Source organism: Lynx canadensis, chromosome D3, assembly GCF_007474595.2.
Source record: "Lynx canadensis isolate LIC74 chromosome D3, mLynCan4.pri.v2, whole genome shotgun sequence".
Taxonomy (NCBI): domain Eukaryota; kingdom Metazoa; phylum Chordata; class Mammalia; order Carnivora; family Felidae; genus Lynx; species Lynx canadensis.
The window spans coordinates 85,457,449-85,716,989 of NC_044314.2; the positions used below are offsets into that span (position 1 = coordinate 85,457,449).

General features: G+C 40.5%; 3 protein-coding genes, 2 long non-coding RNA genes and 2 other non-coding genes across 10 annotated transcripts; 3 read left to right on the forward strand and 4 right to left on the reverse strand.

Annotated features, from left to right (window-relative positions):
• The first annotated feature begins 13,101 nt into the window (after positions 1 to 13,101).
• Positions 13,102 to 32,922, forward strand: ANAPC7 (anaphase promoting complex subunit 7). The gene is made up of 11 exons (XM_030336708.1): positions 13,102 to 13,301; positions 16,866 to 17,052; positions 19,395 to 19,514; positions 22,680 to 22,791; positions 23,129 to 23,282; positions 24,030 to 24,172; positions 26,105 to 26,222; positions 26,932 to 27,128; positions 29,374 to 29,598; positions 30,255 to 30,405; positions 32,050 to 32,922. Exons 1-11 carry the CDS (start codon positions 13,102 to 13,104, stop codon positions 32,237 to 32,239), a joined length of 1,797 nt encoding a protein of 598 aa, XP_030192568.1. The 3' UTR covers positions 32,240 to 32,922.
• Positions 32,923 to 41,212: 8,290 nt separating this feature from the next.
• On the reverse strand, positions 41,213 to 46,281 carry LOC115528523. The gene is made up of 2 exons (XR_003973281.1): positions 43,981 to 46,281; positions 41,213 to 42,543 (listed from the first exon to the last, which is right to left on the reverse strand). It is a non-coding gene; the product is annotated as an uncharacterized LOC115528523 (long non-coding RNA).
• Positions 46,282 to 47,830: 1,549 nt separating this feature from the next.
• ATP2A2 (ATPase sarcoplasmic/endoplasmic reticulum Ca2+ transporting 2) lies at positions 47,831 to 106,691 on the reverse strand. 2 transcript variants are annotated; one of them, XR_003973280.1, is made up of 21 exons: positions 106,036 to 106,691; positions 105,307 to 105,324; positions 105,136 to 105,218; positions 97,079 to 97,183; positions 93,254 to 93,392; positions 72,308 to 72,388; positions 70,307 to 70,392; positions 68,856 to 69,320; positions 64,172 to 64,260; positions 63,685 to 63,787; positions 62,746 to 62,877; positions 59,001 to 59,123; positions 58,682 to 58,900; positions 57,566 to 57,901; positions 56,314 to 56,534; positions 55,701 to 55,903; positions 53,948 to 54,033; positions 53,547 to 53,680; positions 52,814 to 52,931; positions 51,140 to 52,725; positions 47,831 to 48,647 (listed from the first exon to the last, which is right to left on the reverse strand). XR_003973280.1 is itself a non-coding variant. In XM_030336707.1 (21 exons), the coding sequence occupies exons 1-21, from the start codon at positions 106,151 to 106,153 to the stop codon at positions 48,634 to 48,636; spliced, it is 2,994 nt and encodes a 997-aa protein (XP_030192567.1). In that variant the 5' UTR covers positions 106,154 to 106,689; the 3' UTR covers positions 47,831 to 48,633. The 2 variants fall into 2 exon arrangements, 1 of the variants encoding a protein (XP_030192567.1); XM_030336707.1 differs by having other exon boundaries at positions 52,605 to 52,725; positions 106,036 to 106,689.
• A 9,149-nt stretch (positions 106,692 to 115,840) lies between these two features.
• On the reverse strand, positions 115,841 to 145,160 carry LOC115498800. The gene is made up of 4 exons (XR_003963960.1): positions 145,055 to 145,160; positions 136,280 to 136,443; positions 117,124 to 117,224; positions 115,841 to 116,307 (listed from the first exon to the last, which is right to left on the reverse strand). It is a non-coding gene; the product is annotated as an uncharacterized LOC115498800 (long non-coding RNA).
• Positions 135,430 to 135,536, forward strand: LOC115498914. The gene has a single exon (XR_003964021.1). It is a non-coding gene; the product is annotated as a U6 spliceosomal RNA (small nuclear RNA).
• A 4,732-nt stretch (positions 145,161 to 149,892) lies between the features above and the next one.
• IFT81 (intraflagellar transport 81) lies at positions 149,893 to 239,261 on the reverse strand. Of its 3 annotated transcripts, XM_030292459.2 has the most exons (20): positions 239,008 to 239,259; positions 236,237 to 236,395; positions 235,614 to 235,717; positions 235,029 to 235,209; positions 232,820 to 232,909; positions 230,656 to 230,721; positions 230,233 to 230,343; positions 228,315 to 228,399; positions 222,102 to 222,265; positions 220,147 to 220,242; positions 212,813 to 212,959; positions 192,778 to 192,927; positions 183,236 to 183,364; positions 181,147 to 181,236; positions 169,443 to 169,529; positions 168,365 to 168,436; positions 168,195 to 168,280; positions 160,580 to 160,625; positions 154,529 to 154,672; positions 149,893 to 151,402 (listed from the first exon to the last, which is right to left on the reverse strand). In XM_030292459.2, exons 2-20 carry the CDS (start codon positions 236,378 to 236,380, stop codon positions 151,301 to 151,303), a joined length of 2,094 nt encoding a protein of 697 aa, XP_030148319.1. In that variant the 5' UTR covers positions 236,381 to 236,395; positions 239,008 to 239,259; the 3' UTR covers positions 149,893 to 151,300. The 3 variants fall into 3 exon arrangements, with proteins under 3 accessions (XP_030148319.1, XP_030148317.1, XP_032451305.1); XM_030292457.2 differs by lacking the exon at positions 149,893 to 151,402 and having other exon boundaries at positions 153,951 to 154,672; positions 239,008 to 239,257; XM_032595414.1 differs by lacking the exons at positions 149,893 to 151,402; positions 154,529 to 154,672; positions 160,580 to 160,625; ... (1 more) ...; positions 168,365 to 168,436; positions 169,443 to 169,529 and adding an exon at positions 177,988 to 178,295 and having other exon boundaries at positions 239,008 to 239,261.
• LOC115498844 lies at positions 170,846 to 170,955 on the forward strand. Its single transcript, XR_003963972.1, has one exon. It is a non-coding gene; the product is annotated as a U6 spliceosomal RNA (small nuclear RNA).
• Positions 239,262 to 259,541: the final 20,280 nt, after the last annotated feature.

Here is a 259,541-nt window from a genome sequence, read left to right on the forward strand (position 1 = left end):
TTAAGGGAGAAAATGCCTTTTTAAAAAAAGATATGTAGGGGCACCTGGCTGGTTCAGTCAGTAAAGCATGCGACTTTGACCTCGGGGTTATAGGTTCAAGCCCCAAGTTGGGCATAGAAATTGCTTAAAAATAAAATCTTTTTTTAAGTAATAAAAAAATATTGGTAGAGGACCAAATACTAGAAAAAATTAACATTAGCCAAAAACGAGGAAAGGACAACAATCACCTTGTTTTTTCTTAAGCATCCTGTTTACACTTATCATTTTTAATATGCCACTAACTACCATCATATGTGTAGGAAGATTACAGTACATGAAAATACTCAAACAAGATTTATGAGAATTATTTTATTTTGCATTTTCCTTTTCTCCAAAATTATGAGTACTGAAAACCTTAACGAGTTCAGAACCTTGTCCAAAAGGGACGTGATACGACTATACCAAAAGCCATTTGGTTTGTTTCTCCCTTCATTTTGTTTATAGAAATTTGGAAGAACATTCCATTAGGAAAGTATAATGTTAGGGCTACATCTGTTCTGTGTTGATGTTGAGATAAATCATCAGTCATAGTTTTCTTCTTTGCTTTTACACCACAGCTCCAATTTACAGGTGATTTGGCAATATGCTAAACACTTCACATTTTAAAATTCTCTTTAACCCTTGCAAGAACTGTTGTGGCAGATACAAGTATTCTCCCCTTTTCCAGGTGAAGAAGCTGAAATGTACAGAAATTAAGTAACTTGACCAAACACACACCTGGAAGTTGGCAGAAATGGTGATTAAACCTGAGTCTTGGGGCACTTTGGGTGGCTCAGTAGGTTGGGTGTCCGACTTCAGCTCAGGTCATGATCTCGCGGTTCGTGAGTTTGAGCCCTGCATTGGGCTCTCTGCTGTCAGCACAGAGCCTGCCTTGGATCATCTGTTCCCCTCTCTTTCTCTGCCCCTCCCTTACTTGTACGCTCTCTCGCACTCTCTCTCAAAAAAAAAAAAAAAAAAAAAAAAAAACTGAGTCTTTTTGAATCCAAGGCTGTCCCTCCTGGCCATTGTAAGAAGTTTGCTACATTCGGGCAACAAGATTGGGAGATTGCTGTATTCATTCTGCTGTGCCAGCTACTGAAAGGATGTACAGGAAATATAAATATGAACTCTCCTCTCCAAGATTTAACTATGTCATGAGAAACGTGTGCAACAAGATAGAACCAAGAAACCCTGAGAGATTGGCATTACTGCCCAGTGCTATAGGAGCTCAGAGACTGTTATAGCTAAGATCAGTTTAGTGTAGAAGGCATTTAACTGACTTTAGAACAAGTGAGCCAGAGTGAGCAGGCTTGATGAGAAAAGGGTATTGAGCCAGCTATGTGGTATGACCGAGCCTGCCGTGAAGGAAATCTTAGGGCAAAGAACATGATAGGGAAGAAGGTGCCATAGCAGGAGGTGTGTCGCACATTTTTTGAGAACCAGGGTCAAGCTTAGAACTTTCAACTTTATTCTATTAGCAAGACGGCAGGACAGATTTTCCACACCAGGGCACCATTTTGCTTTTATCTATCACCGTGAGAACTATTTGCCTGAGCAACTATCATTTTTCCTGCTCTTTTTTTCTTTCCAAGCCATTCCATAGTTTCTGCACTTAACTCTCAAGTGCTGTTTTAAAAAGTTTTATTGAGGGGCGCCTGGGTGGCGCAGTCGGTTAAGCGTCCGACTTCAGCCAGGTCACGATCTCGCGGTCCGGGAGTTCGAGCCCCGCGTCAGGCTCTGGGCTGATGGCTTGGAGCCTGGAGCCTGTTTCCGATTCTGTGTCTCCCTCTCTCTCTGCCCCTCCCCCGTTCATGCTCTGTCTCTCTCTGTCCCAAAAATAAATAAACATAGAAAAAAAAATTAAAAAAAAAAGTTTTATTGAAACACAATTTAAATTTTATATAATTCACCCATTTAGAGTATACAATTCAATGTTTTTTAGCATATTATTGATTTTTATATGTAACATAATATCTTCCTTTTTAGCCATTTTAAGTGTGTAATTTGGTGGCATTAATTATACTAATAATGTGCAACCATCACCACTATCTATTTCCAAAACTTTCTTATCACCCCAAACAGAAACTCTGTACCCATTAAATAACTCCCCATGCCCCTTCATCTTAACCCCTGGTAACCTCCAATCTGCTTTTCTGTCTCTGGATTTGCTTATCCTAGATATTTCATATAAGGCGAATCATACAATACTTGTCCCTTTGTGACTAGCTTCTTAGCTTGATGTTTTAGGGGTTCATTTATATTGTAATACTTATCAGAACTCAGTCCTTTTTTATGGCTGAATAATAATCCATTGAATAGATTGACCACATTTTTTTTTTTAATCCATTCATCTGTCGGTGGGTTGTCTCTACCTTTTCACCATTATGAGTAATGCTGTAATGAACATTGGTGTATATGTTCAAGTTCTTGTTTCTCAGGGTGTTTTAAAAAACAAATTACTCATTTGCCATTTCATCACAGGTCCTCTTAAGATTTCTCTCTAGGGGCGCCTGGGTGGCTCAGTCCGTTAAGCATCCAACTGTTTCAGCTCAGTTCATGATCTTACGGTTCATGGGATTGAGGCCCATATAGGGTTCTGTGCTGACAACATGGAGACTGCTTGGGATTCTCTCTCTCCCTCTCTCTCTGCCCCTCCCCTTCTCGTGCTCGTCTCTCTCAAAATAAATAAACTTAAAAAAAAAAAGACTTTTACACATAGACTAATGGCCAACTAATCTTTGACAAAGCAGGAAAGAGTATCCAATGGAAAAAAAAAGTCTCTTTAGCAAATGGGGCTAGGAGAACTGGACAGCAACATGCAGAAGAATGAAACTGGACTGGACCACTTTCTTACCCCAAACACAAAAATAAACTCAAAATGGATGAACCTAAATGTGAGATAGGAAACTATCAAAACCCTGCAGGAGAAAACAGGCAACAACCTCTTTGACCTCAGCCACAGCAACGTCTTCTTGACACGTCTCCAAAGACAAGGGAAATAAAAGCAAAAATGAACTATTAGGACCTCATCAAGATGAAAAGCTTCTACACTGCAAAGGAAACAATCAACAAAACTAAAAGGCAACCAACAGAATGGGAAAAGACATTTGAAAATGACATATCGGATAAAAGGTTAGCATCCAAAATCTATAAAGAACTTGCCAAACTCAACACCCAAAAAACAAAAAATCCAGTGAAGAAACGGGCAGAAGACATGAATAGACAATTTTTCCAAAGAAGACATCCAGATGGCTAACAGACACTTGAAAAGATGCTCAACATCACTCATCATCAGGGAAATACCAATCAAAACCACAATGAGATACCACCTCACACCGGTCAGAGTGGCTAAAATTAACAACTCAAGAAACAACAGATGCTGGCGAGGATGTGAGAAATGGGAACTCTCTTGCACTGTTGGTGGGAATGCAAACTGGTGCAGCTTCTCTGGAAAACAGTGTGGAGATTCTTCAAAAAATTAAAAATAGAACTACCCTACAACCCAGCAATTGCACTACTAGGAATTTATCCAAGGGATACAGGAGTGCTGATTCATAGGGGCACATGAACCCCAATGTTTATAGCAGCACTTTCAACAATAGCCAAATTATGGTAAGAGCCTAAATGTACATCAACTGATGAATGGATAAAGAAGATGTGGTTTATATATACAATGGAATACCACTTGGCAGTGAGAAAGAATGAAATCCTGCCATTTGCAGCAATGTGGATGGAACTGGAGGGTATTATGCTAAGTGAAATAAGTCAGTCAGAGAAAGACAGATATCATATGTTTTCACTCATATGTGGATCTTGAGAAACTTAACAGAAGGCCAAGGGGGAAGGGAAGGGGAAAAAAACAGTTACAAACAGAGAGGGAGAGAGACAAACCATAAGAGACTCTTAAATACAGAGAACAAACTGAGGGTTGATGAGGGGGTGGGGAAGAGGGGAAAATGGGTGATGGGCATTGAGGAGGGCACTTGTTGGGATGAGCACTGGGTGTTGTACGTAAACGACGAACCACGGGAATCTACCCCAAAAACCAAGAGCACGCTTTACACACTGTATGTTAGCCAACTTGACAATAAATTATATTTAAAAAAACCTGCAACTTTAAGTTGTAATTATCATGTTATGAAATAAAATATAAAGAAAACATTTTTAAGAAAAGACCTCCCCCTAAATCATTATCTGGCTGTCTTATATTGCTATTGAAGTTTTTTTACACCGCCATGGGCCATGCCTACCAGCACTGTGCCCCAATGCCTACCGAATTAAGGTGCATGCAGTAAGCACTCAAATATACACTGAATGAATGAAGCTTTTTGAGGGCCAAGACAGACGGCTTCTCACCCAGTAAATACATAGTAAATATTCATTGAATTATTACATTTAAATTTTCAAGCAGAGTAGTGAGAGGAAAAAAATCAGGATTCTTATAGGATTGGGCAAGAGGGTAAAATGAGGATTTTTATAAGATTGAATTATTTACATCATTGTACTAGGTGGATTGGAATGTAGAGAGATGGGAGAAAGATATATCAGGGAGTAAGAAGCCTTATTAAATAAGCGGTCCCGATGTAAGGGCTTAGTGGGTGTTACTGAGAATGTCAGAGTAAGGGGAGATTTGAGGGACATTCTAAAAGAAGGTTCTGTTTTTTAAGGTTCTATTGTTGGTTTGTTTTTGTTTTTGTTTTATTTTTTTGAGAAAGCACACGAGCAAGGGAGGGGACGGAAAACCTGAAGAAAGCTCTGCATTGACAGCGGGGAAATCGATGCAAGGCTCAAACTCACAAATCACGAGATCCTGACTGACCTGAGCCGAACTTGACCCACTGAGCCATCCAAACACCCCAAAAGAGGATTCTCCTACATTGTATTTAGCAGCTGAAGGATGGGTTGAGGTTTTGAGTCTAGTTGACTTGAAACATTAGCAGTGCCTTTGATAGAAATATGTTGGGTGACAATATAATTTGTCATCCAAATTCTTGAGTGTAAAAGAGCATGCAATAGTTAATTCTGTTGGGTCAGTAGGCATAAACTGGTATTGTCCCGAGGAGACTTCTGGAAGTAAGGAGTTGGGCCTGGAGTCCTTTGGGAGGGAAGTGGGAGAGGAGTTTAATTTTGAGCACACTGAACTTTTGAGGCGGCTGCTGATGGCCTCAGTGAAATCCAGCAGCAAACGCAAATATGTGTGAAAGATCAGGAATAGAAATAAAGACTTCTAGTGGAATTAGGAAATAGAATTCGATCTCTGAGACAAATCAGCAGTTACAAATCAGGAAGAAGGAAGGAATTAGCAAAGAATCAGTCTAAGGTTAGTCAGAATAAGAGGTTTGATCAGTAAAACATGGTAGTCATAGGAATTTTTTGGAGGGGTTGTTAATATGATTAAAATCATCAGAAAACTTTATTTTATGGCAGTTGAACACTGGCTTGGGAAAGCCCTCTTGAGTTTGCATTTGTATTTGAATGAGTTAGCTGTTCTAGCTTACTTTCTGCCCATTTTATAAATAAATAAAATGGATGCCTTAGCACCCAAAAATATTCCCTTGCCAGCCACTTTTACTGAAAAGGAAGAAAATCAGTTAGAAAGATGGCCATATGTATTCCCTCCAAATTCTCTAACCTGAAGTTACTTTTCCACTTGAAAGGAGGCTGTCACTGCCAGGAGACACTTAAGAGATGTTAAGTAATGTTTCCCTTACAGCAATTTACAAGCGTTGTGTTTTTCCCCTTGTACAAAAGGCAGATCTAAGAAAAATGTCTAATGCAGCTGGGAAACATTTCAATTCTTAGGAGGCTGCTGAACACTTAGAAATGAACTTAAGTGGAACAGAACATTTACATTTATAAATTGTCCCTCCAATGTATCTGATTCAGCACTCCATGTTATGCATGGTATTCACATCATTCAAAAGTGGCTAAGTGGCTTACCTGAAAGTTCAGGGCCATCTGTGTATCTGCTTCCATCAATTACCATCCCAGAGCCTCAGTTTCCTTACTGATAAAATGGAGATTAAAGGTGAGATGACCTCTAAAGTCCCCTCTAGTTCCAAAATTACCATTTTAGAAGATGATTCCATGAGAAGGAGGAGGACTTGTTTTGTGTATCTCTCTCGAGTGTCCCAAGTTAGTTTTAATGGGATACATTCCTTTAAACAATATTACAGTCAGTATGATCTGATTTACATTAGGTTAATGGAAATTGACCATGAATTTATTTTACTTTGGGTTATTTAATTTTAAAAAGGATAAGGGAGCGCCTGGGTGGCTAAGTTGGTTAAATGTCCCACTTCAGCTGAGGTCAGAATCAGATGTCAGCACAGAGCCCACTTCTGCTCCTCTGTGCCCCCCTCCCTCTACCCCTTCCCAGCTCTCTCTTTCTCTCAAAAATAAATAAACATTAAAAAAAAAAGATTGTAGGGGCGCCTGGGTGGCTCAGTCAGTTAAGCATCCAACTCTTAATTTCAGAAGCTCAGGTTGTGATCTTACAGTTTGTGAGATTGAGCCCTGCATTGGGCTCTGTGCTGACAGCATGGAGCCTGCTTGGAATTTTCTCTCCCTCTCTGCCCCTCCCCAGCTCACACACTCTTTCTCAAAATAAATAAACATTAATAAATACATAAATAAAAAGGATTGTACAAAATTTCCAAAAGAGTACTTTCCTTTATCTCTCCTTTTCTCATAAAGTTTTCACTTTATGATTCTTTCTGTGGGTTTTTCAACTGCACAGGTGTGTTTTGGCACGATTTCTTTATAGCAATTATCAACTTTTCTCCTGCCATTTAGCCGGTGATATGTTCTCCTTCATTCCTATCAATGTATAAACATGTTCTCTTTCTTGAAATCCTCTCTTTCTTTTACTTTCCCCATCTGCTACCACCTATTTCCTCCTTCCCTTTCTGTTTAGAATTGATATTTAAATGTATACATTTAGGGGCACCTGGGTGGCTCGGTCAGTTAAGCATCCGACTTCGGCTCAGGTCATGATCTCACGGTCCATGAGTTCGAGCCCCGCGTCGGGCTCTGTGCTGACAGCTCAGAGCCTGGAGCCTGTTTCCGATTCTGTGTCTCCCTCTCTCTCTGCCCCTCCCCTGTTCATGCTCTGTCTCTCTCTGCCTCAAAAATAAATAAACGTTAAAAAAAATTTTTTTTAAAAAGAAAAAAAAAAGAAATGTATACATTTAAATTTCTGCTCCATTTTATTGTGGGAGTCTGTCCTGTGCATTTCAGGATGGTTAGCAACATTCGTGATTTCTACCCCCAGATGCCAGTTATACCCTGCTCCCCCCCCAACAGGTCTGTAGATATTACCAAATGTTCCCTAGGGACAAAATCACCCCCATATAAGAACCACTGCTCTGCAGCAAAACCCCTCGAAAGAAAGATCTGCACTGTCTCACATTTATGTCCTCCCATCCTCTCTTTAAAAAATTTTTTTAATGTTTATTTATTTTTGAGAGAGACAGAGAGACAGGAGAAAAATAGAGCATGAGTGGGGGAGGGGCAGAAAGAGACAGAGACACAGAATCTGAAGCAGGCTCCAGGCTCTGAGGTGTCAGCACAGAGCTGATGTGGAGCTCAAACTCAAGAGCTGTGAGATCATGACCTGAGCTGAAGTCGGACACTTAACTGACTTGAGCCACCCAGGGCCCCCTTTTCCCATCCTCTCTTGACCACTACCCTACCGAAACGTTCTTGTCAAGGTCCTCAGTGACCCCCATGCTGTTAATCTGATGGCCATTTCTCATCCCTTTTGACCTCTTACCGGCACTCTATGTTCCAGAGCACCACTCTCTTACTTTTCTTTCCACCTCACTTCCTATTCCTTCTCAGTCTCTTTTACTGGTTTTTCCTCTTCTCTCTGACCACTTGATGGTAGGATGCCCAGGGGTAACTGTGTGCTGAAGCCAGTTACCTTTTAAGAAATTGTTATGTTTGGAGCACCTGGGTGGCTCAGTTGGTTGGGTGTTGAACTCTTGATTTAATGGCTCGGGTCATGATCTCGTGGTTCGTGGGATCGAGCCCCACACCAGGCTCTGCACTGACAGCTTGGAATTCTCTCTCTCTCTCTCTCTCTCCCTCTCTCTCTCTCTGCCTCTCTGTTTCTCTCTCTCTCAAAATAAATAATAAAAAAAAGAAATTGTTATGTTTAAGAAATTGTGTCAGATTATTAGACCACTGGCACCTTACAATTGTCCATGGTAAAATATTTACACCATGAAAACTGGCAAAAGATACAAGTCATGGCTTCCACCTCACCAGTTAAACATTTACCTGTTTATCAGCTGCCCAGTCCTCAAACCTCTTTTCTAAGTACACACATCCACTTGGTGATCTTATCCAGTCTCGTGGCTTTAAAGACAATCTTCATTCTTCATGAAATAAAATGTAAAGGGGTAAAAAAACAAAACAAAACAAAACAAAGAGAGGAAGAACTTATACAATTTAAGAGACATTTCAACCAATTGCAAGAATCGATCTTTCTTAGATCCAGGTTGGAACAAGCCAACAGTAAAACAAACATAAATGGAGACAGAGATTACGTAATCTTTTCTGTCTGACTTCCTTCATCTAGTATGATTTTATTTTTAGCCTAATATTCTTGAGATTCACTTATGTTATTACTAGTAGTTTGTTCTTTTCATTTTTTATTTCTTGCTGAATAGGATCACGCTGTAGGGATACACCACCTTTAGTTTATATAGTCATCACTTGGTGGACATTTTAATTTTCTCCATTTTTTGAAATTATTAGATGTAGTGTTAATTATGAAATATTTTAAAAGTAGAAAAAAGTATAACATCAAGCATTTATATAGTGTTACTCTGTGCTAGCCATTGGTCTAAGTGTGTTAGATACAGTGGCGTGTCTAGCATGTTTCACATCCAGAACAGGTCAGTTTTTACACCCCCTCCTCATCTTTCTTCTTTGTTTGGTAAACTGTTATTTAGAGCAGTTTTAGCTTCAGAATAAAATTGAGGGTATACAGACAGCTCCCATATACCCCCTGCTCCCCCACATGAACAGCTCTCCACACTTTCAACATCTGACACCAATAGAGTACATTTGTTACAAACTGATGTACCTACGACACATCATTATCACCCAAAGTCCACAGATTACTGTTAGGTTTCTTTGACTGTTGTACATTCTATGAATTTTGAGAAATGTATCTGCCATTACAGTATCATATAGAAGTTTCACTACCTTAAAAATCCCCTGTGCTCCACCTATTCCTCCCACCCCCATCCCCACCCCTGGCAGCCAATGATCTTTTTACTGTCTCCAGTCTCATCTTTTTCAGAATGTCATGCATAGTATGTAGCCTTTTCAGATTGGCTTCTTCCTTCTTTTTTTTTAATGTTTATTTATTTTTGAGAGAGAGAGAGAGTGCAAGCAGGGGAGGGGCAAAGAGAGAGGGGACAGAGGATCCAAAGTGGGCTCTGTGTCTGTGCTGACAGCAGACAGCCTGATAACGGGGCTTGAACTCACAAACTGTGAGATCATGACCTGAGCCGAAGTCAACACGTAATCCACTGAGCCACCCAGGTGTTTCCTTCAGATTGGCTTCTTTCACTTGATAGTATGACTTTCTATTTCCTTCATGTCTTTTCATGGCTGTGCTCCAGCAATTGACAAATAGGTTTATACTGCTCATGGAACACGAATATCCAAAGATGGCCAGTTTGAATGTGTGTTTTTTGTTTGGTTTTGAGAGAAAGGGAGAGAGAGAATCTTAAGCAGGCTCCACACCCAGCTCAGAGTCCCACGTGGGGCTTAATCTCAACGACCGTGAGATCATGACCTGAGCTGAAATCAAGACTTAACTGAGCCACCCAAGTGCCCCCAAAGATGTTGTTTTGACAGTCATTGACAAATGCAGAAACTGTATCATTCATTTCTTTGTTAATCCAATACGTAGGATAAAAGTTCTCCTAGGATAAATGTTCCCGTAGGATAAAATGTTCTCATAGGATAAAATGCATTTTAACATTTCTATAGAGGCACCTGGGTGGCTCACTTGGTTAAGCATCCAACTTTGGTTCAGGTCATGATCTTGAGGTTTATGAGTTTGAGCCCCACATCAGGCTCTGTGCTGACAGCTCAGAGCCTGGAGCCTGCTTCAGATTGTGTGTCTCCCTCTCTCTCTGCCCTTCCCGCACTTGTGCTCTTTCTTTCTCAAAAATAAACATTAAAAATTTTTAAAAATACATTTATGTAATTAAAAAGTATTAATCTCTCACCCTTTGTACTATAATACTGGTTTTATTTCTCATTAAACATTTTACTGGCATCTTTATTATCTTTTTCTTTTCTTTAAAAAATTTTAAAAAAATGTAAATCCAAGTTAGTTAATATATAGTATAATAATGGTTTCAGGGATAGAATTTAGTGATCCATCACTTACATATAACACTCAGTGCTCATCCCAACAAGTGCCCTCCTTAATGCCTATTGCCCATTTAGCCCATGCTCCCACCCAACACCCCACCAGCAACCCTCAGTTTGTTCTCTGTATTTAAGAGTCTCTTTATATTTGTCTCCCTCTCTGTTTTTATATTATTTTTGCTTCCCTTCCCCTATGTTCATCTGTTTTGTTTCTTAAATTCCACATATGAGTGAAATCATACATTTGTCTCTCTCAGACTGACTTGTTTTGCTTGGCATGGTACACTCTAGTTCCATCCACATTGTTGCAAATTGTAAGATTTCATTCTTTTTGACTGCCAAGTAATACTCCATATATGTATGTGTACATATATATATATATATATATATATATATATATACACACACACACACACACACACACCACATCTTCTTTATCCATTATCAGTCGATGGACATTTGGGGCTCTTTCCATACTTTGCTTATTGTGGGTAGCACTGCTATAAACATTGGGGTGCATGTGCCCCTTTGAAACAGCATACTTGTATCCCTTGGGTAAATACCTAGTAGTGCAATTGCTGATCGTAGGGTAGTTCTATTTTTAATTTTTTGAGGAACCTCCATACTGTTTTCCGGAGTGGCTGCACCAGTTTGCGTTCCCACCAGAAGTGAAAAAGGGTTTCTCTTTCTCTGCACCTTCACCAACATCTGTCATTGCCTGAGTTGTCCATTTTAGCCATTCTGACAGGTGTGAGGTGGTATCTCATTGTGGTTTTGATTGGTATTTCCTTGATGATGAATGATATTGAGCATCTTTTCATGTGTCTGTTAGCCATCTGGATGTCTTAATGTCTTTTGCCCATTTGTTCACTGGGTTGTTTTTTGGATGTTGAGTTTGGTAAGTTCTTAATTGATTTTGGATACTAACCCTTTATCTGATATGTCATTTGCAAATATCTTCTCCCATTCTGTCAATTGCCTTTTAGTTTTGTTGATTGTTTCCTTCTCTGTGTAGAAGCTTTTTATCTTGATGAGGTCCTAATAGTTCATTTTTGCTTTTGTTTCCTTTTGCCTGTGGAGACATTTCAAGTAAGAGACTGCTGCAGCTGAGGTCAAAGAGGTTTTTGCCTGCTTTCTCCTCTAGGATTTTGATGGCTTCCTGTCTTAGGTTTAGGTCTTTCATCCATTTTGAATTTATTTTAAGAAAGTGATCCATTTTTTTCAACACCATTTGCCGAAGAGAGTGTCTTTATTCCATTGGATAGTCTTTCCTGCTTTATCAAAGCTTAGTTGGCCATAAATTTTTGGGTCCATTTTTGGTTTCTCTATTCTGTTCCATTGATCTATGTGTCTGTTTTTGTGCCAGTACCATACTATCTTGATGATTACACCTTTGTGATACAACTTGAAGTCTGGAATTGTGATGCCTCCAGCTTTGGTTTTCTTTTTCAACATTACTTTAGCTATTTGACGGCTGGTTCCATACAAATTTTAAAATTATTTGTTCTAGCTCTGTGATTTATTATTTTTTTCAATGGACCACAAGTTAGCATAATTATTTAGATGAGATGTAAAGTTTTAAGATAATATTTTCACTATTTTCTGGCCATTATTAGTCATTTCATTTCAGGATTTTGCTGAAAGTGATTTTTTCCTAACAGAGAGCAGGTGGTCAAGAGAATGAGAAGGCAAATCACAGACTGGGAGAAAATATTTGTAAAATATTTTACAGTCCTGATAAAGAACTGTTATCTAAGATATACAAAGAATCCTTAAAACTCAACAATAAGAAAATGAACAACCTGGAAGGGGGTGGGTTGGGCTGGCTCAGTTCCCAGAGAACGTGACTCTTGATCTTGGGGGTCATGAGTTTGAGCTCCACACAGGGTGTAGGGATTACTTACATAAAACTTAAAAAAAAAAGTTAAAAAGAGCATGAACAACCCAAATAAAAAAATGGGCTAAAGATTTTAACAGATATCTCTCTCACCAAAGAGGACCTACAATTGGCAAATGCGATGCTCAACATCGTATGTCAGCAGGGAACTGCAAATTAGAACAGTAAGTTACCACTACACAGATATTAAGATGGCTAAAACTCAACCTAGTCCTTATTCACTCCGAGCTAGTGAGTCACTTCAAAGGGTAAAAATATACCCTTTTGCACCCTCGGAAGTTATCCAAAGGGTGAAGCCTGACTTCTGCAGGTACACACAATATCTGAAAGAAGGGGGCGTGGTGTCTTCAGCCTAGTGCGCAAGTCCGATTGTAAAAGCAGTTAAGCCTGCCCCTAGCGCCTGATTAAAATATTTAACTCCAGCTGTAGGAGATTCTCCCCCAACTCTCCTGTATTGATTTATGATAAATCCATACGTTTTTATTAATTTTTGAGACACAAACTTCTCCCCGAGCCATCTTATTTCAATTGAACATGCATTCATACCGAAGTGCCTTTTGTCCCCAGCCCATTGTGAGCCCTCAATAAAGTTTGCCGCTTAGAACGATGACATAACTTTTGCTAAAACAAAACAAAATGAAACAAAAACAACCCCTAAACCAAATCATTCCACTTCATAGGATGCTTGGGGAAAGGAATGGAGTTTATTATATTTGTGGGTTTTTTTTTTTCCTCAGGCACTTCAATAGTTGCCTATTTTCCTGGGGGCGGTGCCGCTTGTGGACCCGATGGACCCCGGCGAGGCCGCCATTTTGGAGTCTTCCCTAAGGAGCTTCTACCGGCTTTTCGCGCCGCTGCCGCCGCTGCCAGCGGCCTTGCCGGGCAGGATGAATGTGATAGACCACGTGCGAGACATGGCGGCCGCGGGGCTGCACTCTAACGTGCGGCTCCTCAGCAGCTTGTTACTTACAATGAGTAATAACAACCCGTGAGTTGAGGCGGGGAGCGGCCTGGGGCTGAGGAGAAAGTGGCTCCGGTTTGGGAGCGGGGGCAGAGGGGGCCTGGGGACTGGCGGGAAGAGCGACCGCGGGCCTCTCCGCTGAGGCTTCGGGGTCAGCGAAGGCGTCGTCAGGCGGAGCCGTTCTGGGAACGCAAGTTGAGTTCACTTGGTCTCTGCGCTGTGCCAGACGCTGGGATGAGCTCCCTGAGGGAGATGTGGCGAGCGGCCGCTTCGAGAAATGGAAGGCGGAGGCTCTGAGGGCGAGCCTGGCTAGGGTTTCCCGAAAGTTGGGAGCGGCGGGTTTCCTGAGGCACCTGTCGCCCGGCAGAACGACTGTCACTTCGCTGGGCTGACTCCTCTCTTCCCGGCTCTTCCCCGAAGAACGTTTTCTCGCTCGCCGCCGCTCAGAAAGGCCCGGTCTTATACCTTCGTCCCCCATCTGAGATTGATCTTTTCCCCTTGAATGTGTCAGAAGGGTCCACTTTCTGGCCTCCAGAACCCCTGAAAACGGGAGACTCTGCTGGGTGGGAGTGGCGCCTTTTTAAGGACATGCAGTGCCCCTTTCTTGTTTTCAGAGCTGCGGTTTCTGGAGTCTTATGACGGATGCAGCGCAGGGCTCTTTCCAGCCTTGAGTGCGCGTTGCCCCCCCCTGCTTTAATTCCCCCATTGTACTTAAAACTCTCTCCCGTGACCTCCAAGGCCAAACATTTTTCTCCCCGACCTCCTCTCCTGTCCTCTGCTCACTGTGCTTCAGCCTTGCAGGCTCTTCTTTCTGTCACTTGAACACACCAAGCTCAGTTCTCAACTCAGGGCTTTGCATTTGCTGCTCCGCTTGCAGCCCTCACCTCAGAGAGCTGTGTCCTCCGTCAGGTTCCAGCTCAAGACATCCCTCCTAGAGAACAGCTTCTGTAACCATCAGAATTGTCCCTTACCCTCACTACTCCATCCCTTTATCCTGTTTTATATTCTGCGCCCCTTTTTTTTTTAATTGATGAAGGTCAGAAGGTGTTTTCCTAGCTTCAGGGAGGTCAGTTTAAATTCCGACCTTTATCGTTTATTATTAAGTTTCATATTGAATTGGCAGTATACACAGTAAAAAATTCAAACAGTACAGAAGAGGTATGCAGATAACCTAATTTACACAAACATGGGCTAAGCTTAGTGGATTAAACTGCTTCTAATTATCCTGTAACATCTGCAGGAGCCAAGAGTAATGACTAACTGGTGCATAAATTCCCATGAAGGAAAGTGTGCCTTGACCAGTCACTCAAAACCAACTGCAAGGCTGCAGAATAAACACAGAAGGCTGAAAGAGACCAGGGCTTCCTCGCTGTCAACACTAAGTGGATGGTGGTGAAATGATGGGTCTCACGGAGCAAGGTCCAGAAGCACACTCATGGAAATAAAATAGAGTAGCTGCATTACAGGCGCTTAACAGGCTTTTCCTTTCTGACCTAGACAGCTTCTAGAGCAGGCCAAATGCAAATGGGTCCACCCTGAGTAGAAAATTCAGTTACGCCACTCAGAAGTAGACTGTGGTGGGTCAGACTGAAGACTTTAGAATCAGAAGGACCAAAGTCCAGACATCATGGCTTCTCACGGAGTGTGTGAATTTGGGCAGTTTTACCTCCCTGAGGTTGTACACACTTCCTTAGCACATTCAATAAACATGTGAGTGCTCACTGCACAAAAGCACTGTACTGACCTCCTTAGGTGTTAAGAGTGATTAGAATACAGATCTTAAAAGTTCTCACCACAAGACCTCACTCCATCGTTTCCATTCACCACAGGCAACAACGATTAACAGTCTCGTGTGTCATTCCAAAGATAATTTATAGGTGTATAAGTAGGCATATGTGTTACAATATATAAATATCTGAATGCTTTGAGTGTAGCGATATTTTCTATTAAATCTTATTTCTCAGTAAATATATAGATTCTCAGAGTTGGAAGAGATCTTAACTAGCTGGACTATACCTTTTAGTCCTTGAATTTCCTTTGTAATTTTATATCCAGTGTTCAGCATACCTGTCCTTTTTTTCTTTAAGATTAAAAAAATTAGTGCTCGCTTAGGCAGCGACATATACTAAGATTAAAAAAATTAAGATAAACTTGACATACTATTAGATGCATCATTTTAAAGCATACATTTCTGTGTTCTTTTTTTTTTTAAGTTTATTTTTGAGAGAGGGAAAGCACAAGTGGAGGAGGGGCAGAGAGAGAGAGAGAGAGAGAGGGGGTCCCAAGCAGGCTCCACACTGTCAGTGCAGGGCCCCAATGTGGGGCTCTATCTCACCACCTTGGGATCATGACTTGAGCCAAAAAAAAAAAAAAAAAAAAAGAGTTGGACACTTAACTGACTGAACCACCCAAGGGCCCCCTTGGTTTTAAATCTATTCACAGAGTTGTACAACCATCACCACTGTCTATCCCAAACTTTCATTATCCCCAAAAGAAACCCCATATTCTATTAGTAATCACCCCTGGTCCCACTTTCTCCAGTCCCTGGCAGCTACTAATCTCTGGTATCTATTCTTGAGTATCCTTCATTTGTTGACAAATTAACTGTTCACACAGTTGACTGTGACTGTTCTTTCATTTTAAACAGCTATAGCTTTACTCGTCAAAGAAAAATGTGTAAATTCTTCTTGTCAGGAATGGTGGGGAGGTGGAATTGGCGATTAAAAATGTTTCCCATTAAGAATGGTGGCCAGCTTCTAGGCAGTTATTATGCTTGTGAGGAATGTTCAACATTAGTGAAAAAGTTTTGAAACATCTTCGTTCTTTTACACTGGTCCTTAAATCCCTGTGACTTGAGATAAAAATTCTAGTGTTAGTAGAAGTTTATTTTTGTATTAAAAAAAAACAAAAAACTTCATCAAATAAGGCTAATCCTCTTTCTATCCTATTCTGTCCCATTGGCTTATTCTATTCTATTTTATTCTATTCTGTTCTCATACTTCAGTATTTTAGTATTCCTATCTTCTTCAGTATTTGAAGAGTTTTCAGTTCCTTTGAAACCTCTTTTTGTTCAGCACTTTCCTGAAAAGGTTTCAAAGTGGTGAGGTTTCTCTTTTCCAAGTTGTTCAACCCTTCCTGGTAGAATTTGTTAAGTCATTGTGATTTTTCTCCTTTTGTCTATATTATGCTAAAAACCGATGTTAATATAAGAAAGTATGGATATATATATCAGATTGTTAAGTTAAGAGGACTTGGGCTAAGGAAGGGGAGGAAAAAATGTATAACATTTCTCTTTGTATATGTGTGTATTACTGTATTTGATTTAGAGGTATCATTGCTTTTTTAGTAAATAAAGGAGAAAAACATTAAAATAGAGCAATTTAAAGCAGTTTCCTGGATGTGCTGACCATATTAGCGTAGAGTGCGACTCTCATGCCTCTCATTTTAAGGACTAGCATTTAGGATATGTTGACTTTTTTGTAAACTGTCCTTATACAAGGCTTTATGCTAGGCTTATGTGGACACTAAGGAGGGTGTTCTGTCTAACAGTTCAAAATAACCCATGTAGGGGGTGTTTTCTTTGTTTTCCAGTGAGTTATTCTCCCCATCCCAGAAGTACCAGCTCTTGGTGTATCACGCAGATTCTCTCTTTCATGATAAAGAATATCGGAATGCTGTGAGTAAGTATACCATGGCTTTGCAGCAGAAGAAAGCCCTAAGTAAAACTTCAAAAGTGAGACCTTCAACTGGCAATTCCGCATCTACTCCGCAAAGTCAGGTAAATGGAGATGGAAGTGTGAATTTTTTTTTTTTTTTTTTTTTTTTTTTTTTTTGAGGGTGAGAGACTGAAAGAATTTACAAGACTGTGGACTAGATGTAGAGGAGGGGAAAATAAAAAATAGTTTTAAAGGAGAGCTGACTAGAGAAACAAAGATGAGAAACCACATAGATGCAAGAATGCGAAATTCACTCTGGATGAATCTAAAAATGGAATTAAACATGAATTATATGGGTTCACCGAGGTTCTGCATTGTTCCTCCCTTTTGTACAAACAGAACTCAAAATCCAGTGTTTTTATAAGTTTAATTAAAGTACAACTTTTAAAATGTAACTCAGGTATTAGGGTTGCCAGAACCTAGGGAAATTTATAGGAAATACTAAGAATTCCTGCCAGTTTTGGTTGCCTGATAATTAAATAAATGAAGGGGAGAATTGTAATTTCACACAGTCTTCTGATTTGATGGAGATATCCAATTACCAGAAATTAACTCTAATAGTAGACTCCAGAAGATTTACAGGGTGTATAACTAAGGCTGCTTATTGCAGCATTATTTTTAATGGTAAGAAACTGAAAGCAAGTGTTCATCAGTGGTGTCTAGTTAAATTAGCGCATAGCCATAAGATGGGATATGATGAACTATTACTGAAATGAAAAATGAGATAGAGGTACATGTGCTGATTTGAAAAGAACTACACATAATAGTAAGGAAAATAAGATTTGTAGAAGTCTGTTCTGTTTGTTTAAAGGGGATGGATTATAGATACATAAATATATCTTCGTATATGCCATATATATATATATATATATATAAATGCTGAAAATCGATATTAATAGAAAGTATGGATATGTATCAGATATATATCTGATATATATTATATATAAACGTATGTTGTATATGCATTATGTATGAAGGATTTTATGTGTAGAAGGAAAGAAATTTAACAGTGGAAAGCTTTAGGGAGAGGGGAATTTTTACTTTGCAATTTGACCCTCTTTTAAGTTTAAATTATACATGCAACTTACACTGAAAAGTAATGTCAGTAGGATGAACTGGGTGTGAAATTATAAGTCATGTTTTCTCTGCTTTGTATTTTTCCACATTTTGAAAAAAGACAAATTAATGTAGTTTCCCTTTTTTTTTTTTAAAGCCTCTATATCTTCATCTTGTTTTTTTTTTTTCTTTATGTAAAACCTTTGATTTTTGTTATTAAAGAGCTGATTGCCAGGATTTTCTCTATTTTCTTTTTATTTTACTTATTTATTTTTTAAATAATCTCTACACCCAGTGTGAGACTTAAACTCACAGTCCTGAGATGAAGAGTTGCACACTCCACTGACTGAGCCAACCAGGCACCCCAGGATTTTCTCTGTTTTCTGACACTGAATGGAAATCATGTATATTATCCACACAGGGTCACTCATAGAAGTAGCTAACTTTTTGAGCATTCAGTATGCCAAGCACCATGCTAAACCTTTCATATTAATTAAATGCACTTAATCTTTAAGGAATTTTTTTTACCTCACATTTTAATTTTTTTAAGTTTTTGTTTTAATTCCAGTTAGTTAACATACAGTGTTGTATTAGTTTCAGATATACAATATAGTAATTCACCACTTCCATACATCACCCTGTGCTCATCACAACTAGTGTACTCCTTAATCCCCATCACCTATTTAACCTATCCCCTTAGCCCCTCCCCTCTGGTAACCATCAGTTTGTTTTCTATAATTAATCTTTAAGGAATTTTTCAAAAATTAAGATCTATTTCACCTCCCAGAATTAACAGTTCACTGGGTTGTAGTATATTCACAAAATTGTGCAACTGTCATCACTTTAATTCCAGAACATTTTCATCACCCTAGGAAATTTGCAAGCCTTTTATCTCTTTTATCTCTTTAGCCTCTGGGAATCACTAACCTTTTTCTGTCTCTATGGATTTACCTATTCTGGACATTGCATATGAATAGAATCATACAGTATGTGACCTTTTGTGTCTGGTTTCTTTTACTTGAGCATAATGTTTTTAGATTTGACCCATGTTATGGCATGAATCGGTTCTTTGTTCTTTTTTATTGCTGAATAATATTCCATTGTGTGGATATGCCATAACTATTCATTAGTTGATGGACATTTATGTTATTTCCACTTCTTGTCTATCAGTAATGTTTATATAAACATTTATGTGCAGGTTTTTGTGTGAACATAGGTTTTCAGTTCTCTTGGCTGGATGTGTAGGGGCAGAATTGCTGGGTCATATAGTAACTCTATGTTTAACGTTTTGAGGAACTGCCTTACTGTTGAAGTAATATTTTGAAGAAATGTTTTCATTGCCTCTTAGTGTCTTCCATCTGAAATTGAAGTGAAATACAAAATGGCTGAATGTTATACAATGCTAAAACAAGATAAGGATGCCATTGCTATTCTTGATGGGATCCCTTCAAGACAAAGAACTCCCAAAGTAAGTTGAATTGACAATTTGGTATATATTCTTCTCCTACCCAGTCCTTCCAACCCATTTCCTCCATGTTTTCTCCATGCATTAGGGAGTCCATCTGAATATTTTACTCTTGACTCACTTTGTTCCCCTGAAAATGGAGTAGATGAGGTTCAGAGAGATAGAAGAATTACTTACTTATGAAACTCTGAAAATTCGTCTGATGAAAATGGTAGCTGGAGAATATTACAAGTGCTCATATTTTGGTATTTCTTACCAATGGAAATAATTTGTAAACGCTTCCAGGTGGCAACAGTACTGTTTTAAGAATCTCATGTTTTGCATTCTATAGGTGTCCCCATTTGATTATATGAGTGAGTTTATTAATCCCTTTGGTTTCAAGATCCAGGACTACAAGATCTTTATTTGTGTGTGAGATACATATTTGTGTTTGAATTGGTAACATATCAGTAGAACACCTTCAACTGAAATCAAAAGATCTTGTCTGAGTTTAGGGCATACAAGCTGTGAAGTGTGTAGTATGAACTTGGGCAAGTTACCGATTTGAACTTTACTTTTTTTTTCTTATTTATAAAATGAGGTTAATAATACTTTGCTAACTTTAAGTTCCTTTATGAAAGAATACTTTTTAAAGTACTATACTGTAAGGAGTATTATATTGGGCATCTTTGATTACCGGTTTTTTTTGAAGTCCAGTTTAGAGGAACAGTGAGAATCTTTGCTTTTAGTATTGAATTCACATCAGTGGTTAATATTCTACCGTGTATTCTCATGTCACCTGCCTTCCTCACTTCACTGAAGAACTGTTCTGTGCACCTTGTGCTTAATGATAAGGAATTTTATATGTAAGATGCCTGTGTACTTCCTCCTGCCCTTAGAAAAGGAATCTAAGCGGTGGTGTAGTGTTTTTTCTCCTAAGTGTCGGCTGAGTTTTAAAAGTAACCAATCAAACTTGATTAGAACATGTGTAAGCATCTCATTGAAGATTTATGTATTATTTTCTGAGTTTTTTAAAACTAAGCGATTTTCCCAGTTTATTTTACGGTACTGGCTGCTATTAAAAATATTTGGAAACATGTTTTAGAATAACCTGTCTCATAATAAGCTTGGATACTATATGCTGAATTTTTTTCTGATATCCTATGAAAGTCTTAACCCCAAGGATAATTTTTTTTGCCTATGTGAGGAGTGTCTTTCTTTTGGAAGATGCCATTTTGATTATAAACTTTGAATGATACCTGTTCCTTATCTTATTGGAAATGTACCATAATTTCCTCCTTAATGACTTGAGGGTGGGGACATTTTTTGAAAATGAGTAATGGCAAATAAGCTCAGCTTTGTGGTATCTAACACTTTGGTATTTAAAGCCACCATTTTAAGAGGGACTAAAGGAATCCACATTTGTTAGGAGTACATATCCTTCATTCTGTAGAGCTGTTGTAGCCAGGAACAAGCAAAGATGTATGCCTCAAACATAAACCTATAATATTTACAGTTTTTCTTTCTTGTCCGTTAGGGAGTTAACTGGCTTCTCAGTCTGTGTAAAGGACAAGGAAGTGAGTCAAAATACGTCTAAATGAACGTCTGTTAATGTATGGTAAACACCACCACACATTTCTTCACTTTTTAAAGGAAAATTCCAGTGTGAGATTATTATATCTTGGTAAATCTTCAACTTTTAAAAGTAAACATATCAACATACAATTTCTCACTCAGTTTTTAGAAAATGATGACTGCTTGTGTTTATGGCGTGTGGCTTTGTGATGTTCCCAAGTAAGGATCTGCTTTAAAAAGGATTGACTTTCTCATAGGTAGTACTCAAAACTCATTCTTTTGAAGTGACAGGTAGTTTAAAGGGAATTTTAATATTTGTTGAGACAGATGATGTGTGGGTCATAGTTTGTTAATAACAAGCAGTCAAGAAAGGATCTTAAATTTAACCTTTTATTCTTTTCAAGTATTGACACCAATACTGGAGTTTTCCTTTAAGTATTTTCTTTTGCATTTTCAACATAGCCTAAAATGGAAAAGCTGAGGCCAAATAAAGTTTTATTTCTGGTATTGCATTATTTCATTGTTTGAATCATCAGTATGGATTAATGCCATACTAGATTGTTTTATATACTGTAAGTCATAATTGGAACAGATGTTCTTCATCTTCAGAGCCACTCTTTTGAGTAAATATCTGGCATACCAGGCTACAAATAACTGAAGAGATTGGGGATTGGCTTTTTTTCTTTTGTGTGTTCATGTTGACTGCTTCCTTAGGTTAATGACCTGGCAAAAATTGCTGTGTTTAAGATCTATCAATTTCAAATTGGAATGTTCTCTTTTTCTCCCTGTAGTATTAAGATCATTTACTTTTCCCTGTAACTTCTACATTCTTTGGAACTTTTAGGTTTTCTCAAATTTTCCTTGTTGCATTTTTAGGGTTATTTTAATAGAGCTTTACTGAGTTACATATTTGAATTGTGCTAAAAATGCATTTATTGGATTTAAGTGATGTAGCTAACCTTTGGATCATTGTCACTTCTAGAAGTCAGTCAGAGTTTGACTTCTGTAGCATTACTTGGAAGAGTCAGATAGTCAGATAGGTCCAAGCTTTAAGCGTTAGAAAGGCAACAGTCTAGCTTCTAGAATAATTATCAGAAGCCAAGTATGTAACTCTGTATCTGTCATTTCCTTTTTGGGGAAAATTCATCTGGTCTTTCTTAACAAGCTGTGTTAAGAATTCCTCTCTTTCTTATGCCTCAATATAATTGCATTTAAAGTATGTAAACTTGAGCACTTCTAGGTAGTTCATCTTCTAAAGATCAAGAAAGAATCAAGGTAATTAGATTTCTGTAACATTTCTCAAATATATATTACTCCTATTTCCAGGGGCAGTATCTTTGGTCTAGATATTACTGGACCTTTTGTTTGGGTAAGTGAGAGGAATTTGACTTTCCTCTTAGAAATGGGAGGACCTAGGAAAAGCAAAGGTAGTAATTTCCTCTTTGGTTTAAAGAATGGGATTGGTCTTTGTTTATTTCCACTGAGCTATGGGTAGATTTTCCAGTAAAAAGTAGAATAGTAGCTGGTAATAAAAAATCAGGACTTAATTGGTGGTGAGATACTTTCTTTGCAATGTACGCTTATCTTACTGTCTTGTGTTTTTGTTTGTTACAGATAAACATGATGCTGGCAAATCTATACAAGAAGGCTGGTCAGGAGCGCCCTTCAGTCACCAGCTATAAGGAAGTGCTGAGGCAGTGCCCATTAGCCCTCGATGCCATTCTAGGTACAGGTTATTCTCAGTTTATTTCTATGTAGTGTTTACTCTCTGAGATGTTAGTTCTCAGTCTTGGCTATACATTAGAATTTTCCCGTGCCTAACTTCCAGAGAGTGATCCAGTAGATTATTATTGTCATGTATTTTTCACACATCAAGAAATTTAAATTTAAATTGATTTCACACAGTCAAGAATATTAAATTATGGTTGTTTTGCCATCTGCATCTTGCTCAGAATAGGGAAAGGGCACCTTGTAGTCCATGGAAAGGGTAACTTATTGCTTCTTGCATTGCAGAAGAGGAGAGCTGTGCCTCACTTTATTTCTCCTGTTTTCTGTTGGATTAGGTTTGCTGTCCCTTTCTGTAAAAGGCGCAGAGGTGGCATCGATGACAATGAATGTGATCCAGACTGTGCCTAACTTGGATTGGCTCTCTGTGTGGATCAAAGCATATGCTTTTGTGCACACTGGTGACAACTCGAGAGCAATCAATACCATCTGGTGAGAGACACAAAGTTAATTCAGTTTTCTTGAGGCCCTTTGCTTGTATGGAGATCTGATGTATCTAAATTAGCAAAATAGAAATAGGAGATGCTTATCTCTTGGTGTCGTAGCCTATTGTCTTTAGGCTTTCTTAGTCTCTTAACGTACTTAATGGTCCTAAGAGTAAGAATCCCTGCTGTGAGGACCTGTTAAATGTAAACTTTGACCAAGTTCAGCTCTGTATTTGCAAAAGTGGTAACCCTTGTAAAGCAGATTGTCTTAGTGTGTCATGCTTGAACCTGGATGAACATTGTCTTTGGACATCCCAGGAGCATAAATTGCAGCATCTGACCTGGGTTGTTTCTGTAGAACTGGGATTTTCTTTCTACTCAAGTAAAGTCCTGGGACAAGAGACTGGGTCTTGTGTTATATGAAGTAATTTGGTTGAGTAGTAAGTAGCAGTCACTTGTGAATGACATTACATTTAACACCATGTTGTCCTCTGAAAACCTACAACCAAAAAGTTCTTTCTAGGTAATGAGAGATTTCTGTTCATTCTGAATATTGGCTTTCTTACCCTATGTAATATTCTTTAAATCATAAACTCAGGATGAGAAAATATAGTGAATATGGTTTGTTTTAAAAGTTTTTATTATGAAATATATATACACAAAAGAGAATAGTACCTATATTGCCTGTCATCCAGATTCAGCAACTAAGAGGATTCATAATAGATGTTAAGGGTCAATGTTTAATATTTTGAAGTTCACTAGAGAAAAAGTCCTTATTGCGAGATAACGTGGACCTGCTGGGAAGCTTAGCAGATCTGTACTTCAGAGCTGGAGACAATAAAAACTCTGTCCTCAAGTTTGAACAGGCACAGATGTTGGATCCTTATCTGATAAAAGGTAAGTAATTCTTGAGGCAGGGTGAAAGTACCTGTAGAGGGGAGGATCAAGAAAGAAAGGGAGAAAATATAGCATGATCTTCTGATACTAGTTTTCATATAAATATTTTGTGGAACTTATTACAGTAGCCTTTTACCTTTTTAGAGGTCCTGACACATGTCTGTAACACTTGAGTAATTCCATTTTGAGCAGTTGTTTTTGCTTGAATTCAAGTGTCTCCAGACAGATCATTATTTGGCTCTTTTTCTTTTGGGAGAGGTGATATCCCTTCCTTATGATTTGTAAATTTATGTATGGTGTGCCTGACTGGGAATTTGGATGGCATCCCCAAAACCGTAGTATCCTTTTAGGGAATGTAGCTTCACTGTGTCCTTATTATAGTTAAAAGGCAGTAAGTGAATAGACATTAAGAAAGGGATGAGATGATTGAAGGAAGTGATTAGGAATGAACAACAAAAAAATCATTGATCTGAAAGATTATAGCTGAAGGAGTGAGCCATAGGGACTTCCAAAGGGTGAGTGTCCAGTGACTGGCAGCAAGTGATGGGTAGTGGGAAATAATGTCTCATAGATAGGCTGAAATCTGCTTGTAAAGTCCCAAAAGAGGCCATCAGAAGAATAATGACCTGGTGACAGTAGTTAGTTCTGTAGACTCTTAAGCCATGAAAACAACAGAGCAGGGAGATGAGGAAACAGATCCAGAAAGATGAATTCATTTGCCTAAGGTCTCCCTCCTGTCCAGTGCTTATTTCTCTCCTCAGAGCTGCCTGTGCCCATGATGAAAATGGTGTGTTAGAAATACTAGTCTGGCATTAGTTGACAGCTTGGAGTTGAAACCTCAGGCCCGAGTTTGGGGGTCAGCAGGAGTGTTGCAGTGATCTTGTCATGAGAGGCATTTTCCTTGGAGCCTGAAGGGATAACAAGGGATGAGGGGGGTGGTGGGAGGAGCTAGGTGACAGCAAGCATGCTACCCTTTTTATAGAACATGAGTGAGAAAAAGCAGGGAGTGGGGTGATCTTAAATCAACTGGACTCCAGAAAGAACTAGATGCTTTTTCTGGAATAGGCTAACTTTTTCTGAGACCCACTGTCATATTCAGTGTATACTCTTGACTATGCTTAGGCCTCTTGGAGAAGAGAACTTACTTAATGCTTTTTTTGGGCCTTTTCTGGATATGAGTTTGGATAGCTATATATCATGCCACAGGTTGTAGGGATGAACAGTTCCCGAAAATAATTGGCTTTCAGGTTGTGAGGTGTAGTTCCTTTACTCCTTTGCTTTTTTGCTAGCTATTTATTTATTTATTTAGAGTGAGTGGGGAGTGGGGGGAGGGAGGGAAGGGCAGAGAGGGAGAGAGAATTCCAAGCAGGCTCTGCACCATCAGCACAGAGCCTGATGTGGAGCTCAAACTCATGAACCATGAGATCATGACCTGAGCTGGAATCAAAAGTTGGACACTTACCGATTGAGCCACCCAGGTGCCCCTCTACTCCTTTGCTTTTTAAATTTTTTGGATGTGTTTTGTCTTTTTAATAGTCACGTTGTAGGAAACTGGGAATGCTGGTGGGAGGAGCTCATGATTGTGGAAAGGGCTCAGACCAAGCCGGAGCTGGGGCCTCAGTGGGGACTCTGATGAAGGCTACTGCTCATTTATAAAGGACTCCTGCCTGCTTTTTAAAAAAGCCTCTTCCGGGGCGCCTGGGTGGCGCAGTCGGTTAAGCGTCCGACTTCAGCCAGGTCACGATCTCGCGGTCCGTGAGTTCGAGCCCCGCGTCGGGCTCTGGGCTGATGGCTCAGAGCCTGGAGCCTGTTTCCGGTTCTGTGTCTCCCTCTCTCTCTGCCCCTCCCCCATTCGTGCTCTGTCTCTCTCTGTCCCAAAAATAAATAAACGTTGAAAAAAAAAAAAAATTAAAAAAGCCTCTTCCTTTCTAGGAATGGATGTATATGGCTACCTCCTGGCAAGAGAAGGGCGGCTAGAGGATGTGGAGAACCTTGGCTGCCGCCTTTTTAATATTTCTGATCAGCATGCAGAACCCTGGGTAGTCTCTGGGTATGTTTATGCATTCTTTTTTCTTTCCAGGTTTCAGTACATCCTTTAGGAAATTGTGGTGCCTCCCAAATAGAATATAGGTTGAAAACACAGATTAAGAGATAATCAGACTTAGATTCAGATCAAGGCCTTTGACGTTGGATATATTAGTTACCTCTCTGAATCTCTTTTCTCATTTGGAAAATGAGGATTTTCATGGGGCAGGTATCAACTGAGACAGTGCATCATGCTTAGCACTGGAAGCCATCAGTGAACAGGCTAGGAGCTGCTGCTTTGTTATTTACCGTGGCTTTATAAGTTCTCTAAATATCTCTCACCTGATAACATATCCAGACATCAGGTTCTTTTCCATAATTTTTCCTTCCATATCAAGATTTGTTCTTAAATATTTAGGATTGCCTGGGTGGCTCAGTTGGTTGAGCGTCTGACTCTTGATTTAGGCCCGTGACATGATCTCAGAGTGGCGAGATGAAGTCCTGTGTCAGCCTCCACACTCAGTGTGGATCCTGCTTACGTTATTCTCTCTCTCTTCATAAATAAATGAAATACAGAAAATGGGTTTTTTGGTACCCCCTCTCCCCTCAGTATCTTAGGTTAAACCTTTAATGGTTTGCAATAAGGATCAGGTAGCATGCCTTCTGTTTGGTTTTTAGATGAAGTTTCTTTACCATTTTCTTTTAGGTAATTTTTTTTTTTTCTTTCCCTCCAGGTGTCATAGCTTCTATAGCAAACGTTACTCTCGGGCCCTCTATTTAGGAGCCAAGGCCATTCAGCTGAATAGTAATAGCGTTCAAGCTTTGCTACTTAAGGGAGCAGCACTTAGAAACATGGGCAGAGTCCAAGAAGCAATAATCCACTTTCGGGAGGCTATACGGCTTGCACCTTGTCGCTTAGATTGTTATGAAGGTAAGATGAAAGATACAGATAAATAGTGTGTGGCATCAACTTGGATGGAAGGTTTTGCTAGGCCAGCAGTTACCAAACCCTGTTGTATGTTAGAGTTCTCTGGGGGTACATTTTAAAATCTTGATGCCAGGTCACTCCACTATAGTCTAAATCAGAATATTGTGGTTGTGTGATAGGCACAGTATTTTTTTGATGATCCCAGGTAATGCCAACATGCACGTAAGTTTGGGAATCACTGCATTAGGCATTTATTAGGCATTTTAGAAATCATTTAGGATTTTCACTTGAACTTTAGAATTTTTTTCTCATTCTTTTTTTCTGGTTTTTGGTGAGGGTGTAGTTGGGGTAGGTTTTTTTGTCCTATTTCTGATTGTTTTTCAAACATGGCCCACTCCTTAATGTGAATCTCTGTGCTGGCAGTATGCTAGAGTGCTTGGTTGTGTCTTATTTTTTTAACAGTTGTCTTACCTCAAGCCAGAAATATTACTCATGGGGTAACTCCATATCCATATAACAGTGTCGGTTGTGGGAACTAGTCTGTTCATTGTGACCTCCTGAGTGGGCACGATCAGGGTCAAACTTTGTTTTGTTATGTGCTATTTTAAGTACATGTGAACTGACCCTAGGAGTTAAAAGGAGCTGTGCCAGCTTCAGCAACGTTTGGTGACTCAGTCACAGATGTTAAAATAGATCTTACAAGATGCAGTTCCTCCAAAAGCATATTTTTATAAGAATTCAAAAATAAACCCAGGAGTCTAGGAGTGACTTGTTCTTAACAGGAAGATGAGTTTCAGATTTGAGAAAGAAAATTTGGAAGTTGGGGTAAAGAACAAATCTGCTTAGATATTCAGAGAGCTTTGCCTATTGTGGATTTGTTCTTAAAGTGTCCCCAGTAAATCAGGCTTTTGGTTCCAGTTTAAATTTTTGATCCTGAAACTGTAACTTCCCAAGCCTCTCAGCTGCTTTTGTCACGCTAGTTCCTTTCTGCTGCATGCCTGTTTCACAAGAGCCTAGGAATGCAGTTGAATAACGAACTCCACAACATTTGGACAGAGGATAGTTAGAGTCACTGGGGGTGGAGGACCTTCTGCAGGCCAGCTTCGTGGTCTCCCTGCACTCAAGCTACCATTTGGAGTTTTGAATCAGGATGACATTATGCTGTCCAGTGCTTCTTGCAACCTCCAGCTGAGCTTCCTTTATTGGCAGAGGCACTGGATTAGTGAAGTGCATTCTTTCCATTTCCTTCTGAAGTTCCAGTGGGGGCTTTAGCAGGGAAATGAAACTACTCAATACGTAGTTGAAAGAGCCGTATTCGGAATCCAACACATTGACCCGAAGAGTTAGGTAATTTCTGTTAAGTAACCATAGTGTGTGGTAGAATGTGCATGCACAAATATTATAAATGCTGCTGGGGTGGAGGAGTATGCAGAGAAAATCTGCCAGGGATGTGTGGGTTTGGAGTTTAAGCTGTTTTTCTGTTTTGATGAGTGCTTTGTGTCAAAAAGTACTTCCTCTGTTCTCAAGTTCTTGGCAAGAAGAGTTGAGAGTTGACTCTGCTTGAAGTGTCCCCATAGGGCATCTTGTTGTGGGTATGATAAGAGGCAGGAGCTGCCAGTCTTGATTTGATGTATTTGGCCCATCTGATTAAGTATTTTCCATCTAGGTTAGGGAAACGTTCAGCAAATGTCTTTTGAGATAGCTTTTATGTTTTAAATGAAAAGTTGTCCTTCTCTTTAGGTTGCTCCCTAAGTCTGTTAGTAGAAAACTACGCCAAACTAGTAGTTTTGTAGAACTGGATTTCACTTGGAACTTAGGAGCTCTTCCATGTAAGCCTAGGACTAAAGGTGACTGAAGACAGCTGGAAATCAATGGTTCATTAAGGGGCAGTAGAACCTTGGGTTTTGTTGTCAGCACCATCTCTGTTTCAAGTAATGATTAGGGTCTCGTTTGTTCCTCTATCATTCAGCTGGGCTGCCTACATGCTTCAGTTTACTTATGTGTGTTTCCTTCGCTAACTAAAGGTGCCTTTGCAGTGCATGCAGCCTTTTTCCGCATCCCTCAAGTGCTCTGGGGAAGAGCACTTATTCCATCTAGACTACTCTCCAGTCTGATCTCATCATCAGAGTTTTCCCCTGGCCTGCCCTTTGTCTGAAACTTTGAAGGTTTACATTCTGGAAGGCTGTCAGAGTGGAAGCATTGCTTGGAATGGTAATGTGGTTGAGCTTTCTGTGTTTTATTTTTTCAGGTCTCATTGAATGTTACTTAGCTTCCAACAGTATTCGTGAAGCAATGGTAATGGCTAACAACGTTTACAAAACTCTAGGAGCAAATGCACAGACCCTTACCCTTTTAGCCACTGTTTGTCTTGAAGACCCAGTGACACAGGAGAAAGCCAAAACTTTATTAGATAAAGCCCTGACCCAAAGGCCGGATTACATTAAGGCTGTGGTGAAAAAAGCAGAACTACTTAGTAAGTGTATCTTATTTACTTCCCTTTTGTCGTTAATTATATAAAACCTGATCTCATTGGATTTCCTGGTCCCAGCTGGTTACAGATGACCAGTCAGGTGTGTGCCTTTTTACAGTAGGTTTGAGTCCATACAACCAAATGTAGCTGGCTTAAACTGGCCTGGATTGGCAGTGACTGACTTTTTGAGTGGCTCAAACCAGCTATACTTGGTTGGTACCTGTTCAGCTTACTTTGATCTGGTCTTGGTTGTCCTGAACTAGTTTGGGCTAAATATAACTGGTTTTAGCCAGCTTGAACTGTTTTGACCCATCTGGATTTGCTTATGACTTCCTTTTAGCTTTGGTTGTTTTAGTCCTAATTTATGATAAAGTCCTGGGTTTGGGCTAGTTTGGCAAATAAAATGCATTTTGGCTTTTTATTTGAACTTAGGTTAAGAGTATATTTTTCAAAATCAGAACTCAGGCTGTACATTTCCTAATAGAAGAGGAATTCATATGAGCTTGTTATTTCCTGCCACACCACTGTTCTCTTAAGGACATCTACAGATAGATTGTTGGATTATAATCATTGTTGTGGTTTTGTGTATATGATTTGAGATGGGAGTATATTTTCAAAATGTTGTGTAAGTAGGAAAATGAGGGTCTTTTTCTTTTCAGGCAGAGAACAGAAATATGAAGATGGAATTGCTTTGCTGAGGAATGCACTAGCTAATCAGAGTGACTGTGTCCTGCATCGGATCCTAGGAGATTTCCTTGTAGCTGTCAATGAGTATCAGGAAGCAATGGACCAATATAGTATAGCACTAAGGTAGGCACTTAGCCTCCCATGGGGGGGAAGGTCAATGAGGGGTAGAAGAGGCAGGGAACTATGTAACAGGAGTTCTGGAAACATACACACTTTTGTGCCCATGGTTGAAAACAGAGTAATGATAGTAATGGTAGAAGAGTTATTTGTGAGTTCATAACTTCTAAAAAAAAAAAAATAATAATTTCATAAAGTATATTAGCAACATTAAAGAACTGTTTCACTCCTAACCAGCCCACACCACTATATCATCAGTTTTCATTTGTGTAGATCATCTTCCTGGCCTCACCCATGCATAAACGTATTTTTATAGGGTATATGTAGTTATATATTTTATATTCTGCTTTTTCAAATCAAAGTATTGTAAGTACTTTCCCATGTTTCTATCTACTGTAGTAGTTAAGAACTTAAGCTCTGAAGTTTGAATACTACCTTCACAACACCTGTTATATTGGGCAAGTTACTAACAGATTTCCTTGTCTATATCTACCTTATTAGGTATTAAATGATTAAATGAGGATTAAATTATTATTCCATGTAAAGCTCTTAGTGCTGTGCCTGGTACATAGTAAATACTAAATAAATAGTGGTATTCTTACTGTTTAACATAGAAGTGATTTCTTTGAGGGTTGTCTCCGTGTCTATAAAGTTATGGTGAAGGCCTGTCTTTAATTGAGTCTGATCACATCCATTTACTTGTTCAGCAGTTGAGCACCATGCATGTGCCTGGCATCTCAGTAACCACTGGGTATGCTGTGATTCCGGGAGCTCTCGGTCTCAGGCGTGCAGACTGATCGATGCCACGTGCTAAGTGCTTTCATAGCAGTCTCTAGAAGGCAAGGTGGGAGCCCATAGGGCTGGGAGCCCTGGGTGTGGGTGAGAGCTGTATGGAAGTTTTCAGGGAAGAGGTAACAAATCAATCTACAGTTATGTAAGTAGGAACAGGACTCATTAGAGGTGGGATTTGCTAGAGATTGGACACCCGCTGGCCTTGATGGTAACCACAAAGGCAAGAGGAAGAATTGCTTAGAAGTCAAATAAATGTTCTGGAGCCTCTGAACTTTGGGGGTTTGGGCATGTGTAATGACTCAGCTGCTAAACTCGAATGCTTGGGTAGGGGGGTAGCTTTGGGTCCTGGGGTCTAACTTAGGAGTTGACAAATCTGTTCCATGGTAAGCATGATTTGATTGACTACTGAAATGCTGATATGGTTAATTATGTCAGAAGAATGTGAAACACCTTAACTCACAGAAAAATAAGTATTATTTTGTAACTTTGTAGCCTAAAAATCTGATACTGTTAAGAAATTACATTTGAATTTTTCTGTTAATGGTGGTTTGCTGCTTTTTCATTTGTGTTATCTAGTATCTTCCTCTAGCAGAATGCTGGGCTAATAATGTTTAAGAAATACGTGGAGAAAAACTCAAATTAAGAATTCTAAAAATTAGGACAAGACGCCTTTTTTCACTTCTAGTGGTGGACTCCCTCGATCCTGCCTGTGGAACCACAGTTGTTTGGAGAGGCCAGGCATTAGCAGTTTCTCTGTGACTGGGTGGTCATTTCACTGCCGTGCCAGGGAGATGACGCATCAGCCAGCAAGAAGCAAGGCAGAGATTCAGGCCTCTCCTTTGTTTTGTTGTCCCCTAGTTTGGACCCCAATGACCAGAAGTCTCTAGAGGGGATGCAGAAGATGGAGAAGGAGGAGAGTCCCACGGATGCCACTCAGGAGGAGGATGTGGACGACATGGAAGGGAGTGGGGAAGAAGGGGACCTGGAGGGCAGCGACAGTGAGGCGGCCCAGTGGGCTGACCAGGAGCAGTGGTTCGGCATGCAGTGAGGCAGGCGGCAGCTCTGTGGCCACACTGGCCTGCCCTGCTCTGAGCACTTCCGTGGACTGAAGGAGCCCGGAGGAGCCCGCTCTCTGGGAGGACATTGATTCCGCATGTAATTGCAGCAGGGGGTCTCTGCCCCTCGCTCCGTATTTCTAGTAGTGAATTCATTTTTAAAAACTGAGCCTGACCAACCTTCCATCTATCTCTGTCCTCCCCTGCTCCAGCCAGGGAGGATCGAGTGAGCTCTCTGGGAGGCCTGCAGATGTGCCAGGGCTTCTGGGACAGAGTGCTTTTTATATAACTAATTTCTAAATCTGAAAGCTTGAGGAATAGACAGTGTTTTGTCTGTGACATTGTGGGTGAGTTTAAAGGAGTGACTTGTCACCCAGAGCAAAAGCGTCCTCTCCCATGTCAGACAGCAGCATGGGCTGGCCCTTTCAGAGCGGGTTTCCTGTCCCGGAAATCATCATCCTGAGCTGTCCAAACTTCCCTAGTAACCTTGCTTCCTTCTGCAATGTTAGTAATGCCTTAAGCTGACAGTTGCTATTTTGCAGAACAATTTTCCTATTTGCTAATCTGGTAACTTGCCTATGAGCCTGGGCCGGATCTGAGAAACAGGTGTGACCTAGAGCATGACCAGAGGCACACCTGGGGTAATTAACTAATAAAACTGTTTTTTGTACAGTAATGGTGTTGGGTTGATCAGAATGGAAGCCCTTTATAGATTCTTACTTTTTTTGGTCTCTCACAATGCATTGATTCAGCCCCAGAATTATTTGCCATAAATACACTCCCTTTCTTCCCAGAGTTTTGGGAGCCAGGAGGATTGGTAACTTCGGGTAACATTGAGCTAATTCATCTATTTGCATTTTTGATTGGTTAAATTCCCCCGGGGGGTGAGTCTTTGGCCTGTTTTAGACTGGTTCCTCCCAGTTCTGTCAGAGGCACTAAAGTCTGTGTATGGTTTCAGCATTCTGTCACCGGGTCAGCAGGGGGCGCGTTCCCTGGGCTTGGTGCTGGGAGAGTTCGCCTACCGTCTTCCCCTTGTTTCTTCAGATGCAGTGCTTTTCACTCTATCCTTAACTTGGAGGCGAAGGTGGGGAGAATGGCACAGCTAACCCCAAATTCTCACTAAAACAAAATTATTCAAAGGTGGTACAATAGGTGATTTTGATGTAAATGGAAAGTTCTGTCTTAAAGTGTAAAAACCATGGACGTGTACGGTAGTTTAGGAGCTCAGAACATCTGATAACTATAAGGGCAAAAAAAGTTACTGTTCAAGTATATTTCAGTATGAGACTTAAAGCCTGGGCAGCACCATTTGATCAAGCAGTCTCTAAAGAGCCCAGCCAGCAGTTGGGGTCATTCCAGGTGAGCATACTGCCCCGAGAAGGCACTGCGTACTGGCCTCAGTGCTTGCTCTGGATGTAGCTTCTTGGCCTTCGCCTTGCCTCCTAGCAGCTGTTAACCAGTCTGTGCGTTGGAAGAAAAGGTGAAACATCTTTGCCATTCCCCTGGCTAGGGGAAGAAGCCTGGCCACATCCAGCCTACATGTTTCTGCATGTCAGGCTTGTCACTGTTCCCTCTGAGGTTCCCATGGGGTCAGGATGTGCCTCAGAGCCCAGGCCCTGCACATTACCTTCTGTCAGCCCCAGCATGTTCCTCTCCCCTTTCCTGGGCTGGCCCTCAGCTCTTCTAGGAGCCCCTGGATCATCCCCAGCACCTCCATCCCACCAACACCCTGGGCTGGATCCCTCCAATCCTTCCCAACTACAGCTCCAGCAGTTCTACCCGGACCGTGTCAGTGTCACAACCAGGTTAGAAGAGGCGACTGAAGCTACATTTTGAGAGCACCTGATGTGGGATTGGTTCACATCAAAGAATGGGAGGAGTGTGACTTGAAGATCTCACCTGGCATTGCTGCTATCACTTGGTTTCACAAAAAAATCTTATGAGGGCAGGGAGCTCCATGAAGCAGGGACAGAATCAGGCTGCCCAGCGCTCTGGTTGTCCCATTGAGCCACCTTCCAGGAGATGAAGCATCTTGACAAGTGATGGCCTCCCAAGTGCTTACAGTCACCAGAGATATTCTGGTGTCTGGAGTTTCACACACCATTATGAGGAGAGGGATGTTTTAACTGATCCTGTCTTTTACCCCAACCACTTGCAGCTGGATCATAGCACTGGTTTGGAGTAAGGCTACATTCTAAAAGTCCTTGCTGTCCCGCTGTCAGAGCTGCAGGTCAGGAGCCAAGTAGTTAGGTTCCTTGGTGTGGGCTCCCATATCTTCTGGGCTGAGGACTCAATAAGCCCACAAGGAGTTGAGTACGGTGCCCATTGTGTATCACGTTATCATTACTAGGGTAAATGCCAGACTGCCTGTCTTCCCCTCAGGAATTGGGGGCTGGTGGGATCACTCCAAAGCCTTCTTGCCTTTTTCTCCTGGAGGTCCCTCAGCTAAGTGGAGAGGCAGGGTCCTAAGGAAGGGTGCTCCCTGCCCTCTGGCTTGGGTTCTCACACTGTGAACTCTTGCTTTGTGCCAGGGACCTGGCAGATCTGGTTAATGTCAGGAGCTTCTCAGGAGCTCTCCTTGCCAGCCTTAGTTTGGGAGCCACACTCCTGCCAATGAGTTCTTCCTCGGAATGAGAACGGCTTTTACCCAAATCTGTTAATTCTCAAATTTGAACATACTTCTCAGTGATGCAGATTACCAGGCACAGCATCAAACCTGAATCCAATGCCAGGGCCTGGGCCCAGGAGTCTGCATCTTCAATCATTCCCACCTTGATTTGGTATTCTGATGCAGGTGTTCCATGGTCCAAATGTTGAGAAACTGGGAGTGGGGGTTTGAGGGTCCCAGAAGCTGTAGGCTTAACCTCAGAAGGCCTGTGGGGACCTCACCATACAACTGCCTGGCCAGGTCTTTGGAGGCCATGCCTAGACCAGGGCTGCTTGGCCATCCCTGAGGTCACAGGCACTGCCTGCTGCGTGGTGACTGCATTCTCTGTTGGCTACAGACAGCCCTGACTCAACAAGCACCTCACCGTGTCCTCTGGGGATCATGGCCATAGCCAGGCCAGCCAGGGATCCCTGGCACTTGGAGGGCCCATTGAGGTAAGTGCCTCACTAAGGTTTTCCACTTCTCTCTGGAGCCTCCCTGCCCAGGGGCAGTGGATGGTGGGGCGGGGTGCGTGCGTGCGTGCGTGTGCATGTGTGTGTGCGTGTGCACGCGCACACCAGCTCCCACATTCCCTCTTGGGGCACAAAACGGCAGGCTTCTGTTGTCTGGATGTTTCTGAGCTGCTCGGGCTGCACCACTAGATGTGTGGGGTTTTTCCAGATTTGCTGTGGAAGAAGTCAGTTGTTGGCAGCACAGAACATGTCACTTATTTCACAAACCACACAGTATCAGCAACACCAGGAATAAGCCAGAAGCCTACAAGTTGGTCTGCTTAGCAGCCATTAAAAGAAAACAGTTTAAAAATAAGAGTACCCTCATGCATTGCTAGTGAGAAAGTAAAATGATACAGCCACTGTGGAACACAGTCTGGCAGTTCTTCAAAAGTTTAAACAATTACCATATGATCCAGCAATTCCACTTCTGGGTATGTAGCCAAAAGAAGCAGGATCTTCAACAGATACTTGCACACCCATGTTCATAGCAACGTTATTCACAATGGCCGAAAGGTGGAAATAACCCAAGTGTGTTTTGTTAGATGAGTGGATAAACAAAATGCAGTATATATATGCAGTGGAATGTGATTCAGCCTTAGGAAGGAAATCCTATCACATGGTACAACATGGATGAACCTTGAGGACATGCTAAGCAAAACAAGCCACTTACAAAAGGACAAATGCTATTAATTCCACTTAAGATCCCTGGAGGAGCAAAATTCATAGAGACGAAGTAGAATGTTGGTTACCAGGGACTGGAAGGAGGAGGGGGAATAGGGAATTCGTGTTTACCAGGGAGAGGTTTCCATTTAGAATGCTGAAAAAGGTTCTGGAGATGGGTGGTGGTGATGGTTGCACAATATGAATGAATGTACTTGATGCCACCAAACTGAAAAATGGTTAAGATGGTAAGTTTTATTTATATATATTTAGAGTTATATACATATATAACTATATATATATATTTATATATATATAGTTATATATGTACTTTTATGTGTATACGTATACAACTAACAGCCAGTAAAGAAACGGCCTGTAGCCTGTCATCTAGATGGCCCATTAACACATGTTTGTAGTTATATGTGTCATGTAAATGTACACATGATTTAAAAAGTTCAAAGGTATAAAATTAAAAATCTACTCACTTTCCTATCTCTACTGAATCCCAGTCTCTCTATAAATGTTCTGTACTACCTTAGGAAAATAGTTTTGAGCTTTTACTTAATGGTCTGTGTATATGAAAGTTACACTGAAGCGGTCATGCTGTCCCTCCTGAGAAATTCCTGCCATTTGTGTCTGTGTGCTCTTCCTTGTTTGACAGTTCCACAGAATTTCATTCTGCGGATGGAACAGTTTCTGTAATCCTTCTGCTCTTGGTGGACACTTGTTTCCAGTTCTGTATATAATTATAGTCTGCACTGTTGTGAACGTGCTTTGGCGTAATATTCCAAAGACACACAGGTCAAATTCTTTGTAATTTCTGGGTCTCTGGGTCTCATGTGCATTTAAGGCTTTGATGGATGTTGTCAGATTGCTCTCCAGTAGGTGGGGGTGTTTGTTTCCTGCATACTCACCAGTACCAGTGTCAAGTGGCTTTTTTTCTTTTACCAGTCTTAGATGTGATACATACTCCCATCATTTTTACTTGTTTGAACTGTATTTGAGTGATCATCTGGGCCAGGCCACAAGGCAAGCCCTTTGCTTATGTTAGGACATCTTAACATTATGCCCCTGAGGTATAAAGAGAAAATGGACTAAGGTCCTCAGCCTTGCCGCATTTAAAGATTGCCAGACAGTCAAGGGCAACATCATCATGTTGGTCACTTAAATCTTCCAGTGTCTGTCTCTTTATAAACAATCCTCTGGTGACCTCCTTTGTGCTCACAGCTTTTTCCTTCTTTGGGTAAATTTCCAGGAGGGGGATGTCGGAGTGATAGTGTATAATCTTTTGGAATTTTTAAGGGGTCTGGTTGGCTGGTCCTGTCTCTGTTCAGTGAATCTGTAAGCCAAGGCTGGCCCTATGGTGTCCTCTGGCCATCCCAGTCCTTCCAGGGGGTCAGTCCATTTATTGGCTTTAGGTTAGCTCCCTGGTCTCTGAAACTGCCACCTTGCTTCCCCTCGCTGGAGTTGAGATCTTGTGGTGGACTCTGGTGATGTCTGTCAAGGTGTCTGCCTTTGCTTTCTTGGGCCTTTGGGATTTGGGGCCTCTTTCCCCACAGGATAGCCCTTCCTGGCTCTAGGCTGGGGAGTGTTTTCCTGGATTGAAGTCAGATCTAGCTTGTTTTAGGGCTGAAGAAGACTCTGATGAGGTTTATTGTGTGTGTGGGAGGGGGTATTTGCTGGCTACTTGTGTCCTGAGTCCCCATCCTTCCTTCAGTGCCCCATTGAAGGATTCCCACTCTCCCCAGTGGAGGGCTGAGCCTCTTGGAGGGAGGGCCTCTACATCACTAGGTGGGAGCCTCAGGTCCATGATCTGTCACTAGCAATGTGGCTATGGCTAGCCCTCTTAGCCTCTCTGTGCCTCCATGTTCCTTTGGAAGAGAACTCAGGGTGTCTGATTCTGTCTCCCTGTTGTTGGGTGTGAGGGGCTTTGTGGCAGGGATGTCAGCACTGAAGGCCTGGGTGGAGCATCTGGGAGGGCAACAGCCTCCAAGAGCTAAACTGGGGATCAGTGTCCTTGTGGACACGGGCCTTGCCCTCTGGCCTGCAAGTTGGACCTCTTTTGGTGCTAAATTAACAGATTTGCCCTGAGCCCCTCTCAGTGACAGATTTAGTTCTGCGGGATCATCTTCCATCCATGACCTCAGCCTGCTTGTCCCACCACCGGCTGTTTCCCATGTCAGTCCCCTGAGGCACTGGGGACTTTGTCCAGGAATTGAATGGAGTGGCATCAAGCAGAGATATCTGTCCTGAGAGAGGCCTGTGCCCTCTAGACTGGGTGGCGCCCAGACTGAAGCCTCATCCTTATGAAGCTGAAACAAGCTGATACCCAACATCCTCGCAGGCCCAGGCCACTTCCCACTCCTGTGCTGCTGCTTTGCTGAGCCTGGTGCTATGTGATGGAAAGGGACAGAGATGACCTCCCCTGCTTCCAATCTGGAGCTTTTTCCAGAACAGTGGGCATATACTCAAGCCAGTAATGCATTCACCTTTAGGGGAATCCAAGGGGAGCCACCTTGAATCAGGGCCATTTGGAGACAGACCCCCCTAAGGAGGTCCAGGAGAGCAGCCTGGTGTGTGTGTCAGGGCCCAGAGCCTGCCCAGGGGACCAGAAAGGTAATTATTTTATTTTATTTTTTAATAAAAATGTGTATTTGTGGGGCGCCTGGGTGGCTTAGTCGGTTAAGCATCTGACTTCGGCTCAGGTCATGATCTCGCGGTCCGTGGGTTCGAGCCCCGTGTCGGGCTCTGTGCTGACAGCTCAGAGCCTGGAGCCTGTTTCAGATTCTGTATCTTCCTCTTTCTCTGACCCTCCCCTGTTCATGTTCTTTCTCTCTCTGTCTCAAAAATAAATAAATGTTAAAAAATGAATAAATAAATAAAAATGTGTATTTGTGAAGTATAGCATACATACAGAAGTATATGAAAACATATAGTGTTTAAAAAACGACAGATAAAATACACATGTACACTCTACCCAGGACAAGAAATTGAGCGCTTTACAATCCCAGAAGCCCCCTGCATGCTCAGACCTGATCACAGCCCTTTCCCTCCCTCCTTCTGTCCTCCACCTGCTCCCCTTGCCAGAGGTAACCACCATTCTCAATTTTGTTTTTACACTTCCTTTATTTTCTGACCCTGCAAGTGGTGAACTAATTGTTCTCACCTGTACAATAATACTCTTAGGTGTTTTACCATGTTTTTATCCTAAACAAATTTGTTTATTCTTGAACTTCATGTAAAGGGTCCTGTCTGTTTTTCCATGGTATCTTTTGCTTAACATTTTTTTTTCATGTTTGTTTATTTTGAGAGAGCATGAATGTGCATTCATGAGCAGGGGAGGGGCAGAGAGAGAGAGAGAGAGAGAGAGAGAGAGAGATCCCAAGCGGGCACTGAGCTGTCAGCTCAGAGCCTGACCTGGAGCCTGATGTGAACTCATGACCTGAGCTGAAACCAAGAGTAGGACGCTCAACCAACTGAGCCACCCAGCGCCCTGCTTAACATTATTTTAAAAATTGATTCATGTTAATGCTGCTATAACTCATTAATGTATAATTAATAGACACTGTTTTTAGAAAAGTTTTAGATTTACAGAAAAATTGAGTGGTTAGTACACAGAGTTTCCGTATACCTTGCGCATTGTCTCCTTATGTTGGTATGGTACATTGGTTATAATTAATGAACCAGGATTGGTACATTATTGTTAACAAAAGTCCATAATTTATTCAAATTTTCTTAATTTTTACCTGATGTCCTTTTTCTGTTCCAGGATCCCATCCAGGATAGCATGTTTCATTTAGTTGCCATGTGTCCATAGGCTCTCGGGCTGTGAAAGTTTCTGAGACTTTCCTTGTTTTTGATGACCTTGACGATTTTGAGGACTGTCAGGCATTTTGTAGGATATCTCATTCAGTTTTTGTTGCTGTGTGATATATAATTTCATTGCTACATAAGACAATATAAATAATATGTTCTAATATGTAATGTATGGTTGTAACACTCCCATCTTATTCTTCCATTGATGGACATTTCAATTCCTAATTTTTTGTTTCAAACAGTGCTGCTATTTTACTCTTGGATGTGTCTTTTAGTGCACAGAAGCGCACATTTCTGTAGGCCTAAAGCCAGAGGTGGAATTGGTGGATACAGAGTATGTGCATGTTCAGTTTTACCAGTTACTGTCGCACTGTTATCCCAAGAAATAAATTTACAGGTATAACCACAGTCCTTTGTCCCACTTTCTCACCAGAAGTTGGTATTATCAATCCTCAATTTTTTTCCAATAGAGTAGGTGTGAGATGATACAGTGATTTTAATTTACAGTTTTCTGTTTTATGACAAATTTGACCATTTCATATATTTACAAACTACTTGTGTTTCCTCTTCCATGAAATTCCACCCACCCACCCCCACTTTTCTATTGAGTTTTCTTTTTACTCAACGGAAGTTCTTTATATAGTCTAGTTAAAACTCAGAATAGGAGTGGCAAATACCTTCTTCCAGTTTATGGCTTTCCTTTTCCTTCTTTTTATAGTATCTTTGGATTAACAGAGGATCTTTTTTTTTTTTTTTTTTTAATAAATTTCTTCATTTTGAGAGAGAGAGAATGAGGTGGGGGGGGGGCAGAGAGACTCTCAAGCAGGCCCCGTGCTGTCAGTGCAAAGCCTGACTCAGGGCTTGAACCCACAAACCATGAGATCATGACCTGAGCCAAAACCAAGAGCCAGACGCTCAACCAACTGAGCCACCCAGGTGCCCCAGATTAACAGAGGGCCTTAATTTTTTAAAATTTTTTTTTTTCAACGTTTTTATTTATTTTTGGGACAGAGAGAGACAGAGCATGAACTGGGGAGGGGCAGAGAGAGAGGGAGACACAGAATCGGAAACAGGCTCCAGGCTCTGAGCCATCAGCCCAGAGCCTGACGCGGGGCTCGAACTCACGGACCGCGAGATCGTGACCTGGCTGAAGTCGGACGCTTAACCGACTGCGCCACCCAGGCGCCCCCAGAGGGCCTTAATTTTAATGTAGTTAAATATTATCAATCTTTTTCTTTATAGTTGTGTTTTCTAATTCTTAAGAAATCCTTATCTCAGGGTCAAAAATCTATTCTCCCATCTGTATGGTGTAAGGTAGGGATCCATTTTTATTGATTTTTTTCATTCATGTTTAAACATGCATAACCATCCGTTACTGCAAAATTACTTTTCTCACCAACCTATGATGCCAGCTGTTTTACAAATCAGGTGTTCCTGGAGGAGCACACCTGTCTCTGCGCCCTCCCTTCTGTACCATTAGTCATTTTTGTATCCCCGCACCTACACTGCACTATCTTAATTACTATAACTTTATAGAGATTGGTATTTGGAAGAAGAAGAACCGCTGATGTTATTTTTAGTTGTGTTTTGGCTATTTTTAGCTTTGTCTTTCCATAAAATTGTCAGTATCAGATGTTCTAATATATTTTTTAAGTTAGATTCACAATTCTCAAGAAAGCATATGGTAAAATTAACCCAGCCTGCCTTTCTTCTCCCTGTTTCCTCTTGTAGAAGTGACCACAGTCAATAGTTTTTTTGTGTATTTTTCTAGAAATAATCTTAAGTTGCCAAAGCTTGTGTGTATATCACCCCCCTTTTTGTAGTTGGCTAGTTCATCAGCAGAGTTTATTTAAAAAGTAAACAATTTTTAATGGAAAAAAACTTTCTTAACAGGTCATGATTTATAAATACCAAAGAGGTAATAAATGTTAAATTTTGTATATTTTTAGTCCTAAATGAAGTAATTTTGAGTAGTTTCTGAAATTACAAAATGTGTTTTATAATTTCTGCTAATTTTGGTGGAAAAGCGACCCAATTTAGCTTCCCCAACGTTCCTAGCAGAGTTCTGGATGGGTTTGTGTCTCTTCAGTGCTTCAGGGAATCACGTTAGAGGCACAGATTGTTTTTCAAAACAGAAACATCTGGGTCAGGCTGAAATCCCTCTTTCAGCAATAGCTGTGACAGAAATAACACATCTAGGATATTCGTAGAGAGTTATGAATTATATTTGGGATTTCCTGTCAGCTCCTATTGTCCTATTTGTTCTTTCATTTTCTCCTTCTGTTGATTTGTTAGTGTTGCCTCTCTCTGTCTTCTGCTCACCCGAGGAATAGCAACATACTTACCGGTGTATCTGCATCTGAAGCTGGCCAGTATATTCTTCGTGGGTCCTGCGTCACAGAGGCCGCAGGTCACTTAGGGCAATTACCTCTGCCCCCATCTAGAAATTCCCTTAGTGTGAGAGTCTGTGGGTGAAGCACAGTTCTTGTTTGTCTGAAAAGCTCTTTATTTTACCTTGATTCTTTAAATAGTGTATGTTTTTTTTTCCAGGTTTAGAATCTAGGGGTTGCCAGTAATTTCTTTCATCCTGTGAAGCTGTCCTTCCACAGTTTCCTGGCCTCTACTGATACTGTGAAGTCAGCGGTGTCACTCCCTCCTGTGAAGGTAAAGGTAATGTCTCTTTTTTTACTCTGCTGCTTTTAAGATTTTCTCTTTGTCTTAGATTTTGTGCAGTTCAATATACCATGTCTGGGGCAGGATTTCTTTTTATTTATCCTGTTTGGGATTTGTTGGCATTCTTGCATCTGTAGACTGCTGTCTTTTATTGGCTCTAGAAAATTCTCAGTCATTATCTCTTCAAATAATACCCTTCTCATACTTTTGTCATTTGAAACTATGATGAAATGTATGTTTGACTTTGTCAGCTTTTCAGTCTATCTTCCAGGTATTTTAATCTTTCTTCTATATTTTCTTTTTTTCTTTTTCTCAGCTGCATTCTGGTTAATCATTTTTTAATTAAAATTTCTTTTTTAAGTTTATTCATTTATTTTGAGGAGAGAGAGAGAGAGAGAAAGAGAGAGAGAGAGAGAGAGAGAGAGAGAGAGAGAGAGAGAGAGAGAAAGAGGGCTTGCATGTGTGCGTGAGTTAGGGAGGGGCAGAGAGAGAGGGAGGGAGAAAGAGAATCCCAAGTGGACTGCATGCAGTCACGCAGAGCCTGATTTGAGGCTCAAACTCACAAACCATGAGATGATGACCTGGCCTGAAATCGAGAGTTGGATGTTTAGCAGACTGAGACACCCAGGTGCCCCTGGTTCAACTTCTTATCTGTCTTCCTCTTCATTTGTTATTTTGCTGTGTCTACTCTGATGCCACACCCATCCATGCAGTTTTTAATTTCTGTGATTGTACTTCTCATTTCTAGGATTCCATTTGATTTTCATATCTGCTATATGTTCATTTCTTTAGAATTTCCTGTCTCCTGCAGATTTTCGAGTAGGTTTATTCTTTTGAAACAAAATAAACCAGGGGGTGTTTTTTGATCTCTAATATTTCTAATATGTGAAGTCTGGGTCGGTCTCTAGTGTGTGTTTCTCCCTGCTGCTTCTCCCTCATGGTACCTTGTTGTGTATTTGGTGAGCTTTTACTATAGGCCACTTGGTAAAATAGTTGCGTAGGTCTTCCAAGACATAAAACCAAGGTGCATATTCCTCTAGGGAGGATTTACACTTATTTCTGCCTGGGGCTCAGGGATACTGCCTGTGACTTTAAATTCATGCCTCGAGGCTGCAGATCCTCCATAGCCAGTGTTTACACCCCCTTCCAGGGGTGGGTATTTTTCTGGTTCTGCTTGGTACCACGGCAGGGCCTGCAGCCCTTTGTTTCGGGGAAGGAAGGCAGGTTTATTATCTGGTTTGCCTTTATCCTAAGGTGTTAGCCCTTTGGGGCCACAGCTTAATGTCCTATGAGACTTCTCACTTTTGCTGGGCCCTGGATTTTGACTTTGCCTTTTCTACTCTGCGAGCTCTCAAAACCCCTGCTCGTTTTCACAGCTTAGCTTATTTGGAGAGGTAGATGCCACAAGGGGAAAAGAGACCTTGGATATTCTGATTCTCCTTGCTGCTGCTTAGATTTTGGCCCGGAAGTTCTGTACTCTCTTGTAGTTCTTTGATGTTCCTATAAAGAGTAAAAAAATATTTATCTCAGCTTTTTAAAATAAACTATTTATTTTAGAATATTTATAGACATATGGAAAAATTGAGCACATGGTACGGAGGGTTCTTATATGACCCAGACCCAGTTTCCCCTGTTACTAACATTTTACATGATATTTGTCACAGTACTTACATATTATGAACCAGTATTTATACGTTACTATTAACTGAGATCCATAGTTCATTCAGATTTTAGTTTTTGCCTCTTTCTGTTCCAGGATCTCATCCAGGATCTTGTATTATTCAGTTGTCCTGTGTCCTTAGGCTCCTCTTGGCTATGATAGTTTCTCAGATTTTCCTTGTTTTTGATGATCTCAGCAATTTTAAGGAGTACAGGTCAGGTATTTTGCAGTCTGTCTTTGGGATTTGTCAGGTGTTTTCTCTTTGATTAGACTGAGGTTATGTGTTTTTTTGGGGGTGGGGGGTGGGGGGAAGACCACAGGTAAAATGCCATTCTCCTCACTTCACATCCAGGGCACATGCTCTCGAATGACATCACTTGGCTGAGGTAGTGTCTGTTAGGTTTCTCCACTGTGGGTTAACTTCTCCCTCGTCCACACTTGTATGTACTCCAGGGAACGCGGTCACTGTGCATAGCTCACACTTAAGGAACTGGAGTTATGGTTCGCCTCCCTAAGGGCAGAGTTCTCTGCAGAAGCTACTTGGATTTCTTCTGCATGGGAGATTTCTAGTCTCTCCTGCTTATGTCACTAGAGACTGATGGATATTTATTTTATACTTTGGATGATAATCTAGTCCTACTTTATTTTGTTGCTGAAATTGTTTTAGCTTTGGCCATGCAGAACGTTTTCAGTTAGTTCCTCTGTCCCTTTGACACAACCTCGTCTTTGATCATTGACGTGTTGTTGTTTTTTAAGCCCATCTGCACTTCCTGACACTACAGTGTTCTCCAGGTGTGTGTTGTACATTTTCTGCCCTGGCCCTAGACTCCCATCTTTTTTCTAAGCAGATTTGATTCCTGATTCCTTTCATTGGAGAAATGATATCAGAAACCTGAAGCTAAGTATGCTCATTGCTGCTGCAGTGTCTTGCTTCCCGGCCCTCTCAGTTGATGGTGTGAGGTACATGTGCTTATATACACATAACTAGAAGTATTTCTATACAGGATCATCTATATCAATATCAAGTGAAACAGGATCTTATACTGGTGTCTCCAAGTGTAATTCATTACCACATGAATCATTCTAGCCCTCTCCCCTGGCTTATCTGTAACCAACATGAGAAAACTGGTTCCCACCATCCGCCATCTGTATCACTATCAGTTATTCTCAGTAACCATTATGACTGGAACCTGTTAACTTCCTCCTGTTTTTTAAAAAAATGAATGACAGAGTATTATACAAACTGTTCTGTACTTTCACGTTTCACTGGCAGACATCTGTTGGACATCTTCCCTTGCTCATTCACACAGATCTACCTCGTGTTTTTTGAAGGCTGCATAATATTCCATGGTACTAATGTTCTTATTGAACATTTTGCCTATTGATGGCCATCCAGGCTATTTCCAATTTCTTGCTACACAATCCTGCAGCACGATTACATTGTTTCTGTGAACACGTGGCAGGATTTCACTGAAGCGAGTACTTGATCCAAGGGTATGGATGTTTAAAAATCTCATTCGTCAAGTTGCCCTCCTCCAAAGACTGAGCCAGTTTACATGCTCATTATATGCACAAATACGGTTTCCTGATACCAGCTGCAAGGGAGAGACCAGTAGCTGTCAACCTTTGAATTTTGCCAGTCATGTGAAGGGAATTTGCTCTTTGTCGTAGGCACAGCAAATCTGTTTTCCTAACTCTAGAGAGGTGTATCTTGGTCCACATGTTTACCTTTATACATGGTCCGTTTCTCTTTTCTCCTGGGATTGTCACGCATGGAAAGCCTTCTCATCTTCCATGTTCTCTCCGAGTACTTCGTGTGGTTTTCTTCAAAAACCCCAGACATGCAAACAGGCATACCGTACACCCACATACGTAGCACCTAAGTGCGTATTTTGAACTTTGTATACACTACACTTGGTTTCCACTGTGCAGGGAGATTTATGTCGCTATCTGCTGTTCCAGTTTACTCATTTTCATTGCTGCTGAGTGATGTGAACATGTCTCAGAGGCACTTCTTGGTTTTCCTGCTGTTGGTCACTGAGGTTGTCTCCAGTGTTTTTACAAACATGCTGGTGTGGCTCTTGCAGCACACGGGAGGGATTCTCTGAGGTAGGCATGGGAGTGGGCCTGCTGGGCTGGATGGTGAGGACATCCCTAAGTTCACTGTGGGGTATTTGTTCTGCAGGGTAAAGACGGCCGCCTTGTCAGCTGCCAGGCATGAAATGCTAGCTCCTTGTGATTTCGCCATTGGGGCTGAACATCTTCTCATATTTATAAGCCATTCAGGTTTTCTTATGTCATTTAGCTATTTTTCTTTTGGGGGCATAGTTTCATTTTTCAGATCTTTTGATCCATTTGCAACTGAGTACAAGGGATACAGCTGTGTGTTTCTCAAGATGACCAGTGACATAGTGAATAACCCAACCTTAACCTACTAAGCTGAAATGCCACCTTTCCAAATTGAGCATTCAAAGGCTGGAGCTTTAATGTTTGAGGGGTTTGGTGCACATCCTTGCTATTCTTTTTCTTCCTTCATGTTTGTTAGAATCAGTCTGTTTGACTAAAATGTGTGCTAGTATTTATCACTAACCCATGAATTATGTATCATCTATCTCAAGATGTTCATTCCCCCTGAGTTATTAAACTTTCCTATGAACAAGACACTACCATTGATCTAGTAAGACTCTCGGGGCTTTCTGTTCACTCCTAGGCATTGTCCCTTCTCTTGCCGGATTACAGTGACCGTCCAGACAGTGCTTAGTTAGCAATAGCGGATGGTGAGTATAATTCTGGTCGTGTCAGTACTTGTGGTTTATTTTCCAGCAATTATGGATACTGTTTTTTTAAGTAAAAAAATAAAAAATTTTATCAAATGTTTCCTTCATATCTGTAGTTGCTAGGACTTGTATTATTAGGTTTATAGTATCATCTATCCTTGCCTGTTTTTGTTTTGTTTTTCACAACAAATAAGAATCCTCTGCGGGGGTGGAGGGGGGGCACCTGGGTGGTTAAGCATCTGACTCTTGGTTTTGGCTCGTCATGATCTCGTGGTTTGTGGTTCGGGCACTGTATCAGGCTCGGCGGCATTGGTGCGGAGGCTGCTTGGCATTCTCTCTCCCTTTCTCTGCCCTTCCCCGGCTTGCTCTCTATCAAAAAAACACTTTAAAAAACAACTCATCTTAGGGAAATTAGGAAATTCGAGAAACACCCCACCCCAACCCTGTGCCTGGTAGAGGAGCACTAAGTAACCATCAAATGGGTGAACGCTAGCGTTTGTTGATCTGTTCACAGAAGTGTAGGATTTTACATTTGCCATCTGAACAGTATTAGAAGCATCTCTCCATTGGTACATCCTCCAAGCTGCTGGCAACTATCTTTGAAAACCCCAACAATAAGACATTCACATTCGGCTTTCCCCATACTTGAAGGGAGACCATTTTGCAGATCTCGTGTCATACAAGCAGACCTCCTACCACTTGGCTCTCCTACCCAGAAAGTCAAGTCTAAGACCTTCCCCCAGTGGAAGCCAAAACTCTTCAGGGTGCAAGGCTGGAGGCCCTCAGTGCGTATCACCCACCCCTCCTGCATGAGAACACTCAGCACCACACTGTGAACTTATCGTAGAATAGATTTATTTACCTGAAACCATGTCTGTGCAATGCTTGTTGCTATACCAGCACAGAAATAAACAACTGATCTCTATTTACAGTCTAAAGTCAAACATGCGTTGTGATAAATTGACGTTTAGCATTTTATTAAGATAAATGCATCACAATATCCGTATTGCACCAACATCTGTCTACTGCTTCTGATTTCATTAAATAAGTTACATTTAATACAGTGCAAAATAGCCGTTTGCACACTCAAAAAAAATAACTGAAGTTATGAACTGGAGGCCTACGTTTTAACCTTTCAACACCTGCAGTGTTTTCAATAAATTTATAAATAAGCAAACTGTACAGAGCCAATTAAAAAGTAGCATGTTTAAATGACACCATAGAGAAATCTAGCTACTTACAACTGAAGGCATGCATTACAATTGAATATTGTACATTTATATAAGCTATGACATTTTGCACAGAGAAATATGGAGACTTGGCTGATGGCTTCTAAGTTCTTAGATAAGGTTTCAAAACCTCAGTCTTCTTGCAGCAAAGAAACCAAAGTTCGCTGGAGAGGCTTTCTGATTCATTAAGCTAAATTGTACATTTGTAATTATTATTTTGATTTAAAAGCTAAACCCGTTGGTAATACACGTTTCCTCCACATAACACACAATGAGTTGGGGACTTTTTTCTACTTTTCTTTTTCCCCCAACATCAATCATGCAGAGGGCTGGTAGATGTGTTGCTAAAAACGCACATGCACGCAACCGAACACCCTTATATTTCTGCAAAATGGTTTAGGAAGCGGTTACTCCAGTATTGCTGAAAAGGAAAGAGAGAGGAAATCAGCTTTATGAAATATGGGGAGGAAATGTTAGAATAACCATTTAAGATTAATAGTGACAAGGAATGGTGAAAAGGAATGTTCAGTTTGATTTTTTTAAGATTTCAAGACCAGCATTTCTGATTAACTGTCCCTGAGGTGCTGCCTACATCAGGCAGCAGCCAGAAGCACTGGCTTGGTACAAACCCTTCATGTCGCCTGGCTACAGAGCAAAGGCCACCCTGGCTCATGGAAGAACCCCACCAGGCAGACACATTCTTGCTTCAGACACGGAAGGGCAATGGGCAAGAGGGGAAAGAGTTCTCGGTTAGCAGTGTGGACGGTAAGGAGGGTGACACACAGGCGAGCAGTGCGGCTGAGTGCGAAGCCTCTACCTCCCCTTCCTCCCCACCCCATTCCTGTGGCTGGCCGAGCGGTGGTGGCTTTGACAAAATTGGTGGTTATGTTAAAAAGGCAACAGCTGATTTGGCCGACTTAGCCCATGGGCGCTGCAGACCCCTCTGGCTCTAGGCAGTGGGGAGCCGCTTTACAGACCCCGAGCTAATGCCTGTGGTCTCATATTCCAGAAGGTCTGCCGCCTAAAGGACATTCAGGGAGCTGAGGCCCCTGAGGGTGATGTGATAGCAGCTGCTTGCGGGGAGGCTGGCACTCGCCCTGCTTGTCTGTGAGCTCACGCAGCTCTCTATAGAAAGTATCACCTGCACTGTGCAGATGAGCGCCTGGAGGATGTGTGACGTCGCCATCTTTTAGGCAAAGGCCTAACCAAGAAGCCGTGCAAGGCCTACCTGCCCATCGGTGAGAACACGAACAAGTTCTGGTAGGTCTGAAAAGGACACCGGTACTGATGGCGGCAAAAGCAGAGGCCACCTGGGAATTTCCTGCAGGTGCTGGGTGAGGATGGGTCTGGTCTGGGCACCTGCCCCTCACTGTGGGAGGCCCGAGGCCCTGGATGCGTCCACAACAGTACAACTGCTGAGGAGGCGCTGATGTGGCAAAGCCTGAAGCAGAGGGCACAAGGGGATGCTCCTAGCTGCCTGGGCTGAGGGAAGCGGGTGCTGAAACTGCCTCCAGGCTGGATGGGCCTGAAGCTGAGAAACCACAAGGCAACAGCCTGCCCAGGCTGATGTGGAGCTGTGCATTTCTCCGACAGCAGCAAACAACATTTAACTTCTTTTGTAAAGGCTACTACTTCGAGGAACCAAGTCAGGAAAAGCTGACTATTGGGTAAGTTTGGTTTCCATTGAATAGCACACCACCCAACAAGCTCAGACATCCTGTTCTGGTTTGCAGCCAAGGCACACTCCTTGCATTTGGTCTTTAGGCCTCATGATGCCGAAACTGGCAAAACCCATCCTCTTCCCTGTTACACGCTCTGCCAAACCGACCAACCTCCCTTTCTCAGAGACCTCATGCAGTTAGGATGGGACTTCTGTCCCCTTACACTCGGACCTTGCAAGTTGGCAGTACCCTGCCCCGCTTGATGATTCCCACCAACTCTCCCCCAAACTGGAAGCCTTTACATCACATCTTTTGGCTGGTCCCAAATCTGGGCCTCCAGAGCCTTCACAGGAACACTCAGGGCCTCATGGGGAGGGAGCTCCTGCTTAGGCCTCCTTCGCCCTGGCTCACGGACAAGGCTGGTTGCTAGTAGAGCCATGCCCTAAATAACTCTGCTTTAACGTACCCTGGAGAGAGAGAAGACAAGTCCCAGCTGCAAAGCATAGGACCCAGAAGGTGAAAAGAGGTGGCCTACTTGAGACCAACCTATTGGATACACGAACTGACTGGTTCAACTATTTGCTTTCACTAGATTTTTGCTTTTTTTTTTTTTTTAAATTTTTTTTTTTTTTCAACATTTATTTATTTTTGGGACAGAGAGAGACAGAGCATGAACGGGGGAGGGGCAGAGAGAGAGGGAGACACAGAATCCGAAACAGGCTCCAGGCTCTGAGCCATCAGCCCAGAGCCCGACGCGGGGCTCGAACCCACGGACCGCGAGATCGTGACCTGGCTGAAGTCGGACTCTTAACCGACTGCGCCACCCAGGCGCCCCAGATTTTTGCTTTTTAATGAACCAGGTAGCAAGGTTCTTGGATGAATCCTTGCAGCTAGTAAAGACCAAAGAACCACAAGTTTTTGAGAGTCCTCATCTTGGCATTAGCAAAGGCAGCATTCTCTCAGCCTGTAAGTTGGACCAAAGCAAAATGAGCTTCTCTCTCCCCAGGCTCTCCCTGACATCCGGCTGTGCCACTGACCAAGGCAGCGCATGGAGCCTACAGATGTCACACCTCGCGTCAGCTAACCCAGCCCCCGTGTGCACAGGTACCACGCATCGTACACTTGCTGCACTCAGAGACTGTCACAGAGCACAGCAGTGCATGACACAAGGGGCTTTTTCATGTCACACAGCTAGCTCACTCGGTGGCAGTCACCTTTAGGCTAAAGCATCTGGATTCCAGGGAATACTCACGTTAGTTGATGATGTTGGAAGGCATTGGAGGAAAACACCATAGTTAGGACAGTTAATGGCTTACACACTGTTGGTAAGACTGATCTCGAACATGCGCAAACATTTATCATAGTAACATGGTGTTGGTTAGTGCCACATTCAAATAAAAATAGTTCTATACAATATGTTCATTTGGTCATGTGCTATTTACAGATTTTACAAAAACACACACACACACACACACGCACGCGCCCTTATGTTCTCTACACCAGGCTACAACAGGCCAGCAGAAACTTGCATAAAAAGTATCACAGATGACAACTGGTACATATACATGAACTCCTACAACTACCTATGCAGCAGAACAGGATCTTTCTTCCCCTAGAGCACAGTAAAGCTAAAGTTCTGAGCTAAGAACTTAAGAGAAAATTGGACACGGCTGTTAGATAGTTCAAGCTAAGCCACTTAAAAGTTAAAAACAAGACAGTTATTTTTCTGTCCATTTAAAATGTTTTATTTTCCTTTTAAACTAGATTGTGAAGTGCCACTGAAATAGGCAATGTTGGCAAAACAATGTCTGTTACAATAAAATACATTAGACATTTAAATAAATAACCTTAAAAACTACGTGGGGGGACATGAACCCAGTCGATTGTATCTGGAACAATGTTTTCTGCACAAGCGAGAACAGGCATACCTCTTGTTAAGACTGATGTAAACAGAACCATCAAAACCCTACAGGAGAAGCAGCCGAGCGGGGCTGGGAGTGTGGGGGGTGGGGGTGGAAGTGAATGGGGGCCACAGGGGGTGAGGGGAGTGGCAAACCAAAAAATACTGACTGAGGTAGCAGTACTCTGCTCAGTGCAGAAAAATTGGCTTATGAATAAAAATTAGACTGTGATCTCAGATTAAATCCAGATGATCATGCAGAAGACACAATACATGCTATTTAGTTTTAGAAAAAAAAACCACACACATTCATTTCCTAAAATCTGCTGCCAATTAATTTGCTGACAATGTCTGCTGGCTCAACTATTTTTTTTATACAAGGATGAGTATTAAACAGAACACTGTACATGCTTTTTCATCTACAAAAAAATATTTGCATAAAATAGTGTTAGTTCTCTGTACATGTCAATGGACACTTTAATTATGTGTATAAAAAAGGAAAATCTTGCCCCACTGGAGTCAGAAAAAGCAAAACAAAATCTAGAGTATGAAATCTCCTTCACCAGCCAGTATGTTCATGTGAAAATTCAGCAGAAATAGACAGTTGCTTTAAACAATAAAAAAATTAATTGATTAAGTTAAACATCTTCTTTATGTAAAACTGTCAGTCAAGACCAGAACATATCACTAAAGTTAGTGTCTGTGCTATAGACCCAGATCACCAGGGGCATTATGAGCAGCACAAACGGCCAGGAAATCCCATCGGTGCATGCCGAGAACGAGCAGGATTTGGTGGCAGGCTGCACACACTCTTTACCAGGTTCCAGGTAGTTGCGGGCCACAAACTTGAGTGTCTCATCCATTAGAATCACAGGCAAGGAGATTTTCAGCACCATCAGCCACTGGGTCAAGTTCAGCGGTGTGATCTGGAAAATAAGCTGAAATACAAAGAAGCTTTGTCAAGTTCCCAAACTTGCAGGACAGGCAGTTAGGCCCCAGCTCGGTCCTGGTCCCGCCACCGCTTACTGGCAAAGGTTCCACGTAGAGGATGAGGAAATGGAGCGACATGGACAGGCAGATGGAGCCCACGAGCCAGATGTTCTCCCAAGGGGGCATCCTCAGCAGAGACTGGTTTTCAGACAAGCTGCAGAACAAGGAGAGGGACATGACACATGCCTGTCCAAAAGGCAAACACCTTTGTTACAAGTGACAAAGACCATTTGGAGCTATGCTTTAATAGGATAGTGGCTAACTTGGCATTGCCCACTGACCCAATTCTTTTGAGTGAAGTTTCTACTGTGGCAAAATTAACGAAGAATGCTCAAATGTAGGACAAACTTCCAATTTTAAATCTAGGCTTCATTCGGCACAGATGATTTCCGTGGACTCCAAGATGCTCTCAATTGCCCTTGATGCTTAATGCTATTTTGGGATTTCCATTTTTGTCATGGGCTTAATTGGATGATACCATTTATCTCACTGCTAAAGAGCAAGAGCACCTTCCCTGTAGGCACTGGCGTATAGGGGCTCTGAAGTCCCTATTTTTGGCCTCTGCTGTCTCATAAAGAACGTGTGGTTAAACACTCCCACTACTTCCTGGAGGTGATGACGACTTAAGCTTTTAAAACCGGTGCTGCTTGTTCTCTTTTCTTTCTGGGAGGGAGGAGCTTTCCTGAGATCCTCCATCAAGCAGGACACACAGTTCCCCTAGGCCCTGGCTGGGGGAGCTCTCGCCCCAGCCTGTGGAGGACTCACTGACCTGTTGAGGGCGTTACACATCTCTATGGTTACTAGAACAGACAGCGCCATTGTCATCGGGTACGGGGACTCAAAGATTGCACAATCCACTCCTTCAAAGTCCGGGTTGTCATCTTTACACTGTAGGAAGTGGCTCTGCAACAAACACCCATTCAAGTTCCTGATCAGCCAAGTCCATTTCCAAGGTCCATGCCCCAGTGACACAGTAAATCTCAGAACACAGACCCCCTCAGGAGATCTCAGTCCATCCACCAGAGAAGCCCTGGTCCTTCAGAATAATCTTAGATGCAACTGTTTATTATTTACGCATTAAGATGATTTGGTAGGCACCAAAACCACAAAAACTCAAGGGCAATCTTATGCTTTGCCTCTAAGGTACAGGAAAGAAAGGTGGATACGTACCAGTTGGTAGAAGGACACCCTTGGACCCCCGTCGGCAGCAATAAACCACCACGCGGCAGCACCCACAGTAGCAGCGCCAACGTAACCTGGTAACAGACACAGGCAGGGTTTGCAGCCCACAGCTTATACTGCGGGCTCTGCCTCACAGGCCAATCCCCCGCTGAGATGAGACCTGGTTTGTCAATGGCACTGGAGAGCTTTGCTGCCACTAGCAACTGCTCACTCACATCAGCCCAAGCAGCTGACGGTGGGTCTCTGCAAGGAGAGGGGTGTCTGGTACAGAAAAACCAGGCAACTTTTCCTCCAGAGTTTATGAGAAAAAGGAAATACTGCAACTGGCAGGGACCTCGACGACAGCCATGCCTTCTCTAACTGGCAGCAGGTACACACATACTCTATGTAAGCCCTTGCTGTGTTGGCTCAGATCACAGCACCCAGGACTTTTAGGGAAACTGATGCTCCCAGGTGTACGCTTATTTGCTCTATCAAAGGCCTTGCAGAACCTTTACGTGGAAATGCTGTCAGAGCAGTTAGTGCAGAACACAGGCAACATGCCAAAAACCCAGAGCTGATTCTGGGACCACCCTCCCTCCCAACCTATCAGTTCTGAACTCAACAAGTTTACTACAAAGCAACGGGGTAGTGGAGAACAAGGGACTGGACACTGTGAAGATGGTGCCGATGCAGCAGCACCCACCACCACGACACAGGTGCATCCCCTAACCTGGCAGCTATGGGCAGGAATGAGAGAGCTGGTGCATGGGGACAAGGCAGCTCTACACACACTGATGTGGCAACTCCCAGCAAACAGGAAAAGGTACACGGAGACAGGGTTCAGCACACAAGTGTTTACAGCACGCCAACACTTATGAAAATCAATACATGAAATAGATCTGTTTGCTAGACTTCTTTCTGGGAGGGCACATGAAAAACCCAATGCTGGAGGGCAACTGACTCGCTGAGAACCTTCTCACGCTATGCCAGTGTCCTTTTTGAATTTTAAATCACGTGAACTTATTAAAACAAAACCAAAACACCTTCCTATGGAACCCCAGGGAAGTTATTTAAACTCTGTAGGCCTCACTTTTCTAAAGTTGGGGGACAAGAATCAGCAGCTGGGCCAAGAGCATGAAGTCTACAGAAACGATGTATGTAGAGGAACATGACCTGTGGTCGAGGCTCCTGTGTGTTTACCAACCTCTGCAGATCAATGCACATCACCCTTCTCTACTCAGGGGAAGCAGGGCTTAGTTTCATAGCTTGGGGATGTAAGGCCTGACCCTGACTCACCCCTATATCCCTTTGCCCTTAGATTAAATCTGAAAATCTCATTCACAAAGTCTCAAGGGATAAGGATGCTAAAACAAGGGACTAACTTTCCTGTAAACTGGACGTACAGTTTACTGAACTCCATTTTTTGCTACCCTAATATGGGGATAGAAGAAAAAAATGTGTGTTAAGGGATGAATTTACAAAACTTTGGGTTATGAAGATTACGTTTAAACATCAACAACATAGGGGCGCCTGTGTGGCTCTCAGTTAAGCATCCGACTTCAGCTCAGGTCATGATCTCATAGCTTGTGAGTTCAAGCCCCACGTCGGGCCTCTGTGCTGGCAGCTGAGAGCCTGGAGCCTGCTTGGGATTCTGTGTCTCGCTCTCTCTTGGCCCCTCCCCTGCTCATGCTCTTTCAAAAATAAGTAACATTAAAAAAAAATTTTTTTTTAAATCAAGAATATAAAAAACTGTACTCACAGCCAATAGCTAGGTAACGGAAAAAGAGCCATCCGCTGATCAGTGGTTCCTTCGGGTTCCGGGGTGGTTTGTTCATGATGTCCAGATCAGGTGGGTTAAACCCCAGTGCGGTGGCAGGCAGGCCGTCTGTCACCAGATTGACCCAGAGCAGCTGGACAGGAATTAAAGCCTCAGGAAATCCAAGGGCTGCGGTCAGGAAAATACTGTTTCCACCCAAAGAAAGAGAAAGACCCCAAATTATTTTTGGCCACTATTTAAATAGCATTAGTACCCTCTCCTCCTCCCAAAATCAATGGACAGTAACAATGACTGCTTGAACTAACTTTTTTTGGCCATCATCAAACACTCAGTATACCTAATTTTGAGTTAAAGTAAAATGTTAGAAGGCCATAGTTAAACTCATTTCTATGTTCTAGGGCATCCTTCACCGCCCAAGACAGCCAAAGACAGCTCTCCCGTGAGCCAAATGACCCCTACCTTCCTTCCTCTCACTCCTCCCTCCCGACTCCTGCACAAAGACCAAAGCTGCTGCCACATGAACAAATCTGGAAAACTGGTCATCCCAAGCCAATTTTAGAAAAAAGACTACAAGTGCTCTTTCGCAGGGACCCACCAGACAACTTCCCCCACATTCGAAGAGATGAGGTAGCGGATAAACTGCTTCATATTGTTGTAAATCGCCCGCCCCTCCTCGACAGCAGCCACAATGGTGGAGAAGTTGTCGTCGGCCAGGACCATCTCAGAAGCGGTTTTAGCCACTGCCGTGCCAGAGCCCATGGCAATGCCAATCTCCGATTTCTTCAGGGCGGGAGCATCATTCACGCCATCCCCGGTCTGAAAGGGAAAGCGAGAACTGGTTTCTGCACACCTGCCATCACCTCACACACGCACCCCAACAAAGGCTTCACTGTCCTGAAGCAAGGGCAATGAATGGAGCCTTGGGCTTCCGGGCACAGTTAGAGAATTTTCAGTTTTACAAATTGGTGTCACAAAATGCACTTCACCTGGGAAACGTACAACCGGTGAATGAGCTTACCGAAGAGACTTCGGAGGGAAGTGGCACAAAGGGGACTTCAAATTCTTCTGTATTATTTTACCAAACAAAACACAAAATCACCCACGTGGCAGTAAAGACGAAGCACATGTATTACACAGACAAATCTCAAGTACAATAGGTGCACTATTCTAGGAAACTAGAACATGCCATTTACAAAGATCAGAAAAATACTAAATATCGTCAACAGATACAAAGCTATCACTCCCATTTTTTTTTAAACTTTTACTGAACACCCAACATTCAATTCAGAAAAGTGGTTCCCTTTGAGAGAAGGAAGAACACCTGTTAATATATTCTTTCAAATAACACCTTTTAAAAAAGTTTCACAGACGAGCAACAGAAAGCAAACACTCCACAGCATGAACTTGTCTGGGTGAAGAATCACACAAAGGGAAGAATCCCGGAAATGCCTCACCAATAAGCAGTTCTTAATGCTTCAACAGTACATCTAATTTCAGGTAGGGTTATCCAAAGATTGGGAATAGAAAACAGAGGAGTTCAGTCCTGAATCAATTTTTAGAAAACTTGAGATAACGTGTATACTTTAACCAAGACAAAGACTAGATATCACCACATATTTCCCTGTGACTGATTCAGAAGGCATACTTCAACATCGTAAACTAGTCTAGAATCTTCCCTGAAGGTAACAGTACATAGCATGCCAACTACTGGTTAACAGAACCCTAGAGAAACAGCTCTGATCATGACAAAAATCAAGATATTCCGAATTTGGGAGCTGTTACTAAAAATTTAACAGTCAAAATTACAACTTGCTGTATCTGTGTAGCATGAGTCCAAAGGTACTCACCATAGCTGTAATCTCATCAAAAGACTGAAGAAACTCTACAATTTTTGACTTGTGGGAAGGCTCAACTCGAGCAAAACAGCGGGCATTCAAGCAGGCATCTCTCTGGGCTGAAGGACTGAGCTCATCAAACTCCCGACCCGTAAAAGCCTTTGACGTCACATCCTCGTCCTGCCCAAAGATGCCAATGCGGCGACAGATGGCCACAGCAGTGCCTTTGTTGTCCCCTGTGATCATGATCACCCGGATGCCTGCTTGCCGGCAAAGCTTCACAGAAGAGGCCACTTCAATTCTTGGAGGGTCCAGCATGCCCACACAGCCAACGAAAGTCAGATTAGTCTACAGCAAAAGAATCATCTTACGTTAAAACAGGAAGTTCTAGTTTCTCCCCTAATGTAAAACAAGGACCAGTTATACATAAAGAGCAAAGGCCTCTCCCATTTTCCTATGGTAAATTCTGTAGCTGTGACTCTTATCTAAGATTAACATTCATACAGATATAAATCCAATGAGGAATAGTATTTCTTCCAATGAACCAAAAAGGAATAAAAAACATCACTACCTTCTTGAACCAAATCATCCTTTAACTTTCAGGATAATATCCTGAAAGGAAGAAAAAAACATACTAAGGAGTAAGAGCATTTTGATACTGGCCACTCTTCTGGCCCAGAGGACCAGTTCTTCCTAATTCCTCTCGATCAGTGCTTCAGGAAGTCACACACCCAGAATTAAAGAGCTCTACTATGAGCAGAGGAGTAGAAGAAATCTCTCAACTTGGATATTTTGACCTTCAGTAACTAACGAATGTTTAAAAAAATATTCCCTATTTTTAAAACATCTTAATTTACTTAAGAGTTGCAAAATCATTTTTACAAGTTTCTTTGGCTCAAGTCTGGACTTTCCTACCTCGAAAGCAACAGACCTGTATTAAACTGTTAACTAGGCATGCTGGAAGCAGCACGCCGAATTAGAATGGTGGGGCATTTGGCCTGCAGAAAAACAAATAACCACACCTCTTTCTTGGCAAAAGCAAGACTCATTTGACCTTTTACTGAAGGAGCACTGTTTGAACACAATGAGTGTGCAGGGTGTGGGGGAAGGAGCATTTTGTTAGCTAACCTCATATTTGATAAAGTTGGCAGAGTCCTCAAGGTTCATTTCTTCTCTTCTCAGTGGGTTGTCATGAGTGGCCAGAGCCAGGCACCGCAGTGTGTCGCTGCCACTACCCCATTCCCTGATGACAGACATGACCTTCTGTTTGACTCCAGGGGTCATAGGGACTTTGGTACTTCCAACCCGAATGTGGGTGCACCTGTCAATGACACCTTCGGGAGCGCCCTGGAAATGTTACAGATTTAGATCAGGAACTGTACTTACTGGGCTCACCCAGGATCCTAATCCTGGAAAGAACATCTCAACTGCAATCTGCTGTACTTGCCTTCACAAACATTTTGCTCATCGATGTCCGGCTTGGTTTGTTTGGTGTACAGTAAACTGACATTGATTTTCTATCGCGCGAAAACTCGAGAGTAAATTCTTTTTTCATTAACTGCTTTATGACCTGAAAAGAGAACACGCATGGAATACTACTGGGTAACAATTTCTGAATATTTTTCACTTGGTCAACAAATGTTCACTAAGCGCCTATTCTGTGACAGGTGTTGGGGTTTAGCCATGGACAGCGAACAAGTTCTCACCCTCATGAAGTTTAAACTTGCCCTCTCATTTGGGAAAGACACACTAGAAGGTAAATGCACATATAGTAAATGCTATGGAGGAAAAAATGTTTAGATAAGGCAAGGAAGGGAGATAGAAAATTTGTGTATGTATAGGTTGCAATTTTACATAAAGTAGTCAGAAGAAGGCAGAGTTTGAGTAAAAATGTGAAGGATGTGTGAGCTGAGAGTGCCGAAGTGCAGGCTGGCATGACCTGGCATGTTCAAGGAGCCTCCGGGCCATATAGCTGGAAGAGTCGCAAGAAAGAGAGAGAAGTGTAATGGCCGGTGGGCAGGGGGTGGGGGGGGAGTAGGTGTGGGAGGACAGAAGCAGGTTGTAGGACTTTGAAAGTCACTTTAAGGCAATTGGCTTTTATAGCAAGTGAAAATGGGAAGATGATGGAGGGTTTCAGGCTCTCGCAGTTGAAGGGGGACAAGGAGCACCATTTAGTACAAATAATCTAAGAGAGATGATGGCAACCATGGGCAGGAATGGTTGGTCCACAGCACTGCTGCCCCACAGAAGTGTCTACTGTGATGGAAATGTTCTATGGGAGCTGTTCATGTAGCTGTCCTATGTGGCTACTAAGCACCTGAAAAGCCATTGTTCTCTTTATTCTAAATAGCTTTAGGGAGCCTGCACATTAGACGCCAGCACACTGACCAGAAGAGCTCATGGAAGTAACTGAAGACAGAAAAGGTTGAGGACTGGGCTCTGGGGCCTCCCCACCCCCGGTCATATGTGTAAGATCCAGCCAAGGAGTTGGCAGAGGGATGGGAGGGAGGAGAACAAGTGAAGGAATGTTTCACGGAGGGAGAGACCAACAGCTCAGGTAAATGAGGACTGAAAATGACTCTTTGGATTCAGACACTGTTGCGTTGTGTACACAACCATGTTATCTACAACATACACTGTACCTTTTTAACAGTAAAAAAATTTTTTTAATGTTTATTTTTGAGAGAGAGCATGAGTAGGGGAGGGGCAGAGAAAGAGGGAGACACAGAATTTGAAGCAGGTTCCGGGCTTAGCTGTCAGCACAGAGCCTGACGCAGGGCTCGAACCCACGAACTGTGAGATCATGACCTGAGCCAAAGTCGGATGCTTAACCCATTGACCCACCCAGGTGACCTACACTAGCCTTTCTAATTTTTATACCTTTGATTTCTTTTTCTTGTCTTATTGCGTTGACTGGGGCTGCTGGGACAATACTGAATAGAAACATTGAGAGCAGAAAATTTTTTGTCGCTACTAAGTATGACATTAGTACAGACTCTGTGTAAATATACCTTCAACTTGAAGACAGGTTTGCTGAATTGTTTTTGTTTTGTTTTTGTAGTTTATTTTGAGAGAGTGAGCAAGTCAGCAAGGGATGGGGAGAGAACCACCACAAGCAGGCTCCACGCTCTATCTCACAAACTAAGATCATGACCTGAGCTGAAATCAAGAGTTGGAAGCTTAACCGACTGAGCCACCTAGGTGCCCAGGTTTGTGGAGTTTTTATCATGAACACAAATTTTACCAGATGCCCTTTCTGTATCTACTTAAATGATCTTATGGTTTTCTGTCTTTATTCAATTATGTGAATTACACTGATCCTCCCCCATCCCCCACTCAGATACAAAGCTAGTAATTGCAGAAATCCTCAAGAACCTCAGCATCCAATGTGGGCAGTGATGAGTGGACAGACATCTGTGGGTTCTCTGCCAGGCTGGGTGGACTATGGTCATCCTCTCAGCCAGAGCTGCCTCAAGCAGAAAAAGACCATCACTGAATTCTGCATTATTTGACTCGTATGTATTTACGTGTTTAGTTTCCATTAAGCATTTTCACCAAATGCTCTAGAAAGACTGAAGGAATGAGTAGTGATTCTTAGGTGTAGATCTAGGCACCAGATACATCCTGGGTGGAGAGAAGAATACAGCCATTTCTAACAGCATCAGGATAGTCCATTAGGCCTTAAAAAGCTGGGTTCTGCCCACTTCCTCTCTGAACTACAACAGGTTCCTGCTTTCTAGGGGCCGGAGACTGGCATGAGTTCAGATCTGGAAATTTTCGGTGAAGGAGCCCCCATGACAGTCATTACTGATCTCCTCGCTCAGCTGCTGACAAAAAAAACGAGGCAGCCATGGATCAAGAAATGGCTTAGTCTGCAGACAAGAGAACAGACAGCCTTGCCCTTACGTCCCGTCAAAATGACAGTTAATACACTGCTTGTAAGCTCCATACTACTTGTTTCCCTTTATCGAGTGGTTACAGGTCTAGAATCAAACAGTTCTAACCCTCAGTCTCTGTGAAGGTTGCCTCTGAGGGACTTAGTCGAACCAACTAATAGAGCTGTCAGACAATGTGGTTTTGCAAGGATGCCCCTCTGCCCCCTTTATCCCACCCCAGCTCACTGCCAGTGTGAGAGTGAGGGCTCTAAAATGGAGACCAGGACATCTCCCATTTTATGGATGCCACAGGAGCTGCCCAGGACCCTTGTGACTATGAGATTGCTAATGGTGGAGTGTGGATCATGTCACAGTGGGGAGGGCCTTAATTCTGGTGTGAGCTTTGTTTTCTTGATAATATAAAGGAGATAAAATGATGCAAAGAGAGGGTGCTAGAGAAGGAGTCCAGTTCTGCCTCACCCTGTGAAACTATGCTCATCACTGCAGGCCTCAGTTTCCCTGTCTGTGAATGCCAGACTGGACTGGATGGACCCTTTCACAGCCTGACATTGGTGTGCTCACCAAAATGCTTAAAAAACTTGACCGGAGGGGCATCTGGGTGGCTCAGTCAAGTGTCTGACTTCGGCTCAGGTCACAATCTCACGGTTCGTGAGTTTAAGCCCTGCATCGGGCTCTGCTTTGGCATTGTATAGCCTGCTTGGGATACTCTCTCCCTCTCTCCCCTCCTCAGATTGCACATGCACTCTCTCTCTCACAAAATAAACTTAAAAAAAAAAAAAAAAAAGAACTTGACTGGAGTGCACTGGAGAAAATCAGAAAAGTGAAACAAGAGAATACATTAAAACAGCTACTTTGAGAAATTTTACTAGAAAAGAAAAGAAGCAGAGTGCTAAAGGGGGAAACAAAAAAAAAAGAAAGTTTTAAGATAAAAAACATACTACTCTGTCCTGTGCCGATGAGGATCTACCAGAGATGGAAAATGGATAGTGCAGGAGAGAGAAGTCGGGACTCATGGCACAAAGGGCAGGGGGTTCTGACAGGAGCAAGGATGACAGATTGCTCGCAGTGCCACGGGAGAGGAGGTAGAGCTTACAGGTGCAGACAGCTGCATATGGAAATTATCTAGTGATTGTTTCTATTTTCTTGGTCAGACAGGTAGCCAGATCATTGTACCAGAGAGCAAATGAGAGAAGGAGATGCCGCCAGTTTGAGGAGAAAGGTATGAATCTACCTAGTTGTCCAAGAGGGCGGGGAACGAAAGACAGTGCACACAACACCCCACGCTTCAATACTGACCGAGTTGCAGGCATTTGCTCTTTCTATTTTAGAAAGACCCTTCAATTCGGTATCAAATACATTCATCTTCTCTACTAGGCAAGTGAGAGCAGTCTCTGTAGCTTCCCCAACTTTTTCATACACGCCCTTTGCCTGTATTGGTTAAAAGCATAAAGTGAAAAAGCAGTGAATAAGTTTTTCATCAATAAAGACTTCCCATCAGAGGAGAGCTTGTCTTTCGTTGCACCATTATTGTCGGGGCTGTTTTTATCCTACTCTGGAGCAAATGAGGCAGACAAAAATACACTCAAAGCACATTTTATCTTATTCTAATAACTATATTTTTTATTTCCTTTAACTATGAGAAGCCAATAGTCATAGTATTAATTCAAACAACTTTCATAGTATGTGAAATTGCATGTCATTATTTATCATTCTACAGAGTTCACATTCAGGTTCTGATGGAGACTGGCTTGTCTTTTAGAAACCAGTGGGTTAATCTGTAAGTAAAAAGGGAGGAAAAAAAGGTCTACTGTTTAAATTTTATATTATTTTATCATCATCATCATCATCATCATCATCATCATCATCATCAAAACAGCCCTCTAAGCCTCAGCTCATCCTCAAGGATATAATACTACCCATCTTAAAAAACAAGATTAATACCCTCTACTTTCAGGAAAACATTTCCTCTCCTAAGTTTTCTTCACTTTTGGTAGCCACACTATAAGCCAAAGGAAACATCGCATACATCCTCTTAGTTTAAAAGTGACTGCAACACTCAGAGGATATATGAAAGGCTCTCAGCTTTCTTTGACTAGGTCATGCTGACTCGGATAAAATGGAAAGAGGAAATAAAATCAGAAAACTGTTACTTTCCAGAGGAAGGAAGGCTGGATTTTTATTCCACCCACCCCACCTTTGAGCCAGGTCTACTTTTTCATTTATGAGGAGCCTTACCTCATTGTAATCCAATGCAGAATCATTACAAAGAGCACAAATTGTTGCCAATTCCACAAGACCATCATATTGATGACATTTCACTGGTTTATCATCTTTATGCCTATCAAAAGAAGAAAAACACTTTTAGAGCATAATGTGGTCATCTCTATTGATTTTTATTTAATTTGTAATATAATTTTGTGGGCAACAGCCTGGCAAGTATTGAAAAGAATTTGAGTGATGGTTCTTAGAAATCTGATGCTGGAGACAACAGAATGTGTCTTTGATATTAGGAATCAACCAGTAAAGACCAGAAGTTCTTAATTAATGAAATTCTTCCACCACAGGTATCAATACAGAACAAACCAGCTGAAAAATCAGGCTCTAAAGCAGAGCTAAATAAAAATGAAAAAAGTCACTGACTTATAACCTGTTTTCTCTTAAATCTATACAAGTACCAAACTGCTACAACGGATCCTTTAAATGATAAGGTGGGTTTACTCACACTTCTCCAATAGGTGCATATGTTGACCCAGTTATGGTAAACTCATTAAGGGAACAAGTATCCCCCTCAACCTTGTCCAGAATGAACATCTACAGAAAAAAAAGTGTCAAGTGTTTAAAATGTGCCAGAAAAAAATAATCTCTGCTAAGACAAAAAGCATTTCTCATGGAAGAAAACAATTTTAATGAAACTTATGAACTGAACCTCAGCATCAGATTTTTCCTTATTCCAACTAGATGCTATTTAGGATTGCCTCCCCCATCCATCCAAGAGTCTGAAAAACAGTATCACAGAGGTGCTGAATAAATAAACAACAGGGGCACCAAAGACACAGAAGACAACCCACATGAAATGTAAGTTATGAGGACTCCAGGTCATTCAATTCCAAAGACACAGCAGTAGTCTTCAGAGGACTCCGAATTCCCAATTTCAAATGGCTGGCTGAGAAAGTAATATTAGGTAGTCATCCCTGGGAGCTAATAGTAAAAGCCTGGGAAGAATAAACTCACATTTCAGAGCTGCATAAACATTCCCTGAGTAAAATAAGACAAATCACTTCTCTCCTCCTTCCCACTTATTTTTATTGTGGCAATAGCTCATTTTCTATGAAGCTGCATAACTCCATGTGCACAGTAAGGAGCCTGCAGAACTGACTGAACTGACATCACCAAGGGAACACAGACAGAAGCATGCTTAGGAAAGGATTCTTAATTTTACAGTGACATGAGCTAGTGTCTTAAAGATCAGGTTCCCCCAGCCCCCCTCGGTTTGCTTTTCAATCATGATTTAGAAGCCCGGTTTGGAAGACTCAGATGTAGACTTGTGTTTTCATGCAAATTGAAACTATAACACCTTCTCATAAAGCACAGAACAAAAACACAAAGTGCTACTTCAACTATACTTTATGGTGCCAAAATGCCTCTGAAATATGAACAATTAAGAACATGACCAGGGGCGGCCGGGTAGCTCAGTTGGTTGTCTGACTTGATTTCAGCTCAGGTCATGATCTTGCCATTTGTGGGATCAAGCCCTATAGTCAGGCTCTGCACTAACAACTTGGAGCCTGCTTGTGATTTTCTCCCGTGCCCCCCACCCCCACCCCTCCCCTTATGCGCGCTCTCTCAAAACAAATAAAACATTAAAAAAGGAAGAGGAAGGAAGGAAGGAAGGAAGGAAGGAAGGAAGGAAGGAAGGAAGGAAAGAAGGAAAGAGTGAGAGAGGAGAGACAGGAAGAAGAAAACGGGGTGCCTAGGTGGCTCAGCCAGTTAAGTGTCTGACTTCAGCTCAGGGCATGATCTCTCGGTTCGTGAGTTCAAGCCCTGCACTAGGCTCTGTGTTAACAACTCAGAGCCTAGAGCCTGCTCCAGATTCTCTGTGTCTCCCCCTCTCTCTGCCCCTCCCCTGCTTTCACTCTGTCTCTCTCTCAAAAATAAACATTAAAAAAATTTTAAATATATAATCAAACCATTTACAATAATTTAAAACTACTAAACTCAAGTTTAAAAAGAGCCACATAGTGCTTTAAGGTATCTTTTCAGAGAATCTCAACTCAGATTCAGTAACAAAAATGGTTCATGCTTATTTTAAAGTAACTTTTTTTTAGGGGCGCCTGGGTGGCTCAGTTGGTTAAGCATCCAACTTCGGTTCTGGTCATGATCTCACGGTTCATGGGTTCAAGCCCTGAATCGGGCTCTGTGCTGACAGCTCGGAGCCTGGAGCCTGCTTCGGATTCTGTGTCTCCTCTCTCTGCCTCTCCCTCACTAGCACTGTCTCTCAAAAATAAACATTAAAAAAAAAAATTAAAATAACTTATTTTTGCCTCACAAGATTTTTGCTTGTTATATAGGACAAACTTTTAAGTTCTGAAAGTTTTATCTTTTTTTTTTTTTAATATTTTTTTAAAAATTTATTTTGAGAGAGAGAGCATGCAAGCAGGGTAGGGGCACAGACAGGAGAAAGAATCCCAAGCAGGTTCTGCACTGTTAGCGCAGTGCCCAATGCGGGGCTTGAACTCATGAACTGTGAGATCATAACCTGAGCTGAAGTTGGATGCTTAACCGACTGAGCCACCCAGGCGCCCCACATTTCTCTTTTTTTTTTTTTAAACTCTACACCCTACACGGGGTTCGAACTCACAACCTCAAGATCAAGAGTCACATGCTCTACTGACTGAGCCAGCCAGGCGCCCAAAAAGCTTCATTTCAAAAGCTATTTAGATATAAATTAACCCTGGAACGGAACTAGAGCCACGAACAAGACATATGTCTTTTTTTTTTAAATGAAATTATATAAGAGGATTTAAAACTGTGATGACTCCTGATAAAAAAGGTTCTAATTCAAACATACGCAACCAGTGTTAAATGAGGAAAAGATTCATGTCCAAGATCACATGCAGCAGTATCAGTGACGCCTACATTTTTTTCTAACAGATACAACAACTAAAAAAAGGAAGCTTGTCAAATGGCTCCTTCCAAATATGTTTGACATTTTACAGAAGAGGAACAAAGGACCAGAGAGGTTAAACAAGTGCTCAAGGTTATATAATTATTAAGTGGAAGACAGAGGACTAGGTTTAACTACCCATCTCTCCTATAAAAAACCCAACTTTACCCTTTTTTTACCCTTTTATTAGAAGCTGTGTGACCCCCAGACATATCACTTAACTTCTTAGGGCCTGAGTTTTTAAACCTCTTGAGCAGGACTACCAGGATTCATAAAGTCACAATGTGAAAAACTAAGTGCACTTAGCAACATCATAAGTTGACATTATTACCACACACCATGTCATTTCTTTAATGATACAGTTTAAAAAAGTGAGACTTTCAGTTTATACCACAGTCCAAAATATTCTAAGATATTCAGAATTTTAGTTCACATTAAGTAAATCTGAATGCAAGTGGGCATGGTAGATTACAAGCAAGTAAACCATATAGGAACTGCATGATGGAAGTATTTCTAAGTCAAGGGCAGTTATGCAACCTGCTGCAAGAAACCTCCCATAGAATACAGATTAGCATCAGCTTTCTGTCACAGAGGTACAACAGAACAAAGAGGCAGGCTACGCTGTTTAATGGAAGAAAACATCTTACACCAGCTAAGAGAAAATATAAAAACAAAAATCTTTTATTACAGACTCTGTTTTATTCTTAGTTTGAAATCTGATTTGCTCCCACAGTTTGAAATTAGTTGACAACTAGCTATTAGCCAGTTTACACCTTTTCTGGTTCCAAGGCATGAAAACCTAGGTAAACCTAGGTAGCTGAGTCAAACCCCTGCTTATTACCACATAAGAGACAAAACACCTGTCCATTCATTCTAAATTGGGGTCTGGACTACACGAAGAGTTGGTGGGAGTGTGGGGGGAGTTGTGTATCTAAAAATCATCATGAGTTTCAATTTGGCAAGATAAAAATTCCAAGGGTTTAATTGTATTAGAAGAAAAATGATTTCTAATACGAAAAAACATTATCCAAAACCTGGAAATAAGGCCAACAGGATATCCACAGTCCCTTCAATGTCATTCAGAAGCATTACTTCACAGGCTCAAAGATTAGTATTCTAGAAATATAAAACACTGTTCCACTGTGCTATTTATTTATTTAGAGCTCGTTACTTACAGGAGGCTGTGGATACTCCTACAGGAAAGACAAACTGTAGTTTCACTGCCCTAGTGACTACTTTTTTAAAAAGTTTATTTATTTGTTTATTTTGAGAGAGTGCAAGCATGGGAGAGGAGCAGAGAGGGAGAGGGAGAATCCCAAGCAGGCTCCGCAACTATCAGTGCAGAGCTGGACTCGGGGCTCAAACCCACAAACCGTGAGATCATGACTTGAGCCGAAATCAAGAGTGGCGGGTCACTTACCCAACTGAGCCATCCAGGTGCCAGTGCCCTATAGGATATTAACCAGTTTTTGTAATCTAACATACAGCAATTCTATTCTAATATTGAGTACTTCCTCAAATGCTCTTTGTAATCAGTTTTACCATTTTACTGATTGTCTCAATATTTAACAAGCCAAACAGCATCTTTGGTGTCCACTCAGTATTTTACAAGTTGTGTACCTTTGGGAAAGTTATACTTTCACTTGTATAAAGTTGTTCAAATAAAACCTAGGGAAAGAACTTAATTCAGCTGTATCAGTATTTCTGTAGTTATTACTTTTCTAAGGGCAAGTTTAAACAGTTTCTTATTTTATCCCCCAAGTGATGGTCAAGACAACCTAAGAAAGAAGGATGAACATAGAACAAAGCAATTATTTGCCTTTCAAGAAAGCATGTCTCATCCACTGTGTTATGAAAACACAAGTTAGAAGTTTAGCTAGGCTGGTAGGTAGGGAACTAGCTGCTTTACAGAATTCTCTTAAGGCTGTTTCAGTAACATACATGCACTCAGTGATGGAGCAGTCACCTAACACATTTACAGCCCGTCTATAGTTACCTTCCCCAGTGTAAGTACGTTAACCATGCAGATACCCTTATTTCATGAATTAGTTTTAGGAATTAGAGGACTAAATTCCTTTGAGGCATCAGAGTACCTTGGGTTAAGGCTGTACACACAACCCTATTTGTTTAAAGTACTTTAAAAGGTATCAAATTACAAATCCAAGGTTTTGATGACATGAGGGCATATTCTTAGGATGAATCAACCACCAGCAGCAAAGAGTCTTAAATCACTCCCACTTACCCTGCACACTGACATCTGGTTCGTCGTAAGCGTACCAGTCTTGTCTGAGCAGATAACAGAAGTACAACCAAGGGTTTCCACAGAAGGGAGACTTCGAACAATGGCATTTTTCTTTGCCATTCTGCGAGTTCCAAGAGCCAGGCAGGTGGTGATGACAGCAGGCAGACCTTCAGGAATGGCCGCCACAGCCAGGGCCACCGCAATTTTAAAGTAGTAAATAGCACCCCTGATCCAGGAGCCTCCGTGAACTGGGTCATTGAAGTGCCCAATGTTTATGATCCAGACTGCAATGCAAATAAGGGATATGACTTTGGAAAGCTGCTCCCCAAACTCGTCTAGTTTCTGCTGGAGGGGTGTTCTCTCCTGTTCTGTTGCCACCATCTCATCCCGGATCTTGCCGATTTCTGTGTTAACTCCAGTTGCCACCACCACTCCCATGGCTTTGCCAGCAGCAATGTTTGTTCCCTACAACAGAAGTAGAGGAAACTGATTAGAAGAGTAACACTGCACCCAACTTAAACACCGACTAGTGAACTCAGAACAGTTTACTAGTCTGTGGGTATTTATTAGAGCACCCAGACACTCTCATATTCTGCTGGGCCTTCCAGTGGCTGCTGCTACTCAGAGAACTAGCCATCCAACCTGGACAATGCAGGCAGCATGGTCTGGCTCTTCTTGTTTCTCATTTCATGCAGTTCCTACTTGCCCAGGGAAGCTCCACCCTGACCACTCGCCCCTGGAAACTCTATTCATAATATTGAGCCTGGCCTGCAGACTGGCTTTGGGCTGGAACAGGGCTCTAACCCCTCTGCGTTCCTGACTCTTCAGACTCCATCCGGCCCTCAACCCTAAGCATTCTCCACAGCTGGCTCCAATAGCTCAACCTCCCTGCCCCCACTGTGATCACCTATAACAAGCAGGGCCACCAGCACCGTGAGCTACCTTGAGGACCTCCACTCAAGCACTGGCATTCAGAAATCATGAAATCAAGTAGGAGCACTCTCTCCCCACCCCACTTTACTTCCCAGTGCTGGTGTGATACAACTTCATGATTTTCACTGTAATCCTATAGCACTTTACTTACTAGGAGTGGCTAGGCTCCCATACTAACCCGTATACAAATACCTACCATTTGAAGTATTTTAAATGCCAAACAAGCAAAGCCTATCAATTTCTCAACTTTTCATTTCAAAAAAATTTAACAGAAAAACTGGTGTACAATGAACATCCATTTTACTTTTCACTCAGACTCACCTCTTATTATTGTTGCTACATTTCCTTACTTTCTAAACACACACCTTTTTCCTGTGATCTACATACTGATATCATCCACATCATTTAAAAACATCTTTATAGGCTAAGCCTCTCTCACACAGATCTACTTTTCTAGGTATACAGATAAAGAATTTAAAGGTGTTTGACCTGATCTTTACATTTGACAAAGTACTTACAGAAAACAGCATGTTCTTCTTATCTTGGTTGACGGCCCGTGGGTCTGGGACAGGGTCAGTGTGCTTGATGACAGACACAGACTCACCTAAGCAGGTTGAGAGAAGGAACCATTAGATCTGTGCCATCCACATGTAGAACCTGGACCCTCACTCATTAAACTGCTAGCACTCTCAGGAAATAGGATAAAAGACCCCATCTGCTCGAAGGAGGTGAGCTAGTAAAACTTAGAAACTAACTTCAGAGCAAAGAATGTCAGGATTAAAATTAGTACAATTTCAAAATAAACTTAATTTTGAAATAAAATCCCAGTCAACTGCCTTTATTTCCCACAGTAACTATTCAAATCTAGTCTGTTTTCAGGTATCAATTTTATACTCTAATACTGTGAATATGTATTTATATGTATTTGTTGTAGTTGCACATACACACTAATACTTCCAAAAAAAAGGTGAACATATATTCTTAACACACTAAAAAACTAGATACATTATATTACGTAATGAGGAGCATCAATGGGAAACCTGTTCAGTAATGTCAGACATGAGAAATGAAAACATAGTTTTAGAAATATCTGCATTAGTGATGAGTGATCAGACCATTCTATTTCAATAAAACAAAACTGAAAAACAATCAGCAGTTGCACTAAAAACACCACATGGTATATAAAGGACAACTTCTTACAACTTTTACAATGTCTTATTGAATTTGGTTTCAACTTTACTTAACATCACTTATGAAAATAACTGGGGTCACTCTGAGTAATGCAAAATACGGCTCCAGTTATTAAAACTGGAACATGATTAACAAAAAACATTTAAGAGATTCTATGAAAAGTTTTAAAAGTTAATTATTTCTATGGGCACACGATGAAAATTTTATATGCACAACCTAATCAGTTTCCCAACATTTTATGGCTTAATCAGCTTTCAGCTATTGCTGCTAATGGGAGTTTTAGTAAATAAGCTATTCATAATGAAACAATAAAAAACAGAGCTCAGGCTACTCACAATACTACCTCCCATTACTTCAGCTGCTTTACAAAACTGATAATCAGATAAATCTTGATTACCTTTGGATTTTATACTCTATTTAATTCAGGTTAGCATTGTGTCTGAGTTAATCTTCTGACCACCTTACTTCCAGTTAATATGAACCCTCCCCCCTAGACTGTACCTTTATCAAACAAAAATGGAACAATGTTCCAATCTCAGATCTAAACATGCAAACTTCAGGCAGTAAAACATTCACCATTTTGGAAGGTGCTAGCTTTTGTTAATTCTACATTTGATCATTGCCAAGTATGATAGATGCAAGAGTAGCATTCCTCCAATGAAAAAAATTACAGCTCTGGAGCCTTTTTTTCCTGACTGGAAAAAGAACACTAAATAATTCATTTTCCACAAAAGAGAGAGACAACACTTCAACCTGAAGATTACTGCCCTTGCTGGGCGCTTGGGTGGCTCAGTCGGTTAAGTGTCCGACTTCGGCTCAGGTCATGATCTCGGGGTGAGTTCGAGCCCTGTGTCGGGCTCTGTGCTGACAGCTCAGAGCCTAGAGCCTGCTTTGGATTCTGTGTCCCCCTCTCTCTCTGCCCTTTCCCTGCTTGCACACTGTCTCTTTCTCAAAAATAAGCATAAAAAGGAAGGAAGGAAGGAAGGAAGGAAGGAAGGAAGGAAGGAAGGAAGGAAGGAAGGAAGGAAGGAAGGAAGGAGGAAATTACTGCCTCTGCTAATGTAGGAATTTGTAACTTTTTTTTTTTTTTGAAAGCTAATTTTTGGTAAAATTTAAAGGGGTCTTAGGAGATGAAAGCCAAGTTTGTTTTTAAATACCTTTAAGCCTCATACATTGGCAAAAAGCCTAATTTATTAAGTTTTAAGAAGTAAATATCTTGGAGAGGATTAAGTGAATACGATAAAGGGACAGTGAGGCAAGAGTCAACTCTTAGCATGGGATCTGAGAGAGTCTGCACATTCAAAGACTTTCCAATGTATAATGTTTACCTGTGAGAATGGACTGGTCAACTCTCAGAGTAGTAGATTTGATGGAAGTTAATCTTATATCAGCAGGAACTTTGTCACCAACTAATTGGGGAGAATAAAGGCAGTTAAAATAAGCAACTCTGTAATTCATGTTCGTGTTTCATAGAGATAAATCTGTCTCCAAATAAAACAAATTTTAAGGGAAATACATAGCCTGTATACAGCACAAATATATCAAAATCTGTTAAATTAAGATAATCACCTTATCCTTAGGGTTAGAAAAACTCTTGCTAGACAGATAACAGATTATCCCATCAGAAAAGCTAAAATATCACGAATAGGTAACAAACGTCTCAAAGACACTAAAAAAAAAATCTCACTTGTAAGAGTAACAAGAAATAGAAGCAGGAGACACCACTTTTAAACTACCAAATTGACAGACAATAAGAGTTCAGAAAATGTACCAAGTATGCAAGGATGTATAAAAAACAGGGATTCTTACAGGGTGGTGACTCTAATGTCTGAAAATTTTCATTTAAATAAGGAAAAAAATTATTAGTGTCATAAATCACTTGGAGGCAAGTGCCTGAGCAGAGATCAATGAAATGCTGTGTTAGTACACAGTTAACAAGGACAAATTAAATGCATGTAATGTCAGTAAACATTCTACGTAATATTAGCAGTCCATTTAGTGTGTAATTCCACTCTGGTTCCAGACTTTGTGCCCACCTTCATACGCTGCTGAGTACGAAGAAAAAACTGTTACAAAATTTCTGGAGGGCAATTCGGCACTATATATCAAAACTGCAAAGCACAATCTTTTTACACCACGTATTCCACTACAAGGAATTTACTCTTCAGATAGGCTCAACAGAATGTAGTTAGTCACAGCATAGTCTTTTATTAACAGTAGAAAGATAACACAACTCCATTCATGCTAAAGTGAAAATTTCCTCCTTAGGTATACTGTATATTGGGGGGGGGGGAACATGAGTGTGAAACATCACTTATAGACAGCTACCATTCATAAGGGAAATACCTCCGGGAAGGGGTCACAAAATGTTAACGAGGGGGTTACCAGCGTGGTGGATAGAGGGAGACTTTTCACCTTGTACCCTTGGGTATCTTTTGAAATTTGATTTATCAAATAAGTGAATAAGCCTTTTGAAATTCACCCCAAGGGGCGCCTGGGTGGCTCAGTCGGTTGGGTGTCCAACTTCGGCTCAGATCATGATCTCCCAGTTGGTGAGTTCGAGCCCTGCTTCGGGCTCTGCGCTGACAGCTCAGAGCCTGGTGCTTGCTTTGGATTCTGTGTCTCCCCCTCTCACTGCCCCTCCCCCACTCACACTCTCTCTCAAAAAATAAACATTAAAAAAAATTAAAAAAAAAAAATTCACCTCAAGAGGATCTTTAAGTCAACACAGTCTTCTTCACTAGGCCAAAGAGCTCCTTTAACAGCTCTTTTAAAGGGCTCGCATCTCTAGTTTGTATAAAGTAAATGCCACATTGCAGATATAGGAACAGATAAAGCCACTGTTTCACATGGGCCTGGAGAATAGTGTCCAGCACACTGTGGGTGTTCAAATACTGTTAAATGAGGACATATCAGTACCAAAGCAACTGGGCATTAAGTGTACAACAGCTTTTCCTGACCTTCTAAAAGGTAACTAAGGGGGGGGGGGGTGCCTGGGTGGCTCAGTCGGTTAAGTGTCCGACTTTGGCTCAGGTTATGATCTCAGGGTTTGTAGGTTCGAGCCCCACATCGGGTTCTGTGCTGACAGCTCAGAGCCTGGAGCCTACTTCAGATTCTGTGTCTCCCTCTCTCTCTGACCCTCCTCGGCTCACACTCTGTCTCTCAAAAATAAACAAACATTAAAAAAATTAAAAAAAAAAAAAGGTAACTATGGTAGTTTTGGAAGTCTGATATAAGGAGAGCTAAAAATTAGAAGAAATATAGTCTCCCCTAGCATTACATATAGTATTTTTAAGTCAAATGTTCATTTTCCATACTTACTCTACAAACTGAATTTTAACTGACACTGGTTATATACAAACTGGCAAAATAGCTTTTCTGTCCAAGGAGACTCATTTTATTTGTCAAACACCTACCACTTAGCTTTGGTTTTTCTGCCTTTCAGAGCTTTGAAGTTCAGGAAGAGTTGGTTTGCTTTTTGACCTCTAGTTCATTAAACCACCCTGTAGCCTAACTAGGGAATGTGGTCACAAAGGGGCACAGAAACAGACTGTCAGTGTATAATCTCAAGGGACAAGAATCACCCTTGCATTTGACTGCAGGGACACATTAAGTTAAAGTGAATGAAACTCCTGCTGGAAATGCTTATGCAACGAACAGCAATATTCCCCAACTGAATAAACGAGAACGTTTCCTCTTAATTCTGTTCCTGCTACAGTAAGTAACCATATATAACTAAACTTCAATGGCCTAACAACAGCTCAAGTGCTCCATCAAGATAAAAATTTGAAACCAATTAAAATTTTTTACTGTAGGGGAGCCAGGGTGGCTCAGTTGCTTAAGTATCAGACTTCAGCTCAGGTCATGATCTCATGGTTTATGAATTCGAACCCCATGTCGGGCTCTGTGCTGACCGCTCAGAGCCTGGACACTGCTTCAGATTCTGTGTCTCCCTCTCTCCCTGCCCCTCCCCTGCTCACCACTCTCTCTCTCTCTCTCTCAAAAATAAAGATTAAAAAAACATTTTAATAAAAATTTTACTGTATTATTTCTGGATGTCACAATTAATTCGATCACATGTGATCCTGAACATGAAAGAATAGGGGCACCTGGGTGGCTCAGTTGGTTAAGCGTCTGACTTTGGCCCAGATCATGATCTTGCGGTTTGTGAGTTTGGGCCCTGCATCTGGCTCGGTACTGACAGCTCAGAGCCCAGAGCCTGCTTTGGATTCTGTGACTCCCTTTCTCTGCCCCTTCCCGGCTCACTCTCTCTCAAAAAATAAATAAATGTTAAAAAAAATTTTTTTTTTAAAGAAAAGAATTATAAGGTTCAATCATGAGCATAGGACTCTAAATGGAAAATTTACTTGAAAATGGTTCTTGGGGCACCTGGGTGGCTCAGTTAGTTAAGTGTCTGACATTCTTGATTTTGGCTCAGGTCATGCATGGTCTCACAGTTTGTGAGTTCAAGCCTATCCCCTTTCCCCGCTCTCTTTCTCTCTCAAAATAAATAAAAACAGGAAGAAAGAAAGAAAAATGTTTCCTGCTGTCAGAGGCAATTTATGTCATGGTCCTACAGGAGCAAAAAAATGTCTAACATGGCATAGAGGTCCCCACAATCTGTAAGTACTCTGACACTTCAGTACTCTAACAGCTGAACATATACCAGCAATTTAAAAGAACACTTCGTTTTATGTTAAAAGCTGAATCCTGTTTTTCTAGTTCAACAATTTCATATATAAGCCCTAGTTCACACTTTTTTGAGAGAGACAGAGACAGAATGCGGGTGGGGGAGGGGCAGAGAGAGAGGGAGACACAAAATCTGGAGCAGGCTCCAAGCTCTGAGCTGTCAGCACGGAGCCCAATGCAGGGCTCAAACTCATGAGCTGTGAGATCATGACCTGAGCCAAAGTCGGCCGCTCAAGCGACTGAGCCACCCAGGCACCCCGGAATCAATACTAAATATATGCAGCATTAAAAATTATACTCATTCTGATGGAACTAGAGTGTACTATGTTAAAAGTGAAATAAATCAGTCAGAGAAAGACAAATATCCTACGATTTCACTCATACATGGAATTTAAGAAACAAAACAGGTGAACATAGGGGCATAAACAGGGTTGCTAGAGGGTGGGGGGATGGGCTAAATGGGTGATGGGCATTAAGGAGGGTACTTGCTGTGATGAATACTTGTTACATGTAAGTTATAAATCATTAAATTCTACTCCTGAAAGAAACAACAAAAAAAAACAAACACAGGTGTGCATGTATACATACACACACACACACACACACACACACACACACACACACACACACACACAAACATTCTTGAACTCACCCAACCATGAGATTATGACCTGATCCAAAGCTGGATGCTAACTGAGCCACCTGGGTGCCCCCAAAGGTCTATATTAAATACATGAAGGTCGGGGTGCCTGGGTGGCTTGGTCGGTTAAGCGTCCGACTTTGGCTCAGGTCATGATTTCACGGTCCGTGAGTTCGAGCCCTGCATCGGGCTCTGTGCTGACAGCTCAGAGCCTGGAGCCTGTTTCAGATTCTGTGTCTCCCTCTCTCTCTGCCCCTCCCCTGTTCATGCTCTGTCTCTGTCTCAAAAATAAATAAACGTTAAAAAAAATTAAAAAAAAATACATGAAGGTCATTTCTTTGCTGTACAGAAATTATATGGATATACATTTAATTGTTGGCTAAATATTTAGGAATGACTCAAATGTCAAATGCTAGTGGAACAGATGACCTGGGAAGCCCTTAAAAACTGACCTCAAGCTTTTCTCAACTTTTCTTGGTTCTGATAACAGGCATTCTAACTGGGGGGCAATTAAATATTTAGGAGCTAAAAACAAAAGATCACCTGGGAGCCTTTTATAAACTATACACTCTCAGAAACTACTCTTCAAGAGTCTGGTTTAATGCATTTGGCTTGGGGTCCAGTAATCCACCTTTTAAAAAGTTCTCCAAGGGTGCCTGGGAAGCGTGACTTCAGCTCAGGTCATGATCTCACAGTTCGTGGGTTCAAGCCCCGTGTCAGCCTCCTGGAGCCTGCTTCGAGTTCTGTGCCCTCCTCTCCCTCTGCCCTTCCTCCACTCACCCTCTCTCTCTCAAAATTAAACGTTATAAATAAATTTTTAAAAAAAGTTCTCCAAACACTAAAACAAAAAACAAAAGGAAACAAAACCCAAAAAACCTAAGAAGAAACAATTACCACCATGCACAATAACTGGAGTCACAGATCCCATGAAGAGCTTGTTCAGAACAGCCTACTGTGATGGGGCGCCTGGGTGGCGCAGTCGGTTAAGCGTCCGACTTCAGCCAGGTCACGATCTCGCAGTCCGGGAGTTCGAGCCCCGCGTCAGGCTCTGGGCTGATGGCTCAGAGCCTGGAGCCTGTTTCCGATTCTGTGTCTCCCTCTCTCTCTGCCCCTCCCCCGTTCATGCTCTGTCTCTCTCTGTCCCAAAAATAAATAAACGTTGAAAAAAAAATTTTTTTTAAAAAAAGAACAGCCTACTGTGTGCTGCATCTCATGTACCAAGTATGCCAGCTCTAGGCCAAGAGGACCTTAAGTCCTCCAACACCTGAGAAATTTATCATCTTAAAGTTCTACATTTCATTGTTTTCATCAAAAACTATCTCTAAGGAAAGGAAGCATAAATCCATAACAAAGCATCAGTCCAAACTGGTGTTCCTCAACACCTGCTTTGTTCTAGTATCCTCTTAGCTAGAAAACCCCCCACATCATCTCGATCAACCCTCGGTTTAGTCAGGAAACTACAGCTAGAAGTAAAAGGAGTCTTGCCTAAGGAACCTCAATTAACGAAAGACTTCTTTTAACCTGCTATGTGACTCTGTTTTATGCTTTTGTTTGTAATAATCAATACAGGATTCAATCTATTAGGACACACACTCTCTAAGGAAGCAAAAGAAGATTCAATTGATACTTTTCAAATTAAGACATGATTATTTTCCTTGTCCGCTGGCTTCTATGAATTTCAGACAGAGGGTTTTGTGTGTGAGGAGCAGGCAGTGCTGTTCCTGATGATCGCACCCAGTAATATTTCCCTGATGGAGCATGTCAATGCCCTTAACGGCAAGTGGTAGTGGAAAATTCTTACTCTTGCCAAGGGGATGCTCTGCAATTTTCTCCTCTGAAAATTTTTTCCCTGTCTCTTAGGTTCTGGTGGTGTAATAAAAGAATAAACTGTTAGAAATACCTTCCATTTGTTTAACCTCTGACACTTTTCAGATTCAGCTCTTGGCTTCATAAGTCCATCGGTCTTTAACCTGCTACCACAATAGGGATTTCTACTCTGAAAAAAATCCTCCATGTATAATTAATACTAGCTCACCAAGAATGCAAGTCAAAGTCAAAGGAAATTACTCTGCCACATTTTAGAAATGAACGCAAACTTCCTTTATCTTAAAACCTAGATGGGGCGCCTGGGTGGCGCAGTCGGTTAAGCGTCCGACTTCAGCCAGGTCACGATCTCGCGGTCCGGGAGTTCGAGCCCCGCGTCAGGCTCTGGGCTGATGGCTCGGAGCCTGGAGCCTGTTTCCGATTCTGTGTCTCCCTCTCTCTCTGCCCCTCCCCCGTTCATGCTCTGTCTCTCTCTGTCCCAAAAATAAATAAACGTTGAAAAAAAAAAATTAAAAAAAAAAAACCTAGAAAGGAATGTAATCCATGGTACTTAAACAATGTTTACATCACTATGTCAAAAATAAATACAGATGGGGGCACCTGGCTGGCTCAGTGGGTGGAGCATATGACTCTTGATCTTGGGGTCATGAGTTCAAGCCCCACGTTGAATGTAGAGATTACTTAAAAAAAAAATTAAATATTTAAAAATAAACAAATACTGATGGTTAAATCAGCATTACTCAGAAAAGGCCTTTTTATGAACTAGTTCTATGAAGGGGAAAAAAAAATCTAATTTACTGAGGCAAATTCTACCAGCTATTCAAGTCTTTTCTAAAAAAACTATATATAAGATCAGAAATTATCTCCTAAATACCACTATTGTTTTTTAGTTTATTTTTTTAATATACGTGTTTATCTATTTATTTGTTTATTTATTTTTGAGAGAGAGCGAGAGAGAGCGAGTGAACACGCATGCATGAACAGGGGAGGGGCAGAGAGAGAGGGGGAAACAGAATCTGAAGCAGGCTCCAGGCTCTGAGCTGTCAGCACAGAGCCTGACGTGGGGCTCAAACCCATGGACTGTGAGATCATGACCCGAGACCAACTGACTAAGCCGTCCACACGCCTGTCGTTTTTTTTACTTTAAGTGGCTCCTAGGAAAAGCAAGCTGTAACAGAATTAACCTAGATTAAACATTTAACTATGACTTAAGTATTTTCATTGTTCTGATTTGAGTCATCAATTTTATAGTTGGGCAAAGTGAATGAAATTCCTCACTTGAGAAGTCCACTTGCCTGCTTTCTCCAGACCTCAGGGTAAGTAGGGAAGGGACATTACAAATCACCATAGTACACTAAGTTTGCTTCCAGTCCATTTGTTCAAAGTATTATCTATGATGGTTTAAAATGCAAACGTAGGGACACCTGGATGGCTCAGCTGGCTAAGCTGGGGACTCTTGATTTCAGCTCAGGTCATGATCCCAGGGTAGAGGGATCGAGCCCTGCGTAGGGCTCCGTGCTGAGAGTGGAGCCTGGTTAAGAAGATTCTCTCTCCCTCTGCCCTCTCCCATACTTGCACCCTCTCACGCTCTCTCTTAAAAAAAGGGGGGGTGGAGGGGTGAGTGCCTGGGTGGCTCAGTCGGTTAGGCGTCTGACTTCAGCTCAAGTCATGATCTCACGGTTTTAAGATTGACCCGTGTTGGGCTCCATGCTGGGCATGGAGCCTGCTTAAGATGATCTCTTTCTCCTCCTGCCCCTTCTCTCTCAAAAAATAAAATAAAAAATAAAAAAGTAATGCAAATATTACAGTCTCTTATTTAAAATGTTTAAATACCTTCTTCCTCCCAGAACTGAGATCAAGTCAGTATCTTAAAGGTGGTTTATAGCACCTCCCAGGGCCCAGCTGCTGCTTGCTTCTTACCACTTTCCTCTCCCTCTAACCTCCGACACAACAGTCTCCAATTCCTCAAAGCTCTTTCTGAGTCTTCATACACCCTCTTCTCTGCCACCTTGCCCCACCCCGAACAGCGAGGCATTCCTCAAATTCCCATTTTAGGTTGGCATCCCTTTCGATGTGCTCACAGAGAGCTGTTCTTTCCTTTCCGGACACGCTCACATACGTGCTCAGTAAGTCTTCCCATTATTACACCAAAAGCTCCATGAGGCATGCACTCAGTCACTGTGCATTTCCTAGCCCCGAGCACTGTGCTGGCACACAGTGGGTGCCAGATAAATATCTGTTAACAAATAAAATACTTGCACACATTATTTCCTTTAATAAACAACCATCAGAGACTTATGATAACTATCAAGTTGAAGAATGTCACAAAGGGAGGAACAATGAAGAGAGTCAAGACCAAAGAGATCTCAGACTTGGTTAAGCTGAATGAAGAAACAAGTGATTGTTACTTAAATTTTACATTTAGACTAAAAACAAAACAGAACATGTATGCTAGCACAGATTAGCTAGAGGTGGAGGGGAAAGAGCACATGTGAGAGCAGGGTTTTAGCTGGTAGAGCAATGAAGGTTGCCAAAGAAGTGTCCCTAGTCTGTAACAGCAAAGAGCGTCTCGAATATCAACCAGACTCCATTTACATAACAGCATTTACGTCTGAGCACCAGAGAAAACCATCAAGATGGTAAAGGGTTTGAAAATAATTACATGAACAGCTGAAAGAGCAAAAACTAACTTGGAAATAAACTTTTAGCATCCTCACACCGTTTGCACTCCAGACTCCCTGCTCCACCCCAACTGCCACCTGCTACTGGACAAGCTGCAGTGGGTCCGAGTTCTGGCGAAGTTCCCTTCTAGTTCTCTAAAGGCAATGAATTTACCTTCCCCTACCTAACAGGCCATCATGGGAGGAACCATCAAACTTCTGTGTGACTACAAAGTGAAAACTAACGTGGAGAACAGACAACTATAGTTTAGCTATTAGTAAGGATTGTTTTATAATAAAACTGATTAAAAATGGCATAGCTGGTCCTAAGGAGCCAGGTTTCCAGTTACTAGAGGTGGGAGATGATGCTCACTCAGTACATGCTGACGCAGTCCATCACTAAGCTCACAGTACACAGCATCCAGCACATCCCCTGACTTTTCTCATTATTCCAGAAGTAAAGCCTGCTTTTAAAAGGTGAAAACCCATTCCTTACTCCTCTCATCAAAATAGACACCAGCTGTTAGACATCTTTATCTGCTAGGTATTTCTCTATGGATAACACTTATTAAAACTTTATTAAAATAGAAATCATAGGGGCGCCTGGGTGGCTCAGTTGGTTGAGCGTCCAACTTCAGGTCAGGTCATGATCTCGCAGCTCATGAGTTCAAGCCCCGCATCGGGCTCTGTGCTGACAGCTCAGAGCCTGGAGCCTGCTTCGGATTCTATGTCTCCCTCTCTCTCTGCCCCAACCCACTCACATTCTTGTCACTGCCTCTCTCAAAAATAAACATTAAAAAAATATATCTAAAAAAACAGAAATCATAAACCTCTTCCCTTTATATATGCTTATCGGTCTTATGCTTTTTTAATGGCTGCATAGTTAATAACATACACTAAAATTTGGAGAATGCTTGGTTATTCTATACCAAACACTACTATAAGGGCTTTATGGGTTAAGAACAATCTTCATGATTCTAAAAGGTGTGATTCTCTTCTTTCCCAGTTTATAGATGAAGAAAAGGAGGCACAGAAAGCTAAGGTCACAGTGTTTATATCCACACCACACACTAAATCAGTCACTATTTTCATGGCCATCTAGGCATTTATAATTTTTCCCATTACAATGTTCTATGCCGAACATCTTTGTGTACGGAGATTACTTCTGGAAGATAGACTCTTAGAAGCAGAATTTTCTCACAAACATATACTCCACCAAATTTAATTCCTGCCATTTCCTAATACTCTCAATCTTGTATTTTTCTGAGCATTAGTAACAATCAGCACCTTATTTTCCAAAATTCTTTTATCTTCAAGATCAAAGTTTTTAACAAAAAAAAAAATCAACATCATTCTACATTTTTACATAGTCAAATCTGGTGATCTTGGCAGTTCTGTTTCACACTTAGGAAACATGTTCCCTATACTATGTGGTTTCTTCTAAGTTTTCCAAAATCTTAATCACAGTGACACGGATGGAGCTGCCACTTACTGGTACTGTGACTACCACTGAGTCATGGGGAATGGAGAGGAAGTAATTACAGGAAATCAGGAAATGCCAGCCCCAGGAGATTCAGGTAAAGCTTCAAAATCAACTAGTCCATTGTGATCTGATGGTCAGAGAGACCTGAGTTCCTTATTTCTCATGGTTCCTAGTCTTAGCTACCCTGACTAATGAATGAAGGGCCCTAGGTCTCAAAACTCTGCTTCTAATATATCTGAACTGATTTCTGTTAGATTATTTGCTCTTCTGCTTATGTACAATTATTTAAGGTTAAGACCATTTCTGATTGTAAAACTGAACTATGACTTACAGGAACAACTAAGATCATGATTTCTACATTATCTGGTTGCAGAGGCTGAGACCAATACCTCTAGCTAGCCTGGTTTTCCTACCCTCACTGCAAAACAATTCCATATGGGGGAAAAGGCTACACAGCAAACCTGCTCACCACCTTATTTGGTCATACATTTTTGCTTCTCCTTCTCTGATCCATGTTTATCATTTTAGAGCATTTGGTTTTTTTTTTTTTTTTTTTTGGTAAGTAATCTCTTCTCCCAACATGGACTGACACTCATGACCTCAAGATCAAGAGTCGCATATTCTATCAACTGAGCCAGTCAGGCACCTCATGTTATCATTTTAGAAACAGGTGAAAACTTTTTAACAATGTTCAGCAATACTATGTAAACTGCTTAACAAGACAATATTTTACTTAGTTACACCACTTAACTGTACTTCACTGCCCCCCCATTTTTATTAAGATCAACATATCACCCTATATAAGCTTAAGGTGTACAACATAATGATTTATGTATAAATTGCAAAATGATTACTACAATTAGGTAGCATCCATCAGCTCACATAGTTACAATTTCTTCCCTTGTGGTAAAAGCTACTTTTAGCAACTTTCAAACATACAATATAGTATCGTTAACTATAGTCATCATGCTGGATAGTACATCCCCTGAACACTTGTCTTATAACTCGAGTTTTGTACCTTCCGGCCACCTTCACCCAATTCCTTCACTCCTGCCCCTGGCAAACACCGATCTGATCTGTTTCTAGGAATTTCAGATTATTATAATTTTTTTAATTCTACATATAAATGAGATCACACATATGTCTTTCTCTGACTTATTTCACTTAGCACAACACCTCAAGGTCCATACATGTTGCAAATGGCAGGATTTCCCTCCTTTTTTTTTTTTTTTATGACGGACTAATATTCCACTGCATATTAACACATTTTCCTTACCCGTTCATTCATCAACATTTAGGCTGTTTCCATGTCTTGCCTATTGTAAACAGTGCTGCAAATAACATGGGGGTACAGTTATTTCCTTGGGATAGTGATTCCCTTTCCTTCAGATATACCCAGAAGTGGAATTGCTGGATCATATGGAGTACGTACTTTAAAAAACCACATAACTAGATCCTGAAGTGGATTTCTGCAGAGAAGGGCAAATGAACCCCCCTGAATTGCATGCAAAATTTTGAATGGGCCTCTGGGGAGATTTCATCAATTCTCAAAGGGACTGTGATCTAGAAATGATTAAGAACTACTGTGCTATGCTTCTCAAAATGTGGTCCACCTAAGAGCTTGGTAGAAATGCTGAATAACCAGGCCCCACTCCAGACCTACAGAATCAAAATCTGCACTTTAACAAAATCCCCATGCACATAAAGTTAGTGAAACACTGCTCTAAGCAGCTGGCCAAATCTGAAGGCCTGTTTTTGTTTTTAAAAGAGCCCTGAAGACGAGAATGATTTTTACATTTTTAAAGCCTTAAACGAAAAAAAAAAGATTTTTCTACAAAGACTGTTTGGGGCTCAGAGTCTCAAATATTAAAAGGCACCTGGGTGGCTCAGTTGGTTAAGCATCCAACTTAGGCTGAGGTCATGCTCTCATGGTTCGTGGGTTCAGGCCCTGCATCGGGCTCTGTGCTGACAGCACCTGGAGCCTACTTCGGATTCTGGGTCTCCCTCTCTCTCTCTCTGTTCTTCCCCTGCTTGCACTCTGTCACTGTCTCTCCAAAATGAATCAACGTTAAAAAAATATAAGAATTAAAAAAATTAAATTAAAATAAAATGGCTCTGTACACACACACACACACACACACACACACACACACACACACAGAGTTTGCCAACTCCTCTGTTCTACAGCACAGAATTGGTCACTTGGGTATTTGTGTTAGGGAGCTTGGCAGTTATGGATTAAGTGTTTGCTGAATGTTCAGTCAGACTACTCCAATCCTTTTTTTTCTAAAAGCCAAAGTACACCTGGATTCACAGCCCAAGTTAACAAATGATAAGGCCACATTATCAGAATCAGACATCTTTTAGAGCCAGAAAGCTCCTTTAAAAAGTCTACTCCAATTACCCAATTCTGTAGAGGTTAATCTGTCCGGCTTCATGCAGAATTAGAATAATAATTTGGGTCCTTCAGTGAATCAGTCATCTTTGAATTTTACAATTTTGTCTTTTCTTTCCCTCAACTGCTTAGAAACAACACTACTTCACAGGGGTTACTAATTTCCATGGCTGTGCAAGATGACTATCAAAAGTGAAACTTTTCTTCCTACAAATATTTAGTTACCAAGTTAAAGAATTAGTTTTTTTACTGACTAAATCCTGAAATTGCTGGCACTACTGAACGTTGACTTTTCATTTTAAGAAATAGAAAATCGATTTCCTTAGAAGCTAAAGCAAATGTAATTTCACGTTAAGAGTGTGTCATTTCTATCATTTACATAATCTTAAAGTAGGATTTGCTCCAGAGTATACTAGAGGACAGGAATCATCTAAGGGTATTTATGTCTTTGCACTGTTTGCCAACTCCGGGTTACCAAGATACATAAGGTTTGTTTTTAAACAATCCCGAAAACAATAGCCTGGAGAGTCAATAAATAACCTATTCCCCAGGCATACACTGGGACCCCCAAAATTCTAAAGTTAAAAATTTTATGACTATCATAGCTTGAATCACTTTGATAAGCAGATAATATAGAGAGCTTAAAAAACACCATGGCTTCAGAAGATGAAAATGTGGGTAACTATCTCCATTTTTTTTACTTGCTGAAGCAATTTTATTTGGCTCCTGTATTCTAGATACCTCTTAAGCATCGCATATGCTATGCATGCTTACACAATGTCTGCTGGGAAAGATTATTAGTTGGTATAGCAACATATATTTAATTTCCTCAATTCCTACATCTCTCCCTCAAAATGCCTCTTGGTCCAGCCTAACCTTCAGAAAGTTCAGTAAAACCACTCCATAGTCTCCCAAAAGCCAGCAGAAAGAACTTTATCATCTAAGTTTAGATGATCCTTATATCCAAAAACTGACTACAAAAAGGTCTCTTTCTACAAGTATTCAAATAGCAACTCCACATTTGCTGTCATCTACAAGATATTTCACAGTATTTTCCAGTGTTTTTCAATTCATCAAAGAATTCCTCAAACTTAATTTCCTAATTTAAAGCATAAAAGTTACCAAGTATAAAACCACAATTCATGCCATTTATCCCTTCAGGCTATGTAGAGAGTACACTGGCACTGCCAAGGCCGCCTGGCAAGAGATAATCTCGATGTACACTTAGAATTCAAATTGTTCATCTCTGTAGTTTCACAGAACCAAATTATTGGGCTAAATGACAAATGACACAGTCAATTAGACTACTAACCTAATAAAAGTAGAAGTTAAAAAGCCTCAACATGTATATTTTTAAAAAATAAACACTTATTTATCTGGCTCAGGTAAAGCAGTCACAGGAAGTTTTTCCTAAACGTTCCACACAACTCACCGTAAATGTCTAAGAATTACAGCCTACCCAATTCAATGACCCACTGCTTCTAGTAATTCAGCAAAACTGCAATTTCTTTCTTTCTTTTTTTTTTTTTTAATGTTTATTCATTTTTGACAGAGAGGGAGAGAGAAACACAGAGCATGAGCAGGGGAAGAGCAGAGAGAGAGGGAGACACAGAATCCGAAGCAGGCCCCAGGCTCGGAGCTGTCAGCACAGAGCCCCATGTGGGGCTTGAACTCACAGACTCTGAGATCATGACCTGAGCTGAAGTTGGACGCTTAACCGACTGAGCCACCCAGGCACCCCAAAACTGCAATTTCTAATTTGGACACGGATATACAACCACCATGAAAAGTTACCAAACAAAAATATACTGACAACCTAAAAATTAAATTGTGATTGGGCTTCAACATGATTAAAATAATCTACAAAAGCCACAACTAACACCAGACTTCATGACAGAAGACGGTTTCCCCCCTAGGATCAGGAACAAGACAAAGATGTCTGCTCTTGTCACTTCTATTCAATATTCTATTGGAAATTCTAGCTAGGGCAATTACACAAGAAAGAGAAATAAAAGGCACCCATACTGGAAAGATGCAAATGTATTTGTTTGCAGATGACACGATCTTTTATATACAGAAAATCTTAAGGAGCTCCTGAAAAACTACTAGGATTTCCACAACATCGCAAAGTATTAGAGCAATACGCAAAAATCAATTTTACATTATTAAAGAAAAATCTGAAAATGAAATTGTGACAATTCCAATTATACATACCTTCCAAACACAAAAAAAGCATAAAATACTTAGAAGACTTGTACACAGTGAACAACAGAATGCTTAAATAAACGGAAAGACACCCTATGATCACCAAGTAGCACTTTCCTGCATTGGAAGATTTAATGTTGATGCCATATTCCCCAAACCAATCTATACAGTCAGCATAATTCTTATCAAAACCCAAAGTTTTATTTTGAAGCTGATCTTGAGAGAGGCAGACACAGAATCCCAAGCAGGCTCCACGCTCTCAGTGCAGAGCTCAATGCAGGGTTCAAACTCACAAACCGTGAGATCATGACCTGAGCCAAAACCAAGAGTTGGACACTCCAATGTCTGAGCTACCTAGGTGCCCCTGGATGAATTCTGAAAAGAAAAAACACACTAAGTGAAGAAGGCAGTTTCAAAAGGCCATATATTGTATGGTCCCATTTGTATGCAACATCCAGAACAGAACTGTGGTTGCCAGGGCCTGGGGGCAAGGGGCAGGTGAAGCGACTGCTAATGGGTATGAAGTTTCTTTTTTAGGGGATGAAAATGTTCTGAAATTAGATAGTGATGATGACTGCACAACCTGAATATACTAAAAACCACTTAACTGTACACTTCAAAAAAGTGAATGTTACTGCATGCGAATTACATCTCAATAAAGCCGTTTAAAAAACATTGTGGGTACCTGGGTGGCTCAGTCAATTGAGCACCTTGATTTTGGCTCCTCCCTTCACTCTCTTAAAAAAATTAATTAATTAAAAAAAAAAAAAGGTGACCCGGACCTCCAACCCATCAAGATAGGACTGATATACCTGCTGTGTGTACACTAAATACACTGTATATTCTCTAGCACATGAACTACAGAAGACAGAGCAATAAACCAGAGACTCCGTTTCCTCAACTGTAAAGTGTTAAACTGTTCTTAAGTGTACAGTTCAGTGGCATTAAGCACATTCACACTGTTGTGCACCCATCGCCAGATCTTTTCCAGATCTCTTTTCATCTTCCCAAACTGAGACTTTGTTCCCAGTGAACAATTACTGCCCTTTACCCCCTTCATCTGTACACATCTACCGAGTGGCTGATGGTTAAGAACCAAACACTTGGAACCATTCACAGTATTGGCACACAAGCTAAGTTTAGCCATTACTCAATGTATGCATATAGACTTCCAATTATCTGTTCTGTACAGAAGATGCACAATAATCATGTTTATATTAGGTGAACCAACCACATACTTCTGATTTCAAGTTTCATTTTATTATTCACACGTTCAGCAAGTAGAGTACAATGTGTGACCGTTCTGCCCTTAAGGTGCTCACTGCCTAGTGGGATGATAATAGTATTTAATAAAATGTTTGCATCTTTCTAAAACTAGGAATCACCTCTGTTCTGCATCCGCCAGAATGGTCAAAATTCAACATGAGTAGTATACAAGAGGCCAATGTTCAAGCACTGCACATGCTTTTTTAACAATTCGTGTATAGTGGGGGGGAAGAGCTGGAAGGAAAAAGTGTTAAACTGTTAGAACTGTCAGCACTCCCTGCTAAGGATTCAGAAAACAGGTGAAGGCAGAATATGTTTAAGGGTATGTACTGCTCAGAATAGTTACTAGTAAATATATTCATCTAAGATGAAGGAATTAAATCCATCTTTTTTTTTTTTAATTTTTTTTTTTTCAACGTTTATTTATTTTTGGGACAGAGACAGACAGAGCATGAACGGGGGAGGGGCAGAGAGAGAGGGAGACACAGAATCGGAAACAGGATCCAGGCTCTGAGCCACCAGCCCAGAGCCTGACGCGGGGCTCGAACTCACGGACCGCGAGATTGTGACCTGGCTGAAGTCGGACGCTTAACCGACTGCGCCACCCAGGCGCCCCTAAATCCATCTTTTAATATTAAACAAATTGTATTCTGAATAGAAAGAAAGGGGAGCAGTTGCCAAAAGGTAGAAGGGGGTAAAGGGCAGTAAGTGTTCAATGGGAACAAAGTCTCAGTTTGGGAAGATGAAAAGAGATCTGGAAAAGATCTGGTGATGGGTGCACAACAATGTGAATGTGCTTAATACCACTGAACTGCACACTTAAGAACAGTTAGAATGGTAAACCTTATATTATGTATTTTACCACAACATTAGCAAATAAAGGACACTTCAGTAGACTGGAGAGCTTAGGTCACACACACTGAATCAATCATATTTATCGTTCCTAAACCATCAAACACAACATACAAAACACTACTTAATAGGAAATGAAAGTTCACATTGGGCAACAAGAGTCAGACAGATCAGAGCTATAACCAAAACTTTGCTGTGGTGAGATCTGTGCACTGGACAAATTAATAAATTACATAAAATCTGCTTAACCTCCTAAAAAAGGCCAGGAAAGTTTGGTGGTACTGAAAACTGAAAACAGAGGCCTGAATGGCTAGAGCACAGCGAGTGGCATGAGATGAAATCACAGAAGCAAGCGGAAGCCATATGATGCCACGTCTCTTAGGTGAAAAAGCACTTTATATTTCAAGTGCAATCAGGAAGCCACTGAAGAATTTTAGCAGATGAGTCAACAATAGGACCTTTAGGAAACTGCTCTGGCTGCTACATGGAGAAAGGACTGGAAGAAGGTGAGTGAAAAAAGAACCCAGAGCCCATTTAGGACACAAGGACAGTCCCAGGGAGAGCTGGTGACTGAAGAAACAGAATTTCACAAATTTGGGTGTTTTGGAAACAGAATCAACTGGTCTTCAAGAATGAGAGGGAAGGAACAAGATGACTCCCAAGCTTCTCTCAGCTAAGTAGATGGTTAGAGTGACACACTGCAATGGGAAAGCCTGGACTGGACTGGACTGAGAGGAAAAGACAAATCAAAAGAGAAGCTAGCTTTTATTTCTTCCAAGGGGAAGATGCCTTGAGGGTCAAAGTTACAGCTTCCTCTGATGCTGTTTACCACCGCCATCTACTGATGCAAACTCAGGATAAACACTTTGGTCATAATTTCTAACTTTTCATATAGATTCAATATACTAAAATAGCCTAACCAGCACAAAAATTCTTAAAATATTTTTTGTTTGACTGGCTGAACAGTTTATTACCAGATTAAACTGGAGAAATGGAAAACACACAAAGTCAAATGAAATCTCATAAACAAATTTAGGCGATGTTATCTGCAACTGCACCCACTACATTCCTATTTCTGGGAAGACAAGCTATCTTCCTCTGATGTTTCCTTCCCCAGTTACTAGCACCACACCATCCAGTCACCTTAAGCTAGAAATCTGGCCAGTGGCTCCGATTCTACATGCGAAGCCCAGTCAGTGCCATACACACATATGGTTATTAAAACCTGTCACTTTCCATCAAAATCTGAGACTCATTTGTCAAACTACAATGACTATAATTCCATGCTCAAGGGAGATTGTTATTTTGGGTTGGGACCTCGTAAAAACTTTAAAGACAGCGCCCCCAGACAACTCTGATGTGCATCTCTGCTTAAGAACCACTATTCATGGGGCGCCTGGGTGGCGCAGTCGGTAAAACGTCCGACTTCAGCCAGATCACGATCTTGCGGTCCGTGAGTTCGAGCCCCGCGTCAGGCTCTGGGCTGATGGCTCAGAGCCTGGAGCCTGTTTCCGATTCTGTGTCTCCCTCTCTCTCTGCCCCTCCCTCGTTCATGCTCTGTCTCTCTCTGTCCCAAAAATAAATAAACGTTGAAAAAAAAAAAAAAAAAGAACCACTATTCATAAACAAAATCCCCCATTATTCTTAATGCTACAGCTCTCGTTATGTCTTGGGTCTCATTACCTCTGGCCTACGCTATCAAAATAGCCTATTTCCAGCCTTTTCCATTCTGACCTATTTTCTGTATCACAGGCAGAATTCCCTAATTCATATTTCTGCCATAAAATCCACTGTGACAAATGGTAAAATGGGTATGAAGTTTGTAGATTAAAGTTTTGTATCAATGTCCTGATTCTGATAATTGTACTGGACTTATACTGAGGACATGTTCCTGATTTTATAAACACTCAAGTACTGAGGATTAAAAAGGCATCATGCCTACAATGTACTCTCAAATAATTCAGACAAAAAGGTGTAAATGTATAGATACAGACTGAAAGAGAATAATGCTCATGTGATAAAACATTAACACATTTACTGGGTAAAGGCTATGTGGGAACTTTGTACTATTGCTGCAATATTCTTATTCTTTTTAAATAAGTTTAAAAAATCCAATGGGCAAACTGAGGGTTGATGGGGGGTGGGAGGGAGGGGAGGGTGGGTGATGGGTATTGAGGACACCTTTTGGGATGAACACTGGGTGTTGTATGGAAACCAATATGACAATAAATTTCATATACTGAAGAAAAAAAACAAAACAAAACAAAACAACTCTGTACCCCAGCTGTTCGAGAGGCCGCACTCTTATCAAGAGTGTTGGTCCCGATAGGTCGGCCTTGCCTCTCATTGTAATAAACTTTGTTGTGACTGTCAAAAAAAAAAAAAAAAATCTAATGGGGCAGCACCTGGCTGGTTCAGTCAGTGAAGCATGGAACTCTTGATCTCAGGATCCTAAGTTTGAGCCCCACAATGGGTGTAGAGATTACTCGAAATAAATAAATCAATAAATCAATAAATAAATAATCAATAAATCCAGGGGCACCTGGGTGGCTCATTTGGTTAAGTGTTCAACTCTTGGTTTTGGCTCAGGTCATGATCTCAAGTTCTTGAGTTCCAGTCCAACATCGGGCTCTGCACTGACAGCACAGATCCTGCTTTGAGATTCTCTCTCCCTCTGTCTCTCTGCTCCTCCCTTGCTTGCACTCTCAAAAAAAAAAAAAAAAAAAAAAAAAAATGCAATGGCCCACTTCATTCTGAGCTGTACTTTTGTTAACACAATTAAATCAACGTGTTGGCATATAGGCAACACTGCTCCTTCCCTGGAAGAAAGAAAAATTATGGATGAGAGAATACCTATGACAAGGCAATTTCCCTTCAGAGGCCAAAAATACAGAACACAGGCCAAGAGATGTAGCACTTTGAATCCTGTTCATTAAAAGGAAAAACACAATGATGACAAAGAACAACTTCATCACAAGCCAGTGTGAAGCATTACCAAGACAATTCACAAAAAGAAACTGAGTACCACTGACCCTTGAATATCATGGGTTTGAATTGCATAGGTCCACCTCCATGTGGATTTTATTTACAACACAGTCCTATAAATGTATTTCCTCTTCCTTATGATTTTAACATTTTTTTCTCTAGCTTACTTTAAGAATACAGTATGTAAAACATACACAAAACACGTGTTGACTATGTTCTGCATAAGGCCAACAGCAGGCTACTAGTAGTTAAATTTGGGGAAGTCAAAAGTTACACATGGATTCTTGAGTGCCCCAACTCCTGCATTGTTCAAGGGACAACTGGTAAAAAATATTCTGAGCTAAGAAAGGTGTGAAAAACCAGGATAATGTGAATTATCCAATATAATATCTCCAGCAAAAAGCCTAGACTATTCTTATTAGCTCTAAGCATCCTGGGCCACCTAAAAACATGGCACCAATCTTGAGCAATGAGGATACGAACCCCTTTAAGATCTGTGGAGAGCTCTGGCCCTGCATTTTGGATTCACAAACTCTTTGAAACCCACCCACAGAACCCAGGCCAAGACCTCAGGCTCTGTGTTTTGTAAAAGTATTCTAAAGCAGAATTTTTTAGAGCCATGAAATTACTCTTAATTTTTTAATTTATTTTTGAGAGAGAGAGAGAGAGAGAAAGAGAGAGAAAGACTGGGGGAGGAGTAGAGAGAGAGGGAGACACAGAATTGGAAGCAGGCCCCAGGCTCTGAGCTGTCAGCACAGAGCCCAATGTGGGGCTGGAACCCACAAACCGTAAGGTCATGACCTGAGCCAAAGTCGGAAGTATAGCCAACTGAGCCACCCAGGCGCCCCTAGAGCCATGAACTTACTCTTAACCATCTACTTAGCCTGATAGTTACAAGTATGACTAAACATTGTGTCAAGAATCAAAACAGGAATAACTATGTAGCCCTTAACTAGTATTCTAAATTGCTCACTACAACTAAGTGTCAAATTGAGATTAAGTTCACTATTTCACTAGTGCTAGTGTTCTACAATGGACCAAAAGTAAGTACAATAGTTCAAAACGCTGTTTACAACAAACCTTGTGAATACAACACAAAGGAGGTGCCAAACACCTCAAAATATAGAGAACACTTGATTTGGTTGGAAATCACCAAAACCTGTTGATAGAATTGATACATGAGCATATTTTTAAAACACTTAATTATGAGCTTTGAGAAATGGAACTGCATTCAGATATACAATCTAAGATAAGACAATGAAAAACTCAACTCACCAGCAATTTCTACAATATCACCAGGAACTATGTCCTTAGCTTTAATCCGCTGTACACTCTTTCTGTCCTGTCGATATACTTTGCCCATTTCAGGCTCATATTCCTTAAGGGCTTCGATAGCATTCTCAGCATTTCTTTCCTATAAAAAAGATAAAAGCAATGAACATATACCCACCACTGCAAATTAGTATTTTATTCCAAGGAATCAAATTTCAGACTTCTCAAAAAAAAAAAAAAAAAAAAAAAAAAAAAGACACCAGAGATGCACATTCATGACATTTATTAACAATACACATCATAAGATGATAAACACTAGGCTCTTAGGATTCTGTGCTAGAAAACGAAGAAGCCAAGCACCTTAAGAAGGATAAGGGAATAAAACAACAGGGAAAGCCGTTATAGAATCTGTCATCCCCAAGCCCACTATGTAACATGGCCCTCACCTCCAAACACAGCCACACCACTGAAACCGATCCTGTCTCAGTAAAAGGTGCTGGTCTAGAATAGACTGCTTAGGGTCAGTGCAGGCTTTTTTCGCTTAACAGCTATGTGACTGTGCATGAGTTACACAACGCACAAGGTTTGGTGCCTACAAAGCTTAGACACTGACGCTACTACCTCAAGCACTGTGAGGATTAACAAACCATTTAGACTGTGTTTTGGCACACAGTACATGCTACAGGTCATCACCTGTAAAAAAAAAATCAAGTTACATCTCACAATTTCTAGGAGATCTTTCTACAGTACTGAAAACCAATAAATGGCTGGAGTCTCATAAGAGAACTGCCAGTCCCATACCGTATTTATTATAATACTGCATATGAACATATCAAAAATTAGCCACACAGTTTTTCTTTCCAAATTTCGAGATGAAAGATACAGAAATCAAAATGAGTAATGCTTAAAAAAAAAAAAAGCTACGGGAAGGTTCCTGTAAGGGGGTGAGAAAAAAAAAGAAGAAAGAAAAGCACATGTGCCATTTGTCTCCTCTCATTTTGGAGACTAAGCAATCAGAAGTGAAGGAGCAAATCGACACAGTGCATGCCCAAGAGGGCTACTCAGTGCACGAAGGACAAGGTTCATTTCTCACTTTTTGCTTTCTGATATAAAGCTCAATTTAACCTTTATTTGGACTGAATTTATCCACAATACCAGGTGATCTCATTTTTTACCCTACTCTAAGAATTATGGTCTGTTGTGAAAAATCCTGAAACCTGCTTAAAGTGAAATTGAGAGGACTCAAAACTGAAAGCTAGGGGCGCCTGGGTGGCTCAGTCGGTTAAGCGTCCGACTTCAGCTCAGGTCACCATCTCGCGGTCTGTGAGTTCGAGCCCCGTGTCAGGCTCTGGGCTGATGGCTCAGAGCCTGGAGCCTGCTTCTGATTCTGTGTCTCCCTCTCTCTCTGCCCCTCCCCCGTTCGTGCTCTGTCTCTGTCTCAAAAATAAATAAACATTTAAAAAAAAATTAAAAAAAAAAAAAAAAACCTGAAAGCTAATAGCATAGGTCTCACTTTTTTTTTTTAACGTTTATTTATTTTTGAGACAGAGAGAGACACAGCATGAACGGGGGAGGGGCAGAGAGAGAGGGAGACACAGAATCGGAAGCAAGCTCCAGGCTCTGAGCCATCAGCCCAGAGCCCGACGCGGGGCTCGAACTCGCGAACCGCGAGATGGTGACCTGAGCCGAAGTCGGACGCTTAACCGACTGAGCCACCCAGGCGCCCCAGGTCTCACTTTTTTTAATGTATGCATCCCTAAAAAAGTATAAAAGATGTTAAATTTGGGGACCTCATGATAAAAATAACTTCAACCCCATATAAGATCTGCTTAAAGAATATCACCTGCATCACCTTAAAACAGAACTACTAGAACATTTAACCCTAATTAAGTTCAAATGCTACTGATAGTGTAGAAAGAGTAAATTCTCAGCACTGTTGCTACTCAATTAGTCAAATGCGAAACTATTTTGCAGGACTACCCCTTCCCATTTATTCACTGTGGCAGTTTTAATTCCTTCTCTCTCTCCTTCAAGGTCATGTCAGGTAGAGTTTAACTAGACTGCTCAAGGTTAAGAAATGTCCCAAGAGCACTGTATTTTACTTCTACTAAAAATTAGCAAAGGTACATTTAAATTAGAAGCATTAAAGATAAATTATCTCAGACCCCAAGGACAAAGATGCCAGTTAAAATTACTTTAAAAGCCTTTCCTTCAACTCAAACAATCAAAAGGAGTATTTAGAGCATAGGAGTGGAAAAGGGAAACAAATGATCTCAGATTCAAATAGGTTGTATCAGGCATTCACTTTGGCAACATACATACTAAAACTGGAACAAAGCTTGGTTTCTCTATAGCTCCCAATCACTTGTCACCTTCTGTAAGAAGCCTTCTTTGATGACACTGGCCAGCAGTATGTGCCCCCCCACCTCCCAATACTACCTTGCACTGGATTTCTACTTTCCCTACTTCGAGAAGGCAAGCACCCTTCAGTAATACTCATACCATTCTGTATACTACGTAAATGAGATTAAGACCTAAAAATGTTATTTTTAAAACTAAGATGAACATAAAAGTCCTGTGAAAACTGGTGTAAAATTTTACTTTGGAATTTGGATCAGACTGAGGCTGGATTCAAATCTCAGATACTCTACATCCTACCTGTATGGCCCTTAAAAAGTCACTTAATCACTGTGGACCTTAACATCACATCTGTCAAATGGGAATATCATTTGCCTTACAAGATCACTGTAACAATGACATGGGAATGTATGTAGTATCTACCTCGTAACCGGCAGTGATTATTTAATAGGAAAATATGTATTATTAGCTTAAGAAGGACAATCTAATGCCATGTATTGTTTCTCTAGCCCATATTCACAAAGGGATCATTTCTACTTAAATATAAACAATTTTAGACAAAATGAAAAGGAATAGCACCATTAAAATTTTCTTCCAAATAGGTCATCTTTTCTATCTGATCCCACTATACAAAGACCTTCATGTTCATTTATAAGATCAGAAGTTTAAACTCTAACAGGGCTAACTAAGTATGATTATAAAATGTTTCCACTTAAATTAAGACTGTAGACGCACTCTCTTTTAGTCCTGAAATGGGTGATTATATCCATGCTTAAATATCAATACTTAAAATGAATTTGAAGTATTAGTCTCAGTCTGTTAAAATATATTCAAACAACAAAAAAAAATCAAACACATCAACAGTCTTAGTAAGCTGAAGTCCTCAAAGTAGGTATCTACAGAACAGTTAATTACAAAAAGTGGGGTGGGTAGGAATCCCATTATATTATGGTTCTATACACTGGCTTCCATTCTGTGAGTCAGAAAGGCCTAGGCAACTGAGGGAAAATAGCCAGGAGCATGCTCTGAAGAGAAAACAATTTATATTGCTAAATACACACACACACACCACCACCACCACCACCACCACCACCACCACCACCACCACCACCACCACCACCACCAAAAATCCAAGGAGATAAAACTGACATTGAGTTTATGAAATTTTTCAAAGGAAGCAGCTAGGAAATACAAAGATAGTGGATCTCAAATTTTCTGGTTTTTTCTTAAGTAGCTTCTCTCATCCATTATTTTTAACTCCATGTTACCATGAAGGATGAGCAATTTTAACAGCAAATTATACACACGCAGGAGAGGTCTAAAATGTTGCCATTAAACAAACAGACAAAAGAAAAAACACCTGTAGACTCTCCAGATTTTTTTAGTTAACACATAAGGAAAAAACAGATTAACACAGTTTAACTCACTTACATAAATTACTAAAATCTAGCACTGCATAATTTTGCTTACCTGCCATACACCCACAATAGCATTGGCTACTAATATAAGTAAAATTACAAAGGGTTCTACAAAGGCTGTAATTGTTTCTTCACCTTCTTCAAACCAAGCCAAAACCTAGAAGAGAAATGGCACGGGTTAGAACTGTAATGTGTTTTTAGGCTTAGTGCCACTTTACACCAGAAGTGGCGAGCACTAAAGGAATTGCAATATACCAAGTCTCTTTTCTTACAGTCCCTAGAAACAAATGGTGGCAAAATGTAAGGACATAAGCAACGGGCTTACGTCTCTTGCTCACAGTACTTCTTGAGAATCGAAACTATACAACTTCTTAATACCCTTCAAAAGCTAACTTTTCACATAATAACTGTTTTAAAATCCAAATAAAATGATTTCTGGGAATTAAATCCCATTCATTTTATATGTATATATTCAGAAGTAAAACTTAAGTTCTTGGTTTTGTTAAAATAAAAGGCAATCATCCACAACTCTGCTGACTTGTTTCATATCAAATTAATATCAACTAATATCAAATAATACCCACAGACATAAACTTATAGTAAAAATATTGTGAGGGGCGCCTGGGTGGCTCAGTCAGTTAAGCGTCTGACTCTTGATTTCAGCTCAGGCCATGATCTTATGGTTTTGAGACTGGGCCCCCACTGGGCTCTGTTTAGCGTGGAGCCTACTTAAGATTCTGCCTCTGCCTCTCTGTCCCTCCCCGCATCTCTACAAAAACAAAATAAAACAAAAACCTTGATCATGGACTCAAAATTCTGGAGTGCAAAACCTGATAATGTCCCAGTTATTTTCAGTGATTCTATTATAGGTCGCCTCTTAATACTCAAGGTTGTTCTGATCAGGAATATATTTTGAAGGTTATCCTACATATGACAGTATAGCAATACAGCACTTCAGAGATGACAGAAGTCCAAAAATGTTATTTACAACTGGACACAGAACACTGCCCCAAGAAAAATGAGCAGAAAATTAATTTCTAGCTCACACAACCATAACCTTGTCAGGACATAAAAGCTACGAGTTAAGAGAGCCACAATAAACTTCATAACTGAGCAAACTTAAGGTGGTAGGAGAACCCAACACAACAAATCTTTAATGATAAAGAACACAGTAAAAGAGCCATCTAAATGGTTAAAAACTCATTTCTGTAAAAAACTGCCAATCCAGAAAGGATGTCAAATGTATCTAATATTCAATCTAGGAGATAAGATTTGCCTTTAACATTGCTTAACATGCTTGCATGTTTCACAATAAAACCTTTTCTTTAAATCTATTTAGTAAACAATCAAGGTACTGGTTTTGATACTTTTTAATACCATGGGATAGGATTCATGGCAATAATGAAACCATCTATGTTTATACTTAGTGGAATACTATAAAGTGAGCTTTTACACATATAGGAAACATAGTAAACAATCAGAGAGATGAATAAGGCCAGGCCTAACATGGATTTTGCAAGATAGGGGAATGATGAACAAGAAATATCAACCTGAGCAGGAAAAAAAACCAGGAGACACGAGGACCAGGTTCTGATAGGTACCAATGACCACTGACAGCTAGTGAGAGAACCAGGGCAGGCAGAAAACCAGAATGAATATAAATGTTGCCACAAGCTTTCAACAGGGCATTCCTGGTGTTAAGGTCAGGCCTAGTGCCAAAATGAAAACTTCTCTAGGAAGTTATAAATTTTGATAGATGCAAGATCACAGCTGCTTTGATACTAGCCTTTCAAACATTTGCCAAGGAGAACATATCAGAAATAAGAAACTTAATTAGCTCTTGGGGGAGAAAAATCGCTCAACTTGAAGAGTAACTAGGACCTTTCCAAAGGTCAGTGAGGCATTAGCAACTGTAAGATAAGCTTCACACCTTGTTAAAAAGGGTATGAACTTCCCTCTTGGCAGCTAGTCCTGAGGAACAAACTTAAAGCAATAACCCCTAAGAGTTGGAGCAAAGGACAGGACTATCAGACCAAATCTCTACTTTTCAAGAAACGTGTGGTTCTTCTGCACAAACAGTATTTATCACTTACGTAAAAATCCTAATCTATACAATGTAGTAGCCTTTTCTTAACACTATATGACTTTAAATGTTTCTGTGTAAGATACCCAGGCATTCGTAATTATTTGAAAGTTCTACAAGTATATTAACTACTGTTTGATGAGAAACTAGTAGGCAAATTCTCAGGGTGGAAGGCTGGTGCTGAACCTACTTAAAATAGACAACCATCAACTTCCTGAATACTTTTTAAAATGTCTGTTTTGAAACCACAAATAAGCCAAATAATTAAATGCTACAGTCCAAAGTGAAGATCAACCCATATTTCGTTAACTGGTAGGAACCAATCCAGTTGTTCAGGTTCATATCATATTATGCGGTCCTTCATGGTTTGTTCTATTGTAAAGAAAACTTCCAGTGTATGTGGGATGATGCTGCTGACAAATGAAAGATCCCATGAGACGTGGAAGGGAGTGAGGAGGAGTGTGCGGCACAGGCATCTTTCATTTTGGTGAAAGATGCCTTATTGACATCATAGCACAGTTAGTTCATAATTACGGTTTATCCCAAGTTATACAAATGTTTGTATGAGGGAGAATGTTCCTAAAAATCTTTACTGAGAATAGGTGAACACAAATAATTATCTATTTATATTGCCTTGTGTTCGCCTCTGTATCCCCAGAGGCCTAGAAGAGTCTCTGGTACACAGATGATGCTATTTACTGTAGAGAGGCATGAATGAATGAAACAAAATTTCACACAACTTTTGCGGTACAAGACCCTAAGGGGAGTATATGAACTTCAACACTCAGGGTAAGAAGTAACCAACTTAATCAACACTATTCTACTGCATAATGTTAGGCAGGGTGTTTCTTCTTTCCTTTGCTTTGCACTATTAATACAGTACCAATACCAATCTTCTGGGGCTTATATAATCCAGCAAGTTCAAAGTTTCAAATTTGCCAATCCTATTCAAGGTAACCACTTATTAATGAATGTTCAACTACAGTTTAAACTGCTTCAGTACAGTAGGACAGGCTGTCTAGTTATCTGTTAAGACTGATCTCTGCACATCACAGTAATTTCTGATGTGACAACCAAAAGACGCTGGAGAGCAGAGTTTAATGAATAAAAGCAAATTTATGGGGCGCGTGGTGGCTTGGTCGATTAAGCGTCCGACTTCGACTCAGGTCATGATCTCACGGTTTGTGAGTTCGAGCCCCACATCGGGCTCTGTGCTGACCGCTCAGAGACTGGAGCCTGTTTCAGATTCTGTGTCTCCCTCTCTCTCTGCCCCTCCCCTGTTCATGCTCTGTCTCTCTCTGTCTCAAAAATAAATAAACGTTAAAAGAAAAAAAATTAAAAAAAAAAAAAAGCAAATTTTAATCCAAAGTAAAAAGGTATATTCCAGTGGGAGACAGTCATGGTTTTGTGACTCCATTATCTTAGCTCCATGTTGGGATAATGTACTGAGCTCTTAACAAGATCCAAAAAAAAAAAAAAAAAAAAGACAATGAGAGCATAAGCACATTTTTAAGACCAAGGGCACTGGCCTGCATTCCTCCTTTATCCTTAAGAAACTTGCGATGCCACTGGATACTCAAACACTTATTCAATAAATGAAAAAATTCACATAAAAAAAAAGTTTTAAAGAGAAAATGGAAGTTAAACGCTACACAAGAATGAAAAAAGTATCACCAACAAATGTTATGACAATTTTCTGAGGGTAGAAAACGAAAATTCTTTCAGCCATTAAAAAAAAAAAGTATGAATTAGACCATATTCTCTTCTGATCCACACACAAAACTTATCCCAGGGTCATGGGATTGAGCCCCATGTCAGGCTCTGTGCTGAGCATGGAGCCTGCTTGAGATTCTCTCTCTCTCTCCCCCCCTCTGCTCTTACCCTGTTCGTATTTTCTCTCTCAAAATAAATGTTTAAAAAAAATAAAAATACTGTTTTTAGATTTGAGAACATAATGTTTAAAAAGAAAAACACATGGGTGCCTGGGCAGCTCAGTCGGTTAAGTGTCCGACTTCAGCTCAGGTTATGACCTCAGGGTTTGTAGGTTCGAGCCCCGCATTGGGTTCTGTGCTGATAGCTCAGAGCCTGGAGCCTGCTTGGGATTCTGTGTCTCCCTCTCTCTCTCCCTCCCCTGCTCATGTAAAACAAATATTTAAAAAGAAAAAAAAAAGAAAAACACACATTCACCTTTCAAAACATTTTAAAGAAAGGCTCTAAATAAACCCATCAGTAAACTACCCATTTTATCTTTTTTTTTTTAAGTAAGAAATTAAAATACAGGGAAAAAAATAAAATCACATTATATAAAACACTTGACTATATTATTCTAAGAAAACAGATCTACATTTTTCTGTATTTTGAAAATGCTACCAACACAAACTCACTCAAATATCTATCTGTTCTATCAAAAGCACTAACCTAGGCTCTAAAAAATATTAAGAATCCCTTTTAAAGGGCCCAGGAGGAAGGAAAAACAAACTATTCAATTACAAGTGAGAAGCTGAAAAGTGCCTTGCTCTAAGAAAGTTTTAGTAGCATTTCAGAATCCATCGAAGTAGCTGTGGTGGGGACAGGGGGATGGAGGGTAGAGAAACTTTGACAAACCATGTTATCAGAGGACTTCATGGATACAGAGGAGGCAAATATGGCCCTCCTGCTCATCTCCTTCAGGTCTTTTCTCTAATGTCACCTTCTTGGAAGACTTCTGACCGCCCTACTTAAAAACTGCACTCCTCCCTCCTCATATTCTTATCCCTCTGCTTTAGTTCTCTATCACTGTCCAACAGACTACATGTTTTACTTGTTTATAATCTGCCTCCATTAGAATGTCAGCTCCAGGTCAAAGACTTTGCCTATTTTGTTCAATGCTATATCCCCAGCGTCTGTGCCGTGTCCCAGGTGTTCAATAAATACCTAATGAAGCAGTAAAAGAGAGAAAAGAACGGGTATTCCAGTAAGCAACCATATGATGTGTTAAATGAAGGGCAAAGTTGTGACTAAGAAGGACGTAAAGACAAACTGAAAGGACAGCAGGTCCTAAACGTCAAATTAAGGAATTTCTAATGTTACTTTATACGCAATGGGACAGAGATAGCTCACTTCTTCCAATCCAAGTGAACTTAAAAAAAAAAAATAAAATAAAGAAAACAAAAACTACTTATATTTGGTGAACATTACAAGTTAATCAAACTTTATCCCTAGGCACCTGGATGGTGCAGTCAGTTAAGCATCTGACTTCAGCTCAGGTCACGATCTCGTGGTTCACGAGTTCAAGCCCCACGTTGGACTCTGCTAACAGCTCAGAGCCTGGAGCCTGCTTCAGATTCTGTCTTTCTCTCTGCCCCTCTCCCACTCGTGCTCTCTCTCTCTCAAAAAATAAACATTAAAAAAAAAAACAAACCCTGTATCCATACAGGTCATGAGTGTAAAACATGAATGTAGCTTGCTACAGTTAACACTTAGTCTGACATCTGAAATAAATCACTAACGCCTAATACTTCTTTTTAACTTCAGCAGAACCTGAGGATATATCATACATCGTGTACATGTTGTAGAACTGCCTATTCACTCTTCCAAAAGAGCATGAATATTCTACCATGATTCTCCTGTTACATAGGAATAAACAGATTACCACAAAAAAGACTCAGTGATCTTTTGAAAGATAAAGAAATGAGGAATGAAAAGGTCAAGCACAATGTAGCAATAGTGCCAATTCCACATAAAGAAAATCAACGAAGCAAGTTTTAAATCCAAAATGTCTCGATCAACCAAGTCAAAGCAAACTAACAGTATTTCCTAAAATTTATTATGTTTCTTTATCAACCCATAAAATAAAAATGTCACCCAGTTCATTTCCTGAGCATTAACTCCGAGTAGTTACCAAAAAGGTAATTCAAATTTCAATTCCAAAATATAGCTCTATAAAGCTATAAAAATCCAACACACTGCCCTATGATAAAATTAAAGCAAATATTTTAAAACCCATTTGAAAATGCTTAGAAACTAGAAGATCCTTTCTTCAAAGTAAAAATCACATACATTACTAAATCAAAGTGCTAATATAAAGTCATTCAAAACTGGCAACTCAAGAGATCCTATACAACCTAAATATCCAAGAGCTTGTTTATTAGAAATAATGCCAGTGATGTTACAACACTGCCTTAAGTTACACACACAGAATAACTCAAAAAAATTTATTTCCTCTCTGCCCTGTATATACCAGCTGACTTACTCTAAGGGGTCCCTGATAACGTTATTGAACCCCCGTATTTTAATTACCAACGCTGAGGCTACTTCAGAATTATGCAGCTAGCTTAAACATAAACATTACACTACCCCAAATGTATTATTTGTTTTGTGCCATGACAAACTACTGAAACTGGTTAATCAAACAGCTCTACTCCTTTATCTTAATTGGTAAAGCAGCAGCCGTTTAGAGAGGGTGGGGGAGGGTGGAGGGGTGGGTGGTGTTGAATTAATCAAGAACAGACAGACATGTTAAGAGGTATAGAGTAATTCAGAATGCTGAATGATTTGCTATGACACACTCTTAATTTTATTCAATGAAAACCATAGAAAACATTCTTGAGGACTGAATTATTAATAGCTACATATCACTTTGCCAAATGGCATGATAGAATTTGTAAATAGTATTACTCCAAAAAACTCACCTCTTACCAAATTTCCCCCCTCACCTAAAGAAGTGCCCACTGCTTCCTTTTTACTTAGTTCTCAAAATAGTCTTCTACGATAAGGCTGTCATAAAGAACAAAGGAGATTTCTGGGGCTTGCATATGTACAAACATACAAAAATGAAACCTTGAAGCTCTGTCAATTTTGTGAAGCCTGAAAAAACATTACACTGGGTGAATTTCACTTCCCATCCTATTTTATAAGACTAATATACTGTAATTTAAAACAAAAGCGTAATGATAAGAGAACTACGGTGGATGGAGGGAGGGAGGTGGGTGGGGGATGGGCTAAATGGGTGATGGGTATTAAGAAGAGCACTTGTTATGATGAGCACTGGGTGTTATATTTAAGTGATGAATCACTAAATTCTACTCCTGCAACCAGTATTACATTATGTGTTAACTAACTAGAATTTAAATAAAAATTTGGAAGAGAAAAAAAAAAAAAGAGCAAAAGTCATTCCTTGCTGTTAGGATTAGGAACTTCTATGTCCTACTCATGACCATTTTTAGGAAAACTACCAAGAAGTCCACTGCCCAAGAAAAAATGCAATAAAAAATTAAAATTGAACAGAAAAAAAATGTTAATATAACCTAGAAATATCCTCACTAACCCATCACCCTGTTTCTGCTGTAGTCCTTTGCATTTCACTAGTTTCTTAGCAACCATACAGGACTCAATTCGGTAAGCACATACAGAACAAGAAAAAACACTATATGTTTTGTTTTTATTTTTAAGATCTAGAACCAATTGTACTGAACCTTGTTCTTTCTACCTAGGAGTCACTCAAGACAGGGGTCCAATTTAGATAAATATACCACCCTAAAGGTCAGTGACCAAATTTGGTCAACAGTAGTGCCATCACTGCCGTCATCATTCTTGTCACTGTCAGAAACAACTGTCACCTTGCCATTACCAGGAAGGGAGAGCAACTGGAATATTCCTTTTGTAAGTTCTATTTACAGACTACAAAGGGCCCAACATCATATTAGTGTGATCTTACACAGTAGAAGAACCCAAACAGAAAAAAGCCTTCCCGATAAAGAACTTTTTGATGTTAAAATCTCATAAACCACAAAAATTTATAAGACCCTGCGCCATTTGGCAACAATTTCTAACTGCACTGTCAATGTCAGGCATTCATTGATTTTCTACAACACAAATGGCTTCAAGTGTTTTGTTTATAATTTTAAAATACTGAAGTTGAAAAAAAATGGAGACACAGCTTAAATCTCTAAATATAACACTGCCACCCAATAGACATTTGTTTCTTGTTTTTTCATCTATGAAATAGAGTCAACTTTCTGAGAGAAAATAAGTTTCTTTATACTTACAAAAGATATACAAGCTGCCAGCAATAAAATTCTAACTAATAAGTCTTCAAACTGCTCAATCACAAGTTCCAACAAGGTTTTTCCTGTGAGAAACAAACATTTGTTGTAAATGTCATCTTAACATCAGAACACAAAGGGGAGGAAAAAAAAGAACATGTTAAGATTACTCACCTTCTTCAGCCGGTAACTCTATAATGCAGAAATTCGCCAGGCAACGTGTCAACAAGGAGGAAAAAAAAAAAAAATTAGCATGGTCTTTCAAAAGAGAATTCCTAAAATTACCACTGTCTTTGAAAGACATACCTAGGTATATGAACATTCAACCACTTTTAATAGAAACCATACTAAAATAGTAGCCCCAAGAAAACATGCAGTATTTGCCGTAACCAATACCTTAGGTCTACCCCGAAGCATAAAATCTCATCGCTACCTAAACAGGGCTCCCGAAACAAGGAGTCATTTCAGCTATGTCATGACTTCTGCCAGATGTGTAACTTTGGGTAGTACAAGAACGGTTAGAGGCATTCTCAACTGCAACGACGCCTCATAAACTGGCTGGGGACGAGAAAATGTCTCGCAGGGAACAACCCAGCTGCAGGAGACTCGTCCGTCTCTCCAGCGGGGCCCGCAGCTGCGTGCGGGAAGCCGGAGAGCTAGCTGTGTGCGGGGAAGGTCAAGGGTTCGAGGCGCGAGATCTAGGAGGCGCAGACCAGACCCCGGCGCCCCCGCCTGCAACCCCTCTCCCGCGGGCCCCGCGCGCGGGCTCGACCCGCCGCCTGCAGCCCTCGGCGGGCGCGGAGCCCAGACCCACGAGGTGGAGCCCGGTCAGCCATCTTCCCTGGCTCTCGGGCCCGCGCCGGGCCGCGCGGGGCCCCTGCAGCCCCGGCGCCGGGCACCTACCGTTGGAGCCCCATCTCTCCTTGAGCTTCTTGACCTGCTCCAGGCTCAGCCCTGTGCTCTCGTTGACGCCGAAGTAGCCCAGCACCTCCTCCACCGTCTTTGTGTGCGCGTTCTCCATGGCTGCGGGGGCCCGGCCGGCCTCGCCTCCAGTCCCCGCGGCCTCCTCGCCTCCGCCTCGCACTCGGGCCGCGGGCTCGTGCCACCCTGGGCGCCCAGGCGCTGACTGGCCTCTCCCCCCTCCTCCTCCTCCTGCGGCCGCTTCCGCCTCGCCGGGCGCTGAATCACCCCGCGCCCCCTCCCCCAGACAACCGCCCCTCTCGCAGCCCGGCCCTCGCCGGCGCACGCCCCTGGCTCAGCTGGGCGGTGGGGGGCTCCTGACCCTCCCTCCCCTCGTCAGAAGGGAGGGCCTCTTTCGCCCTCAACCGCCCACCGGGAGCGCAGGCCGCGGCCCCAGAGCCCCCTCCCCGCTCTCCCGAGGTGATTCGCGGCCCCACCCGGGCCGGAGGAGGGGGCGCGCGGCCGACCCCTGAGGGCGGAACGGAGCGAGGGCAGCGAGCCGGCAGGGTGGTGCGCGGCGCGCTCGTCCTATTCCCTCAGCTCCGCACCCCCGACAGCGGCGGAGGAAACTGCGGCGGAGGAGAAGGAGGTGGCGTCGGGGACGGCTCCGCGGCGGCTGCTCTAATAGCATTTATCCGCCGCTGCCTCCCCTCTCGCCGCCGCCGCAGCATGTGGACGCCGCTCATTGGCCGAGAGGGCCCAGCGCGGCGCGGGCGGCACGGCCCCGCCCCCTCCCCTCGGCTCCCTCCCTCCCGCGCGACTCGCGCCCACGCCGCCGCGCAGGCCCCGCCCCCTCCTGCGCACCGCCCCCAGGAACCCGGATAGAGGCCGGCGCGCGCCGGGCCGCGCTCGCGCAGTACGCGCCGTAGCCAGCGGCTGGCGGAGGGCGGAATTTCGGCGGGTCTTGGGCTCCATCGGTCTTCAACCCCGCTCACTCACGGACAGACCCCAGGGAGGTCGAGGGCTCACGGTGGGCCCCCTGCACTAGCTGCCCTGAGGATTACTGCCTGCCCTTCGGGGTCAGCCTGAGCCTTGGGCGGGGTGGGTGGTGGGGAAGGCGAGGCCGAGGAACCTGGGAACTCGCTCCGCACTGGGCTTTCCGAAGCGCGTTCGGGTTGGTGTCCTTGGCTCGCCCCCTCGCCCTCCGCCTCCCGGGCCGCACTCTGCATCCTAATCTGTCTCCTTCAGAGCCCCCTTCAGGAATCAAGGGGAGGAATTCCGCAGTTCATTTCCCACACGGCTCGAATGTATCGCTTCAGGAACACCGCATCCCACACCCCCAGCCGAGCGCTCTACCGCACGCAAATGTCAGCCCTTCCCCAGCGGGGTCTGCGTGCTCTGACCGAAGAAATCCCACTCGGGGGAGGAGGTTTTAATTTTTATAGCTCACACAGCCTGTGATACGTGTCACAGGCTATGCCACCATAACTGCTAAATAATGAGAATTGTGCTAGAAGGTGCTTCGCTTGGGCATTAAGATCAAGGCTGTTTTCTAGATTTCCAATTTCCCCACTAGGAGCAAGAAGGACTTTAATCCAAAACCTATTCTTAAACCTCAGAGGACTTGCTGCAGAGGTCTGTACAAAACCTAGGTGACAGCAAAATAAAGGGCATTTTTCTTCTGTAAAGTTAGATTACTAAACGGGAAGGGACCTCTGCCTTGAATTCATGAACAAAAGGTGAACATATTCGCATCACAAAGAGCAGCTTTCTTAAGCGAATATGTCGCAGAATGAAGCGTTTAGTCTACTTTTGTGTTTGGCGATAGTGTGCCATCCGCAAGAGCCAAAGCAGAGAAAAAACACCTCAGTTGTCCCCGATGGCTCAGCCTCAGGACTTAAGATGAATTCCTTCAGCAGACGCAAATCACAGTGCATTACCCAGCTGAAAAAATCAGGCACGTCATTTCATTTAATTATTTCCAAGGAGTGGAGGCTGGCGTGCAGTTTTCATTGATACTTGGAAAAGGACCAACAAAACCCTACACAAAACACACAAACAAAATTCTAGTGTATGGCAATGCGCTGAGAGAAGCAAGGTGGAAACTGGTTAGGTCACAGGATTGGAGCCTCCTCCAGGAGGGACACGTGATTGATTGCATGGTGGGGGTGTAGTAATGGAGGGCTGGTGGTTCTTTTCCCTCTGAGACCAGGTCTGCACCATTTCTTTGGCCTCACCTCATCTCTTGGCAACGATAGAAGCACTACAGGCAGGAGGATTGCTACCTATCTTCGCCTGGAAATTATCTTGGACATTTGACTTTGGGTCTCTGTTCCATGGCTCCACGGGTACTTGGGATTGTAAGCACCTGTAGTGTGATCATGAGTTTCTTGAGGGGTTCTCGACCATGACTTTTGTATTCAGTGGTCTTCTCGAGATTGTCAGGTGCCTAGTTCCATCTTATCATTCAGATCTCAGCTTACATGTCATCTCCTTGTAGATGTCTTGGCGGGCATAAAGTGGTTACCTTCCCCAGTCACCCTTGATATCCCATTGTTTTATTTTCTTCACAGCATTTATCTGTGATACTGTGTTTTTCTTTAGCTGTTTACTGTCTGTCTCCCCTTACTAGGAAACCAGCTCCATGAGAATATGGGTTTGTCTTTCTTGTCCATCCTCAGGATGTGGAAAGGTCTCTGGTATATACTCATCATTTACTGAACACCTACTGTTGGAATGAATGAGTCCTGGTATCCCTGATCTATCAGTGCCTTGCAAAGGGCCTCACCATGGGAGGAACCTCAACAAATTTTTGCTGAACCCAGGTTCATTGATTTCCAATTTGTGAAATAAACAGGAGGGCCTCTGAACTACTTGCCTCATGGGAATGATTGTGAAGGTTAGTCAGGTTTAATGAATACAAAACTAGGCAGCATTAAAGGCTTCTCGGAGAGGAGCAATGTGTAAGTTCTTATTGGTGCTGTTACCACATTGTCATCACCTCCGAGACTGTTCTTTGCAAGTCTGCTATTTGCGGGAGGTGGGAATATTCCTTTACACAAACTGATTTTTAGCCCAGAGTTGGCCCCTTCTGTGTCACATACCATTTATGCTCTTGGTTCCTCAACCTGTGGGTGTCTCTGAAATTTGTTTATAGGTTGCCAAAATTTAGCATAAAGCCAGCCTCCCAAGGGCAGAAAGATCAAGGTTCTCTTATGTAGAAATAAACTTATATTCAACTTATTTTGTGCATTGACCTAAACGTGCTTCTTGTTAACAAGGTTTAAAAAAAAAAATAAGAATGGGTTTTGAAAATACTCTATTGTTGGGGCGCCTGGGTGGCTCAGTCGGTTAAGCGTCTGACTTCAGCTCAGGTCACGATCTCGCGGTCCGTGAGTTCAAGTCCCGCGTCGGGCTCTGGGCTGATGGCTCAGAGCCTGGAGCCTGCTTCCGATTCTGTGTCTCCCTCTCTCTCTGCCCCTCCCCCGTTCATGCTCTGTCTCTCTCTGTCTCAAAAATAAATAAACGTTAAAAAAATTAAAAAAAAATAATTTATAAAAAAAGAAAATACTCTATTGTCTTCCAAGGATTGCAGCTATTTTCAATCAATTGAGGACAGGGAGAGGAAAAAGAAGAGAAACAGTAATTCAGAATGATGGATGATTTGATCAAAGAACCTCAAAGGAATTAATAAAGGAGGACATTAGCTGGTAATAGGCAAGCTAGTTAAAAAAGCTAGGCAGACAGAAAAGACCCAGTAAAAAACAGTGACCTGGAAAGCAGGCCCCGGCCAACTTTCCAACCCTCAACAGCCCTCCTGTAAAGCGATGGTTATTGCAAAAGGCAGCCTGTTCCATATTTGGACAGCTCTCATGATTAAAGCCATCTCATTCTGGGCTGAATCCTCCTCCCCTAACTAGCTTCTCCTTTATATTGGTTCTCCTTTAGCTCTCTGGAACAACTCTGAATACATTTAATCCCTCCTCTGTGTGAGATCCCTCTGAGTATTTCATGATATCTATTGTGCTTTATAAAGTCTCTTTTCTCAGCTAAAAGGAACAGCTCGGTCCCTGAGCTATTCCTCCTACAGCAGGAGTCTGCAAACCCTCAGCATCCTCATTGTCCGGGCTTGGAGACACCCAACACTGAACACAAAAGTCTGGGCATAGTCTTGGAGCAAGGACCTAGTGGAGTTCGCACTGTCCTCCTTTGGTTCTGATGCTTTCCCCTGCACGTTGTTGATTTGTCTTAACAATCAACTGAGAACTGAGTCCTGTATACATAAACTGCAGTCATGTTAAATCTTCCCATGGGGTACTTGCACTGTTGATTCTTTTTAACCCAGGCATTGAACTCTGATTATGATGGAATGTTCTCATGTTCATTTTGGTCGTTGCAGTCTGTTGTGGTTTTTTTGGAGTCTTCATCGTCAAGTCATGTTTTATCTCTATGTCCCAGCTTGGGTTACGTATAAATTTGGTAAGCATGACTTATGACTTCTATGTCTTCATCCAATAGAATGTCTAGACATTCATTCCAGATTAGAAAATAACTAATAAGCTGGATTTAGTTGTTCACTTGGCTATAAAATCAACTTGGCTATAAAATCAACTTGGCTACAGGTTCCAAAGTCAGGAAAATGAAAATCTTATAATGCACTCTCCTGCCTCTTTGTCTCCCATAATACTTTGTTATATAGCATTGGAATACTTTGCTATACATTCTTTTGGTTGAGCACCTGATGTGGTCAGCTTGATTTAAGGATCATGTTATATGAAAAGTACATATTTATATGCTAGGCTCAAAACAGTAAGGTGTTCACACTGAGAGGCAAGTAGGAACCAAGGCCACCCAACTCAGTCACATCTGGCATCTCCTACTGACTCTGGAACACATGCCTGGTGAATGGAATAATAAGCAGAATTGTTACACTATTACAAGGCTTTGTTATGTAAATTAAAGTCTCTTCAGGTAACTATGGGATGTTAATTCACTGCATTATTATGTAGCCCATATTTCTTGACTTGCCCATAAGAACTTAATGAGAGAACTATGCCAATGTGTTGCTAAGCTCTACATGCCTTGTCTACAACAGACTCAAAGTCCACGTTCTAGTGAACAGTCTCCAAGTCACATTCTAGTGAATTTTCAAATTTCTGTGAAATGTGTTCAGTTTGCATGGCTTGTGTTTTTGAACACATGCCAGTGCCTAGTGACTACCATGTTTTCTACGTGTTCACAAACTACAACTTTAACGTCCGAGAATTTGCCAGATACATAATGCCTTTTCCAGAATTTGCCTCCCACCTCCATTGATAAGTATTCTTTTTTTTTTTTTTAATTTATTTAAAGAGAGAGAGAGAGAGTGCGTGCGTGCTTGCATACTGGCACAAGTGCAGGGGTTGGGGGCAGAGAAAGAGGGAGAAAGAGAATCTCAAGCAGGGTCCACACTGTCAGCACAGAGCTAACATGGGGCTCAATCTCACAAACCCTGAGATCAAGGCTGGAGCCGAAATCAAGAATTGGATGCTTAACTGACTGAGCCAACCAGGCACCCCAATAAGTCTTCTTTTGATGACTCAGTGTCCAAAAGCCAACTGACTAGTTGATGCTTGTAATAAAGGGACTTACTGGGAGTAGACACCAAATTCAGAACAGCTTGATCCAGGTGCTCTAATAAAATCACTGAGAATCTCTCTATTCCTTGACTCTGCTGCTTCCCTTTGCTTTTGGCTTTGACATAGGGTCTCTCTAGGTGACAGCAGACCTGGCCCCCAGCATCTCCAGTTTATAGTCCCCCAAGTTTAGCAGGTTCATGGAGGGAAAAGTCTAATATCTCCTGAGAGACCTGTGCTCCACCTGAAACAGGGACTGTGGTCAGCCCTACCTGAATTACATGGATGGAGAGTTGGGAAGAAGTGTTTCCCTGAAGCAGTGGTCTTCAAACTTTGGCATGCGGCAACATCACGCAGTGGGCCTGCTGGGCCCTATCTCCAGAATTCCCATTCAGTACATCTGGGACAGAGTCCAAGAATGTGCATCTTTAACAAGTTCCCAGGTGATGTTGGTGCTGCTGGTTTAGGACTCGCACCCTGGAAAACAGTGCCCCTAAGGAAAATCAAATCAAGGAAAGGAATGAATGTTGCGTTGACAAAGCAGAAGAGGTCCACCTCATTGAGGAAAGTCAAAGAGCTTAACTCCTCTTGGAGGAAGTAACTAGCATGGAACACTGGGAAGCCTGGTTAGGAATGGCCCTAGATTATTCCATTGCAGTTTTGTTTTATCTGCCATCTATCTGCCACAGCCTCTCCTCTAGTTCTAAAGCTCCTGCCACAATGGATTATTTATCTGTTCTCTGCACTTTTGCTCAGGCTGTGCCTGCTGCTCAGATCCCGGCAAACCCCTAATCATCCTCCCAAGATGAAGGCTAAATCCCATCCCATCTTGGTGGCCTTCTCTGACAATGGCCATCGCTTCTCCATCACTTCCGATCTCACCACCCCAGAAATGAGTTGTGCCTTGTCCTGTGTCCCACACGGCACTCTGTATCTCACTCAACTATAGTATAGTAACTCAGGTTTGCCTCCTACTTCTCTGACTTCTCCTTCTCAGCCTTTTTTTCTTGCCTTTCCCATCTTGTACTCAACCTGAAATGCAGAGTGTTCCAGAACCGAGGGACGTGCGACATTGTTTCTCAATCCACAGTCTTTCCTTAGGCCCACTGCTTTATTTGCTTATTTTTTTCTGTTGAGCATCTGACTCCTTTCTTTTTTAATGTTTATTTTTGAAAGACAGAGAGTGAGTGCCAGGGAGAGGCAGACAGAATCTCAAGCAGGCTCCACACTGTCAGCACGCACTGTCAGCGCAGAGCCCAGCATGAGGCTCCATCTCACGAACCGTGAGGTCATGACTGGAGCCAAAATCAAGAGTCAGACACTTAACCGACTGAGCCATCCAGGCACCCCTAGGCCCACTGCTTTAAATTCCACCTAAATATTGATGACAGACACATTTGTATATCCAGACTCCTGTACCCCCGTCTACCTGATCTTGCCATTTGACCTTGACATGGAATCACATGTGAGAGTGACAGTTGGGGGATAGGGGGGTGGGATGGATGGTCACCTCCCTCTGAGAAGTGAGCACACGAATAATATATAGCCATTTGCATAGTCAGAGCTGAGAAGAACAGCATTTGGAACAGAAGGAACAGCAAACTGGCAAATGCACATGTGAATGGTACTCTTTCACTCTGCTTATCAACCAAGTCACTTGTTTGCTGTCTGTGTTCTTCCACCAAATTATACAGTCCAGGAGAGGGGGGCTTGGGAGTCTCAGTCGGTTAAGCGTCCACTCTTGATTTCGGCTCAGGTCACATGATCTCACGATTTGTGAGTTCAAGCCCTGCCCCCCACCCGGCGGGATTCCACCCTGACAGTGCGAAGCCTGCATTGGATTTGCTCTCTCTGCCCCTCCCACCTGGCTCGCCCGCGCGCGCTCTCTCTCTCTCTCTCTCTCACACACACAATAAACTTATTTTTAAAAAATTCCAGGAGAACAGAGATCATGTGTACTTAAAATATGCACAATAATGAATGAATGTATGATAATTATTTGTTTTGAGGACCTGAGGGCTCCCTCATTTACTCTGTCCTCCCAGTGCCTAGCGTGATGCGGGGCCTGTAGCAGGTGTTCGGTACATATCTCCCAAACTAATTCACGAAGCCCTTCGCTTCCTTTGCAATTACTGCTCTGGGAAAAAAAAATGTTGCCATTTTTAAAAAAAATTAAAGACAAGAAACCATGCATCAGTGCCAAACAAAGTACTGCGGAATGGTTTTCAAAACCATAACTCCCTGATGGGATAATGTAGTTTAAATATAGCAGCTATTTTTCCCTCCAGTCGGTTTGTTCTTTGATTTTTGTGGAAAGATTTCAAAAGTTCTCTTCCACTGCCCTCCTGTCTCACCCCCCAAGGTGCTCAGATCTTGAACAGCAAAATGTTTAAAATGAAGAGACGACAGGGCCTTCGGAGCCTGGTAGAAAAATGAACAGTGATTAAATGTGATTTTTAATTTTAAATGATGAGCCACTCAGAGTCTCCCTTCCCTGCCAGGTGCCAGGGTGTTGCTCTGGCGGTGGTAGGGGCACAGTGAGCAGGTAGAGTTTCCGTCGGGCAGAAATCCAAGGCTTGCGAATGTGCCGGGTAGGGTTGCAGTGGACAAATTCCTAGAATAGGATCTTTGTTCCCAAGCTCATGAGCTTGCTCCCTTGATGTCCCACAATAGAAAAAAAAAGGGGGTGGTGGTGGTGGAGGCATGTTTAGGTCTCCTATTGTGATCCCGCTGTCGTTACCTGATAGTTCACACAAGATCCCTGGAGGCTGGCTGCCCTCCCAAGTCACCTTGTGATTCTCTCCTGATTTCAGAGAGGGGGAGGGAGGGGGACACTGTGTATCCTGAGGGAAGCATGTCTGACGAGCCTGATCCGTTCCATCTGGGAGGATGCATCATGAGCCCCATCTGGCTCCAGCAGTCTGCCGAGGCTGAGGCGATGGTCCTCGCCCGCACACCCCCGCCTGCTCCGGTCTCTCACCAGCCCGCTCGGCCTTCATCCTCCCCCGAAAGCAGCAGCTCCTGGCTTCTCCCACTTGCAAGGCTTCCCCTCTTCCTAGCCCTTGCTTTCTTCTCTGCAATCCCCTTTGCTCCTTTCTCCCACCAGAGGCTTCTCTCAGTCTCCCAGTCCTTTTGCAGATGCCTCTTGGGACAGCCTTGTTCATTCACTCAGTGCTCCTGCACCACCCAGATCATGTCCTGATTTGGAGACAGATACACCCAATGTAAGGTCTTGTCCCGTGTCTCACATGCTGGAGTCCAGATACAAGGGTACTGCTTCCCCTTCCTTCCCTTAGTGGTTTTCCGTTTCAAATGGTGGTAGAATCCACAGCCTCTGCTTTAGCCTTCAAGCTTCGCTTTTGAATCTTCTCAGGTGGGTCCAATCTGCACAGATGTGGGGGGGATGGGTGGAGTCCAAGAAAGCAAAGGCTTGGCTGGAGATGTTTGCAAACATTAGACGTTTCTCTTCCATGACTCATCGGAGGAGAGCAGAGTCCTCCCTCTTCCTGGAATGCAGCAAACCCATGGCCAACTCCTACCCCCACCCTACCCCCGAAATAAAACAACCCACACATAGAGCCTTGTCCTTAAAAAATCAGATTTCCCTTAAACATCTGACATGGCAACTTGGGGAGGGGAGCATTTTAAGGCCTCAGGAGAGCAGCCTCTAAGAGGGATCCTCTGACGTGGGGACAGAGGAGTCTGCAGAAACAGCCTGTCATTTGCAAGCAAAGAAAGTGCAAGTGTTGTTAGGTGGGGTCCCTTGAAGAAAAGTGTCTTCACTGCCCTCTACCTCCTCCACTTCCCCCAACCTTTCTACTTAGTAGCTTCCTAATATATAACCTGGGATAGACAACATTTGGATCATTCTAGAGACGCTTGATTTCAGTGGTACATAAAAGGGCTCTAGGAGAAAATAGGCGGATGCAGACAAAAAGGAAGGAAAGGAGACTAAAAGGAAGACATCATTTATTAAACACATATCTGCCATGCATGCAACGTGCTAGGACCTTTTCACGTGCTGGCTTACTCCATCCTTGGGATAAGCTTGTCAGGTAGGTGTCATTCCTATCTCCCCAGATCCTGAAAGCTGATGGTCAGACAGGTTTAAGTCATGTGCGCAAGACACACAATTGGAAACTGCCATTCAGTAAACATTGTTAAGAACAGAAGATTATTTGTATGGGGGAACAACTAGTTAGAACCATTCCTCGCACCATAAAATGCAATACATTTCATAGGGGAAAGAGTTACACACTAGAAAAAAAAATCTGTGAAAACAAAAGCAGCAACAATAAGCGTATATGGGTGGAAGGGAGATAAATTTCTAAGTACTTCAGATAAGGAGACATTTTTAGTTTGCATAACAAAACGTTACAAAACAAATGGAGGGAGTATATGCATTAGAGACTTGTAAGAAACTGTGTGATTCCTTGAAAAATCTTTTAAGGAGAGTAATCTGATTCTGTGGCTGTTTAAAGGCACTCAGAGAAAGACACATTCATATAGATCTTGACTGTAGCAAATATCTCAGTGGCTGGTCCTTGGAGCAGGTTAATTTCCTGCCCGGGGAAGAGGCAGGGGTCATTCTGAGTTCTGCAGAACTGTAGCTCCTGCAGGTGGGGAAGGGCCAGCTGTTGAATGCGCTGCACACGGAGCCCTGAGAAGGATGCAAAGAAGAAAGTGACATCCACTGAAAACCGCATGAGGCGGCTTCCGCCAGCAGAATGCAGTGACCTGAGCTGGAATTCTGCCAGGACAGTGGGATTAACTTCCCAAGCGCGCGCCAAAATGGGCCCCGGGATTTTTATTTTTATTCGTTTTCCATTACAAGTGCACAGCAACGCAAACAAGCCCCAAAACAATGAGAGCCACCGAGAGTCATTTTCCCTTGCGGGTGCGGGGTGCCATCTCAGGACCACACGTCTTGCTGACCTTATCTTACCGAAGTTTACAATTGAGAGTTTGATTACTCAGTTCCCCACCGACGTTAATGGTAGAATGGCATAATGATTGCCCAATTAAAGCAGTATGCACACACCAAAAAAAGGGAAATAAAGCAAGAGTGGGCCTAAGAAAAGATAGGTCTAGCTGTCCCAGTCGCCCAAGATCAGGAGCCTGTAGACACGGGGACTGAAAGAGATCTGACCGCAGGCAACTAAATGTCAATTAAAGAGATTGGGGTTAAGAGGGAAGGGAAGGGCTTAGTGCATTAGATCCAGACTTCAGGCTAATGATGCTCTCAGCGGGTACTTTCTGGCAGACGTTAGGTATGTTTTAACTTGTGATTTGTTCTCTTCCTCCAGTTTCATGATTCAGAGTTATCACAGGTCTTCCAAAATACCACCTTTTGGAAATTGTAGGAAAACAGATTCAGGGAATTGCAGCCACCTGGTGAGGAATGTATGCTCTTAGGCAAACTACTTAATCGGTGTCCCTAGTCCCTCTTTGGTGAGATGTGGAAAATAGAACCTACCTCAGGCAGCTTTCCTCAAGTGAAGTGTGTAGCATAGCACTTGGTAGAGCTGGTGGACAGACACACACCTTTATCTTAGGCTCCTCTTAAGATCCAGCCTCCTTGAAACAAATCATTGGGGTCAATCGTACAACAATAAACACATCTGCTAACATTATTGAGTATATAGAGGCTTCATATTTTTCATATGTTCCTTTTTTTAGTAAGAAATATGCCAGACATATAAAAAAGTACAGTAATTATATAATAAGCACTCATATACCCATCATCCATTTGAAGAAAGGTAACACGCTTGGCACAATCGGAGTCCTTGTGAGCTCTGTGAATTCCTCCTCCTTTCTTTCTCAGTGGAGACTTCTGTCCTGAACTCAGAGTTTGTCTTCCTCATGCACAGTTTTATATTTTTACCAAAGATAAATATCTGTATGTATCTCCATAAGCAATATTGCAAACTGTACTGTTTTGCATTTTCTAATCGTACATACAGACCTCACCAATTCTGTGTGTTTCCTGCATATTGCTTTTTTTTACTCACAATTATGTTGTTTTTTTTAAAAAAAAAAAACTTCAGGTTTAGTTATATCTTTATCTACATCTACAGCTACTTCATTTTTCTTGCTCTCTAATTATATATATATTGAAATAAATAAGTAGAACAACACAGGAAAAGCTGAAATCCTCATTGTTCCCCTTCCTCTGTAATCCATATTATTAAGTTTACAATGTCGGATTTCCCAGACCAAATCAAAGATGAGGATTTCACTTTCTCTCTCTTCCCTAAAACACTTAGCTGTTTTTTCCCCCTTGCTTCCAAAATTGATGTGACTTCATTTAGGGCTGCCAAATTTTGCACTGCCGGTGCCTGGAAATAGACTGGTTTGCACCGTAGAGAACTCATCTTTGTGTGATAGGTCCCACCTCCTCTTTCAGACTGTGAAGGCTGCTCGTACCTTGAAGAAAGCATTGCCATGGGATTTGGCACTGTGGGAATATTGGCTGATGACAATTTCTCAATTGTCAGGTTTTTATAGAGCCTTAATATTAAAAGAGAAACAAGAGGCACCTCGGTGGCTCAGTCAGTTAAGTGTCCAACTCTTGATTTCAGCTCAGGTCATCATCTCAGGGTTTGTGGGTTCAAGTCCCACATCAGGCTCTACGCCGACAGCATGGAGCCTGCTTGGGATTCTTTCTCCCTCTCTCTCTCAAAATAAATAAAGGTTTAAACTTTAAAAAATAAAAAAAGAGAGAACCGAGTAAAACCCGCAGATCAGCATAAACTTTTCACTAGCCAGCACCCCCCCACCACCAATAGTTATGAAATGATGTGACTCCAGACATTTGCGTATATACTTTCCTTTTGGTTCCTCTGAGCTACCACAATAATTCAAACAGTTTAGTTTGTATAAGAACTACTATATAGGAGGGTTGTTTACACTAATATATATATATATATATAGTATATATATATGTATGTATATATATAATGTATATATATGTATATATATATATATATATGTATTTTGTTGGCAATTTAAAGGGCTTTTGGGGATTGGCTTGACTACAGTTAATTTTCATCTTACTCATCATATATAATGTAATTTCTTTGTTGTAAGTTTTGAGCAAATGCTGGTTATTACCATTATTATTAGAGAGAAGTACTTCACTGATTTGTAAAAATACTAGAACAAAATCAGCTTGGAGGAATCATGGGAAATGGCCAATGTATATGAAGATGATGCTTTTGTTCTTCCAGATAATGTGTTCTGGGTGGACCAGGTGGCTTGGTGAGGTTGGGCAGGGGGCCTGCCATGCCGTGTATGGGGTACCCCGCACAGCAGACAGGATTCCACTTCAAGACTCATTACTGAGCTAATCTTAGCACATGCATAATTGGGTTTTATAGTGCCACACCCCCCTTTCTTTTAATTGCAGTCAAAAACATCACATAAAATTTACCATCTTAACTATTTTTAAGTGTATGGTAGTAACTACGTACACTTTGTTGTGCAACAGATCTCTAGAACTTTTTCATCTTGCAAAACTGAAACTCTATGCCAGTGTAACAGCAACTCCCCTCTTGTCCCCAGCCTCCCAGACCCCGGCAACTACCATTCTACTCTCTGAGAGTTTGACTGTTTTAGATACCTCATAGAAGTGGAATCATGCAGTATTTGTCTTTTTACAATTGGCTTATCTCACTTAGCATAATGCCCTCAAAGTTCATCCACACTGTAGCATATGACAAGATTTCCCTTTTTTTTCTAAGTTTATTTATTTTTGAGAGAGAGAGTAAGAGAGAGTGTGCGTGTGTGATCAGGGGAGGGGCAGAGGAAGAGAGAGAAAGAGAGAATCCCAAGCAAGCTCTGCGCTGACAGTGCAATGTGGGATTCGAACTCATGAACCGTGAGATCATGACCTGAGCTGAAACCAAGAGTTGGACTTTCAACCGACAGAACCACCCAGGTGCCCCTCCTTATTTATTTATTTATTTATTTATTTATTTATTTATTTATTTATTTATTTATTTTTAAGGCTGAATGAAATTCCATTGCATGTATACACCACATCTTTTTTCTCCACGCATCTGTTGGTGAACATTTAGGTTGCTTCCTTCTCTTGGCCATTGTGAACATGTTGCGAGGAACGTGGTGTGCAAATAGCTCTCCAAGATCTGTTTTCAATTCTTTTGGATATATACCCAAAGTGGAATTGCTGGATCATATGGTAGTTCTATTTTTAATTTTTTTTAAGGAATCTCCATACTGTTTTTCTTAGAGGCTGCTCCATATCATTTTGATCCTGGCTGTACTGTCCTGCTCTTGAGGACAATACCAGTTTGGTGAGCCCACCTTTAACCTATGCTCTCTATTCTGCTAATTCAACTGTAGCTACACTAGGTGCTCTGGGCTCTGGCAGCTCCACCCCACTCCACCCCCTAGGTTAGGCCACCCCATTCTACCCCCTAGGTCAGGCCTTTGAGAGTGATTCCAGATGGAGCAGGGCTCAGGCACAGGACCCAAGATCCCAGTGACCAAAGCATCTCAGATGCCATGTTGGCTATTTTTTTACTTTCTAAATCTGGGAAGCATTGCCACTTGTTTCTTATTTTCCTCCTCTTTCTTCCAGAAAGGCAGATGTAACTGTCAGAAGGAGTTCATCAGCCTCATTCTGTCATTTTTCTGCTCTTGAAGCTACTGACGTGGATGGAACCAGGTCTCAGAAGCCCAGGTGCACAGATGTAAACTTTCAGTGGAAGCTTCCTCGTGGCTGTTCCCCAGGGTCACCTGTGGCTCTAAGGCATTAAGAGCACCAAACTCTTACAGGGCAAGGCCCAGAGTCATGCATGATTCAATTCCCAAGTCACAGAATGGATAGAGTCCTCCCTCAGATCTCCCACATAAGCTCCATATCAGACCAGAGAGTTTTAGTCTTTCTTTTTCTGTATGACCATTCCAGGAATGAGCAAACCGGCTCATTACTAGTCCTGAGCTGGTGAATCCTGAATCATCTAACCAGGGTCATTGTGGCACCAGCAGCTTCCCACCTATGCCTAATTCATTGGGCTTCAGCTGTAGATTTGACCTGTTGGGTGTTCAGAGGTCCATCTTAGACTTTTGGGGAAGGGTGGCAGGTATGGAAGGAGACACAAATACCTTCAAACATTATTCTTGCCCTCTGGAACCTTAGTTTCAGTGATGGACAGAGTGGAAGAGAGAGAGAAAACTTTGAAATAGTCTTCCTTCTTAACCCACGAATTCTCAGGCCTAGTGCTTATTGGTGCTATGTGTGCTAGAAACATGGGTAGGCTGGAACCTGTACATATTAACTAACCTATCTGGTTTAGCCTTGGAAAAATGATGTTTCAGGTCTAAAAAGGGATCATGATGAACCTAATTTTCCTCTCTAGACCCTAAGATTCCACTGAAGAGATACCCAGTTGGAGAATTTGGGAATAGAGAAAGATAACTGAAATCTAACTCGATTGGGAGGAAATTTTAAGTTTACTCATGTATATGAGCCTCAGGCTTTGAAAAACCATGCTGACCTCATTCTCTCTATTTTCCTTTCTGATTGCTACCTGTGATCGTCAGTGTTATGTGTTAGTGCGGCTAGACTACAGTTCCCAGTTATTCAATCAAACACTAATCTAGTTGTTGCTGTGAAGGTATTTTGTAGATGTGATTGACATTCATGATCAGTTGACTTTATGTACGCATCATACTTCCTGATTTCAAACTATATTACAATGCTAAAGTAATCAACACATTATACTGGCATAAAAACAGACACATAGATCAATGGAATAGAATAGATAGCCCAGAAATAAATCTATGCAAATTTGGTCAATTAATTTACAACAAAATGGCCAAGAATATACACCAGGGAAAGGACAGTATCTTCAATAAATGATGTTGGGAAAACTGGACACTCACATGCAAAAGAATGCAACTGGGACCCCTGTGTCATACCATACACAAAAATCAGTTCAGAATGAATTAAAGACTTAAATTCAAGACCCGAAGCCATAAAACTCCTAGAAGAAATCATAAGGGGTAAGCTCCTTGACACCAGTCTTGACAAAGGCAACAAAAGTAAAAATAAAAAAATTGGAACTACAGCAAACTAAAAAGCTTCTACACAGCAAAGGAAACCATCAATAAAATGAAAAGGCTACCTATGGAGTGAGAGAAACTATTTGTAAACCATGTGTCTCATGAAGGGTTAATATCTATACATAAAAATAACTCACACAACTCAATAGCAAAAGCCCAAACAATCCTATTAAAAAAAGGGCAGAGGAGTTGGGTAGACAGATTTTCAAAGAAGACATACAATGGCCAACAGGTACATGAAAATATGCTAAAAATCACTAATTATCAGAGAAATGCAAATCAAAACCACAATGAAATATCACCTCACATCTGTTAGAATAGCTGTCATAAAAAAGTCAAGAGATAAGTGTTGGTGAGGATGTGGAGAAAAGGGAACCCTTGTGCACTGTTGGGAGTGTAAATTGGTGCAGCCACTGTGGAAAACAGTGTGGACGTTTCTCAAAAAATTAAAAATAGAACTAACTATCATATGATCCAGCAATCCTGTTTTTGAGTATATATCCAAAGGAAATGAAAACAGGATATTGAGATATCTGCACTCCCAAGTTCACTGCAGTATTATTCATAATAGCCAAGACATGGAAACAAACTAAGTGTCCATCAACAGGTGAATATGAGACCATATAGATATGATATATCTATATCTATATCTATATCTATACCTATATCTATATAATTCCTATATATATCCAACAGCTTCTGTTCCTGCTAGAGAGTTTCCTTCTAGTCTCCCCTTTCTGGTGGCACTCTCTATGGGTTTCAGGTTTTCCTGACCAGCCCCCACAATCTCATAAGCCAATTCTTACTATATATCTCCTACTGGTTCTGCTTCTCTGGGAGCCCTGACTGATGCAGAACCCTTCATGCGTGTTCTGGAGCAGCTAGAATGGTCTTGCAATTTCCAAAGGTGCCAGCTGCATTTCCACCTCTGAGTTTTAGCTTGTTCCCTACAGCCTTGCTGGGATGTCCTCTTCCAGGGAGCCACTTGTCAAGTCTTGACTCTCGCCTTCAGTTCAAAGTCCAGCTTGAAGAGCTGCCTCTGTGAAGACTTCCTGGCCACCTCGCCTGTATGAGTTCTCCTTCCTGGGAGTTCGTACAGCGCTGTGGATGACCACTCATTCGGCCTGCAGACCGACTTTATCTTGTTATGATCTGGTGAGGGTCAGAAGCGTGACTTCTATATCTTTGCTTCCCTAACTCTAACTGTTGCCCCACCTGAAGGATGTACACAGACATTTGTTGAGGATGCCACTGAAGCCCTACCAGCATAAGCGGAGTGCCATCTTTAGCTTTCTGATGCACTTCATAATTCCCGTCGCTTCACAAGTGCCAGCATTTTCATGGTGTGCAGCACCCCCACCCATATTCTGACGCTCGGATAGGCTAGAGTGACAGAAGGTAGTGGTGGGGGGGCTTTTGGAACATGACTCAAAATAGAGAATAGAGCCAAAGACAAGATTTTGATGTAAACACATATAGGAACTGTGTATGTCAAGAGTCTGAGGCAGGGTACCTGGGTGGTTCAGTTGGGTGGTTAAGTGTCCGACTCTGGATTTTGGCTCAGGTCATGATCTCACGGTCATGGGATCAAGTCCTGTGTCAGGCTCTGGGCTGGGCATGGAGCCTGCTTCTGATTTCTCTCTCTCCCTCTCCACCCCTCCCCTACACACTCTCTCTTTCTCATAAATAAGTAAGTAAATAAATAAATAAATGGGAGTCCTTGATTTCTAGAGATGCACACTAAAATATTAAAAAAAAAAAAGAGTCTGACGAAAGGTCTTACTGCCAGATTCCCACTTTCTTCACTTCCCCTGCTTGCAAGCATTCAAAATCTCTGGCTCCATGCAGGGAAAACCTGAAGGAACTGACCATCCAACAACCTGAGCCAAAGATCCTAAGTGGAGGTGAGGAGCAGAAAAATGGGAACACAACACTGGCGCCTGGCAGAGGAAGGAGTCCCCGGAAGGAATCTCCCTTTGGAGGACAGCCTGGAGGAAGCCTTGGGTGGTTCTGGAGCAGCAGGCAGGACAGGGTACCAGGCGTCCGGGCATCCGGGAGCCTCACCCGATGGGAACAGATATTTGGGACTGGAGTCTGAGGTGAGGGATTCATGCAAATCCCTCTGGACTCCATGGGTGCATGTGACTAACCTGCTGGCACCTGCCTCTCCCCTCTCCCACAGGGTGCTGGGCTGCACCTTCTGTCCTTCTGACCCTCCAGGGGGAGGAAGGGGATTACACGACCTGTCAACCTGTCACCTCTCTGAGGTGATGGTGCATTCCTGTCTGACTCAGAGAACCGCAGGCTCTTCAGGGACCCAGGAGCCCAGGAGGTTCCCATCAGGAAGCTCAGTGAGGGGGCACCTGAGAAGGCCCCTTTTCTTCTTCTGGCCTCCCTCCCTTTCTCGTCTCCCCTGAGAACAAAAAGAATTGAAACTTCTTGGGAAGAGAAGGTGGGGTGCATGGGCCCTTTGGCTTTAGCTCAGTTACTTCCTGAAAAATCCTATACTGTTTCTAGAATGGTCTGAGCTTGCAGATTGAGTTTCAGTTAAGGGAAATCTTAACTCTGACCTTTCTTCTGAGGTGGGGCACCTCTGAGGGAGCTGACAGGGTGGCAGGGGCTGAGGTGATGGGTCGAAATGGAGACACAAGTCCTCACTGAGAACAAAGTTCTTCTGGATATGTCAAATAGGAAACAATTTTCCTCGCGGAGGCACCCCTAAGTTATCTGGGTCCGGACTGAAAGGCAAAATCAACAGCGTGAGAGCAAGAACGAAGTATGGACAGGAATGACGAGTTGCTCTGTGTGACGATTACTCACGGGTCTACACCGACTAGTTAAAAGATGTGTGAAAGGTAAGTCCAGCCTCACTAGTAACCAAGGAAATGTAAATCCAATCAAAGACATACAATTTGCAGCGACCATACTGCACTGCTCTTAAAGAGGACCTTGTCTTAGACACCCTCAGACACGCTGGGAATGCCTTCTGGCTTTCCGGAAAGGCACTTGGTAATAAGTAACAAGACTTCAAGAAGGATGACTCAGTAATGTCACTTCTAGGAAATGATTCTAAAGAAATAACAAGAGATGTGAGCAAAGATGATTTTATGCAAAGATTATCATTGCTTCATTATGAAAGGAAAAAAAAAAACAACCACCAACCCAACCCTTAAATGTCCAACAAAAGGGAATGGTTAATCACCATAAATGCATATTGGCGATTATGTCATCACTAATTTAAATAAGGGCACGGGTGTAGCCAGTTTGATGAAACCCTGTGTGTGAAATCCCTTTGCTGGCCAGGAGGAGCTCCTTTACCTCTCTGGGAAAGGAGGGAGGCCTCACTCCCTTCTCTGTAAAAGGCGTTTCTCGGCATCTACCAAGGAGAGCTGCTTGGAGAATGAACCGTGATAATGGGTGTAAAGTGATTAGCGGGGTTCCCAGTCTCATAAGACTCGATCAGTGTGAACGGTGATCATTTCAAAATGGACATGTATTCTTTTTTAATAAGGAAAAAAAATTCTAATTCATGCTGTTTTAAAGTAATATGTCAGAAGAATTTCTGACGAAGCAGAACACAAAAACACATTAATTATAAACGCTGATACAAACAATGGGTGTGCATAAAGTCCGTCTTGCGCAAACACACACGCATATACACAGAGACGTGGGTGCAATTCAGAAACACGTAAAGGAGCTGCCTCAAGGTATTACCAGGAGTTAAGTTGTGGACTATGGGTGACTTTAGTTTCCCTCTTTATACGTTAGTAAATTTTCTTTTCTTTTTTAAGTTTATTCATTTATTTTGAGACACAGAGAGAGCGAGAGAGCAGAGGAGGAGCAGAGAGAGAAGGAGAGAGAGAGTCTCAAGCAGGCTCCAGACTCTGAGCTGTCAGCACAGGGCTGGATGTGGGGCTCGAACTCACCAACCAGTGAGATTCTGACCTGAGCTGAAACCAAGAGCTGAACGCTTAACTGACTTGAGCCACCCAGGTGTCCCTTCTTTTTTTCAAAAAAAAAAAAAAAAATTTAATGTTTATTTATTTTTGAGAGGGAGAAAGAGATGGAGAGAGATGGAGAGAGACAGAGCACGAGCGGGGGAGGGGCACAGACAGAGGGAGATACGGAATCTGAAGCAGGTTCCAGGCTCTGAGCTATCAGCACAGAGCCTGACTCGAGGCTCAAACTCACAGACTGTGAGATCATGACCTGAGCCGAAGTCGGACGCTCAACTGACTGAGCCACCCAGCCACCCCTTAAACTTAAAAAAAAAAAAATGTTTTATTTATTTTTTGAGAGAGAGAGAGAGAGAGAAAGAGAGAGAGAGAGGGAGAGGGGCAGAGAGAGAGAGAGAGAGAGGGACAGAGGATCTGAAGCCGGCTCCATGCTTAAAGGCTGACAGTAGAGAGCCTGATGTGGGGCCTGAACTCACAAACCATGAGATCATGACCTGAGCCAAAGTTGGACACTCAACAGGCTGAGCCACCAGGCGCCCCTACGTTAGTATATTTTTAAAATTTTCTACAATCAGCACTTTATAATTTTTAAAAAGTAAAAATGTCCAGAAGATTCCAGATTTGGTGGTGGTGGGGGACCCAAAAGGGAAAACTGTGACCTCCAGCTGTGAGCGGCCCCTCCGTTGGTGTCATCCTCCACAGAAAGCCGAGTCACCCCTGTGGGGCCAGGGTGTCCTGTGAAATATATAGAGCAGGGTCAGGCCAGCTTGTGAGGCACGATGGCCTCGGCAGACCTTTCCAGGGAGTGGGCACTCTGCCACCGGGCCTGTATCGTAATGAGATAATGTTTGTGAAAGCACTTGGCCAGAGAGAAAACTCTATCCAGATAGGTGATTCCGGGCTTATTCTAGAGAAAGGAGGCTCTCAGAGCACATTCCATTAAGGAATTTCACACTCTTGCCTCCTCCTGCAAACTCTTCCCTTTTCCTCCCTCCCCTGAACAGAAATATATTTAGCAACCCTATCTAAACTCTCTTCTTTCCCTTAATTTGATTAAGGGGCTGGGGGGACAAGGGATGAAGTGGGGGCTGAGGAGAGGGGCAGATGGAGCTGCAGGGAGAGATTAGAGCAGGTGGACGGCTATCTGGGGCCAGAGTGGTGCTTGAGTGTGGACAGGACGAGGGCCTCCAGGTACTTAGTACAGAAGTGTAGAGGACAGAGGGAGGGAGCGCTTGATCACGGAGCACAGCTCTCCGGCGGGATGAGAACCGAGTCGGGGAGGGTCAAGCCTTGAGAACCAACTGGGAGAATGGGGGGCATGTCCTAAGGGAGGCGCTGGCATTTTTTCCGAGTCCCTGCTGGCTTCCTGGAGCTTTAGGGTCTTCAGATCCTTAAGACGTTCCAAGAGACTAACACATGGTGAACCCCTGCTACATATTAGGTATTTTGACATACCTCAGCCAATTTACTCAAATTAAGTAAATTATTATCACCTGTGAATATCATGCTCTGAAAGAAGAGGCATTTTTGCCTGCAAGCTGGGGACCAGACCCAGCTTGCCTTGCTTCCTCTGCTCCCCCCGGCTCATGCTACCTTCAGGAGGAAAATAGTTAACAGTCAGTATGTATTCAGTGCCTTAGAAAGAAGTGGTTCTATTCAGTCCTCACAATGTCTCTATGAGATAGATGCCATTAATGACCCCATTTTACAGAAGAGCAACCTGAGGCTTAGGGTAAGCAATGAAGCTGAAGTCGCAAGGCTGGTAAATGGCAGAGAGCGGGGCCCTCCAGAGCCTGGAAAGGTAAAGGAGTCTGAGGCATTCCACATAAGAGGGGCCCATAGCGTGTGCTTCTTTGATAGTCTGGTTGCTCTTTAAGGACAGGGACCTTACCTTGTTTATGCTGTATTCCAAGCCCTGAACACAATGTCGGGGACAAAGGGAACACTTGCTGCAAGAACTAGAGATACTTGATAAGTTTGGCCAAAAGAGTCTCCACTGGGGGCCAGCTCGATGAGGATTAAGTGAGACGTATTTGCCTAGGGATTTCCAAGTATAAAATGTCACAGTGCTGAGCTTCAGAAAAAGGCTCTGTTGGCACTGGGGATCCCTGCAGGAGGCTTTAAAGGTGACCAGGACCTTGACAATGGGCAGTCCCAGGGAGAGGGCTCCAGCTGCCCTCATGGGTTGGATTCAGACCATAGTGACAATAAGGGGGGGGGGGCTGTCTGGCACACACTCCCCACTAGTTCCTTCCACAGGGACATCTCAAGGACATCTGCAAACTCTGGGGGATAAAACATAGTACAGGAGATGGGGGGTGGTTGGTGGGAAGAATGCCATCTGGGCAGCTCAGAAAGATGAGAGAGAGGGAAGTGGATGATTAGTGCTTTAATTAACAAGGACCTAACACCCTTCTAGAAATAGGTTTGAAAGAATAAAGGGCAGAAATCTATTCTCTTCTAGAGAGGACTGGTATCGTCCAGGAAAGGACCTCAGGCTTCAGCAAGTCTCATTGATTAATAAATACCTCATCGCCTTGTGGTCCCGTACAGCTTCAGATGAAGCATTTCGGGCTTCTCTTTTTTCTATAACCCGTGCGGAAGGCTACCAAAGGGCAGAGAACAGAAAGAGCCACCAAGTTCCTGGGCCAAGTCCAGGGTTTCCTGGCCTGTTTTCAGAGAACCTCAGCTTTTCTCCCCCTCTCACAGCAGTCCTTGGTGTCTTTATGTGAGCTGCTTATTAACCAGGGGATATCAGGACACTGGGAGGGGATTGCTCGCACAGTTGCCAGTGAGGGCAATTCAGAAACGCAGAGTGGAGCAAAGCTGATGTGTGCAGCCTGTGTGACAGACGGAGCCTGGCAGGATGGAGCCAGAGTCTGGTCATCAAGCTGGAGCATCGGATTGGAGGGTCCTGGGACCTGCGGGTGGCCAAGAGAGCCAGGGGCTCACTACCAACGGTGCCCATCCATAGAAGAGTTCCATCAGCCAGGACAAAGGATGGTGAATGGCTCTGGGGCCCAGAGCAGGAATCCCAGTTGTGGGGGGCAGGGCAGGGCAGGGATCATCACTCCCCTCAGAGAAACAAATGGAGGCAGCTCTTTCAATGCTGTAGGAGCTCCTCTACCATCTTCCTTTTCCAAAGAGACTACTTTCCAAGAAGAAGCCCCAAATTCAACATGCAAATCCTAGGCATCCCTCCTCCCCTTCTTTTCCAGTAAACTGCTGCTGACAGTCCCAGTGTACAGGATTACTACTGACAGGGCTTCACCAGCCAGCTAACACCCTGAGGTCAAACCGTGGAAGCAGAGCCCCCTGGGCCCAGAGATGAGTCTTGATACTTAGAGCATGGAATGGTTTCCTGCTGGGTCTAAAGACAAGCGGCTTAGCCAGGCTTCAGTTGGGCCACAGTGTTACAGGTCTTAGGTTTCAAGTTGGGATCAGCTGCGCAGAGGGAAATGGTTGGGGAAACTCTCTCTTGGCTTCTTTCCTCATGGTGGATGGCTAAAGGAAGAGAAAGCTTAAGCTGCTGAGCTGGTGTTGGTGCCTTAAAAATAATGATATAAACACAGCCCAGAAGTCAGCCTGTGGAGTCCCTGACGGGGACCAGAGAAGAAACACTGTCCTGACTTACCCTTCAACCCACGCTCTGCCCTCATCTATCACCTCAGAAGCTAAACAACTTCCTCAGATGGCCCCATGGAATATAAATCACAAGGGCCCTAGCTTCTAAGAAACCTGTCCACACAGCAGCCGTCAGAAATACTTGTCTATTGGGGCGCCTGGGTGGCTCAGTCAGTTAAGCGTCTGACTTCAGCTCAGGTCACGGTCTCACGGTCCGTGGGTTCGAGCCCTGCGTCGGGCTCTGTGCTGACAGCTCGGAGCCTGGAGCCTGCTTTGGGTTCTGTGTCTCCCTCTCTCTTTGCCCCCCTGCCCCCTGCCCCCTGCACGTGCACTCTCTCTCTCTCGAAAATAAATAAATATTAAAAAAAAAAAAAAAGAAATACTTGTCAATTTCTTCTTCCTCTGAACAGGGAGCTAAGCAAGTCAGACTCGCAGATGAATGTGCCAGGTCACTGCCAGCGTGCTGCTCAACATCTCGGAGACTTGGTCCTCACCTACAGGTTGGGGATCAGTCATGTCTACCTCACAGGTTTGAGGTGGAAAGTGAGATGAGATATTTCAGGTGGGTGCTGTGCTTAGCACAGCAGTACCTCAATGAATGTTAGCTGCTATGTCATCATCATTCCATTGGCTGAAGAGGAGAACAAACACCACTTTAAAAAAAATATTTTTTAATGTTTATTTTTGAGAGAGAAAGAGACAGAGCAAGAGCAGGGGAGGGGCAGAGAGAGAGAGAGGGAGACACAGAATCCGAGGCAGGCTCCAGGCTCTGAGCTGTCAGCACGGAGCCTGACTCGGGGCTCGAGCTCATGAGCTATGAGATCATGACCTGAGCCAAAGTCGGACGCTTAACTGACTGAGTCACCCAGGTGCCCCAAACAAACACCACTTTTTTTTTTTTAACGTTTATTCATTTTTTGATAGAGAGAGACAGAGCGTGAGTGGGGTAGAGGCAGAGATAGAGGGAGACACAGAATTCGAAGCAGGATCCAGGCTCTGAACTGACAGCACAGAGCCCAATGCAGAGCTTGAACTCACGGACCTGAGCCGAAGCTGGACGCCCAACTGACTGAGCCACCCAGGCGCCCCAAACAAACACCACTTCTAATTCTAATCCCAAACAAGAAGGGCAGTGGGCCAGAGCCTCAGTGATTTTACAAAACACCAAGCTTCTTTCTCCTGTTTGCTCTCACGCCAAATCTGTGCCAGACGGGTGTATGCTTGGCAACCTCAGTGGCCCCCAAGTTGTTTAAATTCTCACTGAGTAGCCCAACAGATACCTAGACCCGCTGGGGCACAGACAAAGTCAAACGCTCTGGGGGTAGCAGTGGAAGATGGTATAAGAAATCATCACAAAGAAAGTTTGTGCAAATTCTGAGTGTCTGAAGAGCTGTGGTTCACTCAGAGGGCCCCCTTTTCCAGACAGGCAGGAGAGCTAGCTTACAAATTCTTCCTTTCGTACATATTTCCATGATGGCATCATAACGTGGAACACGTCTGGCTCCCAACCGAACAGGTAAAGACACGACAGCATTTCTGTTTGAAAGCTCTTGAGTTGCCAAAGCCTTTGCCTTCTGCTCAGGTGTCCTAACCTCCCCTGCCTGGGAATTGGATCTGGGGTAATGGGTGACCCAGCAGGCTCCGAGATGACAGATTCCTGCAATCGTGTAGCAAGGCTGGGACAACCTGGGGCATCTGGCCTGGCAGGGAGGCAGGCAGGCTGGGAGAGGCAGCCGTAAGTACACCGACCTTTGTCCCTGTTTGCTCTTGGAGAGGACAGGCCCCTGCCAGTACTGGCCTCCTCTTCTCTGTGTGTGCCTGGGACTCCTGGCTCATCAAAATGTTCCCGGGAACCTGAGAAGGCCTGACCCTGGTGGGTGGCAAGCAGAGACCTCTTCAGGCGGTCAAAGGGCAGTCTGAAACTTGCTCAAGACATGGCAGGTATGGGGCTCATAGGCGTGTACGTGCTTCTGTTCCTGGGAGAAAGCTCTTCCCTCTTCTGGCTTTTTTCCCAGCTAGCAGGCTTATAATTAATTAACCACCTGCCCCTCCAGAAAGCTCTGTCTACTATGGGACACTGCTTTCTTCAGACCACTAAGAGGCCCAAGGGAGCATATTGGAGGACAGGAGCCCAAGATCTGAGCTCAGGGGCCTGCCTTCCGCTTTAAGGGCCTGTCCTCTGAGGGGGAAACACTCCTGTTTCTGCCCTGCTCACTGCCAGTAAAGTGGTCCACCCGAGGAGCCTGTATGTCCTTTCTTCTGGCAGGGTTCTCCAGACCCCTGGCTCCGCAGGTTGGGCACAAGGAGGGTGGCGCGCACATGTCTGTCTGGTGGGGGGTGGGGTGGGGCCAACTCCATGACCCTTTGGTGGTAAACCCTCCTTTTTTTTTCCCCCTTTCTTTCTTAATTTCCCCCTGAATGACGCTGCTGGGGCTTGAGGCAGGTCGAGCCAGAAAAGCAACTTCTCTTGAGAAAAGTCTGAGGGTTTTCTCTTTTAAGTGGGAAGTTGTCAGTGCAGGTCCCCTATCCCCTTCACCTTATGGAGGGCACTGTGCCTGGCATTCCCTTCCAGCTGGCAGGGGAGCCTGCGGTCAGAGAGAAGCATCCTTCTCTTTCACAAATAAACAAATCCAATCCATGTGCTAGAGGACTTAGGGTGTATTAATAGCCAGATATTTGTTTTCCTATTCTGGTGCTTGTCCCCTTCCACCAGTAGGAAAGATAAGAGAACACAAAATGTTCTCCACCAGCCACCCTTTCCCCCTCCCCCAGGGAGAGGCAAGCCAGGGGGCGCGAGTTCTTCTGTTTAAAGCCATTGCTGATGTACGAACTCTGAGAAAATAGACTTAAAAGTTTATATTCGGTCTCTCTTGGCTACTGTTGCTGCTCAGCAAAGAAACTCTATATTGTTTAAACCCTCCAGGCAAACGGGTTGCAAGGCAACCTTCAAACAATAGAAGATACCCCAAACCGAAAATAAAGGCCTTAAGGGCTGGAAACCTGAGGTCGTGCTCTGGTGAAGTGATTCCAAAATCCGGGTGAATGAGGATGTTGTTGACCAGGCCGCGCTTAAGTGGCGTCAACCCCTTTGACTGCTTTCAGCCTTCTTCATCCAGTTTCTTCCAGACACATGGGGTCCCTCTTCTTTTTACTCCCCGACTCTTAGTTCTTTCCATGGTCGTCAATGGAGACCATGGCAGGGAGGGGGCTCAATAGGCTTGTAATGTCCAACTGCCTCCTGTCTTGAGGAAAGTTCCAAAGGCTCTAATCAGTGTACTCCCCCACTGGCTCCTACCCAGCCCTGAGGTCCCAAGAAACCCAGGAAAGGAGAGGGTGGGGCCCAACTTAATCACAAGGGCCCTTGGCGCAAGTAGGCAGGAGGGTCAGCTAGAGGGAAGTGTGACAGAGGCTGGAATGGCTTGCCTGGAAGACAGAGAAGGGGCCGCGAGCCAAGGAGCGTGGTGGCCTCAGAAGCCAGGCACCAAGTTGGATTCTCCCCTGGAGCCTCCAGAAGGAACAGAGCCTTGATGACACCTTGATTTTTAGGCTCATAAGACTTCTGACCTCCAGAAATATAAGAGAACACATTTCTGTTGTTTGAGGTTTGTGGTTATTTGTTACAGCAACAATAGGAGGCTGAGACAGCAACCAAGAACCCAAGGATCTTTCACCAGGACGAGAAGCTATGGTTGGTTCTTGGGCACAGGGCTGTAGGACTGCAGGCTGGTAACTGGCAGACCATAGTGTCTCCCTCCAGATGCACTTTACCACGGGTGACCAGACCATCAGAGGGCACTCAATCAGCTGGGCTGATTGAACGAACAATCAAATCAACACAAATCAATAAAAAGTCTGTTTCTTCCCCCCCCACCCCCCACAAGGTAGGCTGATCAAGTATTACCCCATAGAAAGACCTGAGCAGCTGGGACATTGTTTTCTACCACAACCTGTGGCCCTACCCCAACGAGTGTCATTCGAAGAGATATCAGACCAGAAAGGGAAACTGGAAGAAAGAAAAATAAAGCATCTCTATCCCCTATTCCAGGTCACTGGCTAGAAACTTGTCAAAGAATCTCCTGGTCTTTTGTCTGGAAGGAAACACTTAAGATACTTCAAGGCTCTTTTTCTTCTCCTTCTCCTTTTCTCCTTCTCCTTATTCTCCTCCTCCTCCTCGTCCTCCTCCTTCTTTTCTTCTTCTTCTTCCTCCTCCTCCTCCTCCTCCTCCTCCTGCCGCTGCCGCCTCTCCTCCTCCTCCTCCTCCTCCTCCTCCTGCCGCTGCCGCCTCTCCTCCTCCTCCTCCTCCTCCTCCTCCTCCTTCTTCTAAGTTCATTTATTTCTTTTGAGAGAAAGGGAGAGAGAGAATCCCAACCAGGCTCTGCAATGTCAGTGTGAGCCCAATGCGGGCCTTGAATCCATGAACTGTGAGATCATGACCTGAGCTGAAACCAAGATCTAGAAGCTCAACTGACTGAGCCACCTAGGTGCCCCAAGGCTCTTCTTTTGTGAGGTTTGCTTTTTAAAAAATTTCAGCCTTACTCTCTGATTAAATGTCTTCTGAGGGCTTGCATAAGAGAGCCCAGGAAACCTCCCCTCAATATCCAAAAAAGAGAAAACACAGGACTTCCCTGACTCCTTGACTACTTAGAGGCATAAACTCTCAAAGACCATAGTTTACTTTCTCATGATATTTCTATGAGACAAGAACCATCAGTCCCATTTTATACCCGCGGACCCTGAATTACAGAGAAGGCAAGCAACATAGATATAGTCACACAGCAACCCAGAGCGATTCACCCAAACCAGAGCACAGGCCCCTGGACCCTCGATCCATACTGCTCTCATGTTCCGTGTGGAGTCCCCGGCCCTGCCTAACCAGGTCAGGAGGGTGTGGCCTCTGGGTAGGTGGTCCTTGTGGAATGCAGAGATATGGAACCATTAAACCTGTCATCACTAGGGGACTAACTGACACCCCAGGGGCAAGATTTTCCAGACCAGAGCTTTGAATTGCTAAGTGTGTCTGGTGAGTGTGTGTGTGTGTGTGTGTGAACTTGGAAGGTGGTCAGGGGTGCGGAACAACTGCCGGGTCAAGGTGTTTGCACTTTACCTTGCATCTTGCATAAGTAAACCCATGAAGAGCTTTCATTTTTTTCTAGCATCAGTACAAATCTTTTCCTAGCTTCTCTCTTGACCACCCCTCGTCTTCTGTCTCCCTCTACCATTCTTCTGAGACAGTGTGGAGTCTAACTTTAGGGACAAAGCTAATAGATTCCCCAAACTCACTGCAAGGGCACTGAGCTGGCTTACACCAAACAGCTGCTGAGGCTTTAGGGCCAGAAGTGTGGAAGCCCACAGCTCGGTGTAAAGGCCAAGGTATAAAGGTATAAAGAAAAGGTATAAAGAAAAGGTATGAAGAAAAGGTATCAAGAAAAGAGACTGGAGTGATTTGGTTTAAGCATTTTAAAAGTGTAATGGGGGCACCTGGGTGGCTTAATTGGTTGAGCATCTGACTTCGGCTCAGGTCATGATCTCATGGTTCATGAGTTTGAGCCCCATATCGAGTTCACTGCTGTCAGTTGGTCAGTACAGAGCCGGTTCGAATCCTCTTTCCCCCCCTCTCAGCCCCTCCTCTGTTTCCGCTTTCCCCAAAATAAATATTACACAAAAAGTGTAATGGACACTGAATGAGGTTGTCCTGTAAAAGTGGACGTAGAGGGGCGCCTGGGTGGCGCAGTCGGTTAAGCGTCCGACTTCAGCCAGGTCACGATCTCGCGGTCCGGAAGTTCGAGCCCCGCGTCAGGCTCTGGGCTGATGGCTCAGAGCCTGGAGCCTGTTTCCGATTCTGTGTCTCCCTCTCTCTCTGCCCCTCCCCCGTTCATGCTCTGTCTCTCTCTGTCCGAAAAATAAATAAACGTTGAAAAAAAAATTAAAAAAAAAAAAAAAAAGTGGACGTAGAAATTAAGCTGATCTTGCTAGACGCCCTCCCTAAGGGCCCAGACTGGGCAGAGCCACCATGTGTAAGGGTTCACATGACACAGGGTGCCATGTCAGGTAGGAGGCAGAAAATGGCAGCTGCCAGAGACAAAGTCAAATGACCCTCAGAATCTGAAAGGAAGGTGCTTGATGTGGCAGTGCACAGACTAAAATTGGAACAATACAGAGAAGATTAGCATGGTTCCTGTACAAGAATGACATGTAAATTTGTGAAGCATTCCACATCTGGGAAAAAGAAAATCTGAATGGAGGCAGGCGATAAAACCACACCGTGGGGGGGTCTAACAATGTCAAGACAAGTGAAAGAAAGGGTTGGTGGAACATGGCACTTGGAAAGACTGGTTGGTGCTTCTTAAAATCTGAGACATCAGTGGGCTCAGGTCTGGGATTGGTTGACCATGTCTCAACCTTATACTAGTCCTAAACTAAAAATAACCAATGTCCCCCAAGTCCCCTTCCCTCGTGCTAGAGATGTACATGCACAGGCAGGGCAGGATGAAGGAATGGGTTTTACTGGTGAAGGAGAAATGGGAAGGGAAGATGGGGGCCCAGGGTGAAGGGTCAGGTAGGAGATAACCCCAGAGGCTCTTTATAAGGTCAACTTCTGAGAAGAAAACTACTGAGAATCCAAAATTACTAAGGTCAGCCACTTAAAGGCAGACACGTCATAAGAAGTGTTGCTGGGGGCAACCGTGAACTTGCAGTTATGGGCTAGCCTCTACTCATCCTTCAGTCTCCCTGTACCTGGGGCCTCCCCACCATGGACAATCCAAGGAAACTTCACCTTCTCATTTACTGTCTACTTAGACTTCATCCTGTGTAACAACAAACAGAGGGATCGCCCACAGGGTATTGACCAAAGGAGACCCCCTCCATGACACAAATGTGACAGTATTTGTATAGCATTACACAGGCAAGGACAGGGACACAGTCTCCTGGTCAGTTTCCCAGCCACCACAGAGCTGTACTTACATACTTGGAAGTAAAAATGCCGTAAGAGTCTGCAGCTACTTTCCAGGCTCCCTGTAAGAGCTTCTGATTACCAACTGGGTGTCTCAGACCTTTTGGTAACAGGAAAAGATGCATCTTAGGGACTAGACAGAAACATTCCAGGCCCTGGGATCTGGTTTCTAGACCTGCAAAACATTTTTTTTTAATAGTGGTAAAATATGCAGAGCATAAAATTCACCATTTTAACCATTTTTAAGTGTAAGTTCAGTGGCATTAAGTACATTCGCAGTGTTGTGCACCCATCACCACCATCTGCAAAATGTTTAATCAGACTCTAAAGTGATGATCACAGCAAGGAGTTGATTTCCCTGGGAAGGCCTCTTCTGGCCTTCCTTTGTGACATCTTTCTCTCTTAAACTATAGTAGCTCCCTAAAAGGTACCAAAAGTCCTTTTGAGCTGAGCTAGAAATGCCATGGTGGAGTAGTAGTAGTAAACGCTCCTGTGTACCATAGTGACTCCCCGCTTCACTCTCTTTTCAGGCTCTACCATCCCTACCACTTAGCAATGATTTCAGGGCCAATCCAAATCTGAACCAGCTTTATAAATGCCTGTTTCCAAAGATCCCCTCTCCTAAACCTACTCATCCCTACTGGTTTCCCTGGATGACTGCATACTTAATATCTAAACAAAAAGGAAGAATTGAAAGGTTGAGGGGTAATGGTTTTTCAACCTTGGTGAAGTCAGTTCCATAATGGAAAGACTTCTAGAGAATGACAGCATGGGGAAATCTCTCTGGTCTGGAGCACCTAGGAAACTGTGAAGAAATAACTTGAGAAAGACTGTTGGGGGGGAACCCAAGAGAGCACAGAGGGACGGAGCAATAGATGGGAAGGGTGATGGGACCTATGTGCTCTTGATTCTCACATCTTGAGTATCTCTTTCCCCAGCTCTGTTCTCTCCTTGGAACACCAGACTCCTAAATATAGTTCCTACTGGACAGTTCCCCTTGTGCGTCCAGTAGGCACCTCCAACTTCATACAGACAAAGCAGAACCTAAATCTCCCTCTCTCAACTCAGTGCACGATAAAAATCTGAAAATCATCTTTTGATTATTTTGATTATGGCTGAAACAATCTTAAAAAGGAAAAACAAAGTTAGAAGATAGATCAATGGAATAGAATTGAAAATCCAGAAATAAACTGTCATGGTTTATGGTCAATTGATTTGCAACAAGGGTACCTAGACAATTGAATGGAGGGGAAGGGGGAACAAATAATCTTTCAACAAATGGTGCTGGGACAAATGGATACACGCATGTAGAATACTGAAGATGGATCTCATTCTTACAGCATATACAAAACTTAACCAAAAATGAATCATAGATTTAAATAGAAGAGCAAAAACTACTACAAATTCTTAGAAGAAAACAGGAGTAAATCTTTGTGCTTTTTTTTTTTTTAAGTTTGTTTCCTTACTAATCTCTATACCCAATGTGGAACTTAAACTCACAACCCTGAGATCAAGAGTCATATACTCTTCCAAGTGAGTCAGTCAGGTATCCCAATCTTTGTGCCTAAGAAGGCAAAACCTTCTTAGATACAACACGAAAAACACAAGTGTCAAAAGAAGAAACAGATAATTGGACTTCATTGAAATTAAAAACCTTCAGAGGACACCATCAAGAAAGTGAAAAAGGCAACCTACAAAATAGGAGAAGATATTTGTAAGTCATTTGTCTGACAAGGGACTCGTAGTCAGGATTCATGAATAATCAACAATAACAAGATGATTAAAAAATGGACAAAGGATCTGAAGAGTCATTTATCTAAAGAAGATGTGCAAATGGCCAATAAACTCATATAAAACTAGCCACCAGGCAAAAGCAAACAAAACCACCATGAGATACTACATCACACTTACTAGTTTGGCTATGATGAAAAGGGTGGGCAATAACAACATTCTTTTCTCCAACATCCTTGGTGAGGATGTGGAGAAACTGGAACCTCTCTAGTTTGCTGCTGTAAAATGATGCAGTTGATGTGAAAAAGTTGCTCAGCTCCACAAAAAGTTAAACATAGGGCTGCCATATGACTCAGCAATTCTACTCCAAGGTAGGTGTCCCAGAGAGCTGAAAACATGTCTATACAAAAACTTGCATATGCATGTTCATAGTAGCATTATTCATAGTAACCAAAAAGTGGAAATAACCCAAATGCTCATCAACTAATGAATGGATAAACAAAATGTATTAAGTATATCCACACAATGAAATATTACTCAGTCATAAAAAGGAACGAAGCAGGAAGGAAATTCTGACACATGCTACAACATGAATGACAAAGTTCTTGAGGATATTGTGGTAAATGAAACAAACCAGTCACAAAAGGACAAATACTGTATAATTCCACTTATATAAGGTACCTGAATCAAATTCATAGAGACCAAGTAGAATAATGGTTACCAGAGGTTGAGAAAAAGGGAGAACAGGAAACTGTTGATGGAAATAGAGTTTAGTTTTGCAAGATGAAGAGTTCTGGAGATTGGTTGCACAACAATGTGAATGTACTTAAAATACTTAAATGTATACTTAAAAATGGTTAAGATGGTCAATTTTATTTTCCCACAATTTAAAAAAAAGGGATAAGTGATACATCCTATAACATGGATGACCTTGAAAACATGCTAAGAAGCCAGGCCACATATCGTATGGTTCCATTTATATGAAATTGCAGAATAGACAAATCTATAGAGTGCAGATTAGTGATTGCCTAGGGCTAGGGGATCTGGGGGAAATGGGGAGTGACAGCTAATGGGCACAGGGTTTCCTATGGGGGTGGCAAAATGTTCTCAAAGGGAATGTAGTGATGGTTGTGAACTCTGGGAATATACTAAAAACCACTGAATTTTTAAATGAGTGAAGCATATGATATGTGAATCATAGTTCAACAAAGCTGTTACAAATTAAGGTAGGGGGTCACCTGGGTGTCTCAGTCGGTTAGGCATCCGACTCTTGATTTTGGCTCAGGTCATGATCTCACGGTTCGTGAGTTCGAGCCCCAAGTAGGGCTCTTGTGCTGACAGTGCAGAGCCTGCTTGGGATTCTCTCTCTCCCTCTTTCTCTGCCCCTCCTCTGCTTATACCTGCTCTCTCTCTCTCTCTCTCTCAAAAATAAACAAACATCTTCTAAAAAAAAAATAAGGTAGGAAGACTGAAATTGAATGAGCTCTGCTTCTTTTTAACACTCAATCTTGTTTGGTTCTGTGACCTAACAATATCTCCAGTTCCCGACTGCATTCTCTTAACACACTGTTGCTATGACAGAATAGGGGAGGAGGGTTATTCTCAAACATGAACACAGCTAACTCAATCTGAAGAAGTTGGAAAGAATGTCTGCAGGCTTGAAGGAAAAAAAAAAAATAACCCAGCAGCAGAGATATATTTGCAGATACTTCAAAAAAAAAAAAAAAAGTTGTACTAGGTCAAATGCATTTCTAGAACAACAAAACAAATAAAAACCTTCAATACAAGTGGCTTGCAAAAGGTCTTCAGAGTCTTGATTGCTAACTTAGCATCAAATAGTTTTTCTCACACTGGGGAAGTCCTACAGTGTTTAATCACTTTATAACCTCTTTTGATTTCTTGACAGGAGAATTCGGAAGGTCAAATGTGCATTCCGACCTGCTTCTCATCATTCTGTATTTGGTTATGGTCTGGAGCATTAAAAGATGTTTAAGGGTAGAATAGACTGTACCACAAAAATGATATTAAAAAGGACGGAGTTCAGTCTTGAAGGAAATCCTGTCACATGATACAGTATGGGTGAACCTCGAGGACTTCAGGATCAGTGAAATAAGCCAGTCACAAGAAGATAAATACTGTAGAATTCCACTTATATGAGGTACTGGAGCAGTCAAACTCAGAGACAGAAGGTGGAATCGTAGTTGCCAGGGGGAAGGGGAATGGAGAGTTGCTTAATGGGTAGAGTTGCTTATAATGTTTTCAGTTTTGCAACATGAAAACATTCTGCCGGTCTACTGTACCAATGTGAATATAGGTAACACTATTGAACACTTAAAGATGGTTAAGATGGTAAATTTTAGAATATGTGTGTTTTTTTTACCACAGTTAAAAAAGATTTTTTAAAAGATAGTGTTGAGTTAAAAGCCTTAGTAAAAATTTCATTTTTATTCTATTAAGGAATGACTGACAAGGAAAGAATTTTCAAATTTGATAAAGGAACTTGTTGGCTGTATTTATCTTCACTTTTTACTCCTGCTGGAGTAACGAAAACAGATCACTTTGTTTAATTTTGTGATTATTTTTACTTCCTGGTTCCTGCCTGATTATGCAATGCTGTTGGTTACAAATAGAAAAAAATTTTATGTGCTAGTCTGTTATTTTTATGGCATTTCATTAGGGTGTACTGGCCTGAGAAATGTTTCTACTTATATCAAGTTTTTATGAAAAATTCTAAAAAATTGTAATTTTAGGGCCTGGGCCATTAGTTATCTTCCCTAAGGGCTAGGAGTTGATGCTATTTAATATTTCCAAGCTTATTCTTATTTTAACTGGTTTTACATCATACCAGCTTTCTCTTTCAACCAACTTAAAAGGTCATAGACTATTTCTTGAGTAAATCACAAAATCTTTCATAGAGGTTTTTTTTTTTTTTCTTTACACTACTCCAAAATGTAATCGTTACTTGGAATGGGTCTCTGACAATTTGATACAAGATAAACTAAAAAGGACAGGCGTTCATTTGCAATCATGTACAATAGGTCAACTCTGAGAATAGCTACTATTCTAAACATATACCATGTGCCTTCCTGAGTTATCATCTCTGCTTTTAAACATAATCACCAGATGCATTTCTAAGCATGTTAAAGGCACAGTAACATCCATTTTCTATAACTTTACCCTAAGCCTGATGGGACTTCAGTGTTAGATTTATATGATGCCTTTAAAAAAAATTTTTTTTTAACGTTTATTTATTTTTGAGACACAGAGCATGAGCAGGGGAGAGCAGAGAGAGAGAGAGGGAGACACAGAATTCGAAGCAGGCTCCAGGCTCTGAGCTGTCAGCACACAGCTCAATGCAGAGCTGGAACCCACAAACTGTGAGACGATGACCTGAGCTGAAGTTGGTTGCTTAACCTATTGAGCCACCCGGGTGCACCATAAGATACCATTGAATACTGAGAATGAGGCAGTGGTTAAGATGGCAAAGCCTCCAGGTCACTGGCAATTATTTCTAATTATAAAGCTGCATTGTATTTACTTTATTCTCTGGTTAACCAGGAAGATGATGCGCAGACAGTTGCTGTATACAGTAGGGCCTCCTTACTAGGGCCTGAATGGCAACTATATCTAGCTCCATAAAAATAAGGAGGAGACACAGTCAGCTTGGAGCCGACTTTCAGTCTTACCCACCACCTTCATACATTACCTTATTTCATCCTTTTAGTTATTCTTTGAAGTTGTCAGAGAAAGAAACTGAAGTCCAAAGAAATTAAGTGATTTATTCAAGGTCACATTCATTCACTTTTCATTCATTCATTATTCACCGATCAAAGTTGCCTGTGTGCGTAACCAGGCACGGGAAATACAACTGTGAACAGAAACTAATCCTGCATTCCATGCTCTTCCAGTCCAAAGGAAGAATCAGATAAGGAAACATGATTACCATATGGGACTTGTCTTTGGATGGCTTACCCTGTGTGCTAATCATTTTACTGTTCCCCAGGTGTCCAGCACTCTTTCAGCATGTTCCTATCCTGGCTCACTAATCTCATCTTCTGTTTTGTGCATGTGCGAGTGAGAATAATGGTTATATATATGGGCACACACATAAACATATAATATGAAATGTGTGTTTGTCTTTTAAGGTACAGGATTCCTCTATCTTCCATGCCATTAAAGGATCGTAGAGCTGTCTCCTTTACTAAGAGACCCATTGGCTCCCAGGAAATCTCATCCAGTTTCAGCCCTGGTAGTGACAGTACAGTGTCAAGGAAAGAATGCTAATGATTTTTCCACTAGCTGATCCCAAAAGCTTGGCACAGGAGAGTTCAGTCCACTGAATATTTATATAGCACCTTGATTAAAAGAGCTCAAAGCAATATTCTAAGTAGCTGAATTATAACCTCATTTTGTAAACTGCATATTTTCTTTTAAGTAGTAGTAACGTGGGGCTTAAACTCACAACCCTGAGATCAAGAGTCACAAGCCTAACAAACTGAGCCACTCAGACGCCCCATTAGCTGTGTATTTCAAATACAAAAATTAGCTCCTTTACCAACCTCATTATCTGCTAAAAATAATCAAAAGATAAATTCCATACAAAGGAGGCCAGAAGAAAAATTGTAAATGGTGATAAACTCTGGGTAGGGGATTATACATGTTTTTAATTATCTGCCGTATTACTCAAAATTTCTACAATTAACACTATGGATTTTTCAATTAGAAAAAATACCACATAATCAATTAAAAACAGGTCATCAAAACTCAACCTCACTCATAAATCTAAAAATACAAATTAATTCTTTCAACTTATCATACTGACAAAGGTGTTATAAAGCCAGTATACCTAGTTTAGGCAACAGAATAGCAAACTGGGCTCTGTCATACACAACTGATGGGATTACAAATTATCACCAGTTCTTTGGAGAGTAATCTGGCAATGTCTATCTATCAAAAGTTTAAACGCACATACCTCTGAATACAATAATGCTACTTCTAAGGTTTTTTGTTTTTTGGTTTTTTTTTTTTGCCTGACACATATACTTGCATCAGAGTGCAAGACACATATAGAAGGATCTTCAATCAGGAGCGTGTTAATCAAATCGTGCTACATGCATGTAGTGGAACATTGTTTAAGAATTAGATACTTGCAACTGTTAAGAACAACTCTATATAGGGGCGCCTGGGTGGCGCAGTCGGTTAAGCGTCCGACTTCAGCCAGGTCACGATCTCGCGGTCCGTGAGTTCGAGCCCCGCGTCAGGCTCTGGGCTGATGGCTCAGAGCCTGGAGCCTGTTTCCGATTCTGTGTCTCCCTCTCTCTCTGCCCCTCCCCCGTTCATGCTCTGTCTCTCTCTGTCCCAAAAAATAAATAAACGTTGAAAAAAAAAATTAAAAAAAAAAAAAAAGAACAACTCTATATGGACATATTATTATAACTTACTCTTTGATGCAAAAAAGCAAATTGCAGGGGCACCTGGGTGACTCAGTTGGTTGAGCGTCTGACTTCAGCTCAGGTCATGATTTCACAGCTCGTGAGTTCGAGCTCTGCATCGGGTTCTGTGCTGACAGCTCAGAGCCTGGAGCCTGCTTCAGATTCTGTGTCTCCCTCTGCCCCCCCCCCCCCCCCCCCGCTCATGCGCTCTCTGTCTCTCTCAAAAATGAATAAACATTTTAAAAATTTTAAAAAAGCAAGTTGCAGAATGGTGAATATAACCCCCTTTGTACACAGTTTTAAAAGGCTGTAAATACACATATGCGCTTGTGTGCACAATGAAAATGTCAGCAAGAATATTCCAAAAGCTAGCTTTGGAAATACCTCAAACAAGGGAGAAGACTGAAGTAGGTGAGGGATTTTTGTTTTTTTAAACAAATATTGCTTGATATCATTTGACTTCTGTTACATTGAGCTATATATTCATTTTTAACCGTTTTATTGGGGCATAATTCACATACCACACAAATTCACCAATTTAAAGTGGTTTTTAGTGTAGTCACACAATGTTTCTTAATATATCCACAGAGCCGTACAATCATCAGTGTGCAAAGATGTACACATCCGAAACTCATATAATGTTATATACCAAATTTACCTCAATAAAAAAATTTTTTTGGGAAGATGCTCCAAAAGTGAACTTACTAGTGGCAAGAGAATGTGTGAGACACAATCAGAGAAAGTTTCACATTTATTTAAGAGAGATAGAAAAAGTGCAAGTGGGGGAAGAGCAGACAGAGAGGCAGAGAGAGAATCCCAAGCAAGCTCCTTGCTGTCAGCCCCGAGCCCAACATGGGGCTCGAACTCACGAACCTATGGCATCAGGACCTGAACTGAAATCAAGAAACGGATGCTTAAACAACTAAGCCACCAAGGAGCCCCACAATCTGAGAGAGTTTAAATAGTAATGGAATGGTATGCATAAACAAGGAGAAAAAGATATGAGAACCAACAAAGTTGGAGAGGGTCAGGGACAGAAAAAAGGTACGATGTTAAAATGAGTTTGAACCAGAAACATACTAGATCTGCCTTCATTAAATAAACACATCTGTATTTTGTAACAAAAAGATCAAGGTAAGATATTTGGGCATGATAAGAAAAAGAAAATAAAGAAACTTAATTTGATGGTACTGCAAATATTTGGGTAAACCAGATTCTATATAAATCTGCAGATAGCTGGATATAAATTCCATCTATGGAAGACACAGATAAAAAGCGTTTAGGGAAATATATTCACTTTGTAGTTGCTAGAAATTTCTCCTGTCTTAGGAAGGCTGACAGTGAGATACTAATTCTCGAGCAATGAATACTTACTGAACATCAATAATGTTCTGATTTGCTTAAGAGTATCTGAGAATATAAGGGGAGCTGGATAGAGAGAAAAGGGCTCCCAAGACATACTGACAGACTTAATAACCACAAACCATGCAGGAATACTCTTTTTGGCTCAAAGTTTTGTATGTTTTTAGATGAAGGATGAGAAAACATATATTTGAAAGATATTTTATGAAAACATTCAGCAAAACTCACATTTAATCTCTGTAATATTTAAAATAAAATTACCTTTTCTCTGAGACTTTTCCATCACTAAAATCTTCTTTGAGAACTACAGGTCTTGGGAGTATTTTGTAGGTATCATCATATTTTCCTTTTTCATATCTTTAAAAAGCACAGTTCAGGGGCGCCTGGGTGGTGCAGTCGGTTAGGCGTCCGACTTCAGCCAGGTCACGATCTCGCGCTCCGTGAGTTCGAGCCCCGCGTCGGGCTCTGGGCTGATGGCTCAGAGCCTGGAGCCTGTTTCCGATTCTGTGTCTCCCTCTCTCTCTGCCCCTCCCCCGTTCATGCTCTGTCTCTCTCTGTCCCAAAAATAAATAAACGTTGAAAAAAAAATTAAAAAAAAAAAAAGCACAGTTCAGAAGTTTTGTGCAGTTGGAGGAGTTTCTGGCAGCAGTAAGAGAAAACTTTATTGCTTATCCTATAAAATCTATTAGTTTGGGTACTATTAACTCTTATTTACTTTATTAGGGCAGTGCAGTGACTGTAGCAATTACTTTGGTTCAACATCAATAAAATAATGGAAATGTATACACAATAGCCACACCCATGGAAAAAATCTGTTTTTACTAAGGAATAAATGTCAGATTAAAGATAAAAGTCACCAGTTTTTGAATTAGGAAACTGCAAAGCAAGGCTGGGGCAATAACTTATGACAATTAAAAATTTAAGATCAGTCTGTTATCTGATGGACGGATCATCTTTAAGAGTATCTTAAGTAGTAAGTTTTAAAAATCTGTTGACTGTTCAAAATCACTCACCCTGTGGCTAACAGATGACATAACTGATTGGATACCAAATCAAGCAACAAGGAATCTTTGAGAACAAGTTATCCTTTGAAGTATTATAAAATGGTTTTTCTATGTCTACGTGTGTGTGTGTGTGTGTGTGCATGTTAACACATTTTACTGGGCATTCACGTACTGCGTATGCTGGAGACTGTTGCCAACAACATAATCATCTCTATAAATGCTCTGATTGACTATAACATCTTAGGAAACCATATGAAAATGGAAAATGTTACTATCTCTGGTAATATGCCATGTAGGACAATGATAAGACTATAATTCTTAGTTATTCATTTGCTTAAAGGTAAAATTGCTTTATCAAACAGGTTACCTAAGTCTTGTCCTGTGACTGTGACAACAAATTAAAAATGGAACTGCTTGAACCTCCAAAATATGCATAATGGTAACTGAAAGAATGTCACTTTAATGACAGTTAAAACCATCCATCTCCGTGGGCTAAATGTAGATACAACTGGAAGCTAGCCTTGGCTTTCGGGCTTGAGGTTAGACTAGTAGGACTTGTATTGTCATCTGGACAGGTGGCAATAACCTTAGCTGTGGATGTCAGAGCCTCCCCAGTCTTCTTTTAGATCTTACATCAAGTTACAATGAACCCTGGCTTTGAAACAAATTTTGAATGCCAGAAAGCAAAGGCGAAGGGTTAACTGCTTGATATTTTTTATTTCTTAGATGCTAAAATATTTTAAAAAGCAAGGCAGCTCAATTTAGATTACAAAAAGGCGCTCTGATGAAAAGCAAATGTGTTCCTGAATGTATTTTGAAATAGATGGTTAGAAAGCTAGCATAGAGTTTGTGGTCTAAATATATCATTCTTTTAGAGGCAGAACATATTGCTGGGGGAAAAATCCTCTATCATAGGGCTTATGGCATATAGTAACTAAAATGTTTTTCCATCCTTTGAATTTTCAATGCTGGGAAATATTATTCAGTAGACCCAGAGAGAAGTCCTAAATTGGAAAAGCAGCTGCATCCAAGGTCATCTCTCTTGTTTCCAAATATATCTTGAAACAAATGCAAGAAGGGCACTTTGCTGAGTGTTATCTGGACATATATAGTTTCAATCAAATTCTTCAAGAAGTGTCAGAATAAAAGTTGAACATTTGTTTGACACTGCAAAGTCACTAGCAAGTGGGTCTCTTTGAGCATGGAGGCTCTGCTTGGTGACTTGGCAATTACTACAACAAAAAATGAGTTCTTTTTCCTACTCTCAAGAAAAAGAAATCAAGTGCAGTTAAACACCAGCTCTGAAATCTTTTCTCACATTTTTTAATATATAGAAAATCATATAAACTTATAAAAATGTCTCTCAACAGAAGTGTAACTTTTACATATACTGCTTCTAAGCTCAGTTCCCTGGAATTATCAAATCTGTTTCACACATCTGAAAATGTTACATGGAACAAAAAAGTGATGATAGAAATGACATAGAGTTGTAACCTGAATCAAAGAATAACATGCTGAATCTTTGAGTTAGTGTAAAAAATATCTCCCTAAATGCAAAGCAATAAATAACTGGCTTATTGCCTCTCCTTTGTCATAAAAAAAAAAAAAAATCATGTTACCCATGATAACAGCCTCCCATGGCAGTGACTGTTTGCTACTCTCTACGATGTAGTTAGTCTCTCATTTCATCGAGGGTCTAAGGGAAGCAGGGATATTAACAACTCCCTATTAGCATACACCGATGGACAGAACTTGGAATTGCACGGACTCAAAACCTTCAGCAGTTTGGTTTCCAACTGCTTCTCCACCTCCAACTTGTTCCTGATTCCCTTCAGCCTTGTCTGGCTAGTACTTCAGGGCATTCCTTTCTCAGGGCTTCCTCTTCCCCACAAGCTCTTGCTTCCTCCCGGAGTCACATTCTGCCCTTGTGGCCAGAAGAGTTAACTTGTATCTGCATGTCCCTCTCCAGCCTGCCCAAATTGTTCCAGCCCAAAGTGTTTTTTCCTTTGAACGTCCTAGGTCTGTTAAGTCTTGATCCCCTTCCAAAAAGCTGAATCAAAACTTTGAGACCCTAAACCGTGAGAAGAGTGTAAGGAAGTCTAATAGCTCTGATTTTCCTAATGAAAACTTCTTTGATCTCTGAAATATCAAACACTTTCAGAAAGTTCAGAGTATCAGTTTGCCCACCGGATAATCCAGTGCTGTAAACTACTTCAACCATTGGTTACGTTTTTCCGTTTTCCATCTTGGTAACTAGACTTCAAGTTCCCTGGAAGGAGAGGCCACGCCTTTTCTCGCTTCATATGCTTGATACAAAGCTGGATGCAGCAAAGGGCCAATGAGCACCTGCTGGTTTCATCCCTGCTGCCCTCCCATGCTCTCCCATTCACCTGTCCAAATCCTTATCTTTCCAGGCCCTGATCTTTCCTCCCTCCTTGATCAGACCTCCTTGATCAGACCTCCTTGATTCCTCTTTGATTTCTCTAGATCTCCATTTTGTTTGAACTTCGATAGCAACACAGAATTCAGCACTTGGTTATTAGGTTTTAGTATGTTTGCTGCTGTCTAACGTATTGTAGTCCTTTAAAAAAATTAATGTATCGTAGTCCTGTTAATGACAGGGCCGTGTCTGACACATTTATTGTACCTTTTCACAGAGTTTAGCTGGGTGCCCAGCACACAAATTACAGAGCACAAGGGCTTGGCACGTGACAGGAGCTCCTTCCTCTCCCTAATGGGTAGGTAACTTTACGAGCCATACTAGACTTCTTGTCACTTCCTGAGCATGCCATTTTCTTAAATGCCTTTACATCTTCCTCCTTTCCCATGGCTATCAAAATCTTAACTCCTCCTTACAAACCCAGCTCAAGTCCTACCTCAGTCCCCCATGTCAGAATTAATCGCTTCTTCCTCTGAGCTCCTTGATTTTTTTTACATATAAAAGAACTTTTTAATTTTTGCTACAAAGTATTAGAGTCTTCTAGACTGTGAGCTCTCTGAAAGCCAAAACCAGATCATGTTCACTTTATATTTTAGCACTTAGCACAATGTCGGGCACCCAGAAGACAATAAATATTTGTATATAAAAAAATGAATGAATGAATTTACAATTTCATTCTCCAATTAAGAAAGTAATATCTTGCTAATTTCTTTGATTTAGCTTTGGCATTTTCATAGAGAGAGGCAAGAAATGTCTGTAAAACTATTCAGTGGATTTTGGATTTGACCAAATTAAATAAATTTTGTGGTTTTGTTTAATATTGTATTGTATTTCAACTCTTAAGTTGCGTTGCAGCATTGTTCATAAAGTAAGAAACTGGAGTCTATCTATATGTCCAGCAACAAGAGATATATATGATTTTAACACTTTCACAGAGAAAGAGAAAGATTTAAATTATAACCTATACAGCTTCCATTTGTTCTATGTCTAAATTTCTTTTTGCATTTACTTGACATTCATTTAGCGGAATTCCCACATCTGGTTGGTAGAGTTTGTTTTTAAACATTTACTAAAGTTTTTTTTTTTCCTTTAGGCACATAGTAAGTGAACACATTTTTTAAAATTATAATTTCACATGTATTATAGTTCATTAAATGGACATCAACCCGTCTGCATATACACAGCCAGTATATCCATGGGTCACACTGTAGTACCTACACCGCAATAGTGAAGAGCACAGGTTTTGGGCCCTGGCTCTGCCACAGGTATTAGTGGTGTGATATACTGTGGAAGTTTCTCTGTACCTCAGTTTCCTCATCTATTGAATGGGGGTGATAATACTTACCTCCTAGGGTTGCTGTGAGAGTTACATTCGTTCATACACATAAAGCATTTAGACAGTATCTGGTACATACTGAGGGTCCAAGAATGTGTTAGCTGCTATCATCATCATCATCATCATCATCATGATTATGATTACAAAGCTTCAGGGAGTTAATTTGTTCAATCTTGCTTTGCCTAACTGCTGTTTTTTAAAAAAAAACTTCCTTCCCAATCTGAGTTTGCTTCATTTTTAGAACCAAGAGACTAATCAGGCGGTGCTCTTTAACAATGAAACAGGCTCCCTCGTGAGGAGTGAGCCGCATTGCGGTTACTCTACTGTGGCTGGAAAGTGGTCTGCTGCAATAGCCGCGGTACTGAGAGAGAGCTCTCGAAGGTCCCGGTTTAATAAATGATTGCACGACTCATTCTGAGGTTCTTTTCAAGCTCCAAAGTTCTATGGCTGTGTGCCACGTGCAGGGTCAAGCGGCAGCCCTGCAGGGAACCTGCTGTTACACTCTGAACCGAGGTGGAAACTACTACTTTCACTGAAAAGCAGAAATCTTTAATCTCCTCCTGAATTCTGAATAGTGAATTTCCATAGCAGTAAACCAAGTTTGGTGACTCAAGTCGCTCAGCAATTCTAGAGAGGAAATTGTGAAATTATCCGTGTTTGCCGAGAAAGTACTTCCAGTTTTTGCCAAAAGAGGGAGCATAGGAGCAGAAAGCACGTTTGTCCAAGTCTTTCACAAAACACTTGTTTGGATTCTGTGTTTTAGGTTTTTATTTCTTTTGTAAGGATGGGATGGGACTAAATGATTGTTATAGACAACTTTCTCTTCTTAATATTGTCTCAAGATGGGACAAAGATTGAAAATACACAGATAACTTTGAAAGATCCCTCTCTATCCGTCCCAGACAAAGTGTTCACCTCATGCCTGGCTGCCATATACTAAACAGCTCTAATTAAGCTGCTCTCATTAAAAGGAAAGGGAGGAGGAGCGAAGCCAGTGACTCCTCCTGGCTGGAGAAACAATTACAAATTTAATCAAAGTGCCTTTAAAAAAAATCTCCTGGCTGCCACAGATTGTTTAAAAAAGAAGGATTCGTTGTATACATAATCTAGATCTTACCTTCACTACGACAATGGGTAAGTTATTGAAATAACCAAGTTTAATGAAAGTTAATCATCAGGCTGCTTACTTACCCACTCCCTAGGGCTAAACACTCCTTTGTGCCAAACAAGGGGAATGATGTAAGCGCCTAGAACCATTTGTAGAAACAAGTCTTTGATTCATGCTCATTAGTCACTAATTTAGGGAAAATGCCTGCATATGACACAGAGGTTTCTAGAAGACACACATCTCCATACGAAGTCATTTTCAACCCAAACTTGATTTTGCCTTTGTAAAGGCAGCTTTGGCAAGTTATCCATTACTGCGTATTTTCAGATTCAATTCAGGAGAATTCAGCAAATTTATACATTTTTAGTTGGAGCAACATATTTGGGCTTTTATTTTACTCCAATTACCAAAAGTGCTCTGCATCATGTTAGCCTAAAACCTTAAGGAATAATCATACTTGGAAAATGACCAGAGCTTAAAATCTTCCAGAAAATTTATATATGTTATATAAACTAATAAGGCAGAATAATACATTTGGATTTGATAGTTTAATGAAATGGCTTCTTTTATTATTGCTGCCCATGGAAATAAATAAAGCAAAATGATAGAAAGTATTAATCTAAAGAGGAAAGTGAAGCATTTTGTAATTTCTTAAGATCCGGTTTGAGTTCCACAAGCCTTTGAACAATGCTCTCAGACCATTCTGGTACACTCCCTGGACCTGAAAAAGACATGATCTTGTATTCAGTTAATAGACTTATAACAGAAAAGACATTATCCTATTATAAGATGGTTCTTAAAGGACAACCTTTAAAGTTGGATTATTTCCTGAACTAATACAGAAAGCAAGATAAGCGGTGGCCTTTTGGAATTTACAGTTTAGCGAGTCAGTTTCACGCAGCAGCTGGCAGCACCGAGTCTTAGGAGGAGCAAATCCATGAACGCAAAAGCAGATTTCACAGGCTACATTTTTCTCCTTTATTTGGGCCATCATGTGGAAGACAGATTATTTTCCAAAACGATTAAGTACTCTCATCAATTAGCCAGCTAGAGTATTAGTCCTGAAGGAAAAACATAATAAGCCCTTCTGGAAGTGCCAGCTGTCAAAAACTGTCAGAGGTAGTCAAAGCTTTTTAATGTTCCAATCAAATCACAAAATGAGTGGAAAGTCACTGTAGAAAACCCATTAAGATGCATTACTAAATGTCCAATGTTACATAAAAACTATAAATAACTTTGTACTTTTAGGGTGTTTTTTTTTCAATTTGCTTTTCTTGAAGTAATAATGATGCTCTGCCTCAGTTAATAAAGTGATTTTGGAGCTGCCTTAGTGTTTAATCCACACACTCTTTCTGTGTGGAATAAGATGGCAAGCAATAATCAAATCAGAATTATAAGCATTCCGGGGCGCCTGGGTGGCTCAGTCGGTTAGGCGGCCGACTTCGGCTCAGGTCATGATCTCACGGTCCGTGAGTTCGAGCCCCGCGTCGGGCTCTGTGCTGACAGCTCAGAGCCTGGAGCCTGTTTCAGATTCTGTGTCTCCCTCTCTCTGACCCTCCCCCGTTCATGCTCTGTCTCTTTCTGTCTCAAAAATAAATAAACGTTAAAAAAATTAAAAAAAAAAAGAATTATAAGCATTCCTTGGAGTATCTGTCATTAACAATTTTAAAAATTAAGGGAAGAGCACCAAAGACAGTAAAGGCTAAAAAAATTAACCACCAAGCTTAATAATCTTACAAGCTGACTTTCATTAGGGGAATAAAATGCTATTTCTGTGAAGGACATCCAGTCTTTTTCAAATATTTGCAAAGGAATACATACTCTGGCTAAAGGAACATCACTTGCTACAGGCTTAAAAATAACAAGCCAGTAGCCAATACTGAACAAAGACGTCTACCTCAATGTTCAGAAACTGACTTAATTGAATTAAGAAAGGTTTGCTTCCACACTGAAACACAGCCTTTCCTCTTTTAGTATCTGGTGGATCAAGTTGTTGATCCAAAGGCACAAATGGTAGCTGGTATTCTGGTAGCTGATACTTGCCCAAATGAGAGGCTAAAGTAACCTGAGTACCATATTCAAACCACATAAAACATGAAAATGCTTCTTTTTTTTTTTCTTGAAATTTGTTACAAGAAGTTTGTTTCCACACTTTCTTGGTAAGTTCTTCCTTGCTCTGAGGGATCCCATCTCTTCTTGCCATAGCTGCTAGAGTTACCAATAATCTCTGTGCTGGTATGTTTCTCTGATGACCAGGAGCTTTCAAACAAAAAAGTAAAAGTAGGAACACACTTGGAAACAAAGAGATCCAAAGCCATAATCAAGTCTGTATGTTCCACACAGGGTAGAAACAATTTTTTAAAAATTAAAAAAAAATCATTTAATGTTTATTCATTTTTGAGAGGAAGAGAGAGTGAGCGTGTGCAAGCAGGGGAGGGGCAGAGACAGAGGGGGACAGAGGATCCCAACAGGTTCTATACTGACAGCAGAGAGCCCAACGTGGGGCTTGAACTCACGAATCATGAGATCATGACCTGAGCTGAAATCAGAGTCGGACTCTTAACCAACTGAGCCACCGAGGCGCCCTGAAACAACTTTCTTCATTGAAATGTTCTTCACCTCTCATCACCACCCCTAGGATAGCTACAAAGAACTAACCCAAGATGCACATGCTAATAATATGAAATCTGTTTTCAAATCTAAAGGGAAGACATTTAAAAAAGTATAATGAAGCTGAAGTGAAGTTAAGGGTAGTATGTGAATTTAATAATTTTCTTTAAGGGAAAATCAAAGAAACCTTCAAGTACCCTGTCCAAATGAAGCAGAAATTAGAAGCACTTTGGACTCTTGAATTTCACTTGGAATCCTATGCTAACTTTTTAGCACATGATAATATCTATATTCCATGACTATTTTTCATACTGTTAGATTTTGGGTAAAAATAACAACTAATCCTTACATTTAATACAATACTATAAAATGAGGGGCACCTGGGTGACTCAGTTGGTTAAGCGTCAGACTCCTGATTTCAGCACAGGTCATGATCTCACTCACAGTTTGTGATTTCGAGCCCCGCACTGGGATCTGTGCTGACAGTGTGGAGCCTGCTTAGGGTTCTCTCTCCCTCTCTCTCTACCCCTCCCCTGTTCACACTCTCTTTCTCTCTCAAAAACAGAAATAAATAAATAAACAAACAATACTATAAAATGAATACTTAAAAAATAATTTTGATGCAACTATATAATTCAAAAACAAATAGCCATGACATGTGCACCAAGTTTTATTTGCTTTTAAATCATACAGTCAGAACAAGTATGTTATTCAAAATAGTAAATTTTCTTGAATTTTACAGAAGAAAGAGAAACTGAAGTGAAACTGTAGGAATTGCTGAACTTCAGATAAATGTTTCTTCAAAACAAGAGATATTAGTTCCTAAAAGATTCCTCTAAAGTTAAAAAAAGATTAAGAAGAACTTTAAGCCATTGGGTTATTACATTTTTTAAAAACTACATGCTTCTTAATGGACATATGTTTACATTTACAGAGAGTAAACTTAGTCTCCTGTCTCATAAAACTCAGACGACACGACTGATATCTAAACTAAGCAAAACAATAAAAGCGGTTTTTATTTTTAAAAAACTTTAAAACCTAAATCTACCTTAATCTTATCTTCCAAGAAAACTTAATAGGGAATGGCTAATCTGAAAGCAAAATGTTGTACAAATCATTTTCAAGAAGAGAAATACATTATGGGATTATGCTTACATCTAGTAGCATCAACTAAAACCCTAAATGATGGCACATGAATTCAGAGTATCAGCCGGTCCTCTCCGCCCTCCTGAATTACCTGACCAATGGAAGTTTGGCTTTGTTGTTTCAGAAAGCACTGTTTCTTACATTCCATCAATTGTTCAAAATCACGCCACATTTTCGCTTGTTTCATATTTGGACCATGACTTTCTCGTACAGCTTTTTGTTTTTCTCGGAGTTTCTATTATAAAAAAAATCAGGAATAATTAAATCTCAGTTACAGGGATTTACTTCTGTTGCTATAATCAGAAGAATATGGTATGCTTTGAACATTTGATGAGTAGCAGTTAACTAAACCAGGTTCTCCTGAGATGAATGAAAACTAAAATGATAAAAGTTAATTAAATTTATGATAGACGTAGGACAGCTTGAAGATAAAAAGAATAGAAAAATATAAAAGGAGGTGGGGGGCACCTGGGTAGCTCAGTTGGTTAAGTGACCAACTTTGGCTCAGGTCATGATATCATGATTCGTGGGTTTGAGCCCCGCATCAGGCTCTGTGTTGACAGCTTGGAGCCTGGAGCCTGCTTCAGATTCTGTGTCTCCCTCTCTCTCTCTCTGCCCCTCGCTGGCTTGTGCCCTCTCTTTCAAAAATAAATAAATAAACATTAAAAAAAACCTCAAAATAGAACAACCATATCATCCAACCATTCCCCTAAAAAAAAAAATAAAAGAAAGAAAAGAAAGAAAAAGAAAGGGCGGGGGTGGGGTGGGGTGGGGAATAAAGGGAATCAGGAAAGTAGAAAGTGGTTCAGTATCATGGTGTAGAAAAAAGAGTGTAGATTTTGAAAGTCGGAAGACTTTGGTATATAACTTGGCTTGGTCACTAGCTCTAAGTAAGACAACTTCTCTGGACCTCAGTTTTCTCAATTGTAATTAAAGCTAATAATAGGGGATAATTATAAAATTAACTGCCTTATAAGATTATCTTTTCACAAGATACAATAGATCTGGAAATACTTTATAAACTATCATGTGTTATATGTTATTATTATTAAGTATTATATCCTTTCCTGAATCTGTGTATGCTCTGTGTATACCCAAATAAATAAAATTGTACGTATATATTTCTCAGGGAGAAAGTTTCATGATTTTTTAAAAAGTACACTATTAAATAGGCCCAAACCCCTATCAGAATTATTTTTGTTACCAATAGCCTATATGATTCCATCTGTCAAAACTATTCTACTCACAGACTCTAACATTATAAACAAGAATAAGAAAAGCTTTCAATAAACTGTAAAAATATACTTTGGCAAATTCAGAAAGGGTGACTGAAAGGAGGCTTAGCAGGAAATGAGAGGAAGGAAGGAAGAGGCGAAGGATGGAAGGCAGGTAAGCAGAGGAAAACAGAGAAGATGAGAGCGCACACATCAGGAAACACAGTGTACACAGTGACACTGATTATGAGAAATCACTAAGGACAGAAAAATAAGCAAAGATGCAGAAATAGGTAACAGAATGGTTCCCATTCTTTCTGCCCTTGGTATATAGTTGATCTAATAGTTGATGTAAGGACACAAATGAGAAGGCTGGCCATTGGTACTTGCCCAAATAAGAGGGTAAACTAAGCTAAGACTAGATTCAAAACACTTTACTAAAGACTGTCCTCCACAGCTGTTGCTAATGAAAGCAAAATTGACAGCAAATAGCAACAAAGCAGAATTAAGAAAATATAATTTAAATATAACCAGCAAATGTTTGACACAATATCTGGCATGCAAATACATCTATTTAAGTCTATGTTACAAAAAAAAGAGGGGGGCAACCCAAGAAACAGACCCTTCACTATAGAGAACAAACTGATGGTTCCCAGAAGGGAGGTGGGTGGGGGAGGATGGGTTAAATAGTTGATGTGGTGGGGAATAAAGATGCACTTATTGTGATGATCACTGGTGTAATATGAAAGTGCTGAGTCACTATACTGTACACCTGAAATATTACACTGTATGTTAACTGGAATTTAAACAAAAGCTTCAAAAAAACCCAAATATTTTTATCCTCATGAACTAAAACAAAAGTAATAAGTCAGATCTAGAATTTTAAGAGTTCTTAGAATAACTTTTAAGATTAAGGTACTACTTAACTATACATTTTCCTATATTATTGAAATAGTTTCCTTGTCAAAAATCCTAACAACCTATAAAAGTTATTTAAAGAACCAAAGACAGGATGTGGGCATGGTCTATGTCAGAAATATTAAATTTAATGTACTTCATAACCATGTGTGTTTGAAACCTTTAATTTTATGAATACAACTGCCTTAGTATGTAATTTATTTTTAATGTTACTGCCACTTAATCCAAATTTATTTTGTTGATAGTTGTAATGCACAAAGAATACTTGTCACAATTTGATTGTTCTTTAAAGGGGAGGTGGTAGAGTGGGTAAAGGGGAGTTACAACTTTCAGTACAGTATTCCACAGTACTTGGTAAGGCAAATTCTAGTATATGATCATGTGAATTTTAGCACTATGATAGATTGGTTAATTCCAGAAAGTCAGTTGGACTGAGGTGGTGAGTGGATGTTCAGTCTATGCTGGTTTGGAAGGCTTAGGCTATCATCACATTGAAAGGCTAGGTTTATTCAGTATTTGCCTTAAAATTTAGATCTACTCTAGGAATGAGAGGATTGAAGAACTTTGTTTCTTAAATGATACATCCTGACAATTGGGGAATGAGCTAATCAATGGCTCCTTTTGCTGAAATAGACTTGTCAGACTGTTACTATCACTTTTTGTAAAGATCCTGCAGTAAAACACTACACTGGAAAGGGAAAGAATAATCTTTATTCTGATTTAGCAGTTACATTTGGGTCTTTGAAAGGATTCAGATTTGATAAAAATTTCTGTACACAAAGCATCCATCCACATACTTTTCAAAAGAAATAGAGGAATGCTTTCATATGAAAAAATATATTACCTAACATATAGAATGTTTGGGTGAAAGCTAGTTATTGACAGTCATACTAAATCCTAAAACCCCAAAATCTCTAGTGAATGTTTACAACTTGATTCAAATATATGCTTTCAAATATGAAATTATTTCTTTTTTCCTTTTTGAGTATGGCATGTCAACCCATAAATGGAAAGAGATGTGTAGAACTCACAATTTCTCTGAGGGATTGGAGGTATCAACTTAAGGTTTCCTTTCTTTTTAAATTTACATTAATATGATGGGCATTTATTCACAAATAATACAGAAAGAACAGATGAACACTTTTTTTAGAGAAACAGAAACACTTTTTAGAGAAATTCCAGGTTTGGAATAGGAAAAGTATAGGATAAGCCCGGAACATTTTGTCATACCAGAAAATAAGCCATCAAAATCTAGCAGGATTGTTTCCAAAGCATTCAGGAGCTGACTTCAAGAGGCTTCTACTGGCTTAAAATGGGGCAATTCGAGAACTGACAGGAATAATAATTATAATAGATTGAAATATCTCCAATAAGTTAAATCCAGGAATCATAAAGGTACTTGTCAAGGATGATTAAAAAAAAAAAAACTCATCATTTTGAAAACCAATAAACAAGCAAATCAGCAGTTATTCTGCCTTTCTTATTTGAGCTGTATCTTAGGATAACTAAATAGTTGATAAGGAGTTACTCTTTACAGAATTATTCCAGCCAATAAATGAAGAAGGAACAACATAATTAGAATGCCATCATTTTGCAACCTCTAATGAATTAATGGGTCTAGGAAGTGACTTCATTGGCTGCCTATATTATACAGAGCCTCCTCAAAGAATACATACTACTACCTATGAAGTATACTTCCCAAATATTGAATTATATTTAATCAAGCCTCTATATCTAACTACCAATTCAAAGGACATACTGGGGACAGAAGAACATGCTAGTTGACACTATAGGGATGTCATCAGCAAAGTTCAGGATGTTGGAAACCCATCAGGACAAGTAACTAGATTTTATTTTTCTTTTAATTTTCCAACAAATAAATTGTAAAGAAAGATGAAAGAGTAACCCAGAGGAAGATACTTAAGAGCTATATCAACTAATAGCACTGTATGAATTCTTATTAGGATCCTGTTTCAAACAAATAAACAGTAAGAAATGATGAGACAATTGGTGAAGCTTGAACATTGACTGAGTATTTGGTATTATGCAATTATTGTTAAATTATTTTGGGCATGATAATGGTATTGTGGTTATGTTCAAAAAAGGCCTTTACAATACAAACTGAAATATAATCAAAAAAATATAATAGGATCTCTGAGATTTGCCTAAAAATGATTTGGGGTGGGAAATAGGTGGGACTATAGATAAAACAAAATGTGTCATTAAGTCTAATTATTGAGGTTGGATGATGGTTTCACATGAATTCATTACATTATTTCCTCTACTTTTTATATAGGCTTGAAATTTTCCATAATCATTTTTCTAAGTTTTTTAGTTTTTAAAAAAATCTTTTAAAAACACTTTTACAAAGACTATTTAGGAATTATGCCATTGTTTTCCATACCATTTTTTTTTTTTAATTTTTTTTTCAACGTTTATTTATTTTTGGGACAGAGAGAGACAGAGCATGAACGGGGGAGGGCAGAGAGAGAGGGAGACACAGAATCGGAAACAGGCTCCAGGCTCTGAGCCATCAGCCCAGAGCCCGACGCGGGGCTCGAACTCACGGACCGCGAGATCGTGACCTGGCTGAAGTCGGACGCTTAACCGACTGCGCCACCCAGGCGCCCCTTCCATACCATTTTTTCCCTGAAATTTAGAATATTACTTACAGGTTTATGGGAACTGATTCAGCATTTATGTAAAAGCATAGATACATGTATGTTTTTAATAATAATTCAAACCAGAATATGTAAATAAGGATGAATAATTTTATCATCACCAATATATTGAGTCAGACCAAAAGCTTAATTATACAATGCATTAAGACTGAAACAAAGCCATATTTTTCATTTGTACTTTCCAAATGGGCAAGCATGTATATGTATACACACACACACACCCATATATACATGCATATATATATATATATATATACACACACACACACACATATAGATGTGTGTACACACACACACACACGCACACACATATAGATGTAGTCATTTTTAGGTTGCTGACTCAAGAATATTTGAACAGTAAAATTAGATGCCAATATATAGTCAGTATTTTAAAAGAAAAACTGCAGCAGAGCCCAATATGGGGCTTGAACCCATGAACCACGAGATCATGATCTGAGCCGAAATCAAGAGTCAGATGTTCAACTGACTGAGCCACCCTGGTACCCCAATCTACATATTTCAGTTTAAACATGAGGAAATGAATTCTAAAGTGGTTAAGGAGCTTTTCCAGAACCACAAACCGAGGACTGAACCTAGCCTACTTGATGACTGGTCCTGAGTTTGATAAATATAGATCTTAAAAAAAAAAAAAAAAAAGAATGACAGAGCTGGTATCTTTAAAATGACTGTCAAAATGTGTTGCTTTATGAAGTCAATTAGAAAAATCAGTGAGTTAGTCATTTAAGTCCCGATGATCAAGGTCTTTACCAGCTACCACCTCTTCTACTAGGAGTGGCTCAGAGAACTGAGAAAACAAGACTCAATCCCATATTCCTCCATTCATAAGACTGGCAGGGAGGGAGCTGAATATGACAAGTAAGGGTTTTTGATTATTTATGTTAAATGTATCAATATTTGTAAAGGACATAGACCAGTGCCTGGATCATAGTAATGAGCTTTGTGCTTATTAAATAAAATAAATAAGTTTATACTTATTAAGAGATACCTGAGAATTATCTGAAAACTTGTAGTTTATTACACATGGTGCTTTTGTTTCTTAGAACCTTCTCATAAACTCTTTGTTAATTAAACGATATAAAAATAAATAAAACTAGATATTTTTCTTCCAAAAATCCATGTGCCTTCACTTTTGTATACACACACACATAAATTCCTAAGGAAGAAACTTCATCTTTGTAAGAAATTAAGAAAGATTCAATTTCCCTTTGAAAACTGTACCATAACCTTTAAAAAAGAATGACAGTGTCAAAACCATGTACTGAAAGCCTGAATTAGACACACTTAAAAAAATAACTAATACATTCTTACCTTTCCAAGGTTTTCCTGTTCAGCAATATTTTTTGTATACTGCTCCCTGGGGAATCAACATAATGACTTAGTTTCAATTTATCTCAATTGATTTGGTCATACAACTAAATTATAAATTAACATATCTATCTAAATATATTACACAGAGGAGTCAGAATGAAACCAAATACTCTCTTTCCCCATCTTTAGTCAATTCTTCTAGTAAATAGTAATTTATGGGGAAAAAAACCCATAAAACACCACATAATTAAGAGAATTAAAATGTTAAGTCCTATTTCTGTATTTAAAATAGTACTTAAGTACTATTTTACACTTAAAACAATGGCAAACCATCTAAGTCACAATTTTTTTTTTTAATTTTTTTTTCAACGTTTATTTATTTTTGGGACAGAGAGAGACAGAGCATGAACGGGGGAGGGGCAGAGAGAGAGGGAGACACAGAATTGGAAACAGGCTCCAGGCTCCGAGCCATCAGCCCAGAGCCTGACGCGGGGCTCGAACTCCCGGACCGCGAGATCGTGACCTGGCTGAAGTCGGACGCTTAACCGACTGCGCCACCCAGGTGCCCCTAAGTCACAATTTTTAAAATTTTTTATTTATTTAGGTAATCTTTACACAAAATGTGGGGTTCAAACTCACAACTCTGAAACAGAGTTGCATGCCAGCCAGGCGCCCCAGTCACACTTTTTTTTTTTTAATTTATTTTTTATTTTTTTAATTTCTGAGAGAGAGAGAGACAGAACATGAACGGAGGAGGGTCAGAGAGAGGGAGACACAGGATCTGAAGCAGATACCAAGCTCCCAGCTGTCAGCACTGAGCCCAACGCGGGGCTTGAACCCATGGACTGTGAGATCATGACCTGAGCCGAAGTCGGACGCTTAACCGACTGAGCCACCCAGGCGCCCCCACACTTTATTTTTGAAGAGGTTTATAGAAAGGAGAAAGGATACACATTTTAAATAAACATTAACATCTAACCCTGCAATTCTACTTCTGGGAAGTCATCCTACAAAAAGACTCATAACTTAAGAAAGGTAAATGTAAAGACTATTTACTTCACCATTGTTTATAACAGTAAAAATCTGCAAACAAACTAAATGTCAATAGATGGGGAAATTTTTAATAAATTTGGTATATCCATTCAAAGGAATAATACAGAGTTGTAAAAAGAAAGGAATAGATCTATAAATACTGAAGTGGAAAGAACTCTAGATACAAAATTAAGGGAAAAACTGTATCTTAAGTGTAACTTTATTTTGTATACACACACATAAAATTTCCCCCATGCATTTTCTACCACACACACACACACACACACACACACACACACACACACACACACTAGCAAATGCATGGGGAAAGAATATGGAGTAATTATACACCAAAATATTAACAGTAGGTATTTCTGAGGCATGGCAACATGGACAACATTCAGTTTTTGTGTACTATACTTCATAATGCTTACTTTTGTTTTTATTTTTATTTTTATTTAAAAAAATTTTTTTTTCAACGTTTATTTATTTTTGGGACAGAGAGAGACAGAGCATGAACGGGGGAGGGGCAGACAGAGAGGGAGACACAGAATCGGAAACAGGCTCCAGGCTCTGAGCCATCAGCCCAGAGCCTGACGCGGGGCTCGACCCCACGGACCGCGAGATCGTGACCTCGCTGAAGTCGGACGCTTAACCGACTGCGCCACCCAGGCGCCCCATTACTTTTGTTTTTATAAGCATCTCTTTTACAAGCTAAAACAGCTCATAATTTTCAAGTAAAAATAAAAATACAATAACATTGTATTGTGTTTTTAAAAATATAAAAGATATAATTATATTTTAACACTCCATAAGACAAAAGTGATATTTAAAGTATTAAGGACAAAGATGGAAGGATGAAGAGAAAGGAACCAATGACAAAGAAGATAAAAAAAGACCTCAGACCTCAAATTTAGAGGAAAAAGACTATGTTTCTGTGTAAACTTATGCTGTAGTAAGAAGTTAAACAACACAAAACTGGGAATCCACGAAATCATAAACCACAAAGAGAAACTCTAGCAGCTTAAGTGAAGGAAGATTTGCATTCATGTAACAAGGGAGGTAAACTTGACTAGAACAGAGAGGGTGGCTTTCACAAGTACTCAAAGTCCTCAGGGCACCTGGGTGGCTCAGTCGGTTAAGCCTCTGACTCTTATATATTTATATATTAAATAAGACCTATTATATAAAATATACTTTTATATATAATATAAAATATATAAAAATATATATTTTAAAGATTTTATTTTTAGAGAGAGAGAAAAAGCATGAGTGGGGGAGAGGGGCAGAGGGAGAGAGGGAGAGAGAAAGAGAAAGGGGAGAGGGAGAGAGAGAGAGAGAGGGAGAGTAGGCTCCATGCTCAGTGTGGAGCCTGATGCAGGGCTTGATCCCACAATGCCCCTGGGACCATGACCTGAGCTGAAATCAAGAGTCAAGACACTCAACTACAGAGCCACCCAGGTGCCTCACAGAATTTCCATTTATATTTTATCAAGAGATCAAAGGCTCATGCTCTTTTACCATGTAACACTAATATGTAATTATTTTAATTGATTCAATGACTTTATTCAAGAAATAACTATGGAGCACCTGTTATGTACCAAGCATGCCCTAGGGTTTCAGGAAGAAAACAGAACAGAGTCCTTGTCCTCCAGTAACTCATGCTATATAATTTCCAAAACACTGCTGCATGCATTATATTTAACTTGATCTTTTGTGGTATAAATTGTTCTCCCTATTATATAGATGAGGAAATGATATGCCCAAGGTCACAAAACTTGGAACTAGAAAAACCAGGTTAGTAAGAAAATTTTATGAGTCCCTCTTTAGTACTTTGAAATAAAACATGCTGCCTCTTTATTTTATTAAAAAAATTTTTTTTAATGTTTATTATTTTTGAGAGAGACAGAGAGCAAGCAGGGGAAGGGCAGAGAAAAAGAGGGAGACACAGAATCAGAAGCAGGCTCCAGGCTCTGAGCTGTCACACAGAGCCCCACGCGGGGCTCAAATCCGTGAGCTGTGAGATCATGACCTCAGCTGAAGTCGGCCGCTTAACTGACTGAGCCACCCAGGTGCCCCAACATGCTGCCTCTTTAAATAAAATTAAAATTTGCAGGCAATCTTTCAAAACCATGCTAATTTCTCCAGGTGTCTGGGTGGTTTTAGTTGGTTAAGCTTCTGACTCTTGGTTTTCGCTCAGGTCATGATCTCATGGTTTCATGAGTTCAAGCCCCGGGTCTGGCTCTGCACTGACAGTGAGGAGCCTGCTTGGGATTCTCTGTCTCCATCTCTCTCTTTCCTTCTCCCACTCACACTGTTACTCTCTCTCTCTCAAAATAAATAAGCTTAAAAACGAAAACAAAAACAAAAAAAACCCATTCTAATTTCTTAGACCATTGGCCTTACTCAAAAGTATCATAAAAGAAGAAAACGGGACAACCATAAAAATATTGTAACTATAATAATAATAATAATAATAATAATAATTTAAACATATATCAATGAGTTTAGAATACAATTAACACTATTTTATTTATAATATTCTTATGTACTACTCTAGTCAGGGCAAAATATTTTTTCTATGGGAAAACTAATGGTAAAGGTTTATGATGATTTTGAAAATGATAAAAAAGAATACCTGGCCAGAAAACCAATAGTTCAGTGACAATATTTCCTATTTACTATTTATATTGATACCTTTGGAAAAAATGGAACTTAAATTTTTAAAACTTTTTTTCAAGAATAAAAACTTCTCACATTTGTAAAATATTAACATTGACCATACAGATTTGAGCCAAGTTTACACTCAGTGAAAGAATGTGAATAAGTACATTTAATATGTGTAATATGTCAGAGTATTAGAGAAAACATTGTTCTATTTATAGGGTATTTTCAGTCTGACTTGCATTCCAGTGCATTATATATTTTAAAAATTAGATTCTGCAAGACATTCCATTTACTAGATTCCTTTTTGAAACATTACTGTATATGCCACTAAAAATCTCCACTGCAATCTAGAATAAATGTGAATCCTACACTTGGGAGTTCTTACTGGATGGTAAAAGTGAAACATGTGAATTGTGGTAAGGGGCAGAGAGCTTAGCTTGTTCAATTACTGCATTTTATCACACCTAGCAATTAAACCATAAATGTATTTTTTAAAGAATTTGATTAAAAAAATTTTTTTTGATCTTTATTTATTTTTGAGAGAGAGACAGTGTGTGAGCAGGGGAAGAGCAGAGAGAAAGGGAGACACAGAATCCAAAGCAGGCTCCAGGCTCTGAGCTGGCAGCACAGAGCCCGATGCGGGGCTCAAACTCACGAACCGTGAGATCATGACCTGAGCCGAAGTCGGATGCTCACCCAACTGAGCCACCCAGGCGCCCCGGCCGTATTTGATATATTACAGAATGTTGCAAGCTTGGATTACCAAAAAAAAACACCATATAAGGACTAGTGATATTTACACACCCTTCTTTGTTCTGAGGCTGGCACACTGCAGACACACAGCTTCTCACTGTAATGCACTCACACTGCACAGTGAACAGGCAGATGACTAGAGTCCAGGTCATGTGGGACTTTAAAAACAGACCAATCTGAATGCTTATAAAAAAAGGAACTATGTTGGGGTGCCTGGGTGGCTCAGTTGGTTAAGCATCTGACTTAGGCTCAGGTCATGATCTCACAGTTTGTGAGTTCGAGCCCGCGTCAGGCTCTGTGCTCACAGCTCAGAGCCTGGAGCCTGCTTCCAATTTTGTCTCCCCCCCCCCCTTCTCTGCCCCGTCCCCACTCATGCTCTGTCTCTCTCTGCCTTAAAAATAAATAAAATATTAAAAAAAAAAAAGGAACTAAGAAATTATATTTTTCCTGGGGAAGGGGAATGGGGAATTACTGTTTAATGATTATAAGAGTTTCTGTTTAGAGTGATGAAAAAGGTTTGGTATTATAGGGGCACCTGGGTGGCTCAGTCAGTTAAGCATCTGACTTCGGCTTGGGTCATGATCTCGCAGTTTGTGAGTTCGAGCCCCGCGTCGGGCTCTGTGCTGACAGCTCAGGGCCTGGAGCCTGCTTCAGATTCTGTGTCTTCTCCTGTCTCTGCCCCTCCCATGCTCATGCTCTGTCTCTCTCTCTCTGTCTCTCAACAATAAATAAATATTAAAAAAAAAAAAGGTTTGGTATTGCATAGTGGTGGTGGTTGCATAACACTGTGAATGTGATCAATGCAATTGAATTATACACCTAAAAATGGTAAACATGTGGCACAAGAACAGACACTCAGATCAATAGAACAGAATAGAGAACCCAGAAATGGACCCACAAACGTATGGCCAACTAATCTTTGACAAAACAGGAAAGAATATCCAATGGAATAAAGACAGTCTCTTCAGCAAGTGATGCTGGGAAAACTGGACAGTGACATGCAGAAGAATGAACCTGGACTGCTTTCTTACACCATACAGAAAAATAAACTCAAAATGGATGAAAGACCTCAATGTAAGACAGGAAGTCATCAAGATCCTTGAGGAGAAAGCAGGCAAAAACCTCTTTGATCTTGCCCGCAGCAACTTCTTACTCAACACGTCTCCGGAGGCAAGGGAAACAAAAGCAAAAATGAACTACTGGCACCTCATCAAAATAAAAAGCTTTTGCACAGCGAAGGAAACAATCAGCAAAACTAAAAGGCAAGCGATGGAATGGGAGAAGATACTTGCAAATGACATATCAGACAAAGGGTTGGTATCCAAAATCTATAAAGAACTTATCAAACTCAACACCCAAAAAACAAATCATCCAGTGAAGAAATGCGCAAAAGACATGAATAGACACTTCTCCAAGGAAGACATCCAGATGGCCAACCAACACATGAAAAAATGCTCAACATCACTCATCATCAGGGAAATACAAATCAAAACCACAATGAGGTACCACCTTACACCTGTCAGAGTGGCTAACATTAACAACTCAGGCAACAACAGATGTTGGTGAGGATACGGAGAAAGAGGATCTCTTCTGCATTGTTGGTGACAATGCAAGCTGGTGCAGCCACTCTGGAAAACAATATGGAGGTTCCTCAAAAAACTAAAAATAGAACTACCCTAGGACCCAGCAATTGCATTACTAGGCATTTATCCATGGGATACAGGTGTGCTGTTTTGAAGGGACACATGCACCCCCATGTTTATAGCAGCACTATCAACAATAGCCAAAGTATGGATAGAGCCCAAATGTCCATCAATGGATGAATGGATAAAGAAAATGTGATATATATATATATATACACACACACACACACACACATACAATGAAGTATTATTATTTGGCAATCAAAAAGAATGAAATCTTGCCATTTGCAACTACATGGATGGAACTGGAGGGTATTATGCTAAGTGAAATTAGTCAGCCAGAGAAAGACAAAAATTGTATGACTTCACTCATATGAGGACTTTAAGAGACAAAACAGATGAACATAAGGGAAGGGAAACAAAAATAATATAAAAACAGGGAGGGGGACAAAACAGAACAGACTCATAAATATGGAGAACAAACAGGGTTGCTGGAGGAGTTGTGGGAGGGAGGATGGGCTAAATGGGTAAGGGGCATTAAGGAATCTACTCCTGAAATCATTGTTGCACTATATGCTAATTAATTTGGATGTAAATTTTAAAAAATTGAAAATAAAATTAAAGAAAATAGTAAACATGGCAAATTTTAATTTTTTTAAAATGTTTTATTTATTTTTGAGACAGAGACACAGCATGAGCAGGGGAGGGGCAGAGAGAGAGGGAGACACAGAATTCGAAGCAGGCTTCAGGCTCTGAGCTGTCAGCACAGAGCCTGATGCGGGGCTTGAACTCACAAACCGCAAGATCATGACCTGAGCCGAAGTCGGACGCTCAACCTACTGAGCCACCCAGTGCCCCAACATGGCAAATTTTATATCGTTTTTTTTTTGCCATGATAAAAAATCAAGCAATCCAGAAAGTAAATTACAGGTATTCCTACTTAGTAGGGCTGGAGTATCAGGAAGATATTTAATAAGATTTAATCCTAAGTAATATCTTAATATCTGCTTATTTAAGTACCCCCAATTTAGTAATTCCATCTTATGTATAAAACTTCTACAGGTCACAGCCATAAAAAAGAATGAAACCTTGCCATTTGCAACAACATGGATGCAGCTGGAGAGTACAATGCCAGGTGAAATAAGTCAGTCAGAGAAAGACACACACCATATCATTTCACTCATATGTGGAATTTAAGAAACAAAACAAATGAACAAAGGAAGAGAGAGAGAGAGACAAACCAAGAAACAGACTCGAAACTCTAGAGAACAAACTGATGGTTCCCAGAGGTGAGGTGGGTGAGGGGGATGGGTGAAACAGGTGATGGGGATTAAGAGTACAATTATGATGAGCACCGAGTATGTATGGAATTGCTGAATCACTATGTTGTACACCGGAAACTAATGTAACACTACAAGAACTATACTGGAGTTTAAATACAGAAGTTAGTAAAATTAAAAACAAACTTCTATAGGTGAAAACGTTAAGTAACTCAATATAGAAACAACAAAATTACTTGCCTAATTGCCTTTCTTTTTTCTTGTTGATCAGAAGAAACATAAGCCTTCATCTCATCAGTAGCACGACGAAGTTGTACTTCTAGGTTCTAAGTGGAAAGATTAAATTTTAGGTTAAGTCCTTGATACAGAAAAATCTCAGAAAAATTCTTGATCCTCTTTCTTTATTTTACCTTAATCATACAATTTGTGTAATGGTATCTACTTTCTTCCTGAAGACATTCTTCACGGAGTCCTCTGACTTCCTACAATATATAATTTTAAACGGGCAATATTATTGAAAGAATAATCAAATGCAGAAAGGATGACTTTAAATGGACAACAAAATGCCATCAGAGTAATTTCTTCTTTTGTGATTATAATTTTGTTTGCCATCATAGACTAGGTTGCAATCTTTTCTAAAGACTACTCCTATTGCTCCAAAACCTACAGGTTCAGTTATTAATTTATTAAGTACCTACCATGTGCCCAACTCTGTGCTAGGTGCTGGGGACACAATGGTGAATAAGACTATAGGCCCTTGCTCTCATTCAAGTAGAGGAAATAGGCATAAACAAGGAGATAGGTAATGAAGGTAGTTTCAGACTTTTCTTCAGTACTATGAAGAAAAGTCAGTAGTAGTAGAATGTGATAGGGCGACCCAACAGGCAACATTAGATAGGATGATCAGAGAAGACCTCCAGGAGGAGGTGACATTCAGGCTGAGACCTGATGATGAGCAGGAGAGATCAAGGTAAAGAGCTAGAGGCAGAGTGTCCCAGAGAGAGAATAGCACAAGCAAAAGCTTGTCTGATGTGCAAGAAGAAGGCCAGTGTGGCTGTGGCCCTGTGGATGAAGAGAAAAGCACATGAACATGAAGTTCAGGAGGCAGGTGGGCCTTGCAGACCATAGTTTGGAAGTCAGGTTTTAAGTGCAGTAGGAAGCTAGTGGAGGGTGGCCTAAGTTTCCCACAGGTTTCTTTGGCTGCTCTATAGAGAAAAAACCTTAGGAAGGCAAGGGTGAAGGTAAGAGAGCAGAGCTGGGTTACTGTGGGAGACACCTGCTTGTGGCCTGGACCTTGGTGGTTGTGGTACAGATGGAGAATTTGGTGTGTATGCATCACGTCTGAAGAAATAAAGATCTCTCGAGCTTAGGGGACAGGCTCAGAGAATGAGGGTAAAGATTTGGGAATCTTTTGATGTCAGGGTAGTGAAAACATGCATACACAGGCAGTTCTGCTAAATTGTGAAAAAATAAAAACTATCTTCTTACCTGTTCTAATTTGGACCGATTGCTTTCGAGGCCTGCTGCACAGCTATCATACTGGGATTTCTTTTCATCACACTCCTGGGTTAGTTCCTAGTATGAAAGGATAAATGATTGAATAAGTGAAAAACAAAGGCCTAAAATGTGGTTCTGAAACAATACATGCCCTTGTCAGTCTTGTAACTTAACTCTAAGCTTCTTGGCGTACTTAAGAGTTATTTATACAACAATCAGACATTTGAGAATTATGACAGATGAAGATGCTGATAAAAATAATAGCTACCATGTATTGAGCTGTGTGCCAGGCTCTTTATTAGGAGCTGGGATACAACAGTGAGCAAAACAGCCAAAATCCTTCCCCTAAAGTATGTTCAGACAAGTAAACAGCCTGTTGAGTGGTATGATGGGCAAATGTAAGTGTTATAGGAGAACGTGGGACTCTCACAGGACTTAACCCAGGCTTGGAGATCAGCAGTGATAGAGAAACTGATACCTAAGTTGAGGGATGAAGGATTAGTACAATAGCTAGGGGGAAGGTGAACAAGGGAGGAGAATGTTCAGAAAAAAAGAACACTGTGTATAAAGGCTTGGAAGCCAGAGAGAAGAACAATTCAGAACGAACAAGTAGTTTATTATACTGGAGTATGTCTGGAAAGTGCGAGAAGATGCTGAATGCTTTGGCAGGGGCTTGGTCAGAACTTTGGAAACCATGGTAGGGCTTTTGAGCTTACCCTTGTCAATAACTCAATCTCACCACAACCCCTTGAGGTAGGTATTAATACCCCCATATCATGCTTGGAGAAAGTTCATGGAAGCCACATACTTTGTCAAAGATTATACTGAAGAAAAGGAGTGTCAGAATTTGAATTCAGGCTGTTTGAGTAGTTTCAAACTTCCTTCTAATGTAATATTCTGGATTAGATAACCCGAAAATCATCTATAAATACTGGAAATGCTAAAAATATCTACAAATGCTTGATAAGGTGGAGCAAACATCTTTTCAAATCCAGAGCTGAAATGAACTTCTCAGGAAGGAAGAGGAATTACCAGGGCCAGAAATGAAGGATGACACACTGTGGCTGCCCTTAGGGAAGGAAGCTGGGAGCAGTCAATCTCAGTAATGGAGTGATTCTAATATCCAGGCAGGGCAGAAGACAGAGTGGGAAGTTAGAACTGAGAACCCCATAGAATCCAGGCTGTTTTTCAACCTGGGCGGCTGGGTGTAAAGCGTTAACACCAGGCTTGGAATGAAGCAAGCCAGCCTCAGAATGACCTTGGTTTCACGCAGCAGTTTTCTGGGGAAGGAATAGGAGAGTGAACACGAATGGGTAATGTTGTGTGTGCTTCCTTTGTTGTGTGGGACTACATCTGGTTTGGGGTGACTAGCATAGTATAAAAAACCGGTGGGGGTGCTTGCTGTGGCAGCACATATACTAAGAATTGGAATGATACAGAGAAGATTAGCATGGCGTTTCTGTGCAAGGATGAACTGCAAACTTGTGAAGCTTCCATATCAAAACAAAACCAACCTGGTAGGAGCTGTCTCCAGGCCCAGCCCTAGTTTGTGGTGAGTGACATGGCTAAATGCACCAAGGTCAGAAGGTCAGGATCATATGTAAATATGGGCTCCATTATGGTGCCTCCTTCAGGAAAACAGTGAAGAAAATTGAAATAAGCCAGCATGCCAAGTACATTTGCTTGCTCTGTGGCAAAACCAAGATGAAAAGACGAGCTGTGGGGATCTGGCACCATGGTTCCTGCATGAAAAAGGTAGCTGGTGGGGCCGGACTTAACAACACCACTTCTGCCGTCACAGTAACATCTGAAGGAATCGAAAGACCAGTGGAAGCTCTACCATTTCAAACATTACTAGCCTATAATAAATGGGTTAACTTATGCTCAAAATTACTTTGGTTTGTTGTTACATTTATTAATAAGATGTTCTGATTTTCATTGTGTTAGTTGTGCTGTCTCAAAAAAACGCTTGGAAGTTAAAAATCCTTTTAATTTTTATTGGAAAAAAGAAACTGGTTATAAAAAGGAGCTGTGGCTTTTATGTATCAAAGGGACCTACACATATTTCAGACTCTTGTGGGTGATGGTCATTCCCACCGTAAATGGGAAGAGGGGCAACAGTGGCTGTAGCAGCTGGGACTCTCAATGAGATGAAGGTGTTATAGCAGATGGTTGCTTTTGTGTATGTGTGCATGTGTGGTCTATGAGTCTGATGGCTACACTGATCAGGAAATGCACCTGTGCTGCTGCAGGGGCAGCTGGAGAGAAGGGCCCATCCTTGGGCAGATTCGTTCAAATCTACCCTTTCCTACACAAACTTCCAAGCCAAGACATAAACTCAAAATTAGCTCTGAGCTTGTCATATTCCCAAAACACCAGGAAAGCCAACTGCAAAGCCATTCTGGAGGGACACATGCTCCATCCTAGCTGCTGGGATTCAGAAGACAAAACCCTACTAAAGACAAGCTCACAATCCAAAAGTATAAATACACAAGGAAACAATCAATCCTTATGTGTGAGGATCAGAAGATATAAAAAACAGCAGGACTATACCTCCAGGAACTTTGGATACTAGAGACAAGTCTATTAAGAAAGTGTGCTTGAAACAAAGTCATAAAAAAGGAACTGAAAACAAAAGATTAAGAAAAAAAGTACAGTGAGTAAAAATAGACAAAAATGAAAAAATAGTCATTGAAATTAAAAATTAAATGGTATAAATGTGAAATTAGACACAGCTCAGAAGATACAAAGAATGAACTCGAAAGCAGAGCTGAAGAAATTATTTAAAATTCATCACCGAGAGACAAAAAAGATAAAAATATGAAGACAAAGTCATGCAATAGGGGACAGACATCCCCTGTCATCCCCACAGGGTCATAAGTATGCCTAACTGCAAATAATAGCAGTCGCTGGAGAATGAACTAAGGAAAACAGGGCAGAGAATATTTGACGATATCCTGGAGAATTCTCCTAGAATTAATGGAAGACAAAAAACACAAAATCCAGCAGAGCAAATAAAACTAAATCTGTATTTAGATCACAGTAGTGAAATTGGACAACACCAAAGACAAAAATAAAAATATTATAACCAATTATAGGCAAGATACTACCTAAAAAGAAATGATAATTAAACTGATGGCAGACTTTTCAACACAAGAGAAACCAGAAAGCAATGAACAAACCATTATTAAAGAAAAAAAAAGGTGGTTTACTTATAGTGATGATTCTTTACTGAGAGAACTGCTAAAAGAAAAAAAACAAGGAAATTTAATTTCAGGAAGAAAGAAACTGAATCCAGAAGGAAGGGTTAAAATGTAAGAAACAATGGTGAGAAGGGTTAAATTTGTGAGTCAATCTAAGCAGGAAATGACCGTATAAAATAGTGATTATAAGTAATGACCACCCGACAACTACTTTTAGAGATGAAGAAATAGGGGTGCTTGGGTGGCTCAGTCGGTTAAGCATCCGACCCTTGATCTCAGCTCAGGTCTTGATCTCAGGGTCATGAGTTCAAGCCCTGTGTTGGGCTCCACTCTGGGTGTGGAGCCTACTAAAAAAAAGAGAGAGAGGAAGAAATAAAATGGAAATAAACTACTAGAGGATAACAACACACATGTAAGGCAAGAGAGGGTGTTAAACTATTCTAAGGTCCCTGTATTGTTCAGGAGATGCCTACTAGATTTAGAATTCATTAAGTCATGAAAATATATGTTAAAAATTTAGGAATAACAATACCAGAATAGAAGATAGAAAAGTAAACAAAGGGAACAAAGAAGATAAAAGAACACAGAGTGATGCGTTGAAGGGCAGGAAAGAAGCAGCAAAGAAAAAGCACAGTAAACCGGATGTACAAAACAGAAATAAATCCCTACGTATCAATACTAAAAGTAAATGTAAATGGTATTAAATACACCAATTAAAAGACAGATTCTCAAACTGAATGAAGAAACCACCCACATAAGATCTAGCTATATGCTGTTTATGAGACATATGACAAAAGTAAGGGCACAGAAAGCTAAAAGAAAACAGAAATAAAAAAATATACCAGGCAATCCTAATCATAAGAAAGCAAGCTGGCATACTTACATTAATAGCAGACAAAATAAAAATCTTAGACCAAAACCTTAGCAGGAATAAAGAGAATTAAAAAAATGATAAAATGGGGCGCCTGGGTGGCGCAGTCGGTTAAACGTCCGACTTCAGCCAGGTCACGATCTCGCGGTCCGTGAGTTCGAGCCCCGCGTCGGGCTCTGTGCTGACAGCTCAGAGCCTGGAGCCTGTTTCTGATTCTGTGTCTCCCTCTCTCTCTGCCCCTCCCCCGTTCATGCTCTGTCTCTCTCTGTCCCAAAAATAAATAAACGTTGAAAAAAAAAAATTAAAAAAAAAAAAAAGATAAAATGAATAATTTACTAGGAAGGTTTTTTTTTTTTTTAAATCAGGAATCTTTTTCTTAATTCTGGCAAAATAACATAAAATTTACCATTGTAACCATTTTTAAATGTACAGTTAAGTACTGAGTACACTCGCTGTGCTGTGCAGCCAATCTCCAGAACTATTCTCATCTTGTAAAACTGAAATTCTATACCCATGAAACAACTCCCCATTCACTAAGAAGCTTTAGGTGATACATTTGAAAAGCCTGATCTGATGAACACATAGAGAATCCAGTACTCAACAAATGGAAAATACACATTCTTTTTAGTATCAAGTCACCAAAAAAAAATTAGGTTGGCCTCTGATCTCTCCATGGCCACACTTAACCCTGGAAGACAGTAGAGCAGTATACTTTAAAAATTCTCAAGGAAAGAAAGCACAATGTAAAGATTTTATGCTCAGTCAAGCTAATTTTTAAATATTTAAGGCAAGAAACTCTGGAACATGCAAGAACTCATTAGGGAATATTGTTCTTGTGAGGTTTTTTTTGAGGATTCTCCTAGAGGACAAATCACAGACAATAAAAATTAGGAAAAAGGGCAGTGAAAGGATTGGTAATGAGCACTGAATCTAATAATTACAGGTTTAACACTGAAAACACAAGTGGGAACCAGGGTAATAGAAGAGAATGTAAATGTTACATGCCCTGACAATGTAGAAATGATACTACAAAATCTGCAGGGAAGGGAAAGGGAAAAGAAAGTGGAAGGTAGAATAAATAAGCTGGTTTCCTCAATTTTTAATTGCTAGGGGTGAGTGGGGGAACAGATATCTGTTATATCTTTTATATCTGTTAAACCAACAAATATAATTTAAATCTGATGAATCAAGTTATAAGTATATTAAAAGTATAAAGGCAAATAGTAAAAGAGACAATATGATTGACTAAATTCAAGTACTAAAAGAGAGGGAAGGAGGGGAAAAGGAAGAGGAAAAAAACTAATTTCATCACTGCTCACAGTGGGGATTAATAGATCATACCTATAGAAATGGATGATTAATGGTAGAGTTACAAATATCACCACCAGACCAAAACCACAAGCCAGAAACACATACAGGGAGGATGAGGGAGAGGGACAAGGAGAAAAAAACGAGAGAGAAAATGAAAACAAAACAAAACAAAACAAACCCCAGGATTTTTTGGGGGGGGGGCTTTAAAATCAAAAGCTACAGACACCTGGGTGGCTCAGTCAGTTAAGCGTCTGACTTCGGCTCAGTCATGATCTCGCGGTTCTCTCTCGAGCCCCATGTCCGGCTCTCTGCTGTCAGACAGAGCCCGCTTCGGATTCTCTCTCCTCCTCTCTTTCTGTACCTCCCCTGCTCGCTCTCTGCCTCTCTCAAAATAAATAAACTTAAAAAAAAAATCAAAAGCTACACATAACATGTACTAAGATCAAATATGTCTGCATATCAATAAAGTTAAAGGGTCTAAACTTACTTATTAAAACAAACCCTTCAGATTATATCGCATACCAAAACCCAATTCAAGACCTATTCAGAGACACCTACAACAAGATAATTTTTAAAAAATTAAAAGCAGGGGCGCCTGGGTGGCTGTCAGTTGGGTGTCTGACTTCGGCTCAGGTCACGATCTCACGGTTTTTGAGTTCCAGCCCCACGTGGGGCTCTGTGCTGACAGCTCGGAGCCTGGAGTCTGCTTTGGATTCTGCGTCTCCCTCTCTGTCTGCCCCTCCCCCACTGACACTCTGTCTCTCTCTCCTTCAAAAAAATACACATTAAAAACAAATTAAAAAAAATAAATAAAAAGTTAAAAGCAAAAGATGGGCAAAAGTACAGTAGGCAAATGCAAACAAAAGGAAGCAGATGTTTTATTCTTAATATCAGTCAGAGTTTAATTCTGTCTGCCACCACCAAAAAAAGCCTTTGTCTTTCTGGAGAGTAGAACAAACTTTAGGCAGCCAATAAATAATTATCCATTCATTAGTTCTCAGGAAATTTCTGGAAAACACATAAGGACCTGTTTTACTTCTGGGGAGTGTAGAGAGAGAGATAATTTCTATTCTTCCCCTTTTTAAAGTATACTGCTCTACTGTCTTCCAGGGTTAAGTGTGGCCATGGAGAGATCAGAGGCCAACCTAATTTTTTTTGGTGACTTGATCTTAAAAAGAATGTATTTTCCATTTGTTGAGTACTGGGTTCTCCATGTATTCATCAGATCAAGCTTTTCAAATGTATCATTTAAAGCTTCTTGGTGAATGGTCTGTTTTTAATGGGTATAGAATTTCAGTTTGAATTCTTACCAAGAACATGTTTTTACTTTTATAAGAAAAAGGGATCAATGAGAAATATCTCAGTGAAATCAATAATTGTCAGATTTTATACTCTAAAATGAGCATTTTAGCTCTTCCATTATATTAGCAATTTTATATATTATGACATTTAATTACATGTAATTTATAGAACTACTCCTAAGAAAATAAACATAACACTTTTCAAGATGCTATTCTCATTCTAGGTGATTATAAAAGATTTAGATAAATGTAAGTTATACATCTGGAGTTGCAGTGCTCTAGTTTTCAAACAGTTGTTATTATTCAAATTTAGAACATACAAGTACAATAGAAAGGAAATGTTCACTATAAACAATTCATTATAAAGTTTCCTAAATATTTCAGAACTGCCCATTAAAGCAAGAAGTATAAAGTATTTTCAAGTAGTCCTGCACTTTAACAAGACATTTATGTAGTTTTGAGTGGTAAGTACATGCAAGTTAAAAATGGATAATATTCAGGGCACCTGGGTGGTCAGTCGGTTAAGTGTCCGACTTCGGCTCAGGTCATGATCTTACAGGTGGTGAGTTTGGGCCCTGTGTCAGGCTCTGTACTGACAGCTCAGAGCCTGGAGCCTGCTTTGGATTCTGTATCTCCCTCTCTTTCCCCCTGCCCCTCTTGCACTCTCTTCCTCACTCTCTCTCAAAAATAAATAAACATTTAAAAAAATAGAAGAAAAATGCTTTCTTCTAAAAAAAAACCCAAATAATATTTAAAGTAGAGAACAATTAAGAATTTCAGTTAAGATTTGAAAAGAGCTTACAATCAATGACTTGGCTAGCCTCTTTTGTTTAGTATACTTTTTATCACAAAAGGTTTCTGGATAAAAGTAGAACTATACATGGATGCAGGAGACTGACATATGGAGATAAGCAAAATGAGCATCAGACACTCACCAAATACAATGAACTCAACCACTGGGAAAAAAAACAAAAAACAAACCCAAAAGCTAACGCAAACAGGCAAGTCCTGTCCCCTTTTAAAAGATTTTTTTAGATAATTTTTAATGTTTATTTATTTTTGAGAGAGAGAGAAAGAGAGAGGGAGGGAGGGAGGAAGGGGCAGAGAGAGAGGGAGACACACAATTGGGAGCAAGCTCGAGGCTCTGAGCTGTCATCACAGAGCCCGACGGAGGGCTCGAACTCACAAACCATTAGATCATGACCTGAGCCAAAGTGGGACACTTAACCCACTGAGCTACTCAGGCGCCCCTAAAAGATTTTTTTATTGTGGTAAAAATATACGTAAAATAAAAATTACTACTGAAACCATTTTTTTTTAATATTAAAAAAAATTTTTTTAATGTTTATTTTTTGAGAGAGAGAGAGACAGAGTGTGAGTGGGGGAGGGGCAGAGAGAGAGAGGGAAACACAGAATCTGAAGCAGGCTCCAGGCTCCAAGCTGTCAGCACAGAGCCCGATGTGGGGCTCGAACTCACAAGCTGTGAGATCATGACCTAAGCCAAAGTCAGATGCTTAACTGATTGAGCCATCCAGGTGCCCCACCACTGAAACCATTTTTTTTTTTTCAACGTTTATTTATTTTTTGGGACAGAGAGAGACAGAGCATGAATGGGCGAGGGGCAGAAAGAGAGGGAGACACAGAATCGGAAACAGGCTCCAGGCTCTGAGCCATCAGCCCAGAGCCCGACGCGGGGCTCGAACTCACGGACCGTGAGATTGTGACCTGGCTGAAGTCGGACGCTTAACCGACTGCGCCACCCAGGCGCCCCCACTGAAACCATTTTTAAGTGGCATTAAATACATTCACATCGTCGTGCAGGCGTCACCACCTTCCATCTCCAGATCTCTTTTCATCTTTCCACACTGAAACTCTGTCCCCATTAAACACTTAATTTCCTATTCGCTATTGGCCCCACAACCACCATTCTACTCTGTGTCTGTGAATGTGACTACTCTGGGTACCTCATGTAAGTGGAATCATGCAGTATTTGTCCTTAGCAGAGTGCCTTTTCAACACGGCAGAAGACAGAGATGAAAATGTTGATGTGGCTTAGGTACCCCTCTGACTTGATGATATGGAAAGAACTGGAGAGTTGTATTATTTGGGACTGGTGGTAAGACGGGTACATTTCTTTGTGATGGGAGTGGTAGGCAGTCTGTCACATACAGAGAAATTGAGTTAAATCACATGAAAATGAGTTTCAGGTTTGGTTACATTATTATAATACATGACTTTATAGGATTTAAGATCTGGTATATAGTTTACTCAGAAAACAATTTGGTTGAAAAGCAATAAATACTATCCCTTCTTTTAAAAGTCTCTTTAATAATTATAATAATAAATACTTTAAAAATATTTATTTATCTATTTATTTAGAGAGGGAATCCCAGCAGGCTCCACGATGTCAGCACAGAGCCTGACGTGGGGTTTGATCTCATGAACCACCAGGTCATGCATGACCTGAGCTGAAATTAAGAGTCGGACACTTAACCAACTGAACCACCCAGGCATGACAGATAAATACTTTTTTTTTTTTAAATACCTTTTAACGTTTATTTATTTTTGAGACAGAGAGAGACAGAGCATGAACGGGGGACGGGCAGAGACAGAGGGAGACACAGAACTGGAAGCAGGCTCCAGGCTCTGAGCCATCAGCCCAGAGCCCGACGCGGGGCTCGAACTCACGGACTGTGAGATCGTGACCTGAGCTGAAGTCGGACGCCTAACCGACTGAACCACCCAGGCGCCCCCAGATAAATACTTTTTAAAAAGTTCTTATGTATTAGTCATTGTTGTATTAGTCATTATATGCATTATTTCATTTAGTCTTTACAACCACCCTGTTACGAAGAGACTAGTTTACAGATGAGGAAACTAAAGTTTATAGGAATAAAGTCATTTACCCAAGGTTATCCAGGGTCTGCCTGATTCTGTAGTGCATGTTCTTAATCATTCTATCTACACTGTCTGAATAGAAACTTAAACTAAGTGCAGTATATACTAAAATTCCAACCATGTAAAAAAGTATATATGAGAGGACAAGGCTGAAATGCAAAGATGAACACTGTTCAGCTGTTACAAATAGGATAACAGGTGGTGAATTAAAAGATGTCAATTAAAGTACTGACATATCTATAGCCTCTCCAGAGGGAAAATTCTCTAGGTAGCCATACTTGGTACCATATTACCCTTCTTTCTTCTCATCCTGTCCTTACAAGCATAGCTGGCTGGACTAAGAATGGACCCCTGACCTGACCTGAGGATAGCCAAATAGTCTATGAGATAGTTGGGCATGAAAAACTGCCCCCAAAAGAGAAGAGCTGCACCAGGAATTTGAATTAGAAAATGCAAAGAAAATAGCACAGTTAGTGAAATTTCAACATAAAATATGTAGAGAGGAAGGTCTTAGCATGTAAGATGAACAATAAAGAGTACAGGTTATGGTACCTGTACCTGTTCCAGACAGATTATGTTTCTGATCCTTAAAATTCCATAACAGCACTTTTTCTTTACTGTCCTTAATATCCTTTCAATAAAACTCATTTAATATAGAAATGAAAAAATATATAAATGAATTTAATAAAAGAATTATTTACAAATAGATTTATTAGCTTACTATTAGGGAGAAATTTTATCATCACTAGAAATACACATAACCAGTCCCTTTGGTTTCCAAGTTGCTTACTCAAGAAAAGCTTTAAGAAAATCAATGGATTAGAATGTAACCATGAAAACAATTCTTGATGTCCTCAATCTCAAAACTTTGCTTAAAAATCTCCTTTCTGAAACTTTTCCTTCCTAACAATCACATCATTTGCTTCCTCTTATCAATTATGATTCTGATTATATATTTCCTTCCTCCTTCCTTCCTTCCTTCCTTCCTTCCTTCCTTCCTTCCTTCCTTCCTTCCTTCCTTCCTTCCAGTAAGCTCTATGCCCAAAGTAGGGCTTGAACTCACAATGCTGAGATCAAGAGTCAGATGCTCCACCGACTGAGCCAGCCAGGCACCTCTTTTCTATATTTTTCTTAAGTTGGCTTATCTTTTGTCTTTCTTGAATTTCTTCACGTTTGTCTCATCTCACCTATGAGTGTATGAACTCGAGAGAATAGGGACTTGTCTCTCACTTCTTTTGTGATGGCAGTGATGTGTAATGGAAGGAGCAGGAGATTTGAAATATGATAATACAGATGCTGGAGTCAAGCCCCAACTCTCTCACTGCCTATTTGTCTATTTGGATAAGTCACTAAACCTGTCTCAGACTCCATGGCATTTTCTATAAAAAGGAAACGATGTCTATCTGATTTCAAAGTCCATGTGATTTTTCACTGTGCTCTGATGGATGGCATTCGTGAAGAATTTTATAGTTCCACACTCAGGCACATGCAGTACAACCCACATTCAAACCTAAAATTACTACACAGAGAGTGATAAAATAACAACTGCTAATGTCAGATGGCGGAGGCCATCTGATCTGGATTTGCGGAGGGCATTTACCTTCTAACAGTTTAGCTTCAAAGCAGTGGTTAGAATTAGCTTCCAAGTAATGGTATTCCATCACTTATCACAAGCTATCGTAGTTTGCCCCTGGCCCTGCTCCCCAGCTAAGCAAGTCCATTAATCTAAAGTTAACTTGTCACCACTCGCTGGCAGACTCTGAGCTTTTACCTGGCCACAGAAGAACGTGACTTCATATTTATAGCTCTGACATGCATCAGATTTAAAGTAAAAATCTAATCTAGCTGCACTTGTGATTTCGGCTTAAATTCCTTCTCCTTCTCTCTCCCCTCCCCCCGATAATTTGACAAAACAAATAGCATAAATTAAATAAAAAACTTCAAAGTTCATGTTATTACTCTTTTGTGGAATCATCATCATCATCATCATCATCATCATCATCGTCGTCGTTTGTTTTCTATAAATTACTCAAGTAAAATATTCAGGATTATAACCAGCACATCTTAACAAGATCAGGTGCTAAAAGTATCGCACAATCAGATTCACTTACTTGACATTTCTGACGCAACTGTCGTAGTTCTTTTATAACTGGGGCTAGAGCTGACTTCTTTTCAGACACCAGTGAATTCAGTTTTTTTACCTGTCATTTAAATAAAATACATGACATCTAAAACAAGAATTCAAAAGAGCAAAAAACCTACATGCATAAATATATTTATTAAAGTGTTATTTAAAAGAGTAAAAAGACTAAATTATTTCAACATCAAACAATGGGAAAATGATTTAGTAAATGTTGATTTGGTAATATGGAACAGCATTTAACTTAAAAAAAATTTTTTTTAATGTTTTTTATTTTTGAGAGAGAGTGTGCGCATGCATGCAAGTGGGGGAAGGGCGGAAAGAGAGGGGAGCAGAGGATCTGAAGCAGGCTCTGTGCTGACAGCAAAGAGCCCAATGGGGCTCAAACTCATGAACCATGAGATCATGACCTGAGCTAAAGTCAGACATTTAACTGACTGAGCCACCCAGGAGCCCAGCATTTAATTATTTAAAATGTTAATTATTGGGGCATGCTCAGTTATTTGACTGTCCAACTTCAGCTCAGGTCATGATCTCATGGTTTATGAGTTTGAGCCCCATATGGGGCTCGCTGATGTCAGCTCATAACCCGTTTCAGATCCTCTGTCTCCCCCTCTCTCTGCCCCTCCTCCATTTGCACTCTCTCTCTCAAAAATAAATAAACTTTTGGGGCGCCTGGGTGGCGCAGTCGGTTAAGCGTCCGACTTCAGCCAGGTCACGATCTCGCGGTCCGGGAGTTCGAGCCCCGCGTCAGGCTCTGGGCTGATGGCTCAGAGCCTGGAGCCTGTTTCCGATTCTGTGTCTCCCTCTCTCTCTGCCCCTCCCCCGTTCATGCTCTGTCTCTCTCTGTCCCAAAAATAAATAAACGTTGAAAAAAAAATTTTTTTTTAAATAAATAAATAAATAAATAAACTTTTAAAAAATAAATAAAATGTCAATTATTGGGGCACTTGGGTGGCTCAGTCGGTTAAAGCATCTGCCTCTTGATTTCAGCTCAGGTCATGATCTCATGGTTTGTGAGACTGAGGCCCACATCAGACTCTGTGCTGGGCATGGAGCTTGCTTGAGATTCTCTCTGTCCCTCTGCCCCTCCCCTGCTTGTGTGCACACATGCTCTCTCTCTCTCTCTCAAAAATACAATACAATATAATACAATAAAATACAATAAAATAAAATGTCAATTACTAAGGTTGCAAACTATATGGGAAAATACTTGTAATCTAACACTGAATAATGAAAACAAATTATAAAGTTGCCTAAATACAACTACAATCATGTTGTATTATGTAAAAAAAATGTAATTATGTAGGTTATAGAGTATATACGAAACATGAGGAAGTGATATTCGAAATACTTAATAACCCAAATGATATAAGTAATGACCAATCAAAATGGACACCAAGCATGGGGATTAACAGAGTATTGAAGGTCTCTGCTGTGTTAATCATTAATCTTTTTAGGAGTTAGACAGTAGTGAGATCCAGAGGGTTTTGGGCAGGTAGCCAATGTGGAAAAGCCAGGTGGAAGTGGGTACTCTGAGAGTTTGAGGCAACAGTTATTTCCTTCTAGTAAGGAAGGAAAGATTTCAACATTTTAATGCCTGCTAAAGCGGCATCAGTTCATTCAGGCTGAGTAGCAGCTCCAAACAAGGACAGATAGGAAGGAAAAACACAAAAATGAAATAGTTTTATTAGTCAGGGTGGTATGATTTGGGAAAACTTATTTTTTATCTTAAGTATTTCTTTAATGTTATAGAACTTTTACACACTTCAAAAACCACAAGATAAGGCAGGAATTTCAATACCTAATTCTATAGGGTATTTAATAACCCTATTGTGTTTCCTTGGGAAAAAATCCTGCAAAATGCCTAAATTATTACAAGTTGAACAACTTACTAAAATGGAAACACTCAAAAGATACTGATAAAGAGAGATGAAGGAATATAAGGTAAACAATGTGCAGAAATGAAAATTTCAGTGTTTCACTGAAAACAAAACAGAAAAATATCTGCCTCTAGCTATACAATAAAAAAAAAAAAACCTATAAAAAAGCATAATCACCATTTCAGACATGTCATCTAGTGTTCGGCCTTTCATTTCGTCGACTTCACTCTTCAGTGCAGATACCCTTTCCAGCTCTTCCTGAGTGTAACTATATCCAGATATGCCCTTTTTCTCTTCAATAGTTCGCTAAAAGTAAAGAATAAAAATAGGTGTCAAAATTGGGGTCTACAAAATGGGTGTCAAAACCTTGATGATTCTGTAAGTAGTATACAGACTTAATACATAGCAATAAAGTTACAAATAAAATAAATTAGCTTACAATGCTAAAGAGTAATTTTTATTGACTTCAACAATAATTACATACTGTTGTATGTTATAAACTTAGGCTAAATTTTGCTTTGGTATCTTCGGGTGCATAGTATTTCTAATTTTAGCACTCAATAAATACTTGGTGACTGAATGAATTCTCAAGTGACCAATATACTTGCATTCATTCAGCCGTCCAATATTTATTAGATACCTAAATGTGCTGAGCATAGTTCTAAGCACCAGATAGATAGATAAAATAAAATGTCAATTATTAAGGCTGCAAACCATATGGGAAAACACTTGTAACAAAACAGGTAAAACAAAACAAAACAAAACATAAAAAACAAAAAAAACCTCCCTGACGGAGCTTACTTCTAGTGAGAGTAAACAAGCAATATGTAGACAAGTAAAATACATATAGTGTGAGGTGAGAGTGGGGCTGGAATCTTAAATAACAGGGTGGTTAGAGGTCTTCCTGAGAAGATGACATCTAAGCAAAGCCCGAATGAAGGGAGGGAGCAAGTCATACAGATATCCAGGGGATTGGCAAGGGCAAAAGACATGAGGTAGGAGCAAACCTGTCCCTTCCAAGAAATATCCAGGAGACTGGTGAGCTGAAAACTGAGTGAGAATGAGGTGGGGTTGGGGAGGGATCATACGGGACTCAGATGGCTTGCTGGAACAGTCTCAGTTAATGTCTGTTGTCCTTTGCATTCTCAAAAGTGTCCTACTTTAGATGATAAATTATATGGTTACTTTATTTTTAGGCCAATGAAAGAGCTTGGACTTATTTTAAATGAGATGGGAGGCTTGTCGGGTGGCTCAGAGTAAAGGAATTTTTAAAAGACCACTTTAACATCTGTGCTGAGATCAAACTATAGAGGGACAAAGGAAGCCAGTTAGAAGACTACTCCAGTAATTTAGGTTAGAGATAATGGTAGCATGAATCAGATGGTGGCGGTAGAGGTAATGAGAAGTGGTTGTGTACATATTTTAGAGATAAATCCAAAAAAATATTATGACAGATTAGCTGTGAGGTGTAAGGGAAAATGAGGGGTAAAGAATGATTAAGGTTTCTGGCCTGCAGAACTGAGAGGATGGAGCTGCCATTTATTGAAATGAGAAAGACTTGATAAGACCAGATTTGAGGGAATAATGAAGATAAGAAATTTAGTTTTGGACATGTTAAAAACTTGAAATATCTAGCAGATACCCAATAGAGAGGTCAAGATGTTATAAGTACAAGACTGAAATCTGAGGAGAAATCTAGGCTAGAGATATCAATTTGTGAGTTGTCTGCATAAAGAAGGTCTTTAAAGCCATAGACAGGATAAGATCACCAAGGGAGTGAAACTAGAGAAGAAATCCAAGGGCTAAGCCTGGTGACTCCAATATTTAGACCTTGGAGAAATGTGAAGAAATCAGCCATGGAGTAGAAACAGGAGTGCTAGTAAAGGAGAAAAACCAGGAGAGTGTAGTGTATTAGAAGATAAGTAAAGGAAGAGGGAGTGATCAACTATGTCAAACACTGCTAATAGGCCAAGTAGGAAAAGAACTAAGAATTGCTCACTGGGTTTAGCAATGTGAAGGTATTGGTGATCCTGACAAGAGAAATTTTGGTAAGATGGTGGGTGTGAAGACCTGACTGGAGAGGATTCAAAAGAGGATGGAAAAAGGAAAGAAAGACAAGGAGAGAGGGAATGGAAGAGTTGGAATTGGGGGCTGACAATAAGATTGAGATCCCTAAGAAAGGAGGAGTAGGAACTACAAAGCATTAGCCCAAGATTCCGTATGCAATTTCCTCTTTGGGCATTACCAAATCCTAAGCTGTGTGCAAGGAAGGTAAGACTCCCCAAAACCAAGTGAAAATCAGTAGATAGGTGACTAAAAAGCTGGGCAAAGTTTTCAGTATCTCATAGTGCCGGGCAGACTGAGGTAGGAATTCAGGACTTGTCAAAGTATGTTGCTTCAGACTATCAGTTGAAACCCCAGAAGGGCTACACCTTAGGAGTAAGGGTTATAACCTAGGAATAAGAGCTAGGCCCTAGAAGTAAGGGCTACTTCCTGGGAATAGAGTTTCTGCCACAGGTATAAGGGCTGAATCTTAGGAATAAGAGAAAACTGAAAAATATCAGCACTAACAAAACTGGATCTAGATGATCTATGAGGAAAAAAAAAATCAAATGCTCTTTAAGGAAAGAAATGTTTCCAGAGGCTGATGTTCAATAAAAAAGTACTAGGTTAGCAAAGGAACAGAAACAAATGTCTGAAAATCAAGAGAAAAATACAGATAATAGAAACAGACACCCAGATAAATTTATTAGATAGGACATTTAAAATAGCTGCAATTGGGGCGCCTGGGTGGCTCAGTCGGTTGAGCATCCGACTTCAGCTCAGGTCATGATCTCACGGTCCGTGAGTTCGAGCCCCGCGTCGGGTTCTGTGCTGACAGCTCGGAGCCCAGAGCCTGTTTCAGATTCTGTGTCTCCCTCTCTCTCTGACCCTCCCCTGCTCATGCTCTGTCTCTCTCTGTCTCAAAAATAAATAAACATTTGGGGCGCCTGGGTGGCGCAGTCGGTTAAGCGTCCGACTTCAGCCAGGTCACGATCTCGCGGTCCGGGAGTTCGAGCCCCGCGTCAGGCTCTGGGCTGATGGCTCGGAGCCTGGAGCCTGTTTCCGATTCTGTGTCTTCCTCTCTCTCTGCCCCTCCCCTGTTCATGCTCTGTCTCTCTCTGTCCCCAAAATAAATAAACGTTGAAAAAAAAATTAAAAAAAAAAAATAAATAAACATTAAAAATTAAAAAAAATAATAAAAAAATAAAATAGCTGCAATTATTATATTCAAGAAAATAAATGAAAAGTTGGAGAATGTTACAAATAACTGGCATTGAGGAGGGCATCTGTTGGGATGAGCACTGGGTGTTGTATGGAAACCATTTTGACAATAAATTTCATATTAAAAAAAACCAAATAACTGGAATCTATCAAATGGAATCAAATGGAAATTCTAGAATGGAGAAACATAATACCTGATATTCAGAATTCAATACCCAGATTACATAGCAGATTGGACACAACAAAAAAAGTAAGATTAATGAATTAAAAGAGAGCACAGCAAAAAAAAAATTCAGATTAAATCACAGAGAGAAAAAAATAATGGAAAAAAAAAAGCAAAACATACAACCCATAATGAATATGGTAAATAGTGAAAAAGCCTAACATACACGTAACTGTAATTGTAGCTCACAGAAGGGAGAAGAGAATGAGACTATAATATTTAAAGAAATGCTACTTGCTGAGGACTTTTCAAAAACTGACAAAAGACATTAAGGCCACACTTCTAATAAGCCTTACAGACCCCAAGCCAGATGAATAAAAAAAGAAAACGTAGGAAAATCACAGTTAAAACTGCTGAAAAACCAAAGACAGAAAAAAAAAATCTTAGCAAACAGAGAATAACACACTACCTTAAACACACACACACACACACACACACACACACACACACACACACACACGAAACAATGGAAGCCAGAAGCCAATGGAATTAAATCTTTAAAGTGCTGAAAGAAAGTAATTGCCACCCAAGAATTCTATATTTGGTGAAAATGTGCTTCAAAATAAGGGTACAATAAAGATGTTTTAAGAAAAGCAAGAATTGAGTGGACTTATCACCAGCAGACCTACACTAAGTGAAATACTGAAAACGAGATCCCAATAGAATAATGATGGTGCTGAAAGGAAAAAGCCATGAAAAGAGTAAACAGGTAGATAAATCTAGAATAATATTAAATATAATAATATCATGTGGGATTTACATTATATATAGAATTTAAAAATATATATCCACAATAGCACATAATATGAGGAAGAGATAAATAGAGCAAAAGTGTCATAAGTTTCTTACATTGCCCCCGATATAGTAAAACAGGGAAGACTGTAATTAGTCAGAGGTGCATGTTATAGTTTCTGGCTTATGCACTAAGAAATAACAGGGATAACAAAAAGAAGCTATAACCAGTAAGCTAAAAGAGGGGAAACATGGAAGATACAAGTATTTGAGTAATGCAAAAGAAGGGAAGAAAGGAGAAAAAAGAGTGAAGAACTGATGGAACAAATAGAAAATGTTGAAAAAAATCAGTAATTACATTAAATGTAAAGAGATTAAATACCTCAAGTAAAAGGCAAAGATGGCCACACTGTACAAAAATAGCTAACTATATATTTCTTACAAAAAATATACAATAATTACAAAGATGGAGAAAGGTTGAAAGGATGCAAAAGATATATGTCTTTTAAACATTAACTAAATGAAAGTTTATGTGGCTGTATTAATAACAGATAAGTATATATTAAGGCGAAGGCTATTATGAGAGATAAAAAAAAAGGGTATTTCCTAATTATCAAAGGGCCAATTTATCAGGAAGATAATGATACTAGATTTATATGGACTAATAACATAATCTCAGTATATTTGCAGTGGGGGCTCCATCCTGATTTGCTTACCGGGTCAGGGTACCTAATCCCATAGCTGTTGTGAGAATAGCTGTTGGCTATTTATGGCTTACAGCTACCCCTTCTTCAAAGTATGCGATTGGCTGAACAGGAACTGTATCATACCACCTCCTGGGTGGTAGTGAGGGTCCACAGCAAATGACTGACAGTGAGGTACAAAAGGGTAGTTTTCTTGCCTAAAAATGAGACCAACTTTATGATGCAATTTGTGCTCCAGGGCTCCTCATGGGATCAGACGGAAACTGGGCTCCAAATGAATCCACTCTGCCTCATTGCTTCATTCAGGTTCCTTCACTTCCTTTCTCCTAAGAGCATTCTCTGAATTAATCATACGAAGAGCAAGACTTCTTGTTTCTCTGCTTCTAGAGAACCTGATCAAACTCTAAGAATGGGCTTCTAGAGTGGCATTACTCACTGGCTGAATGGAACCAAGGGCTCCATCACTGCTGGCAGGTTGAATATTGTTAGTCCCATACATGTTATAGCAGTGCAATTGCTAAGACTTGTGGTGAACTGAGGCAGAGTATATGTGGAAGGTGACAGTGGTGGCCATGAGAATGGACTGCTCAGATCTCCTTCAAGAGAGCCTGCCGAGAAGAACAGATTGGACTGATAGCCATAACCGCTGCCCCTCTGGATCCACCATCAAGTTCTTACCACGCCCATGTTTCTCCCAGGGTGCTCCTAGCAATGACTGAGGATGGCAATGGTACTAGTGCTGGCCCATTCCTGCCTGACAGGGGGCTCCTCTCGTGGATGACTAGTTCAGGAATCTCCCTCATTCTAACCAAAACTTTCCCCAAACTGTGCTGCAGTCTGAGGCTCTTCCTACATAACCGTCCTTCCTTCTCTCTCCCTTCATGGATGTCACACTTATATTAAGGCCTAATGATTTTCCCTGCCTCCTCTTGGCTCTCTTGCCTTTACCTTTCATATGTATCTCCTCCAACAAATCTCTTGTACATCTTGGTGTCTGCTTCTTGAATTGTCACAGGGATGCACTATACTAGCTGGTACAATGTTGCTTGTGTTTGAGAAGCATGGAGAAATAATAACTTTAAGGACTATAGAATTGGGGTGGCTAAGCTCCAGGTATAGTTGAAGAGATAAAATGACAGGCTCAAATATATTCATCAGTAATTTAAAGTAAAGTGATAAGGTTAGAGAACCTTCTTAGGAACTTCAAAGAAACCCTCATTTCCTATGGCTTAAGGTAAGAGGGAGCTGAAAACCAGGCACACAATTTAATTGTTAGCAGGACAAAACTTCAGAGAAAACTGAATATATTCTATGCTAAAGTCAGGACTCTGAGAAAGGGTGCTGAGTCTGGAACAGAATACCTGCCAAGACTCACTTGAGAACCTTGAACCCCTAGATTATCCTGTATCCTCTGGCCAAATGGCAAGTGGCTTAGCTTATTGGCCAGGGGCCTGGAAGAAGCAAGGTGCCAGGACTGGAAGATTGGGAGGTCTGGGGAAGGGGCATGCAGATAGACCTATGGGCTCAACACACTAAGTATGAAGATCTTTTGATCACAAGCTAATGGCCACTAGAGAATGTCCACAGCAGAAGTGACACTAAACAACCAAGTGGAAAGGATGATTTGGCCAGTAGATATCAGCCAGCCTCTGTTATTGGCCACCCAGTGCTTAGACAATGGGCTCATGAACAGAATGGCTATGTTGACAGAGATGGGGGCTAAGCAAGAGCCAAATAGCATGGGCTCCCTCACCAATGCCCATCTAGCTATGCCCACTGCCAAATGTCTGACCTGGCAACAAAAGAAAGACCAATCCTGAGCTCTAGATATAATCATACCTTGAGGAAACCAATCATCTTTCTGCCTTAAAAAGGGCAACATTTCATCCTGACTTGGACTGACCCATATTCTGAGTAAGGATTTGCTTTCATTGCCCACAGTGCTGTAGCCAGCATCAGTATCCAAGGGCTCAGAGTATTTGATCTACTGACGTGGAATCTTCCACTGATGTGGAATCTTTTTTATGGCAAAGGAGATATGGTGGGGGACACATGACCATGGGATTCAGTCTCTGTGTCACATACTCCACCATCCAGGAAGCTAATAGCCTGATAGGCTGGTAGAAGGCCTTGTTGAAGGTACAGCTAAGGTGTCAGCTTAGAGTTGATGGCCTGTGAGGATGAGCTCTATTCTTTAGGATGGAATGTACATCTTAGACCAATGCCCACCATTTGGTGCTGTGTTGCAAACAAGGAATATATTGGTCTTAGAGCCACAGAATGAAAGTATGAGTGTCACCACTCACCAGGATGCCAACTTATCCACTAAGGGAATTATATTTCCTTTCTTGGCACCTTTAGGCTCTGTAGGTGCAGATTTTCTGGTTTCCAGAGTGCATATGCTTTTACCAGAAGGTGCAATAAAAGGCCTTTAAACTTAATGCTTTGGCTACCATTTCGTCACTTGGGCTCCTCATACTCATAGACCAGCAGACAAATAAAGGAGTTATTATATTGGCAGGACATCATAATGCTATACATAAGCTGCTATATAATAAGGGCAAATAGGAATATGTTCGACAGTCAGATGATCCATTAGGGCATATCTTGGTACTCCCATGCCCGGTTTTAACAGTAAATAAGTAAAGACAGCAACCACAGCCTGTTAAGGTCATGATTATGCGCACCTCTTAAAGATGAGGGACTGGGTCATTCCACAAATAAATCATTTAGACCAGTGGAGGTGCTAGCCAAACATGAGGGAAATCTAGAATGGATAGTAAAGGAAGGAGATGTTGATTATTATTATGTCCTTGGGACCAAATGTAGCAATGGGAGTTTTCATTTGTCCAATTAACCCTCCTACAAATTTTCCTAGAAATTGTGACCAGTCAGAATCCTGTAGAAGCTATACCTAAATGGAGTGAGTTTAACATGAAAAACAGGTAGATCCCAACATTGTAAGGGGTAGATTGTAATGGACGTTGTTGGTGCCTCACTCAGACCTTGTCTGCAAGCTGCCATGATAGTTACTGGCTGCTAAAGGTTCACAGGTGCCCCTTCTCCAGAGAGTGCCACCTCATTGGGCTAGGAGGTTACACTGTGCCACAGCCAATGACTGACTGATACAGGAGTATAAAAGGCCAGCCCCCTTGCCTCAAGATGGAATCAATTTCATGCTGTAACTTATGCTCCAAAGCTCCTCACAGAATCAAAATGAAGCTGTCTAGTCAGGACTACATCCTTGCTTGGCTCTTTTCTGCTGTCCTATCTGCTCTCCTCATTCCCCTTCTTCTGAAGGCACTCCCTCCCTCAATAAATCACTTGTACAGAGTACTGCCTTCTCAGGCTCTGCTTCTAGGGAACCCAACTTAAGAAAAAATGTAAAGAAAAAACTGATGGATTTAAAGGAAAGCAGACAAAGCAATAATCATAGAGATTTTAACACACCTCTCTCAATAACTAATGGGACAAGAAAACAAAAATATCAGTAGGAATATGGAAGATTTGACTATCATGGTTAACACGCTCGACTGAATTGACATATAGAGAACACCATTCCTAACAAACTGCAGAATATACATTCTTCTCAACTGCGCTGGCACGATGACCAAAATAGACCATTTGCTGGACCATAATGAAACACTCAACAAATCTTGAAGGACTAAAATCACACAGAATGTTCTCTGGTCACAGTGGAAATAAGGTAGAAATCAATAACAGGTAACTAGAAAATGTTTAGTTTTAAGCAATAATCCATAGATCAAAGAAATCATAATGGAAATTTGAAAATATTTTGAAGTGAACAGAAACACAATTAACTACCTATCAATTTGGGAAGAAGTGTCATTAGAATCCATGGCTGCTACATAGTAAATTTTCTATCTTAAGTTGCCTAGAACCAACACCATTTAACAGCATGAGACAGAAAGTTCATATTGCCAGCTTAACCATGACTGGTTGAAACTTCGTTTACTTCCACCAGATTATTGCTAGCTAGTAAACCAACAACCTGATGAAATAATTTCCCCATGGGTGAAAAGACAAAAAAAACTCAAATCAAGAAAACTCTGAGGAACTGGTGTCCATAATGAGAACAGCTTTGCTATTAGAGGGACTGCTCTGGACTTAACTCTTTTATGACAACCAAGGCACAAATACATAAGGAGCAAGCCTGCAGGCAAACTTCCATATGGTACCTTTCCCGGATTATTTCTTTTCAAAGCTCCATGTAAGTGGCTGCTTAGAAACTTCTGCCCAACAGGCCATGATAAATAAATGTTTTACAGTCACTCTTCTTGGTATGATAATTTTTCTCATATTAACTAGAAAGAACTCATATTTGGAATTCAGCTTCTATTAATTACCCCAATGTCAGCACACATGAAAAAGTTAGTGCTTACGGTTACACTAAAAAAATGAATGAATTGGGGTGCCTGGGTGGCTCAGTAGGTTAAGTGGCTGACTTTGGCTCAGGTCATGATCTCACAGTTCGAGAGTTCAAGCCCTGCATCCGGCTCTGTGCTGACAGCTCCGAGCCTAGAGCCTGCTTCCGATTCTGTGTCTCCTTCCCTCTCTGCCCCACCCCTGCTCATGCTCTGTGTCTCTCTCTCTCTCAAAAATAAATAAACATTAAAAAAATAAATGAATCAGCTTTTATGACATCTCTGTAATTAATCAGAGAAAATTAATAATTTTATGATGTTTTCAGTAAAAACAATGACCTCAGTATACAGCTACAACCTATAAACCTCCTGGCATTTGTATTTCTAGCACTCCAGATAACATTGTATTACCAGTTGATGTTGAATATTTTCATGCCGTTGCTTAAGAAGTTCTTCTGTCCTCTGCAAGAGACCGAATTCAGCTTTAAATTCAGCTATTATTTGATGCTTCTTTTTGAAAACTGTACTCTTGCTTCGAAGTTTACTGACATATCGTTTGAACTGTAAAAGAACACAATATGTAACATGAATATAAAAGTAGTTGCTAAATATATTAACTTCAATGTATTAGAAACATTTTATTTTCTATTGTCTAACATTTGTGTCACGAGTATATAATAACTTAGTTTCATTAGAAAACTTGGAAAGACTAACTGCTCAATTAAAATATTTTGTGTAGGTTTTAATTTTTGACCCATCTAAATGTTGTAAATCCTTATGTAAAAGCTGTTCATTTGGGGCTTTACAAATAAGGGTTTAAAAAACCAGAAACTCAACCCTATTAAAAAAAAAGGTTAAAAAAGGAGGGGGAGGAGGAGGAGGAGGAGGAGGAGGAGGAGGAGGAGGAGGAGAAGGAGAAGGAGGAGAAAAAGTAGGAAACCAATTCTGGCTGTGATCTTACCATGATATCTCTTGCATACTGTACTATTTTGGAAGCACTGCATCTATTAAGATTAATATGGCCAATCAGAATAGTCAAAACCTATAGCTACTATTTATCATTTAAAGAAGTGTACTGTGACCGTATACACTAAGAAGCATCTGAGACATTGGAATGAAGCCCATCCCAAACCTTAAAAAGCTAAGAATATTCCAGGTTAGTGGGAATTTACAGTTGCTTAATTCAGCTATCTACCGACCTTTATACCAAAGGTATAAAGTTATAACTACTCTAGCGGAAAGATCCCCACTATTAAGTAATACCAACTACAGTTTGGAAAAAGCAAATGAAAATGAATAGTAATTACAGGGATTCATTTGATAAGCTCTATTTACTAACTATCATGTATTAGGCACCGGGCCAGACATTGAGAATACAACTCTAAACAAGATACTCAGAAGTTCTGCCCTCACCAAGCTTAAGGAAATAGTGGTGAAAACAAACATTGAACTGATGTTTACAACCATGGTTGAACATTATGAAGGTGTCCTGAGAATAAATAACAGGAGTTTAACCTGGGTTGGGATGAAGGTAGGAAAGGTGGGCATTGGGATTTGGGGGAAGTGGATTATGGCAAGCTTCCCAAAATAATTACATTTGAGCCAAGACTGAAGAAGTAAGAGTGTGTTGTTAGAGGAAGGAGGAAGAGGCAAAGAGGATTCCAGGTAGAGGAAACAGCAGGTGTAAAGATTCTGGCTCATTAAAAGTATTGCTTGATATAAGAAGCAAATACCAGAAGCAAATGTGAGAAATTTCTGGTATTTCTGAAACAGAACATAATACTTAAAAAAAAATTACTTCCTCTTATGTACCATTATACTAATAATTTTCAGATTCTCTTACTACATAAAATAATTTTTCTTCCTGCTTTATCCTTTTACTAACTACATTTTTCGAAAAATTCCAACTAAGAATTTGGCCTGTTATATTTAAGCACATTACTTCAAAACAAAAGTAAGCTTAATTCTTTAAGAGTCTTAGCCTTTTTATTTTTTTAATTTTAATGTTTATATTTGAGGTAGACAAAGTGTGTGAGTGGGGGAGGGGCAGAAAGAGAAGGTGACAGAATCTGAAGCAGGCTCCAGGCTCTGAACTGTCAGCCCAGAGCCCAATGCGGGGCTCGAACTCACGAACTGCGAGATCATGACCTGAGCGAAGTTGGATGCTTAACCAACTGAGCCACTCAGGCACCCCTAGAATCTTAGCCTTTTTAATACTCAGTCCTTCTAAAGGCTAACTTGAGAGGAGAGTGAGAAATAATTTTACAAATAATAAAAGTCATGAATTACTGAAATTTTGGAAAACAGAAAAAAGGATAAAATTCACTCAAAGCCATTATCCTACTCTGCTATCCTACCAAGCTCTACTACCATGTTGGTATTTTTCCTTCTAATTTATAAGGCTAAACATGAGGGCAATAATTCTAAATTGTAAGGTATAAAATAGGAAGCACAACATTTCTAACATTTAGGTGATTTTTTTCTTTGAAGACTTGATTGATTTTTCAGTACACAAAGAAAGTCCTCAAAAATAGTAAGATTAAAAATTCTTCACAAAAACATAACCTCCTAGGGGCATTTGGGTGGCTCAGCTGGTTAGGCGTCTTGACTTTTGATCTCACATTTCCAGTTTGAGCCCTGCACTGGGCTGCACACTGTCAGCGTGGAGCCTGCTTGGGATTCTCTCTCTCCCTCTCTCTCTCTGTCCCTCCCCTGCTCACACACATACTCTATTTCTCTCACAATAAATATACTTAAAAAAATAACCTTCTAATTCCTAGTTTAGACTTTTTAAACTTGACTTAAACTCTGAAAGAAATGAAGAACCCACTGTGTTTTAGAGGAAGGAAGTTCAAAATATTTTTCTATCCATGATTTAGTTTTTTTTTTTTTTTAAATTTTTTTTTCAACGTTTATTTATTTTTGGGACAGAGAGAGACAGAGCATGAACGGGGGAGGGGCAGAGAGAGAGGGAGACACAGAATCGGAAACAGGCTCCAGGCTCTGAGCCATCAGCCCAGAGCCTGACGCGGGGCTCGAACTCACGGACCGCAAGATCGTGACCTGGCTGAAGTCGGACGCTTAACCGACTGCGCCACCCAGGCGCCCCTCCATGATTTAGTTTTAATGGTAAGGAATCCAGCCCACACACAGCAAATTATCAATAGCTGGATTACAGGAATGGTTTAAAAATTTAAGTCATACCAATGTACCTAGAGTCTAATAACTTGCAATTTTTCCTTTTAAAGAATAAACGTGTAAGCCTGCCATAACCACAGACTCAGAATCCCTAGAGTAACTATATGTTCTATTAAAAGTGTCCTGGGCAAAGTGCCCAAAGTGAAATCAACCCTATTCATCTGCTATCTTCTGTAATCTAGGCCAATTTTTCCCTTCTTTATCTTGCTGTGCTCCAGAATTATTTTTAAAAGCTAAAAGCTACAAATATTTTTGGTGGAAGAACAAACCCACCAATTACTCAATGTGCTCTATGCTGATTGGTTACTATTTGACATTCACTGGACAGACTACCTAAGTAAGGGAAGGGTAGTTTTGGCCAGATTAATGATGGTTATGTACAATTAAGCAATAGGTGGCCATCAAAGCACTGTAAGGGACCCACTACTCTGGATGAATTAGAGGAAATAAAATACATTATCCATGTTTTTCTTCCATTGGACATTTTTTCTCACTATCATTTGGATTTTCAAACTATCACAAAAAATCCAGATGAATATATTGAAGCTAAATCTTCAGACACATTCTTAATAATTTCTATAGGACATATTTTCAGAAATGGTAAGAAGGAAGTAGGATTTTGATAGATTTTGCCAAACTGCCCTTCAAAGGCTATTTATAGTACTTTTAATAATTGTCAGTTTGATAATTAAAATGGTATTTTACTTTTTATCTGCATTTATTAAGGAAACTCACTTTTTTGTCATGTTCATTATTCATCCGTGGGGATTAAAAACATTATTTGCCTTTGGCCCACTTTTTTATTGGAGTTTTTTTCTATAATTTATTTTTTTTTATAATTTATATCCAAGTTAGTTAGCATATGGTACAACAATGATTTCAGGAGTAGATTCCTTAAGTCCCTTACCCATTTAGCCCATCCCCCTTCCCACAACCCCTCCAGCAACTCTCTCTTTGTACTCTATATTTAAGAGTCTCTTCTGTTTTGTCCCCCTCCCTGTTTTTATATTGCTTCCCTTCTCTTATGTTCATCTGTTTTATATCTTAAAGTCCTCATATGAGTGAAGTCATATGATATTTGTCTTTCTCTGACTAATTTTGCTCAGCATAATACCCTCTAGTTCCATCCACGTAGTTGCAAATGGCAAGACTTCATTCTTTTTGATTGCTGAGTAATACTCCATTACACACACACACACACACACACACACACACACACACACCCCACATCTTCTTTATCCATCCATCCATCGATGGACATTGGGGCTCTTTCCATACTTTGGCTATTATTGATAGTGCTGCTATAAACATTGGGGTGCATGTGCCCCTTCAAAACAGCACATCTGTATCCCTTGGATAAATACCTAGTAGTGCAATTGCTGGGTCGTAGGGTAGTTCTATTTTTATTTTTTTGAGGAACCTCCATACTGTTTTCCAGAGTGGCTGTACCAGTTTGCATTCCCACCAGCAGTGCAAAAGAGATCCTCTTTGTCTGCATCCTCATCAACATCTGTTGTTGCCTGAGTTGTTAATATTAGCCATTCTGACAGGTGTGAGGGGGTATCTCAATGTGGTTTTGATTTGTATTTCCCAGATGATGAATGATGTTGAGCATTTTTTCATGTGTCAGTTGGCCATCTGGATGTCTTCTTTGGAGAAGTGTCTATTCGTGTCTTTTGCCCATTTCTTCACTGGATGATTTGTTTTTTGGGTGTTGAGTTTGATAAGTTCTCTATGGATTCTGGATACTAACCCTTTATCTGGTATGTCATTTGCAAATATCTTCTCCCATTCCGTTCGTTGCCTTTTAGTTTTGCTGATTGTTTCCTTTGCTGTGCAGAAACTCTTTATTTTAATGAGGTCTCAATAGTTCATTTTTGCTTTTGTTTCCCTTGCCTCCGGAGACGTGTTGAGTAAGAAGTTGCTGCAGCCGAGGTCAAAGAGGTTTCTGCCTCCTTTCTCCTCTAGGATTTTGATGGCTTCCTGTCTTATCTTTAGATCTTTCATCCATTTTGAGTTTATTTTTGTGTATGGTGTAAGAAAGTGGTCCAGGTTCATTTTTCTGCATGTCACTGTCCAGTTTTCCCAGCACCACTTGCTGAAGAGACTGTATTCCACTGGATATTCTCTCCTGTTTTGTCAAAGATTAGTTGGCCATATGTTTCTGGGTTCTCTATTCTGTTCCATTGATCTGAGTGTCTATTTTTGTGCCAGTACGATACTGTCTTGATGATTACAATTTTGTAATACATCTTGAAGTCTGGGATTGTGATGCCTCCAGCTTTGGTTTTCTTTTTCAAGATTGCTTTGCCTATTTATTGGAGCTTTTAATTTTTTCTTGTGGATCTGTAACAGTGATTCTCAAGCTTTTTGGTCTCAGAAACCCTTTATATATTTTTTTTTTTAAATTTTTTTTTTTTTCAACGTTTATTTATTTTTGGGACAGAGAGAGACAGAGCATGAACGGGGGAGGGGCAGAGAGAGAGGGAGACACAGAATCGGAAACAGGCTCCAGGTTCCGAGCCATCAGCCCAGAGCCTGATGCGGGGCTCGAACTCACGGACCGCGAGATCGTGACCTGGCTGAAGTCGGACGCTTAACCGACTGCGCCACCCAGGCGCCCCAGAAACCCTTTATATATATATATATATTTTTTTTTAAATTATTTAAGCTCTCAAAGGGATTTTGTTTATGTAGACTGCTGCTGTGGAAAATTTGAGGGAAAAGAATGGACTTTCAATTAATGGGCCCTTTGCTTCATAACATATAAAAATCCATTCCTACTGGATTACAGACTTAAATGTGAAAGACGAAACTAAAATTCTTCTGGAATATAGGAAAATATCACTATAATTTTGAGATAGGAAACACTTTTTTTTGATATTCAGAGTGAGAGCATGCATGTGTGCAAATGGATGGAGGGGGAGAGGGAGAGGGAGAGGGAGAGGGAAAGGGAGAGAGGGAGAGAGGGAGAGAGAGGGAGAGAGAGAGAGAGAGAGAGAGAGAGAGAGAGAGAGAATCTTACGCAGGCTCCACGCTTAGCACATATAGCACAGATAGCATGAAGCTCAATACCATGACCCTGGGATCATGACCTGAGCCGAGATCAAGAGTCAGACACTCAACCAACTGAGCCACCCAGGCACCACAGGAAAGGATTTCTTAAACAAGACACAAAATGCACAAACTGAAAATAGATGATTGATAAACTCAACTTGGCTAAAATCAAGAACATTCATTCATCGAAATATATATTAAGAGATTAAGGATATAAATCACAATTTGGGAGAGCATTTTTGTAACACATTAAACCAATAAAGGATTTGTATCCAAAATATATAAATTAAACCTATAAATCAGTAAGTGAAAGACAAATAAATTCAGTAGAAAAACAGATAAAATACTTGAATAGACTTTTAGCAGAGGAGAAACCCAAGATGGCCAATAAACATAATAAAAGATGCTCAGTCTCATTAGTAATCAAATCAGTCATACAAATTAAAACCACATTAATATACTATTTTAACACCCACCAAATTAGCAAAAGTAAGTCATTCAATACTAAGTGTTGGTGAAGATGAGGAGGAAGTGGGACACCACTGGAGTGGGGGATTTCTAATTTAGAGCAACAGTTTGGAAAACATTTTGTATCTACTTAACTTGACATTGTGTTCACCCTATGCCCCACCAACTCCACTCCATGAATGGCAGGGCATTTCAAATTTATCTATGGTGATGGAGCAGTTTTTAAAATTTCTAATCATTTGTAGAGTGGACACTTTTCTAAAATAATAAAAATATCACATTACTATAAATGTTTCTAAATGTTTCTGCTCAACTTACATGGCCATGGATTAGTAACTAACAGTTTGTGAACTAAAACTGGTCTTCAGACAACTCTGTGAAAGGTACCGCTCCAGAGCAGGGCTTCATAAGTGGGGCATGCTCTATGTTCCACTGCAGTCATGTGGCACAAATATCAAGTGTGTGCCAAGGCATTTATCCACTAAGATTTTGCAGCAGCTGGGTAAGATACTATAAAGAACTCCCAAGCCAGTCACCCTCAGCTATAAGCAGCCTTGTCCTTTTACCTCAGTATGCTAAACAATGATCAAATTTTTTTAAGTGTCATGTTGTGAAAAAAGGTAAGAAACACTGCCTTGGAGAAACTCTGTTCACAGCCATGGGAGACATACGTAAGAATTTTGACAGAAACACTGCAATAGCAAAAAAAAAACCTGGAAAATAAGCCACAATGAATTGTTGTAGATTCAATTTTATATATCTCTATATATTTATATTTCTATACTGGAAGTAAACAATTATAAGTTCAAGAAATAATGTAGAGCAAAACAAGCAAGTTACAGAATATACAGAGAAGGGCTTCCATTAGTATTGCTTAGGAAAACTAAACAATATATCATTTAGGGATACAAATGTGTGGTCAAACAGTAAAGAAAAGTCAGAGAATGACAAATACCTAACTTGAGATGGTGGTTACCTCTGAGAGGGGTGGGAATTGAATGGGATAAAGAAGAGGCACACAGGCGCCACACAGTTTTCTTTTTTTAAAGCTGAGTGTTAAGTGTATATATGTTCATGATCTCATTATTCTTTACTCTTCGCATATAACACAACACACACATATTGTCACCTACTCTTACTTAACATTTTTTTAATTAAACATTTTGAAAGTAAACATTAAAGAATCAATATAGAAGACTCCAACTGTAACTGAGTTCTAGAACAGAACAGAAATTTTAAAAAATATTTTTTAATGTTTATTTATTTTTGAGAGACAGAGAATAAGCAGGGTAGGGGCAGAGAGACAAGGAAACACAGAATCTGAAGCGGGCTTCAGGCTCTGAGCTGTCAGCACAGAGCCCAACAAGTGGCTCGAACCCATGACATGAGCTGAAGTCAGACACTTAACCAACTGAGCCACCCAGACACCCTGAAGAGAATTTTTTTTTAAAGAGTAGAAATAATACAAGAGAATCTCCCAGAACTGAAGGATATAAAATAAGATTCTAAATTAAAATGGCCAATAGAATGCCCAGCTCAATGAAAGAAGAAAAGAGTTACATTTAAGCCCATAATCTTAAAAATTTAGAAAATCAGAGGTAGAGAGAGAATCCCAAAAGTTTCAAGAGAGGTAAAATAACAACAATAATAACAATAAAAGGTCACATCAAAGGGCTGGGAATCGAAACAGCCTCAGACAGCAAGAACGAATACTAGAAGACAACAGAACAATGCCTTCAAAATTCTCGGGGAAAAAGATGTTCAACTGGAATTCATCATTCAGTCAAACTATCAATCATGCATATGAAGATGGAATAAAGACAGTTTCAAACAAGCAAGTTTCTCAAAAATGTACCTTCCCAGTCCCCCCTTTTCAGGAACATTCTCTATTACAACAAGGAAATAAACTAAGAAAGAGAAGACTTGGGATGTGGGAAGTAGGGGATCCAAAACAAGAGAATCACTAAAGAAATTTCCAGGATGATGAATACAAAGCCCCAGATTACAGTTTACAGTGGATCTACGGTTTACAGCAAGCTTACATAAAAATCTTCCAAGACTGGAACAGAAGAATGAAAGGGACTCCAGGAACAATAAACCTAAGGTTTACAAAATGTAATTAATAGATTACTGTATATGAACATATGCCATATTAAGATAAATTGCATGGTTCTATCAGAAGGTCTGGAGATGAGTGGGTGACAGGTACATTTAAAAACTAACCAAACCAAAAAAAAAAAATGAGGTCAGTATTAATTTTTTAAAAAGTGTACAAGAACAGATATGTAATCAGAGTATATACTATGTGGCTCAGCTGTAAACTATGGTTCTACAATCATCACAATGAATATACTAAATAATGATTTAACCAATTATAATTATATTGGGAGGCTCTAATGAATGAAAGGATGGGTATGGGAGTAGACAGGGAATGGGGAGTGTAGGGCTAAATCCTTATTTCCTACGGTAGTATGCCAACAACTGAAAAAAGTTTTAAAGTTTCAGCATAAACGTTATTTAGAAATGTAGAAGTAAACACTAGAAGAGACAACCAAAGGCATTTAGAGTGGTTGCCTCAAGGAAGGAGGACTTGGGAGTGTGAAAGAGGATCATTATTTTCATTATGAGCTGTGTAGTAATGTTTTGCTTTTTAAACTACATATTTGTGTCAATCTAAAAAAAGTATAATTAAATTAAAAGTGCAACCCACCTCAAAACCTGCCCATCACCAACGAAAACCTAACTGCTGATAGATTTTATTTTGAATAGACTTTGAGGATTAAAATTTAAATGTACTCATAATTCTGTGTTGTAATAATTTATATGAGCAAAAAAGTCACATTTAGAACTTAAATCATTAAAGGTCCCGGGAGCAGTACAACAGGAGCAGTACAAGCAGTTCAGAGACTTGTCAAGATCATGGGCTTTGGAATCAGAGAAATATAATTTCAAATCCTGGCTCCACCACTTAAAGTGACCTTGCGCAATTATTTTTTTGTCTTTATATATCAATTAATTCAACTGGAAAAAAAAGAAGGTAACGATACTTAGAGTGATACGAAAATGTGCATAAGGCAATTAGCCCAATGCCTAGTGTAGCATTCAATAAATAGAAGCTATCATTGTTTACAGTTTAATAAAATAAAACAAATTATTGACCTAAATATCTGTAATTATTAATAACCATCATTGTCATTATTCAGTAGCCAATTCTTGAAAATACTTTGTTATTGTGTAAACTATATTATTGTGTAAAGGGTTTTTATAACCTCTGAGGATCAAAACATACAGTGTTTCCATTGTAAAATGAAAGATTATTTGTCTAAAATAAAACCAGGTAGTTTTTAAATAAGATCTAGAAAATACACCAAAATTCTATAAAAGTTGAATAATGATTAATGTCTGTCATTCTGTTTGAATATAGTTAAGGAGTACCTAGAAAATAAGAGATGAGTACTGTTTCTTCTAAACAGTAAAGAAATAAAGACATGTCAAGTAATTAGAGTAAGCAGAAAAGTAAAAATTTAAGTGTGGTGGATGCCCTTTAGAGCTAAAAGAGAATAATCACTATTGCAAGCAATTACAAATCTATATTCTTGGAGTGTGTGTATACACACACACACCAAGAGAATTAAGAAATAAAAGTAGCCATTGTGGGGTGCCTGGGTGGCTCAGTCGGTTAAGCATCCAACTTTGGCTCAGGTCATGATCTCGCAGTCCGTGAGTTTGAGCCCCGCATTGGACTCTGTGCTGACAGCTCAGAGCCTGGAGCCTGTTTTGGATTCTGCGTCTCCTTCTCTCTCTCTCTCTTCCCCCCTGCCCCACTCCACTCACACTCTTTCTCCCTCTCAAAAATAAATAAACATTAAAAAAATTTTTTTTAAAAAGAAAAATTGCCGTTGTATTGGGAAAGTAGGATTATTAGTGAATTCTTTAAGGTTTCTTTCTTAAATAACTTAAAAAATATTTTAGTTTAAAAATATTTTAAAAATAATTTTTAAAGGGAGTCTGGCATAGGAGATAAGCAACAAATCCTTGGATCATTAGGGAAAAGCTTTCTATAGTGCACTATTGCAGGTCAATCAAGCAAATTTGTCATTAAAATGAACTATAAAGCTTTACATTGTGCAGGAAGGCCCATTATAGCAGCTATTATTAAACATTTGGACCAACATGCATTTGTAACCTAACTTTGTCATTTATGAAAGAACAGCCATCATTCTCTGAGATCAATAAGATTAAGGCTTATAGTGCTAGCTTCTAGCTTCAGGACTAATTTTACTCCTTTGTGATCGAAATGGAATTTGCCAGATGTTCTTTCTCCTTTTATCCACTTAATACGTTTTAGAACCTTTAATAATAATGATCAAAATCTGGGCTAGCTTTTTAAATGGACAAAGCAGCTTATTTCCTTGAGTATGTAACCATTTACGAATGCTCTTCAAGCTTATCTGGAACTCAAAAGCATTATTAGATTCCAGGCATCATTCTGGATATTTACACGGAAACCAGAATCTCTGCTCCTGCTGCAAATTCTCCATCTCAATATCCAGCATGAAACTATTTCCACAGTAATTAGCTGTGAGGACTCCCATTTAATATATATATTGTCAAGAACCATAAAGATCTATTTTTTTTTTTTTGAAAAAGCACTACTTCCCTTTTATAAAGAAAGAAACCTATGGAGAAATTAATACAACTCACCAAAGCTCAGCAAGTTAAAAAAACTGGACTAAAATGAATGCTTTTGTCCTCAAATCCTGTTAGTCCAATATGCATGCTATTTTCCATTTATTAATTAAATCACATCTTGGTCAGTTATTTCATCAAATGATTTTTAAGCATGGAAAACTACAGAAATAGGCCCAAGAGAGTTAGGTGTCAGATGACTGTTCAAGAGTAGCATGAATATGCCCTATGGTCACGATTTTTTCACCCATTTGTCAGTGTCTTCTGGCTGAATTCAGACTCGTAGAAAACCTGAAGAGGTCGTCTTTTCATGTTATGCTCCAATAAATCATTTTGACTCCCTGAAGTCTGGTCTCAGACTTGCTACTTGTTTTAAGGCAAGACAAAATGTTTCAAAGCAACCTTTGTTTTCTGTTAAAATGACAGTCTTTTCAAATCACTCATCATAACTAGTGCCAACACAGACACACATACAAATACTATTCTAACCTTTTCCAACCTGTTAGTATTATGTTTTTAACTCTAAATTAGAAAATCTCACCAAGCCAACCATAAGCAATATAATTAACTGCTAATTCTTTTGAGAGAGTCTATAATAAGCAATATGATACATGCTGGTAGAAATCTGTCTTAAATGAAACTTGTGGCACAGGAACATCCATCTGTGAAACACAGTTAATCATACCGTCCAAGGTCTCTATGCTTCTATTATAAATCAAATCACCACTGCACAGCTGTTATTATATTAGAGTTAATGGATTTTTCAATGGCTGTCCAAGCAGTTAACTCTCAAAAAATTTTTCAATGAAAAGTTTTCAAATTTTCAGTTGAAACTGTGGCATTACCTAGATTGCATGCATAAATACACTACTTCTATTCTAGCAGATTGAGCTAAATTTATTTGATTCTGTTTTGTTCCATCTCTTGGGAAATTTTAGGGGCCTTGGGTCCTGCTATGAACTCTAAAGAGTGTGATGTGGTTTGAAAGGTTCTAAAAATATCACAGGTTTGCCTGGGCTCACTTAGAAGGGTGGATGATTCAATTACAAGTGTCAAAATTTGATTCCTAATTTTTCGGGATGTGACAGCTGCAGCAAACCTTGCCAGGATTCCCTTATCTTCTCTGTGCTTCTCTTTGAAGTATTTAAAGAAGATTTCATAATCTTTGCAATTTAGCTCTAGGATTTCTATCAGTAGCTGTAGAATGAACTGGTTGGATCTTTCTAAAGCTTCTCATAAACATTATTTGACCAAGCACATTTTTAAAGCAGTCATAGCTGCAAAACAGGTGAGCTTCTTGTAATGGTTAGGGAACAAAACACAATGGATTCTATACTCACACACCATTAACCAGGAGTGACCTTTGATTGCATGAAGTGCCAGTGGGACTTTAACCAGAGGTTCGTTTGTTGCTATAAAAAAGTTCAGACCCCAAAGGCAGGCATTTATCTGAATGACAGCTCTAGGAAGGGGACCAGCACTATATCACTGGGGCAGATTTTTTGTTTGCTTTTTCAAATAATTAAAGCAGAGATTCTGAGATATGAAGGTGACTAAGACAATAATGATCAGTAGCTATGTGGAACTATTTACAAGAGGCACAGACTCTTTCTTTGCTCATCTGAGTCTCTCTCTTAATGGAAGAGCAAAGAAAAAAATAGCAAAATTGTACTTACCTAAGAATTAACGGAGGCTACCAGATTAAATGGTAAATTTAGGTGTGTGGTCAGGTATCCAAAAATAATGAATCTGTACAATGAAATATCTATACAATGAAATATGCAACTATGGTTAGGTTGAAGAATTAATATAAATAACTTTTCTTATCAACCAAAGCCTACTAAAAAGGACCAAGACATTTTTAATATTATCACTTTTCTGATGAAAGACATACACACGTCCAGACTACATTATATACTTTCAGGTTTCCACACATTTACCAAGTGTCTGTTATGTGCCAAGTATTAAGTACATGATGGTGAACAATAGATATGATCTTGCCACTATGGAGCTCACTGCTTTCTCAGGGGAAGCAGAAACTGAACAAGTGATCGTAAGTGTGTTATGTTACAACACACAGGAACAGAGTGCTATGGAAGTACATTTCAGGGCCATGGGCTATGAGCTGGGGAAACAATAACAGGGTATATATTCTGGAAGATGTGCTACTTAGTTATTATGCTATCTTCAAAAATCACATTGACCACAGCAATGTTAATTTATTGACAACTCAGAGTCAGATGTCTGACCATTAGCTATTATATTAGGGTATAATACTATGTTTTCCTGTTTTTTCTCACACTGAATCCTGCAGAAGGTTAGAGAATTCTGTGTAAACATTTTAAAAGCACTCCAAATTATGGAAAACTAAGGTTACTTAATATTAAAATCCTGTCCAAATATCTGAAGTTATCATAACTTGGAATAATAGCAATAATGTGCACTTAGAAAATCCTAACAGAAAACCACATGAGGATTCTAACCTCAGAGGGGAATTTTTGAGTCATATGGTAATTCTGTGTTTGACTTTTGAATTATTGCCATACTGTTTTCCACAGCAGTTGCACCCACTTCATGGGCAAGGAAACTGAGGCCCAGAGGGGTTTGGTAACATGTTAAGGTTGAATAGCTAACAGGTGGCAGAGCAGAGATCTGCACACAGGTGTTCTGGCTCCAGAGCTGATTCTGTTAACTTCTACAGAATTCTCTTAATCTCTTCATTATGGACATGGAAAAATCTCCAAGACATTTTATTAAGAGCAAGTCGCACAATACACACAGTATAATACCATTTACATTTTTACAAACCACAGAACGGTAGGATCTACATCTATCTTTAGAGAAAGGACTGAAAAGAAAGGGCACACAAACCTGGAAGCAGTGGCTTCTCTTTGGTAAAGGGACTGAGGGACTGGGATTGGGGGTGGAAGACAGTCAAGGAAGACTTTTACTTTATGCCTATTGCTTCATTTTCATACCACAAGAATGTATTCAGGTATTACTTGTATAGTCAGATTTTTTTAAGATTAAAAAAACCCCAAACATTGATCCAGTACAATCTTTCTTCTGCTAACTGCACATGTTACTTCTAAAATGTCTCTCATCCAGGTTCTGTCAGAATATTTTAAATGCTGGAGCACTCTGCTTCACCAAAGCAGCCTGCTTCAGTACTGAAGAAAGCTTAAGTTGTAGAAAATTTTCAGTAGTCAATCAAATATTTCTTTCTAACCATTGGTCCTAATTCTGCCTTCTGTCAAACAAGAATAGGGGCGCCTGGGTGGCGCAGTTGGTTAAGTGTCCGACTTCAGCCAGGTCACGATCTCGCGGTCCGTGAGTTCGAGCCCCGCGTCGGGCTCTGGGCTGATGGCTCAGAGCCCGGAGCCTGTTTCCGATTCTGTGTCTCCCTCTCTCTCTGCCCCTCCCCCGTTCATGCTCTGTCTCTCTCTGTCCCAAAAATAAATAAACGTTGAAAAAAAAAACAAAAAACAAAAAACAAGAATATTAACCGATTTGTGTTGGGGGGGGCCCAAAACCATTCCCAGGTTTAATGGTTTGCTAGGAGGACTCACAGGACTCAGCATATAGTCGTATTCTTGGCTATGCTTTGTTACAGTGAAAACATAAAAGCAAAACCAGCAAGAGGAAAAGGCACATGAGGTGAAATCCAGAGGAAACCAGGGGCAAGCTTCCAAGAGTCTTCTCCCTTAATTCCTCCAGCAATGAGTTGTAACAATACGTGATGAGTTGTAACAATATGTGTGAAATGTTGCCAACCAGGTAAGTTCATTAGAGACTCTGTGCTCAGGCATTTTACTTGGGGGCTGGCCACAGAGGCATACTGTCTGCCTAGCCCTTACCTAAATCCCAGGCTCTGAGAAGGAAAGCAGGTGTTCAACATAAACCACTTTCTTTGTACACACAGTTCAGGCACAGTGAGCAATTCTTATTGGGGAATGGTGGAAATCTTTCTAAAATCAAAGTTCCTAGATGCCAGACAAGGGCCAACCTTGCAAACAAGATTTTCTATGAATAGCAGTTTCAGGCCTGCTATGTTAACTCTTTTTCTGCACACCATCCTTTCCATAATCCTTTTGAAATTTAAGTGCAATTCTATTTTGTGTGTGTGTATGTGCTCAGTTAATACATAATCAATTCTCTCTACGAAAGTTTCCAGACTTTTCATCCATTTTGGTCACCTACACCTGGACTCTGCCTTGACTATGTCCTTCTTAACACATATGCCAAAACTGTAACATAACATTCCAGGCATAATATCACCATAAATGGGATATTACATTTTTATTAATGGAATATAATAATTTGTTTTCTAATGCTGCATTATTCATGGGTGATATGTTGAGATGGCAGACAGAACTTGAATTCCACAACATTGTGTTTATCATCCTATTAACAGCATTTTGTTTGTTTCAGCACAATGCTCCTGGCTTCCAAGATGACTTTGAATCCCAATTCTATCATCTGTCTCTCGCTGACTATTCCTTCCGGCTTCCTGTCATGTGAAAATTATTAAGGGTTTAGGAGGCAGACCACCTCAGTTCAAATCATGGCACCACTACTTACTAGCCATGTGATCTTGGTGAGTTAGCATAAATCCTCCCTGTGCCTCGGTTCCCGTAATTGTAAAAACTTGAATAATTATCGTAACAATTAGAGTTATTCAATGAAAAAAATGAGATAATGTATATAAGAAGCCTAATATGGTGCCTGGCACAGTGTTACTGCATAATAAACATTAATTATTAATTAATCTAAATTATTGATAAGAATGACAAACAGGTCAGTATTAGGGACGAAGCTTCATGGTATTTTTTGGGTAACTTCTCTCAGAGATGACAGCATTCAAAATTCTTTGAGAATATCAATTCAACCAGATTTGTGCTTAATTACTACATACTTAAATCCAATATAAAAAACTTCAACACAGAAACATATTCATTAGTATCAATTTTCAGTTATGTTAGGAGACTCTAGTCTCTAAGTTTAACCTTCTTATCACCTGAAAAATACTGGTGTGAAGAAAAAGAAATCAAGATAGACTAGACTGGCAAGAAAATCTCTATCACTGAGAAGATAATTTCAACAGTTCAAGAAATTCCTACCCACGTTAGAAGTCTGGCAGAATAAGAAATAAACACATTCCTATGCTTACTGCCATAATTAAGCAAGGCAATACAATGAAACTAAAATGTTAAAATGATAACCAAAGTACAATGAAAGAAAAAGGAGAATTTTTAGACACTTCATCTATTATTAATAAGAAACATCCAGGGAATTCTAATGAGAGTCTAGTGAAGCACAAATGCCTGTAGTACCTGTCATCTGCAAACAGAAGAGCTAAAATTCTCAGACAAAATGCAACATCTGGAATAATAACTTTAATGGCAGGGGAAGCATCAAAATGCATACTTCAATACTGAACTTTAAAAACTGCTAGCTGACCTCTAAAAAGAAAATGACAAAGGAATATAAATTACTCTATGTATAGTATTTATCCTCATTAACAGTCACATTCCTAAATATTTCCAAGAAAAGATTAATCAAACAATCACATATGGATAATCAAGGAATGAAGGTTTGTATCCAAACAAATGGCTGTCGTACAGTTTCTACCTGGCTAACGTTTCCAGTTTGTGACTGTCAGACCCGAGTTCAAATCCTTACTCTGCAACTCACTAACTGTATGACATTAGGCAAGCTACTTAAACTTCTCTAATCTTATTTTCTCAATTACAAAATGCAGATAATGTTTACCTCACAAGTGTTTTGAGAGGATGAATCAGGATATATTACATGTGTGTTTTACTGTGATTAAACATACACGGTATAAAAATTTATCATTTTAACCATATTTCAGGGTACAGTTCTGTGGCAGTAAGTGTATTCACACTGTTGTGCAACCATCACCAACGATATGTTTTTAAAGATTGAGCACACAGTAACTGCTCAGTGGATAGCAGCTAAAACGACTCTCATTAGTGTTATCTCATCCCATCCTGAATCTGTGTAAGTCATTTATCCACAAACAGAAACTATTTCATATTTATTTCTACTGAATTGCACCCAGTTTGGGAAATACTAAGTTCAAGTTTTAAGCTGCAAACTATATTCTTAGCTTTCAAACTCTTCATTCAAGTGACTGACGAAAATATAAAAATATCAGGTGCTAGCATTTATTGAGCACTTAGCATGTGCTAGTGCTATTCTAAGCACTTTTCAGGTATTAACTCGTTTAATCTGCACAGTAATAATTCCAGGAGGTATATAGCGATAAAAGTCACATTTTACAGCTGAGTACAAAGAGGTTAAGGAATCTGCCCAATGTTGCCCAGCCAGTAAGATGACAAAGCCAGGATCTGCAGTCCAACAATCAAATCCTAGAGCCCATGCCCATAACCATTCCACTACACCGCTTCTCACACATGCAGTGACATGAGACCATAGGAATGACTTCTGGATGCCAGATGTTATATGTTGACTGGGAAGCTGTGACATCCATTATTTTGCGTGTTCTTCATAATGACAGTGAAGAGCAATCATCCCCATTTTACAGATGGAGAAGTGATTTGCTCAGGTCTATAGGAACAGGTGAGAGAGACCTGGATTCCAGCTTGGCCACTCGTTACCTCGAAGTGCATCTACAATCTCCCTGAGCTTCACCCAGCTGCAAAATGGGAACAGCAGGAATAAGAACACAAGAAGTAAAGGAGTGTGTGTTTGTAAAGCAACTAGCACAGAGCCTTGTATAAACAGTGCTCAATAAATGTTAGCCCGCCCTTCCTTGTTCTCCTATTTGTGACTCCTGCCATAGAAATTCTTTCCAAATACCATGCTACTACTTCTCGATGCCGTCTCACCAACTGTGTTAACAGATGGGTGGCAAAAAAACACGATTTTTTGGTGATTACCATGTGATACCAAATGAAACCTCAGTGAAGTCCAGCTATATTATATAATTTTAAGTATAACAAACTTCCTCCCTTTTGTCCATATGGTCTGCCACTTTATCAAAGTAGAAAATAAAACTGGTCTACCAAGATTTGTTCTTTACAAAATTATGCTTAATGTTCCCCAATACCTTCTGTTCTTTTAGGTAACTGCCAAATGATTTACTTAATTTGTTCTAGTTTCTGACCAGATATTGTTTAAAAATTAGGTTGACCTCATTTCCAAAGTTACCTTTTTCCCTTTAAGAAAAGTATGCCTTTTTCTGTCATCAGACACTTCTATTCACCATAATTTATCAAAAATAAAACCTAATAGGTTGACAGTACGTTCTATACCCTCACATTTGCATAGAAGGAATATCTAACACTGAATTTATAAGCACTATTCATGCCAACTGTGGCCATAGCAATTAGTATTTCTTGTCAGTTGGGCAGCATTTTCTTAAGAAAAAACAAAAATGCTAGGAGGAAGCATGGCCTCTTATAAAACTAGATTGTTGCATAATTAACCTTTCTCCCCTCGGATAGCAAGGATGTCACAAAGCACACCCTGTTGGCTTCCAAGTAACATTTAAAATATTCCCATCTCTTAAAGCAATCTGGACGTGGATGTTAAAAGCCAAAGGAATTTTTCAGTCAAGTGCTGACTGTTGAAATCTACTACTTCCCCAAAAGCTAAAGGCATATTGGGAGACTACAATCACAAGCACCACAGAGAAAAGTGGCACCATGGGAACAACTCACTTGTGTTTGGCACAGGGAAGGTTCACTGCCAATTTGTAACAGTATGAATTCTATAACTATTCAAAGCCAAAACTGAAGTTTGGATGTGAGCAGCTTTTCAAAGTAGCTTTTTCTGAGGCCTAGTAGCTAAGTAGCTAATATAAAATAAGTAAGCTGTAGGAAGTGGTAAAGCATAGGCAATGTTTAGGAATTAAAATATAACCTATACCTATCTCTTGATTTGCTTAAAAAAAAAAAAAGCGCTGTCCTTCACACAAGATATTTTGCTTCATTCATACATTCATTCATTCTTGAGCTAATTTTATGAAAATGAGATGGGGAATTATATTTTTGGTGCTTAAATTTAGCCATATATATAAATGACAATATTACTTGTCCTACTAATCTCATGAGTCTGAAAGAAGGATAAATGAAATAACAGCTATTGAAACATTGTTCAAAAATTTAAGTATATAGCAACATTAGATATAGTTGTATTTTTAAAATTTATAAGCATCTACAATGAAGTCATTTATTTTTTTTAATATATGAAATTTATTGTCAAATTGGTTTCCATACAACACCCAGTGTTCATCCCAAAAGATGCCCTCTTCAATGCCCATCACCTCCCCTCCCCTCCCTCCCACACCCCATCAACCCTCAGTTTGTTCTCAGTTTTTAAGAGTCTCTTATGCTTTGGCTCTCTCCCACTCTAACCTCTTTTTTTTTTTCCTTCCCCTCCCCCATGGGTTTCTGTTAAGTTTCTCAGGATCCACATAAGAGTGAAAACATATGGTATCTGTCTTTCTCTGTATGGCTTATTTCACTTAGCATCACACTCTCCAGTTCCATCCACGTTGCTACAAAGGCCATATTTCATTCTTTCTCATTGCCATGTAGTACTCCTACAATGAAGTCATTTAAATGGTACCAGTCTCAGTGGCCAAATACACATTATTGACAAAGTAACTGAGCGATGATATTTTCTCAGCCCTTTATGGAATTACATTTATCAAGGAATATGAATTTTTGTCTTACCTGGTAATTCCTAGTCATTTTGTTTTACTTTTATAACTTAATACTTACAATAAATAAATCCAATATAAATTCACCCAATTAAAAAGGGAAAATTTGGAATATTATGTTGTTAAATCACTAAGATCTATGTCATTATATATCAAGAATATCTTAATACCATTGCAAAGACTTTTCAGTTTTAAATAAATAGGTTTTATAAAATAAGATGAACTTTCGATTACTGACATTTAAACCAAAAAAGTAAAACACATGAATGGTTTCAAATAAGCAATACTCATAACTTTGTCCCATTAGATACCTCAACTTACCTCATCTCCCTTCAAAACTTCAGTACCATCAAATTCGCGGGTCTGATTTGTCTTCACTGATACCTCTCTCTCTAGGCTGGCTAACTTCTCCTTCGCTTCCTGAAGTTCCTCAGCTTTGCCTTCTTTTTTACGAGAAATGATGGATGCCTAATTGAGTATAAAATATGAATGTGAAATTAGACATACAATCAACTTCCTATTATCTTGTGAAATTATTTATTTTTTAGATTTTCCCAAGCTAAACTTTCAATATCTGGTTGGCTTCTCCTAACCAATACCCTACTACCTGTCATCACTAGTTATATGTTTAATATGAGCATGTAATGTATATTAAATATCAACCCAAAGACATTTTGGAAAACAAAAGCCCTGAAAATACTGCTATATCAGCAGAGAAACAAAAATACAATAGTATTATACATATTCAAGTATTGTCAGGTAACACTCAAATGTTAATGAAGATACTTTCTAGGTAAGCAAATAGAAGCTATCCCTAATTCTAGTGTTTTTCTTCATGGTAGCTTTCCTTTCACCAGAAGAAAACAAGAATGTTTTATTCTCAAAACTACAACACAGGTTATCTTACCTAAATTCAATAGCCATACTTTTAAAATGAAATGTTAAAACATCTATTATATTTGGGGCATTCTAATAAATGAAGTGCAGGTTTAAAACCAAACATCTGACTCACCGGAATTATGCAAATGTTTACACAATCCAAATGGCTGTTCTCAGCCATGAACACAGCACTTTCCATTACTTAGCAACTCTTGGGGGATTTCCTCAAATGAACCACAGCTGTACTAGTGTAAGAAAAACATTAGCCAAACTGTCTTCTTAAGTGAAATAGTACAAATATTTTCTTCACACAAACTTGACAGGAGAGGGGAAATCTCTAATGCAAACCCTTTAAACCAGTCTATTCTTTGTCTAAAAAATGAAAAGACAGATGACGAAGGAATGTTTCTCTCCATAGAATTATTCCAGCCAAAAAAAGAGAGAGGAAATGATGAGTACCAGAAGCATACAGGAATTGACAGTATACCTCCTTAACACAATAAAATAAATAAATATAAACCTCAGTCCAAAACAGGATCTTATTTAATGAACATGAGAGTATCTCCCACTAAGTCTGGAACAAGGTAAAAACGCCCACTATCTCTACTATAATTTAATATTGTGTTGAAGGTATTTGCTCATACCATTAGACAGGAGAAAGCAATTAGAAGCATAAGAATTTGACAGGAAAAGTTGGAGTTTTCATAGTATATGATTATATGTCTAAAAAAAAGAGAAGAGAAACCATGGGAAAACCATAGTAAACAAATCAGTAGTATTCATAGACAAATCAGTCAGAAGACATAAGGGAGGAAAAGCCCTCAGTTATAAAAGCAAAAAATAAAATGTGGAGCCAAGAGAAGTTCCAAAACTTTGAGGAAAACAAACACTCCTGAAAGACAAAAAACATAAACTTGAACAAATGGAGACACATAACATGTTCTTAGATGGGAAGAATATCATATCACAAAGATCAAATATCATAAAGATGTAAGTTCTGAAGTAACTGATAAATATAAAGCAAACCCAATAATTAAAAAACTATGTTTTTTTTTTCAAGAGCTAGGCAAGTTGGTAATAAAGCTTACTGAAAGAACATACAAACAAGAATTGCAAGGAAAACCCTGAAAAAGTAGAGCAATTGGAGGTGGAGGTGGGTACTTTTATCAGTTATTTGAACTTGACTATAAAGTTGGGGCGCCTGGGTGGCTCAGTCGGTTGAGTGGCCGACTTCAGCTCAGGTCATGATCTCGTGGTCCGTGAGTTCGAGCCCCGCGTCGGGCTCTGTGCTGACCGCTCAGAGCCTGGAGCCTGTTTCGGATTCTGTGTCTCCCTCTCTCTCTGACCCTCCCCCATTCATGCTCTGTCTCTCTCTGTCTCAAAAATAAATAAATGTTAAAAAAAAAAATGAACTTGACTATAAAGCTTCTGCAAATAAGTTAATATGTGTACCTGGACAGGCCAATGGAACAATAGAAAATACACAAATAAATCCAGTATCATTCTTAAATTTGAAATAAAACAAAGTCAGAATCTCAAATCCAAAGGTGAAAAATGTATTTTTTACTAACTAATATTAGGACAATTAGATAATTGGATAGCCATATACAATAAATAGCATATAACCAGAAAAAATCTAAATAAATCAGGGATTTAAATATAAAAAATTAAATCATAGAAATCCAAAAGGAAAACCTGAGTAAATTTCACTATAACTTACAAGAGGGAAAAATGTTCCTAAATATGACTCAAAACGTAAAATAATAAGAGAAAGAACTATTAAATTTGATTTCATAAAAATGAAGAACTTTCCCATGGTGATATAACAGCACCATAAACAAATAAAAAGGCAAACACCAAGCTGGAGGAAAACGTTACAATTATAAACCAGACAAAGAGTAAATACTTCTAATACATAAAGAAAAAAGGCCAACAACCCTATAGAGAAGTGGGGATATGGACATGAAGGGACAATTCACAGAAAAAGAATTAAAACAACTGTTACTCATGTGAGAAGATGCTCAACCTTGTTTATAATAAGATAAGTAAAAATTAAAACTATCACAGGATACCATCTCTTATCTACAAGGATGGCAAAACTCTAAAAGTTCAACCACATATTGGAGGCAGTGAGGAGGCAGGCACTCTCTTGCATGGCAGGTGGGAACAAGAAATGCTGCAACTTCTATGGAGAGGAATTTGGCAACATCTAACAAAGTTACATACACATTTACCCTTTGATGGAGCGATCTCACCTCTGGGACTATATCCTAAAGATAACGCTGGCAAACATGTGCAAAGACATAGGCAAAAATCTGTTCATGGAAGCATGACTTGCAATTGCAAAAGAATGGCAACAACCCAAATGTCCATCAACTAGTGACTGGCTGAATGAAAGGTGGTATAAGCACTCAGTGGGATACTATGTACCGTGAACTGGAATAAGCATACCAACTAAGAAGGCTATGATAAAAAGGAAAAAGCAGATAATAACAAGTGTTGGCAAGAATGTGGAGGAATGAATGTGTTCATACACTGTTGGTAGGACTGGCTTGGAAACAGTCTGGCATTTCCTCAAAATGTTAAACACAGAATTATCAAATGAACCAGCAATTCCACTCCTAAGAAATGAAACCATATTTTCATACAAACACTTGTACAAGAATGTCCTCTGCAGTATTATTCATAATAGCCAAAAGGTAGAAATAACCCAAATGTCCATCAACTGATGTATAAATAAACAAAACATGATCTATCCATACAATGGAATATTATTCAGTAACAAGAAGAATGAAGTACTGACTCATGCTACAACATGGATGAACTTGAAATTTTTTTTTAATGTTTATTTATTTTTGAGAGAGAGAGAGAGAGAGAGAGAGACGGAGGATGAGCGGGGGAGAGGCAGAGAGCTAGGCAGACACAGAATCCAAAGCAGGCTCTGGGCTCTGAGCTGTCAACACAGAGCCTGATGTGGGGCTCGAACCCACAAACTGTGAGATCACGACATGAGCAGAAGTTGAATGCTCAACCAACTGAGCCACCAAGGTGCCCCAACACGGAAGAACTTTAAAAACTATGCCAAGTGAAAGAATCCAGTCACAAAGGATCACATATCATTTGAGTCAATTAATATGAAATGTCCATCACAGGCAAATCTATACTGACAGCTTGGTCTCTGGTAGTTGCCTATGGCTGAAGGTTGGGAAGGAAATGGGAAGTAACTGCTAATAGGTTTAGATGTTCTAAAATTGATTGTGGTGGGGGGTGCCTGGGTGGCTCAGTCAGTTAAGCGTCCGACTTCAGCTCAGGTCAATGGTCTCACTGTCCATGGGTTTGAGTCTCATGTCAGGTTCTGTGTTGACAGCTCAGAGCCTGGAACCTGCTTTGGATTCTGTGTGTGTGTGTCTCTCTCTCTGTCCCTCCCCTCCTTGGACTCTCTCTCTCAAAGACAAATAAACACTAAAAAAATAAAATAAAATAAATAAAATTGATTGTGGTGATGGTTGCACAATTCTGTGAATATACTAAAAACCACTGAATTGTGCATTTTACAAGTGAATTATATGGTATGTGAATTGTATCTCAATAAAGTTATAAAAAAAAGGAATAAAGATTATTCTATTTAGCAGCATATACTGTTAAGAATTTTAAAAAGAAAAGTGTGTATGTGATTCCTTCTCTCAGAAGGGAGATATATGGATCTATGTATATATAATATTATTATTTTGTTTTGTTTTTCACTTTAATCTTGAGAGCGAGAGAGAGTGCATGCGAACATGTGTGCACCCGTGAGCAGGGGAGAGGGGCAGAAGGAGACGGGGAGAGGGAGAGAGAGGTGGGGGAGAGAGGGAGAGGGAGAATGAGGGTGGGGGGGAGAGAGAGAGAGAGAGAGAGAGAGAGAGAGAGAGAGAGAGAGAATCTTAAGCAGGCTCCACCCCCAGTCCAGAGCTCGATGCTCTCATGACTGTGAGATCATGACCTGAGCCAAAATCGAGTTGGATACTTAACCAACCACCCAGGTCCCCCATATATAACATTATTTTTTAGTGGAATAATTAGCTTTAAAAATTAAAAAAAAATTTTTTTTAACATTTATTTTTGAGACAGAGAGAGACAGAGCATGAATGGGGGAGGGTCAGAGAGAGGGAGACACAGAATCTGAAACAGGCTCCGGGCTCTGAGCTGTCAGCACAGAGCCCGACGGGGGCTCGAACTCACGGACCACGAGATCATGACCTGAGTGAGCCAAAGTCGGACGCTTAACCGACTGAGCTACCCAGGCGCCCCGACTTTAAACATTTTTAAAAAATTACCTATGAGGGAAGAAAATATTAGGATAGATAGCACAGGAGTAGATGCTAGAAATGTCTTTGAATATTTTTTTGTTTTTTAGAATTGACTTGGAATCATGTAAATATTTTAAATAATCATAAAACTAATCCCTAAAAATAAAAATAAACATACATATGTATCCAGTTTAATGTGTGGCATAACCATATAGAGGACCTATTCTAAGTGACTTCAAAACAGTAATTTGTATATTCCTAGTGGCATATATCCTAAGGACAAAACAAAATAAAAAACAATTTTCAGCAGTAATCATATTTTTGGTGGTAGTATTGTTACTTTTATTTTGAAACTGTTGTGTGTAAAGTGTGGATTAAAGCAAATAAAGGATTAAATGATGTTGGTATTATTGAGAACCAGAATTTCCAGTGTGGGATAAGGAGAAAGATGTGAGACTGATGAGGTTAAGCAGAAGCCCAGTAGCCTTGAATCTAAACTGGAAGGGTAAATATGAGCTCAGGGTGACATTAGGAAGAGAGGAAGAAAAAAACTATTTCTTAGCTTTGTCCACAAAAAAAGACCTAAAAATAAGGGCCACTCAAGGAGCAATGAGAAATCCTAATACCCAAATTTCAGTCGCTATATATCATTTCCTAATGAAACAAATCAGGCTCATAGAAGGAAGTCTAATTCCAAGCCTAGAGAAGGAAATATAAAAGATGAACATAGAAATATTCTTATCAAACCAGAAAGCAAAGACATTATCAAAGATGAAGAGAATATTAAAAAGGAACCAAAAGTTAACTTGAAAAGCCTCCTAGTATTAAAAAATGGGACAATTTGAGCATCATCAAGGAAAATACTAGAAACTTATCAAATAGAATTAAATCTATGATTCATAAGGATGTTAAATATCTAGATGATCTGTCCATTGTTATAAGTGGAGTATTCAAGTCCCCTGAAATTACTGTATTCTTACCAATAAGATTGCTTATGTTTGTGATTAATTGTTTTATATATTTGGGTGCTTTCAAATTCGGTGCATAAACATTTATAATTGTTAGCTCTTCTTGATGGATAGACCCCATAATTATTAAATAAATGAGGAACCAAAAAATTAAAAACTAACCTTAATTGATCACTTTTACTGTTGGAGGATGAAAATGAGGTGGAGGAAACAAATTCTTTTTGAAAACTGATAAATAAAGAATCAAGCATGTACCCTGCCTTTCCTATGTGAACTATAGCTCAGTTTAACCAAATAGTTGATGAGAGGTTTTTCCATAGAGGCAGTCAAGCTAATAATTGAAGAAAGAATCACAGTATCAACAGATTTTAACAACACTTATTTTTGAGAGAGAGAGAGAGAGAAAGATCGGAGGAGGTGCAGAGAGAGAGGGACAGAAGATCTGAAGTGGGCTCTGCGCTGACAGCGGCGAGGTGGATATGGGGCTCCAACTCACAAACCGTGAGATCATGACCTGAGCCAAAGTCAGATGCTCAACCAACTGAGCCACCTAGGTGCCCCAAGTATCAACATTTTATAAACCCTAATGAAATTAACAGATGAGCAATGATAATCAATGGCTGTTAACATTCCAAAAAAAAAAGAGACAATTAGACATTATCACCTCCAAATGGAAGTACATAATGCTACCTAGAAAGTATTCTTGCCAAAAAATATCAAACCAGAATTTTCAGGAAATACAGGAAACAAAGGAACATGTTAAAAGAACACCATAGGGTCTTGGGGCACCTGGGTGGCTCAGTTGGTTAGGGTCCAACCTCAGCTTGGGTCATGATCTGACGGTTTGTGGGTTCGAGCCCTGCGTCAGGCTCGGTGCTGACAGCTTGGAGCCTGGAGCCTACTTTGAATTCTGTGTCTCCCTCTCTCTCTGCCCCTCCCTTGCTCATACTCTGTCTCTCTCTTATCTCTCAAAAAAGAATGTTAAAAAAATTTTTTTAAATCAAATTCCACACTTAACAGATATAAGCACAAATAGATCTATCATCACAGTTGGCAGATGCTAAGGAAACTAAGCATTATCAGGTGTATTGAATTTCAAACTCAAACATGTGTCTTTATGGTTTTTCCACAAATTCTTTGTTATAATCTGGAGATTAGCAATAACAGAAGAACATTTATTCTTTAAAAAAAATTTTTTTTAATCTTTATTTATTTTTGAGAGAGAGACAGAGGGCGAGCGGGGGAGGAACAGAGAGGGAGACACAGAATCCGAAACAGGCTCCAGGCTCTGAGCTGTCAGCACAGAGCCCGACGCAAGGCTTGAACTCATGAACCGTGAGATCATGACCTGAGCTGAAGTCGGCTGCTCAACCAACTGAGCCACCAGGCGCCCCAAGAACATTTACTCTTTACTTCCTTCTCACTTTAAGACTATCCACAACACAGCCTAGGGTATTTATGAAGATGTTCACCAATAAGATTAGAGATCTAAATATGAAAGCCAAAAGAGTGGTCTTACCTGTTGCCTGTATAGTGAGAGTTTGCCTTCAATTGGCTCATTTCTCATCATTTTCTTTTCAATCAGCTGATTTATCTGTGTGTTTATTTCATTTATCTAAAACAGCATGAAAGTAAAAAAGGTTAAAACTCTCCCTATGATTACATAAACTAGGGAACATCTAGCCAAACGAAACTTTGAACTTACATAGTTGTGTGTATGTGTGTGTGTGTGTGTGTGTGTGTGAGACAGAGAGGGGTGGGGGGAGAGGGGGAGACAGAAAGAGAGGAGGGGAGAGGGAAAGAGAGCAAGAGAGGACACACAAATGGGGGAGAGGAGTAGAGGGGAGAGAAAGAGAGAATCTTAGGCAGGCTCCACCCTCAACACCGAGCCCAACATGGGGCTCAATCCCACAACCCTGGGATCATGACCTGAGCCAAAATCAAGAGTCGGATGCTCAACCGACTGAGCCACCCAGGTGTCCCTGAATTCAGTTTTTATCTCAGTGATTTCATGGGAGGAACAGGTCCATTAACATTCTAAGTAGGTTACTATGATTATTTTTAGAAACAATTTACATTTCATAGTTCATGATATATATTTACACACTTTGATTATTTATATGGATTTAACCATCCATGTTGAAATTATCCTGAAGTATTCTACATGAAATTTTATACATTATTATCAAAAAGACAATTTCTAAAAATCTGAAGTTATCCCTCACCTACGTCGTGACTTACAAGTCACTGCAAGTGATAAAGAAAATCCAGACTAACATTCCCGAGGGATTTAGTGTAAGGAATTCATGAACCCAACTGAGAGTTTTTGGGTTCATGGATGACATCTAATAACCCTTCCTGTTCTAATGATCTGTGATTCTATATAGCTGCCATTTATCTTACTCATTAACCCTTTACCAAATGTAATAAAATAAAAGTGAATAAAGCCAATAAAAGTAGATAGTCCCTCAAGAAATAAAAAAAAAAAAAATTACATGGCTTCAGTATAACTATCCTTTAAAAAGACTAGAGTACTCCTGTTAATTCTATGACATTAAATTTGAGCTAAATGTTACTTGAACATCTAATTTCTTTAAGTAAATTAAAAGAATAAAATGGCTAGAATTATGTATTTAATCAGAGTGGGCATTAAGCACATATTACGCACATTAATGGATTAGTGAGCCAAAATCTTTCAATCAATCATCATACCATTTAATTCTTATTTTTAAAAAATATACATCTGTGGGGTGCCTGGGTGGCGCAGTCGGTTAAGCGTCCGACTTCAGCCAGGTCACGATCTCGCGGTCCGTGAGTTCGAGTCCCGCGTCAGACTCTGGGCTGATGGCTCAGAGCCTGGAGTCTGTTTCCGATTCTGTGTCTCCCTCTCTCTCTGCCCCTCGCCCGTTCATGCTCTGTCTCTCTCTGTCCCAAAAATAAATAAACGTTGAAAAAAAAATTAAAAAATATACATCTGATTGGTGCTTTATTTCTATGGAACAAAAATGTAATAATATGAAACCAAGTTTCAATGAACATTACAAGAAACTTTAGTAATTCCAAAGCAGGCATGAAAAAGCAAATAAAAGTATTAGCTTTAAATATAAAATTGCTATAATATTATTCTTGGAAATAAAAAATAATGATATGCAAAATATTTAAAAATTTACCATCTAAATGATTATATTATGAATACATAAACCTATGAGTCAATGATATGCATTAATTTATATATTCAAGCTGTTTAGTTTCCTAATCAGTTGACTAAGTCTGTATAACATCATGTAGATTAAGTAACGGCATTACATGCTATAATTTCTCACAAAGAACAACTCCTCATAAAAACTGTCAACTCAGCACAGGGGAACTTAAGAGTCAAGAGCAGGACACCATAGAAAGCAGTTCATATAATTTCACAGGACTGGGGATGAGATAAAATTGGGAGTTATAAAAAGAAGACTGGTTGCCACTTACGTTAGATTCTAGTTCAAGAAGATCAGAATGGCCCATGGCAGGCTCTGAAACCACTTTTTGTAGAAAATGCAATTCTTTTTTCTTGCTCTCTAATTCTTTAGGGAATTTTTCAGTTACCATATAAGAATTAAACTTTATCTCTTCCTCTAGTCTCTTCATTAAACCTTTAAAAATAAAATAATTATTCAGCCCAAGAGAGTAGGTATAGTGATACTTTGTACACTTTAAAATATGAGACCTGAATAATAGGCTTATCTATTGAAAGCATTCTGTATAATAAAAAATTGACCATTGAAATATTTTTTCAATTTTTTAAAAAAGTAATCTACACCCATGGTGGGGCCCAAACTCATGACCCCAATATCAAGGGTCACAAGCTCTACCGACTGGGCCAGCCAGGAGCCCCAACCATTGAAATCTTTTGAATGACAACACAAATGAAATTCCACCCAGATTCTTTGTTCTATAAGTGGCCATTTATTCTTTTTCTTTAACAATATTTCTGATGCAATTTGTATTTCTATTCTAATATTTCATAAATGGTAATACATTATAATTTGTCAGCTTCAAACCAATGAAAATATTACTAAAGGTACAAGTCAGAATCCAAAAAAAAATTATCTACATTCATAAACATTTTTGGCTTTCCATGTTGGTAGTTTTGATATTGTAAAGTATTAGCTTACAGTAAGTGGCAACTTAAATTGTATTTTAAAGGTTTTAAAGTGTTTGAAAGTTTTCTTATTTTGGCAGAGTACACATACACATACACAGATTTTCAGTGAATAATAGTTTTGTTATAAATTCCCAGCCTAGAGAGCTTTAAAAGGTTTATTTCAGATCTTTCCATGACACGTTTACAAATTCTGGCTTGACTTTTTAAAACACTGGATTTCCGGTTTAAGTAATCTACGTAGGTAGATTGCTTAATAAATTTGGCCCAAAACCTTAAAAATTATTTTTAGTTCTGTTGTGCTAACTATATATTAACATGTAAAACTTTATTAATGGCAAAATCACAAGTTTTCCATTCATCCCCACAATTTTTCCCCCTTTTTGGGGACTGGGGAAAGGGAGGGAAGAGAGAGTATTTAATGAATCACACTATAATTAGGCAGTCATTCTTATGTGGTTTCTGATTAAATCTACATCCTGGCTCCTTTGGCTATTAGGTGACTGTTTTTTCCATTGTCAAGTTCTTAAACATACTACACGTAACCAGAGATATAAAGAATCAAATACTAAAATGTTTTCAAAGATTTAAAATTCTTAAATATTATCTTTTCTACTTAAAAGAAAGATTCTAATTTTAGAAAATACAAACTGCTGTATAGTGACAGAAAGTGGTTGCCTGGCAATGGGTAGAGGGGCACAAAGGGGCAAAAGTGAGATATTACAAAGGACACAAGAAAATGTTTGGGAGCGATGGTTATATTTGTTATCTTAAGGTTGATGGTTTCAACAGCGTGTGTATTTTGTCAAAACATATCAAATATACACTTCAAATACGTGCAGTTTATTAAACATCCATTTTACCTCAATAAAACTGTTAAGAAACATAAAAATAGGGTTTCCATCACATTTAAAATTCTTCTCTTAAAAATTTTAACTTAAGACCTTGAAGAGTAGTCATATTCTCAATGCAGCTTTTAAAAAAATATCTTTCAAAATCCTGGTGAAATTAAATATATGGTCACTAAGATCTCAGCAAACTTTCTGGTTAAAAACCCTCTGAAAACATCTCTCTGACCCTACAACAGAATGAGTAGCTTCTTTTATATAATAAATCTCACGAATAAGTATAGAGTATAAAGATGAATTAACTTCCATGAGTGTTTTATAATATGGCTGTTACTCTGAAAAAATACAAAGCACATTCCTACAATAAAAACACTTTTCATGTTATTCAAGTAAATAGAAACTTTCTATAAGCTATTTTTTGTTACTTAAAAAATTTAGATAGACCTTCTTAAAGGAAATACCTGGATCAATTAAACATGTTTTATCTACTCTTTTCCTAGGCTGCTGAATACAACCCTTAAGACTATTTCCCAGAAAGATGTCCACAAAGCAAGAACTCCTTAATTTCCTGCTCCCTACACCCTGCCCCAAAGAACACATATTACACACATAATACCTTATTTTTATGTTTTCAGCCCTGTTTTTCTCATTTGATTCTCCTCCTATCTGTGGAAAAGATCATTTTCTTCCTATCCAGGGTTTTGGTCTCTACTCCCACCTCCTAACTACTTAACAGACTATTTACTGAATGCCTGCTCTGTGTAATTTAGCATGCTAGGGCCTGGAAATAGAAAGACCAATTATGACTTGGTAACTAGTCTGGAGTTTAGTTGAGTCAGAGTCAGATACGCCAACAATTAACATATTGTGGCAATTGCTGCAGAACACTCAATGCCCTACACACAGGAAAGGCTGTTATCAACTCTCACCTTCTCCTCCCAAATCTTCAATTTCTGTTTGTCTAACTGACTCTCTCCTCCAGCACACAATCACCCCTATCACAATCACTATCACAGTCACCAGCACACAATCAGTCTAGGCATGGTACTGTCTTTCTCATTCATTTGCACACTCCCTCTATTGCCTTCTTTTCTTTTCTTTTCTTTTCTTTTCTTTTCTTTTCTTTTCTGTTTTTTTTTCTTCCTTCTTGCCTTCTTTTCAAAGACAAGCAGTCAGGAATAGCCTACCCTTTTATCTCTACTTCATCTATTATATTTATGTTCTTTCTGGTTACTGTGCCTTGGCATGGAATGTCTTCTATTCCTTACCTTTCCAACTTGAACTTAACTCAGGTGCCACCTCATCCAGGAAGCCATTTGACTCTGTGACAGGGTTTGGTGCTTTGTCTCTTTGTTCTCATAGAACCCTGTGCTGGGCTCCATCAGCAAATTAGTGATGCTGCATTATAACTGTTCACTGCCTGTCGTTCCTGTATTAGACTGTGAGATCCTAAATATCTTTGCTTTCTATTCCTAGCACCCAGCACAGTACCTGACATGTAGTAGACGTTCAACAAAAATCGAATTAATGCACTATAGGTTTGAGCCAATTATTTCTATTACTACTTAATAATGTAAGTGATTTTATTTAGTAGCATCTATGAACATTACTCACATTAATATTTTACACCAGCATCCCAAGAGATGCATAAAATACAATTTTATTTGTAAATTTTATTATAAGTGAGTAATTATGTACTCCCTGGCCCAAATAATTTCTCTTTAGGTAGAAAGCCAAAGTAAAATAAAGACTATCAATTCAAATAAAAAATGAAGTATTACAAATGCTATAAATACCTTTGGATATTATGTTTAGTTGTCAGAATTAATACATAATAACAACATATTTAACCTAATAAAATTGAAGATAACAGATATTGAAGAACATTTTACACTGTATAAAACTTCACTGATCAATTTTTTTCTGCATACAAAATCTTTCAATTCTTACACACATTACCTTCATTTCAAGAAATTCACTATTTGTTTTAAAATTTTTTAATGTTTATTTATTTTTGAGAGAGAGAGAGAGACAGACAGACAGAGCATGAGCGGAGGAGGGGCAGAGAGAGGGAGACAAAGATTCTGAAGTAGGATCCAGGCTCTGAGCTGTGAGCTCAGAGCCCAACACGGGACTCGAACTCATAGACTGTGAGATCATGACCTGAGCTGAAGTTGGGTGCTTTAACAAATGAGCCACCCAGGTGCCCCTCAATAAATTCACTATTAGTGGTAATTTCTAATAATTTCTTAGTAAGAGTAGGCCTATGCAAATTACTTATTGATATTAATTTTTAAATGGCTATAACAACAGATTTCTTTTGAAGATTTGTCTTAATTTTTACAGTAAGTTTTGAAGGAAACTACATCAAATCCAAAGAATATACACTAAAAAGATATACATCACACTGAGGAGAAAAAAATCATAAGAAGTTATTTTCTTGGGGGTACCTGGGTGGCTCAGTCAGTTAAGTGTCCAACTCATGATCGCGGTTCAGGGCATGATCTCGCAGTTTGTTAAATCCTAACAGTGTGCTAACAGTGCAGAACCTGCTTGGGATTTTCTGTCTCCTTCTCTTCCTGCCGCTCCCTACCTCTCTCCCAAAAAATAAATAAACATTAAAAGAAAAAAAAATTATTTTCTTTGTCCTGAAAATTAACATTCTCCTAGAAAGTGAAAACTTAATGAATAAAGAATGAAATGACACCAACAACTAAATGCATGGCAACTTCCAGGTATTGCTTGAACCTGAATTTATAAGACTAAGAGGAGTGAGAGAGTCTATGGAAAGTCACCAATTAACATGTATTAACCATATATTTTAGAGGCAACACTATGCTGGTTTTTTTTTTTTTTAATTTTTTTTTTTTTTTAACGTTTATTTATTTTTTTTGGGACAGAGAGAGACAGAGCATGAACGGGGGAGGGGCAGAGAGAGAGGGAGACACAGAATCCGAAACAGGCTCCAGGCTCTGAGCCATCAGCCCAGAGCCCGACGCGGGGCTCGAACTCACGGACCGCGAGATCGTGACCTGGCTGAAGTCGGACGCTTAACCGACTGCGCCACCCAGGCGCCCCATATGCTGGTTTTTAAAACATGAATTAAATATACCATACTTCCTTGATTCTAAGATGCCATTGATTAAGTAACAAATACCATGTTAAATGTACATATAAAATGTAACATATACCCCAATGGCAAAAACAACTAAAATGGGAAAGAATATGTGTCTAGAATTAAGGAAATACTGTATTATCTCTTTTAACAGCTGTATTGAGATACAATTTACATGCCGTAAAATCCATCCATTTAAAGTATTTAATGGTTTTTAGTAAATTCACAGAGTTGTGCAACTAGCACCACAATCAATTTTAGGACATTTTTATCGGCTCCAAAGGAGCTCTGTACCCATTAGCAGTCCCTTCCTCCCTCCACCACACACACACAGCTGTCCCCCGCCTTAAAACTCCCGAGCCCTAGGTAATCACTAGTTGGATTTTCTCTCTCTGGATTTGCTTATTCTGGACATTTCATACACATGGAATCATATAATATGTGGTCTTTTATGACTAGTTTTACTTAACATGTTTTTGAGGTTCATATGTGTTGTAGCATGTATCAGTACTTCATTCCTTGGCATTCCATTGCATGGATACGCCACATTTTGTTTATTCACTCATCAGTTTAAGGACATTGGGGTTGTTTCCACTTTTTGACTATTATGAATAAGGCTGCTATGAACATTTGTGTACAAGACTTTGTGTGGACATATGTTTTCAATTCTCTTGGGTAGATACGTAGGAATGAAACATGCTGGGTCATTTTGAGAAACTGCCAGATACGTTTTTCAAAGAAGTCACACTATTTTACCTTCCTGCCAACAATTCCACATTGTTGCCAACAATTGTTATTGTTATTGTCTATCTTTTTTATTCTATGAATTATAGCTTGGAGCGTAGTATTTCATAGAATACTACAGAAAGATGAATTAACACTTGAACAGCCAGATATTTACACTGAAATATTTCTCCAGTACCAATGATAGCTTTCCACTGCTCCTCCAGTTTACATGGTCTCCCTTCTGATGAGCAAAAACACTTTTAAAATGCCTAAGACACCTTTTGGGATGAGCACTGGGTGTTGTATGGAAACCAATTTGTCAATAAATTTCATATATATATAAAAAAAAATAAAAAAAAATAAAATGCCTAAGAAGGGTTTGGTGGTATTATCTCAGGTATTAGAACAATTTATCCTCTATGTAAAGCTAATGTGCCAAGAGTCAAGTCATTAGCACAGCCCAATATAAGAAAAAACACCAAGCTTTAAGAGTCCAGCATTTTATTCCTTTTCTTTATGGCTCAGGCTCTAGAACTATTCACATTTTTCCCATCCATCTTTTTCATAACATCCATCCTAGGTACATACTCACATACCAGAGAGCCTCCCTCCATGGTGGTTTTCACTATCTTTACCTTCTGACCAAACACTGAATGGGAACCATAAAACCCCGGTAAAAGTTAAGGATGTCTTCAATAGGACTCTCATTAATTAACTAGAAAATGCCACTCTAAAATGCTGAGCTATCACTCAACAATAATTAATTCCCATGAGTTGATTGTTTTAAGGAAAACTACTGATTTAAACTAATATTCTCTGATCATCTAGATCATATAACAGTTTCCACTTACTTTCAGGCTTTGCATCTGCTGCTGCGTGGCGCATACTTTTCAGCTGATTTTGTACTCTTTGCAGTCTCTGCACCGCATGAAATAGCTTTAAAATGTAATTAGATCCATTATTTCCTTAGGGTATTGAGACCTACCACTCACATGGACAAAGAAAAATACAAGTTCCACGTAATTCTTATGATGTAAAAAGAACAAATAATAAGAACTAAGAAAATTACTATGTTGAGCTCAAAATGTAATTGGTTTTCTCAATACCTTTTCACATAAAGCTTTTTAAAAAAAGCTTTCAGATATTTTTTCTTTAGTTATCTGTTGTACTTAGTGATCAAGGAAAAATACTTGGTAAAAAAATATATGCATCAGGCTTTTCTTGTTATAACAATGGTTTTCTTTTCTTTTTTTTTTTTTTTAATTTCATTTTTAAGTAATTTCCACACCCAATGCTTGAACCCACAACCCCAAGATCAAGAGTTGCATGCTCCACTGCCTGGCCAGCCAGGTACCCCTAACATGGTTTTCTTAATTCTGAGGAATATTAGCATTTTCACAAATAAGGTCTTAGGTCAAGAGTTGCATACTCTACCAACTGAGCCAGCCACAAAATGATGTCTTAGACTCAGACACTGATGTGTGACACCTGGGTGGCTCAGTCAGTTAAGCATCCAGCTCTTGATTTGAGCTCAGGTCATGATCTCATGGTTGTGAGATTGAGCCACGCATCAGGCCCCACACTGAGCGCTCTTGCTCTCTCTTTCTCTCTCTCTCTCAGTGTCTCAGACACTGATGCTAGGTGACCATTCAGGGACCAAGCAATGCAGCTTATTAGTGCAGTGGAACTACCATGATGCCAAATCAAGTTCCAAAAGAGCCAAACATCTCATTGAGTAGGAAATGGAGCTGTTTCAAAGTGTATTTTTAATGTATAGTCTACTCAGTTTTTAAATTTTTTTTAACATTTATTCACCTTTGAGAGACAGACAGAGACAGAGTGTGAGCAGGGGAGGGGCAGAGAGAGAGGGAGACACAGAATCCAAAGCAGGATCCAGGTTCTGAGCTGTAAGCACAGAGCCCAACATGGGGCTCGAACCCACCAACTGTGAGATTGTGACCTAAGCCAAAGTCGGATGCTCAACTGACTGAGCCACCCAGGTGCCCCTAGTCTACTCAGTTTTAAGACAAATTTTTAAAAAAATTTTTTTAAAATGTTTATTTATTTTTGACAGAGAGAGAGAGAGAGAGACAGAGCATGAGCGGGGGAGGGGCATAGAGGGAGACACAGAATCCAAAGCAGGCTCCAGACCGAACTGTCAGCACAGAGCCTGACGTGGGGCTCGAACTCACAGACCGTGAGATCATGACCTAAGCTGAAGTCGGATGCTCAACCGACTGAGCCACCCAGGTGCCCCTAAGACAAATTTTTAATAAAGTAAAAATAATCTTTTCTAGCCGAATTATTTTTTCTTTAAGGCAAAGTCTAAAAATGTGGAATGTGGGTGATTTGCACCTTTTCATGATTTGCTTATTCACCACTGGAATAAAGTCTAGTAGTGGATACTGTGATCGGTGGAATAAAATGGATGTTCTCATAGGCCCCGAATCTCAGGACACCCTTTGGAGATTCTGGAAGTTTTATCAGCCGTTAATCTTAATGCTTAACATTATGATGAATGCTCTGTGATGTTGGCTCAACATGAGTTAAGCACAAGCTAGAAGGTAGTATACAGATATATACTGGGTACTGAACCTAAAAAGTAGCATTATTGTTACTGGTGACACAAAATCCTTTGAAGAAGTATTCCATCACATTAACAAAAGGAAACATGAACTTCCACAATCTAGAATTCTTTTTTCTTTACATTTGGATAACCAAAAGGAACTATTTCTTTCACCATAAGAATATAAACTTTTGTGAGGATACCTGATTCTTTTGTTCCTGTTTCTGTTGTGCAAGAAATTCTTCTCTCTCTTTTTCAACTCGAAGTTGCCTTGCTATTTTAAGCATCCGTTGATGATTCTGAACTGTCTCCACCTACAGTAAAGGAATAAGTAGTACATGTTACTGTCAAGTTTAAGAAAGAAATTAGCATGTCATGTGACTCAGACATCCACTTATCATTTCCTTTTGGCAAACAGTACTCCCTAGAGATGACAGTAACGTTCCAGACTCCAGGTCTTAAAAGTTCTGGGCTACTGCCTGGGGAGACTCCCTTTCTGTCAATGTTATTTGAGTCCATCCTCAGATGTACACCCATGCCTTGCTTAATCTTCATTTTCATTCCTAAATCTGTGCAAGTGCTTGGGACTTGGGGCCAAAGTCTCACAGTGCTAATTCTTGCCTTACCCTTTTCTTCAAACGTTCAACTCTCTTAATGAGCTGATCCTTTTCATCCTCCATTGCACTGATATCCTAAAAAGTAGTCAAGGAGACATTATCAGGAAAAGTATTCTTTGTAGAATTCAAATAAAGTTGTCATATGATTGTGCATTGACCGTTTTCACTACATATAGCCAGAGAATTAAGGAACAAAGATCCTCTTTTGGATAAAGGGCATTTTTATTTCTCCCCAGGGTTCTTTATGCAGGGTAATTTATTTGGCAGCTTGGTGTTCATTTAGAAAAGCAAATAAAACAGGTTATAACGTAGCAAGGTAAAGCTGCCAACCAGCACATTTGTGCTCTGATTCCAAATATGGGCACATGATTTTTCAAAAGTCTTCTATGATGGAAAGTGTGCAGGTCTAAAAACATGAACAACAGCTGCTGACATCCCATCTGCTCTGTTAAATACCAAACTATATATTCTGCCAATTTTCCATCAAAATTATTTTTAAGACTATGGTGTTTTCAAGACATAAATTTGCATCTGGTTTTGTCAATTAACCAATTCCCTTCCTAAAAATAAAGGCTTCAAAAATAAACCACCTTCCTGTTAAACAGCTCCATAATATTTGCAAGTGAAAACAAACAAAAATTCCTTCCTAAACCTAAAGAATGAATAGCCTAACCATCACAGTAATACTAAAGAGAAAAACAGACACACTAGTCAGTATTCACAGGATCTGAGGATATAGGCACTCTTCCTCATTCCTGGTGGCATTGTATTGAAGAACAATATCAACAGTCTTAAAATAAACATATATACCATCTAGCCTGATAATTCCATGTCTGGGAATTTTTCCTAATAAAATATTCATGGAAGGCCAAAGACTTCTCTATGAGGAGTTTTACAGATGCTAATTATATCTAAAATTTGTAAATTATCCAAATGTCTGAAGATTTTTAAGTAAACTATGGCACGATACAATGAAAGTCATTAAAAATTGTGCTGAAGAATGTTTAATGACAGAAAAAGTCATGATATGACATTACTTGAAAGAAGCAGATTACAACATTTATATATAGCACAATATGAAGAAAAAGATTTAAATATATTCACTAAAATGTCAATAGTAGTTATCTATACAGTGTGGGATTATAAGTGAATTAATTTCTATCTTGCTTACCATATTTTCTACAAAGAATATGTTCAAAAACACCCTGGTAATAGTGAAATTAAAATGACAGACTCTCGGTTATTTTATCATTTCAGTTTACTCACATGACATAATGGAGGAAGAATGGATGAAGGTCTATAATTCTTCCTTCATACTATAAGTATCCTACTTATGGATCTTTCTCTCCCATTAATATGAGTTCATCTTTCATTTCGAATATACTCAGCAAGCTCTCACTGAGAAACTACCATGTACGGGGCACTGTGATAGACACTGGGGTAGAGTGGTGAACAAGAAATACAGACATGGTCCTTGCCCTCATAGGGCATAAAAATAGTTGGGAAGACAGACATTCAAGTAATCCTAAGTCTGGTAAGTGTGATAAAACAAAAAGAATTGGGGGAACTAATTCATGTAGGAGATCAGGGAAAGCCTCCCTGAGGAAGCAACTTCTATTGTTTCCATGCCTGGTTGAGAATGTTAAAAATTTTTTTGGAGAATGTTAAGTAACATGTACCAAAAGTCCTAAGGGGCACCCAGGTGGCTCATTTGGTTAAGCGTCCGATGTCGGCTCAGGTCATGATCTCACAGTTCATGAGTTTGAGCCCCGCATCGGGCTCTGTGGTGACAGCTCAGAGGCTGGAGCTCGCTTCGGATTCTGTGTCTCCTTCTCTCTCTGTCCCTCCCCTGCTCAGGCTCTGTCTCTGTCTCAAAAATAAATAAACATTAAAAAAAATTTTTTTTTTTAAATTTTTTTTTTTTTTTTAACGTTTATTTATTTTTGAGACAGAGACAGAGCATGAGCGGGGGAGGGGCAGAGAGAGAGGGAGACACAGAATCGGAAACAGGCTCCAGGCTCTGAGCCATCAGCCCAGAGCCCGACGCGGGGCTCGAACTCACGGACCGCGAGATCGTGACCTGAGCTGAAGTCGGACGCTTAACCGACTGCGCCACCCAGGCGCCCCCAAAAAAAATTTTTTTTTTAATATTACTGTATTTTCTTTTCTTTACCCTTCTTATTTCTGCTGTAGAAAATCCAGATGTCTTGAGTTGCTCACATTCTTTATGCAAAGTTTTAAAGGCTTCCATCAGCTCTTCATACTAAAAGATAAGTTAAAAAAATTATAAATTAATGACTAGATCCAATAGGCTTTTCTTAATCAGGTTATTCATTAACTTACAGTGATTACTTAAACCATTATAGAATGGCATTAAAAATACTTTCATATAAGATATAAAAAAAGTAGGTATATAAGATCTGGTCACTAAGTACTTCTCCAGCTTCCTCTCTGGTTTCTTCCCTAACTCACATCATCCAACTATGGTGATCTTTAAATCTTTGGAATATTCTTGGTTCTCATCTCCAGTCTGCACACCCTATTTCCTCTGAGAACACTCTATGACTTCCTTACTTGGATAATTTCAGCTCATCATCTGTCAGGTCTCAGCATAGATAACACCATCTTCAGAGAAGACTTCTCTAGCCCTATACCTATCTAGATCAGAGTGTCATGATTCCAGAGTAAATAGCATGTAAAATTATAATTGTCTAGCTACTTATCTCTCTCCCACCATTAGACAAGGAGAGTTAGGAGGACAAGAATCCTATTGATCCTGTACAATTTTGTATCCCTGGGACCTAGCGTGGTGCATAACTGATATAGATATTCAATAAAAAGTAGTGGAATGAATGAAAAAAATCACAACTCTTATCCAAAATTCTTTAAAAATAGTATTTTTTGTGAGCAATGACAGAAAATTAATAATATTTTTCCTGACTGATAATATCCTACAAATCTGTAAATCATTTATTCTAAAACTCTTCATTCAGGAAGACAATGTGCATTTTTTATTAGGGTCTATGCTAAAGGACAAGCTAAGTATATAAGCCATTTTATATATATATATATATATCTCAGATATGCTTCAAGAACAAACATGTCTTTATTATCACTAATTCTTCCATGAATTATATGGACAGATTTAGTAAAAACTATTAATAAACTTCCTTCAGGGGAATTAGTTTTAATCAAGTTTATTGATGGGGGTGGGTAGGGAGGAGAAAAGATTTCACATTTATGCTTCTCCATTTCCTACATTATGTAAAGCCTTCAAATGTAGGGGTTGGGGTGGTCTCATTCTGCTGTATTTCTCCCAAGGTATCTACTATAACATTTGACATGATTATTTACATAAACTTTTCAATCCCCAAAATGTCTTAAGAGATCAATATTGACTCTATTTTGAATGACTGCCATGACAATCCAAAATAACAAAACATGGATGAAGAAACATTTAGTTTTTATTGCTTTGATTCAATCCCAATTTTGAGTACATGCTGTATAGAAGCAACTCTACAAAACCCTGGAGGAAAACAAAGATGGATAAGACAGGATATCTGTCTTCACAGACCTCATAATCTGTTGGGAGAGAAAGACTGACAAACTATTCACAACAAACTGGCACAAATCAGTCTATGTACATAGCATAGAATAAAAGCACAAAGTGCTAAACTGAGACACCTTTTAGAAATCAAAGTCCTTTGAAATCTTAAGCTTGAATCCTCTCTTTCCATGGTCTTTGATCAGCGATGTGCTTTGAAATCCCAGGACCAAGAGCCAGATCAGCCAGAATCCTCAGCAGTCAAGAGCTTTAAGACTGTAAGGCCAGAACCCAATATCCTAAAACGCTAGAAGGAAAGTACACTGAAATTTCAAACTCCCAGCCCTTTCTCTACCTTCTGCCTGACTGGGAAGTCCTTTGAGGTCTCAAACCTAGCTTCTTTGCCTATACACAATCCTCTCAGGGGCTCGCATATCCTGATTTGTCTGGGATAGTGTCAATCTATACTTTTGCCCAATTATTATGATAGTTCCTTTCTCGCTGACTTGGATGACAAATTGTAATAGTCACCTAATTGATCAGGAAAGTACTCTACAATCCCAAACCTAAAACCCTATTGACCCACGATTCTTAATAAATTACTTTAAAATCCTAATTTCACGATTTTTTTCTATCACTGAAATGGCATTTGTGTGCAAAAGTCAATATTTTCATACATGATTGCAGCTGAACATTACTAATAACTATTTTACCTTTTGGTGCCACCTGGAAATACAGAGAAGCAAGTAAGCTAGAGAGAGATTAACAAGTATTTAAACATATGCACATTGACATCCATTACAGATAGTTTAAAAGTTGCCATTTGTGTATTGTATACCTGTTTATTGGTATCAGCCACTGTTTCGTCCTGAAGAAACTCACTTGGTACCTCAAGTTTTATTAAAAAACGAGCTAAATATGCTCTTTTCTTCAGTTCATTAGTCCTCTGAAGAAGCCAGTGGAGCACTGGGTAAATTACAGGTTTACTTCCAATCACCAGACCCTGACGAAAGGTACTCCTACAAAAAGAAAATATCAACAATAAACGTAAAATTAGACCTTTAGTATATCTCTGGACTACATGGGGAGGTTGTATTGGAGCCATAAATTGGTATAGTCAGCCTTAATGCTTTATTGACTGGGCAGGTTTACATTATTGTTTCTACCTAAAAGGGCAGATAAAGGATAAATGATAAAATGGAATAGATTTGCCTGACTTGTTTGATTAGGGGGAAAATGACCCACTTAAGACTCTCCATGACAAAATAATATTAAAAGTTCAAGATTATTTTGATATTCAGTGATATTCTGAAGTCATTGACTAAAGGAGACTGGGTTTAACTTAGAAATTCTGACTGTAGACTATGAAGGTTTGGATATTAAAGCATAGCTTTAAGAAAGCAACATGTGATCAGATTCTTACATGTCTGTAGCATTTCCTGGAGGTTTGTATTTAAGGATACCAAGAAGGCTCAACATCCTTTTGGCTGTATGCTCTGGCATCTCCTCTCTGATATCAACAACTTGCTAACAAATAAAGAAATTGAAAAAACATGTTATTGTTGTATATCTAACAAAGAACAATATTTAAACTCATTGACAAAATTGTTCTGCTAGAGCATAACAGGTACAATGGACTCTTCATAAAACAGATGAAGTATGGAGGCCCCCAGATTCCAAGTGAGGGTACATACAAGTCAGATCAGGATTCGTATTAAGAATGTCAAGTTCAAAAAGTATCCAGTGGAAAGACCAGTGTATAAGAAACATGAACTAACTTGCAATACAATAAAACCTTTTGTAAAAGCATTTTCATTCCAAGACCAAATCTATTTATGTTCGAAGTAGAGAAATCATTTCTAAATAAGGTACAAGTAGGTAATTTAATTATTAAGTTAGTAGAGAAACCTTAAAGATCATTTATTTTTACTTTACAGGCATGGAAAATAAGGCCCAGAGGTTAAATAAATTGCCCAAGACTCACAGATACTTACAGGCAGAAACTGGCTTTCCTGCTACCCTTTTCATCACAAGAAAAACTCTTACCTTTGGGTCAATCTCAGCCAGAACATCATTGAGAATTTGCAATAGTTGCATTGGCTCCAGGGAATCAAATGTTATTAAATTATAGTTCTTCCTAAAAGGCTCCTTATTGAGATTGTCCACAATGAATTTGATTTGATCGCTCATAATTAGGTCTTATAACTAAAAATAGAGATAAAATTCCTTAATACTTGTTATAAACATTCTGGAAAAAAATCAGTATTAAGTTTATAGGAGGTAGGCATGAAAAGTATAATTCTACATAGTACACAAAATGCTAAGAAAAGGGTTGTTTTGCTGAAAGAAATCAGAATATGAAGACTTTATTATGAATGTTACAGTACATACTGTTAATATTTAATACCAAATGTTTTTATATATGCATCTGGTATGATAGCAATCATCTGAGTTAACATTGAATTAATATGGACAAATGAGTAATAAATTCCACCTATATTAACATCTCTTCCACTCAGCTCCACAACTACCCAGGGGTAAAGATTTGTTAGGCTGCAGACATGCTTCTCATTTTGTTTTAATTAGCAGCCCATGCTTAAAAATTGGGCGATTTTTTTACATTAAAATCCAGACACCTAATTTCTGGTCAAAATAAGATCTAGCAACCCTGGGCACCCATTTGTGCACAGCCACACCCAACTGAAGCTGAACGGATGCCGCAAGCTTTAGCCTAGGTATGCTCTCTTTGGTTTTGTTCTGGTTTCCTCCACCAAGCACTCTTCACCATCATCAACTCTGCCACCCTTGAGTAATTCAGGCCTATGTTTCCTTGTGTCTTCAATAAGGTAACAGCCTCAAGTTTTCTGGCCCCCGCTTCTATTCCAAATCATTTGTATGATTTTCATTGCTCACAAAGTCCAAATTTCTTGGATTTCGAGACTCTTTAAGATCTAGCTCAATTTAGCTTTCCCAACTTTATTTCCAAATTGTTACCTTTCACTCTTTTAAACTTCACCGGACTGAAATAGTCACTGCTCCCTAGTTTTTCCACATCTGCCTTCAGCTGATGCTGTTTTCTTGCCCAGAAAGCCTGTTCCTTGCCTGATCTCCACAGGTGCAAATCCTAAGTCTTTCAAGCCCTGCCCTCCAAATGCACGTTCCTCCGGGAAGTCATTCTCTATCTCCCATGTTCTGTGTCAGAATAACAGCAGTCCCTGACCTCCAAGTTAATCACACTTTATCTGCACCGCTTTCTTACAGTTACTTTTCTGTTTTGTACTAATTATTTATGTACATTTTCTCTTCTTTACTAAACTATAAATTCCATAAGGACATATCTGTGCCTAATTCCATCTGTGAATACCCACTGCATCAAAACAGTGACTTCTTTCCATAGACTGAATAAATGTATTCACAGGCCCAAGGCCAGGAAAACACACACACACACACACACACACACACACACACACACACACACACACTCATGAGTAGGTTGGTGGTGATTATAACTTTTAAAAGGTTAAATATTTGATTATTTAACAGCTGAAATGGCTTTACCAAGGTTCCTAGTGTTTCCTGCATGAAGATATCACTTGTTTAGTAGGGGCAGGAGTGGTAGAAATTTTGCAGGCAGGCAATTTTTTAAACTAGCAATTTTAAAAATGAATTAAAAAATGAACTGCTAAAAAAAGAAATACAGAAAGAACTACTTCAGTGTTCCTTAACAGTTTTTAACTATGAAATGAATAGATGCTATTTTATCAAAGTTGGGGCTGCCTGCATTTTGCTCTAAAATAGATTCTTTTTAATTGGTGGAGCTGGATATTTGGAAAACATCAAATGTAAAGATATTATGATTTCTCCATAATTATAATAAAGTTATGAGTAAAGGATTATTATTGTTTAAAAGTCAAAAGACAGAAAAGATAATGCGGTTTAAAATTTTGAGGTGCCCTTCAATCCATAAAAGGAAAACTTTTACGTAAATCAAGTAAGAATCCACACTGGAGATGCAAATTTTTCATTGTTAAAAGTATTTTAAGTAAAAGTCCATGTCCTAATCTTCACACACATATTTACTTAATTTTAATGATTTAGAAATTATGTATATATAGTATATAACATACACACACATATACTTCTCTTCCCTTTCAGAAACACAAATCACTTGGATAAACGAGTACAATGTTACCACGAGAGGAAAAAAAGGTAGTTGGGTTCCCCCCTGGTTGCCCACCAGCTTTCAGGTGGTCACCCGCTGAGGACAAAGATGTACTGAACAGGTAGGTTGTCTATGCCCAGTGGGCTCTGAGCTCTAAAATTAGCAAAAGCAATTACTCTCCCTCTGCCAGCGGAAAGTCGCCACACTAATTCACAAGCACTTACCCACATAAGAGCCCAAGGGGGTGGGGGTGGAATTAAAACCAGGACGTGCGTTTATCTGGCACAACTCGGGACAGAAACGACACTGCCCTGGTCCCAGGCTGGCACGAGCGCTGGACCAGCAGCCTCCTAGGATTCCCCAAAATAGTGTTCCCCCTCCCCCGCCCCCGGGGCTTGGGAAACAGGACAGGGGACCCCACATCGGACCCAGGCACCTCGCTGCGGGTAATCTGGGCTCCCCGACTGCTCAGCCCATTGGGAGCGGCCTGGACCCCCGCGAGGCTCGGCAGGCACAGACCCCGGCGTTGGGGACTTAACCGCTGCGACCCTCCATTGGCGAGGTGCTGCACTGGGAAGGGGGAGGAGGAGGAGGAGGGAGTTCTTTTCTTTTGGGGGGCTTAGGGGAGTTTCCGAACGCGGGTTGGCGAGGTTACCTCAAATTCTCGTCAAGAAACCACTTTTTTCCCCCCCGCAGGAGGCATCCAGGCTCTAGTGGGTTCCTAGAGACGAGCTCCTTGGCAACGGTTGCTAGGACGTGGCGTTACGTCACTTCCGGCGGGTGGGCCAGGGCATTTCCGCGGGGCCCTCGGGGGCGCGCGCTGGGGCCCAGGTCCCTGACTGGGAAAAGTGGCGTGCCCGGCCCACGTGCAAAGTGGGTTCACGGGTCCTGAGCCAGGGCGAGGACTGGAGAGCACTGTACTTCGTGATGTCAGCTGGCAAGGAAAATATGAGAGGAAGAAAAAAAAAATTGAATTCCTCATGCCCTGAAAATGTAGTTGCCTGTTCAAACGTCTTGGAAAAAACCAACTACAGATTTAGCATCAGTCTTAGAGAAAAATAAAACAAACAAACAAAAGGAACAAATTCCATATTAGGCATCTCCTATATGCCTGGCCCTGTGCTAGCTGCTGGGGATGCAAAGGAAGCCAGGACTATGAGGGTCCTGTCTTCAAGGGCAGATAGAAACAATTTAAAGGCAACTCTGATACTACTATGAGAAATGCTATCACAAAAGGACCCGAAGATGGGGGGACCCAGATGAAGTATCCCAAGCTTATTTGGGGCTGAACGGACGATACTCTTAGGAAAGTTTCCATCGGTAAAAATGATGTTTAAGGACCAGTGAAAATTAGCCAATTGGGAAAGGGGATATTTTTTCCGGCAGAGGGAACAGAATATTGCAAGACGAATCCATTGCTGGCTGCCTTCTGACTATTGAACTATCAAGCAGAGGCATCCTGTGGGGCGGTTGGAAGAAAAACAAAGACCCATCCTGGCTCACAGGTGCTCATGAGGAGTTGGAGGAGGTAACGCTTCAAACCTTGAAAAATTAAATAATTTAAATAACTTTGGTAAAACAAAAGATTCTGCATAGGGATTGCATAATTAATTGATCCTGGTCGGCATATTGGTGATTCTCTGGGCGAGCTGGATTTGAAAACTGGGTCTGCCATTTTGTGGCTTCACCTTTCAGAACTTTCCTCATCTGTCTATAAAATGTGGCTCTAAGAACACCTTCCTCAAAAGGCTGATGTGAGGATTGAGTTAATAAAAGGAAAGTGATTAGAACAGTGCCTGGCATTGGAAGAGCTAAGGACATTTTACCTTTTTTCCCCTACTTAAAAAAAAAAAAAAATGAGATGGTTAGATTTATTCCTTCTGTAGAGTCTACAGATGTAGGCTATAGAAAGAGAAGAGTGGTTTATCAAGTAGTTTTTAGTTCCTCCTCTGCCTGTTGCAGCTATTATAGAAACACTATACTTTTCAGTTATGAGAATGCAATCCTGGGTAAATTCAAGTAAGTAATGCAATCCACTCTGCACTCAAACTTGAATGGATTCTATACTTAATGTAGTTGCTCTGGAACACAAGAAAGAATTTGAGGCCAGTCAGCCTACTTCCCAGATCCATATACTGAGAAGCTTATATTCCAACTTGAAGCAAGAAAAGAGAACATAGAGGAGCCAGCTCATATTAGGTGTCTGCCTATCTATAGGGCCTAGATACAGGCCAAAGGAAGGCTTGCTACCACCCTCTGATTCGTTTAAGATAAAACCTTGAATGGATTCATTGAAGAGCCCAAGAGGAACTTCTCAGCAATAATTCCACACCACTGAAGGCTGATAACATACCAAGTCAAGCCACCCACATGAAGACTTTTTTTTCCTCTTAGATGCTATATTGAGTCTTCCTTGTAAACCTCCAAAGATGCCTCTTGGCTGAACTATATTTGGCATTTTTAAAGCATTTTAATAATTTTTTAATGTTTATTTTTGAGAGAAAGATAGAATGAAAGTGCACCTGCATGCGAGTGGGGGAGGGGCAAAGAGAGAGGGAGACAGAGGATCTGAAGTGGGCTCCACGCTGACAGCAGACAGCCTGATATGGGGCTCAAACTCATGAACCATGAGACCACGAGCTGAGCCAAAGTAGGATGATTAACTGACCGAGCCACCCAGGCATCCCTGTATCAAACATTTTTAATAGCTGAGGGGATGCCCAGTTATATGAGACAGTATTTCTGAAAGGTTTCCACCCCTACCCTGACTCTATATTTAAAAAAAAAAATTTCATTAAGGTATAATTCACATACATACAATTCACCCATTTAATTAATTAACTAATTTAAAATTTTTAAAGTTTATTAATTTATTTTGAGAGAGACAGAGACAGTGTGAGCTGGGGAAGGACAGAGAGAGAAGGAGACAGAGAATCCCAGGAGACTGCCAGTGCACAGCCTGACACAGGGCTCAAACCCATGAACCGTGAGATCATGATCTGAGCTAAAACCAAGAGTCAGATGCTTAACTGACTAGGCCAGCCAGGCACCCCTATTTTATTTATTTATTTTTTAAAGTTTATTTGAGAGAGAGAGAGAGAGAGAGCAGAGGAGGGGCAGAGAGAGAGGGGACAGAGGATCTGAAGTGAGCTCTGCACTGACAGCAGAGCCCGATGCGGGGCTTGAAATTGCAAACATAAGATCATGACCTGAGCTGAAATTGGATGCTTAACCAACTAAGCCACACAAGCACCCCCAATTCACCCATTTAAAGTGTATAATTCACACTAATCCCAAAGATATATGCATCCCTATGTTTATTGCAGCATTATTTACAATAGCCAAGAAATGGAAGCAACCCAAGTGTTCATTGATAAACAAATGGGTAAAGAAAATACACACACACACACACACACACACACACACACACACACACACACACACACTGGATATCACACAGCCATAAAAAAGGATGAGATCTTGCCACTTGCAACAAGGATGGACTTAGAGCGTGGTGCTACGCGAAATAACTCAGAAAGACAGATACCATATGATTTCACTCATATGTGGAATCTAAAAAACAAAACAAATGAATAAACAAAAAGTCAAGTCATACTATAAATACAGAGAACAAACTGGTGGTTGCCAGAGGGAAGGGGGGGATGGGCAAAATAGTTGAAAGGGAGTGCAAGAAACAGCCTTCCAGTTAAGGAATGACTAAGTCATGGGAATAAAAGGCACAGTGTAGAGAGTATAGTCAATGATATTGTAACAGTGACGTATGTTGACAGACGGTAACTACACTTGTGCTAAGCATAACATAACATACAGCGAATCACTATGTTGGATACCTGAAAACAATGTTAACAATGTGTGTCAAGTACACTCAAATTTTTAAAAATTATTGTAAAAAATAAAGTGTACAATTCAATGGCTTTTAGCATACTTACAAAGTTGTGCAACCATCACCACTATCTAATCACTGAACATTTTCATCACCCAAAAAGAAACCCTGGACCCTTTAGCCATCAACTCCTAGTTCACGATTTCCAAAACCCCTATCACTGCTCAGCCCCTGGCAACCACTAATCTGCTTTCCTTCTCTATGAAAATACCTTTTCTGGACATTTCATATTAAAGGAATCATAAAGTATGTGACTCTTTGTGTCTGGCTTCTTTCAGTTAGTATTGTGTTTTTAAGGTTCATCCACGTTGTAGCATGTATCAGTACCTCATTCCATTTTTGTGGCCAGGATAATATTCCATTGTTCATCTATTCCTCAGTTGGTGCACATTTGGATTGTTTCCACTTTTTGGCTATAATGAACAATGGTGCTGTGAACATCCATGTACATACCTCCACCGACTCATGGCTAAAGCACTTCCATTGGCCAAGTCAGATGAACAGGGTATATAACGTCAAGGGCATGGGTGAGTGGGAGGTGAGTGGCCATTCACTCTTGGGTTTGTCTTTTCAATTCTTGTTAATCTTAGCCTCTTGGGTGCTCATGGTTGTAGACTACAGAACCCAAAATGTGGATTCTTTAGCAGTTTTTGGTTTTTAACAACAAACTGTTGTTGAAACCTACTTGTCCCTTGCTACCAAAGCACTAAAATTCCCAATATGCTTCCCACCTGAAGCCCTCTGATAAAGACGCTGTTACAAGGAAGTGTGCTTTAAAAGTTCACCAGCCTCTAGTGGAGAAGAGGGTGGGGACAGGTGTGGAGTTGGTGAGAGAATCTAGAAGCTGCCCCTTATGACTCCCTTATTTAACCTTGTAGATACTGCAAGGCCATCCACGGTTGTGAATCCCTGCTCTGGTTATTCAGAGGTGGGAAAAATCACTCCTGGTCAAGTGTATTTTTTAAGAGTCAGTTTAGTACAAAATTAAAACAAGGAGGGGCTCATCATTTCATGCAACTGTGAAGTCCAAGGATATTCTACCTTCAGGTATGGCTTGATTTGGTCAGTGATGTCATCTTGACATTCTTTCTCCCTCCATTTCTCTGTCTCTTGTCTCCACTTCCCTCTGAATGGGCCGCTTGTAGCAAGAGGTTTACATTCTTCCAGCCTAGCAACCTCACTAAAAGTAGAATCTTTTCTCCAATAGTTCCAGCAAATTCCCAGAGCCGACTCTTCACTGGTCTCAAGTGTGTCAGACCATTCTTGATTCAACGGCTATGACTCTGATAGATGAGTCACGTGAGGGCAACTCCCAAAAAAAGGAAGAGCCGGGTTCTGTTACCAGAGATAGAGATTCAATGCAAACAAGAACAGCAGATGTCTCCTACAGTGAAGGTGGTTAAATTTTTTTTTTAAGTTTATTTATTTGAGAGAGAGTATGTACGTGCATGCACACACCAGTTGGGGAGGAGCAGAGAGAGAGAGAGGAGAGAGAGAAACCTACGCAGGCCCCACGCTGTCAGTACAAAGCCTGATATGGGGCCCGATCTCATGAACCGTGAGGCCATCATGACCTGAGCTGAAATCAGGAGTCAGCATTTTAATCGACTAAGCCACCCAGGTGCCCCAAGGGAAGGTGGTTAAATCTTAAAAGCTGGGTAAGCAAAACCAGAAGAGGAAGAAATAAGCCTGTACTTATTGTGTGGATATCTGTATCAGTGCAAACCTTCTCCTTGATTTCCTCCCAACAAATCATCTTTCATCAATCCAAGCTTCCATCATGGGCCAACTGAGGTCTTGAGGTATCAGCAGACTCCCCAGGTCTCCATGAAAATCTGAGGATGCTGTGAACATAATGCCTCCAGCCCCTTCTCATTTCAGAACTTCCAAACAAGAACTTTCCTGTGCAGAGTACAGGGAAGCTAAGCCAATTTTCTGTTTTTGGTATTAAATTTAGACCTTTCATCCTGACCATGAGATATTTCTGGATTCTGCATGAGTATTCAGAGAATGCCAGTTTTCAAGATGCTATCCCATCTGGGGCTCCTCTGCACACTGCCCGCTTTAGCTCATTCTTTCAAAACTGGGAAAAATGACCCAGACACAGGAACAAATTTGGAAGTGGGTTATTCTGCTATCCATTAATTGTCATTTAATGCCGTTGCCATCTAGGTTACTTGGAGAGGAAAGAAATTGAATTTAAACAGAAACCTGAATTGAGTTTTGCATATATCCTAAATTGTCTCAGCTCTGGCAATTTAATCTTGTGGGTATGTTTAGTAGCACAATGTGCTTTTCTAAAAGGTAAAAAGATAAATAATACGTGAAACATTCAACTGGATGGATGAGATTCCAGAGGTCTTGTTAAATGTGTGTCTGGTACTACATTTTTGTAAAATAGCTTTTTAATGGGTTTGGGGAGATTAATGGGCAATGTAGTGTAGAAGAGTCAAAATAATATGCAATTCCTATTAAGTCCTTGGGTACAAGTATGGATTGAAAAAATAGGATGCACCTAACATTTTTATCGGGCTCAAATAATAATCATGTCATCACTTACTAAGTGCTTACTGTATGTCAGGAACTCTGTTAAATGCTTCCCATATGTGTTGGAATTTATTGAAATATTAATTTCTGTGTGCACTCCTTCTGTTTCCCTTCCTCTGGAAACAATGTGCATTGCCTTGAGATTTGCAGGCTGAAATCAGAAGCTGTACTTCCTGCCTTTTGTAAAGGTCTTCAGTCTTTGGGAGAGATTATACTGGCCGTCCTCAAGAGGAAGTAGAGAGAGGAGTTCCTTCCAAAGTAAGGCAAGAGAAGAGAGATGCTAAGGAGAATGAGAAAGGATCACAGGTTGATCGTTCTGGGGCAGCTCCTAAGAAGGGAGAAATACCCTGTGGAAGCCACATCGTGAATCCAGTAGCTTCTGGTGTGGCCCAAACTCCTTGTCCCAGGCCTGACGTGGAAGCATCGAATGATGCTATTCAACCTGAAAGGACCAGGCAGTCAGGGATGATGGGTGGGTGATCAAGTAGTCACTGGGATGGGCCAGTGACAGAAGACTGCAAGTGACTCTCTGAAGCTTTGCCCCCACAGAAGAGCCCAAGGACTTGGCAACACCCAGGATGTGTGTGAGAAGGAGATGCCCAATAATGACAGGATGGGATCTCATATTTGGATTTCAGGTGATTATAAAATAATGTCCTTTTTGCAAATCTGAGCTGTGGAGTAAAATGGCTAATCTCTGTAACTGTCAGCTTCCTAGCAGAATAAAGATGGCACAGTCTGGGCAATTGTGGAGAACTTGATAAAGGACCATTTATAAAGGTGTGGGCAGGGTTTAGGGAAACTAACAAAACACCAACAACAAAGGCAGCCATTGCTGCCTTAAGTCTGACTCAGCAAGAGAAGGGAACAGGCACCAAAAGCCCAACAGAGTGAGTAGCTCTATGGAGAAGGTTGCCTAACAGAACCCATTAGATGCAGCCATTCTTGACCTCACTCTCCTTCCACCCTCTGATCTCCCATCTGGTCTCTCATTGGCTAAACCCAAAAGTGTGCCAAAAGGACAGGCAGCCCTGCTGAGGTCATTAGGTGCAGACTGGGCTCCCAGGACAAAGAGCCAGGAAGAAAATGGTAGTATGGGGATCTGGAGGGGCAGACTGAGCAAATTATAAATTGAATTCTATATTGAATTATACAATCCAAGTGATGGGCAGAAAGGCCTGGAGAGGTCAACCGTACTACTCCCATGTCTCCAAGCTCCCCTGGCCCTCTAGCTCCAGGCATGGCATGGAGTGAGGCCTAATTTCATTTCAGCACACTGCCCACATCCACATCGTCTCATTTGATCTTCACAACAAGGCTGCAAGGCAATATTGTTTTTTCTATTTTATAATTAAGGAAATTGAGGCCTGGAGAGTTAGTAGAGGGCCCAAGGTGACATACCTAGCAGCTGGCTGAGCCAAGATTCAGACACGGATCGCCCTGATCCCAAAGCCATTTTCACAACCTACTAAACTGGCTCAAAACCGGCTCAGCAGAGTCTGAAAGAAGGACCATAAATCAGGCCACTGAAGCAGGAGGCAAAGGGATTTTCTGTGTGGGAGGGCCAGTGTTAACATGCCGTCTGGCTTTCTCTGCCTACGAGGGCTTTGCCAAGGAAAGTCTTCTCTTACGCAGGTAGGGCTAATGGTTTAAAATCCAAGTGCTTACCCTGGAATCACAGAGGGGGAAGACAGAGAGAAAACACTTGGTCCGTGATGGGAAAAAAAGTGTATTTTCATTTCAAATGCCTTTCAAGTTCTTTTTTTCCCAGCTGAATGTTGGTGTATTTATAGAATTCAGGGGGAGTATTTAAGGGTAACCAGCAGTGGAGCTGCATTTGGGGCCATCAGGAAGCTTCAAATCATGCAGGAAAAGGTTGATGGGAGGGGACAAGTAAAGGCCAAGATCAGCAGGGCACAAACTGGCCTTCTCCTTCATGTTGCCAAGAACTTTTCTCCCTTCTGGGCTGATGACGTCAAATCCAAGTCTATAAGAGTGCTATAGATGGAGTGACAGAACCGAAATGATGGGCAAACGGATGAATGGTGAAACAAATTGTGGTATAAATATACAGCAGAACGTTATTCAACCATTAAAAAAAGAAGTAAGTACGGACACCTGCTACAGCATAGATGGACCTTGAAAACATTTTGTTGAGTCGAAGAAGCCAGACACGAAAGTCCACATACCGTATGATTCAATTTATGAGAAATATCTACAAGAGACAAATCCATAAAGACAGAATGCAGACTGGTGACTGCCGGGGACTGAGGGGAGGGGAGAATGTGGGGCACAGGCTTAACAAGTACAGGATTTGCTTCTGGGGTGATGGAAATCTTCTGGAGTTAGAGGTGGTAGTTGCACAGTATTGTGAATGTTCTAGATGTCACCAAATCGTTCCCTTTAAGGAGGTTACTTTTATACAATGTGAATCTCACCTGAATGAAAAAGAAAGGATGGGCAGTCAGGGGCTTGGGAGGTCGGCCATCCACTGTAAGTCTTCCAGGCGGTCTTTGCGCCTGTCAGTTGAAGTCCCAGCACTTCATGGCGCAAGGCCTGATTTCATTCCAGGCTTGCCTTCTCTCTCTACTCCCCCGCCACGGTCCTCCTTCCAGTGGCTGGTGGCTCGCACACAACAAAGCTGTCCCAGCCTCAAGACCTTGGCACTGCTGTTTGTCCCGCCCTGGCTGTTCTTCACCCGGATCTTCCCTGGCCTGGCTCCGCCTCCTCGTTCAGGAGGAGGAAATGAAGTGGAATAGAAAATATCCCACAGAATAAGGTAAACATTTCTGTGTCAGAGATATTTTTGCTGTGTCACAAAGCATTTCAAATTTATTAGCTTAAAAACTATGCTTTCCCCCACAAGTCTGCAGGGCAGCCAGGCTCAGATGGGCAGTTATTCTGCTCCCGGGCCCGGGCGGACTTGTGGCTGAATTCAGCTGGGGGCTCATCTGGGGCTACAACACCCAGAGGGGCTTCCTTCCTCTCCGAGGCCTCTGTGCCCGCTGCCCTTCTTCCTTCAAGTGGACGCTGTCTCCTTGTGGTCTGTCATCATGCAAGGGCCTCACCTGCACGTCCTCGCAGGGCAGCAGGGTACTAAGAGCATAAAAGTGAGAACCGCCAGACAGGCCTCTTAAAGTGCAGACCCAGAACAGCAGTGCCGTTGCCGTTGCGTCCTGTGGGTCAAAGCAAGGCCAAAGACCTTCCCTGATCCAAGGAAAGGAGACACAGACTCTACCTCTGGATCAGGGAGCGGCATGTGCATACCAGAAACAATGTTTGCTATACTGTTGGCACACATCTTTGCAGACAATCTACCATGATTGTTTTGTGAAGGTTTTATTTCAGTTTAATAAAAATGCATGTGCGTTCTTCAGGTCACACGACAAACAGATTTCTTGCTGTGAGTCACAGTCAAAAGGTTTGAAAAACACACATCTGCATTCCTTTTCAAGGTTCTCCTATAGCACTTAGTACTCTCTGAACTTGATTTACTTGATTGTGTGTCTCTCCCATTAGAATATAAGCTCTCTGAGGGCAAGGACCTTGTCTGTCTTGTCCCTGCTACATCCCCAGCACCTAACAGTGCCCGACACTTAATAGGTGCCTAATAAGCATCTGTTGCTGTTAAATAGGTAGAAACAGCTATCAGTTATTGGGTGCTGAGCACTTAAAGCATTGTCTCATTTAATTCATTCAACACCTATTTGAGCACCTACTTTGTGACAGGCACTATTCTACCTTCTGGTGGAACAACAGTGAATACAAGAGACGATAATCCTTGCCCTCACCAAGTTTACATTTCACTATGATTCTAGAGTAGTATTGAGGAGATTCGTTGATACTATTTTGACAGATACAGAAACTGAGAGTCAGAGAGGTCAGGCAATCTGCCCAAGGTCACACAGCTAATCATTTCACCCTGACCTGCCTCTGCTCCAGTCTGCTGCAAACATTGGGTTTTACCCAGAGATCAGTCTAAGTGGTTACAGATCTCAATTCCTGCAATTGCTTTCCTGAAGGATCAAACTTGTCTTTCTGGGAATCAGACCCAGGCAGTGGGAAAAGGTGAGTTCCATGACCTCACAGTCCTTGCCCCCCCCCCCTACTTTGTGACGACGGCTCACACCTGGGGTGTTACAGATTTGAGCCACAGCTCTCAGTCACCCCCACTGTCTTATCAGCATGTGACATCCCCAAGTGGCTGGGGCCTGCAGGCCTGGCAAAGAATGCAGCCTGAACAAAAATAAACCTGCCACATTCCTTGGCAGCCCCCTGCCCCTTCCCGCTCTCCAGCCATCCATCCTCACAGCAGAGCCTGCCAGGGAAGGCCAAGAGAGGGAGAGCAGGGTGGAGGAAGCGAGTGCTGCTGCCGGCCAACCCCTGGAAAGAGAGGGAGAGGGGAAGAGAGGAAGAGAAAGAGAGAGAGAGAGAGAGATCACCTTATATGGGAACGTGCGCAGACAATGTGTGGCAATGCCTTAGAGTGCAACAGAGGTCAGATACCAGACAGATGGAAGAAATTAAACATGGGACAGAGCGTGTTCCTGGGCCCTGAAAACAGCTCTTGTTTCACAGCGAGTTTGCACAAAGCCTGGCCCGTTTTCCTTTTTTGCCTAAGCCAAGCAAGATGTGCGTCCTAAACTGTACATGACTTTGACTCAGGCCCCCCGACTCTGGCTTGCCAGAGGTCTCAACCCTTTCAAGTCATTTCTTTGACGAACAAAACTCCTCTTTGCAAATAAAAAGGGAAAGACTGGGCCTCTTTCCCAAGAGTTTCCAGTATCTCTCCAAAGTACATAAATTTAGTGGTTAATGAGTAAATATGCCTTCATTTCTCATTCTTTCATTCATTCACTCATTCGTTCATTCGTTCAACAAACATAGAGGGCCAGTTATTCCCCAGGCACTGAGCCAGTGGCTGGGAAGGCTGTTGATAGTGAATGATGATGATGATGATGATGATGGTGGTGGTGATGATGATGGTTACCATTTGTTGATTCGTACTGATAAATATTTCAATTCATAATACTTTACTCAGCACCTTCCATGTTCTAGTCATTGGTGATACAGAACATTGATCTAGAATCATCGGGCCCCTGCCCTGTGGACTTTGCAGAGGGGGTGGGGGAAAGTGGAAATGGTAGGTATTGAAAACGTGAAGCCAGAGCACCCTCACAAGAGCATTTTGAATTAGCTACCATTACCATCTCCATTTGACCCAGGATTTTTTAACCCCAGCACTATGGACATTTCAGGCTGGATCATTCTTTGGGGCGTGTGTGTGCGTGTGCGTGTGCGCCTGGGGTGCTGCTCTTGCATTGTAAGATATTCAGCAATGTCCCTGGCCTCTCACCACATGGTGTCAGTAGCAGTAACCCCCTCTCCCTCTAGTTCCTCCAATTGTGACAACCCGAACACATCTCTAGACACTCCCAAAGGCCCCCCGGGGGGGGGGGGGATAAAATTGCTCCTGGTTGAGAATCACTGATTCAACAGATGAGGAAGTAGAGACTCAAAGTGGGTTAAGAAACTTTTTAACGGTCAGACCACTGGCAAGCAGGGCTCACGCCCTAATGATTCTGGTTCCAGGGCCCATGGGCATCACTGTTACAATGTGAAACCCTATTTCCTTGCTAGCAGATAACTGTCCCACTGTGCTCAGTCGTTGGCTGGGAGCAGCCAGGGGGAAATACAGCCTTAGCGTGAATTTGGCAGAGCCAGAGGGCAGGACCCAGGGCTGTCAGTCAACCATGTTCTTCACAGCAGACTCTCCTGAAGGACTTCTGAACGGTACACTCTGTAGCTACCACATCATCAGAAAAGTGCTGCCCAGTGCTAATATTCACTTTAAGGCAAGGAGATCTAAAAGTTATTGGAGATATAGTGGGTTCCAAAGCCAGGTTGGCATCCTTTAAGCCAAAGGGTCCATTTTCCTTGGAATGCCTTGAGCTTCTTAGTGAACTTCAAAGTCATCTCCTACCTGGGTACCACCAGCAAGGAGGTAAGGAGTACTGCCTTGAGGGGCTACTTTGTAACTTGTGGATGTGGGCACTCCGTGAGCCTCGGTTTCCCATCTGCATAATGGAACCAACCTGCCCTATCCCATAGGGTTGATGTGAGAATTGAATGAATATTTATGGAGCTGCTTTCCAGGAGAGGATGAAGGTCCTCTTGCATGAACCTTCCGCCTATCCCTTGGTTTTGTATGGATATCTCCCTGCTAACCACCTTCTCTCATTCTTCCAATGGAGATTCATCCGGGCACCTACACAAGGGACGACAAACTAGCATTCTGAGCGCTAAGGTTGACAGGTAGGCAAGTTGTGTTTGGCTCACAGAGTGCTAAACAAACCAACCAACAGAATGAACCAATGTTTGGAAATTGAGATATTTCAAGATGAGGACAATCAAAACCAATGACTCTCGATTCTATTTATTCAGACTGTCTGGATTTCTGGGTTCCCTCAAAAATTTAGGAAACCTGGATATACCATGTGGCAGATTGGCTAGGACTGAGAAGAGACTGCATGCCTCAGATGGAGACGCGCACTGTCCAGTTTTCCACAGTCCCCACACCCCATCGTCTGTGATCCTGGAGCTCGTGTCAGTTGCTGATCATGTTTGTGCTGCCATTTTTCTTAGAATAATATTCCTTTTCTCATGTATTTATCAAAGGGGGGAAAGTAGACCAGGAGGTCTATGATCTTTCTTGCACCTGATCCCACTTCACTTCACTTAGATCACCACCTGGCACTTGCAGCATCCAAGTTTACCATGCCAGGCTTCTAGCCCTTCTGGAATTTCCTTCCTAAAATTATCCCTGCAATTACATAAGAATCCTCTACATTTTCGTTTCCTTTTAGCGCACAGAGTGCTGTCATTCACTTCTAACAAGAACCCAAGAAGCACATATTATTTTGTCCATTTTAGAGAGGAGTTGAGTCCTGGAGAGATGAAGTGGTTTGCCCAGGGACACAGCTGGTTAGTGGCAGAGCAAAGTCCTACTGACCCCAAGGATTCTGATGCTTTTTCCATTACTCTAGGCTGCAAAGTGTATTAAACCTTTCAGTTGCAGAAGAAAGTTAACTGAAACTTCCTTAAGCAAAAAAATAAAATAAAATAAGAAAGAAAAAAGAAAAACAAAGGCAATTTATTAGCTCATATAACTGGACAATCCAAAGGAGCCATAGGCTTCAAGCACAACTGAATCTAGAAGATCAAATGTTGTCCTCAGAACTCCAACAATTCTTCTCTCTTGATTTCACTCCTTATTCCATTGGCTTTATCTTCAGGTAGCCCTCCACTCATGAAGCCAAGACTTCTACCAGCAGTTCGAGGTCTCATCCTAGCTTCAAATCCAATAGAAAGAGGGCTTCTTCTTCCAGATGGTGCCAACAGATGGAATTGAGTCTCGCTGGTCCCGATTAGTGTAATCTAGTTATGCGTGCACCCGGGAGCCAATCACTGGCCAGAGGGATATGGTGTACTGATTGGCCAGTCTTGGTCATGTGACCACCACCAAACAAAGGGGACCAGGTTCGCTACACCCCAGGAGCTGAGGGTTGATAGTGGAGGAGTGACTCCCCCAAAGTAAAATTGGGTGGTGTTATCAGAAGCGGGGATGAATGCCAGACAGGCATGTCTATTACACCTAGAATCTTCCCTGCCATGGACTCCTTTCCTCTGGCCTTGTAGTACACATCAGTCTTCCCTCCTACCCTTACCTGCTCTGCCTTTGTTTCTGGGACATTCCCCTCCTCTCATTCCATCCTCATATGCTCTTTCCTACTAAAGTGGATTTCCAGACCCAGGCTACCCCTCCCCTATTCGACCACTGTGGGCTACAATGAAATTGTGTCTCTGTACAGTGAGAATCTGAACCACACACACCAGCACTCAGCTCTATAGCTGTTGAATGAAAGAATGAGGAAACGATGTGCATGAAATCAACAATTAGAAAACAGGGCCTATATCAGAAGAAAATAAGAAGGGGCCTACATAAGAAGAAAATAAACAATAACATTAGCTACCTTGCCTGGATATGGGTGATTCTGGCTCGTCTCTATTCCTTTCAGTATTGTCTACAATTTAAAAAAAAAATGACAAATGGTAATAGTGAAAAAGGAAGTAATACAAGTCTGGTTTAAACAGCTGGACTATAGGGGTGCCTGAGTGGCTCAGTCAGTTGAGGGTCTGGCTCTTGATTTTGGCTCAGGTCATGATCTCACGGTTTATGAGTTCAGGCCCCGTGTTGGGCTCCACACTGGCAGCTCAGAGCCCGCGAAACACCAAGTTCTGTACTTTTTAAGCCAGTATTTCTGGAGTCTACCCAACAATCTTTAAGATGGAGCTGATTAAGGAAATGCTAAGCCAAATGGCATAACCTCTCTCTCCCTACCCCTCCCCTGCTCGTGCACGCACTCTCTCAAAATAAATAAATACACTTAAAATAAATAAGTAAATAAAAAATAAACAGCCAAACTATAAGCAGGATAAAGGTAAGAGCCAAGTATTGATTCTCTTATATTCCCCTAACTGCCAACAGCAGGGTGTACTCAGTGTAAGAGCCAGCCCGACCTCCCTGAGAGCTAAATTTACAGCATCGGGATTTATAACAGACTGCTGATTTCCTTCCTAAAAGCCAGTCCTCCTTTCCTCTTTCAGACTCTCCAAACCCAATTGTGTGTGGTGTCCTCCCGCCATGTACTTCACTGAGGCAGACCCCAGCCCCAACCCCTGCTGTAAAGGGTGAATCCTATCTGGTCTAATTCAGGGTTTCTTAACCTCAGCACTATTGACATTTTGGGGAGGATAATTCTACTGATTTGTTGGGTTGCTTCATAAGCCACCTTGGAATTTACTTGTTATATGAAGTAAAATCTTCCTTAATGTTTTAAGTGTTGAAGCTAATTTGAATTGTGCCTTTCTGTTACAGCATCTTAACCAACCCAAGGGTTTATTAAAGACATTGCAAAACATACAAATGAAACAGCCATCAAAAACAGGGATGCTCGGGGCTCTTCGGTGGCTCAGTTGGTCAAGTGTCCATCTCTGCTCAGGTCTTGATCTCAGGGTCATGAGTTCAAGCCCCACATTGAGCTCTGCATTAGGGGTGAAGCCTACTTAAAACAAAGTAAGCAAAAACAAAAACAAAAACAAAAACAAAAAAAACCCAAAACAAGAAACACCCAGAGATTCAGTGGTTGGGGGTGGATATCAAAATCTGGATCTGGGGACAGGTATATCATTTGATAGTCCCTTTTGAGTACCCCTGTCAATCTACAGCTATTCCAGTTCCACATGGAATTGCTAATCACCGTGCTGAGACAGAGAGGGGCCAAATACCTTTTGCAAACAAGTAACAGTATTTGGACTAGAACTATGTCCCATCACATGAAAACTGCTGCGAAACACCAAGTTCTGTACTTTTTAAGCTAATATTTCTGGAGTCTACCCAACAACCTTTAAGATGGAGCTGATTAAGGAAATGCTAAGCCAAATGGCATAACCTCTAGAAGCCTCCATTTGCTCAACTGTACACTGGTGAGAACAAGATTAGAATCCTCTGACATTAAGGATCAGAAAATACTTCATGAACCATAAAGTAAAAAATGGATTATCTACACTAAGCAGATCAGACATATTGCAATGCATCTCCAGAATTGGAACAGTCTAAATTTAGGATGTGGTGTGACCAAAATTGTCAGTCAATTGTGTTTCTATGTGGCCTTGTTAAGTTTCTTATGCTTCTGAGTTCTGTTTCCTCATCTGTATCCTGTGGCAAGACCTTATTCTGGCTGCGCACTGAGGATAAAATAAGACTCTTTGAAAAAGAGAAACATACCACTATCTCTATTTCTTGTCTGGAGGCAGACAATAGCAACAGAGCAAACAAAATTAGACTAGGAGGCAGACTCCATAGTGAATGTTGGGGCATCGCTGCCCTCTGCTGGTCAGCAGTGGTGCTGCAGTGGTTACAGAGAGGAGAGGGACCCTGGAGAACGACCCCTGGGAAACTAAGGTGCCCAGAGGGTAAGGGACTCGCCAGAGGGCACAGAGTTAGCTTTAGATACAGCATCTGGAATTCCCGACTCTTAGCTCCTTCTAGAGGGAGAAGAGTGAGAACCGGAAAATTCATCCATTATGGTTTCACTCTTGCTAGACTTCTAAGGAGCTTTTCTAGATAAGTCTGTTTGGGATTTTTCTCTTATTCTTCCTTTGCCACCCAGACTTCCTGGACTTCCTTTACCTTTTTCAAGGTAGCCACCAGTGGTCTTGAGGCCAAGAATCCTCATTGGTTGCTGGGCGCTTTATAGAAATGATCTGAATCCTTACAACTGCTTTGGAAGGTGGACTAGGAAACCAAAGCTCAGAGAAGTTAAGACATAGGCACAAGGTCCAACAGCCAGGAAGTACAGGAACTGGGATATGAACTCTCACCTGAGACCCCAAAGCCCATCTTCTATACCTGCCAAACAAAACAAACCAAAACAACATGGCAACTTGTGTTGAAGACATGATTAAAGGTAACGTATTTTTTGAAAATAGTATATATGCTGGCAAGACACATGATGAAATAATCAGAGAGGGGAATTTTTTGAGCATCTGCCATATACTGGTGACATTCACATACAATATCTGTTCAATCTCCTATTGATACATATATGATCTTGAATCCTGTCTACACACTGAGGCACAAATGAAGAAACTATGTTCAAAGAAGTTAAGAAATTTGCCTCATGTTACTTGGTGAAAGCTGGCATTCAGACCCAAATCCCTCTGCTTAATGTGAGTATATAAATAAATTATAAAACATAAACATAAAAACATAAACAGAGGACAGAACATGGTAGCCTGGGTCAGACTGGCCTCCCAGCCATGAAACCCCTCAGGTTCTCCTGTAAACCATTTCCTTCCTGGTGGCCTCGGGATGTGAAGTCCTCCTGATCTGGGTTCCAACTCCACATTTCTGAGCACTACTATGTGTCAGGCCTGGGCTGGGTATATTATTTAAGTTAATTCTTGTGAGAACACTGTGAAGTAGATAACAACTATTTTTCCTGATGTTGATAATCTGTTAACATTCTATGTGATATTGTCTTCACAGTCTTATTCTTCCCCATTTGCAGACCAGAAAACAGTTACGGACAAGTGAAGATAATTTGCCTCAGGTCCTTTGCACTTCCCATTCCCTCTGCCTGCAATGCTCTACTCAGACTTTCCAGTGGCTCGCTCCCTCAACCTCTTTAGGTCTTCATTTAAAAGTCATCTTCACAGGCCTTTTCTGACCACCTTATTTAAAAGACCAACCCCCCCCCCTTCATATATCTCAATGACAAAAAGACAATCTGATGCAAATGTGGGCAAAGGACTTAAAGAGACATCTCTCTTAGAAGATACACAAAAGGCCCAAGAGCACACAAAGAAATGCTCACCTAATGACTTGCATCAGGGAAATGCAAATCAGAACCTCACCAGTTATTACCACTAGGATGGCTATTATTTACTAAATAGAAAATAATCAGTGTTTGTGAGGATGTGGAGAAACTGGAAACCCTGTAAACTGCGGGTCGGCACATAAAATGGTACATCCATTGTGGAAAACAGTTTGGCGATTCTACTCTTAAGTAGTTACCTGAAAGAATTGAAAACTGGAACTCAAATACTTGTACCAGAAAGTTCGTGGTGACATTATTCACAGTAGCCAAAGGTGGAAACAACCCAAATGTCCATCAGCTGATGAATGGATATATCAGATGTGATATCTCCATACAATAGAATATTATTCAGGAATGGACTGATCCATGCTAAAACATGAGTTGACCTTGAAAACATGATGCAGAGTGAAAAGAGGCCAGTCACGAAAGACCACACAGTGTATGATTCCATTTACATGACAGGCCCAGAATAGGTAAATCCACAAAGAAAGAAACTTAGTGGATACAAGGGGCTGGTAAATCCATAGAGACAGAAAGCAGATTTGTGGTTGCCGGGCTGGGGGTGGGAGGTGAGGGGGAGAGATTGCTAATGGGTGTGGGGTCTCCTTTCTGGTGATGAAAATGTTTGGGAACTAGACGGAGGTGGATTTGCACAGCATTGTGAACGTACTAAATACCACTGAATTGTTCACTTTAAAATGGTTAATTTTATGTTATGTGAATTTCACCTCAATTTAACCAACAAATTCAATCCCAAGCAACCTTATTTTCCTACCCTGCTTGGTTTTTCTCCATCAGGCATATGACCCTTTCACACACTATATATCTGACTGACTTATCAATTGTCCATCCTGTTTCTTTAAAATGTAAGTTCCAAGAGGATGGGTATTTGGGTCTCTTCTATTAACTCACATATCCCTAAAGAGTCTCTGGCACTCAGGGAATATTTGTTGTGTAAATGAATTAGGAAGAACACAGTGAAGAAGAGTCCTGTCCCCCAAGCTCCACCCCATCTCCTCTTCTAATGGGCTCTTGATCCTCAAATGTGTTAACAATAACCCTCAGTCTGGCCTCATTTCTTCTTCCCTTTCCTGAGGAGCTGATTTCATAGGATCTCACTTGGCTGAGCCCTTTATACCTTCTGTCTGAGAGTTTGAAAGAAGAGGGACACGGGCCACCTGGGTGGCTCAGTCGGTTAAGGGTCTGACTTTGGCTCAAGTCATGATCTCACAGCTCATGAGTTCGAGCCCCACGTCGGGCTCTGTGCTGACAGCTCAGAGCCTGGAGCCTGCTTTGGATTCTGTGTCTCCTTCTCTCTCCGCCCCTGCCCAGCTCATGCTCTGTCTCTCTCTGTCTCTCAAAAAATGAACAAATGTTTAAAAAAAAATTTCTTAATAAAAAAAAAAAGAAAGAAGAGGGACAGGAGAAGAGACCATGAATCCATCACAATGTAGAGAAACACTGTCTGCTCCTCTGCTTTGTGGCTTCCCACAGCAATTTATGGGAACCCCAGACCGCAGCTATGAAGCCATCCTGTCCCCCAGCCAGGAAGACATCATCCCCAGCTGCTGCACAGGTGGCTCTTCAGGGGGTAACATTTACAGGAACAGGTCAATAGCCATTAATGGAACAGCTACTCTGACACAACCCCGTACCAGGCACTCAGCCAAATTACAAATGGAAGGTATCATTCATTCATTCATGTGGTTAACAAACATTCTTTGAGCACCTACTCTGTGCCTTATACTCTGGTCTTTGATTTCACAATTTACAGTTGAATTTACAGCTTAGATGCCAACACTGTATTGACCAGGGTTTCTTGGCTCAGCACTATTGACATTTTGGGCCAGATAACTCTTTGACCTGCGGGTTGATCTAGGTATTGTAGGATATTTAGCAGGATTCCCAGACCCTTGCACATAGTAAGTGCTCAGTAAACATTTGTTGTCTGAATGAATGAACAAATGAAAGGGGAAAGGATGATGAGAAAGGCCTGGAGAAGCATAGGCTGCTACTCTGGGGTTTGATGTTCAGAGGATGTGTATTATCCTCTTTCATTATCCATCCATCCGATGATCCATCCACTCATTCACCAAGCATTCCCCAGACATCTGGGTTGTGCCTGGAATCTAGGAGACTAGTTTCAAGAACACATAGTTGACCATGAGACACGAAATGTGTTCAGGAATAACTGTAACCCTGGATACAAAGTGATAAGCCGTGGCATGAGGGTACACATAGATGGCGTACTGGTCAAGACAAGGACAATGGTTTACTCTATGCCCAGGTTCAGTAACCTAATATTCAAATATTTAATTATAGCAGAAATTAATAGATTTTTATGCCATGCCTAACTCCTCCCTCTAACTCAGCCTGAAATCAGCAGGCCTTCATAGGCCTAACCATGGCTGATTGGAAGAGGATGGGCATCTGCCCAGGTGAACCAGACCATTGGCCAATTTTTCTTGTCTTCTTAGAGCCTATATCTTCTTCTTGTTACTATTATGAATAATATGTCATTATTAATTAACAGCTGTAATTCAATGAACATTCTTATGTACCAGGCATGGTGCTTTTAATGAGTAATCTCATTTAATTCCCTTAAAGAAAATCAGTCAGTCAGAGACTTTTCATCATGTACGGCAACCCTAGGGACATTTGGGATTTAAGTAAATGCATTTTGGGGAGAGAAGTATGATTATTCAGCTTTCACTTAATCAGAGAAACTAAGTGGTAGGTGGCATTGTAAAGGAAGGCAAGGCACTGGGCAGGCAGATGCTAAGTGGGAGACTGTTCCAGGCATAAGGGAAATGGGGGTGGGTATGAAAAAAAAATCAAGAAAGAGCAATAGAGCCAAGGGAAATTCGGTTTGACGGATAAAATGGACAGTAAGAATTCTGAAAAAAGCAATGAAATCATCAGGGAGAAGTACAGAGATCTCCCCACCCTCTTTTGGCAGATGAGCAGAACTAAGGTTCTCTCCTCTTCTTCCTGGGGCCTCCAGAGACTCTGAGTTCAGCCTTGGACCTACCCCTAGGCTGTAGCCCTCACTTCTGTTTGCTGTGCCTATTCTATCCCATGTCATCATCTCTTCATTCTGGTGACTGGCCCCGGGCCCTCCCCATTCCATTGACTTTTCCATGTAATTTGGTGCTCTTGAGCTGGATTGAGACCACCATGATGAATGCCACATCACTGGCTCAACCAAAAGGGTCAAAGCAAGTCAACGTCTTTCACATGAGGTACTGTCAGTTTGACAGGGCCAAGAGCATGAGGCTGTGTTTTGGTTAAGCTTTA

Bases quoted from the DNA above. Each gene is read 5' to 3' on its own strand.
- IFT81 (XM_030292459.2), bottom strand. From the start codon at position 236,380: ATGAGCGATCAAATCAAATTCATTGTGGACAATCTCAATAAGGAGCCT. The intron at 222,266-228,314 runs GTAAGTGGAAAC...TTATTTTTAAAG, and splicing joins AGCAGATGCAAAGCCTGAAA to GTTTAATGAAGAGACTAGAG. The intron at 169,530-181,146 runs GTAAGTGAATCT...CTTTCATACTAG, and splicing joins AGTTGCGTCAGAAATGTCAA to GAACTAACCCAGGAGTGTGA.
- ATP2A2 (XM_030336707.1), bottom strand. From the start codon at position 106,153: ATGGAGAACGCGCACACAAAGACGGTGGAGGAGGTGCTGGGCTACTTC. The intron at 70,393-72,307 runs GTAAACATTATA...CAACCTGCTTAG, and splicing joins TGACCAGTCCATTCTCACAG to GTGAGTCTGTGTCTGTCATC. The intron at 52,726-52,813 runs GTAAGCGGTGGC...TTTGTATTTCAG, and splicing joins TCTACGTGGAACCTTTGCCA to CTTATTTTCCAGATCACACC.
- ANAPC7 (XM_030336708.1), top strand. From the start codon at position 13,102: ATGGACCCCGGCGAGGCCGCCATTTTGGAGTCTTCCCTAAGGAGCTTC. The intron at 13,302-16,865 runs GTGAGTTGAGGC...TTTGTTTTCCAG, and splicing joins ACAATGAGTAATAACAACCC to TGAGTTATTCTCCCCATCCC. The intron at 17,053-19,394 runs GTAAATGGAGAT...ATTGCCTCTTAG, and splicing joins CATCTACTCCGCAAAGTCAG to TGTCTTCCATCTGAAATTGA.